Source organism: Zosterops lateralis (genome assembly GCF_965231275.1).
Source record: "Zosterops lateralis genome assembly, chromosome: 3".
NCBI lineage: Eukaryota > Metazoa > Chordata > Aves > Passeriformes > Zosteropidae > Zosterops > Zosterops lateralis.
Window position 1 is genome coordinate 49,986,671 of NC_139764.1, and position 234,847 is coordinate 50,221,517.

A 234,847-nucleotide genomic window follows, 5' to 3' on the forward strand; every position below is an offset into this window, starting at 1 on the left:
CACCTTTTTTACAGCAGTCACTCCTGCTTCTGTATGCAGCCAAAATTTAGGTACTGAAGGAGAAAGGTTTTGCCAATGTCCCTGTCAAGAGAATTGCCATGGGCTTCCTGAAAGCAGGAGTGTTTCAGTGACAAGATATAGCATCATGGCATCAAACAGTAAACCTTAGGATGCAACCTCTCTGTGGTCAAGGATTCTACCCACAGCCCAAAAGCAGGTTTTCCACATAATCTCAAGAGGAAAAATGCAGCCAGCTTTCTACCTGGCCTCTCTGGGGTCTCTGGGCATGGGCTCCCATATACTGAAGCAACATAAGGTCTGGCCCTCGCTGGTTGTTACATAACAGCTTCATCAGCATGAAGGTTAAGAACAGATTACAAAGCGACCAAATGAGGTTGTGATGCTTTAATAATCTTACACACTTCTGGCAAAAGAGAGTGTGTTAAATCCCAACCATCAGATCCAATTTCATTCCAGGGAACTACCTTCTGCTGCTCCACACATCTCATTTAGATCCCATTAGAAAGATTTTCATTTCCTCCTAAACACCATTCTGTAAAGTGAAACAGCAACAGAGTAAATACAGAAAGTAATGCTAATGCTCCACTATTCCACTCACTCTTTACATGTACAAATTCCAAGTTACCTTCCCACTAATGCTGGGGTCAGGCTACCATGGCTTTTGCTGTCGCTAGATTTATCTAGAAGACACTTGGTCTTGTCCTTCTGTTGAGGAGCAGAGTGTTAAGAACACCTGCCAAGGAAAATAGCTGTCAACAAATACTTTAAAAAACAATAAAGAAAATTTTTAAAGGGACAAAACAGACACACTATTGAATCTCAGACATCGTCTTCATTTCAGTGGATTCACTAAACTCATTCATTTTTTCACAATGTAGGTTTATCACTGGCTACACTGTATTAATCTATGTTAAACGAAATGTTAAAAGCTCCCCTGATACCAAGCCAGACTAATTGTTCCTGGATTGTTATTTTTTGACAGGGTGCGTAAGGAGTGCCCAGTGTCAGTGTCACTTCTACCATTTTACAGGTGGGATGAACAACTAAGCAAGTAAAAAATTTGTCCTTGACCTCAAAATGGCCCAAAGTATCTAAACACATGCCTCTTGCTTATCCCAGAGTTGTAGATCTGTGAGATAATCTGGCAAGAGAGGGGGAAAACAACCAAACAAAAAAAACAACGGCAAAGACAATTTATAGAAGAAATGCAGAAAGGCAAACTAGAGATACCAGTGGGTACTTCAAGCACAAGAGAAAAGGGAAATACATTTGGATGTAACAGTTAATGCACAGTAGGGTTGCATAGGAGACCACTGTCACATCCATACTCCCGAGCACTGAGGTAAAAACAGGACAATATTTTCAGTAAGCATGCTCTCTCCAGGACAGATACTTCCTGATCATCTTTTCCAGAGGAAGAAACCTTTTGGTTCTCTGAGCAAACCTGTGGCAGAAGTTGAAAGAAGTAGAATGAGGCTGTGATTCTGTCCATAGAGCTATGTGAAATGCAGGGTGATTTCTGATTTTGGAGCTTTTGGCAAAGAAGCTAGGATCAGGATAAACCTCTTAACATCTAATATCACTGTAAACAAACACAAATTGAAGTCTTTATCCAAATGCGTGACCGTGTCCTAGAAGTGCAGTCAGTATCCAGATTTCAAAACTCAACAGAATTCAAAATAAATCAGAACAATCTAGATGTAGGCACAGGTCAGCTAGGTCCTACTCTAATACTGAAAGAAAAAAAAAGAGAAAAAAAAAAAAAGGGAGGAGGGGGGAAGAAAAACCAAAACCCAACATATTAGCCAGGCTGCATATGCAATTTTCTGAATCCTGGTAGAAATCCATAATAATTAAATCTGGGGTTTTTTGTTGTTGTTGTTTTTACAAGAGATTTATACTTTTATCTACACTGTAATTGCTGGGAAATCTGTATCCATAAAGGAGAGACAACACTTTTGGCTTGCCAGCTCTGAGAAAATATGGCCAACCTGAAGTATTTTTGTTCACTGTGGTTAGTGTGACCACTTCTGATCTCTTATGTTCATTCCCTACTCAGTCAAACAAAGTTACTTAAAATAATGTGGAATACTTTTCTGCATAGAATCTATAAATTATTTACTATGTTTTTTAATGTTACATTATATTCCCAGCAGACCGCTTTGTACTTCAATTCAGGTTCTTTGTGCCAAAGATTACAAGGAGACAAAGAGATCAAAATAAAACTGGATAAGATGCTATACTGAAATCTATCTCTATAAGTAATTTTGTCTATGAGGTCAAAAAAGACAAATCTTCAAGCTTGGGAAACAATAATGTCAAACATAATGAGAAAGTGAAAAATGGTTTTGAAAAGGTATTGCAGTAACTCATGCGAGGAGAGGAAGGTGACAAGGCTCTTGGTTGGTGTGTTTATTTGCAAAAAGAATTCATTGTTCCTTGAGAAAACAGAGGAATCAGTTTCTGGGTAGAATTGCATTGGTGGCACCACAAGCACAAGGGCCCTGACAAAAATGTTCTTTTAAAATCCCAGCTGTGGGGATGGTCACCAGAGCAGATCTTACATCTCCCTTGCATACATTATCTTTTCTTTTAAAAGGACACTAAATAATTGAATATCTCAATGCAGGCTCTTGTGACCAGCCCCAAACCCAAGAGAATAAAGACTTAAGTTTGCAAAGCCGGTCATGAAGGTTAAAAAAAAAAACAAAAGGGGGAAATATTAATCTAGTTTGCTAATTTTTTCTCACACATTTTCAATTTTTTAGATAGAGCTGTGCTGAGAGTAGGGCAAGGATGACCACTACTGAGGGTCTGTTGGGACTGTGGGATATATAGGGTATGCTGTGTTGTTCAAGACAACATCACAGACCTGCAGTGACTGCGGAAGAAAAACAGGATGAGGAAGAAGAGCCTGGAGCAGGGCACAAGTGTCACACTACATCACTTTGAGTGTCTCTTTTAGAGCCTGAGCCATCAAACCAAGCCAGTCTGGCTGGATGAACATCCCTCTCAAGAAGGCTACACCCTGCACATACCAAAAAGTAATGGTTGGAGTCAAATAAAGTTTTAAAAAAACCCTAAACCCTGAAGAGAAACATCAGAATGTAAATGTCTCTAACCAGTCAGGTCCAGAGCTGCCCTTACAACCTGGGCACATTGTAAATGCTCATCCCTCCACGCCCCATTGTCCCCCAGCAGCCACCTGGTTCCTCCTGCTGTTAACACACCAAGCCACTTGACACCGAGAGTGTGAGGAAGATATGCCTGGAAAAGGGGTGAGAGAATCTCCCGTCTTGTAGCAGAATGAAATAACTGCCTCAGATGTTTTTTTCACAACTGATTCCCTTTGTCCAAGGGAATCTGCCCCAAGCAAAGTCTACTTTTCTCTCTGTACAACTCTGAGTGACCCTGAAGCTTCAAACAGGAACATCATTTTGCACAGCAGCATCAATGCAGCCCATGCAGGCTGAACTGGAAAGCACCATAGGACAGACACCATCTTCCCATTCCCTATTCAGAAGTGGGTCACCGCAGTGGATATTTTCTCAATACTCTCTCAAATGATAATATAGTCTCTGGAATTAAGAACTGCACATATGGAAGAACTGTTCAGATCATTCATTCAACCACACCAAGTCCCAGAGCAGAATCTTCTTTACATTTTGCTGCTGTTTTGACCCTTCTCATACAATCCCTCACCTCAACATCAGCTTACTGCAGAAGGCACTATTACATACCTCTATACACCTCAACATCATTCTTGGGCTGCAGTTTGCATTTCCTAACTGAAAACCTGGCCTGTTAGTTATAAAGCTGCTTATGCTGAGTAGTGGTTCTCAGCAGCTCAACTGTTCAGGTATTTCTAATGTGCAATTATTCCCCTTTAAACATTCACACATCCCTCAGACAACACATTTCTTTCATGATGGGTTTGCCACGCCACTCCCTGCTGCCAGGCTAAGCCTCTTGTTTTAAGAAACCACACTTGAAGCCTTTGCCTTTGTAGCCATGGTTTTCTATAAGAGGGTATTGCATGGTGCCTTGCTTTTCTAATACCAAGACCCTTTAATTTCCAATCCCACTTGCATCTGTGTAAGTTCTCATGTCCCCAGCCTGAGGAAACTGTGGCAGTTCCTTTACCCCACTGTCCCAATTGTCCTTATCCTTATGGCCTTGCACTGGTCAATTCTGAAATGTTTTTACATTGGAAACTTCCGCCAGTTTTGTTTAACTCATCCCTTTCACTCTCTGCCTCCTGATGTTTGATGTTGTATTTTCCAGACTATAGCTCCATTGTAGGAGGTCTTCAGCCTTCCTCTCACAGTTTTTAGCAGGTAACTTCAGCACTTACAAGGGTAGTGGCTTTTTTACTTATCCAGCAGACACTGCCTGCTAACACACAAGCACAAGGCACGGCAGCAAGCCACAAGCACGAGCAGCACAGGTGCCGCACCCAGAGTGACACAATTGACACAAACGGTGCCATAAACCAAAAACAGCCAATGTGGAGTTTGAGCAGCTCCCGCAGAGCCACACAGCACCTGCCACACCAACGGGATACCCCAAGGAGGAGAGTGCCTGCCTGGGAATCCCTCACTTCCCACCTGACTGGTGTAGAGAAGTTTTCCCTTTTTTTCTGCCCCCGCAGGTACGATTTATTAACATTTATTATCATGCATTTCAGGCTAACTGACTTGTCTTTGCTCATACCTGAACATCTACTCTAATTTTGCTGGCCAGTTGAACCACTAACAAGTGCACTTGAGAAAATAAAGTTGTCACATCTGCAGATTTGGGGCCTTTTTTTGTACAAGGTATTTTTAATACATTTCTTTTCTATAGTAAACTTTGTTCTAAAGGTTGGAGGAGACTGTGCATCTTCTCCATAAGTTTGAAGCAGAAATCTTTAGATTCAAATCAGGAGAATAAACTTCAGGATGTGAGGTCTGAATTAGAACTGTACACAAAATGTGTTTTATTTCAAGCAAAACAGTACAAAATTACTCATAGCCTCTCCATTGATGTTCTGTTAAATAATACAGTTCATATGGATTCAGAAGTCCACAGACAGTTTCCCTCCTGCCCAGAAGGCCAAAGGTCAAGGCTGGCCTTTCCTTGGCAACTGAGAACAACACTGAACAAGTATATCCTGATTTTTCAAATGTTCCAAGCATTTTAATAATGGCAAATGAAGAGTTACAGATTCATTGTTAATGATGGACAATATAAAGGCCTCTCTAAGTCTGTAATCAGAGACAATACCCTGTAAGAGGGTATGTTAATAACTACAGTTGTGCTGTGGAGCCACACCTGGCTTTAAAGGGATGATAAAGGACTTAGAAGTTAATTTGCATTTTTTCCACTCTGATGAAGAACTGAGCATATTTTAGTAGCTAGAAGAGCTATTGCTTTTCTAACAGTGCTCTCCTGACACTGGTTCTAAGCAACAATATCAGAAAGAATAATTCCTATGGAATCTAAAGATAATAGATTTTTGGCAGCAGATGATGCCAATTTAATCAGGCTATATAAATATATGATCATTCTTTTGTATAAAATCTACTGTGTTAGAAACAAGTAGTGACATAGACTGCTGTACTTGGATACAGTCTCAAGAGATTTCATTCAGGGATTCACAATATTCTTGAAGAAAATTGCTTCAGTTTGAACAAAAAATTGAACACAAAACTGCAGATACGTTGAGTTTCATATATAAGGCCTGCCCAGCACTACTTGGGTCAACCACCAGGGTAAGCATCAAATGCAATGAGTAATAAGGTAAATCTTAAAAGATTACTTTTAAAAGCTCACCTGAAGGTTAACCACACATTCACATTTCTCCTTAGAAGTTTATTTCCCTGTATTGGTGTCACGGTTTAGGAACGGTACTCCCCAATTTATTGTTGCCCACTGAAACTCCAAACTACCCACCACTTGCTCACTCACCCCCATTTCTCCTCTCAGAGGATTTGAGAAGAGAATTGGAGCCACAAAAGGCAAAGACCATGGGTTGAGATAAGAACTATTTACTAGAAATAGCAGTGAGATAAGAAAATGAACAATATTAATAATGAAAGTGTACAAAAGAGAGAGTGTTGAGCCAGACACGACTGCAGCCAGGCCACCCAAAATTGTTTCTTTTTAGAATATCATCCTTATAAAGTAGAAAAATGCTTAATTTCTCACTAAGCTTATGGCAACACTTCTAAAAGCAAATGCAACCCAAAGCATAATGTGGTCAGCTGGCCCTTCAAAAATGCTGAAAAAACCCAAATTACCAAAAACCCAACCAGAACACCAACCCCCCACACACTCTCCCTCCACTAAACAGTTTCTCTAGTTTGGCTAAATAGGCATGAAATGCCCTACAGTGTGTGCTTGCGGATATGCGCTCTTAAATAGAGCAGCAGATTTTTCTCTTAAATAGGAGAAAACAAGAATTCATGGTAAGGATGACCAAATGTAAATGAAGGGGATCAAACCTAGATTGACAGAAATTACAAAAAAAGTACATAATAAATCCCCTAGTTCTAGACAGTATCATCAGATGGATACTGCTCAGCCACCAGCACTCTGCCATGACCACAGAGCTTTCCAGGTATTGTCACACTCACAGAATTTCAAGGGACATTCTGTTGGAGGCAGCAGCCTGAGGTCTCTCCCAGTGCTCTCTCTAATGACTTTGTTTTCAGCTGCCCATCTGCATCACAGGGATCTGGGATCAATAACTCAGCAATACCTCCTGCTGCTCCCTACTCGGAGGGACAGCGACAGTGTGCACACATTTTGTAGCAGGATCTCCCTGCCTCTGTTTCTACAGTCTGTGAGTACATCCACCCTGTCCTCAAACACTGCTCTCCAGAACTATGGCAGAGCTGTGCCAGCTTGTGTCTATCCTTTGAAGTAACAGTGGGTTTAGTTTGGTGGGGATAGGAGAATGCTCTTCAGAAGGTGTTTTGTTTTAGAAAAAGAAGAGTATTGATAATTTAAAAAGCAGAAAAACTAAAGCTAAAATCTCAATATAATGAAAATTTATATATATTTAAAAAGTACAAAACAGAATTTCCTAATTACCCAAGTGAGAGCAAATGGATAGAAGCCAACACCACCCCCACCTGAAGGACTCCTGATGAATCTACACCTGTCAACAAAGGACTGCTAACAGTGGAACACCTTACCCACTAAAATTCTAGTTTTGCATTACTCAGATTAACCCTCATACCATCCCTCACAGCATCACAGTCGTTCAATCAGGGAAGTTTCACCACCACCTGTGGGCAGCAGCAAAAGAAGCTGGGGGAAGAAAGCATCAAGAAACTTGAAAGGTTGTCTAAGGCACTGTGGATATTGTGTTCCCTACCAATATTAGTGGCAATATAGCCCAGAATTACACTGCAAGCCTCAAACATCTCAGCAAATCAGAAAGATGAATAATTTATGACAGTTTGAGCTTCGAACTGAGGACAGTGGAAGCACCTATTTTCTGCAGTGGCTTCCTCAGGAAGTCTCTCCCTGCTTCTTTGCTATGACATTGGAAGTGATAATACCAATACTACCTCAGTTAAAAATAGCATGTTGACATTGTTTCACAAACCTTTACCAAACTTTAATCAGAGTCAGTGGTACCATTCCATGTCAGCTATTTTTTCCAGATTGTTTGACCAGGCAACTTCTAGATCAAACTATTTCAAAGAACAAAGCCAGTGGAGGAGGAGGAGGGTAGGACATTTTGTCCATGTCAAGATCTGATGATCCCTTAACCAAACCCACACTTCAAAGTGGCAAGCCTGACATCTGGCCAAGGGCTTGGAATTAAGGATGAACCTCTTTGCCCCAGCTTTCACATTACAGCATGCCCCATGCTATGACGGTATTTATGTACTCTGTGTGAAAAGGAAAAATAAGTGTCTGTGAGCCCCACAGGGCTGGCAGAAATCTGCAACAGATTTGCCATCACAAACCCAGTCTTGAATGGCTCTCTTTCAGTTCTGCACAAGAGCAGATCTGCTCTACAAAGGCAGTGCAGCAAATGGGCACCTGACCCCTGGCAGCAGAAAGAGGGTATCCCAGTCACGCTCACTAATCGTGCTGCTGGGTCCACTGATGATATAAAAAGCCAGAGGGACAGTCATTACTCTATATTCTAATTACCTCCCTGACAAATGGCACTGCATTTCCCCAGATTCCCATTTGGCCTCAGCTCTACAAAGTTAAATCATTCTTATACATTTTCCAGAGGTCAAGTATTCAAAGCAGCACTTGACAAATCAGGTCAGTGAGTCTTAAAAGTGCACAACTTATTTTTCTTGGCTAAAATTCATCAACTAGAATCTAAGGATGCCAAACAGGTGTTTATACTGTAAGGAGACATATTTTTTTACTTCTCATCATTATTCATGCACAGTCCCAAGGCAAATTTATAGCAAGCTTTTAAAAATAGAATTAATAATCTTAGGGGCAGCACTAAGACCCTAATTAAGATGGTATATGAATGTTTCCTGCTTGCATGTGAGATTATAGATTTAAGCTACACAGTCTCAAGGCTCCTTAAGGAATTTATTTTCTTAACACAGTTTGAGAAAGATGGCGTTATTCTTGCTTTTGTACAAGGCCTTGAGACATCAAGAGAAATATTTTAGTATTTTGATCTGTGACTTGTTAATCCATGTTGAGGACCTCGCTTCTCAGTGGACATTATAAATCACAGTGTAACTGCCCTAGGCCTGGTGGTTGAACACACTCACCACCTCTGAAAGTGCTTTCCAACAGCTGAGGCATTGAGGAAAGGAGCCTTCTCACAAGAATGCAAAGGCTTTGCTGAGGTGAGATTTCCAGCTTCACACAGGACCACCTCAGCAGAAGCAAGAGCTCAGTCTCCAACCAATGATGCAGCTGCTTCAGCAGCAAGACCAGCCCTTCACGCAGTATTGTTGTTCCCTGTTCACTGCTCACCTGGCAAATTCAGTAGCAAAATGGGAAAGATTTATCAAACTACCACCTCTCTTTCCCAAAGCCATGGTTCACCAGCAGGATGAATCCTCCCTGCAAGCTGCAGACACAGGGAGCACAGCCAGTTTTGGAACAGGTTCTTCCAGGGTCCGCTCGTTAGAAACAGCTGGCACTACTGGCTGACACTGCTGGAGCTGCAGCCAACCAGACCTGCAGTTTTCTGGGAGCCATGAACTAAAAGAAGAGTTGATGAAAAAAAAAGCCCAAGCAAGAAATAAGAGGTTAAGGTTCTAACCCCAAGTTTCTATCATCAGTCCTAAACACAACTTTTTCTTGGACAGATAAGAAATCATAAAAAGTTGAACAGGTGCACAGTTGAAAGGGATATTTAGCAACAGCCTTTCCCTCTGCTCACAGCAAGGCAGCAAAAGACACCTCCGGCTCTACAGCACAAATTGCAAGTTGAATCAAGGCTTAACCAGGTTAAAGAAGCCTCCCTTAAGAATTTACTACACTTCAGTGAAATAAGTTTGTGTTGTCTTTTGTGGATAAACAGTCTTCTCACTGGAAACAATTGCCATTTAACAATTATCCTAGAAAGTTGTTAACCTGATTTAACTGAACTGGCAACTCACTCTTACCAGAAGCAATCATACACTCCCACAGTGACCAAAGCCTTCCTGGCAGAGCTCTCTCTCTCTGGATTTATCATTAACATCTACATCCTAACACTGCTAAATAATTCAGTACAGCATTTAGCCTTGTGTCCTTGCCTCTCTACTCAGAAACCACTCTCTTTTCTGTATGTTTCAGCAACAGGGAACAAAAACCTGCCTGGACTGTGGTTCCACCTTGTGCTGTGTAACTGAGGGGGGAACCTCACTCACCCTTCCACTCTCAGCATAGAAGCATGGGTTTTATTTCTTTTATTTTGTTGGAAATAGTGTTTATTAAATAACTAAATATAGAGCGTTATTTATCCACACAGAGTCATGACCATGTGGGCTCAGATTCACATGCAAATTCCCCTTTTAATAATCCTAATGCAGGGAGTGCTCCAATCAGAGCGCTATCAGCCCCAGCTCCCAGATACCTGATGCCAGCTTTGCTGGTAATGTAGGCCACTGAAGCAAATCCAGAGAGATTGAGTTGGAAGTGGAGAGAGGCTCTGAGATCTATTTGCTTGGCTTCCTGACGACGAGGGGGTGTCTAACTTCTTTTTTTTTTTTTTTTTCTTTTCCGCTGTAAAGGGGATATCATTTAAGAGGGATCATTAGCTGCCAGCAGCCCGGCTGGGTCAAGGCTGGGAGGCGGAGACACAAGCAGCGAAGCAAAGTGGAGGCATGAAGGCAGAAGACCAGGTTAATGAAAGCATGAGGTGGCTCTTGGGCAGCAACTTGAAAAATTTTGGACATGCCGACAGGGGAAACTATGACTGGCTAAACAGTGAACCAGGTGGGCCACTTCTGGAAACAGAGCTTCAGGTCTGTACCCCCCTGCTCATCTCTGTGGCATGTCCTTTGACTTTGCATGTGTGTGTGTGTATGTCTGTGTAGTGCCTCAGTGTACAGTGCAGAGTAAAGTCCTGGGTATTGGGATGTTTCAAAGCAATAGTGCTCAATTACATAGAGTCGGAGCATTTCTTTATTGCTGTTAAGTCTTTTTAAACACATTTGTGGAAGAAAAAAAAAATTAGATGGAAAAATTCTGCTGGGGTGGCAGGTAAGGAAGGTTAATTACATCTTTTAAGCATAACACATCCTTGATTTCCTCTTTGTTGAACGCATGTTTACGCTTTGGATCTGGTCCCGTGGAGCCTTCCCGCAGATGTTGCGAGTCTGTAGCAGGCAGCGATGAACTCTTGTTCCCTAAGCTGAGTGCTGATTACTTCTGCCAGAGAGGATCACATGCAGCCCAGTGGGGGGAGGGAAGGAGCCCCCAGAGATGAAAACACAGCCTGCTCTCTGGCTTTGTCTGGGATGCAGCAAAAGGGCTTCTCTGATCAAAAATAACACGAGGTGCTCATACATCCTTGGTAAATGTCCGGAGCATGTTGCACTAACAAATGAGCTGGCCACACTACTCAGCTGATATATAAAAATATATATAAAGTGTACTGTTGCAAAACAAGTAGGGATAGGACTGTGTGGGTGTCAAAACAGGACAATAAGTAATATTTAAATGTCGCCACAATTTTAACAGAGTCTGCCTCACTGGTGGCATTGCCAGAGTTAGAATAGCAATGGCAATGTCTTCACACCTCGAGACTGCTTTTGTCTGACAGTGAGAAACAAACACCATCACTAGAATCACATTCCAGCAAGTATTTGAAAATTCTGTGTAAATCCAGGCTCACTCCTAAATTATATGTCATTACTAATGGATACCAAACCACATAAAAATGTTTTTCTGTTTGCCAGAGTTGCATGTTTTTGCTTTTTACAATTAATAATGAATCAGCTTCAAGAAGCAGGATAGAGCTTGGAAAAGAACCTATGGGGGGACCGCACCCTAATGACTTCAAAGCAGACTTTGTTCCAAATCCACTTAAAACATTTCAGAAGTATTGGTTTCCTGATTCAACTTCAAAAGATATTTGCATAAATATGGGCTATATTAACAAAAATAATTTTAAAGGGGTTCTAACTATGCTAGCAAATCATTAACAACATAATAAATCACTTCAATGGGGATTTCAGTAAGCAAAATAAACTTTCATTTTTCTATCAAAAGCTTTCCTTAACCTCATGTTTTGCCTTATGAGGTCATTCCCTCCCAAGGCAGGTACTACCCCTCCTTTGTCCAGACACATAGTTCAGCTCCAAGCCCATTCCTTTACTCATCATGGCTATACCACACAACTCAGGCACACTCTGCATTTCATTCCTTTAGCAACAGGCATGAGTAAAAGCTCATCTTAACTAATATGGGTCACATAATCTGTAAGCTGGCAACTGTACATGCTCAGCACGTTAAAAAAACATAGGCAGACAGATTACTAATGAAAGGCTTTTCCTACTTCCAGTATGTGCTCAGTGGTTGGGGGAAACTGACCCTCTATTCAGTCCCTATAAATATATAAACCAAAGGAGGAGAATAAACAATGCCCAAACTATCCTATTAAGATTCAGTTCTGGGAAAACGGGACATTTTAGAAATACAGTTCCTTTTACTTCCATGCTTTTTTCTGCCTTTCTCTATTTTAAAAATGATATTTTCCCATATTTCTGTGTCTGTAACTTATTTCATGCTGGAAGTCAGATCCTTTTTTTTTTTTTTTTTTTTTTTTTTTTTTTTTTTTTTTTTTTTTTGTCGCTTATAAACCTGACAATAGATGCTTGTGATGAGACAGGCAGAGCACACTGATACCCAGTGAAGCAGCATCAAAGAAAACCAGTCAATAATTCCATCAGTCACTTCATATGCCTGGTGTGGAAACTTCAAAACAGTAAAGGATGTAAAACAGTAAAGGATTTTACCTTAAATATGTTTTGCAGTCGTATTAGTTTCAATTAATGAAGATTCAGTTTGGTTTCTAGAAAATTTTGCTTTCCAGTTCTGGCAGCTATTCCTGATACCTATACACAGTGCTTACTTATCTAGTTTTAGAGCTTCAGCTGCAGAAGTTAGTTTTAGGTCAGTTTAGAACTAGTTTTAGTTAGAATTTCAGAATTTTTTAAAGCAACCTTAGATTTATTGTATTAAAATTATTCCTATTTTTAGTGTCATTTTTAAAATGCCTATTAGATTTTCCACATCTTCTTTATGTCAAGATCTTTCCAACAGTGTTCAGTAGCCCTTTAGGCAGTCATTGCAAAAATGGGCACAAAACCACAATAGAAAAAGAGGGACTAATATTGATTAATTGTCTCCTAATACATTTGATCTATTTATATGGATACACATACAAAAAGTCCATCAGCTTTTGGAACTACATCTCAAAGTAAAATCAGCCCATGTAATGTTTGGCAGGAGGCAGCATTGAAATGGATATAACTCCCTGTTCAGGTTCAGGGCATCTGTGGGGCAGTATTAACTTATGAAAAACTATTTCAACTCAAGTATAGACTAAGTAGCCTAGAAATTACTTCACCCAGATAGGAAAGTCTTAACATTAGCTGTATTTAAACAGCTATGAGCACTCTGAAACAAAGACTGAGGAAAACCAGTCTTTATTGTCACCTGTTAGCATACAGAAAAAGCATGAAGCTGAGTCAGGGGAGCTTTAGGTTAGATATGAGGAAAAAATTTTCACTCAGAGGGTGGTTGGGTACTGGAACAGGCTCCCCAGAGTAGCGGTCACAGCACCAGGCTGGCATAGTTCAAAAATCATTTGGACAATGCTCAAAGGCACATGGTGTGACTCTTGGGGTGTCCTTCACAGGGCCAGGAGCTGGGCCCAATGATTTTGATGAGTGCCCTCTAACTCACCATATTTTATAAGTCTATAATATTGCCTAATTTTTAATCCTATCTGCTTCACATGCCACTAATTTGCATATCATAGTAAAACACACTTACTGTTCTTTCACAACTATACAGTAGTTGTGAAACAAGAGAACAAATGAAACAAATTTATTGTGTCTTCTTTTGCACACATTACTGAATAGATAGCCACCAGGCACTGGTTATTGTGGTTATTTTGAAATAGAATAGGATAAAACAGGAGTAATTCAGTTGGAAAGGGCCTGCAAGAAAATCTAGTCCAGCCACCTGACCACTTTAGGGAGTACACGAGAATATGGGCAGTTTTGTAATAACCTATGCAATTTTTGTCCAGATCCCACAGTGCAATAAAGTACTTGCAGGTTCAGGGCACTGTCTTTTCACCTTCAGAGGCAGCAATATGGATGCAGAATTTCTGCAGACCATATCCAAGGATCTCAACCCAGGCACTCAAAATGAGGCATAACCAATGAGTAACCCAAAAGAAACACCTCCACTGATCTGTCTTGCCCCTTCCCTAGAGCATTTGGTGGCAGAGACAAGAGTACAGCTCCCCAGGAGAGCATGTGCTTTACCACACAAGCAAGCAGTCCTCTCTCTTCCCACAGTCTTCTGACTCAGTCACTGCATACTCTACACACCCTGCAATACAGTGCCCTGTGGTACTGTGGAGTTCATCTCCTTCCCTAAGCAATCCATCACAATGCTGAGGAGGCACTTTGTGCAGAGTACTGTAATTAAAAATTACATGTGTTGCAGAGCAAATTAGGGATTTCACAGATTTCAAAAATGCTGGTATTTATTCAGGCTTGAGAGCTTGATTTTGCAACTTTAGAAGCAGTGCTGTGGGTTACTCTTGGAGGCTCTTTAAACAAGAAGAGTTTTCAGGCCAGTAACCCACTGATACCCTATGGTGTCCTTTTGTAGCTACTTCACAGACTGTGGCCATCTGAGCTAGCTCATAATCCAAATAGTTGCACTCCTATTTTTTTTACCATTAGATGCAAACTGTCCCCTCCAGCAATAATATATTTTGCACATTTCTCTTAATGGGTACTTCATTGCAAGGCCCAAGACCTCTGGGTTCCAATCAAGGCTTTGGAGAAAAGTATATTTCCCTGAGACCCAAGACCATTTGTTAATTCCTTCCATCAGGCTCAATCTTTCCTTCCCTTCTGAAGTCCAGTATTTGTACAAGGCCACGTTTCACAGCCCTAACTCTCGTCTGTGCTTCCAGCAGCACATGAAGACTCACTGTCCTTGGCCATTATTTAGCACATGAGTATAGTTTCAGTGAAATTTATGGGGAAGCTGCACTGAGTCTGTATCATAATTGGGGCTTTATATACCTTTTACTAACCTCATGTAGGAAACACTGGCAATCTCACTCTCTGCCCTCACAAACCACCAGAATACTGTACAACCTACAGATCCTAAGACCAACACCTAACCTGGATGAAAGCCTGCTCCCTACAAATTAAACCCAAAACTTAGACTTGGATTCTAAAAACAAGCTCTTCACTGATCATGAATAATCCTGTCCATTATTAACTCTGGTCTTCTCAATATTTACTGTAAGAGTATCGGTGAGTCTTCACATATATAGTACACTAACATAATACTGAATGCTTTCTTCTCATTTTCTCTTGAAATGTCTTATGCACCTCATACGACACACTAAAAAAGTATTAACAAACTTTAAAAGAAAAATCCCCTCGTTTTTAAGAAATTATTTAACGTCTGCATTGTATGAGCAGCTGGAACAATTTCTTCCAATTCAGCTCTTTCTTGTCACTCACCAAATGGTGAGGTAATACAATAGCTTGTACAGCCAGAAATTCTTTAATAAAAATTATCAATAAATATAAAATAATTCTTTAATATGCTTCTTTTCTTTTTTGGGGGGGGGGGGTGTGGCTTAAAGACCATTGGGGAAAAATTATTTAATACCTAATCTGCAAAGGTTTCAGTATATTTTTAAGTTACTTTAATGCATTTAACTTCAGACCCACAATACCTTAGAGGAAAAAGTAGAAAAACAGTAATCTCCCCTACATTGTTTCTTAGGAGTCAATGCCCATTTACTTTATTTTTCTTAGGCATGACCACATAATAATAATTTCATAATATGACAACAAAGTGAAAAGGTTACAAATGCCTGGTAGATAATCAGTTGAATGTAGATTACAATGTGATTTTGTAGCTAGAAGAATGACTGTGATTCCTGGAAGAATAAGAACAGGAAGATTTTGTAGACTAAGAAAGGTGACACTGGAGTTACTGTCCTTTTCACAAACTCGTTGCAGCAAACAGCCAGTTTGCATCTCAGCTTCCAAACCCTTTGATGAAAGAATCATTCAAGTTCTCCTAGCCTGGACAGTCATCTTCAAAATAAAGGAAAATAAAGGAAGTCTGATCCATTGGCCTGTTTAGCCTCACCATGCCAATGTGAAAAAGCCATCTCAAGAGCTTACAAAGGGAATGACTTGATAAACAGCATTAGAGAGTTTTGATTTTTCTTCTGCCCTAGACTAGACTCTGAATGAGACACAATTATTAGGAGATGGAGTCAAACTGGAAACAAGATACACTAAATTTGAAAACTAAAGCTAATGCAACACAAGAGCACAAATGGCTTTGTTGGTTTCTCTCATAGCTTATGACTCCAGTTAACATTACATCACAATTCAAAAGCCGTGGGACAGAGATCTTTTGTGCTACATTTTGCAGAGAACAAAGCTGACACAGCAGTCAGAACTGATATTTTTCTTACACCAGAAGTTCTTTTTCCATAGTTGTAAACAGGGGAAAATGATTCCTGGATCACTGGTAGAACAAGCTCAAGAGGTCCAGTCCAGGCTGTCCTGTCCAATAAAAACTCCATGTTTTATTTGGAACTGGCCTGTGAGGTTGGAACAACCCAAAAAGCAGGTAGTGTAGGTAAATAGTCTCTGTTTGGAAGAGCTAGTTGTCTTAATATTTGTTCTTTAAACAGTTTTCCAAACACAAAGAAACAGCACCAGATGGTGGATCATCAGCCTCATTCATCTCCAATTCAATTTTCTCCCAAATTTTAAAAGCTTGACCAATCTCCTGCAAAGTTGACTAGTCCCACTATAATCCAAGGTAATAAAATGTCATACAAAATTGGATATCCTTCCAGGCTATTGGGGCCTTTTCCCCACTGGAGACAGGGTTTTCTAAAAACCCAATACTCTTTGCAGCTTTTCTAGGGTTTTTTGTCTCTGGTTGTGATTTGCTTTAATTAGTCAGTAAATAGAATTTATGAGTCTGCAAAACAAACTACTTGAATGATACTAGTGCAAAGGGAAAGAAATTTGGAAAAGCAACTGCTATGTCATAAGGCAGAGATGGGGAATGTGGCTTTGCCTTCTGATTAAGAGACCTCCTGGAATCCAACACCCTTCCTGTTTGCTTTGGTTACAGAGCAGACAACAGACAAGCTCAACCAAAGACGACATAGAACCATTTCTGTGTATCATATTGCCTGCCACCATGATGCTCTTCCTGGCATTCCTGCTGCTCTTCCTCTACCGCCGTTGCCAGCGCCCCACTCAGCAGGGGCAGATCTTCAGCATCGACCTTCCTGAGGCCCTGCCTGAGCATGATGTGTCCAATTTCCTTTCTGCACTGCCCTGGAGCAGTGAGCAGAGCTTCCACTACTCAACACTGCTCCCTGATGCCACGTTCCTCTCTGTGTGTTTGCCTCCGTCATACGAGGAGGCCACCATGAAGACTTCCATGGAGGAGGCTCACATTGAGCTCTCTCCAGACCCAGTGCCTCCTTATGAAGAGAGCACGCTGCAGACCAGCAGCACCAAATAAACTTCCTACGGAAGCACCTTAGCCGAAGCACACAGCACAAAGGTAGAACTATGCTATGGCCTTTAACATTTGTGAAAAGATTCCAAATGAGGCACAAAACCAATGAATTTATGAAGGAAGAAACTTGAAGTAACAGGCAGTGCATCTCTTCACCTCATCCTAGGATTGTCTACCTTCCATTTGTGGCAAGCATACACAGCATCAAATCCAATCCAGACTGGTAATGTGGGGATTCTAGTTAACAAACATGTCATGCAAGGATTAAACTTAAGGAAAGCTGGGAAGCTCTTCCTCTGTAATCCCTCAGCTACAATGAAATGTCAATAAGGCTATAGATTCAGCAATCACAAAAAGGGCTTTTAGCACGTACATATTCCAGTTTATGGGGTTTTTTTTCTATTGTATGCATTTATATTTAAATGAGTTTTTGACAAGCTGAGTCAGTCTGTGTGTGTTTACATCACATCATTCTGCAGTGCTCTGGAATGATCACAACAGCTCTCAGGAAAGCAAATAAATATATAACCTCTACAAAATTTCTAGTAACTGTCCCCAAAGGTTCAAATGTGCACTGTGAATAAAGTCTGGCCTTTCTCACAGTTGAACAATGAGGACAACCAGAGAAGACCTGATTGTTCTGGGTGAGGAAGACTCCGTGCAAGAGCACATTCACTCTGTTGCTGTAAGCTTCTTGCCAAGGTCTGCAAGGTCCCAACATTCCAGACTACTAGAGTGATTTATTTTCCAAGTCTAAAATAATAAACCATGTGACTTACTTGGTGCAGTGTGTAAAGGATTTAGGGAAAAATTAATAAAATCAAGTGCACAAAAAAAAAATCCCTGGTCTGTATTTCAAAACAGCATTATAATCCCTTCCCCTTCATCACCAGGGCAGGGTGAGGCTAATTCAACTAATTCAGCAATTCAACTGTGTTGGTGGCAATGGTTCAGAGGGTTTCCATAGGCAAATGCTTTCAAAAAAATACGTATATTATCTTTAATTCTTCCTTACAGGACAGTATTTTCACTAAGTTGATAGATGCTCTTGTTACAAAAGGTGGTTACTACAGATCCTGACAGCCTCAAAAGTTATGTTGGCAAGCCACAGACAAATGCAGTGTTGTGGAACAGCTGACACCTGCAAGGAAGAAACTGTTGTAGCAGCTTGTGCAGTCTTGGTGTAGCTAAAAAACCCAAAGGCTTGCACCTGGTGATTTCAGCAACTGTCAGGAGGTGTCAATAACAGCCAGTCCTGCTTTACAAATGTAGCACATTCTTTTAAAAAACCCAATAAAAACAATAACAGTAATGGGAAAAAAAAAAATCCTCACTGTATAGCAGAAGAAAGGCCACTTTAGAGCTGCAAAGTGGTTGAATTCTGTGTTAACAGCGACACAATCACAGTAACCAAATAGTCCATATCAAAACTGATGTTCCCACTCATACATTTCTCTTGCAACAAGGAAAAAAGATGCCTTTTTATTTAGAAAAAAAGGGTTATTTTCTTGAACTACAAATTTGAGATCATTATTTTTCTAATGTTGCATTTGGGTCATCAAACTGAAGCAGCAGATGTTTTGGAAAACACCAGATTCAATCAGCCATTTTTCTTTTCAGGCCATATCTGGGAACAGCTCCCAGTATTTGCTGACATATTTGAAAGGTAATATTCTACTGCCTCCTTGCATTTTCTTTACTTCCTTAATATTTGGAACAACATGCAGTTGTTTCTAAGGAAAACCGGAAAAATACAAGAGCCTCAAGCAATATATCTAGTTGGAAAGGTGCAAAAGTTTGAGGTTCAAAGATAAACCACTTCTGCCTCTGGTGTTTGCATAGTCCAGTAACTTCAGTGGAATTGTACTGATATGCTTGAAAACTGAGACATTGTTATATCAAGTTGAGTATACTTTGCCTTAAGAGATCTTGAGAGATCTGCTGTGTTCTGAAATGAGCATAACAGAGTTATGCTGTTCTTCAGCACAAACTCTTGTTTACCCTTAACTTGGGTAGAGGCTGATACTCAGCCTCTGGGCTCCTCATTCTAAACTGCTCTCCAGTCACCTTAGTTACAGTTGAGAAAAGCATTGACTAGTATTTCTTTTGACCAAGACTGATATACTTCTATAACTAGCTGAGAATTGCTATTGTCTGCAAGAATATAGAGTATGATTGTGTTTCACGCAGTATTTATTGGACAACTGTCATATCCTGCTTTAGACATACAGCTTCTGATTGTTAGCATTGCTAAAGATAATTAAAACACACACACTTGCTCAAATATTAACAGAAACACTGCCATAACTTAAATTCTTCTTTCTAGTAAACTGCTTTTTCCATCTGGAATTGGTATCCCTTATCTCATTCCAACCCAGATTTGACTAGTGTTGTATGTTAATTGTCCCTAGTAAGTTTCAACATAACTGGCACTTCTACTCTTAAATCTCCACCCCAAAGAGAAGGCCTACCAAAAAAAGGACAATGTTTCTCATGCAAACATACTGAAATTGAATCTCCATTGCCTAGAAGCTGTCTCTGATCCTGTCAGGCTGTGGTGACACACGTTTCAGCAGCCACAGTGCTGCTTATCTTAGCACTACTTGTTGTGGAGCAGCTATCAGGTCCTGTGGGCAAACACCTCATGCATCAAAGCAGAGAGCTCATGACCTGAAAGGAACTCGTGCCTGCCAATAGGAGCAACCATAAGTGCAATGGGAAGACCTTTCATTGTTTTAGCTGCAGTAATCTGAAGGGTGAAGGTTTAGAGCACCCCATTTAAAATAAAGATGTTGAAATTGGGACCATAAACAAAAAGTCTCAGGAGAGACGTTAAGTTTTCAATTACATAAAAAGTAACTGCAACCAAGTAAAATAGGGACCCCTCATGTCTGCACCAATCTGACCTGGAACTAGTGATTTTAAACTGAAGCAAGATTAAATCAGAAAAGAAATTTTTAAAAGTAAAATGCGGTCTGAAAGTGCAATGAAGCAGTGGCAGCACCATCTCTGGACACATTGCAAAGGTAGACAAAAGTCTGTCCAGAATGATGAAGGCTCCTGGCTGGAGCAGAGAATGGATTAGATGTCTTCTCTGTGTCCTTTCCTGTTCCTGTGCCCTAAAGTTACATCAAAGTTTTGTTCCTTGTTTCCAAATTGTATGAAATCAAATGGCTGTTTCTTTGAAAATTTCATATTACGAGATTTCATGTGCATCCAGAAATCACTGTAACATTGGCACTGTACTTTATAGCCACAAAGTTCTTTTTATTTTGTTTGTTTAAATTTTATATCTGCTAGTACACATAGAAATTGTGAACTCATCTTGATGTGAAGGGTAATTGTAATTAATTTTTCTATTATGAAAATACTAAGGAATCATGATGAGATTGATTATGTATACGCTACCCCTTGTTTATATATACTAGGAAACTATGGAACAATACAGGCCCTTTCATTAAGGAGGTTTCACAAGCTTAGAGGGGAATCAAACTCTGTGCTTGTCTACCCCGTGAGAGCTGCCAGAGTCCCTCACTGAAACTGGTCCATTTTTCTGCAGACCAACACAAATACACTTCTTACACACATGGCAGATTGTTGATCAAAATACTTTTAATGGAAAACCACACAGGTAATTTACACAAAATAGTTCTTCTAGAGATCCACTGAAAGTATTCAGCATACATCTTCAATAATGCCATAGTAGTTTCATATTAATAGAATATCCTGCCTGAATATCCTGATATTTTAGCCAAAGCAAGAAAAGATGACATAGCTCTTTGCAACCACTGTGGGATCTCAGAACCTAATATCTTGGATAAAATTGATGCATGCTTCTGCATAGATTGAGCATCTGGCACCTGATCTTTGCTGAACTTAAAACTCATGACTCATTAGTTTGTACTTGCCAATGATAAAGTGTGCTTTTCAAAACAGAATAGTCATTGCTTGGCCTTATGAAGGAACCCTTGGTCTAGGAAAGACAGAATCATCATTTCAGTGCATAAATTTCACTTCAGAGAGATCCCCATCTTTAACAAGTATCTTGACTAGAAATTTAGAAACCCAACTGAAGTGGAAAACACTTTGGGAAAAAAAAAAAAAAAGGCAACAAACAAACCCTGACATTATATCTTTATGATAGTTCAATAATACCATAGCAGTCAGGAAAGATTCATGCTTTAAAGGATTTTACTTGGGTTCTTATAGCAGCAAAGCCTCCAAATACAGACATGCAACTACTTTTGCTTGTACAAACTCCATTGGCATGAACTATATGCTCCAGTAGTGAAAACTCTGACAAATGTAGGTTTTATCAGTAGGAGAAGGAGAGTGGGCAGTCTTATTCTGGTGAGGAGAGTAATTTTATTTGGGTGTGGGTTTTTTTGTTGTTGCTGTTTTTTGTTGGTTTTTTTACAATTTTCAAGAACAAACATTGCACAAAAACATCAGATAAGGATGAGCTGAATGCTTATGGCAAATAAATTATTCACTGACTTCTCTCTCAAAAACTGTCATAAGTGAAACAGCTATGAATTTTTAATATTTAAATGTCTTAATTTCAGTCTGTTAGTAAATAATCACGTCATGTTATAACTTTCATTACAAAGGAGTTCTATTCATCACTTGGATAATGAGGTCTTCTGCAGAACAGGAAAGGCATGTGAGTGTGGAGCCTAAGGAAGGTGTTCTCTGTAATAAAGACAGCCTGCCATTCTCAGTGGTATGGCTAGCAAGGCTGGGCACAGCTAATAAATCAATGCTGCAGACACATGGGTGTTGATGAAGACAGCAAAACCTCACTGAAGACTCCTGGATACATGACTAGGCTGACAGCAGTGTAAATGTATGTTTGCACTTTCACAAGCTTTTCATTAAAAAGGTAAAAAAATCCCAATGTCTTTCATGTTTGTTGAGGGTATGAAAGAATCAAACTTGTCTGTGAGTTTGGCTCCATCAGTAGTTTTACTTCTGATTATTCACAGGAATATCACATCTATGAGAGCTTACTGTCAGAGATTAAGGAAGAAGCAGCAATCAAAACTGTAGTACTCAGAATTTCATAGAAACAAATCATAGAATCACTGAGGTTGGAAAAGGCCTCTAAGATTATCAAGTCCAACTTTTAGCCCAGCTTTGCCATGTTCACTGCTAAACCATGTAAATGACACATCTATCTATCTTTTGAACCCTTCCAGGGATGATGACACCGCCATTTTCCTGGAAAGCCTGTTTCAATGCTTAATAACTCTTTAGTGAAGAATTTTTTCCTAATATCCAATTTAAACCTTCCCTAGTGCATTTTTTCCTCTCTTCTCCTCATTTTTCACCTGGGAGAAGAGGCCAACCCCTACCCCACTACAAACATCCTTTCAAACAAGTTGTGCCATTAATATGTTATGTTATCTTATCCAGCTCCTTCTACATTCATTTGTCCCTACCATGTCAGCATTATTTTATTCTTGAATGCTTACCTTAGAACTTTTCAGATATTTCCATCTGTGACAAAAATAAATACTTCAAAGCAAGAGATCATGGCCAGGCAATCCTCTCCAGTCATGTCAAGCACCTTCACAGGTCTGTCCTTTATTTTATAGTGTTTTGGCTTCTTGTTTTGTTTTTTCCAGGTTCAAACTCAGAGAACTGAATGCATGGGGTTTTTAGTTCTTTGAATACTCATGAACTGAATTCCTTTAGTGGCCTTCCAAGCACAAAGGACAGGAAGGAAAGCCATACACTTCCTGCCCTACCCCCATCAAGCATCCTAAAGGGAAAGGAATGTGAAAAAGATCACAAATCAGGATGAAAAAAGGTAAAAGAAATGCCCATCCAGAAATAAAACTCTTACAAAATTGCTTTCTCCTTGATGACTTCCTGTTTTCCACTTCTCTCTCCTTTGGTGTAATTTTAATTTTCTGCCAACTATATATGAGACAACAAAGAAAGGAAAACTACCTCCACAGACTGACCCACAGCTGTCATGTGTTATGTTCTACTAGTGATCTGGAATATCTGTTTGTGATTATAAAATGCTTTGCACAGAGTCAGTTTCCACTACAGGTACACCAGACAAATTCAAACACACGTCTCTGCTTGTGTACCAACAACACACCAAATTTACACAGCACCATTAAAAACTCAGTGAGTGTTTCAGTTCTGTGGCACTCTCTCTCTCTCTTTTTCTTCCAGTTTGGAAAACTCAGTTGACAACACTCAGATGTTAGTATGGCCTAAGGTTCTTCAGAAAGACTATAACCTATATTTTAGAAAAAAAAAATAAACTTGATGGGAATTAGCTTGTTTATAAACTCTATCTTCAACTAACACCACTTTTTCACTTCTGTTAATGATGCAGAACCTAAATATTCCTATAAAAGACTGATTTCTACTGATTTCTAGCAGCAAAACATTGTGGTCATCAGGAACTAAAAAACACTGCTCTCATGCAATGAAAGGAAAAAAAAAAAAAAAGCAGATCCATTAGCACAACACTTCAGTTTTTGGCTGCATCAGGAGGATCAAAGCAAACAGAGGACATTAATTTGGAGACATAAGACGCCACGTAAGTACAGTCCTGTCTAGCACAACTCTGAGGCTTTCACAGTGGTTCTTTTCCACAGCATTACCAGCAATCATCACCTGGAGAAAAAGCAGGGTGTCACAGGACAGAGGAGCAGGGTGTCCCTGATGCATGACTGGTGACACCTGAGGTGTTGGCATCACCAACACCTGTGCACCTCTCCAGCAACTCAGTCCTGCCACTCCCACCCATAAGAAGGAAAGGCTGAGTGGTCTCAAGCTGCCCAGTAAGATCTCTACCAGAAACAATCAAGTTTTAGACCCTTAGAGCATATTTTTATTACAAAAGTAGTGAGTTAATACACTGGTAACATCTAGACCTGTGTGCCAGTTATTATGGCAGACTCTATAAAACAGACACAAAGTAAAGTCTACTTTCTTTATCTAAAAACATGGCCTAACATTAAAAAGAGCACAAGGAAAAAAACTACTGTTTAATATTGCATTTTATGCTTTGCAGATCATCCTTTAAGTCAGAGGGCTTATTTTCTAATCTATTATTCTTTATCTAGCTTATGCATATCTTATTTTAAATAAGGTAAATAAATATTGTAGGGATAGCAGGCAAGGGAAACTATAAGCATGAAGCATGCCCAGATACCATATCTGAGAGCTCCACATGAACAGCTTTCTCTTTAGCTAACATCACTTCAAAAAATTATTACCTCCTATATATTTTCACAGTTATCTGGACTCCTTTCAAATGCCCACTACACCCATCAACTAACCACACAGTTGTTGAAGGCATTTATGACTTTGGTTTGTCCAGTTTTATTTCATAACATATTTTCTGTTTTAGCTGGGACTGAGTGCCAGGAAATATTTGCACTACATGCATTAACTTCTAATAAATACCATTTTCTACTTTTGTTTCAAGACAAAGAATATTTCCAAAATAGCTTGCATTTAGAGCAATTTTATACTGATTTTTAAAGAGCTGAAAAGAAATTTTCATGATAATGACAACCTGCTTCCCCACCCAAGTTATGCTGGGCACCACTCCCAGCTACCAGAAGAGGGGAGCTTGGCAAGGCCTTCCCTCCATTAGGTAGCTTGCCATCATGTTTTACAGACAACAAGACTAAATTCCCAATTTTTCCAGGACTCAGCTTGTTTAGTGAAACCAGACACCACCACATCCAACAGCTGCTCTGAAGGAGGTTGGATTTCACTGCTGATGGGCCTTAGAGTTTCCAGCGACTCCTGCTCACCTGGTCCCTTGCCCCCAGTGCTGTACCAGCCCTTTTTAAAGTTGTATTCTTTTATTTAGTACTGCTTGTAAATTACCACAATAGTACCCAACAACACAGTCTGCTCCGACTGGTATTTTTCAGCTAACACTATTTTGAACCATAAATTTTGACAAAATGGTATTATTCTTAACCCTAGTCATTAGCTCCCAATAGCCTTGCTCCCGGTTTGTGACAGCTACACAGCAAAGGTCCCTTTCTGCTCATGCCTGCCCAAAGCAGCCAAACAGCTGCCAGTGGCCAAATAATGACTGATCCCTTGGCAGGCACAGGATCAGTGCCCTGAACAGCACCAGGACTTCTGATGGAGGCTGAGGAGATGGTTTTCTGCATCCTCCAAGTTTCTGGAAACGAGAGGGAACAGCCAAAGCTATCCGGGAGGACCAGGGGTACAACACAGTAGTGCTGGACCAAGTGGCAGCTTCATCCCGAGACCCCAGTGACAGTTCAACAGCTCTGTATTGAACCATTAAGTGTCTGGCAAATCAGCACAGGTGTAAATATTTAATACCAGATAGTCTGCTCAGAGTAGATCAGCACTTACTCATTTTTGTCTCAGTTTCCTTCCCTAGGCACTGTGCACAGAAGGGACAAATGGCCTCCAAACCCCATCAGTGTTTACTCCTGTGTGCCCTACCTGCAGACCTTCCTCAAGGGGTGTCTGTGACTGGCAGATACCCTGATGAGGTAACAGCCTGAGCAAGTACAAGGCCTTATAGATGGCAAACAGTGAGTCAAATATACATAGGAGGATCAGGAGTACTTTTTCCAACACCAAGGGAAGAACCTGGACATTCCATCAGTTTCCTAGAAAGGGTCACCCAGCACTGCTGAATTATGAAGGTTGCTGCACAGCCACAAGGATCCAGCAGCACAGATTACCTTAATTCACTAAACACAAACCAGCAAACCAGAGGGAGATTCACAGTTCTGGCTTTAGAGCCTTGCAGAGAGAGGTAATTGGCAAACATAACATCTACTGCTGGCCAGTTTTAACCCACTGCCTCCATAAATCTGCCAGTCAGGGCACCCTTAATCTAGCTGCTGGTTCAATCAAGGGCACAGAAGCTAATGGGTAGTAGCAGTCCTTACAGCAGTCAGCTTAAGGACAAGAATGAAAAGCAAAGGCTTTAAAGTCACACCCTGTTTTGCACAGCTCCTTCTATTTTTCAATTTCTCCCTCTTGAAGAGGCCTGGAAGTTTTGCATCCTCTGGTTCCACTGCTCACACCATTTGGAAAGTTATAATTTCAGACTAAATGCAATTCATATCAAAGAATAAAAAATGGTAAGACACTTTCTATACTGTTTAAGGCAACTTGAACATTTGACCTACATACTTGATTACAATCATCTTGAGAGGATTTAAATAGCTGTTTTCTATTCTGTATACAGGCTTTCTTCAGCTTTGATACAGCTCCCTGAACAACAAATTTTTCCTGATATGGTATTATGAAGGCAAATAATTCCCTCCAACAGAGGGAATTACTTCTGTTCCAGGTCACAGTCAATAAAACATCAACAAATCTTGTAACTTAACAAATTTAAAAGTATTTAAAAGTACCTGTAGCAAACAGTGTTGATAAGCCATGAGAAAACAAGATGCAGCATTACAGATATCTTCAGCTGCAACTGCTGCCTCCACCCCGCTTTTCCAAGCTCACTCCCAAACTAACTTTAATTTGTAATCAGATTTCACCCGTGGCTTGTTTTCTGCAGAGCAGTCAAGGGGTTCTCAGGACTTAAAGGAAACCTAAGCAATCATTATGCAACCAAAATTTAACTTTCTTGGTTAGTCTGGCTGGTTTCAATTAGGTGCTAGTGCTCCTCCAGACTTTGACTTGGCTGCTACTACCTGGCCTAGTCTTCCCAATCCCACAGGGAGCTGTGGTCTTTTCTTGTGCCCATCTGTGAGTAAACTTAATGCTTTCCAGTTCTCAGTGAAGAGAAAACAACTGAGTTGAATAAAGACCACTCGCTTATGGATAGGAACCTGTTTTGTCAGGTCCGCAAAGTGCACGGTCCACAGAGAGCTGCCCCATTTCTAACAGGCTTGCTACAAAACATGTTCAGGATTAGCAGTGATCCTTCAGATGTACTTCCATGGGTCAAAAGGAGCCTACCAGGTAGCTAAGGAAAAAGAATGTGCTGGGTAGCAAGGTTTCCTCAGAACACCAGTCTAATGTAATGTGATTATGCTAGAGACCTGAGTCTGTTCTCCCACTGGCTTTTTCACCTTGTAATGGCCTCTCTGTGAAATCTGTATGAAATCAGGTAATTTCAAAAGCACAAGGTTTCCTTCAGTCTCATAGAAACTCAAATTTCAATGAAGTGACTATAACAGTGACCTCACTAAGGGAAGGACCGCAGTATTCATCTCTTGTAGGAGAAAACCACACAGAAGAAAGGCTCCATAAATATGGTAAAAATGTTATTGTAGTGGGCCCTCTGTGATGCAGTAGAGAATCCAACAAGTCGAAAAGGTACAGAAAAGCTGGTGTTTATATTTTGTTGCCCTCAGAACTACAGAGGAACAATTAAGTTGTATTAGATTTATTTGCAGAATTAAAGGAACAAATGCAAACTTCGAACAAGCCACCAAGACAGATGCATTCTTGAACTTCATGCTCTTTAGCTGATCTGCCTGAGTTTCTATGTGTCATTGAGCTGCTTTTACTCACCTGATCTTCTGAAGGAATGACAATATTGATGGTGCCCCACTGAGCCTGGTGCATATCCAATCTGCATCCACCTTTGCAGTCTTCTCTTAATGCCACTCAAACGCCAGAATAATGGAATTAATCCTTTAGAACTGGATATCTTTGCTGAAGAAAGAGGAGAAACTGTAGGTCTGCCAGGTGTGGATTACTTTGTGTGGTGCTGTCAAATGGTTTGTATCCCTATAATTCAAAGGCAACCTCCAGAATAATAAACTTGGATAAAGTATCTACTTTCCTGCATTAGGGAACTAATTTTTCATTTTCATCCACTAAATCATGTGTTGCCTAGAGACAAAACCTAGTCTGAATTAGCCTGTAGTACAGCAATAGTCATTACCCTCCAACAATAGGCGTTCACCGGGGTAATTATCACAAAAAAACTTCATGTTTCTTTTTAATCCGACCAATGACAATTTATTTAGATTGTGTCTCATCCAATTACGTATTACTCTCTATTATCACATATTTTCACTGCTTGGTTGTGTGAGTCAGCACAGGCAGGACACAGAACAACCAGAAAAATGACATTTATTTCCCTTACCTCACCAACCAGGGGATCCCCAAAGCAGCACCCAGGCAGAGGCACACAAGTGGGACACAGGCACCACATGGCTTGGTCCTCGCTTGAGGGTCACCAAACCTGCTGTCCTTGCCTGTTTATCAGGGATTCACACAGGTATTTTACCACTGTGCTTTGATCTTTCCTGAAGCAGAGCAGGAATCTCAAGCATGTGTGATAGGGTGCCTCTAAGTCTCTCACAGGCTTAGGTTATCTAAACACAGATGTTCCACTTGTCAAACACGCAAGGCTAAACAACAATTAGTATGATGTATGTGCTTTTCTACACCCCAGCTGCAAGTCACTTCAGCATGTTTATAATCCTCCTCACCAGTCTTCTGCTATTATCCCACATTGGTTGTTCATATCGCAATAAAAACATTGTGCCAGCAGGAGCTAGGGAGGGGAGGGAAAAACTTAAGCAGTTTGCAAATGTGAGGGAAACAAACTGAATTCCACATTCCAGTATCCTCTCAGAGTTACAGACTGCTATAAAGCGGAATTGAAGGCTACCAGGTAAAACTTAAGATTAATATCCAGTGTTCCCAATTAGGCCCTATTTGATGGAATTCTACTCCTGAAGTAGTCTCTCAGGACATCAGGTTCTTAAGAAATGCAAATCAAGATGTGCAGTCTGTTATCTTACCAATTTGTCTTGCCAGTCTGTTCATTGAAAAGTTGTTTAACATTCGCTGTCTTCTGTCCTGAGGGGTCACCTCTCTTCACAAGTATTTAAGAAACCCAAACGTTTGCAGGTGAGGAGAGCCCAGTAAAACAGACCCTGGGCCACAGCCTTACACTGTGGGCACAAACCACAGCTCCGTGTTGGGTGCTGAGAGCAGAGTGGAACTCTGCTCACCATGAGTGGACACCACGAGAGCCTGTCTGTGCTGTTACTGCTGAGTGGTGCTGGAGCTGTCTGCAGGCTTTTCACGGCTGCCAGGAGGAGCTGGGGGGGCTGAGGACACAAAGCTGAGCTGCTTGTTTGTGGGAGCTGGGTGTGAAATGGGACACTGAGCAAAAGCTTGGAGGTCAGTGTCAGCCTCTGCAACAGAATGAAGAGGTGATATCTGGGGCTGGGATTAAGGGAAGCAGGCTCGCTTAGAGGGACATCAAAAGTTTGGCAGGTCATGTTAGAAAAGGTGAGAGCAGGAACTCTTCTCTGGATTCAGAGTTTAGCAAAAAGGTTTTGGCTGTCTGTACCAACTGAAGAGCCAACAAGGCTGGTGGCCCCTGTGCTGTCAGGTATGCAGGACTGGCACAGCAGCAGGACTTGCTGCTCCTGATGGCATTTTCCTAGATAGATGAACTTTGGGACGTCCATCGTCTACAGACTAGGGCATAAAGGACAATGAAGCTTAGATTCCCTTCACATTTATTATTACTGGCAGGCCTTCCAAAAGACATACCAGTATGACAAAGAAAGACTCTTGATGCTAGCAAGGTATTTCGAGCAGGATGAGGAAATACCTGTTGAAAGAGTACTGCTAAGGCACTACAGATGACATGAGATCTGGTTTATCCAAAGAAGGAAAAGTCCAACAAACAAGAGTAACAACCAGAGCGACTTTTGAGAAAGGCATTTCAGTTTATTGTCAAGACACTTTCTTCCCTCTTTTTGCAGCAAGTATTTTAGATAATTTCTAACATGGACTTTCAGTTCAAAGAGGTCACAATTTCCCAGATGCTGGTGACTATTTGAGAGAGCAAGTTTGTGGCACAGAAGTAATTTCTTAGATTCTTTGTTCCCAAAATTCAACATGGCTCCACACAAAGTTGTCACATCATGCAAGAAACTCATCCCATGAATTTGGTGACTAATTTGTTGTAGTCAGTCCTGAACTTCAAAGCAGCACTTAAGAAAAAAAAAAAAAAAAAAAAAGCTTTTACATTACACAGCTTGCCTTGGGTTGTGCTTAACACTCTAAAACCAGAGTACTGCTTCTGGTTTTTCAACCTCAGGAAAAACCTCTCAACTACTTTCCATGTTTCCACATGCCACAATCCTAAATTCTGACAAATTTTAAAATGCAGAAAATGCATCAGTAAATGGAGAAGCCAGGCCTAATGTTCTGTATTGGGATAAATAAAGAGCTGTCTCTTGAATATTACATCAAGGTACACTTTCTTCCCCTGGGTATCACATCACAAGAGACCTTTCTGTTTGTTTGATCTTTGCCCTAAAAGATCCAAGTGTGCTGAGTATGGGAATATGCCAACCTCATTCAGGATCACCAGTGGTTTGATACTGTTTATCCATGGCTTGCAAATGGGCTTAAGCCACCTTAGACCTAAACTTGGACTTCTGTGCAACTGCATGACCTCTGCTCACAGCCATTTTCCTTAGGATCTCCTTTCTGAAATGTACTTTTCTTTTGTATCAGGACTCTATAAAAAAGTAAATACACTAAAATCATTATCATTCCTAGTCTATGACTGCTGTACTGACTACACAAACCTGGGCTTTGCTTTTTAAGTCCTCTGAACTACACTGCAGCTCCCAGTTGGCACAGCAATTTGCAAAATCACCATTTCCAGGCAGCACACTGCAACACCCTGATTCAGGCAAAAAGGATGGGACCATCTTCTACTAAGGCAGCTTCTCAACTGGTGATGCTGCACTGGGTACTGACTTCTCGTGTCAGTGCAATGCTCTTTCATCTGTTTTAAACTGACCTAGAAATGAGGGGTTTTTCCCCAAATTTTACTCCCAAAGGCAGGAATTTCTGTGTCAATTTTCTGCAACCCAGTGTGAAAAGACTGTTAAAAACAGCCTGGAAAAAGTAAACTGAACAGATACTTGACTTTTAAAGAAGACATTAATGTACTACCAAGATGCACAGGAACAACATTCATCTACAGATAGCAGATAGTTCATTTAGTCTCTTGTATTTCTTGTTGCAGGATTTAATCCTGCAGTGTTTGGTTGTTTTTTTTTTTTTTTTTTTTTTTTTTTTTTTTTGTTTTTTTTTTTTTTTTTTTGTTTTTGGTTTTTTTTGGGGGGAGGTTGTTTTGTTTTTGGTTTTTTTGGTTTGTTTTTTTTTTACTTCTTCTTGTTGTTGTTGTTGTTGTGGGTTTTTTTTTGTTTGTTGTTGTTGTTTGGAGGTTTTTGTTTTGATGTTTTACCTATTTTTCCCGCACAAATGAGTATTTACCATCTAAACACAGAATTTAAATTTTTACTTTTTTTCCAGAGGTAGTGAAAATGCAGAAATTTCTGCTACCTTATATATCCTGACAGATTTTCATTTTTTTTTTTCTCCCTTCAGTAGCTAACAAATCTGATTTTATACTGAAGGCTGGTGCACAAATACACCAGCGTACTATAGACAGAAGCAACTCAGGTTCATTGGGATTGGACTTTCTTCTCTATATACCACCCCACGTGCTCATACATTTGGATTCACTATTAACAGACAATTTCCAACTAAAAATCAATTACATTTTCCATTAGCATTGTTGGGAGAAGCATTGATTGGCCCTTAAAAGGTTGGCTGCACATTATGTGAAAGAACACAATTGCAAAAAGATAAATTTGCAACACAAAATGTACCCAGCATTCTGCTGGGGAAGCACTATCAAGGCTTTTACCCAGTTTTTCAGGATAATATATGACACTGCACATCTTTATCAAACATTTTTGTATTTTATTCTGTTGAGTGTTTATTAATTCACAGCAGTATAGCCACAGTCACAATCCAGGACTGAGTAGTTGCAAGATTTTAATGCAACTGTGATTTAAGTTGATAACACCCCTTTAGAACCAAGTTAGTTATCAATTTTTCCAGAAGACTTTTCTAGTCTTAACCATGCAAGAAATCACTTCAGAAAGTTATTCAGAAAATTAAGTATAAGGGAGGAACTCAGAAAGCTACCAAGGGCATTATATAGCTATTGTGTTCCCTTTACTGAGTACTGAAGTTATTTTAAATAAAATGCAGATAAAATGATTCCTCATTGCCACTCTAAGTTATGTAACATTTTGTTTTACCTTTGAAGTTCATCCTTTTATAATTCTCTCCTATAAAAGCAAACAATGCATCATTTTGAATCACTCAAATGTACTGTGGCAACTGTTTTGTTTGAACAGTGACTGCTGCTATAAATGACTTTTCCAGAACTTTGTGGTACCCAAGAAATACCTAACAAGATCTATTTGCTTGCAGTAGTATTAACACAGTTATCCCTGTGCTGCATGCATGAGTGGCCTCTCTTTGCTTCAGGAAATGACTGAAGCTTTAGCAAGTTATCCCAATGCAGGTGTCTGGAGACCAGTACCCAGTCCATTGGAATCACTGGATGCAGAGTTGTTGGTAGAAATTAGGCAAGATCAATCTGAGTTTTGATCATCCCAACCCCCTTTATTCTTTCCAGACTTCAGGCATGGTGGTTCTATGGAACCCTCCCAAGAGTTGTGCTCGAGCCAGTGTTGTCTGAGCTCTCTCAGAGCAGTCCTCACTTCAGCCTACTACTGCTTCTCTAAGCTCACCAAATCTTGCTCATTTTCCTCTTCTAAATTGTTGGGGGGTTTGGTTTTTTTCCCCATGTTTGACTGACTTTGGCCTTTTACACCCTTTGAATTAGGATGAAACATAAGGACTAATATTTTTCTTCCTCCTTGCTGTGGCTATTCCATTGTTCCTTTGCCTTCTTCTCTCTTCTGTACGTGCTGAAACTTCTTTATCATCTAGAATCTGCACGAGCCTGCCCACCCCATACCTTAAATCTGTGCATTCACTGTACTTCTCAGTAATCTCCTTGTTTCACTTTTTCTGTCAGTGCCTTCTTTCAGGCCAAGCCTTATACAGGAACCAGCATCCCAGTCGTGCTTTCTCAAAATCCTGTCTTCATCAAATCCACTTCTTTCCCAATTCTTTAAACTTATATCCAGTAGCCTTCCGAACCTCCTCTCACCAAGCTATTGTTCCTTGCATAACCTCCATCATTTCAATTAAGGTAATAAGTTCTCCTTTCCAGTACATAAACACTAGTGAAGGCTTGTAAATGCCCCAGAGCCTTGTGAATGTACTAACAGAGTAACTGGAGGACTCTAATTCACAGGGTTATTGGGGCTGCCTACATCTGCCAGCAGAACTTTGAACATAAAGAAACTAAACACAAAATTAGGCAATATAAGGCAGAATTTAGAAAAAGACTGAAGCTGAAAACCATTCCCAGTAAAATGGAAGCTAGAAATTAATCCCACATCTAGCTTCAGTAAAGATTCTTGTTTTAGAGGCAAACTGTATACCAGCTGTAAACTCCAAACGAGCCTTGTGACAGTATGATGCATTAAGCATCAGAATGACAAGCCTACTTTTTTCCTTGAGCACAGCAAATTTTATGTGTACCCTCCTCTCCTTCTGCTCTGGATATCTTTAGCAGAGGTTTGCTAAATTTAATCTACAGTTATAGACCAATAAAACCTCAACTGTAAACTCTCCCTATGGAGGAACCTCACTGTCTAAGGAAATAACTGACGTTGTAAGTATGACAAAATAATTAACCAGTTCTACCTGTGAGGAGATGACAGGGTGACACCTCTGTAAGAAAGTTATATCAGCTACCTAAGTAAATGGTATAAGCCCCATTAAACATATTTCAGCACATTTAAGGTATTTCACTACACCTTGTACCGTGTAAAATGTAGTCATGAAGCAACATCAGTAGGGCTGCATAATCACTGCCTTCTGGAGGTTAGCCAAAGCCTGAGCTTCAGCACAAGTTCACCAGATGTGAACTTTCAACTTCCAGAGGAGCATTGAGGCTACCTACCTGTGGCCAGAGAGGAAATTCAGCCTGTGCTACATTCAAGTTTAATCTCATCTACCTGCACTGGCAAGATGATGTGCATTTAAGCCAGGCTTTTCCAAAGAGTTCCCCACATAGCCCTTAAAAATAACTGGCACAGCATCAGCTGGCCATCACTAAGGAACAAGCTGTCTCAGCTCCCTGCTACAGGCACTTGATGCAAAAGGCTGTAGAAGTTGCAGACACCAGAGCTACAATTTTGCCCAGTGCATCCATTTTTCGCTTAGATGATTTTCCCATCTGTAAACAATAAAACACAGCCTAGTATTATTTATTACACATTATCCTGTTAGGATGGTGGCATGAGGACTGGCTAGCATTTTAGCATGGCTTTCAAAAGGACAGTACCTGCTGTGAAAGGGACTTGGTCCTTTCATATTTCATGTCGTCAGCTGGGGGGGACAGACCAAAGCAATATTTTCAAGATGTTTAGCATAAAACGTTCTGCCACTGCTATCTCTTCGTAACAGAATGTAGTTCAGATCAGTATTAATAATATCTGAAACAATCTACTTTATCCAATTAGGTTTTATTTTCATTTAAAAAAATCCAATGGTTGTTTCAATATAGTTAGCATATAAAAATGGTAGAAAGTTTGCTGCGCACCAGTTAATCCCACCCTTGGTTCCACTGAGTGCAGCTGGATTCAACTTGTCCATTTCACTTCTCACTCACTCTGCTCATAATCTGGTTTTTCAAGAATTTTAGTCTCCTTGGACAGGTTGCAAGTAGGAGAGAAGTAGTAGAAACACTCACACAACACTGGAAAATCTTAGGATTATTTAATTTTTTTTAGTCTCAGACTTGAGATACCAAAATGGGATGGATGTGTGAGCACACTTTAGTAGTCTCTAAAGTGAATTAGTAGATTTTGCAATGAAAACAGGAGATTAGTAGCTGGATGTGTGGATTATGGCATTCTGTGGGTTGCCATACACTGTGGGACACATCTTTTGAAGGAGATTTTAATCAACTCAAAAGACAATATGGCAACTGGCAGGCTTTTTCTTTATTGAAGTAAAGTCACAGCATTTTCAGCACTATTCCCTTCTTGTGAAGGGAAGAGTTAAATGAAGGCCCCTGAAATTTACATAACTAACAAGTAAAGGATTGAAGAAAGAGATTACAAGCATATTTCTCTAAAATAAATAATCTACAAAGAGTGCTTTTTCTTCTTAAAAGCAATCTAAAAATGTAAAAATTCTACAGTAAGGAGATCAAAAGATATTTTAACAACTTTCAATATTTACAAACAATACAAAAACTGCGCATGCCATCAAATGATGCAAAATTCGTATTAAAAATTAAAAGCTTCATTCCTACCAAGAACCAAAAACTCCAGCCAATATTTCAGTTTCAATTAATGGTCTTCTTTACAATTGGAAAACCATTAAATGTTCTTATTATCTGTAAAATGTACAATAAAAACGAACCTCACTAAATTATTAAGGTTAAAAAAGAAGAGCAATACTGCAGGCAAATCAAAAGGAAAGTAACTGTAACTTATTCTTTGGTAACCAAAAGTTAGCAAGTATCTGTATTTCAAGTGATGAAAATAAGTCTCCCCATCTCAACAAATGAAAAGACAGATTTCTGGCAAAACACAACTCCCAAATTTCAGTTTTGAAAGACGGGCTCCATCTACAGCTTTGTAGTGCAAGTCAAATTTCTCTTTCTAATCCAGAAACACAATTGTCCTGGTTCCGGCCAGGACAGGGTTCATTTTTTGCAGTAGCCAGGAGGGGCTGTGGCCAGGACACAGAGGTTTTCTACACCACCTCATAACACTGCTGGGGACAAGGAAGTGGGGCAGCAGGTCACACGTTACCAGCCTCTGTGTGGTGAGCAGTCACTTGTGAGCCATTCACCTCTTTTGTGCACACTCTATGTACTGTTGCTGTTACAGTCTATTTTCTTACTTCATTGTTGTTTTCAGTAGATTTTTCTTTTATCAGCCCCCAACTTTCACCTTTTGTGCCTCCAATTCTCCTCTTCAGCCACCCGCAGAGATAAGAGGAGAGGGGAGTGAGGAGTACACAGTTTGGAGTGTTTCGGTGGAGCACTACATTGGGGAATACCATTCCTAAACCATGACAGTAACCCTTCCAAATTCTGGCAGTACAGTTTCATTCATCTCCCACTTTCCTGATGCCTGCTTGCACCCTCTGCACACATCCAGCAGTTCTAGTTCTCTAAGGGAATACTCCAGTCAAGGAAGCAATTCACCTGGAAATGTGTGTCTCACCAAGTGAATTTGTGTGTGGCTGCATAGCAGCTAGTAGTGTGTTAAAAAAATCAGCTTCCTTTTCCACCTTAACTACACAGTTCATTTTCCATCAGGAAAAGAATTAAAAGTACAGTACACCCTGGACCAATCCATAACCCAGTGAGCTCACTGCTCGAGCACGACACATTTCATTGAACGCTGGGCCATACCCTACTAAGGAGCCATGGAACCCCAGCACCAACCATGCTGCCTTCTCTCAGACGTGAATGGGCCTCATTGTGCCTCCCTCTGCTTAATGAATGCACTACGCTGCATTCACTACAATGCTTTTGAACCAAATGTCCAGCCTGTACCAGAAGAGCCTTCCCATTTCAGGCCTATTCCTGGATTTTGCTTGCACAATTGCAGTCTCAAGAAAAAGAAAAACTTCACACCCCTACAGACTCTGAGAAAACTTCCCCACCCCACCCCACTAGAGGACTTCTAAGGCTTTACACAAAAAATTCAACTGTTAACTTTCTTCAAGCCACAGACCACTCATTCAAAGCAAGTGCTCCCCACCCCAACCCAACCATGCAGAACCATCGTCACTTTAGCATTTAAACATACACATGCAGTTCATGGAATAAATGCTCAGCAAAGTAACCTTGTCCTGGTCTGGGCTTTCTTCTGGAATCTAGTCCCTCTGATTTTCTAGACTAATATCCAAAGCCTTTTGTCACACCGCCTTTTAACTTTCTTCAGCTGAAGAGTTTAAATACTTCCTTGAAGCATCTGGTTGAGTCATTAAGTCTACATGGGCTGGATCCAAGGTCTCCTTGCCTGCCTCCTCAGCATACGAGAAGTCGTTCATGTCCATTTCATCACTGTTAAACATATCAAGCTGCCCCTCTTGCTGCTGTCCCAAAGTCCTCCGGACCCTGCCCTCGGACTGTTCCACCACTTCCCCATCTCCTTCACTAATGACAGTCATGGGGCTGCTCTGGATGCGGTTGCGGACATTGTACTTGCTGCTGGCAGCAGATGGGGGTGTCCGTGACCGGCCATACCTCGTGCCAGAGAAGGACATGCTCCTTGGCATCAGGCCCTCACTCTTGGCCCACTCTTCCTGGGCCCGTTTGCTCTTGCTGGGTGAGCAGCTGGCAGGACTGTCGGAAAGGTCAGGGGAGGCGTCTGTCTTTGTCCGGTGGAACCGCGGATCCGTGTTCTTCAACATCTCTGCTGCGGACATACGGGAACTGGTGTCACAGCGACTGCCTTTCTTCAGCAGCAGGGCTTTGAAGTTGTCATTGCTGGTGCTGCTCTTGCGAACACTTCTCTGAATAGATCCGGCCTGTTTGAGGGTAGCTAAATTTGGGGAAGCACCAGTGGGAGTTACGGGGGGTGACGGAGAATGGTTGCGGGTACGGTCGTCTTCAGAATCTTTACGGCCAAGGACTTTCCTTTTGGATCTGAGTTTGAAACAAACACAAAAAAAAAAGGAAGATGACACCAAAATGAAAATTTTTATCTCCTCTAATTAAACTCAGTTTAGAGAGATGACAATGAAATAAGCTAAAGCAGAGACAAGGGAAAAGGGAGAATTGATCTAAATCTAAAGCATGAGTAAGAACACCACCAGAACTGTACAGGCACTAATGCAGGTATTGGAGGTATAAAATAAGTTTATTACTCTTTTTTTGCAAATCTGGAACAACGAAACTACTAAAACTGGCAATACTGATGTTCAAAACACTTTAGCAAATTTAGTGAATCGGGTTTTCTGGAGTCAGTATTCAACTGCTCAGACTAATGTGATAGAAAAATTTATACCCCATGCTGTTTCTCTGTTAATTTGGGGATTTGATTCAAAATATGTCATCAAGAGTATATGGGTTGTTTTGTTTCATTTTACTATTTCATTTGACACTCTCTGAAGAGTTAGAGGTGTAGTTCAGTGCACTTTCTTTCAGAAAAAATACACAGCAATGCACTGCTGCTGAAGATGGAGAAAAGGGAACCACATGCAACAGTTCTGGATTAAATGATTTAAAAAAGCCCCTCCCTAATCCAAATACTAAATAAATTGAGAAAAAACTTTTCCAGTTCCTCTCAAGATGCACAGACAAAATTCACAGTTATGCTGGTGCTCTGTCATTGCAACTTTCAACTAAATGAAGGAGAGACCAACTTCCTGACAAGAAAGTTATCTTTCCAAATGAAAGAGCGGAGTATCTGTCTATTTAAATGTGAAGTGCAGGGACAACACATACACAAAAAAAAATCAAGAGATAGCCATGGAACTGGGAGTAAGTGGAAACTGAATTTTTATTGCCTGATTTCACATTACTAGAAATCTTAAAGAAATGTACATGTCTGGTATCTGTAGCACAGCTGCTTTGTTTCTTTGCTGACTGAGCAAGAATTAATCAGAAAAGATTGTATAAAGCCTAATTTTAAATATGGTATTTGGGCAGAAGTTTAAAGCAAGTCAACAGACTTCTCAGAGATACAAAATTATCATGCTATAATTATCATGCTACTCCATATTAATTTTTATCAAGCATGTGTTCAATCCAGACCATTCCCCTTGCAAAACAGATTTCTACTTAATGTGAATCTTTAGCTTTACTTTCTTAGAAGCCTTGAGATTTTGCCAAGGCAAGCTCAAATGTGTTCATGCATCACAGCCTATTAATAATTAAGAAACCCCTGAAAACAAAGAAGCAGGATCCATCAGCTGAGTAGGTGGTAGCAACAGACATTGCTATAAGCTGTGCCAGGACTTTGGAGTGATCCTGTCTCTTCTAAGTGGTGAAGTTTATGCATAGCTCACTTGTGATACCCCCACAGGCAGCTGTACCAGCTGTTACTTTCAGCAGCTGCTGCTGCCTCCACCTGTCTTTCTGGAGTAAGAATGTAATACCAATGTCCATTCAGCCTGAGGATGACTTCAGGAGCAGCCAATGTAGGAACCTCATCTAGATTTAACTGTGTGTTAGTGCTGTAGGCAGCAGATGGTTTTGGTGCCTGGATGCTCTGCGAGTCTGTATGTGAACATGTGTGTGCATTTGTTACAGGGAAAAGATTTTCCTTCATTAGGGTTTTGGCTGCCTGTGGATATCTTTAAACACTGCAATGCTGGGATTGTACTGTTACCAAACCCCAAATTAAACTGGAAAAAATTCATTTGCAAAGATCTGCAGGGAAAGACTGTTAGCCTAGCTTGGAGTGATCTGGTAAGACTGAGAATGCAGTGGAGAGCAGTCAGTTTGCTGTCAGCACCTAGCCAGTTTTTCTCAGTATGTATGAATTATGGAAGAAACTTGAAATTAAGAACCAAATTTGGTTTTGGTGGCTTTCCAGACACGAGATAGGATATATGTTCAAACAAAACTATGACTTATAACTTCGGACTGTTCTTTCTGTCCTTAATACACATACCACTAATTTTTTTTTAAGAATATATTCAAGAGTGCCAATTACTGAAGTAGTATCTCTTGGAAACAGTGGGAGAAAACCAAAATCTTTTTTATTAATTAGCAACCAAGGAATAAAGTGGTTCAAGTCCAAAGCCAGCAAAAGCAAGGTCTTAATAAAAAAAATGTGTCAAGCAGTTCTAAGTATGTCACATCCAGTTCCACTGTCCATTTCCCCACAAACTCATGAATTACAGGTATGTGCATATACGCAGAAATCCACTCTCTGTGTGCATACATAAAGGAGAATGGCTACTGGCCAGAATATCTCATTCTAAAGCCAGATTTGACATAGCTCTAGAGAGTGCCATGCAACACGAATGCAACAGACCATTTTCAGAATGGCTCATACAGGCCAAATCCTAATGGGTAACAGTAAATTATAAAAAGTCAGTATCATATATATGTAATTTTTGTAATGTCTGGAAAGGACTTGTTTCAAAAATGAAAAAAAATATATATCATTTGCATCCAAAATGCTGCAGCCTCTCAGCTTCCAGCCGCTCTCTTCCGGTCCCTCATTCCCGATGCACAGATGTGCAAACTGACTGAACACCTGGATAATCCCGCATTCCCTGGCAGGGAGGCGGCCCCTCTGCGGTTTGCAGTGCGGGGAGCAGCCACACGGTGGCGCTGGCGCCACGCCCGGCCCGGCTCGGGGCGGCTCCGGCCGCGGTCCGGGAGCGCCGCTCCAAAGGAACCCCGCCTTCCCTGCCCTGCCTTTGGGCGCTCCTGTCCCTGGGCCTGCCTTGGCTTTTCTTCTTTTTAACACCTAGCGTGAACAGCACATGTATCTAGCTGCCATTTGGGACGATTTTATTTTCGAGGGAAATGAATAATGTCATTAATAATAGAGCCAGTATCGCACATTTCATTCATGAACCAGTGTGACACAAAACACCCGACCTCAGGCTGGATTATGGCAAACTATAATCCAGCGTTTGCCATATGTTTTGCCATATGACTGACATGTTGTGTTACTTGCCAGTTTCAGCCACGCTTGCCATGAAGCATTAGCGTTGAGCCTCTGTCCCAAACTGCACCATATAAGCAGCGAAGAGAGTAAAAAGAGATGGAGAAGAACGAGAATGAAAACAAAAAGATACACAGAAAAAGCAACAGGAGAGTTAATATGGCAGATTGAGAACAGTACAATAAATACTAGATGTAACTTGACATTTTAAAGGGCAAGGTATTTATAGTATAATCTACATCCATTTAATCTGGCTGGTTTTAGTTCAGAATGGATGAAATACATTTATAAAACAATAAAATGCAAGCTCTTTTCCTCATCTTTTTCACATATAGCTTTAGTAGAAAGTTGATAAATATGTGCTTTCTGTTAAAGCTGTGACCATTGTAATTGGGTGTTTTATAAAGCAATATTAAATTTATTTCTTAGAGATCAGACGTGACAGTACAGGAAGGACAGTTTATGCAGTACCTGTGAATGGCTGCAAAAAGATCCTCAGTAGTCCTTGGTCTTGCTGGTGTTGCCACTCCGTCTGTCTCTTCCCCATAAGTACTGCTTGGCAGGAATGAACTATTGGCTGTGTCTGATTCAAACACCTCCACTATACAAAAAGAACGAACCACACAGTCAGTCTGTTGTGCAAATCCCATGTGCACACAGTCCTGAAACCAGCCCTCGCTGCCTCCAAGGAGGATTACCCGGTGGACTGAGTGCAGCACTGTCATTCTTGTGATTTCAGATCAATGCTTGCTTAGGGAACTGCAGTGCATAAAATAAATGCCTGCGCTCTCTCACACATAACAGGTGGAGAACGGTAACAACAGAAAATTTGTAAGATTTCCACTAAAATGCAAAACCAGCATTAACAAATTAACTGTTTTCATAGCATGCTTTAATACTAGCACAGTTAAATAAAGCATCGTTTTCTTTCTGTGTCTGCCACAATGAGAAGTCAGAAAGGAATTGTACAAAATGTCATAAAGTATTCATCAGATCCTGCAACTTTTTTTGTTTTTGTTGTAACAATCACAAGAGGTTCTGCCCTCTACAGAATGCCACCTCAATGCTAGGATGGCTATTCTCACTCCCCACCTTCTTCAAAATAGCTACTGCTGCATCTGAATTAGTCAGAGAAAAGAGACTCACCACTTTCGTTCTCCTGAGATAGGTGCCCGTCAGTGTTACTGCCACTGTCTTGGCTGCTGCTTGAACTGCTTCCCTCATCAAAAGCAGACTGCTCCTCCTGCCTGGGTTCTTCTTGAACTGGTGATGCAGCAGGCTGTACCACAAAGGCATCCGCTCCCACTGTCTCAGAGAAGGTGAATCCAGCAGCTCCTCCCTCAGGAACCAAGCTGCCAGAGTCCATCTCGCTAGAACTGAGTCCATCTGTAAGACAATTTCTCGCCTCCTCAGAGTGTGCAAGCACAGCGCCTCTCTTAGTCGGGCTTCTGGCAGTATCACTCACTTCAGCTGCTTTCTCCACTGTAAGGTCTAACTGTGGAGGTGGTACCAGAAGGAACAGTTTGGGTTTCTTTGAAATAGGAGGTGGTTTCTTGCTTGGCAATACAACCTGAGTCTTGTCAGGAGATGCTGGTGACCCCTGAAGTGACAAGCCAGAAGGGAGGTCTTCACTCTGCACTGAGGACTCAGGTGTGTCATCAGTGGCTGACCCCAGAGCACTGGCTTCAGAAGATTTCTTTAGACCTACTGCACTCACAGGCTTTTGATCACTGTCAAATACAGGTGTGTTATCAGAGAGAATGAGAGGAGAATCCCGAGACAGTGTTTGAACTGCATTTTTAAATGAAGTGCATTGAGCTTTCATTTCCTCATCACCCAAGCTGGTATTGAGTTTTAGTGAGAGACATGGCTTTAGCAAAGACTGTGACAATGAATTTGCAGCACCCTTTTCCTGAGAGCTGGTTTCTGAAGCAGATTCAGTTGATGGTTCACCTTCTGTTGATTTTTTCACAGATCTCAACTGTACCATTTGGAGTGCTTTGGTGGTTACCAATGGCATCACAGGTCTTGATGAATCTTGCTTGTTGAGTGGCTGTTTCACTGGACTGTAGCAAGAATCCTCCTGATTGCGTTTCTTAAAAGAATACTGTGGGTATATTGTTACACCTTTTGTTATTTTGGGATCAAGCGGTGGTGCTGGTGGTGGGACAGCTAAGGGGCAAGGAGGAGGAACAGGGGAAGAGAATGAACTGATGGAGGCTTCTTGTGGAAACCATGGGACAGTCTGAGAAAGTGTAGAATTTATGTTGGCTTCTGGCGGAGGAGGGGGGAATGTGGGAGAGGCCGACAATGGTGACAGATCCATGACTTCTGCTGGAGGAGGAGGAGGAGGAGGAGAAAGTTCGGAGCAATGTGGAGATGTTGGAAGAGGAGGTGGTGGAGGAGGTGCAGCAGAATCCACAGGAGGGCTCAGGGCAGGGTCCAGTTTCTTCACACTCACACTCCCTTCAGTAGATGTATTTGAAGAAAGAGAAGTGGATGACGAAGACATGGAGACTGAAGACAGAAGAGACGACTTCCTTTCAGGCACTTTAGGCTTCAGCTTGGATTTTCCATTTCCTGATGATGCAGACTTTACAAGTACAGGCACTGGAGTAAGTGCAGTGGGTGTATTGGACTGGCTGGAGTACCCACTCGATGGCGATGTGACTCGGTGGGATTTCTCTGGAGAAGCACTCTTTGGTTTGGCCAGTCCACTGGGCACTTGTGGCACAGAAGCCCTTGAGCCATCACTGAAGTGGCTGATGCTGTAATCACTGAGAGCAGATGATGTACTGGCAGAATGGGTCACTGGAGATTTCACCTGGTCATCTGCCACTGCGGCATAGTCACTATAGTAACCCCACTGGTCAGCATACTCTGACTTTATGCTACTTGTTTCACTCTGGGAGGGAGTGACTGTGCAGATGGAGTACAGGTTTGGAGCAGTGGTGGACATCATGCTGCTGCTCGCACTGACCGAGCTCTGGCTGCGGGAGCGCAACACCCAGGGATCCTCATAATCACTGCAGGGGCTCTGGGAAGGGGAGCTGCCATTTTTGCACTTGAGATTCAGCTGCAGAGAATGCTGGAGGGTGGCAATGAGAGTTTCATCAAGTACCTGTCCATTGGATTGGGCTTTTTTCTTAGGCATTCTTCTGAGTGAGTCTGTTCTGGATGGTGGCAGAGGTGGCTTCTTTGCCTTTTTCAGTGAGATATTTCTTGCAAGGGATTTGTCACCTTGACCTGAGTGGTCATCCTGATGTTTCTTGTCCTTTCCTTCAAAGACATTTACCACACTGTCTCTGGGGTTCTCAAAACCATTAGTACTGTTGCATGGCATGTCTGACTTCAGTCCAGAGTCCATATGCATGGAGCCATAATAGCCATCATGATCCACAGAATACAGGGAAGTAGTATCGTCCCTGACTGACGTCCTCTCCAGGCTGCTGCTGCTCAGGTTGCTACCGGGCGTGGCACAGCCTGGTGTTGTACAAACCACCTTGTGTGAAGGGGTCTCGCTGTTTTCTGAAGACTTGTACAACCAATGGTCCGTGCTGCTCACTGCTGCCTGTGCTCGCTCCCCAGAATAGCTGGATTCACTCCGACCATCACTGTCCTGGGAAGGGCTTGCTAAAGCAGCAGTGTTCCTACAGCCGTAGCTCATGCTCTGAGTCCCAGCCTCTGCATTCCCAGAAGTGCTTAGAGAGACAGCAGAGTCACCAAGAGAAAGCATCATGACAGTGTTAGATGGGATGGTATCTGAAGTCTGTGAGTGACGCGTGGAGCTACTCTCACTCCAGTTACCACTTGAAGAATGGTGATCTTCTTTCCCACTTATTGCACTGCTGGTAGCAGGATTGTCTCTTGGATTTGGAAAGGCAGCAGAGCTGGAAATTTTACTATCCAATGATCCACCACTCTGGGCAGCATGAATAAGGATAACTTCTGAGGAGGATGACAGTGTTGCATTGGGTATGATGCTCGTTGAGTAAGTGGCGTGAGGAGAGACCACACATGCTGGGCTTGAGGACTTCTCGCTATCACAGCTTCTCACCTCTTGGGACTTTGGCCTCAACAGGGTCCCCATCGTGGGATTATTCCTCAGATGCACAACACTATCATCCACCTGCAATTTACTTATCTGGTGGGGTAAAGTGCCAGCAATGTCTTCTGTCTGCCTCGACATCATGCTCTGTGTCTGATCTAGGGACTGCAGAGACACTCTCGCACCAACCCGAGGCAAGCTGTGAAAACCCATGTCGCTATTTTGGCGAGAAGCAAATATAACTGCAGCAGAATCACTCATCACTGACATGTTTCCAGATGAGCTGGAGAACTGAGACATCTGGGCTGCAATGCCTTGTCCTTTCTGTGCTCGTATTCTTCTCATTGAAGGGGGCACAACTTTAACTTCCTCCGTCTGGCAGCTGGTGTCCTTGGTTTCAGAGCGCTGCATGGCAGAGCGGTAGCTGTCTAGTCTCCCTAGTGTGGAACAGTGATCTGGGACATACATCGAATGCCCTCGGAAATCACTTTGGCCAGGACCAACTGCTGGAGTCAAAATAAAATAATTATTTCTTGAAGCGCAAATTCACATTTATCTTCTCACTCATTTAAAAAAACAGCAACCCAGCAAACTGCTCGATCCCCATGCTCCTGAAGGTTATGCCTTCTGAAGAAGAATCTGTAACAATGGATTCTGCAAAGGCATCATCTGTTTTCTGCATTTCTCTTCCCATTTTCCTTATTACCAGGAACCTTCTGCTTACAGAATCGTCTGTGTTCCTGCTGCACATTCGACACATGAAATCCTCTGTTTATGACATGGTAATAATTTCCATAGTAATCAGTTGTGTCAGAAACCAAGTAGTACTGTTTGACTTCCAGTAGGCAACGCAGCAGGAACAGACAAAAGCCTGAGAAACGTGAAGTGTGTTCCCATGCTAATGCCTCATGCAATAAAGAAAAGGGGAAGGAAATCTGGAGACTAATATGAATAAAAGGATCTGCTTTTTGTAAGCGTAACACTTCAGAAAAAAAAACGTTTCAGGAGACACAGATAGCTCTCCAAACCCTGCAGTTTGTCTGAAAGAATGCTAACACATGGAAACATGCATTGTTTTACCACAAATAATACATATGCTATAACAGCATTTATATAAGCATCATCCAACACTGCAAAGAAAACCATTAAATTATGTTTCTCCATACAACTACCTTCTATTTATCATAAAGGAAAAACTCTAAGAATTGAGAAAAAGGAACAGCTGGCATTGATGGTTGTCTCATCCTCAGCACCATTAGGAAATTAAAAAATTACCACTTTTTCTGAAGGAAGGAATAATCAGATATTGGTGTAACTCTCCCCACCCCCAACTCTGAAAACAATGGAATATCAGTTTTAGTTCACAATATAGTTATCGACAGAAAGGATTCTAGAGCTCTTTTAAATTTACCATTTTATTGATAGCCACCTTTCAAAATCACAAACCAGAAGACTGCTTTAAAATTAGTCTATGTAAGGCTGTTGCTTTTGAATTCAGTTGCACTGTTGTATAAATAGCAAGGGAGAGGCAGGCATGCTGCTGGAGATGCTGGTAAGGATGCTACATGTATGTCACTGTGGGGGAAAACTGGTTATTTCAAGTCTTTGCCTTAGCAAGTCTCAGGAGCAACGAAGCAGCATGCCTGAAAGCAATGTTCTCCTTTCATATTTACTATATGAAACTGCAATGGGAGGATAGGTATTCTCCTCATACAGCTTTAAACACCACTTAAACGACATTTAATCATCCTGATTCTTGGCAGGCAGAAGAGGCATTTAGGGTAAGAAAAAGAGGGCTCTGAAAAGGCTACAGTTAAAGCAGCACACACAAAAAACATTGTTTACTTCTTTTCCTCAGGCATGTAAGTAGTCTTTCAGCAGCTTGAAGCCTAGTTAGCTTGCTTTGTGTAAATTCTCTTGCTTTCATAAAAATGCAGCCTCTTTCTGCTTCTGGTAGAGGTTTGCTGCAAAGCTAGATACTCAGATGCTGGCAAATGTCTTGGATAATCTAACACGAGATACTGTCAGAACAGATGGACTGCTGCAGCCAACCAAGAAAGGGATTTGCATATTTCGTATACAGTTATTAAGAACTGTACAGTAAGAAAAATAATCGTCCTTTCCAGGTATATTTTTTCTATGGAATCAGTTCATCCCTTTGGTTAAGACAGAGAAAAATACCAAAGCAGACACTACAAATGTTTCCGGACCCATGACATCACCGATTTTAACTGTTGGTCAATTAAAAATAGCTGGTAACGAAAATCTGCATGCCAAGATATGTAAATAACCAAAGAGATGGTGTATTTTTCTTCTCCTGCCACTATGAAACACACGTGCACACAAACACACATGCAGATGAGACAAAAAGCTGCTGCTGGTGGAGAATGAAGCTGTCAGCACTACAGCAAGTATCTTACACTGTCACATACTGACCTGTGGCTGAGAGCAGTTCATTTCAGAAAGTGGTATGTCTGCACTGTATTCACAGAGGAAGCTAAAGACACCCTCTTTCACAGGTAGTATAATGCAGATGGGTGTTTTACATCTGTTCAAAATGTTACTGCTAGATAAGGTAAATGGTGAAGTGGACCAATGCTGGACTTGCCAACCTCACCTTCTCCTTCCAAAACAACGAGTGTTAGAATACATTTATTGGGATATACTGTTCATGGTATATGCATAGTGATGTCTGAAAAAGAAAATTAATGGCACTGAATAAAAAAGGCCAGTGATGGCTATATCAAAATGCCTGGTGCAGCAGCTCCTGCCCTTTCCCTCAGCACACACACCCTAACAGAGCCAGGGCACTGCTGGCTGCCCCAGCCAGAGCAGTGCCAGAGCAGCACATTAACAAGAGGGCAGCATCAACAACCAGCTGCAGGATGCTGCTGAGAACCAGTGCTAACCGTAGGTTTGTTACCAGAATAAGTGTCATTTACAGTCCAGACTAATACACTCTGCATAAATTGACTGCATAAATTGACTCAACAGCAGTAAACGTTCACAACCTCAATACTGCAAGGCAACTCTTTGCACTGGTGTGAGGCCTCTGGTAGTTAGAATGATTCAGAGCCCTAACAAACACAGGATTATGGAGAGCAAGACAGCCCAGCTTCAGAAATATAAACTACGGGGCTACATCCTTCAATCATTCTATGGGATATGGTCAGGGAAGGAATTTTGCATTGGTCTTACTATTACAGGAACATAACTTTGAGATTTTAAAGAAAATTTTTTTTTTTTAGAAATGCAGCATATTCTGAAACTCTTTCAGCTTTGGTTTTGGCTTTACATGTATGCACAATCTCATGCAAAGCTGTGAGGATTTACTCCTTTTATAATTCTGTTTTCTGAAGAGGGACAACAGAAATCTGCAGGGAAAATGGTTTAAAAATCAACCAGAGGAACATCTAAGACTCAGGTATACTGGTAAAATGCTAACGTATTTATGATTTTGGTGAAATTCAGAGGAGGCTAGTGAGCAGTATTTTATTTGCAATTTACAAATGCACTCTAAAACCCTCATTCGCTTCCTGAGTAATACTGGAAAATAAGGATTTTCAAACTCCCTTAAAATCTTTGCTGGTAGTGCAGCTAGAAGACAATCCCATTCTACGGGACAGCTCAAACCTTTGATTACTACACTGATAATGCTAGGTTTGTCAGAAAACACCTACTTAAATAAATAGCAGTCAGAAGATAGGAGATATCAGCAACACCAAAATCCTTGAACAGAATCAGATCTTTTAAACAATACCATCCGTAAGTCCATCTAGTTGCAGGGACAATGTGTGAGCAGACAGCAGCAAAAAACGTTGCAGAACCAGACATCAGGTTATAGATGCTGAACATTATCAAGTCAGAAGTAGCTGCAAACTGGGTGCATGATAAATGTGGCTGAAAATAACAGTTGTCCTGTCTGTCTTTTGTGTTATCCTGTGTCCAGCAGCACTGTAGTCAGTGCTATGTCCACCACAGGAGACCTGTATCTATGCTCTTCTCTTCTTTATTACCCTACTATGCTGAAAATCTCTCTTAGGGCAAATACTTTTCACTATTGTGCACGTTTAGTGCAGGCTGCAGCAGCAAGTAAAGAACCCTCACTCCGTGGACTCTGTAGTCACTGGTGTTGCTCATTAGAAAGGACAGGGATTGAGAAAGACAATTTTGGGAAATTTGGTGGGGAAGAAAGCATGTCTGTATATAATCCCTGGGGCCAGGGACTAGCTTCTAGCAGCCGTGCTGTGACTCTGGCTGATGTGGTGGCACCAGCAGCAGCTCCCCACAGAGAATCACATGAAAGGTCCTCTGCATTGAAAGGAGCATGGAAAACTGAGGGTTTGAAAAGATAAACAGTGTGTGTGTTGGTGTCACAAAGTACATGCTTGTTTCAATGAGAACAAAGAAGTAGTCTCTCTTACCTTCTGACAAACCATTTCTATTGTAAGCATTTGTCTCATATGCCACAGGCACATTCCTAAGGTATGCTGCTCTCATTGCCTCCTCATGCCCCACCTAGCAATCCTCCTGCAAACCTGGTAAACTGGCTAAGTCACTGTGCAGGCACCACAATTTAGTGTTACAAAAAAACCGCAGAGATTCTTAATCTGTTTTACCCCAGCACTTACAAACTGAGTGATTTTAACGGACCCTCTACAAGAAACAGACAAGTACACTGGGCTTATGGTAATTTTAAAGAATTTTCACTGCTCCATGAAGCATCTGTAATGTCTCAGAGGGGAAAAAAATATTGTAGTGAATATGGTGAAGGTTTTCAGTACTGCCAGCTAAAAAATGTCCTGAATACTTGCACATATCACTCCCACCCTGAGAGGGAGAATTCTGATGTAAATATTGTGAATTCAAGTTTTCTTGTTTCTGTTCATTTCTCTAACCTAACAGTCTCTGGTGACATTTATATTCTTGGCTTCTGTGTTTTTCATCCTCCCAGTACCAAAAAGCAGATTATATCTGCTTCCTAACACCTGATCTATAGATGGATAGTGCTGGAAACATACAATGGTAAAAAAACTACAGGTATAAATCCAGTATTAGTCAAATGGCACAATAACTCTGAAACAGAGATATTCTCTCCAAAGACTGCTAAAGTTGCAAAAAGAAGCAGGTGCAGAATTACTTAGCTGGAACAGCTGGGTATTTGTGTGGTATTTCTGTAAGACCAACGAGTATCTTGGACTCTTCTTACCCACAGGACCTGTAACTTGAGTGATTGCTAGCCCTGGAGGGAGCTAACTGGAGAAGAGTACCAATTAGGAGGCATTTTTAATAGAACAGCTGTGTTTCCAGAGATCAGAAGGACTTATTTGCCCCCATGTTTCTGACATGGAATTGCTTCCTCTCAGGCATGTCAATGGAGAGCTTCAACAGCTCCCAAACGATACCTAAGACACCAACTGGTACCACCAGGGGTCTGAGCTGCACAGCAAGAAAGTAAATGAAGGACTGACAGTTGAGGTGTCAGTCATTCCCATCCCCATGACTGGCATGAGATCCTACAGGTGACAGTGAGCTACTGAAAAAGTGAGGTAGGAAAATAAGCTGAAAAAACTCTGTGAGGTCATTCTAACCCTTTTAACCCTGAGGTCAAGAAGGGGAAAAAAAAGTTCATGGGGCAAAAAAATCACAGAGCCAAAAAGACTATGGATTGCATCTGTAAGATGGAAAAAATGGATTTAAATAATCCAAAGAAAGTACACGCAAAGCATAAAATTAGAAGACATTTTTGGAAACCAAGAGGACAGAAACTTTCTGTTGGAAAAAAAAAAATCAAAATGGCTGTCAGAAGAAGGAGGAATCAAAAGGGGGGAAAGTTGAAGATGTTTTCCTCTCCCCTGTTTCGGTGGGATGTGTTTATTAGGAACTGTGGTGGAACTGACAGGTCTGAGACCTGCTCTTCCTGCAAGACAGGGAGGGAGTCTGGGACACCAGAAGCTGCCCACTGGTGTCTGGGACTGCACTGGTGCAGAGCTCTGGAGAAACACTCACAACCAGGTAACTTGGAACCTCCACAAAAAGCAAGTTAGTCTGAGCCAGACCTTAGAGCACTGACACAAAGAAGGGACCGTGAAAAGGTGGAAAGCATTTTGCTGCCTTTACTTCATCTGGAGACTTGGAACATGTGACAGGAGCTTATGATAACCAAGAGCCAAGAAATGAGCGAAGGCCAGTGACAGGTTCTTCCAGAGAGGTGCTCATCTCTACCAAACTTGTGTTTGGGAATCATCTTCTTGTCTGAGGGGGGAATACAGGTTTGCATATAAGATATAATGTGAAGAAGACATCTAAAGACAATGGCATATGGCAATACAGAGCACTTGAAGTAAAACCTCAAAATTTCTTGCTCTTTCTTCAGTTTTGACCCAACACTGACTCCCATTAAGTAGGCAGGTAATATTTATGCTCTGTAAGACAAGGAAGGTAATTCAGAAGTATGCAGAACTAATTTCTTTTCATTGCTGTGTTTGGCAGAGAGAAGAATGCTTTGCCTTCTCCCGTTACTTTCATATCACTCTGCTAAATAGTACTGCAAAGGTGCTGCAATTAAAAAACAACTTCAAAAAGTAACTGCCATCTCTAAACTGGTAGACACCTCAGATTCTTACTGTGTCTCAGAATCCCATCTATCATGCTGCATTTTATTTATGCAGAATCTTCCAGTCTACACAGAGAGACTGGTTCATTGCTGGAAGACACCTGTGAAAACACAACAGCATTTCAATGCTAAAAAGCAAGACTGTTTAAAGATACTTTGAGCATATGGGTGCAGTTAATGTTTCCTTTAGTATGTCTGGCTAAGTTCTACGAGGGTACCACATCCGCTGAGCTCAGGCCAGCAGCCAGTGCAGGCTTTCTCTTCTGCCTGGTCTCTTCTGTTCCAAAAGACCCAAAGCAGCCAGGGAGAACCCCAGCAGCTTGGCCTGACAAAAGTTCTTCCAGGCTCTCTCACAAGAAATGAAAATAGTCCAAGCCTGGTTGAAGCTTTGAGGTTCTCTCAAGTTTCTGCTTCCTTCTCAAGGATAAACAAGAGGTTATAAGAATCTGCTGTATATGCTGGTTATTCAGCCTGCACGCAGCAACTCAGTTGTACCAAGGGATTTTAATCTCTGTGTAAATATTATAGCCATTCACAGCAATGCTGTAGGGGAGAAACAAAGAGATTTATTCAGCTGAAACCACAGGGAGAATGTCAATAGGCATAATGCAATTGCTTGATTTGGAGTTTAGTCCGGATACTTGTTCTGATCAAATGAACTGTGGAATGTTTTAAAACAACTTGTTGTTTGTTTTGGGACAGTGTAAGAGAAATAGGCAATGGACTGCTACAGAAATATTTGGGGAGTGACAGAGGAGAAAAGGCAGAAAGAGCACTGAACAGGGATGGGGGAGACTTGGCAGTTATTCGTAGCCTTGCCAGCAGCCTGGTGGCTGACTGGCCAAGTCACTCCGCTGCGGCATGTCTGGTTTCCCCAGGTATTACGATGAAGACACTATCACTCTTTTCAAGTGCACCTTTTATCTTGTGATGGAAACCAACCAATACACTAGGAGGATGGATTCTGCCATCACAGAGTTCTGCTGGCATACAATTTGCTCCCTGGAAGAGATACAACCACCACAGAAGCAACATGGAGCTCCTCAGACTTCTGCCGTAGGGCAGATGGCTGAAGCCCTATGTGCCTGCAGGTTGTGGGCCGGGGAACCATCCAGAGAGAGCTCCTACAGTGGTATGCTGCCAATCCACAACTTAAAATAGAAGCCAAGGAAAACCTTCAAGCAGTGCAACACGAAGTGTGCTCAGAGATGAAAGACAAAAATTAAGGTAAAAACTCGTCACCTATAGTGAACAGATTAGCAAAAGTCATAAACTTCTTTTAAGGTATTAATTGAGGAATTCTTTTTAAGATAGATGCCAACTGCATTCTCGCTTTACTCCACCAGATAAAACTACAATTGATGTTTTCAAGTATGAAACATCTTTTTGAAGTGGTCACAAATGTAACCTCTACATTTTGCAAATGCTGTCTTGAGGCAGAGGATTCCCATGGCAGGGCACTGTTTCATTACAGATGCTGAAGGAGCACAATTCTACTCACAAACTTCTCTGCACGTAATTGTCTGTTTCTTGCCTTTCTCTATGCCTGACCCTCCAGCTCATTTCAAACCCACCCAGACAAGCTACAGATTTTTGCTTCTGTTTCTGAAAAATCCAGAAAAACAACCAAGAACTGAAAACGTAACTAAAAAATAAATAGATGCAACAAGCAAGGTAGTAAAATTTACAGGAATCATCAATATTTGAGATGATTTCACATGCAAAGCAACAAAATTAAGTTCTGCCAGACTATTTTAAAACGTATTCTTCCTCTACTGAGAAAAAAAAGTGTGTGGGTGGGGGCATACTTTTATCTGTGAAGTTATAATCTGGGAAAAACTTAAATGATTAAAAAAAAAAAAAAAAACCAAACTAAAATAACACAATTTAAATGAAAGAAAGTATCTGAAAGGACTGCCAAATTTCAGATTTTTTCACCAGCTCTGAATTCACATCTACTACAAAGCATGAAGGAGGACTGCCTGAGACGGTGTAAATGTGACTGAATAGGTCACATTTACACTGCCTCAGGCAGTCCTCTTTCTTAATAACTCAACTTATCTGGGTTTATTAGCTATTCCATATGTTTTAAAGGAAAGGTAACTTTCCTTTAGAATATATGGAATAGCTAATAAACCCAGGTAAGTTACTGCCAATCAAACAGCATTGATACTTAGGGGGTTGCCAAAACTGAACTGGAAAATAGGTTTTTCACTCTTGATGCAATCCTCAGCAGATTCAGGAAGGCATCCATGAACTGTTTTACTCCACAAGTAATTACTCACAAGCCAATACACCTGCCCACTTTGGTTTTGCTTTGGTGAACATCGTGGAGAAGATGACCAAATTCGAAGGAAAGCAATAAAGTCCAGAAACCTTACATCCCTGCAGAGTTTCATTGTACCAGTACACCATTTTCCAAACACCCTGTTCCCTTTAACAGATGGAAGTCAACAGATTAAAGGTCCCAACTTCCCAATGCGAGAGGTGGCAAGGAGGCACACACGTATTTGGAACTGAAATAGGCTATCAGACTGTATTTGGTTTCATGAGCACTGGTAATGTTATTAATAATGATCATCATTAATGTAATGAGTAATGATAAGCAGTGACAATGAACAGTGGATGGAATACAGTTCTGATGAGCCATACCTAGCTCCTTTTGTATGTTGTCAGGGATTCCTGTAATAGTCTTTCTCCTTTTGACTTTCTTCGGCCGTCTTACCACCGTGTCTGTGTAAATTAGAGACCGCCGAATGCTGGCCTGGCGGTCGAAATTCTCCCCTAATACATGGTAGAACAAGCAAAGCAACATTACTTCCAAGCACACTGACATCATGCACTTTCTTCCACTAGTTTTGTTGTAGAAATGGAGAAAAAGGCATTAATAAATGGTGTTAAGCTTGGTCCTACAATGAAGGTTTACACTGAAGGAAGATACAGCACACTGTCACAGTAAGGCTTTAAACACAAATATCCATTACACAGTACTGCATGTTTTAAAAGGAATTTTGACTTCCTGAGCCTAGTTCATATTTGGTGAGAGCAGCTCTAATTCCACAAGTAAGGAGAATCCTTGTTTTAATTTGGCCCTTCATAGGTTTTCTGTGGTTTTGTTAATTTAAGTAATGAGCTGCAGAAAAAGCAAATCTGCTCATGAAAATGAAAGATCACAATGGTTTATGCAGGAACAGACATTGCTATTGGCAACAGCTATTACGATGCCTTTGCACAGCTCCATCATTAACTCGCATAAGGCTCTTCTATTTCATTCCAAGTTGCTCTGAACCTGTCAAGTGTACCACATTTCTGGCATTGATCTTTTAACACGAATACAAATAAGAACTAGGGAGCATGCAGAGATCAAACTGATCTTGTGGACTCATAAATATTTCAGAGTGAAAGCTGCTTAAAATTGAAACTTTAGAGATGATTATAAAAATATACAATGGCAAGAGCTAAAAAGAAAAGTGTAAGTGCACTTTGCCAGACAAAGCCTTATGATGACCATGTGCTGTATCATAATGGGACCCAGAAGAACCACTATCATAAAGCAGCTTTTCTTTAGGAATTCACTTTTGTTTAGAGGTTTATAATTTGGCCATTTCACTAGTAGTAAGATAAAGATTGCTCTATAGATCATGAGCTAATTCCCTGTCACTTCTAAACATTTAACAGCTATCCCTCATAGCTCATATATAAGTTCCTTTCTTAGAAGTTTAAGCATTTTAAAGCACTGCTCAATGTCCTTTAGATGACCCATTTAGAACTTAAAGGGAGAAAACCCTTGATATTTATTGTACATGTTTTTTTCATTGCACACTTTTTTTGAAAATTGATGACCAAATTATTTACCTCTAAAAAGTGATTAATGCACAGTAACTAATACATCATAAAAATTACCCCTGGCTGACTGCACATCAGTACGATGTGTGTCGTGCAAGCAACACAGAAAACTTCATTACCTCTATAACAGTTAAAAGATACAGTCATATATTAAAGTATAGCATGTGGACTTGTGAAAATGCAAGGAAAAAATGTAGCATTTTCATTCACCACGTTGTAAATATAAAGACTCTGACTCTGTTTGACCGGAGCCTTGACCACGGGCTGCACTTCTGCTGAGTGTAATCCTTGCAGTTACAAAATGCCAGTCTCATCCAACTTTTGGATTGACTGAAGTCAAATTAAGAGAGCAGGGGAAGCCCATGGTAATTTTAAAATTGAGAGCTATGGATCCCACTGGCTTAGTAGAAGTCCTGAAATATTGAGACACATTATCTACTGTCTCAGGAAGCACTACTTTTAGGATGTTAGGACCCATATGGGGCAAAAGTCAGGACATCAGGTTATCCCGTCCTGCAGGATGATAAAAATAATTCTAGCCACATTATACAAATCCGATGGATTTGAAGGAGAAAGTTTTGCATCTCTGAACATATCTTTATGCACTCAATGGCCAACACCCATGCCTGAGATGGTGAGTTGCAAGAAAATTGTCATGTAGCTTTGAATAAAGCCCTGGAATAAAACATAAGTGGTAAGGAGAGGGTACAAACAAGGAGAGAGTCTTTTACATGAAGCCTCAGACAGCACAAACAGGATGGTCATGGGGATATATTACTGTGTCAACTCAACCACAGTAACTTGTTCCAAATAAGCTACCTAAAGCCAACTCAACCAATCCATCTTGAATGGCTTTTGATACAAAGGCCACTATGCAAATCTGTAGAATTTCAAAATAGCAGTTTCAGTGAAATCCAACAAGCAAAATCAGATTGTCTCAGTCTTTTTTTCTTTCTTCACTGTCATCTTTTTCATTTAAGAAAGTACTGATGTCAATGGTAAGTGTATTTAAAAGATTTAAGAATACTTTTCTCCTTCTTTTACAGGTTTGTAATAAATCATCTAGATATTCTTTATGTACTTTACTCAGTTTCCTTGGATTCACACAAAATATTTAAGTATGCGCTTAAATCTCACTGAAGTCAGTCAAACCGGACTCAAGGCAATGCCTAAATATTTTGCAGGATCCAGCCTGGCACTCATTGATCACCTCCACCATTACCAGACTCCTCCATCTGCAAAGAAAGTTAGTTCCAGAAAACCCATGAGAACAGACACCATTATATACATCTTTTAACCCATAGGATATGTAAATGCAAAGACTGGCCACCACTGAAAAATTCAGTCCAACCCCTTCCAGAGCAAAGCACAGCCCAGGCACTCTGAGACCGAAACTGCTTCCAAATCCTTATGTCTAGCCAGCAGCTTGTCAGCCTAATGCAATGCCCCTACACCTCAGGCTATCCAACAGATTTTTATGACTACTGTATTAGTTGCAATCTGTTCACCAAAGAGCCCTGAAAGCTGAACTCATGGAGCATTTATTGCACAGCCACGTGAGAGGCCTTTGTAGCAGAATCACCACTAATGCACTGCTGGAAACGTTATCAATTGCCAGCAGCCTCTTCAGAGGTTAACCTTTCATTTCATGCCAGGAGTAATAAAATGGAAGTTTTTTGACCTCTCTTCTGGGAGAGTAAGAAAAGGAGTGTGTGAAGGAAAAAGCCAAACCAAAACAAAAATCTTCAATGGTTTGTTCCGTGTTATGTTGAACAAACGGCACCGGATTTCTTGTCAGTTTTTTCCCTGCCTTGTGCAGTAAAATAAGGAACTTCACAAAATAAAATTACTCAGTGTGTGGGAGAGCAGAGGAGGGGAGCAGATTGTGACTTTTTAGAGAGGAACAAGGACAGCAGCTTTTTCTGTATGTTGTGTGTGGCTCACATGCTTGCCTTGTTTCACAGCAGCAATACAATTATTTCAAGGGAAAAGGAATGCTGGATCCTGGAGACCAGATCACATGGTGCAACAGCAGTCGCCCTTTAATGCCCTTCTACCTCTTCCGATTATCATGTTTACAAGGGAGTAAGTGGTCAACCACACACTCCAGAAAAGTGAGATATAATATGCATGTGCACCATTTCAACCAAAAGTTGAGAATTGCTGAGTTTTCTGAGTCCTGACTAAACAATTCAGGGGACACAAGCTTTGCTACACTGATCAAATTATGCAGGTTGAAGTCACCAGCATAATTTATCCAAACAAGGTAATATTCCACATGATGCTGAATTAATTCTGTGAGTTATTTCATCCCTTTACCTCCTTTTTATTTCTATCTATTTACTCCTCCCATATCTTTTATAGTATGCAGGGTCATTAAATCAAACAACAGATTACTGTTTCTCTAAGTATACAGTGTTCCTGCTGTCACAGTATCTAAGCCCTACTCAAGTTTATTGATTATGTCAGATTATCCACTGTTCTCATAACTTGGCCTTCTGCATCTGTACCCTAAATTCCCTAGATAATGCCAACTGGCCTAGTAACGTTTCCGTGCTGCATGCATTTTCCTTCTATTAGTTTTCCAGAGGTGGGGTGTTCACAATTTCATGTTGTCTTCATCTCTTCAAATATTTTCTGCTATTTCTCGTTGATTTCTCAGAGCTTGCTGATGTTTGTTACAGCTGTCCCACTCCTACACTACTAGAATATTTAAATACTATTAAATAATGCTAATTAAAATACTAGTTTATGAAAATACAGGTCAAAAAAGCATTGCTAGTCATGCAGGGAAAGAAAACCTAATTTACTTTCAAAACAAAACCAAACATTGCAAGCTATTGATTGCCAGAGTAAGCATGGAGTCAAGAACACGCCATATGGCATTTGAAATAAATTGGATATTGAATATCATCTTGGCTTTGGCAGGCAAGCAGTCAGTTATTTGAATTAACTAATGAGAGACAATCTTGATACTGTGCAGAAAAAAAGGGGTTATTAAATTGAAAATTCCACCTTTGACAGAAATTTTATGCACATGAAGTATCTATTCAGCATTAGGTTTAACGTAATTTAACTTCCAAAGAGTGAGAGTTCTGCAACTGTAAAATCAAAGAGCATTTTCAAATTGAAGAGTTAATACACAGTTCATAACAAGATGATGTTGGCTATGTTTATTTAAGTGGAGTGTCTTACCTAGAGTATTGCTCAAAAATGCAGCCTCATTCACTTTTGCTGCTCTAACCCTACTCTCCCTGACACCTAAAGTTTTTGTTGCTGACAAAAATTAAGACCCTTAGAGCTTTTCCCTTTATTTTTGTAACATTTACTCTTTGGAACACAGAAGTTCCTGACAACTTTCCTTAAATAAAGTTCCTAGAAGAAAATCTTGAAGTATCATCAACATTGGATAAAACATGATTTTCAATTACATATCCTCAATGCAGTCCACAGCAAAACACTGCTATTTATCTGCCCTCTTCTTTAACTTTATGAATATCTAATGCTGTTTCAAGCCCACATATTTTAACTATCTCCATTAATGATAATTTAAAGGGATTTTGATATTTTCTAATTAAGTTCAGATTTAGACTATTAAATGCAAAAAGGTTTTCATATAAAGGTGTGGTAAGTAATTTAAAATTCATTGAATATATGAGTGTCCAAATACTAACCAACTGTACAAATCCCCTTTCATCTCTGCCCTCCCTCATCAGTGTAATGCAATTACTGAAATTAAAAGCCTACCAGTCACATTAATAGGAACCACATCTGTTTGGACGGCTTGTGCTTGTTGTCGCATTTTCTCTTCTGGAGTTGGCAGTGGGAGAGACTTAGTCCAGTTGGTTTGGGTGTTGATATCTGATAACTCATTTGTAGCTGGACTTTTAGGCCTTTTGATGGTAATAAGCTTTTCTTCTTCAGGGGGAGAGACAGGACACTACAAACAGAAATACAAACAACAATATGAGTTTACTACTAAAAAAAATAGGTAAGACTATGGTATTACTACTGTGTTGCTGCTGTAGTCAGCATTGATTGCTTGTGGAGCAAAACACCCTCACAAATATCACACTTTGACCTACATAAAGAGCAGTTTTAAAAAGACACAAGAAAATGCTAAACAAAACACTTGGTTCGCATTTTTTCAAGACATTTGATTAGTCTAAGGAATATACACCAAAGAAGGAGAAAAGCTGCGCATAGCAAAGCACAGTAACTAATTACACCTTACACACTGACATAGCTCCTGCAGTGATTAACTCCTCCCTCCCTGCACCAAAGTTTGTCTTCCCTTCTCCTCTCACCTCCCCATGCCCTATTAGAAGATGAGATCTGAGCACAGCTTTGCTCCAGCTGCACTAGGCTGTATGAATGTGAAAGGTCTCAGCAAGAATCCTGTTATCCAAAGACAGATTTTAGCAGAACTCAGTAAAAGAACCAATCGGCACACTCCACAGAGTCATCAGCAATGGGTCAGTGAGGTAAGCGAGCAACTTTGCTTTTGTCTTGGAGAAATTCATGCCACAGTCCAAAGGGTTCTCATTTTTCAGGGGTAAAGCCCTTTAATATTATTAGTAGCCACAGAGTGGTAATCTTAAAAGTCAGTTCTTCTCAAAGTGACACTTCGAGCAGCATTCAATTCCATGCAGTATTTTTCTTAAAAACAAACCAAAACAACAAAACCCAACCAGTAAAACAAAAATCTTTCTGCACTAGAAAAAGAGGTTGCAATAACTTGCGTAAATCCCTGCACCAAAGTTATAAGCCAAAAAACCCATTTCCTTTCAGGGAGCAAACCTTTTTTTTATTACAAGGTCTTTGCTTGCATGCCAGTAAAGACAGAGAAAGCCACAGAGCAGTTTTTTTACTGACAGGACAGTACTTGTCCATTGCTGGGGCTTCTAGCAGGTGGTCACAAAACCAAGTCAACCTGAGAGAAGCAGCCTTCCCTCCTCTCTACTTCTGCCAGCAAGGCACTTCGGGGCATCCCAGAAGAAGGAGAGGAAGGAAGACCTGGAGAAAAACCAACCACAGTCTCCTTCTGCCCACAGACAAAACAAAAAAGAGAAGAGAAGAGAACATGGAAGAGAAGTCACATAGCATTTGCAGCACTAGCAGAGATTTCTCTGCAACCTGCCGAGTCCTTTGTTTCAGAGGAATTTGCTTTGGGACCTTCCTCCCTACCACCAGACCAGAATTACACTCTTCTTTTCTTTATTACTCTCTCCCTTTGGAAAGTCCAATACTACTCAGAACAGGGTTGTCAGTACTGGACCACTGCCTCTTCCACCCTCATTGCTGCACACAGGCATGGAAGGAAACATCACAGCTATTTATAATAGATTGATTTTTTTATTATTGTGAGTGTTCAGGCTAAGTGATCTGTTTTCTCCTGAAGCTGAGTGCTATACAAAAGACATGTTCGAACACTGCTGCAACCGCTGTTTGTAATTTCTGATTTTAATTTTCTTTCTGTTACTATGAGGAGTTGCCACTGTTTATAAATAAATAACTATTTATTTATTCTCTTATGATTTGACTCTACATCCTTTAGGATAGAGTCCAACATTTTATTAAATAGAAAATAAAAATAAAAGCAATTTCCAGGCAAAAAGTAAAAGACAAGTAAAACTGCTTCAAGCATCACTAAAAAAACATTTCAGACAATGAAACTATTACTAATACCATTCTGTGGTTTGGAACCACTCTTCAAAACGCAGGAGCTTTTCTTCAAGGAAATAATCAATTTCTGACAGCCTTGAATTTCTTTCCTAGAAAGGCTGTGGAAGGGATAGATGCTGCTCTGTAGGTAAGGGCTGAGCCCAGTGAAAGCCTCGGCAGTTCTAGCAACACAACCTCCTTGGAGGACACCAGTACTTTTTCAGGCCTCTGCTGTTTCTAAAAGACTCTAAAACCAAGTAATAATGTGATGTGAGTGCTTATCTTTTTTTAGAGTGTGTCCATATACTGTTTATATACATATACAGTATGGACACATACATATGTACTTAGAAACACTGGGACTCTCTCACCTCAAATCACCCAAATTCATAAACACTTTCATTAACTTGAGCAATTTGGGACAGGAATGCCATTGAAGAAGGAAAAGCTGCCTCCAGGCCATACTTCCCCCTATTTAGGTTTAAAAAGGATTGAGAGGGAGAAAGGGTTTGTAAGGAACACGGCAGGGGGGGTGATAGCCTGCCTGTCACAGCAGGCATATGTATATGCACTTTAAGGAGTAAGCAAGGGTTGAGGCAAAGAAATACTGCTTTGCCAGTTCTACAATGAGCTTTTCTCCCCCTCAATCAGGGAGACCAAGGGAGACACCTCAAGCATAGTTTTGCAGTTTGCTTGGGGTGAGGATGAGCATCAGTGATCTTCAAATACATTGCATGCTTGATACTTTTAGGATCAGTATGTGTCACCTTCAGACTGCACTGCAGTGCCAGGTCTCAGCTGTCATACAGCAATCTCTAAGGGCTACTCCAGTACATCAATTGGCAGAGATACTGGTTACAAAGCCATCCTTCCTTTTCAAAGAAATCACCCAAGCCAAGCCAAACAGGTTTTTTGTTATAGTATATGAACGGAAAAACTGAAGAAGTGAAGCATCTGTTACAAGGGAATCCTAATTATTCAAAGAATGTGGAACATCAAGCAGAAATTGTGCAGAATTAGAAGCTGAGAAAATTGGGGACAGATGGAGTAAGACAGACAGAAATGTGTCAGGTTATATGGGCATATAACCAATAAGAAGCAACTGAAAACCCAGTGGCTCAGCTGAGTTCAAAGCAGTCAGTGAGAACGACCTCCTACCACAGGACACACATGCATACTTCTACAAAATAATTCAGTAGAAGAGCTGGAGGTGGTTTTGGGTGTAGGAATAAGTGTTCACATTTCAACTGTAGGTATGTTTTCCATGGATCCTGAAGAAATATGACTGCCTGTACTTACATCCCTTCTTCCAAAGTAGTCTCAGTGATAATGGTATAGGCATGACAAAGATGAGCACAGCTTTATTACACACAGAGCAATGCAGCAACTCATCTTTCAGCCCTCTTCAGACAGAAATTATTCACCTATATAATTAGGATGAAAATGAAATTTACATATTTTTAGCAAACATTCCCAGATTTCCAGCACAAAAGCTCTCTGGAAGACGCAGTGAATTGCTGCTGTGTGACAGGAATGTCTTCTCCAGTCAGGTCTGTTACACCAAAGTAGAATGAGGCACAGCTGATTGCAAACACTATGTTCATAATAGAAGTACTCGTCCCATTTTTAAAGCATCTCTGAGTCATAATAACTTTACTGCTAGTCTTAAATGCCCAAATCTCTGGAATGGGTTGTTACACTCATCTCCACAGGAAATTTTGTTGGAATTTGTTCTTTTTCATAGACATGGTAAAGGTGGGATGTGTGCTGGACCTTGCAGTGTTTCCACAAATATGCACTAGGGGGGACAAGCCATGAACCTTCAAATGGGAGTTAAAGTAAGAATCCAGGAGAAAAATGGCCTATAAATATCCTATAGGCAAGCTATATGGCTTAGTAAGCTGTAGCCTCTCCGATGCCTTGTTGACATATTGTCCCCCAGCCAACTCAGCTGCTGAGATACAACAAAAGAGTTTCACTATCTCAGCATTTTCATGCTATTTGAGAGGTCCCAGATGACAAATGAGTTTATGCTACGTATCTTGTAGCACTCTCTGCCTAAATAATCTGTTTATTCTAAATCCTTTTTTATGTTTATACTACAGTATTCAAAAAAAGATGGAACCTCCAGGAGGAAAACTCAATCCATATAAATTTTACTTTTCAGCAGAAGACTTCAAACTTCTAGTCATGCCATTTATCCTACTGTCCACTAAAATCACTTGTAATCATAATTTATCAGAAAAAAAATAGGAAAAAAAAAAAAAACAAACAGTGTTGCAGACAGCAGCCATACGAGTTCAGCTGTCTATTGTATTTGCCAACATCCTATTTCTGCCCCCAGTGTTTTACTAGGTTTGATGGCTTCAAGAGCCATTTTCCCAACACCAAGAGATCAAGACAAACAATAACAGGGAAAAGAAACCCAAGACCCAAACCTAGCCAACTGAGAATGGCACTTCACATGCCTAATTCAACCCATGGAGTTTCACACTGTCTCATGGAACACTGCCACATTATAAATTTACATGAATTTACACTTTAGATGAATTAGTCATTAGGCTCTATTTGGTGTCCTCTAGACCAAGGTCACCAGTCTAGTTCCCACAGTTTTCACAGAATATTCCATGTTATTACTTCTACACACAGATCTACAGTTGCACTAGCCAGCACTACTATCCTAATAAATTCTTCACTTCATAACCTTCATTGTGTTTCAGTAAGGAAAGAACTTCTTTTAAGTGAAATTACTATCAAGCGAATTATCACCTTAACAAGCACCGCAGAAATGTTCTTTTCTTCTTGCTCTTCTCTGTTGTAATGGGATAAAAAACAGAAGGTCTGTACTGCTTGGAGCTCTAAAAGCCTATCTAGTGTCTGCCTTAAGATAAAGGCTGATGAACTGTATCAAGGTAAAATTTAAATGTGAGGATGCATAGAGCAGATACTTTTTCCTGAATATTCTCTCAGCATTGGATGGAGTCCTCGCTCTTCAAGAATGCACCCAGTTGCTTTCTAAACCTGTGTAAACTTCCAGCATGCACAATTCCCACAGTCTGAGTATGCGATGAGTGAAGAATTACCCTCTTTTCTTTGTTCAAAGGTTTTCTGTACTCACTTCCTTATGCTTTGGCATTTCATGTATTATGAGGTGCTGTTTCAGCTCAGGAAATGGCACAGTATTTATAAAAACCAAACCCCTGAAAATGGTATAAAATACATGCGCTGCTTACAAGGGCAGTGCCATGCAACTGCAGCAGAGGGGCAGGGAGGCCATCTGAGGACACTCAGAGGTATCCTCAGCTCTGCCAGACCTCATGCCTCTGGGCCTTTTAGGCATAACCACCTCCTCCAAAATTGAAGTGGCCAAATTTACCTCCTCCCAACACAAAGTAAAGTTCTGCATTGGACGTCCTTAAATCAGTACAGCTGGTGTACTTCTTTTCACTTAAGATACTAAACCGTTTTGTTTAGTAGATACTGGAGAGACAGCTAACAGTTTAGATAATCATGGTGGCAAAAATATACTCTCTCCCCATCTCACTCCTCCCCAAATAAGGGAAGCAAGTGTTTTTTCACACGTTGCATAATTATCAAAGCAAAGTTCGTAAGCCAAATGACATGACTTAGGGAAAAACACCATGAGTTTTGGGTGCACAAACATTTTCATAAATGGAATAAAGAAGTAATATATGCAATACTGCTTGCTTGGGAGCAGATATTCTCTGCAGTTCACACTTATCATTCAAGAGCAGGTGATCTCTGTAGTTCACACTTATCATTCAAGAAAGACACATTTCTCCAAACTAGTAGAGTTTTTCCTTGACTAATTAAAAACCAACAAAACAGCCAATTACATAAAACACAGTGTCCATTGGGGGAGGAGTTTCAAAGGAGGAAAATGTTATTAGACAAAAAAAGGGGAAAAAAATTCTGTGAACCAAGTAAATACAGGATACTGTACTGCAGTCAAAAAGGAGTACAGAGGAACATAAAAGAAACAAACTTGGCACGAGACTCTTCTTTTTTAAATTGCTTTTTTTTCTAAGCAGAAAAAAGCAGCAGGTAACGACTGAAGGCAAAGAGCAGAATAAGAATGCAAATATGCTAAATGCTACAGGTAACATCAAGCTGCTGATAGGGCAGCTGGATGGTCCCACTTGTGGGCAAAGTACCTTGTTCTTCCAGGGAACCAAGTTACAGCAGGCGCTAATGCAAGACTGAGAGATGCAGTCTAACAGACTAGACTGTTGAGTGAGACAAAAAGAAACAAAGAGAATGAGTGGTAAAAGGGGAAAGAAAAAGGAGTAAGAAAAAAAAAACCACACAGAAGACAAATACAGTTAATATATACATGCATACATTTCAGAGCATAATGAGAACTGGACTTTGAATGTGACATTTCAAAACATCTTTTACACTGGCAAAACAGAGTAATACTGAAGGACAGGAACAGCTCCCAAGTTGTGTCACAAACAGCAGTATGTAAGATACAAGAAAGGAGAAGACTGGTCACAGTACTGAGATGTAAAATCCAGGTAAACCAATCTAATCACCAACAAACTCAATTAGGATCAGTACTACACTGGAACTTAGTCAGTGCTCATCAATCTAACTTGTAAGAATCAACACTAAAAGGGTGGATTTTTACACCTAATTTTATATCAACTTCCACTCTGAGACTCCAGCTTTCTATATTTTCTAATTTTGTTTATTCATTTTTGAATTGGGCCCACTTCTCCTTAGTGGTTTTCTTTGGAACAGCATATGTTCTGCTTATCTTAGACATTTCCTAAGATGCTGAACCAACATGCTTGGTGGTGTGACTATTACCCTGTGCTGATAGACACCAACCCCCACAAAATCTGAAAATGCTTGTGGATCGACACCTAGCCATAGTTTCATATTGTCTCCATTGTAGATAGACAAGCAAAATATCTGACTATGGTTTTTATTTTTAGAAGCAGATTAAAAATAATAGGGAAAGCTAGTTTCCTTTTTGATATCACCTACTCTTTTTTGCTGCAAGTCGGCAATTATATCAACTAAGAAGTTTATGAACGGGAAATAGATATTTATCCACCCATCATTATATTGCTGTTCTCGAATTTCAATTATTAAATAAATACTGCATGCACAGAATTTAAATGCTGGCTTTTTTGCTTTGAATAGACAACAAAGCTATGAGGCTTTCATCTAATGGTAAGGAGTTCACATTTTGAATCACAGGACTTTTGGCGACCCCAGTTCCACACTGTTCCTGAAGAACTCTCCTGACAGATGAAATATGACTCCCTCAAGGCGTAAGACTTATTGGAATTACTTGGCTCTTTACCAGTAGGATAATAATTCAAGTTCAGAAATCTGTTGTGGTAAACATTAATTTAAAGAAAGATTAAACATTTATAGCATAAAAAAAAAAAAAAAGGTGCCAATTAAACAGAGATACTGGTCAAAAAATTCTACAAAATGAAGTTATACAATATGAATGGAGAATCTATGCTACAGTTTACAAGAAATTTATGTCTTTGTGAGCTGGAAATAAGAGTGGCAGGGTTAAGGCTAACGTTCTGAGATAATCAGTAACAGCCAAGACTGTCAGTTTGGCAGCTATTTTTCTCCACAGATCTGAATCATCCTTTCAGCTATAATATTTAAGGGTACCTACTCCAATCTGAAATGGGAGCCCTATCCTGCATTTAAAGCATACTTAGTTGCATTAATTTTCTCCAGAATGCACAGAAATTGTTAGTAACACATTACGTTAACACTCAAAAAACCCTTAACCAAGAAAGGATGACAGCTGTTAGTCTCCACGAATCCTCACCCTTGCTTATATACTTTCATGCAAATTGTTTAAAGTGTATTTATATATTTAAAATGTTATGTTAGTTTTACATGTGCAGATGGTTATATGCTGCACAGCACTGGCCAGGACAAGTCGATGACATATATGTATGCATTTATGTGCTGTACATTAATAGCAACAAACAAGGTGTTAATACTCTCCTTCGTGGAAGTCATAATTCCATTGATTTCAGCAAGGTTTTGCAAATTACTATTATAATGCATTCCACAGTATGAATGTGCTTTACATTCTCGGCTCACTGCCACTACATACCACACACAGCTAAACAAGATGCTCTGACATTCCCTGCCAATGCACAGATAAAATGCAATCACCACCTGGACAAGGGACTCTATATATTCCACAACACCCTGTATTATGTGACTAAAACCCACAGAGGATAAAACTGAAAACACTGTACCCTTTAAAGTGCACTCTCAGGGTCAGCACATTTGCTGATGAGAGTTATTTGGTCTACACTACAGAGGGACATATGGTTTAGGAACAATTCAAAGAAATTAAACTGTGTTACAATTAAGGACATCATCCCACTCTCGAAGCAAGAGCTGGTTTTGGCAAAGTATTCTAGAATATCTATCTTGAAAATGCCAAGAGCTCTGGCATTTCAGCTTTAGATAGGCATGCTTGCCATCCACCCCAGCAGTAACATCCTAGACCACTATGGCAAAGTCAACTTTTTCTTCAGAGCTCACAGGCACAACAGGATAAACACAGGAGAGCAGAATTTTTCTTCTTCCAAAGAGTAATGAAACTTACTAGTTCTGTAATTGAAATCTATATAAATTGATGTATAAAGCAATATGGCTTCATAGCTTTCTTAAAACTTGTGATCAACTGTTCCTTCTCTTTAATTTATTTCTAGATTCTACGCTAAACACACTGGGAGTAGAGATGTGGGGATATAAGCATGAAAATCATGAAGTAAACTGAAAGAAAGGCAATAAACCTAACTGAGTGGACAACCTTCATTATCTGGATGCCTTTACCAAAACAGTTGTGATGCACTAGGACAAAGCTCCTACCTAACTGAATAACCACCTGTATTAGCAATTCAAAGTGTGTACCTATCCAAGTTACAATTCAAATATGCTGATGGCTGCTGAATAGCTCTTTCTGCTACTTGAATGTAAACACTTAGCAGCTACCCTTGCTGGGCTCTTCCCTCCAGAACATTACCAAACCCCTTCCCGCTTTCACATGCTGAACATGCCAGTGGGAACTTAATATCACTGCATGGGTAGAATTGGGAGTTTTAAGAGACCATGAAATTCAGATGAACTACTGTCACTGCAATTCAAAGAAATAAACATCTTTGTGATCCTCTAAAAATCCTGCCTTATTTGAACAGTTATGGCAGGCAATTAAACTGCACCAGGCAAGTATTTTTTCCAGCGCTTTGCCCCCCACCCCCCACCATTACCTTTTGTTCAATTTCTTCATAATCATCCTGGTAACTTCCACAGATTGCACTGGAGGATGAGGAGAAGGTGGGGCCCTGAGAGTAATACTGTGAGCTCCGGTAGCCATCCCGCCGCAGCTTGTCACACTCTGCTCAAAGAGAGAGAAACAGGAGGTTAGACCATGGCAAGAGCCTTGGTGTGCAGTGGCATTTAAGTACTGAATGTTTCTCTGAAGATGTTTACCGTGCATTAACATTGTCTGCCCCAAGTGACAGAACCCGAGGGCGCGTTCCTCGTATTGGTATTGATATTTCCTCCTCCCTCTCATGTGTGACATACAAGCCCACACATGGCGTATTAGCCCAGGCGATGGCAAGTGCACTGGAAAGAAGGGGGAAAGGGATTTCTTTATTTATTTAAGTGAGGCCTGGCTCGGTGTCTTGACAGATGGCAGCATCTTGCAGGATGGGAGACTGATGCATGTGAGGAACTCCAGGGGTCTCATCTGCCAGGCCGGTAGACATCTATTATATGCCTTACACTTGTAATGATGATGATGTTGCTCACTACTCAAGCACCATCTGCTAAATAACTTTGGCACTGACCACTTGTCTTGTCTTCCTGTCCGTGGAAGAGACCACTTACTGTGATTTTGGAGAGAGGAATGCCAATCACGGGGATCTCAAAAACTTGTGTTACTGCACAGCACGTGTAGTTTAATACTACAGAGTTTCTAAAGTTCAGAAAGAACTCGGAGCAGACATGCATCCCCACTCACAACAGCCAAAATTCCAGTCAGCATTGCATCCCCCTCACCAAGTTTTCCACAATCATCTTCCTGCCTCCTAATTGATATTCAGTGTGATTGTGCTAGAGAATAACAGACGCCACAGCATAAGGAAAAATTAAATGTTCAAGATGCGGCAATCAGACTCATCAGACCAGTTAGTTTTATATTTCCAAAGACAGATATCTGAATTTGTTGAAAGATGATGAAAGCAAGAAGAAAATTAAGTATTTGGTGTACTTCCATTTAAGGAACTGAAATTTCTGCACAATTTGCAGGCATTATCACAACATAAAGCACTTTTATAATCATTTGCTGGAGAAGGTCTTTCTGTGATTATATCATCTGTCTGCCTATCTTGATCTTCTGAAACTCCTTAAAACAGAAAAGATGCAATACTTATACCAAGGGCAAGGTTTTAGAGAGGCTTTTGCCTGGCAAATGATTAGGTGGAATTACAATGTGCGACTCCAGCATACATGTCCCTCTGTTATGCTCAGATGCTTCTGAGACCAAGGTCTGGAGGACTCGTGCTGACAGGTTAACTGACCTACAGCAACCACAGATCTGTGAGGATTTAGTCAGTAAGGACTCCCCTGTATCTGCACATGAACACTGAGGAGGCAAGCTGACACTCTGACAACCAGTCATTTCCATCAGTGCCAGACATGTCTTTGCCTACACATCCCTACGGTGTCAAGAAGGGCAGCATGGCAGGAACCCTTCCTTCGCTCTCAATTCAAGGACCAAAAGTGGCAGTGTGGGTTCTGAGATCCAAATCAATGGCTGTATCTCAGAAACAGAGGGCTGGTAACCCTGTTTACCCATTCCACATGTGTGAGCATGCTGACATCATGCACATCTGGGAAACTGTTGCCTTACTTCAGGAGGGGGATGAAAAATGACTGTCAGCAACCACAGCAAAGCAAATTCCTCCATCACCATTCCAAATTCGGTACTGGATCCAGCCAGATCCAGCACATAACATTCACAGATGTGAGCAACCTGATGGGTTGGTTGTTGGTTTGAGCCAGAAATGAACAGGGTAAATGGATCGTGGCAGAACAAGACAGCCCAAAGACCTGCATCAACTTGTAGCATGGGTTAACACGCTAAGTTGTCAACTTAGACACTGCAGCTTTTACCTTCAGAGGGATCATTAATCACTGCAAACAAACATGAATACAGCCTAAGGGGTGCATAAGAATGCAGTTATTTTTCCTCCCATTTTTGGATTAAGGCATAGGGTCTTTGCTGGCCACTCCTGCAACTCTCTGACATGACACATCATTGCATGCCCCCCAAAAAAACCTGCCAAACCTCACAGGTGGTTTGACGTGAGCTAGATGCCAGATGCCCACCAAAGCTGCTCTATCACTCTCTTCCTCTGAAGAGTGCTGGGCAGGAGAGAGAAAATATAACAAAAGGCCCATGAGCTGAGAAAAGGACAGGGAGAGATCACTCACCAGTTAAAACCACAGGCAAAACAACCTTGATTTAGGGACTTAGTTGAATTTACTACCAATCAAAGTAAGAGTATGATAATGAGAAGTAAAGCAAATCCTAAAAAACACACTCCACCCATTCCTCCCCTCCTAGGCTTAACTTTATTCCCAATTCTCTACCTCCTCCCCACTCAGCAGTGCAGGGAGATGGGGAATAGAGGTTATGGTCAGTTCATCATGTTGTTCCTACTGCTACTTCCTCCTCGGGGAGGTCATTCTCCCACTTCAGTGTGGAGCTCCTTCTATGGGAGACAGTACTCTAAAAACTGTCCAGTGTGGGACTTTCCCACGGGCTACAGCTCTTCACAAACTGCTCCAGCAGTGGTTCTCTCATGGGTACAGTCCTTCAGGAACAGTCTGCTTCAGTGTGGGTTCCCCAAAGGGTCAGAAGTCCTGCCAGCAAATCTGCTCTTGCTTGGGCTTCTCTGTCCATGGATTCCCAGGGCCTGCCAGGAGCCTGCTCCAATGTAGACATCCCATGGAGTCACAGTTGTCACAGAACTTCTCTGGAGGTAACAGTCTCCTCTTGAGCAAGATAGATGAATGCTCTGATATTAACTGTTTGACCTTATTCATTTTCCTAACCAAGAAGGTGAAGATGATGAATAGTGCACCTCATGAAGCCCAGAAAAGCTCAAAAAACTTAAGAGAATCAATGCTGAAGGTCTCAAGTCCATCACAAGTTCAAGTGGATTGTCAATAACAACCTGTCAGCTTATTAAGCTCACAACCTCCCACTGTCCACAGCACCAAATCCATGTAACTTCTTAAGTTATTGCAGCAACATTGCTGATGAAGCCAAAATTGCCAAAAACTGCTAGGTGAAACCAAGAAAAAGGTGGTTTGTCCTCAAGAAGAGCTTTTCTATTTATGTACTGTAACTGTACGTATTGCAGCACAGCAGGAAACACACTGTGGATGGCACCCAGGGCCAACAAACCTCACCAGAGGCTTTAGACAGGTATCTTTTACTTCATGCTGCAACAGTCTACAAGCACAACACAGGATCAAACACTGCACCTGACTGAAGGTACTGTCACTGCCAAACCAAGGGTGGCAATTGCTGTTTAAAAACCATCCAAGCTCAAGACTCCTCCCTTCCATCTTCCTACTCTTATTAGAGGTGCACATGTCCTTCTGTAGGCAATCAGGTTCACATTTTTCAGATATAGGGGTTTTATTTTTGTAAAAAAATACCGATAGAGGAGCTAGAGATATTTACTCTAGGAAACACTCCAGATATTACTCTTGGAAAAGACCCTTCTTCCCAGAGGAATGATACATTGCCCTAGTCTGACAACCCCAAACAGAGAAGAGCACTATAAACTAAGTATAGTTTCAACTAAGTGAAAAAGTTCTTATAGTTATGCATATTATTTTACAGATGTCTGTACTGAAGCTTACAAGGTAACTGAAAGATCCATCCATTGCAGTTATTAAAAATATTTGTTTTAAAGAACTACGGTACATTAGGTGAAACCATAGATTAGGTTTTTTTTCCTTCTATACTAGTGACACAATTTCAGAATCTCCTCTGTATTAGAAGCACTGTTTAAAAATGACTGTCATTAGATTATAATTTATTCCCACTTACGTGGTACAAGTGAAACCCTTCCTAAAAAATGAAATTTTTCCTGAAATTTTTCCTTGTGTTTTGCTGTTCACAGGATGGTTTTAGTTAAGCGTGAAGAAAGTGCATGGGAAATGCAGTCAAAGCCCTTTTAAGGGCCCCCTCATCATTTCCACAGTTATTAGAACAGGCTTCGAGAGACACAACCAAAGCAAATGTGTTAAAGCTGTCAGTGCCCAATACAATCATGCCCAAGTCTCTGCTATATACCCAGACACTCATATTTTTGCTCAGGATTGCAGTATCGCAGACTTTGCTAAATCTTGCCATCAGACAGAAGTATGCTGAGGATGTGTCCTGTGCATCACCCATCTCTTATCTCTTCCCTCCTGCTAAATAAGCTGGAGAACAGGCAGGTACCTGCAGCAGTAAACTGAGAGCAAAGGCTCAACCAGCCATGTGCACCAGAGTTTTGAGCCACAGACACTGAATTCAGCACTGCTGTGAGTAACTCAACCTCTCCATACAAAAGCTTACAGCCTTTGTGACAGAATGTCAGGGCAAGTGTATGAAAATACCTCTGAATTTCATACAAGGAACTTGTATGTGCCCCTGAGTCAGTAACACACAGTAGCAAGTCTCAACACAGAGGCAATTTACTGCTTTTCCAGCAACTGAAACAATATTCTCACATGATAATTTGAGCCACAAATCACAGGAGTGAACAGCAGGCATGGCACTGATAACTCAGTAATTCGTCTGACACGGTATTACCATGGTAAAGCAGGATTAATGTTTACCTTGTCAGACCTACACACTGCACTGTGCCACAACAGATGGAAGGCTGGGTTTTCTGGGAGGGGACCGGATGCACTGGCTCTTTTCCTCTCTTTTAACCAACTTTGGAAACATTTTCTACCTGCTGAGGTTCCTACTGAAAACTTGTTGCAGTATCTTGGAAGTTTATAGGAAGGAAAATGCATTACCCTGTCAGAAGCAGAACTGGTCAGAGGGACATGGATTCAGTTATTTTCAGAAGTTGTGCTTTATTTTTTTCTTGTTGTAAATGAACTGTGCAAGAGTAAGTGTTATTTTTAACAAGCTTCTTCATAAAACAATTGTTTTGTCTGTCAGTATTAGTGTGCCCCATACATCTATATACCTGTCTGCAGGGAGAAAGCCTCCAGGTCCTGGTTTCTAGGCTAGAGCCCACCTGAGCCTGACACCTCCCCCTAAGGCAAAGCCCCAGCAAGAGCACAGAGCCACAGCTTTATGCCACCACCCTGGACCAGTCTCAGGTCTGAAAGTGCACCCACCACTCACTAAATTAGCCCTGATGAGATTACTCAGATTACTCCTGTAAGCAAACACCGCTCACATGACTGTTGCAGGATCAGGCCTTAAGCTCTGTAGCTGTCTACATCCACATGTACACACACAGGCATACTCTCACAAGCATATATTGAAGAGTCTAATATTAAAAAATTAAAATCCACTTTTCTAAATATTTATTAGTAACCACCAAAGGAACTGGCTAAAGAATTAAACTACCATGATATTCACTAATATAAATGTAGAAACTTGGCTTTAAAGTTATTCAGACATCTAAATAACTCCAATTAGCTTGGAATAACTACCCATCCCATTGCATGGGTCAAGCAATGAAAAGACAGGAACATCATATCCTGGAAACATCTGAATTTTCCCTATATGCAAGAACAGGACCTGGAACTCAAGACTAATTGCTAAAATCCAAAGAGAAAATGTAAGTTGGACCAGGAGTAGATGCGCTGCCTGCCTGGCACAGCTGCCAGAGCTGCTGAAACAAGAGCTCCCAGGTACAAAGGTAGAAAGGGGAAAGACCAGCACACGCATCAGCCACTTTTATACCACCTCTTGCTGTCTCCTTGTCAGCAAGAAGGGACATGCAATGAGCTGACAGCTTCATCTACATGCTTGAAAAACTATCAGCTGAAGTGACTTCTTGGGGCAGAGCCTTTCATGTTGTAACTTGTATTTTTCTAATTTTTTTTTTTTTTTTTTTTTTTTACTACCGAGAAGCTATTAACTGCTCAAGTCAGCTAAACTGTCAACTACAGAAATAAATCTGCTGAGTAGTATATTAAAACACATTTATCCATTCACCACACATATCACTGGAAAACCATTCTACTCCCCAGGGTCAGAAATCTTTTTTTTTTTTCAGTCTTCAAACATTGTAGTCAGCTTCTTCTGTAAATATCCCCAAACCATGTTCCTCCCCTAAGTCACAACTACAAACACTGTCTTACAAGCAGCTTTTTAGAATTTCACCTAAAACCAGACAGACTGTAGTATAGTATATATTTGTCTTGTAAATGCAAACCGTTTGAAATTATCTCTTACTTTATAGGTGACACTGCACTTTAATAATCAAAGTATCAGAGCTCTTGGTTTTAAAAGAAATTACTTTCACCACTGGTAAATAAGTGCATATAATTTTAATTTACTTGATAGAGACTTTGAATTTGTTTTTCCAGTTGAGTTGAGACAACTAAGATTGTGCGGGCTTGTGACAGACAGGCGTGGGTGTCCAAGACCTGGATTTCTGAGCTGGCATTGCTGCATCCAAGCAAATCACTTTGGGTTAGATCCAGTCAAGGACTTACATACTTAGATCCTGCAAACAGACAGAGCATGATCTAAATTTCACATATGTGCCTCCTAAATTCAGAGTCCAAACAGGTATGTACACACTGCCTGCAGCATGTGAACACACAGAAAGGTGTCTCAGGATAAATCCAACTAAGGAAGAACTTGAGATGCCTTAACTCTCATCATCACCACACCAGTAATGGCTGGCACTGGGTCCAATGCTGCAGGTCCTCATGAGGGGCAAGAGAACCTAACAGGGATATCAACATCGTTACTTCTAAGGATGATGTACTTTTGCAAGTTAAAAGTATTTTTCATTTAGAGGCAAATTTAAGTTCTTTACAGATGAGGTGAATACAGGCTAAAATCTCCAGCTTCCTAATGGTGTACTGGGAACACTGAGCAAAAGGTGTCACCTGTACTGTTGTAGGGTCTGGTGCCAAGTACCAAAACACACTCTGAGCACCGAACCAGGACCTCTTCACAGTGCATGGCTGCCCCTTTGCTTGCTCACAGCACTGTGGTAAGAGGTGGATAAAACCAAGGTAACGCTTGACTATGCAGTTAACTGGGGAATTTCAGGGAGGTAACTTTTCAAGATAAAGAGCTTGTTGAGAATGATTACGCCTGGGACCATAATTAAAACAGACGCCCTAGTTCAAAGGTTTCTTTGGTTAGTAAATCTAACTGGAATTACTACCTTTCACTCTGTGCCCCTTTATGGTTCCCTCATTTGTAAACTGGGGTTAAGAATGCACAGTTCTCTGTGTGTAGATGAGACAGGCTATATAAAAGCTCAGCTGTACAAAGGCAATCTTGTTTCTCACAAATATCTCAAGTTAAATATGACTTCCAAAAAAGCAGCTCAATTTAACTCCCAACACAGTACCTATTTTTGTCCCTGGATCTAAATATGCAGCAGGCAGCTTGCCTCTACCACTTTACATTCCTCCCAAAAATTCACTCAGCCTGGATCATGTCCCAGTTCTTTAAATGTATAAATCCCCATATCATGTGCAGAACTTGACTATCACGGAGACTAGTTCTATATCAAAGCTTTAAAATATGTTGTAAAGCCACAGCAATGATGCACTTGTGTAACAACTGAACTGTAACCAATGCTGACTGCAAAGCAAGTTCATGAACTTCAGCTGTGACATACTCAGTGCACCATTTTGTTCAGATTCCAAGTTAAAGGGGTCAGGGATTTCAACAGATGGAGTACTGTTGCCACCCAGCTGAAAAAACTTCTGCTCAACAGCTCAATTTAGGTGCTTTTGGCTAGTAACAGCCTTTGTCAATCCAGCCAACTTCCTTATTATCCCCACCCCTTGCCCCAAAATGCAGCTTTATATTGATATTTCTGTATGTCTTATCAGTACATACAGAAAAGCCCAAGACAAGCCCAGAGACAGTGGACGGGGGTACCAACATATTTCTTCCACAAGCACCACTTAAAGTGGCAAGAGGCAAAACAAAGAAACCACCAGTAAAAACGTAGTTGTTTGCTTCAAAGCTGTCTTACTTGGTAAGTAAGCACTTGAAAGCTCCATTAGACTTTTTTAAAGATAATTTTGCGTATTCTCTCTCATGAGTAAGTAGCCACGCCCAGCCACACAGGTAGCTTTTAAGGACAGATGCTGTCCAGAATTACCCAGAAACAAAGACGTCTTGGGCTCCAAGGGGATAAAGGTGATCCTAACACAGGGCTGCTGGACTATCACAGAGAAGTATGTTGTATGGGTACTTCAAAGAAGTCTTACTGAAAGTGAAGAAATGTATTTTATATTTGGTCTATTTCCATGCCCTCCCCCATAAAAATGTTGGGAAGCATGTCCTGCCATGGTAACTGGAGGCCACTTGGCCTGGAAGCCTGCCCTTCCAAGCAGCTTCAGGGCTCAGCTGTGCAGACACCTACAGCAGCACAAGGAGAGGGCATGGAAGTGCAACATTAAAGGAAAGCAATTGTACAGATTTATTTTCAAGAGTCTAAATCAGATGCAAGTGTTTAAGAAATCCAAATTAAAAGGAACTCTTAAATGTCAAAATACTGTTAACAGGGTCAAGTAAATGCAAAGACATTGATCATTCCCCTCTTTCCTTGGCGCTTTTAAAAGACAAATACATATAATACCAACCTTTAATTCCCCAGGTGATCTGCATGATTTAGTGATACATAAAACCTTTCTAATGGCACCAAAATGCAACAGCCCTGACAAATTATATTTGTTAACAAGCTGTCACTAGGGAGTGCTCAAAATAATTATCACTGTTTGTCTCATGTTAATTTAAATTTCTGCAAGTGCCTTATACGACTGCATTTAGTGGTGACAAGATGTCTGAAGTATAAGTGTATTTGCTTCCTTTTCTATCTGTGATGCTTGCATTAAAATAACACTCCCTGCTTTTTCTCTAGCGTTTTTTATGGATATTTGTTGTTTCTTAGACAATTGAACACAGCTAATGTAAAAATGTGAAAGGATTTTTCATTGTTTTTTTTCTCCTAGGATATTTTAAATGTAAAGCTATCTCAAATGCTGCCAACAAGAACATAACATCCTAAATCTCAGAGAGTAAGGAGAAAAAAAAGCAAAAATGAAATCAACTGAAAGTTCAATATTCCTTCTGATGGGTAAGTTATTTTTACCTAGCACTTAAATAACAGTGCTACAGACAGTTAACAATTTCAATTTATTTTTTCTGCTAAAGGCATGGATCTGAAATGGGTTCAATAATCCTTCAGGTATAGCTTCCTAAAAAAACCCCACATTTATCTAGTTTAAGAAAAAAAAAACAGTATTATTTTGAAACAAATTTTATCTTCTTTAAACCCTTTCACTGGAATTGCTTTCACTGCTCATGTGTATCATGCAATCAATCTACATATAACCACGCTTTATGTTTTTACACTCAGTACTGCACTATATAAACTAAACCTAAAAATAGGCAACCTAGATGCTTCCAAGCAGCTCAGTTCTGCAGCACAAGACCAGCTTTCAAACACATGCAGTGTAGCCTCTTGGTCAAATTCTGCTTTGTTTCATTTCAGTATTTGCTTTTTGAAATTCCTTATTAGAAAGGGCATTTGGAGTATGGAACTTGGCCAAAACCATCAACAGATGTACAGTGAATTAGTTCAGTAACAGCAAAAAAAGCAGGATACATGAGCAGAAACTCTGATAGTAACTTTACAATTGTAACTAAAATAATGAAAAATAAGTTGATTTCTATTTTTTGATTTTATAGCTCCAAGGCCTTTCAGGAACATATGGTCAACTCATAGCCTTTAATGGCCTTTTACTTCATTAAGGTTTCCAGTTGGTAGGGAGTTCACATCTTGACATCTCTCTGAACCTGAACCAGAGCTATTGTCAATATGATGCGGTTTCCCCCTATTTTGCAGCTCTTTAATGAAACATAAGATTATTTTAAGTCCATAATCTTCTCAGCAGGATTATCAACTAGTAGGTCTGACCCTAATATTGCTCATCTGAACAGTGATCTGGCAGATGCACTGAGAAAACAAAGGCTAAGCACATACCTGTCTGGAGGGTCTTGTAGCAAGACATAATAGAGGCTTTATGACTAACTACTTAAATCCTGTTTTATTTGACAATGCTAACCAGATGTCTTCTGGAAAACAAATCAAGTGTTTCAATCACTGCTGCTTAAATACATTCCTTGAATTTGGCCAACAAAGCTAAACAGAAGCTAGAGTCAGCCAAATTCAGCTCTTCTGAAGATGAGATAATAAATGAATCATCGCAGACATCGGAACAACGAGCCCTATATTATGTACGTAGCTTGAATCAACACAATTATCCTGGGGGGAGGGCACAAAGTACAGGCAGTTGTGCAGAAGTTTCAGCAGTTATAGACTGAAAAGGGATATGAAAGTCAGCAAGTGCACTGTTCCCACTATTTACAGCAACACCTTCCTCAGTACGTATCCAACACCTTGTTATCTGCTGGAAAGGACAACCAGTCTGGGCAGTGACCAGTAGAGTGTGACACGACATTGCCCCTCATCTGCAACTTCAACAGTGCAGCGAGCGTCCACAACACTCCTCAGGAGCTGGATATCTCCTAACAGCCTGATACCATTTCAGTCTGGCTGTGTTTGACCTTTAACATTAATACACTTATTCCATCCCTGCCCTTTATGCCTGTCATCTCCCAACTAATGAAAAAAATGACAAATACAGAACAGTGAAGATTGCGCTCCCCCACTTTTTTTTTTTTAATCAAAAGTGCTCTACATTGCTAACTGCAGGAACCAGAAAACAAGTGCCCCTTGGAAATTCAACTATACATGCCCTGCTCTGGTTTCCATCACTGCAACTGACATGTATCCCCATTTGAGGGAGAATTTAGAATAGCTAAAAAAAAGTAGAAACTAAGAGCACAGGTCCATGGTAAGAATTCTTTTTTCTTTTCCTTCATTTCATCATAGCTTGCAAGATTATCCAAGGGCAATGCATTTCAGATTAAACTTGAGGCTTTCCTTTTAGGACACTGGACCTCCACCTGTAACACACTGTTAATGTTGCAAACCTGCACAGAAGGTAACAGACACACTCACTACACACTCAAACAGTTGAGCAAAGCAACACTTAAAAGAGTGCTGTGTCTCCTCCCCATCTTCATGCTTTGTGCCTTAGTGCTTGTCAATTTCAGAGTATAACACACTTCACAAAATGAGGATTAGTCTCAACTTACTTTTACTGCCAAATATTTGTGTCACTGCTACGTACTACAGCTGTTCTATCTGTGCCCCCAGCTGAAGGGCACTGTACTTCACAGACCTCCTCAGATACTGGTTCTTCAAATAGGGCCATGCAACGAGCCAGATCAGTCAGTGCACTGTGTCAGGGATGGGAGCTGTTCTACACTGCAACCCTCTTGACTCTGGTTGGACACCCCCTGAACCTCTTGGCCTTATGGACCCAGAACCCTGTAGGAAACACTGCAGTATGTGGCACTGGGCCCTTCAGCACAGACAACAAGCCTGCCTTAAGAAACAACGCCACTCTGAACAACATCAAACTCACAGCTCTGCTACTGCCCAGACCAGACTGTCAGCGCTAGCCCAGACACTCAGCAGACATTAACAACATGAGACTAGCCAAGTCCTTCAGCCTTGGAACAGAGCACACAGCAAGGGAACAGGATTGACTTGAGGATCTTGGCCCCATGCTGAGCCTCAGCTCTTCCTTCCCATCTGTTGTCTTCGTCCCCTGTTTTCCTGACTTTCTAGGACACAACAGTGACAAGAAGCACAAGTCATGTTAAGACTCCTCAGTGGCTAATACTGTTTTGTTTTTACCTGAACATCTGTATTTTGGGAAATACCTTTCATGAAGTGGCCATGAAAACACTAGAAAGAGGCCATACAGGACAGGCTTTCAGGAGAGAGCAGCTGGGCCCTGAGGGTTAGAAAACATGCACCTTCCATGTCCATGTCACTCCATCTGCTTCAGCAGGCACTCTGAGGTCCTGGCTCCTTCCCCAAAGAAAATGAGGGTCTGCTTTATTCAGTGCAAACAAAACACTAAGAAGAAATACTGTATCTATCACCACAACCAGAGAACTGCATACTTTTCCAAACATTTAAATCAAACTGCAATGGTATCATGACTGTGAAGTGCAACTGAAGTTATACTCTTCTTTTCTAGACATATTAAGCCACTGAGACCTTTTAATTTAAAATGAAGTAACACAGCCTGGGTTTAATATATCAAGCCACTGGTTTTAGTCAATAACAACTTTAAATTTTAATGCAGGTTATATAAAGCAACTTCAGTTCTCAAGAACAGATAGACTATGCATTACAGCCTTTCCAGGTTCCAGGTGCTTCATTTTCTAATTCAGATTACTGGACAATACTGCTTTTTAAAACTTCAGAGGGCAGCAGAGCACCTGCACGCCTAAAGGATAAATAGCTTTACCTCAGTTATGAACACATCTGAATGCAAGATCTCATCACTTATACCTGAAAGTAGCTTCATAAAAGAAAAGCACAACATTTCTCCTTAATTTCAAAAGGATAAAAGTCTAGTTCATAAGTAAAACTCTAAAATATCTCCCTATGCAACATCTACTATCACATACTTCATCCATTTCCATAGCGCTGATAAGCAAGGGACATACCAACATATAATATACAAAGTAAAATAATCAACTGCACAGAAATTAATGAAGATCTTTTTCTTCTCCAAATACAACACTGCTTCCTGAAAAAGTACAGACCAGCATACAGTGTACTTATTTCTCTCAAGACATACTAGATACAATTTATTTTAATATCTCTTAACTTTTTATTCTTAAACAATTTAAGTAGCAATACTGGCTTCTGCTTCTTAAGCTGTACTTAAAAGTTTCTTCTAAATAGCAGATGGCTTCTTATTTATTTCACTAATTTTTTTTATTAGACCCATACTGTAAAGAATTTGGTTTTAAAAGTTGTACCAGAAAAAACAGTTTGCTCTTGCATTGACTGTCTTAAAAGCTAGCCAGGATTCCATCTGGTTACTATTAGATGGGTGAAAATACCTTGATAGAAATACTTTGCTTGCATTATTGTGAAAGATTTTATACATTTGGTACTGTGACAGGTGGTTTAAATGTGCTCTACATGTGGTACTATTTGTTACCTAAGTTTTATACTTCCTTTTCCATTCACAGAGGAGACAGGTGTGTAGAAACAAATTAACAGTCTTCAATCAAGGTGCTATAGCTGCTATGTACCGACAATATCAGCTCTCATAATATGAATAAGAACAGGACTGGAAATCTTTCAAATATGTCTTTTGATGGCCTGTACAATAGCTACTAACTTAGTCCCCAAGACCTCATTATCAGGTTCAAGGGGACCACCAGAGGTTCTCTCTTCCTTCCCAACCTCATCTAAAGATAGGACTTAATACACACAAATGATTTTTAAGTAGTGCTTGTCTGACCTATTCTTAAAAACTTTAAATTATTTCATAGCCCCAAAATTTATGGGGAGCATTTAAATATCTTTGCCCTCATATTTCTCCACTGCTGTACATGTCTATTGCTACATTTCTGACTTGGCATAAAGCAAAAATTATGTTTGCTTTAGTTCTACTTCCTTCCAGTTTCCCTTTGTTGTCACCATTTTTTGGAGACCCAAGTGATCCATCCCACTTTCTGCACAAAATACAGTGCATTTTGTCATCCAGTGTTACTCTTTCCCCACCACCCATACAGCATGTCAGGTCACATACAGCTGCCCTACTGCTCAATGGTTTACCTTAACCAAGGCATCTGAACCACCAAAAGGATGGCAAACTGCACACTTTATCATGAGGTCAAGACGTGCAGAACTGAAGTCCCCATGCTAGCCCAATGGTGCTTCTCAGAAGCCTGCTTCAAGCTCTTCTGTGTTATGGTCACATAATTCCTTTCTACCTATTAAGAAGCTTTAGAAAACTTTGTCTTTTCTAAAGAAACAGGTGGAAAAGTAGTTCAGCAGTTGTCAAAATTACGTCACAATTCCAACTTCACACTGAATGCAACTCTGCTCTGGATACAGAACTTTTAACTCAGATCTCCAAGTATGATCAGAAGCACCACTGATTTCGCACTGCTGGTTGAAGCAGCAGCACAGTAAAACTGATAAAACTTCAGCCACTGCCTCTCTTACTACTACTCATGCTGTAGCTTCTCAGGACAGTTCCAGGCAACACCAAGGAGTTATTGTAAAACTGCACTCAGGAGAGGGAAGAAAAAAAGCTGGCGCAAGGAAGGAGCTTGAGGTTAAATGAGTAAGTAAATAAATAGATAAAAGAGTTGTGTTCAGCAGTATGAGGTCTGGTGAAGGTACCATTAGTTTCTTCTCTCAGCTTTACTACCCTGAAAGCATGAAACTGGAACTCACTTCATTACCATTCAGTCCTACATCATATACACAAGCCAGTTTATTTAACACAAATGGCTAACTAGCAAATTGCAGTAGCAATTCTTTTCTATTTTTAGCTTCCTTTTTATAATGAGCTGCACCTCCAGAGAAAAATCCCACCAGACCAAAACAACTTCAGGTGTGTAAGATGGGGAAGCAGCATATATTACTTGGTTTCACAAAAATGTATTAAATATAAATTTATTTAAATAGAACATGAAACTGCAATAGATACATTGCATTTCAGCCTGTGCACGTCTTTTTTTTTTTTTTTTCTTTTTTTTTTTTTTTTTTTCTTTTTTAAATAACAGTCCAAAACAGAGAACAGGAAAAAATATTAGAATGAGTGGTTAATGTTCACAAAAAGCTGACAACGATCAGTATTCTTTTTAATCTAAAGCAGGCAAATATTTTTATTTTGTAAAGGACTGGTAAATGTGCCTGCAAGAGAACAATAAATGTTTCAAGGCTAAGGAACTACACTAATGTACTAATCCAGTATTAAATATAGAGGGCACACAGGCTATCTGCTGGGCCATGCAGGAGACAATAACATTGGCTGTCAAGACTTCCCTATTAAATGGTAACAAAAAGCACCTAGTAAGAGACAGTGAAAATCAATTAACTGGGGAAATGGCAAGAGAACTGAAATATTATGGTCAAACACTTCTCTATTCAGACATACAAAATCAAGCTTTCTTCCAGTCTAAAAAGCAGAAATGTCACGTTAATCAAATAAAAGATACAATATTCTTTTCAATCAGGTTAACTTTGCAAGGTATCAAGTACCTGCAGTTCCTGCTGAAACAAAAGGGGACTTGAACAAGTTGGCTCTTTGCAGGGTAACCCCCTTTGTTAAACAGCCAGTGTAAAGAAAAATCTAGGTTAACTGTTTCCAGAACAGGAACATTATACTGTTATTTTAAACTTTATGTCTGGCCCAGGGACAGACATTCTGCAGGCCTCCTTGCTGGCTGCATGTCTTTGTTCTCATGGCTGCACTGACACAACACAATGCCTCCCACAACAGACTGCACAGGTACAACCCCAGTGAAGGTATTATGGGTAAAAACTGGGCCTTAAAAATATGCTGAACGCTTCTGCAATAAAAGCACTTTTATTACTGGAAGAGCTCTTTTGAGTGCCCTGTTCCCCATTTTCCTTTTCTGCCCTCAGCACCTTTTCCAGCTTTTCACAAGCAGCCACAGCCCTGGAAATGACACTGTACAATAACAGAAAAAGTCACCAAATGAAACACCTCTGATGTGTTTTTTACTTTACAAATGGACTAACTCAGGACTTCCTGAAATTGAAGGTACCATTTTGGAAACACTCCAAAGACTAAACGAAATGGCCAAGAGACACTTTTCTATTTCAGAGTCCTCTGTCAGATAACACATTTACTTGTCTCTTCATAGCAAAGTAATTTTCTCCTGTCTCTTTATTTGAGTGGGAAAATCCCATTAATGTTCTACATGTGATACAGAAAAACAAGTAAACTTCTTCCAAAGCCTGCAATTTGGGTATGTTTGCAAAGATTGGCAAAAAGTACTGTAGTTTTAGGACATGTCTGTGTCAGTAGCAGCATCTTACCTCTCAGCACTGACTTGAGGTTCAGCTTGGCTTGTCTGTGCAGGTCCTCCACACAAGGTGGTCTTGAGGAAGGTAGGAAGACATTTTCCTGCTGGTGCCATGGAGCAGTGTAGTGAACAGTCCATCTACTCTCTTCATCTAGGTTGGAAACAGCTGCAGAGAGACACAACAATAAGAAAATTAGATGTCACTGCAGATAGCTCTATCACAAAATCCCATGTGAAAGTTTGCCGCACATAATCTAAAAATGAAAGAAGCATTGTTTGCCACTGTAGACCCATCAAGATATTCCTCAGAACCTCACTTCCATGACAATTAAGAAACTTTTTCCTTCATTTCTACTCTAACATTATGTTCTATAGGAAACACCTCTTGCTCTTCCTGTTTTTATATATGCTGTTTTATTTACTCTAAACTTGAAACTCTGTTCTCCCTGCCCCCACTCTTCCCAAAGGAATCAGTTTTCCACTCCCTTATCAAGGCAGGTGCTGTGCAGTGCAGAATAGCTTGGCTCAAAGGTGCCCCTGGGAATATGACAGCCTTCATGAGATATGACAACAGGTTCATTTGTACTGGGAAACAACCTTGTCTGACCTCCTGCTTCCTCACACCAGAAACAAGATTCCAATGAAGCAAATAAATTAGCTACTTTCCTTTCTCATGAGTGGAAAGAGATAATAGCAAAAGCAATTCCATGAACAAATACTACTCAGAGCACAACAGCACTGAAGAGGGCTATCTCTGCCACTTCTTTGCAGTCCATACAAATGTGAAAATAAAACACAGACCTTGTTCAAGTTCAAAGTTCCCTACAGACAGTCTACCAATGAAACAGCCAAAGCACATATTGCCAAGATTTGTTTATCATTTATGCTTCCCAAGAGACAGCCACTGCCTTTTGTTTCAAGTTTATCATCAATAAAAACTTCTACAGTTGAACAGCCTTATCCCTCCACCCTGCTGTAAACAGAAAAAGGACACTTGGGGGTCATACTTTATGATCCCTCAGGCACCCTTTGGCCTTCAGCCAGCACGCCGCACATCCTTGTTTTTTGTCTCTCCAAAGCATTAAAAGCCACTACAGATGTGCTGCCTCCCAAGTACCTGCCCTGCTGCCACAGCTCCATTGCCCCCAGCCTCGCTGTCAGCTCTGCATCTTCCCTTTGCCACCTTTGCTGGTGCACTGCCTGTGGCATCACTTCGCGGTTTGTCTGATGCCCTTGTGCCAGCAGAGAAGGTATGTAAAACTGAGAAGCAAAAAGGATGCAACAGCCTCCTGTCATCTGAAAAATTACCCTTTCTTTAACACTACTGTGCATCTGCTGGGATCATTTCAGATGGAAACAATTGGTATTCGTAAGGAGAATAAGCTATGCCTCTGGCTTCAAAACACAGCTACAGTCAAATGCTCAATGCCTGTTCTTTCCTAACAGGACTTGAGGTAGAGAGGGAGGTTCTTATCTGCCTCCCCTCAAGTATTTTAGATTAGTTTCAGACCTCGAAAATGGCTTTTAAAGACTTTCAGTGCGTGTTCTCATGTCTGTGTCTTGGTCCTGCATCCACAAGCCCCTCTCCACTGGCTGCAACAAGGCAGACACCCGTTCAGCCTGTGCCCACTCTTCCCGTTCTTGCTAACAGCGGTCACACTTCAATCACAAAAAACAGAGAAGTCATCACCTGTCTGGTTACAGCACCAATCACCCCCCTCTAGCAGAAAACGTGACACCTGAAGTACAATGAAAGGCACCCAGGGGTTCCCCGGCTGAACCGAGGGATGGGGAGTGGGGTAAGGCTGGAGGAAGAGGAGGGGGAGCACCTGCCGCCAAGCCCAGTCACTGTCTGGCTGCAGTCCTGCCACGCCAGAACTAAGGTTTACTGCTCGCCAGAGCACTAATAGTCATCAAAACTAGTCGAGAGAAGTGGTGTGCACATTTGCCAACCACTCTCTCTAGTGTGACTTGTCTGTCCTTGGTGACTCAAAGTAAGATCAAACTTTATGTAAATAGCTCAGCGACACAAGCCCACGGCTGCATGAGCAAAGACAGACATCTGACAAGCCACCAGGACACCACGACACGCCGGCACACCCTGACTCGTCACCGAGCTGCCCATTTCATACCAAGAACTTTGGCTCCTTCAAAATCACCGTGACAAAGCACTTCCAAAGCTAAAGCACAGATCCTAAAGACCCCTCACAAGGCTGCCCCACACACTCCACAATGATAAACGATTAAAAGAGTGAGACAAGGTTAAAAAGAGGCTGCAGGAAGCAGAAGTGAAGCCGAAGGGACCTGCACTTTCCTTCAGAACCGGGCTGTCCCCTGAAAGGACAGGGAGCACACAGAGCTGTACTTACTCTTCCTCTTGAAAAGTTTCATGAGAGATTTAAGCTTTGTGTTGATGAAAACCACCATTTTCACGGTGCTGAACTGCGATGCTGGAGGTGAAATCCCATAGAAAGGAGGAGCTCCAGAAAGGTGCCGGACTGAACCTGTTCAAACTGCACACCAAATCTCTCCACGCTTCTCTCCTCTGAGTTGTTTGTTGTTTTTTTTTTTCCCTGAAATCACTGTAAATACGTCTAGATCTTCTGACAGATGAAATAATTTACAGTTCTTTCGCCTGAATTTTTCCCCCTCGCCTGTGGGTTGAAAACAGCCACTTCCAACAAGCAAAACAGGAGAAGAAAAAGCGCCCCAGCTGTTACTCTCGTTCGCGCAGGACGAAAAAGGCTTTCTTGCTGTCCGCAGCAGTTACTCCGCTCTTGTTCTCCTCCTTTCCTGCGCTCCCCAAGTTTGGCTGCTGCAGCAAGTCCCGAGCTGGCAGGTGCCTGCTGTCCTGCCCATGCCTGCAGCCGGGAATGCCGGCGGATCCGCGGGAGATCCCGGCACCTTCCCTGCCCCTGCCCCCGCCCCTCCCGCCGCACCTCCCGGGGCCGGGCAGCCCCGGCCCCTTCCACTTGCAAATGAGTGTTTCATTTTCGTGCTAATCAGGATGCTCTGCTTTCCCACCGCTCCCATCCTTCCCGCATCTCCCCCCCCCCCACTCCCCTTTATTTATTTATTTATTTATAAAATTTTTTTATTTTATTTTCACCCTCTTGCTCCCACTTCATTAAGGATCCAGAGCTGTGCCTTGGCTGGATGCAACCCGCAGTCCCACTGCTCCCCCCGCAGTCACTGCCACTGCCTGAAACAGCAGCACTCTAATTTTACATATCGAATTTTATCCACTTACACTCCTAATTTATTCGTATTAGCGTCATCTCAGACCAGATCCATGGAAAACAAAATCGAGTTATTTCTGGCTAATAGAGATTCTGTTATACATCAAACGCAACTTGCGCACGGAGATGAAATGGCCCAGCTTTTTCAGATGGGCATTATATCCTCCTGTCTTAAAAAAATGTATCTGTACAGAGGTCCACAGCCATCCTTCCTAGGAACGAACTGCGATTTTGCAGAAGTTAAAGAGAAAATTCTAACACCACATGAATGTGCTCAGCAGGGCATGCCCTTCGCACAATGTTCAGGCTCAAGAAGCAAGCCCTCCCTCACAAAGCGAGCTTAGGAACCCCCTCGGGTTAACAATGAAAAGGATTTTTTTCCTCAGGAAAAAGAAAAATGCCAGCAGCGGGGGGCTCAGGCTGACCCCAAAGCTGCAGCAGGATCCAGCCTCTGGAGCACAGCACGCAAAAAGCAGATGCTCCACAGGAACCTCTAAGTTTCACCAAACAGTTGAGACTCAGCACTGCAAAGAACAGACTGTAAATCTGTTCATCATCATCTGAACACAGTATCATCAAGATTTTATCAGTATTTTCCAAATCCAGAGATTTTGCAATTTTGACATGGGCTTGACACCAGAACTACCATGAGCAGCAGGTCTCTCCAGCAGCTGCTGCTCCAAGAGGATTTCGACTGGCTCAGCTCTGCCAAAGGGACAGGAGACCATGGTGACATGGCAGCAATGGCAAGGAAGGTACCTCTGCTTTTTGCATTGATTTCCATCAAGTATCTTGCACAAAAAAAAAAAAGATTCTGGCATTGAACTCTGATAACAAGGAAACTATTTAGTGCTGGTTTTGAATTAAATACACAGTAATATCCCTGTCAGACATTTGCCATTACCTACACATCCACAAACCATAAAATGTGTGCTTGCTGGACACACACTGGAAATGAGTTTAGACTGACTACATTTCTAACTCCAGCGACATTGCAATCTGAAAGCAAACCAAGGAGATGGCTACTCCTTTTCCACTGTGGATCTTTTTCAGGATGTAGGAAGTGCCTCTTCATTAGCACATAGGAAGGGGAGCACAAGGAAAGGAGGCAGGTTCAAGCTATAAAATGATGGGGTCTGGGCTGCTGGAAGTGAGACAGTCTCTTCCAAATGTCTTTATGGAATCTGAAGAGTCTTGCAAGCTCTGGGAAGCAAGACTGTTACATTTTCATGGTCAAGCCACTGTGAATCAACATTGACCCTGGGTACTTCGGGCGGCTTGGAATCCTTTTCATTTCACTCCGGGCTACAATGTGAGCCAAGTGCAGTGTGCTTTTTGTTACTGGATCCTCAGCCTACCCTGGAGCATTTCTCCTGCCTGAGAACAGGCACTTGACCACTGTCCTCTACCCCTGATCTCAGCACCAGGCAGACGTTCAAACCCAGCACAAACAACACCTAAACTGATGTCTGCCTTTCATCCCCCTCCCCGCCCCGACCTTGCTTCCACCTACCCTCAGGTCATGCTGTTAAAGAGGTCAAACATCAGAAATGGCTATCATGAGGGACTACCTCAAAGGCACCTCTGCACCTCTGAGAGTCTGCACTAGTCCAACAACAAACAAAACCTCTTCTCCACCTGAGACAAACCCACTGACTTCCATAAAATTCATCACCTTGTCTCAACCCAGCTTTTTGTAAACGCTTTTCCTGTCTCAAGAAAGTGTAATCTAACAGCAATTCTCTGAGAACTTAAAGCATTAAATGTCTGCGCTCCTCTGCATTTAGCCTCCCTACACTGAGACAAGAAGGAAAAGATGGGGCAGTTTGAGAAAATTTATATTGTAGCCACTACGCAAACAGATAAAGGACTTCAGCCTCAAACATTGCCAAGCCAGCAAACTCACAAATATCTCCACCAAACAACAAGAACAAAAAACCGTCACCTAAAATTAACTTGATAGAATAAAATTTAAAAGCTTGTTAAAGCTAGATAAATCCAGCATGAGCAGTAGGTGTGCTCACTGTGATATCAGTTCTTCACATGCAAATGACTCAGAGATGAGTAGCAGACTGGGGAGACCTTGCTCTGTGACACACTACTCCACCTTAGACAAGTTAATAATAACCCACCACCTGAGTGAACACATCCTTAGAAGCAGGGATCACAACTCACAGCCACACAAGGATCACACAGAAATAGAAAGGAATCAGGAATATCACAAGGAATACAGAAAACATGGAGAAGACGTTCAGTAAATGCTAATTTCCACTTCATTCTGGATGGAATTGGTCACAAAGTTTGGCTCAGAAGAATCTTCCTAAAAAGTCTGGGGACTGGGGCAAAGAAACTGAGAGGTACAAGCTGCAGTGTCAAACAGCATCCTCAAAATCACAACTGTGTAATGAACTCATTAGCAAAACCCTTTTTTAGTTCAACTATAATAGTTTCTAATCCCTGAGTGGCTAAACTGATTCTAATTTTCTAGTAGAGGCCACATACACACAGGAGAGAAATAAAGGAGAGTGGCTGCTTGCATATGGCATGCCTGAAAGGCTGTAGCCATTCCTTCACTCCCCTCCCTGCTCTATCCCCTCTTTAGAGGGGCTTTCCAGCTGACCTGCTCCACGACAGCCATCTGGGACAGCCACCCCTCCACATTCATAGCAGGATAAAACATCAGCGCCTGTGAAACAATCTGGAAATATTCAGCTTCCACGGAAATATTTCCAGCCAGCCCCTGGGGGAGAGGGGCTCTTGTGTCTAGCCCCCATTCACAACCCAGTGCCCTGAACCTTAGCACCAATGCACAAAATCCACTGAAAAAGCTGAAGCTTTATAAAAAGGCAAATGTTGAAAAGTGTCGTTTTCTTGGGTCGTTCCTAACCAGAGCCAGAGCAGCTGCCCAGCAGCAGCCCCAGGGGCAGCTGTCCACAAGGACACTGGAATCAGTGAGAATCAGCCTTCTCTTCCTGATCACCAGTCCATGCATATATCAAGTACAAAATTTAGGAAATATTTAAGTTAAAAAAACCCTCCAAAACAGAAAAATAGCTAAAGCAATGCTTTCTAGCTCCCTCCCACAAATGAAAACAAATGTTATCACTTTATTTTCATGAAGAAGAGGTAAGCCCAACACACCATATTGAACCATCAAGTTTGTTAAAGGAATGATGCATCAAACTACTAAAATATACCATCATTTTCAAAACCTAAACTTCAAGTTGCATGCCTTAGCAACTTCATCTAGACAATGGAAAAAATCCTCCATTAAACAACTTTGTAGCATTTATGACATTTTAAGAGGAAAGAAAAAGTAAAACCGCCCAATTGAGCCGGGAACTAACTACATTGTGAGAGCTCTTCCAGTGAGTCTCTGTTCAATGCACAAAAGGGAAAGTGGAAATGCTGGCAAGCAGATGTACTCAAAACAATTAAATCGATGCCTTTGCTTTTACAGACACGTCACTTAGTTACTCTCAATAAGTTTCCACTGTGCCATCCTACAGCAGCTCGCAGGGAAGAAGCTGTTGGAAGGGCAGTTGTTTCCAGCACGTCTGCAGGAATGTGTATGTGTAGGACATGCTCGGGATTGCTCCCTGCCACCCCCACCCACCCACTCGGAGCAGCTGTGGTGTCCAGAAGGATGCAGCTATGGAAGTGACCCCCACGCACCCCCTCCCCAGCCTGCACAGAGCACCCAGGCATCCGCAGGGCAAGACTCAAACTGGGGAGGGCTATTAAACCCCTTCCTGCAGGCCACAAGGCTCCTGCCTGCCTCAGACCAAGACCACCCAGCTTCAAAAGTTGCACTTTTACTTCTAGGTGAGACTTACATCATGAAGAAATGTCAGAAAGGCCAAACACCTCAATTATTTTCAAAACTCACGCCCAAGCTTTGTACCTGCTCTGGCCACCTTCACCCATGCTGTCAACCATCTGCTGGTGCCTAAATGGACTCCTTGTAGAGGAGAGGAGCCAATAATTTACGTCAGAACGGGTATCTCCCTCGCTGAGATCCCATCCCGGCTGGCCCTCTCCCGGCATCTCTGAGCAGAACAAAAGTGCTCCCTCCCTCCACAAAGGCCGTCCCGGCGGCACCGCACTCAGCTGCCCTCCCGTCTGCAGCTCCCCTGGCTCACAATGGCCTCTTTCAGGGCAACCCCAGCCCTGGGGAAGTGCGATACTGCCCCGGCTACTGAGAAATGACAATCCATTAAACCTGGGATCAGGAGGAAGAGGAGGAGGAGAATGCACAGGGGAGAGGGAACAAAGAAGAAAATGCATTTTATCCTAAAGACACCATAACAACCCACCAAGAAGGAGCCAAGCCCCAGTGCAGGGCAGGGGAGTCAGGGCTGAGTCAGTGCAGGCTATTACAGGGCAGGTATTGCTTGAAAAGGGGGTACCCGGCTGTGCCCTCCTTTATGCAGGATCATAAAGGATTATGCCTCCAGGCTCTGGGAAAGGGGCTGCCCGGCGGGGGCAGAGGGAAGAGGGAGCAAGATGAGAAGGAGAAGCAACACAACCTAAGCCAGAGAGGACAGAAAAGCAGCAGACTGATTGATCTGATGATCCTATTTAGGTCACAGCACAATAAAGCTAATTCATTCCTTTAACAATGCAAAACATCTTTCCACAGGATCCTCTATCATGCAAACACATCGGCAGAGAGAAAAGGCAGCATTTGGGCAGGGCTGCCAGCAGACAAAGCAGCAGTTTCTTTTGGTTAGAGCATCTCCCCACACAGTAATGGCAGTCAAGAGAACAGAAAACGTTTTGTGAATGTGCAATTTTGTTTTATTTTGAATTGCAGGGCACAATCCTTTTTCCTTTGGCTGTTTCTGAACCCCAGTTAAAGCAACTTCAGCTCCCAGGGGAGAACTTTTCTCATTCCCTAGGGAATAACACTCTCTTAGGATGTCACCAGGAAATATTCTCAATTTAAATTCCAAATCCACCTGAATGCTCCTGTGCTATAGCTTATCCTAAAGAACTGATCAAAACTGGCCGAGGCAAGTAAATTAGTCCACAAAATCTTGACTCTTACTTGCCTTAATAATGCACAACAGAGAAAATCCTTCTCTTCTGAATTAGTGATGGAAAAAATAAGAGGCAAACAAGTTTGCAAGTCTTCTCATTAGAATCATCTTGTAGGAAGAGCAAAACCAACAAAATCAGACTGAAACCATTCCATCTCTGAACTTCTGTCCCAAACAATCTCCCTGTAATTCCATCTTTGGCAGCTGTGCTCCTTGGCATCCACACTAATATGCAACAGACATCTTCAACTAATCTCAGTCTGCATTTTCCTTATGGGTGTCCTGAAGGGGACATGCTCCCTACTCATTTCACTTATTTAAAGGTCATAGAAAGAATTTTTGTAGCCTATCTTGGCCTCCCTGCCCAACGCTACTCTCTGGCATACTGTTATTTATATACGGATTATCCTGGTATAAGGGGTTACAAATTCTTCTTTTTTGTCTTTCTGCTGACTCGCAATAAATTCTGGGTGGGTCTCATTTAAGCTTGGAAGTACACTCTCTTAAAATTAGACAAGTACATTCTCTAGTTTATGAAGAACTTTTACAGCCTATAAATGAAAAAAGATAAGCTCCTTGGAAAATACCAACCTGCATAGAATCATACAACTGCTCATGCCAAAATCAAGCATCCATTTACTGCCTTCCACAGCAACTTGAAAAAAAGTTTTGTTCATTAGAAACTTTCAAAAAGTTTACCTGAAAAATGTTATCTGCACAACACAATACTAAAATGATGAGTAAAAGCAAAGGCTCACAAATAATAAATGGACATTTGCTATTGCTCCTAAAGCCCTAAGATTTCTGACAAAATCTAAAAACCTGGATATGTTCCAATTAAAGACACAATCTGCCCTGAAATAAGTCTCCAAACTAAATTAAGGTGTTGAATTCCTGTAACAGTGACATAACAATCATATTACTGCAGGATTCAGCAACCTCTAGGGAAACAACTGCACCAACATCTGTACCACACAATCTCCAGAGAATGTCTCTGGCTGGCCATGGGCATATGGATCTCAGACATGATCAAATACCAACAGATTTTGAAAACTATTTTAAAGATTATATTTGTGCGGTCAGCATCTTCATATCAGAAGTCCTCAATAAAACCAAATGAAAGGACTGATACTGTTAATTGTTTGAACTTTCCACATTTATAATGTGAATACCAACCTATAATTTTATTAGCACTAGTTTGACTAAAAGTTTCAGAGATCTGTTATTACTCATACACAATCTAGAGGCCCAAACCTCACAACATGCCATGGTGGATCAGCTGAATAACAGTTGTGCTTCTTTGGGTAGCTAGCAAAATGCATCTAACAGTCTAAGTGATGCTAAAGTGATAAAGGTGCCTTGCCACCAAGCATCTCCAGAGAGCTCTACTGAGCACATTGTCTATTGTGCATTTTAGTGCTGTGGCAATGGTTTCTATAAATAAGTACGTGTGGGCAATAGGCAAACAACAGGAATCACAATCTTCTTAATCAAAATGCAGATTTAAATATAAAATATTAAAAAATACAGATTCTCTCCCCTCCCACTTTCAGTCTTCAGTTTCTGCCTCCATTTCCTGCCAGACAGAAAAGGAGTAGATCCCTTGTATTTCCTTCAGGATCCCCACTGCAGATACCTACATTTTTTCTTGTTTTAGAAAAACTAGTTATTCCTTGCTGTGTTAATCCTCGTGTGCTTCATAAAACCAACGGAACAGAAAAGCTGTAACACAGCGAGGGGTTTAACATACACTATTTAAAATGAAAGATACCATTCTTAATTGCGAAAATATCTCTTTTAGGATTTTTGGTTTCCCCACTAAGCACAAAACATCAACCGCAGAAAAATTTGCATTTTGTTGGAAGAGCTGAAGTAGAAGTTGAAGAAAAGTAAATATAAAACTTGAGACAGCTGAGGCTAGTTTTTAAATTATTTCTCTGAGTACTTTCACTATTGTATGTGAAAACCTTCAAAAGCGGGCAGCTATAGAACCATCACTACCACTCCAGCTCTGAACAGACCACAGGCAGTGTAACCTGACATCATGTCTTCAGAGTAACTTGCTCCCAGTGGTGAACTATCACTTGAAGACAACTGAAATGCAAGCATGCATCCACAATTCAGAGCAGCACTTAAACTAAAACTGCCAATTCATTTTTGGAAGAGCTTCTGAATATATCATCCCACTAACAGAAGGTGCGCTACGAATCAGATTTCCAACACTTAACTGGAGAAAATACACAAATAAATACAGAGACAACTATGCAGACCCTAAAAATAATTTTCTGTGTAGAAATACCAAGTGTTTTCCCCCACAGAAAATAAGCTGAGTAAGTTTCATTTCTGAAACCTTTCAGTAGCTGTTAAGACAACAGTTAAGAACAAGGCAAAGAAATATCAGTAGTTAACTACTACTAAGCAAACAACCCTGCCACCTCAAGATAATTGATAAAACTACTGTGTATCCCAGCAGCTGCATTTTGACACTGCACAACATTCCAAATTCAACCTTGGCATACAGATAGGTTCAGAAGACTCTTAATTACTGACATATGTGCTATTACATAATTGAAACAGGAGAGCATTTCTCATTATTAGTCAGAAAAGAGAAGAAGCATGGTATTAGAAGTCTGGAAGAATCAGGTGTGAAATTTTACACCAGCTCCACGGCAGGGCTGACCCCTGGGGCAGAAGATTCCATTTAAACATACAGGAGGTAGGAGATGATGGCCAATGTGAATAAACCTTCAGGAAAACCAGTTAATAAAATTAGAGCAGTATTTTCTCAAAATTGGTATGCAATGTGCATGAAAAGGCTCTTCCTTTTTCCCATCCTGATGGATAATGACACAAGTAGTCTTGCCTTTGGAGATGTCAAAGCATCCATTTAGGATGCTTTGATGCAGCATTAAAAAACTTCTATCCCAATTCTCCTCAGTTAGACCAAAGCACCACACCTAACATGCTTGGCCATCACGCAAGGAATTGTCTAAGCTGATGCACACAAAAACTCAATTTATATCTTTTTCAACCATAGCTGGCTTGAAGAACATACTTGAAACTGCAGCCATTAGAAGTACCTGACACATCCACAATGTCTAATATTCTGTACAGAGCATACACCTGGCTCCAGGAACAAATACATTAAAACACTGCATTCTTATAAGGCTTTGAAAATACTCCTTTTTAAATCAGGGCAATTAGCATCTTTCTTCTCTTTGGATTAATTAAACCTATCCAGAACAGGTTAGCATCACACCCAGGAAAAAAACTGCTCACCTCCAGCTACTGGACATAAAGGAGTGTCTTTTCCTTTGATGTTATTAATTATTTACCCTAACATTGCCACCAGCATCTGCTTGGGGACCTGCTTGCTCCCCCCAGACAGCAGCCCACTGTTCCCAGTCTAGCCATAGCACTGTGTTTGTGGCAAATGTCTGACAAGCAGAAGGAAGGCCAGGTTGGTTAAAAGACACTGAGAACAACTATGAGGGATCATTCAGTTAGGAGGTGTGCCATACCTGCTCTGGAGATGCTACCCAGCTCCAAGTTTAATTAGCCCTTCCAGGAACACATCACAAAAAACCACAGAAATGATTTTATAAACTCTGGTTGATGCCTTGGGGCAATGACAAATGTGCTCTGCAACCCTTGTGTGGGAAACGTCACTCTTCTTAAATTCCTCGTCAAAACACATGAAAGACAATGAACAAATAACCAGTACTAAACCAGAGGAGGAAAAGTTACCCCACAGTCATTGTGGCTCAAATCCAGTCAGATGGGATGAGACCTTTGGGATGAGCAGCACATGCCCACTGACCCTGCACAGAGCAGCCAGCTGAGCATTGCCATGGAAAAGCCATCACAGACAGGTAACTTGTCTTTCAACCACAGCATTCACAAGTTTTTTGTATCTTCTCCAGCTACACCAGTTCATGCTCAGCTGGGCAGTTCAGGCTTCACTGGTGATCCAGTCAGTCCTCAGTACACCGAGATAAGTTTCCAAGCAAATGCCAGCAGCTGCAGCCTAACAGCCACAAGCAGTGCATTGGGGAATTCTGCCTTTAAATTAGTAATTGTCAGGCCCCAACCTGCCTGCCCGAGTAGAGAAGACATGGGGAGGCTGATTAAGTACCCTTATGCTGGGACTGGAGAGGTGGCATCGTGGGGTTTCACATTTTTTCTCTTCCAATGACTCCAAGTCAAAACTGGTCAGCTCACACGTCAGGCACTGTTTCTGTAACTGCTGTCAGGGCAGGCACTGCTTGCAATCCAAATTTCAAGCTGTGCCTTTCCAATCATGCTTTATCTCTATAATCCAGACTCCACATTGTCCTGTATTACAGCACCAATTGAGACATAATTGCAATGAGCCACCTAAAGCTTTCTTCTTATTAAAAAAAAAAAAAAAACCAAAAAAAAAAAACCAACAAAACACAACAACCCCTCTGCCCCAATTTCTGCTTAGGCGTAAGAAGGTCACCATTTATTGTTTGGTTTGCATTGCATGTTCTAGAATAGATCAGATCCAATCTACTTCTCAACTGCTTATTAGCAATTTCCTAACTGCATGACTCTTTGTGTCTCCTTTTGTGCCTTCCAATACAGTTTGAAAAATGTTTCTGAGGGAGGTTTTTTGGAACAATACGTTAATTAAAACAAAGGCTCTGACCCTCTCTCTTTCTTTTTAACTAGCCACTTTCTCTCAATCCTAGCTCTTCTGAGAGATATAAGAAATGCAAGCAAAATGCCATCTGTTGGCAATGAGGTGGGATTAAGCTTTTAACATTGAAATATTCATTTTAGAAAAAACAAGCAAAAATATTTAATTGACTGACAAGACTGAGTTCTCTACATCACAGTAGATTCCAGGTGCAGTCCTGCACTTCCTTTCACAGTAGACATATTTCTATTTGATATGCCCTTAACTCATTACTTCTTTTCTAAGAAAGCAAAGAGCTGCCCTTGGGCCTTCCTCCTACCAAACCTGCTGCCCTTTGGGCTTACAAATTGTAACATGTATCTTTGCTCTCCTTTCTATAGAGAAATGAAGGGGAAGGCAGAGAAAATAAACTCAAGGTAGACCCTGAGGTCTTTTTTAGGTCTCAGCCTGGTAAGCTTTCTTTGCATGTATCATGTAATTTGTCCCTACTGCTCATACCCTCCTGCGGGAGGCAGGAGACAGCCACCCCACAGCCCTGCTGAAGGAGATGCTCTGCAGACCGTGATAATGTCAGTCTGGGGGGTGACAGGACAGAAATCACTCCATGTCTACTGCAGCCTGCACCTGCTGCACAACAGAACTGCTGCACATCTGCTGAGAGTGACTGCTGCCTCCACACAGCAAAAAGAGAAAATAAAAGAAGTTGAAGGTATTTTTCTCAAATCTCACTTTCAAGAAGATAAATTAAATATCATTAAATATCCTAGTAGGTAATCTGATGCCAGATACATGCAGTGGGCCAGGCCACTACTGTTTGCTTTTTGCTGCAGGTTATTTTACACCAGTTAATCCACCTATGTCAGGGTTTTTATTTTTCACTCTAAGAAATCCAGTTCTATCCAAGACTTTACTACCATTATCTAAAAAGACTACATAGTTGGAGCAAAAATTGCATAAAATATAAAACCCAGCAAGTTTTGTACTCCTCTTGGATCTTCCAGCCTTGCTCCTATAAGAAGTGATTCCGAGCAGCGCAGGTGCATCCATCGGCACAGCAGGCAGACAAAGGCAGATGGCCACATGCCAGCAGGGCTGCCTTCTGCAAATTACCAAACAAATTCAATACCAACTTGCACAGTAGTATTTTATCAAATATGCAGTCACCATGGAAGATGTAATCCTTTCCACTCAAATCCCTCTCACTTTTAAATACAGTAATTTAGATGGGTGAAGAAAACCCCAGATTTATTGTAAAAATCATATCGCATCAATGAGCTCCAGGCACCCCATCATTCTAAAATTCGTCCTCTGCAGACACCACACTGCCAGTTCATTTTCTCTTTTCCATCACTAAGTAGCCTTCACTCTACTCCACTGTCTCCCATATGGTTAACATGAATGTGGCAATTAATATGCAATTAATAAAATGGTGTGATCAACTGCTTTTGTTCACAGCAGCAGCTGGCCTGCATGTTAGAGCGTAATTAGACAAATTAAGACGTAGCGCTTTTGTTTGCGGATGGACTGACAGCATCACTCATGCCTAAATGTCACTAAGCCTATTGGCATTTGGGATTATTTTAAATGTGTCTTTTTTTATTAACACTACAAGGTATGAATAAACCAGATTTATATGCTACCAGCTCCAATGCCAGCAAAGTGCAAGTTTACCTCCGAGATGTCTGCACAAGCAACTGGGAGTGGAGGACAAAAGTGATGCTTTTAGAGAATGAGCACTTTTTAAGTATCACAGCCCATAGGATGGAGAATGTGGCTCTGGATGAGCAAAAAAAGCAGAGCTTATCTACAACTGTGTCCAAGCAGAGATCTGAAAATCTTGAAAATCAAGCACAGGCATTTGTGATGGATCACTGGATTAGGGCAGGGAACCAACAGAGGGCTAAAAATCTGTTGTAATCTATCACAGTTTTAATAACCATTTCCTTTAAAGGGTGCCCTTTCTGTGGAGTTTCACATTCTCCTTACCATGTTTCCACTATAATCTGATCTGATTTTCTGACAGCACTCAAAACCATTTTTTGACTTCACACTGTACACAGCATCCATAAGCCTCAGAAGCTTTCATCAAATTAAACACTGAAGAACCTACCCAGTGTACCATTAATCACTATCCTCAGCCACAGGGTTTCCAATCTTGTTTCACATGTGGATTTGCACTTATACTGCTCTACCTCCTTAACTACAGCAGATGCTCCCTTGCCCCAATCGCAAAAAACACTACACAAAAGATGTCTCTGAACTCTGTTTTTTCACACTCCTCCAGATGCACTTGAGTGGTGTTCATGAGCTCCATACCAAAACCTCACCACCTCTTCCTTGTGCTCCTGAGACAAACACATGGCTTCTTGTCTGCTCACAGGCAGGGAGGAATGAAATGTCCACCACCTGCACCTCCTCGTGACAGCAAGCTCAGGTTCACACCTAACACAGAGCAGTCGGGCTAGCCAAGTGTTTTCTTTCAGCAAGGAAACTCAGGAAGACCTTCATATTCATGTTAGTGATTCACTTAAGTGTTTCACAAGAACCCAACATTAACATCTTTTGACCCATCATATTCCAAGTTCTTCTTCATCCCATCCATCCATATCACTCTTGCATTTAATGCATGAAAAGGCATAGGAGACCAAGTGCTGGACCTCCATGGCCCATCCATGGGGAGGAGAAAAGGACAGGCAGGGAGGCTTGTTTGCTATGGAACATGCAGAGAATGCGCAGCAAAGTGAGTAGGAAATGCACGTACAGAAACACACACCAGAAAAGCTGTTATTTATTCCAAGACCTGAAGTAATTTTGTCCAAATGTAGAAGTTCCCCTGCTTTGCAACATTACCATGGCTTGTTTTATCCAAATTAACAAAACCGTCAAAAATCTCAGCCATAAGACAAGACATTAAAAACACATAGAGAAAAGGGGGAAGGGAGAAGGGAACTCTGCCCTTTTTTAGACATGCAATAGAAATTATATCCAATTTAGTTTTCCTTTTCAAAACAAATCAGTTCCCAGTTTTATCTGGTGCAATCCAATCTGTCAGCTGTTATGGTATGAGCTGAACACAGCAGATAAAAGTGGCAATGAGGGTGGCCAGTCCCTTGCACCAGGCTCTGTAAGTAGCTGTCCCAGCCATTCACCACATAGACTGAGTCCTTGTGTCACTTAGGGCACGAAAGGCCACAAAGGCTTGCTCAGTGCTCTGCACAGCCCACAATTTGCAGAGATGGAAAGCAATTCAGCTTTTGTTTCACACTGCTAAATGAGAAAGCAAATAATGAATCCTCCCAGTTTGCAAGGATTCTGGCATCTTTGTTTTTTAGCATAACATCCTTATATTGGGAAACTTAAATCTCATAGCTATTGGAAAAGAAACCTGGAAAAAAGCCATAGCAGACAGTGCTATAATATAGCAATAAAATACCCAAGTTGGTTCACAACACCCTATTAATTTATAAATAGATTTAGTTACTATTTCAAATTTTATGTTTTTCACAAAATACAGATCACACAGACAGGTCTCAGCTTTACACATATGAATAAAGAAGAAGAAAGCATTCCTTCATAAGACAGCAGGCAACAAAACATTGAGAAAAAAAATCTTAATAACTGAAGCTACTGTTTAACAAACGTTGTAGGTAATCTGATATTGCCACTGGCTTGCTCCTGCATCTATAAAAGAAAGAAGAAACTCGCAAAATCCTTATCAAAACTTTATCATCACAAAAGCTGGCAAGAGCATACCACACCTTTAAAGTTTGCAAGTTTGATAAAATATCAAGTGGCAATGGAAATTACAAGAGGCAGGTGATGCTCTAACCAGGAGGAGGTGACAGCCTCCCCCAGCAGCAGTCCCTGCCAGCAGTGTCTCATGTTTCAATTCAGCAGGCATTTAAACCGAAGTAAACCAAGCCCCTGACATTTCTGCCAAAGCTGGTCAGTGGAGTATCTCAGTTTAACTTTGCTGCAGGAAAACCAATTACCAAACACTCAGCTCCACTGGAGTTTGTCTATAATTGTGAATGAACATGTGATGGTGACAGCCCTGACACCACTGTAATACTGCTTTTCTGGCAGGCAGAGAGGCTGCTAAAGGATGTACTGCTGCACCCCAGCCCATTTTAATCCTACGTTGTCTATTTGCATTCAATCTGGCAGCAAAGAACAGCAGAAGAACAGCATCACAGATGCTGGAGCAAGGCTGAGCTGGTAATGCAGAACTTTCACTTCACAATATGACTAATTTACCAGTTTTATCAGAATAATTGCTACAGCTTAAAAAAATCCTCAAACCCTAAAATGGTAACCTGATTATTATGGCTCCTACATCACACCACAGGTATTTTGATTATTGATTATCTGGTAGCAGGAGTCCCAGGACTACTGCTGCAAACTACTGAGATCCCCTCAATGAGTATGTCTCTCTAGCCCATGAGGAAGTTCAAATAATTTGACTGTATTATGTTTTCAAGCAACCCTAACACCATTGGGAGCATTTCTGTGGAGTGTATCAGCACTGTGAAACCTCTCCAAGTGCAGTTCTCATGATGCTGGAAAAGGACCCCAAAGGGAGGCCTTTATCAACAGAGATAAAGCCCAGCCAATAATCCCCTGCTGTGCTCTGCAGTTATCACTTGACCTGGTCCCAGAAAGCACTTCCACTCTTAAACACTTTTGTTCCTTAAAATAAACATTAACAGAGTTTAAAGTGACAGAGTCTCCCGCTGTGTCAAAGAGAAATAGTACCTTTTCCACTCACAACACTTCTAACTGATGGCTTAATTACTCTGCTATTCTTTTGTTTCTATGGACCGGGAATGAGCAAAAAAGGAGCCAGTGAGGCAGAGCTGGTGTCCCACATGTACACACTTGTACTGTGGTGACACACCACCACTGAAGCACTAGAGTTTCTCCTGGGAAAAGTCAGGCCAGAAAGCAGGGTGACTGATTCTTGTCATTCACTGTTTCAATTAAAAAAATCATTGGAACTCCGATGATTTGGAATTCAGAAAGAACAAATAAAATGTCTGGGGTCATACCAGATATTAGTGAAACTCAATTCAAAAACAAACTTGGTCTGAAATATGTGAAAGTTCTTTGCTAAGGACCCAAAACTGCATTAAATAACTCTGTTAGACCACAAGTCAAATAATTCAATTGCTTATATTAATATTGCTTATTGTTGCACTGTAAATCAATGAAAATACACACATGCACACAATTTTCAATTATCTTCTGGAAAGTTTTACGACTTCAATTCAGGTGTGTTTTAGAGAGAAGGGAGGGCTTTCCCTGTGGACAGCACAAAGAGAAAAAGGAGGCAGGCTGCAGAGATGGAGCAGGGATTTCTGAGTACCTTACTCCTCAATCCCATTTCCACACTCAGGAGAAGCAGATTCAAACAGAGCAGTTGCTCACAATGCTCTGACAAACACCTCCGAGGGCACCACGAGAACCAGCTCTGAAAGTAAGGGTCACAACTTTGCAGGAAAGAACTAACCTGTCATCCAGCAACAGTGACAAATCCACATACACACACCCCAAGCTGTCTGGAGCGAGAAGGGTCATATCCTCCTCCCTAGGAGCATCCCTGGAAGCTGCTTCCTAGTCCCTAACCTCTTCAGGGCTTCCCTAGGTCTGACAGTGACAATGAAGTTTTACATAAAGGAAGAATTTTCATTCTGCCTCTGAATGAACCAGAATTGATCCTGTGATCAAAAATACAGAAATTCAGCAGAAGATGTGGATTTTTTTTTCTATGCAGTATAAAAAAATTACTTCCTCTTGAAAAAGGCCTGAATTAACCATGTAGTAAATCACACTCCTCCTACAGGAGGGGACATCAAATGAAGCTTGCTTAGTAATGAATGGAGAATATGGTAATTCAGAATACAAAATACAGGTGGTTTTGCTAATCAGTGTTAGCATCATGTGGCAAGATGGGGATTTTTCAATTCCTGGTAATAACGAGCCATTGTCAGCTAGTCAGTGTGAGACTAATGAGGAAAAGAAAAATCAATACAGTTGTAAATATGTACCTTTTTTTCCCTTTTTTTAAATTTTTTCCCCCAAAAGACCTGGTACAAGATAGCCAGCCAGCTGGCTTTTGCAGGAAAAGCTTTCTTTGTCTTCTGAAATTTCTCTCCCACCACCCTTAAATAGACTTTTCTGAGCAACCATTCCACAAACAGCTGGGTGCCTTTGCTTAGGTGGCCGGAAAAGAAGGGAAGGCAAGCATTAAGGCTAAAAACAAAACAGCTGAACATTACCATTGTCTGTCCTCTTCTCTCCTTATTTCCCATCTGTATTTGCCAGTGAAACTTGAAACTATTCAGATTAAAAAAGGGGAGTCATCACAATTCAGGAATTCTTTCTTCTCACGTTCAGGGGGAAAATAACCTTAGATCAAAGGTTATTCAAAAGCAGACTGTCTTTTTAAATAAGTACTCATCAAATGCATTAAGCACCTTTTGAGTCTGTTAGACCTTTTTCTTATTTTTCCTGGCCTTTTCATCCACTGATTGTTCCTATGGCTTTCAATTAGAGCGCTACGTCAACAGCTCCACTCATCTAAAACAATCATTTTGCTGAAAAGGAGCATTATTGGACTGAAAGCGAGTGCTCAAGACGTCTCAAACACAGACATATCACATGCACAAACAGTACCATCCTGTATCAACTCAGCAGCCCCATCAGATACGATATTTATATACACTGTCCTGATGGAGAAATGCATCATTTCTCTAAGAAAATTGTTCCCAACGCCTTCATCCTCTAAAAGAGAAATAAGAGTACTTTCCTTGTTTATGTTTGTTTTATTTGTTTATTTATTTCCTCAGTAATGACAACACAATACTAAATTACCAAAATAGCTAAGGAACAGGAACCGATCTTACTTGGCCAAAGGGAGTTGTCGTCTTTGCTCAGAAACTTTTTCTTGAGGCGCCCAGGCAGCTTGGTGTGAGCGTTGCCCATTTTGCTGGAATACGGCGGGATGAGTTCCTCCTCCTCCTCCTCCTCCTCATGGCTGCAGCTGGGCTGCCACTTGCTCCTGCCGAGGCACCCGACCATGGGCTCGGCGGGCAGGCAGTGCACATAGGCGATCATTGTGAGATGCTGCTCTCAAGGATGGCCCTGCTGTCCCCAATGGCCAGCTCCGGGCAGAAGGGAGTGGCCTCCTTATAACCCTTGAGCCGATGCATTCAAAAGGCTGCGGAGAAAAAGATTTTTCTCCCCCTTCGCACTTAGGCAAGCTAAGCTGTTCAGGATATGCCCAAAACTGTTTGGAATAGGATTCTGTAAGTCCTTGAAAAAGAAGGAAAACAACAACAACAACAGAAAAATCAGGCACCTGTTTAAGCAGCCCACTGTAGCTGCTGGCTGCCCTGTTCCCACCCCAGCTCACAGACACAGGCAGGAAAATAGAAACTCGGGGAGCTGGGAAACCCAGTCACCTGCTACAGACCTCGGCCTGCTCCCTTTCTGCTTCCTCTCCAGCCTGTGGCTTCTCTTAAGCCTTATCCCTGATTATTCACCACTCTCTGGACAACAGGTAATACAGCCACACACAGATGGCCATATGCAAGAAGCTTATTTAAAGCTAAGTTACTATAATTGCCACTGTGACATTGGCAGCTACAGAACCGTAACTGGGCAGGCACCTGCCAACAACAAGAGCATATAACTTCTAGAATGCAAAAGCAGGAAAAAACATACAGACTAAAGAAAAAAGAGCAAAGTGTCATGATTTCAGTATTTGGATTTTATTAAAGAAGCTGGCTTTCAAAGTTACAACCATAATGATTGATACCAAAAGAAGACGGTATCTCTCAGGTTAGACTACAACTGGATTGATGCTGAATGCAAAGCATAAGCAGTTATCAGCTTACCTGCAGTGCTGCATAAATACATACATCCTCACAATGCCGCCAGAGGGTAGCTATTATTCCTATTTAAAGATGAAGACATAGTCTCAAAAGGATTTAGTAACCTGCCCACACAGTGGAAAAGCTAGGATTAAAGTCGAGGTATTCTCAGTTCTTTAGCCTCATCCACAAGTCACTAGTCCATGGCACCTCTCCCAAATACTGCACTACTAAACAAGTCTCCACACGATAAGAGTGTCAACCCTAATCTCCCATACTGTTCTTCTTTGGGTTTCAGGAAGACTGCCTTTCCTAGGCTTTTGAATTGGCTGTAACAGCACAGTCAGATTCGGACACCAAGGAAAATGTCACATGAAGGGAGCACTCTGCATGAACTGCTGTCTTCAGCAGTTTTTTAAGTTTTATGTTGCTTGAAAGACTACATAGGAAAGTATCAAAACCCTGAGTAAAGTACAACAAAGACCAATTCTTAGTCTGCTTTCTTAACTGCTCTTCATAAATGCTTTGGTTGCAGCCCATAGCATTCACGTAAGTGGCTGCTCTCTATATAGGAGCACAACAGCAAAATGTAAGTATTTATACATATTAAAAAAGGCTTTGTGTGCTGTTTGGTTGAGAGCTACAATAAACTTTTGGTCAGGAAGAAAAAACAAACGAAGCCCACTGTTTAACAGCAACACAGATGCACATCTCCTCTCTCCCCTGACACACACACGCCTTTCCTGCTGCCTGCACTGGCAGCCGCAGCCTGGGAGCAGGGGGAACACACAGCTGCCCACAGGCACTGGACCAGCCTGGTGGCATCAGCCTCCAGACACACAGAACACACAGCACCATCCAGCATCAACTGCCTGCAACGCTGACTCAACAGTGCTGGCAAAGTGTAGAAAGTTTACGAAAAACTGGCTGGTTTGGTGGGAGGAGGTTGTTTGTTTGGGTTTTGACGTTTAACATCCTGTTACTTTGCACAGCAGTCTGAGCAAATGATTTTCACTATAAAGCCTTTCACACACATCTCATATGACTGAAGCTCAGCAAACCTACAAATAGATTAAAACAGGTCTTATAACAAACTGGGCCAGATACCTTTAATAAAGAGGGGTGAAACAAGCCCTGCCTGCAATTTTAATTTTTTTGACAACAATTTCAAGTATTTGCAAAAATATGGATGAAAAGGGGAAAATGTGCCAACAGCAAGGGCAATAGCTGTTGGTACCACTGGCCTGTCTATACAGATAGCAGAAACTCACTGGCAAAAGCTGAACGCTGGCAAACAGGCCTTTGAGGCAAATACAAATTTACAAAGCCAAGTACATTTACTCATCAGTCTATGAGAAAGACAAACTGTGATTAACATTAGCAGAGCTCAATTCACTCATCAACCATGCTGATACTCTTGTGTCTGCCAGAATAAATGAATGTCTAGACAGTCCTCCTGGGTGGAATGAAACCCCAAGAGGGCTGTCAGTGAACCGGTTCATAAGGAGGCCCTGTTACTGCCTCCCTAATGGGACAGAACTTGTCTAGCCACCATGCCTGCTGGCTCACCCTTTCAATTCCCTGTGATTATCAGGGTCCTGGGAAGAGTCACTACTATAGATGTGATGCACAAAACTTCAGAGCCCTACCAGGTTACTGATAAAAGCATATACTGGAACTTGTGTTTATTTTTCCTGCAGACAGGAACAGTGTCTTTTACTACATAAGAATACAGGTGGATTTCAGGTGTGGGTGTTGTTTTTTTTGGTGGGTTTGTTTGGGAGTTTTGTTGTTGTTTTGTTTTGCGCTTTTTTTTTCTTTTAACAACTCAAAATTACACTATCAAATTACATTTTCTAAAGGATACTGGCTGACGTTTGCATGCAGTCTTTCCACCTCTACACAATCATGTCATCTGACATAAAAGTTCACTGTTGATCTACACACCAAGCCAGTATTACTAGACAACATGCAATACAAACACAGGAGCAAGAAGACAGGGGACACCAACAATTCAGTGTTCAGCAGACTCCCATGCTCCCAAACACTTATCAAGGTGACACAGGATAACATATTGCCCTGGAGTCCCCATGAGATTTACCATGCACTTCTCTAGAGTACAGACATACTCAATTATCCATGTTTCCAATGCATGTTCACGAAGTAAGGCTGATGCACAATAATGGGATCATGGCTGAAATCCAGTTTAACAAGTATGTTTACCATATGGTAGGCATTAATGCTCCCACAAGTTTTTTACTTGAAGAATAAATCTGTTCTTCCCTGAAGCCTGGAAGGCCTTGGTAACATAAATGATAAATGATTTGGTGATGGTTATGGTCTCAGCTATTAGCAAATGTAAAACCTTAAAGAGCTGCCAAGATGTATGATTATCATGTGAGAAAGACACTGTGTACACTGCCTCTTCATCTCCCCCCAAAAATCCTGTAAAAAACGCCAACTCCTTTATGCTATATCTATATGGAGCAAGAACCCAAGTTTGATAAAGTCAAAATTTTATCACAAAACTTTTGATTATTCTTCACTTATTCTACTGTAGCTGTAGCACAGCTTTATTTTTTCAAATACACAAAAGTGAAGCTGCTAATTTTTCTCAGCCTTGAACTATCATTTATATAAAGATTTCCCATTAGTAACATTTTATTTCCTTTTTTACTCTTTTTCATGCCTTTTAAAAACTGTACTACTAGTAATGCTAGTATGAATGCTCTGAGCAGGCTGTTACACATGCATATTAATCTTTATCAGCATATTTAATTTTTGCTAAACCAACTCCTCACATTCAGGCTCTGTTAGAGAGAGCTTGAATAATTAGGAATAATTACAGAAAATGCAATCAATATTACATTATACTGGAAATGTTTGGTTAAACAAAAAAGATCATTAAGAGTTTGACAGACTCACAAAACACTGACTAACTCAGGGATTACAAGAAACAAAATTATAAAGAAAAAACAATGAAAGAAAACATTACCCCTTTTATTAGACAAGCATATATGGTCCTGAGCTCTGAGAACCGCAATTATATGGATGAGTATTACACACAGGAGTTTTAAAAATATATAGGATACATCTATTGGGAACTCAGAAGATATGGAATTACAAAGGATTGTCATGTCAGCCCAACTCTGGCATTAAGATAATCTTTATAAATACACTACATAAGGAATTGTATCATCAGTCTTTATGTAGGATTTGTAGATCCTCTGGATAGAAAGTAATGTGCACTGTGTCATGAAGTAACAGCACTTTATGGACGCCTTGCACAACAAAACCATCAAATAAAGTAATTCCCAGCAGCCAAACGGGAAATTAAAGACAGCTCATGAAAATCCACAGGGATAAACTCTGCCCTAATTAGACATTGATTCTATTTTTAGCAGTGATGAATTGACGCGTTCTGGGCTTTTTTGTACTTAAATAGTAACTTCTAAAACAAACAGGGAAAAAATATATTAAACATATTACATTGGACCATATAGCATTAATTAAGCCTTAAAATAACACTCTCAAAGAGAAGAATCCTCCTTTTACAGAGGGACAGCTCAAGACACAGCAAGAATCAGGACATGTCCTTCATGGTGGAGCACCTCAGCATCCTTTGGAACTGGAAATGGCCAGACTGGACAAGGGATGTCCTGCTCTCCTGGCATGTGGTTTCCCTTTTCCTGACACATAGTATGTGTGGAGTCCTAACTCATGTTCCTTAAACACAAATACATTAGACAAAAGCTAAAGAATTTCAAAATGAAGAGGAAAAAAAACCCACCTTGAGGTATTGTAAATCTGCTTTTTAACTGAATATGAATCTCTCAAACAGGAAGCAAGCAGGAGGCATCAGTTTTACAGTGTTTAAAGCAAGCCCAGCATTTGAGGAGCTTGTACAATACCGACAGACATCGGGGTGCAAGGGAGATGAAAGGGACCCAGGGTGGCAGAGATGCACACAAAGCTTTGTGATGTTCCAAAAAGCTCTCTCCATCTGGCCATATTCACATTCTCCAGCATTAGCTCTGTCCCCTACTACTTTCATGGATGTATTTTTATCATATGCTTGTGATCACGGAGCATCTACGAGCTTTTAGCTCTTTTTTTTTCCTAAAGGATGTAAGTAGTAAGTGATGTGCAGCTTAAAGAGCTTGACTGGCATGGCAGCTAAAAGCAGTCCTAATAAGCAAATATGCTTTTTAAAAAGCTACAGCTAGTACCACTGTCAACTGTGTACCCAACAAACTGGAGGCAAATCCCTGAACGATGGAGCATTTGGCTAGCTTAATTCCTGGCACCCACATAACCAGATTCAAGGTGTCATCCCTCTGCAAGGACACCAAATATGCAAACAGTTGTATAGCAGGCACCCGTAAAACACAACAAAACCCAACAACAATAAAACCAAACATAATGTACAAGGATCATTAGGAATCTGCATTTCCTCTGCTCCACCAACTCTGAACATACCCATTACCCTCTCTTTCATATCTTAATTTAATTTTTCCTTTGTTGTTATGTAATAACCCTCTACAATTATTTTTAATTCAATCAGAATTTTGATATACAGCACAGAGGACACTAGACAAGAAAAACATATTTTGTACTGCATTACTGGTAGTCCTAAATTATTTTAAAATACATTTCTGTGTTCTAATTATTCATCTCTACTTTCAATTAGAAAGCCTTCTTAAGAGCAAAAGGCAACATTCTATGTTTGATATTAGCTCTTGATCACTGCTTTGCAATATTTAAATGAGAAAGCAATTAAGGCCAGCCATAGAAGCAGCAGGTAACTCAGAAAAGCCTTCCTATGCCTTTCTAGTTTAGTTCTGCTGCCATACTAAAAGAAAGATAAAGTACTTTGGTTGGTGCATTCTGTGAACTGGACCACCTTTGGGAAGAGGGTGACACACGTTTGGGGCAGAAGATAGGGCTGCTAGTGGAACAGAAGCCATTAGATACTACTGTTGATAGCTGAAACAAGCTATTCTTGCTGCCTTACTTTAGCAGTTGAATCCCACACATCTCTGATCCTTCTGAAAACACAGAGCAAAAGATGATGCTGCCAGAAGCTGGGGGGAGAAGGGAGTTTCCAGTCTGGGGCCACAATGGATGTAAGTGTCTGCCACGCTGGTACACCCACACACTCTGTGAGCAAAGGAGTCACATTCTACCAGCTTATTTTACAGTTCATATTAAATGGCAATGCAGACAGGGTTGGGTAGGCTTACCCGGTTCAGGTCTGCTCATTAAACTTATTACCATGGTAACAGGAAGAGAAAGAAGTCATCTCCCCACTCCTATTATCTTGCACAATTCTTTTAAATGGATTTAAAAGAAGGAAGCACCTTCCTGATACAAAGCACCCGTGACCTCTCTGCCACCCGCACAGCTCACTGGAGGAGTTCACATGCAGTGGGGTTCTCAGATCAAAAACCAAAGCCACCTACACTACTTGATAAAAGCCACTGTTAGAAAGCAGCCTTCAGTCGGAAGGCTGCAGCCTCCTCGCCCTCCTCCTTCTGGAGGAAATGGTCTGATGAGCTGCCTTCTGTTCATGTACACCACCACTGCTGTCAAAAATGCAGTGCCACCTCCTGGACATGCATGTTCCCAGGAAGGTCTGCTTTGGCCACGTGCGCCATGGAGAGTCCAGGAAGGCTTTCAAGATTAAAATCTGTATTGAGATTAGTTATTATTTTTAGTGAGTACCTCTAAAACATTTTGGTTTTACATGGTCAGTGTTTCAGTAAGCATCCCATAAAGAACTCCTTTTAAGCTCAGTGTAAGATGAGGGAAAGGCTGTAGAAGTTGTCTACCTGGACTTTAGTGGAGACTTTGAGAATTTCCCACAGCATTCTATTGGAGTAATGGGCAGCAGCCCAAAAACTGGCTGGGTAGAAACCTGGCTGTATGGCTGGGCCCAGAGACTGGTGGTGAATGAAGTTACACCCAACCAGCAACTGGCTGCTAGTGGTGCCCCCCCAGGGATCAGTGCTGAGGCCAGTCCTGTTTAACATCTTTAGCAACGATCCAGGGGATCAAGAGAACCCAAACCTGCAGAGACCAAGCCAGGTGGGACTGTTGATCTGGACAGGCTGGATCAGTGGATCAAGGACAACTGTGAGGTTCAACAATGCCAAATGCCAGGTCTTGTCATTGGGTCACAAGAGCCCCAGGCAGCAGGGGAAAGACCAGCTAGAAAGCTACCTGGAAAAGAAAGACCTGGAAGTGTTGGTCAACAGTGCCTGAACATGATCCAGCGTGTGCCCGGGTGGCCAAGGCAGCCAGTGGCATCCTGGTCTGTATCAGAATACAACAGGGATATGATTATGGATACAACAAGGCCCATATCAAAGCCACAAACTAAGAAAAAAAAATTACATAATTCTTCAAGTTTATGCTTCAGTTAATTTCAGAATTATGTATTCTGAAAATTCAATTTTTGACAGACTATAGGCCAAGATAAATTTGAACAGATTATAAAACTTTTTGTTCTTAAGAACAGTCACTCAGCCTTTATATATATTATGCATTAGACTTAAAAAAAAAATAAATCAGAGGAAAATCACACAACTTAGCACGATAATTCAAGAACAGGTTTAAGAATTTTAGCAGAAAAGTAAAATTATTTTTAACTGACTGGAAAATGATCCTTTAAGACAAGAAGCAATAAGATGAAAGCAACCTCTGCACAGGAGAATGTGAGAAATCTTCCAAGATCTTCAGAGTGGAGCTACAAGCTGTGTGACCTGACAGAGAGGGACATCTCTCACCCCAGCAATCTCCTGGACCACTTCCCTAACCAGCAGAGTGCTCCAGAGCATGAACTGACTCATGACAATACACATGGACGCACTGAAGATTGAGGAAAAAAAGGCTTTGAAAAGAATCAAAAACTGTCTTCCAAATATCCATTAGACAGGAAACAGCTATGCATTTTCTTCTGCTCTCCTAATCTGTCAACCACATTTACTCCAGCACTATGCCTGTAAGCAGAGAAGGTGACACCAACCCTTATTCTCATCTTCTGTTTTCCAGCATGGTCTGCATGAGGAAGGGCACCTCTCCAGAAGGTGCTGCACAAATGATGGCTCCTGGTTGCTCACAACCACAAAAACCTCCTTGTGATCTCAGATTCATCTCAGGTATGAAACTAGGACAACAAAACCTGAATGACTGAAGAAGCATCCACTTGTGCATTCAGATGGTGGAAAGATTTTCTTCTATTATAACACAAGCTTCCCTGCAAATTGAACCTTCAGGCAAGAGCTGGCAACTTGTTGGACTTAATAATGAATAGAGGAAAAAGCTAGGTTTTCCTCATTACTGAAGCATTATGCTTCTTTATCTCACATAAGCACGTTAAAGATGCAGCAATTCTCTTAAGGCTAAAAGTCATAGAAAATAATCCAAGACTTTGTGAATGAGATGCAGACAGAAAGCACATTATTCTCCTAAAAAGCAGGATCTGCTGATGCTGGAAATGCCTCTGCTTGAGCACCACACATATTAGTCCTAAACTATGGGACGCGGCTAAAATTCCTGGCTTGTATTTCAGTTTCAGCACTATTTAAGGGTTTCAATTAAAGTGAAGATGGATTAAAAGTCAGAAGGAGAACGGGGCCAGGATGCTGTGCTGTAAATAGCAGATTTTCAACACGTCTCTGGATTTAAAAGTTTCACAGGCCAAGAAAGACCTTAAAACAAGCAGCCTGAAATGAGATACAGCAGTATCTCACTACATACATAAAAACAGTGTGTCACAGGAAAAGAGCAAGAGAAAACTGTAAGGTTTCAGCAAACTCTGGACATTTTGAAAGTAGGAGATCTGTAAGATAAAACTTCTAAGGAGAGTGCAGCACACCTGACACTAGAAAAGGAACAGGAAAAGCCCACCAATCCCACTAGGCCGAGCTTTTGGGGAAATTTCCACCTCAGCAGTACCTGTTGCTGAGTCTAAAGGAAAGAACAGGGTGAGCAGGGCGCATCTATGAGATGGTTTGATGCCATGAGAACCTGCAGCACACCCTGCTCCTCATCCAGCCTTTTCCTGTAGCCAGCCTTTAGTGAAGCAGAACAAAGAGAAACTTCAGAAGATGCAATTACAACATATCTAAAGGGATAATTCTTCCTGGTCTCACAGGACAACCAACAGAAGCACTTAAACATGGGACAACTACAACATATGCAAAGAGCAAATGCAATCCCAAGTTTCCATGTAGCCCTCTGCCACAAACTTCCCTTACCAGCTCCAGAAACTCTGACTTAAAACTCTCCACAACATTATCAAGAACCATCTTAAAAACATTCTTTGTCTACATTATCCTGTTTGGATGTCTGTTTCACAACTTCCCTCCTCAGATGGTTTGGAGCCTTTTAATGTCTGACTTCAATTAATTCAGAACACAGTCATAACCATTTATCTTGTGCCAATACTCTCCTTGGACTTCAACAGGTTTCCTCCCTCCTTGTGGTATTTACCTCCCAAGCTACCAGCTAGACTAAATAAGCTATGCTTTTATAATCCCTCCACATATGACCAGCAATTAGGTTTAAAATATTTTAAAGTCTAAAAGTCCAAATAAGTTATACAAGAATTTCAAATGCCAGAAACATTTTCTGAATTTTTTTTTTTAATATAGCTAGAAAAAAAGTGGGATGCTCTGGATGACTGGGATAGTATCAGAAAGAGATGCCTGAGGTAATTATAGACTGTTTTGCCAGCCATTAACCACAGGCAAGATCTCAGCTGTGATAGGACTCTGAATAAAAGAATTAACCAAATTTCCATTTCTTAATACCAGGCAAAGTGCTTTCACAGGGAACAGGTCTCCAATTTGACAAAGGTTTTTGGCATTTCCCTGGAAGTAACAGCAGCCTTCTGCAAAAATGCTGCTGGGGGGGGATGGGGCATGGGGAGAAAGCCAATGTAGAAGAATGACAAGCATAGGGAATACAAATCTGGTAATACAATACTTACACAACGTGCAATTGTTACTACGCTTAAAGCACTGAAAAATTCATGAAGATATTAATAGATTTCAAGTATGTGTATGCTGTCTCAAAGACCACTTCAACATGGAATTTTTTCAGTGCTTATGAATCCAATCAGCTGTGCATGCTACCTTTACATCTACTTTAATGTTCTCTAGCCTGCACGCATTTTACTGCTTAATTTTAAGTGCTGGCTTCTTGCTGCAATTTGACAGAAATTCACTGCCCTCTACTATTGCTTTGCACAGCGATGGCCAACTTCATTGTACTGCAGCCCTCCAGACAATGCTTAACAGCCTCCAGGGCTGCTTAACAGATATTGCCTGAAAGCAGGTCAAGGAAAACAGCTGATAATCTTTCTGCTTATGATTCAATTACCAACAGGCCCTCCTCAGGACTACAGCGCTGTGTCAATTGTGCAAATGGCTCCTGTTGCAGCCTGCAATAAAGACACAGATGTGGAGCAGAAAGGCAGTGTGTGTATTAAATGCACACGTGAAGGAAAAGCTGTGTCTTAATTCTACAGTTGTGACAGTAGAGGAGTCACTTTTCATAGTCTTAAAGAATACCACCTGAGTCAACAAATGGAATACAAGCATCAAGTATTTTTGTCTGTGTGTGTTTATACTGCGCAGTGTTTGAAAAGCACAAGCTGAATTCAAGTACTGAGGGCTAGGCACATACAGCAATTTGCCCTGACCTCCACATTTCCAATCATCACCTAAAGATTTACTGATGGAGAGCTTTAATACTGATTTCACAGCTGAAATCCATCTGGCTTTTGTTGTCACCACAGCACTTCAGGGTGAGAGCCCATGTGCCCTGGCTGATGTACCTGCTGGAAAACATTTTTATGTAATGCCTGAACACATTCACCCTGCTTCACCCACTACCACTGACCTTCTTAAATATTAAACGGAAAAAATAGGCACCCACACCCTGTTCTATGACCAAAAAAAGCAGAGCAAAACCACAGCAAACAATAGGCATTCATTCCACAGGTTCTGTACCCGTGCCATTTGGTGGTCTCCTCAGAGACAGTCAAATGAAACAGCTCCAAGGAGTGGAACAACAAGCTTCCACAATGTGGTGATTAAATGTATTTACAGGTAACCTCTGAATTGCAGAAGCACGATTTGGGGTACTCCACTCTCCCCCAGCGGGTGAGCATGGCACAAATACTCCCTGGCGTTTCCGTCTCTGCTGCAAACAGAGCCAAGAAACAAGCAGGGTAGACGCCACAGGCAGCACTGCAGCTCTGCCTCCCAGGCATTCCACTACCTCTGAAAATTCACTTTGTTTTTATATACACTGCCCTCTTCCAGTGCATTTAGATCGTAAATGATTCCAGACAGAAACAAGTGTTTTGGTGGTGTTCAACTATATTAGACAATAGGACTGCAGCCATAGGTGAAGGACTTGAATGATACTTAAACGCAGAAGTATATATTCACTATTTCTGAGCATGGATTAACTTCAGCAAGAATGTTATTATCCAGACCTATAATCTTCCTTTTGTTATGTTCAATTTCATTCCATGCTTCCAGGCACAGTTGTAAGTCATTCCCGTTCACTGACACCTCACAGAAAAAAGCTGCTCCTGTACCAGATGCTGTTATCCACACTCAGCCATGGACATATCCTTCCCCACCTCCATTCCTCTCCTTCCTGAATTATATCCTCCTGATATAATTCACATATCCTTCCAGTGTGAATTAATAAAGCTGTCATTTAATGAACAAAATCTTCAATCTTTATGCAGCCTTAAAACAGTAAAATCTTGCTAGCAGCTAAGTACAAACTGATTTTTTTTTTCCCCACAGCATGAGAACACAACGTGTGTGACAGAACTCTTGGTGGTGGTGCTGACAGAGCCATCCTGGCATGTCCAAGGTTCACACAGGTGCAACTAAGAATTGAGAAGTAGGGTTGCTTTTTTTTAACTTATAGTCATATGCTTGATACTTAAATGTCAGTCTGTACTTATTTCGTGTTTGTTCAAACTGCTTTTATTCAAAGAACTGGAGATAGTAAGTGTCCTCAAAGTTAATCACCCTAATAAAATAATGCATATAATATAAAAACTAGAAAAAGAATGGATCCCATTGTGATTATGCATAACTGAAACAGAAATAAAAAACCTGAAATAAATACAGAGGAAGAAACGCCACAAGATCAATCTAGGCTTAAGCTAAACTCATTCAATTCTGTTTAGATTTAGATTATTTTAAGTCCCTTTCCTCTTTTTGTCCTGGTGTTATACACACAAAAAAGTAAAACTTTAAACAGAAAGAAAAAAGAAAGCAACTACTACAGATTTTTTCTTGTCTAGGTCAACTTGGAAAATGCATTTATTTAAAGACAGAGAAAAGCTGTTTCTGATTTCAAACATTGGATATTTCACGAGAAAATTGCCAAGAAAGGAATCCAAGGAATGTCCTTACATACACACAACACATGAGACAACTGGTGAGCAGCCCTGTGATCTTTCACAAAAAGAAAAAAAAAGTTAAAAAAAAAAATCTGCATTTCTAGCATGGAACTCTCTAGCAGAGAGCAAGCGGCACATGCCTGGGATTTTTCATGGATAGCTTCTATCATAACTTCTTGCTATAATTAGTATAAAAGACTTCCCTCTCAAATGCACAGCTGTAAGACAAGCAAGGATGGAAAATACTGCCCAAGTGCAGACAAAGCAGTAAGCACACATGCCTACTTTACAGCATTTCTTGGCACTATTCTTTCTCCCTTTAAAAAAGCTATGAAGGAAAGAGAAACTCCAGGCAAGTATCACAGAAACTTTGTGAGCTCATTTTTCATCACATGCCAATGAACAGCTCATGACATTTCTAGGAAAAATTCTTTACCGGGGAAATTTATTTAAATATTCCATCTGTACTCTTTCAGTCACAGAGATCAATAACTAGCACCCAGATTGCCTCTGCTGCAGGTGCCCAACTTAGCTCAAACTCCAATGTATGTTTCAGGAGATGGGGGCACCTGAAGGAGCTGCCCACAGGTGGGTGCCGTGTCAGGCCAGCCTGTGAGCAGGGGACCCTGGCTCACCTGCCATGCAGGGGCAGAGACACCCAGCTCTGAGCACTTATTTCCCCCTGCAAAAAGGAAAGAATTAGAGTCAGTAGACCATCAGAGCTCATGGAGGCCAAGTTTTAAAGCAAGGGGCATTTCATCACCCATGCCACGCATACCCACAGATGACACTGAATCAGACTTGGGATTTACTGATCAGATGGAGTGTGCTTGACAAATCGGACTGAGTGAACACTGGAAGCTGGCAGCCAGGGCCTGAACAACCACACTGCTTCCCCCTGAGCCCTCAGAGCCCAAACAAGCCAGCAGCACCCGAAAGGCAGATGTGCCCTGCTGTTTCAGTGACAACCCTACACAGGCTGCCATCGAGCCAGTAAAAAGGATGGGGGTGTCACAACATCTCTCCTTTCCATGTTGAGGCCATCAGTAGCAACACTCCAGCTGATTATTTCAGGATCACAATTTTCAGTGCCTAATAACGTAATACACAGTAGCTGCTGCTCCTGAAGGTTAAGGAGAAGTCTACTCCGAGCTATGGGAACAGTGCAAAGCACAATGACAGAGTGCAATGACAGACTGCTGTGCAGCACAACTATCCAGTACCTTCACTGCTTTTAAGACCTTAGATGGGCTTTTGTATCTTGGAACTAGCAACTTAGTCACAAATAAAACCTGAAAATGTTGAAAAGTCTTTTTCTATGCATTCAACTTAGGATTTAAAAGGAAAAAAAAAAAGCTAGCACAATTAAATTTAATTATGCAAGGCAAAAATATTTTGCTTCTGTACAAGCCCATTTGTTGCAGATAGGACAATCTCTGAAAACTTCACTCCTTGGTTCATTTTCACCCAGAAGATCAAGATAACAGTCTTTCTAGCTGCCTCAAGAGGGCTGAAAACCTCTTACCTATTATACTCCTCATTTAAACAATTTCTGTCCTGTAACTACTGCTGCAGCAAAAGTTTCATCTTTTATTGCTTTGTAATTGAAGTGATCTGCTGAATTGTGAATTGAAAACCTCTTGTTGGGGAGTTAAAAACGTTAAACTGTGCACATCTTTTGTACAAAAAACCGATTTCATTTCAGATAAAACACTGCACAGCAAATTGTGTTGTGCAATTCGTTCAGGTTTTCTCTAGGATCATCATCACTCTGAAATTCGCAGGAAAATAACTATTTTTATTGTCTTTTTAAACTTATGGTTGTACCAAGATCCTTTAGTGGGAACTTTGTATAAATAAAAGCTATTAGTAGAATAAAAGCAGTCAATGGCTTGTGGAATCATTTAGCTGGAAAAGAGCTCTCAGATCATGGAATCCAACTATTAACTCAGCACTGCCAAGTCCACCACTAACCATGTCCTTAACTAGCTTAGAAAAACACTCTGAGCAAGCACTGATAAGCACTTAAGTAATTAACGTAGTTGTTATGGTTTCCCAGGGAAATTGTTTTTCTATAAAAACTCCTGAGCCCTTCCTTACAGCGGCTCTCGGGGTCAGCTTCCACCTTGCTCCAGTGAGAAAAGTAGCAGTAATACCAGCTTTTGATAAAAACAGAAATATGGGGCGTGAAACAAAATCAGCAAGCTTTTCCTAGTCTTTTCGTTTCAGAACTTAAGAAGTTCAATTAAAAAGACAAAATAAGACAATCTCACTGGACGCAAAACCTCCTCCTGTTCGGACGGTGAGCGAGGGGAAGCATCACCCGGCAGAGTTTCCACCAGGCACCTGCAGTAGCACAGCACCACCAACTACAACCACCCCTCTGCCCTTCTCCGGGAGCTCCAGGACACCTCACCCGCACGGGGGGAAACCAAAGGACGGCAAACCCGCCCCTGGTGCTGTCACCGGGAGGGACCCTCCACAGACAGAGCCTTGCGGCGGCCCCCGCACCGCGCCGGCCTTTTGTCTGCCGGGCTGTCCGCACCTTCCCGCGGGACCGCCACGGGAATGGCTGCAACAAAAGGAGCCACAGACCCACGCTGTGCCCCGGGCCCCGCTCCCCTTCCGCGCAGCACCCTCACCTCTCAGGCAGAACATCCTGCGGGCAGCGGCGAGGCGGGGCCCGGCCTCCCTCCCTCCTTCCCTCCCTCCTCCCGCCGGCCCGGCCCGGCCCGCGGGGAAAGGCGGGAGAAGGAGCGCGGCCACTGACGGGGAGGGTCAGGCCGGATCCTCTGTCAGCACTTGGCACTGCCCTCCCGGCAGCTCCCGGCACCCAGCAGTCAGTTCAGGGAAGGAAGTCTCTACCATCCATCGCCTGCTCCTTACAAATTACTGACTCTGCTCTTTGTCATCCTCCCCCCGCCTCTGGTCTCTGTCCAGAAAGAGCTTTGAGCAGTTTTCTACTTCTATAATTATAGGGTTTGTTCATAACTCAGAATCTTTTAAGTGTATCTCAATAGTCAAGCTAGAGAAAATGTTTATTTCTGTAATACCGTCTATGCCTGTGTGCTTTATGACTGCAGATGGATGGATGGATGGATGGATGGATGGATGGATGGATGGATGGATGGATGGATGGATGCCCCATCTCTGGAAGCGTTCAGAGGCAAGGCTGGATGGGGTTTTGAGCAACCTGCTCTACTGAAGATATTCCTGGCTAGAGCAGGGGGTTGGATCTACACGGTTTCTAAGGTCTCTTCCAGCCCAAGCCCTTCTATGATTCATCTGCTCAGCACCAGAGATGTTGTGGCTAAAAAGGTTTCCTACATTATCTCCTGTTTCTGCAGAGTAGACCTCCAGTAACAGAGGGACACAACATTGTAAGCGTTTTATTTTATAAGGGTCACAAAGAGCTGCCCACCAGCGCTGAGCTTAGCCATGGTATTTGGGTCTAAATAAAGCTGTGTTGTGTTTACTGACTTTTATAGGACTTGGCCTTGTGCAGCAAAGAAATGCAAGAACCAGGGAACAAGGGTCAGGGTAGCCTGTCTTACTGAACAAACAAGAATTGCAACTGTCTCCAAAAGCACAAGTCCTAAAATCCTCCATGTAAAGCTAAGTGAAAATAAAGAACGCATGCAAACACGTTATCTTTAGGTGGAGCTCCAGAAAAAACCCTGGCCCAAACACCTTGAAAAGAGCAATTCAGACCCCAGACGAAGTAGTGTTAATGAGATATTAAATACCTTTAGCTGGGCTTCGATATTAAAGAATAACATTTCAAGTATCTGTCCTCATGTAAGAAAAATTACTTTGCTTTAGAATGGGCTATGAGCAGGCTGTGGTGGCAGAAAAATGGAGACATTACGTTGGAATAACTCAAAATCAAAAAAGAACATTTATGTAGCTTAGCCTTCCTTTTCTCTTTCAAATCTTGCTAGAAAGGGTGCAGACTAATGTCAAGATTTCCTTATGCTCTGAGTTCTCTGGTGCTCCAGGCATGCATGTGTTCTTTCCTACCATAACTTTTCAGAGAGCTCTGGGAATAAACGGTTTATGGAGGCAAAATAAACAAAAACATATTGTAGCTGGAGGAAGGTTACTCGGATACCAGAGGGATTTTAAGGTCCAATCTTGTTAAACCCACTCATTAATTACCTGGAAGGGGAAGTAAGAAGCGCATAAGTGATAATCACCGGGGACTGAGAGCAGCTGCCAGCACTCCACTGAGGACTAAGAAATGACACAGAATGATCTAGGGGAATCACAAACACAAGTAGAAATAACAAAAAAAAAAAAAAAAAAAAAAAAAAAAAAAAAAAAAAAAAAAATCCCACAACCAAGCAGCAGTTTATTCTGCACATGAGCAAACTGTGTCAATAAAACAAGGAAGAGGAAGCCAACTATGGAACAATAATAGTGTCTGAAAAATTAGATACAGCTTAGAGACAATTGCCGAAAAGTCTGATTTGCTCTGGGCCCTAACACCAGTGGCACATACTCCTCTAGGAAGGTTTGGGGCCTTGAGGAAGTGCATCTTCTGTAACTCTGTCCTGTTCACCAGCTTCCCCTCCCACCCTCACCAAAAGCAGAGCAAAGAAGTGTGAAAGAGATCCCCACTTTCCTCGTGTCCATTGGGAAAAAGGGAATGCTTAAAATAAGAAATAAGGTGAAATAAAAATTCACATATTTTGGAAGAGGGCAGAATTATCAACCCCCAGACAGGCCTAAAGCAGTTCATCATCTGTTTTATTTTTTTTAGTGTGTCAAGACTCTGTGAGTGATCCAAGAAGAGGTGTAATTTAATAGCAGCAAAACTAAGGAGGCTGTTATCCCCCTGACTGCCTCAAAGGTAGTGGACCTTGCCATCTAGGAAGCTGGCAGCTCCTTGCCCCAGCTCTTCTCTTGTCTGGCCTTTTGCAGCATGAAATCAAATTCCCAACAGGAAACCAGTTCTCCTACACCCTGCATCTTATTTTGCAGTCTGTGGCTCTAGGGAACCAAATTTCTCCATCACACCTGGGTGAACTCTATGGAAATAACATGGAAATACCTTCCAACAGCCATATTACAAAGTATGCTGACTGCAAAGCATTACATGTTGTGCTGGATACCAAGAGACAGCTACAAATGTGAAAGAACATATCCCACCACATCCATCCTATGACAGAAGAAGCACCTCTCCCAGCTGCCATAATGCCATCTGCCATTGCCACCTCTGAGGGGGACACTGCTCCCACCAAATGGATAGACTGGCTCTATAGATGAGTCCATAACCTACACGGAGAACTATGCATATATATCCATGTTTAATAGGGAATGGTCGTGATCTTTTAAATAGAAATGTTTTAACCACATGAAGTCAGGAATTTTGAAAGACTAAACCACATCTTTCATCTTCTCCCTTACCTTCAACTCACTGAAATGTCTATCAGCTCTCAGAGCACAACTAGAAGAAATGCTGCAGTGTCATTTTTTCCTTGTTGAAACATAACATTGCAACTGCCATTTATCTTTGCTGCCTTAATCTGAAAATGCAACTGGATAGGAGGGAAAGAAATTAAAGAAAAATATGTACATGCTTGCACCACTTTTTGGATACTAAAGATTGTATCATTAAAATGAACATGAAAGAAAATCCAGCTCAGATCTTCACAACTCACAGAAAAAAAATGATGAGGGTTTAGGCTCTTTCCCACTTCAAGGTACATCCCAATTTGCCTGCCAGCTAGGAGAGCTGTTGGGACATCTAATTAAGCCCTCTTTCCTTTCAGAACCAAAGCAATCCTTGGAGATGTCAATTTCTGATACCCTGGATGGGTGCCAGCTATCATTTTTCTAAAGCCTGAATTCTTCTTACATGCTTGCCTTTCAAGCTGTGCATAACAGAAAACCAAAAGGAATAGAACAAAACAAAAACCCCCAAACAAACAAAACCACCCTGAAAAGCTATCCAAAGAAAACAGCTGGAGTAAAAATAAAATTTTCAATTTGAGGGTAGACACAAGCCACACTATCTAGTCTGCAGGCAGCTCAAGCACTAAGGAAAGCCAGACCCAGAATCCACCAGGCCCTGTGCTCCCACTGGTGATAAGAGACAGGAGATAAAGAGAGGTTAGGTCAGCCCCAGCGTATCTTTAAAGAGTCAGCACTAACTCGGAAACCAAGCACTGGGAAAAAAGATATTAACCATTATTTTGATAAGTAAAACCAAATATTCTTACAACTCCAAAGCAAGAGGAAAAAAAATATTTTGCCATTATCTCTCGCAGTTGATAGCAAGTATTTTATTACCTATTCTACTTGAGGACTGAGGGTGGAGTTTCCTCATACAGTGAGGAAGGAAAGAAATATTTCAAAAATTATTTAAGATTAAGAAAACCTTTTGGGGAAAGTCACAGCAAACATAATGAAACAAGTAACTTACTCAAATGATCAGGCAGAAAGTATGTCCTTTAAAGGAGTATCTCAAAGTAACTCAAATTGCTAAGTATTGCACCACAGCAGGAGCTAAAATGATGTATCCTGTCCTGCAAGAAGTCATGCAGGCAGGTGACTTGTGATGATAAATGGATCTTTCTAAAATTATCAGTGAAACAATTAGTATAGAGCTACTCTCACACTTCAGATTTGCAGCTACAGGGCCTTGTCCCATCCTTCAAGACAGGCATGAGAAACCATTTTCCAAAGTGTCAAACGTAGAGGAAAAAATGGAGTTTTTCATACCTTTAAGGAGCAGGAATGAACAGAGCCAATATAAACATTTGGGGGGGAAAAGAAGTATGCCCATAATTAGAACAACTTTATTCTAATAAAACCTCTGACACTATTTGAAATTGTTTTCCTAGAGAATTAAATCTAAAACAATGACCTTTTACTTGAAGAAGGGACACAGTTACACTTTGATCCTATGTAAACTCATGAGCCAAAGTAAAATCCTTTATCTGTCTTTTTTTTTTCACCAAAATATGATTTTCAATGAAAAACCTTTATTTTTATTCCTACTCTGACTACTACTGCTATAGTTTTCAGTTAGATACTGCAGACAGCATTTGTGAAATCCTGTTGTGGTTTCTGATTATTGCAAACAAAAAGTTCTTCTGTAATAAACCCAACAGTGTTTGCAGGTGCAGACACAAAGTGCTTGGCCTTAAAATTAATAAAATAAATGGTTTTAGGAATGGGCTGCCTTCTGCCTTAAGTGAGGAAGAAAATAAACACAATGAAGTCATGAATTAGTTTGCCTTATCTTTTGTTTGCCTTACTCTTCAGACAAAGGCCACAGAAAGGGCAAAATCTTTTCAAGAGCTGCTGTAGGTCAAGAAAGGAATCTGTAACCAACTTCTCCAAATTCATTCAGGAATTTCTTTGCCACAGAATTTGAACAAAGAAGGCATTCCTGGTTGTTCGGGTAGGACCAGAGTGTACAGAGCCTTAACACATGACCAGAAGAACACTAATTATATGGAAACAGTGGCTGCTGCTCCTAAATTTAAAGAGAGGCTAGAGCAGAAATTCTGAGGAAAAAAAAAAAAAAAAAAAAAAAAAAAAAAAAAAAACCTGGGAAAACAACAGGCAATCCAGTAATTTCAATCTGCTGCTAAAAGATCTGCTTCTCAATTTAAAAAAAAAAAAAAAAAAAAAAGAAAAAAAAAAAAGAAAAAAAAAAAAAGATTGATTGCTTTGCAAGGGTTGTGTGCCAAATTAGCTTTGATTAATGGATGCAACAGGGCTTTATTGATAATGTTTACTATTAAAACAAAACAAAAATGCCCCTTGTGGGCACTTTCATTTACTCAGTCGTCTGTGCATTGCTCCAGAAAATTGCCATAGGTTGGCAAGGGCTTTTTCCCTCAGATTGACGTCGTCAGTGTTTCACTAACCCTAGTAACAACAAGCCACTGGGGAATGCTCTGCAGCCACTTTTGGGTAATCAGGAATACCAATACCACAGGCAGCATGAAGTAAATTCCCCTGCTATCATCCTGGCATCAAAGACAGCTGCACCATCCTACAAAGATGAGGAGAAAAGAACAGGTTGTTTCCTGAAATATGGACAATTACAGCACGCTGTAACCAAACAGAGCAATGGTGTTTTATCAAAAAAACACCCTTCAAGCCTGAAACAAATGCCAGACCAACACAAAGCAGCAAAGAGAAAAATCAGTTTTTCTCCTGCCCTAAGGTGTAGGAGTGTGCAGACACAGCATCCCTGCTACCTGGGGAGCTGACTTCATTCACACTATCCCAATGCTTCCCTAACAAGAAACAGTTCACTGAAAAATCGGGGGAAAACCAGCAGCACTTTAAGTCGTTCTCTTGTGATTTAAAGCTATGGGCCAAAATACACTCAAGTCCTTGACAAAGAATTACAAAATCGGCAGTTTAGCATGAGCTGTCCTTGGGCAGCAAATTGAGCCACCACTCTTATCAGTACCCGTGCTAGGGCAGGGTGACAGAGCCATTTGTAGGTTGTTACAGCTTCACATGGGTAGTGCAATGGGAACTATTGCTGCATTCTCACCTGTCCTGATTCCCTCCTTGCTACAAACATGAGACAGCCTCGAGGTGTTTTCTGCCATTGTCCCTGGGGCAGAAACACAGCTGCTTCTTCACTGAGATTCCTGAGTGAGAAGTGTCAGCACAGAGCAGCCAGAACAAAATGGGTTATTCCGTATTTAACCTGATTAATTTAATAGATTTGCTGCCTTCCTTAACGTCCCAGCTGAATGACAATCTGACAGAAACCATGGAAGAGCTGCAGCCCCCTTGCTGTTGACAGCTCCACTGACAGAGCCAGCCAGCACCCCCCCAGTGGGAAAGGGGCTGTGGTGCTGAGCTCAGGGCATCTTCTCCCTGTGCAAAACCAGGTCACGCTGGTTACAAGTCAAACAGACACTTTAATACCTGATTCTGGCACTGCATGTCACAATACCTCATTTCATTCTGAAATGAAAATGCCATATTTACCATATATGGCATTCCATGCATTACTCAAGGTTAATAAAATTGAGTTAGTAACTCTGGGATGAGAGTTTCCGTGTAAGTGTACAGTAGGCTGTAATCAGTCATCCTTACTCATCACCTCTTTGGCAGTCTGGATTACAAGGCAGAAAAAGATACAAAAGACTCCATGGAAATTACAAGCAAGTACAAACAAATTTCAGTTTCTAAAAGGCAACAGCCTCCCCTATTCATTAGTTTCTGTCCCTATTTCAGACATTAAAATTAGACATGAATGACAGAATCAAAATTAAGAGCCTGTTTCTTCCAGAAGTCCCTCTTTAATTAATGTAGTCATTAGCAAGGTGTCTGCAAGAGTGTGATTCAGAGTATTAAGTCTAATACATAAACTGTGAGCATCCCCACTACATTAGCGAGCAAACACCTGCATATGCAAAACAAAGCCATGCGGAAGAAAAAAATAAAATTGAGACATGCAAACAAGCAAAAGGAAAGAGAGGCAGCAGGTGACAGGAGCAGGTGTGAAGGGACGTGACTGATGGGACATGCTGCACAAAGCCAGGCACAGTGCATGGAGGGCAAGAGCCCCTGCAAAGCAGTCAGGAGGGGAAGCTGTGCCTCGCCCCAAGAACTACTGCTATCAAACCTGACCTGCAAACTGGCAAGCACAGCTTCTTGTACCATGATTCATGGACATGACCCCCAGTTCAAGCAAGAAGTGGGAAGAGGTGTGGGCAGAAACCTCCCCCGTCCCCCCCCAATATCCACAATGGTGCACTGTTACTATGGACCTGTGTTACCTGGGAGAAAGTGTGACCAGGGATAACTTCTATTTAACATCCCCACGTGCAACTCTCAAGCAAAACGCAGCCCTGTCACTCCCTCTGCTTAGGTGTTTGATCTGACAGCTTCTGAGCTTTACATAAAAACCTTCTATGGTGCTTCTCAGGTCTCTTATTTGGCAGTGAATAGGTAAGTGAGTGATGGGCCAGTTGCAAAGCACCTAATTCACAGCCCCTAATTGCCTCCCAAACACTACAAGTTCATCACGACTCAATGACCAGGGAACATATCTGCTTCAGGGAAATAAAGTACGAGGCAGAAGCTGCCATGCCATATGTAAGGGAAGCTCTAGAAGGAGTAGAGGGTGTACATATTAATTACCTTTCCTTGGGGTGAAAAATGTGCCATCCTCTTAAGTGCCCAACATATATGCTCACATGCTGAAAATACAACTTGCTTAGGTATCAAAAGCACCTAGGACTTATATTTTACCCACTTCAGCTCAGGCTTTGGAACGAGCTACAGATTCAAGATGTAAAAGCATCTACACTTCCATTCTCCAGAAAAAAAAAGAAGAAACAACACAGAAGTTTCCACTTACAAATGGGAAAGTCTGGTAGTTAAATTACATTAATAGACAAATACAAGCAAAAACAAACAAAAACCCAAACCAACCCCCAACAAACGAGGTGGATGGCAAACCTAGAGTTTAATTATTTTTATGGAAGTTCTGCAGCTAAAAGACAAGAAGAAAATTTATTTCACAGTTTAAATCACAAACTGTCAAATCGATCCTATTTAATTGTTCCAAATATTGTAATAAAAGCTAAATACTCTCTTTCATAATTCATCAACTTCAGTTATTTAGCCACATTCTTAACCTTCAGCTTCATTTTCTTTTCATTTGTAACAGATTGGAGGGAATACAAGAAGTTGCTATATTTGCAATCTTCTGCCAGAATGGTGAGCTATGACCATGCTGGAGACAAAGGTCCCCTCAGTTTTAGAGGACAATTCATGAAACATTTGGCTAACAACTGCATAGAAATAGGATTTTTCATGTACTCTATTACTCAATGAGCAGTGCATGGGAAAGCACATACAGCACGCTATTTCAGCTCAAACAGTGCATCCAATCACTGGAAAGCATCCAGTCTGCTTTATAAAATATAGCTACTTGAGAGTAAAATATGAGGGTCAGGAGGCATCAGTTTTAACCCCTAGTGAGGGGAAAACATTTGCCCCAAGTTTTCAGCCTAAAGATAGGCTGGACATTAGAGGGTACTCTGGGAACAAGAAAAAGTGTATGAAGGTATAGAAAAGTTTATGTATCATGAAGTAAAACTGGAAACCTTTCCAAGCAACACACTCTCAGACAGAAAACCACAGCACTTTGTGTGTTGCTTCACGGCTGCAAAGCAACAAGCAGAGGAGCACTGCACCAGTGACCAACCCTGCTAATCCAAACAGCACAGAAACTGCAAGACAAACTGGGCTGCAGTGTCCCTGAAACACAGGGTTAAGTCAGGTGCTACTCAATTTGGTTTTGTTTCCCACCACTGGTCTTCCCCAGTGCAACCAGCCACGAGAACTCCTCCGGCTGGAGCTACTCTGCACCTGAAATTCAAGGTGTCCTACTGAAGGTAAAGACAGTCAGGGTCTCACCTGACAGCAGCACAGAGCTGCCCAGAAGGAGCTGAGATCTGCCCCAGGAGTTCTCAAACACCAGGGGTTAACTTCCCCTCTGCCCAAGAAAAGCACACTTCTGAGACAGCAGCTCCACCACACAAGCCTGTTCTTTCCTTCAGCTCCTCCATCCTAACAAAAAACATTCCACAATCCCCTGAGAGATTAAGACTCTTCAACACAGTTAACTTACATTAGTTATGGCTCTTGGAATAGGCAGTGAAACCAGCTACAACTCTTCATTTAAAAAAAATCTACTGGGAAATGTCCTTTAGCACAGACTGCTGTTCTTCAGTCACTGCTTCCTGCTGGGATAGCAGCTGGGAAAAAAGGAAGGACTGCAGCAAGTTTATAAGATTATAGAGGTGTGGTGTTTTTTTTGTTTTTTGGGTTTGTTTTTTTTTTTTTTTTTTTTTTTTTTTACCTGAAAAACTTTTGATCAGAAAAACAAATTCTTGTTTTTAAAATTAAAGGTATTTTGCACTATCAAAATAGCAAAGAACTGGAATTTGGCAAGGTTTTTATAGAATAAATAACCATGATGTCTGGATCCATGTTTTTTTGATAAAGCAGAAGTAGAGGTGTGGGTTTAAACAAGTGGTTCTGTGATATCAACATTTCTTACTTAAACTTGTTTCTGTAGGTTACAAATTTTTGCTTAGCAAACCCATTTTCAGATTCCCATCTGTGGCAATATTTGCCAGAAGACATAGGGAAGACAGCCAAGTTTTTATTAAATATTTCTTTATGTACAAGCACACAAAAGTTGGTACTTCAAGTTATAGTTAAATGCTAGACTACTGACTGCCCCCAGCTGTTTTACCAGCCTGAAAACTTTTGCCATTATATATCATGAAAGTTTTACAGAATCCTCTGCTGTGCCATGATAAAAATACGCTAAGACAAATAGTACATACATTACATACATCAGTAATTGAAGTAGTACCTCTGCTCCCAGCTGCGTTTCCATAAAAGCACAACATCCAACAGTCCAACCACAAAAATTTAATATAAACTTGACCAATTGTTACAAATGCATAGAACTAAATCCAATTTTATATTTGCACACAGAACCTACAACATGTAAAAAGTAGAAGACAGAAAATTTGCTTTTGTATCAAATATCTCATTATTTTTTCCTTTTAAAATTGAGATTTGCATATGTATGCTTATACTTACTAAATAAACATTAATTTCTTTTTTAAAATACCAAAAAAAAAAAAATTCCCCCGAAAACTTACAAAACAAAATCAAACAAAAACCACATACCAAACAAACAAACAAACAAACAAACAAAAAAAAAAAAGCCTTTCACAAAAAGGTATATAAAGCATGTAATATTTGTTTTGGACTTATTCCAGTCTCTTACACAAATGCTTTTTGAGGTTTCCATAAATGATTATTTATGGACTTGCCCAAAGCTTCAAGAATCCTTTTCACAGACACACACACCCCAACACTACAATTCATCCCATGTTATGGCTTCTACAAATGCTAACAGCTCTCTTTGGGTTTATGGGCCTTTATCCATGTAGTAACTGACATGACTTTTCCCCCCTTTGACCACAAGATCTTGTCCAAAAACATACAGGAATAAAAGCCAAATAAAATGATTTTATATTGGAATAGCAACAAGAAGTCTGGATTTGGTAATCTTGCTTATGGAAACTTAACAGCTACTGGTACTCTTACACCTCATTACTAAAAAAGCGTGATTACTTGTCTGTTCCTGAAACCCCCTTGTAAACTATATTCATTACTTTAAAACCTAGAATTTAAAAATTATTTGGACCAAAGACTGGGGTGATGCTCTGGTGCTGCAGTTAGGTGAGATCAGAGTTGCCTATCTCTACCCTGAGTTTCTACAGGAAACACTGAAAATACAAGCTCTAAAACCCAAAGTCTTGAGTCTCAAGTGTGCCTCTGGAACGTGAAGAAAAATGCACATGATAGTATTAAACTTACCTGATGCACATTTAACCAACCACAGGTAGTACAGGCATAACTAAAGGGCATCATTTTTACCAACATAATAAGGCAGCACCAGTGCTACTACTGTGACAAGTCAGTAATTGTTCAGTTTATGGAAATCTGACCCCTTGGTAAGTGCAATGTTCTCAGACCAGGATAAGTCATTAGGAAGTGAACTGACAGCTTTGGTCAGAGTTGTCATCAGGATGTTAGTAATGCTTCCATCAGACACACTGCAAGGACACAAAAGGCTCAGCCCACAAGGAGTTATTTATGAATTTAAATTACTTTTAGCATTAAAACAAATTTTCACATTTAGATTGGTTTTGCAAGGGAAAAAATGGGCATTTCACACGCTTTGTTATTAAAGACTGAGACTTGGCCAGCTAACAGCAGAAAGCCAGTGGCTGCCACCTTCTGAGCTAGGTTTAATCAGTCATTAAAACGTAGCAGTTACCTGAGAAACAAGGCTTCTCTAATGACTCTAAATAAGCTTTCCAGGTAATATAACCTGCAGTAAAAAGCAGCCAAGACTTTTAACTTTCGTGATGCAGAAAGACTGGAAAGCAACCAAGTGAAAGGGAGGGAGTGGGTAAATTATCAGAGCCATAAACAGGGGAGAGCTTGGAAAATGTCATTGTGTAAGAGCTCCTTCTGTGCATTGTCACCTGTGGTCAGACCTGACTGCTAGTTGTGCTTCTGCAGCACCTGGCCAGAAAAGCTCAGTTAAGATATTCTAATGCTGCCGTGTGACTCATTTCCTTTTTAAAAAAATTAAAGTAAATATGGTGAAACCTGTGCCATGAACTAACTCATGTGTTATCTCTATTCAAAGTTACTTGCCATGTCGTACTTGTGATAAACAGCACAGGCACACACGAACCACTGTCCCATTCTTCCACCCATCAGAAACCCTTTGCAATACACCCAAGCACTTTCATTTCATAAAATACTCCTCTCAGTCTTTTTCCAATAAAGTGGTTTCTAAATGAAAAAAAAAAAAAAATGCTCCAAGCTTCAGTCTGAAAATATGGGCTACCCCAGAAAGTAAAATGTCTAAACTAAAAAATCTGATTAAAGAAGAAGAAATATGTGTTACAGTGTGCCCTCATTTCAAAGGGCCTCCAACTGACTGAGGAGGAAGAGGCCTGAGCAAGAAATGCTTCAAAAAACAAACCTTTATTTTACTGTCAATTTTTACCATCTCTTCTTCTAAGAGCTCTATTAAATGTGAAGTCTGATTGGTGCTACCAGCTCCAAAACAATCTGCATTACTGTGTACACTTTAAAAAGAAGGAAGAAGCAGCAGCCCTTGACTTTCACATACACAGGGATCAGCCACACAGGACATCAGGGTGTGCCCCAGGTTTGCAGTTACCATTTACTTTTGTTCCTCTGCTCATTTCAAACTGACAAATCCAACCAATCTCTGTGCTCGCTACTGTGTGCAGGCTCCTGTTTGCAGCCAAGGCAGATTAGCCACTTTGCTGGTGAAATACCACGCAACACATGCTGCCTTGTGCCTGTCACCCAGCAGCCTCGTGGGAATGCAATCTGAGCCTGGAGGAGCAACGGAGCGGCAAAAGAAGAGGTTTAAAAAGACAGGAAGAAAAACAGCTCAGAAAGAAAAACAATTCCTTCATTTCCAGCTTCTGTTATTAACACTCCTGCCTTTACATGTACAGTTAGGAGAAGGAGAGCCTATGATTTGTCAGACTTAGTTTTTTTCACCAATTTACCTGAACAAGAACTGGAAGGAAAACTATTCTGATAGCTGAAAAACTATTAAAATTTTGTGTAGCTTAAAATAGCCTGGTTTTCTATATAACACTTACTAAGTCTGCTGTGCAGTCCATTTCTTTCTAGTTTGTGTTAATTTAGTGATATGGTTAATTTGAGCACCAAAGACAATACTGTCCTGAGCCCTGAGCTTTACAAAGGCTGGCAAGCAGTAATTCAACAGAGCAATGGAGCAAATTAATTTGAGAACACAAGTGGCCATTTATCACACACGTTTTGCCTTTGAGCACAAACCTAAGGTGATCACTCTGCCAGGTATGGATTCTCAAACTCTTCCAACACCCTGCAAGCCTGACTCGCAGCCCAGGGTAAAAGACTTGCAGCTGTGACAAGTTTCTCCTGTCCAAATATATAACCCCACACTCCCTTCAGCCCTGGCAATCCCTGTCAGTCTGGCAGAGGATCCTGGTCAGACAGAAATGCACAGTTAGATTTATGACCCAGGCAGATTTTACAAGTTGAGTCAAATTGTTCCCGGCAAAGAGGAAATAAACCCTGCATAATCTACACCTCCCTACACCTTCCCTTCAGAAATAACATATTGTCATCTCCTCAATAGGCAGGCAGGGAGGCTTTCATAGCTTGCTGCCCAATTACAGGAGGAATTCTGCCCTCCCCCTCCAGCCTGTACAATGGGTTCTTTATGTAAATCACTCAGAAAAAATTAATACACCATTAATCCATAAGTAAAGCTTCCTTTCCCATCTCTGCCCTGTGGTGTGAGCACAGGCTAAGGAAGGCAGCATGAGAAGCTTAATGGAAGTCACATAGAATCCAGCAGAAGAACCCGATGGTTCTTCTGATCCCTGCAAGATCCCGTCCCGTAGGCATTAGAAGGTGATCTGGCATTACTGTACAGTATCAATATACCAACAGTCAAAAGTAAAAATTACTGGTTGTAAATACAAACTCCCTTTTTTAAAGTTTTTCAGCAGCGAAGTAGGTTAATAAACAATCTTCAAAGCACAGATTAAAGTTGTGTCCTAGCGTGCAAGGAGCAAAAGCACAAGCATATACATCCTGTGTTAGTGTTCCTGCATACAAAGCATTTACTAAAGCCACAACCTGTTTTGACACGGAAGTGAAATTCTGGTCCAATAGCTATTAACTGCTCCCAAAAAATGCAAAGAAATAAAAGGCCCTTTGAAGATCAAATGCCCTTGGAGAGCCTGCCTGCTCTTACAAAAGTGACCTTACAGCAAAACTGAGTCAACCTTACACTTTCTATTAATAAACTACTGCTCTGGCAGCACTAGAGAAGTTACAACTAAATCACTCACTTTACTGAGTATTTTCAACCTTGCGTGCACACACAGTGCACTGCCTGCCAGCCAGCTACTGGCAACTGCAGCTCACCAACTCACAGCAGCAATCCTCTGAAATTTGTTTTGATTTATGACAAATGAGAGGTAATTGGTTATTCAGTGACCTGACAAACTTCATTCAAAAACAGACCACAAAAAAATAAAAGTACTTTTCAGGAGTCTCATATAAAATATACCCCAGGTCCAAACATTTCAAGGGTTCAGTCAGAGCTGCTTCTCTCATATCCCAGATGTCCTTTCTCTCTGTGGAGCAATTCCCATCACTTCACTTTCTCATCATCTCTTTTATTTTGCATCTGGGACCTCTTCTCAGTCTGCCCTCATAAAACAAAATACACTTAAAATTTTTCCCAGCAGGACCATGAGGCAGTCATCCAAGAAAAGCCACCCAGTCATTTAGAAGTGGAGTCTTACACGGCTTTTTGGTTCCACATTTTGAAGAGAGATTCTTGCAGCACCTGCCCAAACACTCTGGCACCAATGACTACCGGCTACAAGAATCATAAACAAAACTTACCTATATCCCACACAATCCGTACCTAGATTAGGAAATTAAAGGGTTTTCCTATTAATCACTATAAGCTTTCACAGTTTTACCCCCCCAAAAAAGCTTGGCAAGGCAATGCTGCACCTCGGCTTTTGTGCTGCCTTCCTCCTCCTCCTCCTCCTCCATCCCCAGCTGCGGCTCCTGGCCCCAGTGGGACCCGAGCAGCAGGACAGAGCAGCAGGGAGCAGGGCTGGCACTCCAGCAGCAATCGCAAGGGTTAAAGAGAAAGCGAGTCACCTTTTCTCTGCGGGCTCCGGTAGGTCCAGTTCTCGTCATCCTGGTCCACCTGCTGCACGCACATGGAGGAGAGCTCCCCATCGCTGCGGAACAGCCTCTTTGTCTGCCTTGACAGGGACGAGAAATTTATCCAGCTGACAGCACGCGAGAGGGAGCCTGGGTTTTGTTTGAGTTTGAAAGATCTGGAAACACACTCCTTTTTCATCTTCTTTCGAGCCAGCCGCTGGCGTCGGGTTCCAAAGAGACCTCTCTGAAATCGCCCCTGTCCCCTTTCCCAGCGGCTTTCCTGGGAGGCTGAACAAACTCAACCCGACTTCAGTCCAGGTTTCTCCTGGCTGCCTTTAAGCCAGTGTGGAGGCAGGTGGCTGTGCCAGCGTAGCTCCCCTGAAGCCGCTTTGGTACAGCACTTAGGGAGCTGCCAAAGAAAACAAAGGGGAGAAAAGCAGCAGAAAGTGGCACCTTGCAGCAGCTCAGCGGAGCATGGAAGGGCTGAGCAGGGGACAGCACTGAGGAAAGTGTTTTCCCCATTCTCCACTCAACAGCAGGAACTGTGGCTCCGCTCTTCTCCCTGGCATCGCTGCCCAGGAGCGCTCAGGCAATTCAGTCCTCTCTTCTGGCTCATCAAAAGCACCCCCGAGGAGGGAAGAGCAGGCGGAGATCACGCCCTGGCATGGCACAGCTCAGGAGGGACAATAAAGCCACCACACTTCTGCCACCTCATTCCGGCTTCCCTGCTCTGCCTTAGAGAAAAGCCTGGGGAAGGAGCTCCAGGAAGGCTCTTCTAACAATAAAACCGACTGCGTGGCTATCGCTTAGGATTAGAGTGAAATATGATAGGCTCGCTCTCCTAAAAGCAAAACTCCTCCTTTCCTCAGCCAGCTCAGTGGCAGCACAAACTTCTGAACTCTGCCTGCAGAAATAGGAAAGCACTTGTGCACCTCTGCGGACTTGGAAAGGGGGAAAATAAAATCCTGGAGCTTTTCCACACCAAAAGCATCCCGAAGAGTGTGGTGAAAACATTAGTGCCCCCCTAACTGGTGGTACATTTGAAGAGAAACTAAGCAAAAGTGCACAGACATAAACAAATTCTGAGCAGATATTTAGTGATCCTGCTCTCACTGGGGTCACTGCAGCTCATAAAACAGGTTTCACTCCCAGCTGTTACATTCTGCTGCCTTCTCTTTAAGCTAGCAGCTAGGAAACGCACTCCACAGTGTGGAAGTTTTAAAAAGCCAGGCACTACTGAAAGCTGCAGTGCTCGCCCTGCATGCCAACACCAACGCTGCTCCCAGGAGGGAATAAGCCTGCAAAGATGGAGAGGCAAAGGGAGCATTTTAAAGCAGTCAGGAGCTGGTTAGACCTAGGCACCCCAATAGTCATGGGGTTTGCTGGAATTGGTCACCAAGATAAAAGTTGACCAAAAAAAAAAAAAAAAAAAAAAAACCCTCTCACAAGTTTCTATCTTGCAGGAAGAAAAAAAAAAATTAAAAAAAAAAAAAAAAAATACCCAACAACTTGAATGTGTGAGATAGCCAGTAAGATCAGCTCAGGGAATCCTCAAGGAGATGGTGGTAGCGAGGAATCCGGGGTGGTGGGGGGGAGAGAAAAATAACACAAAAACATACCCTTTATCTGAAGAACAAACATTAATCTCTTAACAGCCTAACGGCTGCAGATGATGTTATCAAAAGGACAAGGATCTAAGAAAACAAGGGCTCAGTGTTCGGCTCCCAAGCTGCCGGTCAGATCTACACTATTGCAGAACACGCCCCAACCCCTTGGCAGATGCTACCGCAGCCCTCTGGATTCTGTTGCACACCCTCTTCAAAACCATTAAAAACAAAGGCTCTGGCTTTTTCTGAAACTTATGGCTCTCTGACTCATAATAAGAGGATAAGGTTTAACCCACTGACTGGGAGGCAAAAAGCTAAGTACTGTATCAGATTACCCTATGAATCAACCAGGCACACCAAAGTGACCTTTGGCTCCCTCTAACACAGCACAATGGGTTGGCCAACTGTCTTCTGTAAATAATTTAATAGGCTGCATTTAAACTGACCTCACTCCAACGAGGTAATGCATATGTACACACACAGGTCTCCCACCACTTCCCAAAGTCAGTGGTGCTGTAGTGGGAGGGGGCTGCAAAGGGTGCACACTTGAGGGTGTGCTGAGTGAGGGGGAGTGGGAGCTAATCACTGCTAACACTCGCTTTTCTCACTGTGTCATCAAGTCCTTCTAGTTTGGAGGTTTTTGTCTTTGTTAACAGACACCACTCCCCATCCTTGATGAGACAAGAGACCTGTGTAGGGTTGGGAGGTTTCCTTTGTTTTGCTTCCTTTTGCTTACAAGAAGACTTGAGAATGTGGAGTGAGATACCCCTAGAGACCCAAGCACTGAAATATCCATTTTGGAGCAGCTCATGTACAAATAGGCAGGATTTAATATAAAAATAAAAGACCACGCTTAAAGTCAACTTAGTTCTTTTGACAAAGAGCAAACATTTGGAATTGGCAGTACTGAAAAGTACAGAGAAAGAGAACTGTAAACTACCACAGCTATTACTGGCTAAATTATACAGAGCCAGATGTATAAAAACCCTGGTAGGAACCGCAGAATCAGAGTCATCTCCTCTCCACTGTACTAGTTAGAAACGGAAGATCAGAGGAACCAACAGGAAGGAAACCCTTTCAGGTTAACCCAAAGTGCCAGGGTAAATCCCAGAGGCCTGCCCGGAGACTAGGCAGCAATTTAATTTCAGGAATTTTCCCGACCTGTGTGTACCTCTGCCTTTTTTCACAGTGTGCTGAGTCACAGCTTAGTGATGCAAGGGCAAAAACGCCGTGACTGACCATAACATTTGCATTGTTACTGTAAACAGAGTCGTGCAATGCTTTGCTCAGAGTTTGGTACCATTCGATTTCATTGCAGGGAAAGATCCATTGCTATATACACTTCAACACTGTCACTACCACAGAATGCTTCTTACTTCTAGGTGACAAGCTTAATATCAGCATACATTGTTATACATGTGGATCAAAAATAAATCTCCCAAGATCAAGAGAAAACAGCAATTACCATTTGAAAAACAATACACGTTGAGTAACTGTTACATTAAGTTAAGGCATTCTTTAATCACTAGCCGAATACAAGGCCACGGAGTTAGAAATTTTAGCACCTGAAACACTGTAGAGGCTTAAATTTAATTATGTAAAACACTCTACAAAGCCATATAGAATAAACAGGGTACACTTCTAATAAGCTAAGCTGATTTTCCAACATGACTATTTTCTCCCTTATGAAGACATCATACAAGTATATAGGCACATATACTATAAATAATATTTTCCAGGTTATGTATGTAAAGATTAAGGCATTATTTTTGCTACATTTTTAATACAAATCCATCTCAGTAAAAAACATGAAGGAATCACAGAAGTAGAAAGCTAAACTGGTTCCTTCCCCTTTATTTATTTATTTAAGAGGCGAACAAGACCAAGTAAGCATAGTCTCACATACCATCAGGATTTTTACCATGTATCACAACCTGATTGTCTAAGAATTCCCTAAAAGTTGTTAAGCAAACACACATACATGGTTACAGCCACTGTGTTCTCCTAAGGCCAGAAAAAAAAACAAAGGGGGAAAAAAAAGTTTCACAGAGAAGGTTTTGGGTCAATGAAAAAAAAAAAAATCAAAAAAGCAGAAAGACAAAAATCCCAAAACGTTGCAGACATGCTCCATTTTTGGCTTTTGGCACAATCCACGTGTGAATTTAATTCCTGCATTTCCTAGTCTATCATTTCTCATGACTCAACGAGACAAAGAACATGGATGATTGGCAATTACAGCTTGCTGGGATAGCTCATGCTCCATCAGCTGAGAAGACACCTCTCTCAGACTTCCTGGGTGTTTTCCTCCAGGTGGTAACAACTCATCATCAGCCAGTCATAAAGCCATTTGGATTAAGCGCCGGCGAAAGCCCATTGAAAACACCTTCCCTGCAGTCTCATCCCTCCTTACAAAGCTCTGGCTGCAGCCAGCGAGAGGAGAGGGGTGTTCCAGCAGCCCTGAGAACTCCTCCATCCCAGGAACTGCCCCATCACCTGATCTGCTACATATGGTTACTTCCCCGGTGCACTCATCCTCTCCAGGCAGATGTGTAGGAATTTCAGTCAGTTTTGAAACCTCGTCAACCTGACCCCCTCAGATGTCTTTATCTACACCGTGCCTGTTCTTTTACAGGGACCCTACAAAATGCTCACATAGCAAACCCACAAGGTAATCCATATTCCTGAGGGATTATTTACAGCAAAGCAGCCACAGAGAACATTTTGGTGGTATAAGTGAACCTCAAACTTCCAGTTAAGGTTGTGTCCCTTTTTATGTGCAGGGCACATAAGTGAGAAACTCTTTCCCTCCCAGTGTGAATGGACTTGCGAGGAGAAAAAAAAATAGTAAAGAAATAAAGGAACAAAAATGAAGTTACTTGCCCAAGATCACAGAAAGGATAAACAGCAAAGCTAAGAAAAGAAAATAGGTCTCCTGGCTCCCAGCCTTGCGACCTACTTAAGTAGGCCCTGTCTTACACAAAAGCAATGCCCATTAATTGTTCCTATCACAACCCTTACAGAGCCTTTGAGTGCCCTAATTACAAAGAAAAACTTCCTTTCTGTTTTCACCCTTTTGGTTTGGATTTTTTTTTTCCAATTTAAAAACACACCATACCAAAACTAAAGGTGGAGGGAATTTTATACTGTAGGACTGCTTCCAAGCAGCCCATCTGCATTTCCAACTTTATTAGGTCCACGAGGAAAAAAAAAAAAAAAAATCAGACTGCAGACAACTATTTTATCCTACAAAGGAAAAAACAGCTTTTGGACAGGTCTGTACGATGCACTTGCCACCAGCCTCTCTTCCTCCTTTCAGCTTTTGTGTCCCAGAAGGATTCACTGCATCAGGGCAGTATTTTCTCTGATTCAACAGCTGCACTTGCTTTGATAGGGAAATTCTGTAAAAACAGGGGTACAGTTTCTATAAAATGCTGGGCTAACCTGGATCTGATTCTCCCCTCAAGAGCAGCTGTATGTAGGGATAATGATGGCTCTTACTGAGAGAGAAATGGTGCAAGGAACACAAAGAGTACAAGCTGGTTGTTAGCCAAAAAGATATTTGTAAGAGGGGCAGAACCAATGCCAGAATTGCCCAGAAAAAAAAAAAAAGTTTTTCTCTAAAATACTTTGATGCCAAAAGAGCAGGCAAGTTAACTGCACACAGACACCCACTGGCCTCAGAGGTATACAAATGTATTCACAAGCTCTTGGCTTTCTTCATCAGCGTAATTCCAGAACTGATGCAAACCTCAAATTTCATAGAAAACTGATGGCAGGAGCACTTTCAAGTACTGAGCTTTGCTAAGTAAGAGTATGATGGATAGCCCTAAGGCATTTAAACGACCTGCAGGTGTGACACCTGGGGACATGGTTCAGTGGTGGATGTGGCAGTGCTGGGTAACAGCTGAACTCGATGATCTTAGAGCTCCTCTCTAATTAAATGATTCTATGATACTCTGAGGGATACAGGAGGAAAGGGCTTGAGCCGCATTAAGTTTCAGCTTTGCCTACACAGGGACGAGCTTTTCCTCGGTGAGGTCTGATGCTGTCGTGCCAGGTAAAGGGACGAGTATCAGCGCTTTGGTGACTCCGGGCAGTGTGCAGATATTGGGGCACTGCACGGGCAGCCCCTCCAGGCCAGCAGCGCAGCCCGGGACAGGGACAGGGACAGGGAGCCCGGGCGGGAGGAGGGCAGCACTGCCGGCAGGGGGCAGCCGGGATCCAGCCGGGATCCAGCCGGGATGCAGGATCCGCGCTCCCGCCTCCCCAGGGACCGCAGCAGCGACAGGTTACGGTGACACACGGTAGCGACTTGTCTTCCAGCAGTTTGCCTGTATAAGCTGTTACTATCTCTGCTTGAAACGTAATTAACAACTTTAGTGGTTTTTCATTCGGGCATGACAACTCACTAATTAAGACAGCTCTGCTAAAAGCTCCCTCCTAACTGGAGTCACCGCCTCGGTTCCTGCACACCTTCTCTCTCCCAGGCTGTGAGGCTCTCGCTTTCGTAACACAAAATGTTTTTTAAAATCCCCTAACCATAGGGTCACCTCCTTTCCAAAGCTGAGCTTGGCCAGGGCACTGCTCTGCTCACAACTGTTGGCCAACACTTCCCAAGTGCCGACAGGCTGGGAAGATTAACTATCTAAGTATGGAATTCTTGCGGACAGACTAAGTTTTCTGTCCGAAGAGAAGATTGCAGCTTTTTTTCCCCCCAGGCATTCATCTGTTGGCTGAATCACCATAAGTCATCAGCAGCAGCTCTGATCAACGTGGGGAGTCACGTACAGAGCCTGGGAGAGAAGCTGGAGAGGTGCCCCAGCAGCATCCAGTGATAAAAATAAAAACATTCCAAATTTCATTTTTATCATCCAGCACCTCGGCCTCCTCTGCCACACTGCCCTGAGCCTCACTCCAGCCCGCTGGCACAGCCCGCACCAAGGATGCTCTCAATGGAACCAGCCCGTGTCTCAGGGGCAACCCCAACCTCCCAGAAAAGCTGTGTGCTTCTCTAGTATCCACAGGTGCTCATCTTTTCTCTGGAACACTGCAATGAACACGAGTCTATAAACTCAACTTGCACTGCTTTAATCTAAACTGTAAGATCAGTTTAGTCTCTCCTACTGCTCTACTCAGCATATGCTGTGTTCATACTAAGAAGAGGCTTAAAACACTTTTAATACCTGGCTGCACAGAAACTTTGCAACACGCCAGTTACATTAGAAATTTAGAAATGGGAGACTTTGGTGAAGCACAAGAAACTTCTACTGAATCATCCAAGTTTTCTGTGGAAATGCTGACGGCTGTATTGAAAGTAACTGGAGGCTAGTTAAAAACAAACTGTATTAAAAAATTCGTTAACATGTAATTGAAGATCGTTCTGCCAGCAGGGAAGTACCCTAAGACAACTAAATAATTGTGTGTTTCCCACTTCTCTGATTAAGAGGATACCAGGGAAACTGCAGAAGGGATAAGGCTGTTTGCTTTGAGGTGGAAGCCCTCTGCTGGTTAACATAAACTAATTAGCGTACTAATCTAAATGTTTTTGTAGATAAGAGAACCACAAAGAACAAGAAAGGAGACAGTAGTAGCTAAAGAAAAAGCAAAGAACCATCAGCATCTCAGAAATTCTTATTCTTCATCTTCTTTACTTTTTCCTGTTTGCATTTATATACCCTTTGAATGACAAAATATTCATTTTGATAAACCTTATGAGGTATTTGCAATGAGAAAATGCTAAAAATGAACTCTGTGAGACACTTGGGCAAGACCTGACCATTCAAACACTGAAAACACAGTTCATATGACTTATAAACAGGTCACACTGTTTAACACATAAACCACAGGAAACTAGTTCTTCCTATAGATATAAATGCTGTTTGTGCACATCTTTTTAAAATCTCAAGTGTGTCTTAAGTATTTTTAGAACACATTTCAAAATTATTTCACAGCCAAACCAGCAAAATTATTTACCTTACTGAAACTGTATGTAAGTCTCTTCTAGGAACCAATCTAAGCAAGTGCTGTTTTTGTCAACCATTCATAAATACAGAACTTCAGAGGACAGACACAGGGCTCACATTTGCATGCATGTGCACAGGTATAGGACTGCAGCAGTTTTTCTCCAGTTTATTGCTATGTTTATATGCCAGCTAAGCCTGGCACATGGTAAGTACAGAGGAGTGTGTTGCAACTCTGGACAAAATTTGTAAATGAAACTCAGCCCCACCACGCCTGGAAGAATGCTGTAATCTCCTCTCTTCTTAACAACAGCCCCTAGGTTAAAAGAAACTAATTTCTAGGTGGAGGATGAGCACAAGGAATGTTGCTGACACATAGAGGGTGAGGAGGAAAACACTGAATTTGTGTCTTAGTTACTGTCCTACATAGTTATATTTAATCCCAATTAAAATAGCTCTGTTAAAAGCTTGATGAAAATATAAGACAAAAAGAAACTTCTAAAATAATGAACATATGGCCTATGTATGTGCTCTCTCTGCATGGAGTGCCTGTGCATGTGCTCACTCCATATGTACACATCCACATATTCAGCAGGAGCACCGTGACCAACAAGCAAAATTTTCTCCCTCCCTGCAATTTTTCCTTCTGCTATATACCGGTCTGAAATGAACCTTCATTTTAATTTTTTTTTCAGTCTGAAACGCTTTAGTACTGTTCCCTACCCACGAAAGTTTATAGGCGGGAAAAAACTTGAGAATACAAATAAATAATATGCAGGGTCAATCCTGCAGAGCCTGTGGTCCCTCCCTAAATAAAACATTTGAGACACAGGAAGTGTTCACATTCATCAGCTGTGAAAATAAGGTGAGAACAGGAGGTAAAATTAAAGTCCAAGTCATCCTCAGCAGAAGAGAAGACAGGATAAATAAGGACATTCATGCTAGCAGCAGGAATAATCTGATGCTACCTCTCAACCACTGGCATGTGAAATAATCAGCCTCAACAAAACAGTTGCTTAGTCACAGTTAAAAACCCAAGAGTATCAATTCTTAAATCACAGCACAGAGAAACGAAATCAAGGCTTTTCAATCTTCTGTAATTTGCACCACATCATCTTGTTTGTGTATCTAAAGAAAGCTCATCTTCTGGCACTCACTGAAATACAGAGTGGGAGGGGTAGAAAGTGAAATAGAAATCACATACTATTGAAATTACAGGTGTAAAAAACGTTTGTTCATCAGATACTAATCTGTTGAGAGCCCAGTGGATGTCTCCCACAATAGTAACACCCCAAACCCACTTCTCCCAAGCAGGAGAGTTTAGAAAGCAGACTCACTGCCTCCTCACAGCCAATGCAAACCACTACTTCAGGTGGTTTCATCAGGGCAAAAAAGATTCACACCTTGATAAGTCATTGTTAAATGAAGTCATCCAGACATTTCACTATTAACCACTGGACTAAATTACAGGCTTAGTTTTCACCTAGTGCTTTTGCCTGCCCACAACACAATCTGCTTGGATTGCCTTGCCAGCCGGAAAGCAACTCTAAAGTACTCATCACCCAGGTTCTTCACGGCCTTCCTTTTCAGATGCTTGGAAACCAAGTAAGTATCAATCCTTCAGCCTGACTCCTATGGCCAATGCCAAAATATTGCTCCAATCTACACCATTGTTTTTCTTCTTATTTTGGCACAACTGGAAGCCCACATGCTAAATCCAGTATTTCATGAAGTCTTTTACCCTCCTCCTTGGCAGAAACAATGAACATGGCTAGAGCTGGATACCCAAGCTTCCATACTTACACAGAAAGAAGTAGAGCATTAGGAGAACATGCCCAAGTCCCAGGGCAGCACAGTACCACAGCAATAATATGTCTTTACATCTTTCAGAAGATGATTGGTGAGAAAAAGAAGGACTTCAAATGGAAGCAAATCGCTTTCTTACTATATTTTCTGTGTAAGTGAAGGCCACTAGACATATCAGGATATGTCAAATTAATTTAAATTAAACACCTTCCCCAAAAGAAAATATTCAACTCTTTATTGTAAAAGATAGATTTTTATTGTCATGAAATCAAAATGAAGATTTAACTACTGTGTTTTTCATGTAATTCTGCCTGTAAAGTCAAGCCACCTTCCCCAAGAAGAACACTACATCACTAAATGCAAATGGCAAACAAATTACATTGAGAAGTATGAGATACTTATTATTTCCCTTGCAGCTGACATTCCTTAAATAAAGAACATTACAGACATCTGGCAAATTGCCTGCAGTAGAAAGAGATGCCATTTAGATATTCCTAAAGAAATAAGAATACAGACACATAGGATTAGATACAAAATTAATTTATGCAGAAATACTTACTATCTGATCATGCACTCTATCCATCACATACCACATTCTTGTTGTGCAACCAAGTTTATTCACCATGGGGAATCCACAAAAAATGAGAATGCTTCATATATATTTATTCATCAAATAAAAATAACAGTGGTTTCTGGATGGGAACTACCACCTTCTTTTGATTCACATGCCTCCCATGTTACACCTGTTCTAAACTCATCAAGTTGATGAGATTATCAAGATTGCTTAGAGAGCCAATATTTCTCCGGAGTACTTTTTTTCCCCTGACATAGTGAAGTGGAAAATATGCTGGCTCTCTCAGCCAGTTTTGGCATAGAGATAATGCCATGCTCTGTGGTTAACTGCTAGCTCTTCTTCCTCCAAGGCACTGTGAATCATCTCTGCTTTCCACACTGGTATCTTCCAAACAATTCTGGGTAAAACTCTGCTAGTTCATTCTCACCAAAGACATTGTATGAGAGCACAATTACACAGAAAGAATCACATATTAAACAAGGGGTTTTTTTAAGCATTCCATTAAAAAATGTGCAAGGCAAATATTGCAGTAACTATTAATCAAGCCTAAAAATAATTTAAAACTAGCTTCATGAAAGATGCCTGGCCATTTCCTGGCATTTAAGGCTTTCCCCTTCAAGCACAAGCACAGTCACAACAGGATTTGCTACTCTCATCCAATGGCACCTTCTCCCAAGCTTAGACAAACAGATGTGAGGAGACGCTTTCAATCCCTACTTGCAGACAGTATTGTTTTTTCATTATGACAAAGCGTTGCTGAGCTTGGCAGTAGAAACCACCCACTTTCAGGAACTCCCAGTGTAGTTAATATTCCTCTGGTTAACAAAAGATGCTTTGGTCTGAGGCTGTTTCTACAGGCTGTTGCTACAGCACTGCACCCAACTGACCTTAATTTATGAAGGGCTCCTCTGGTTAGAGGATCCTGTTGCAAAATGCAACAGATTGACAGCTCTAAACATAACTCAGGAGGGAAATGAATAAATAAATAATATCACATACTGGCTAAAATACTTGGTACCTAACAGCAATGCTTAAAAGACATCTTAAAATCCAATTTGAATGCCAACTTAGTATCCTATGTGGTTTGCCTTAGAAGAAAAAAGTAGACACTTTTTAGACACTTAATAAAGAAGTTAAATCACTATGCAATTCCTTTATGACTCCAAAATTCTGGGTGCTCTAGGGGTCACTATGAACATCTGAAAGAAAAAAAACTCTTACAACATTCACCAGGAGAGTGCTTGCAGCCCACCCTCCTGGGTAGTCAAATGGTATATGCCCTGAGGTGAGGCCATGAGGAAGCACCTTTTCTCTTGCTCTCCAGTAAAACCAGGAAAGCCAGCTCCCATCCTTCCCAGCCCTCTGGGTGCACCTTAGCTGGGTTCATCCTGTGCATGCAATGCTGCTTCAGGCACTGCCCCGCTCACTGTGACATTGTAACCCTGGCCTCCCAGAAATGCTGGGATTTCATCTAAATCCCTGCAGCAAGCCAACTCACGGCCCCCAACCAGCTGTGTCAGCACAGGAGAGGACACTGGAACCTGAAGGAGAAGGGTGGACACGAGCACTGAAAGAACAGGAACTTCTTCTAGAGGAGGGTGCGGCAGGTTAAGCTGCTGTACTCCCAAGGCTACAACTGTCCAAGAGTTCTGCAAACTCTCCAGTTCTCTGGTGAACAAATTCAGGGTACTGGTAAGGAAAAAAAGGTGTGAGCATAGTATTTCCCTGGATGTCTATTCTAAGTTAAAAAAAAACCAAACCAAACAACCACATTGATTTTCAAACAGAACTCTTCTTTTGGGGAAAATCTGCTTGGAGTAGCATTTCTTGGGTGTGGGTTTTGTGTTTTGTTTGTTTGTTGTTTTTTTTTAAAGTGCTTTGTTTCCACTGTGTGTGGGAAAATGATGCCTGAAGTCTTTGGCAGTTTTCTACACAGGAAAAAAAAAAAACCTCCATAGGGGTGAGGTCAGGGTTGAGCAAAGAGAGCACTCAAAACATTCATGTGAACTACATCACCAAAACAGACTCAAAACACTTTATAAAAATGTGTGAAAAGTTCATTGAGATGGCAGAAAAGGAATATGGCATCCAGGATCTCCAGAATGTCATTACTGGATGCAGAATTTCTTTTTTTTAGGTTTGGCAATCAGTTTTGCTATGTTGGAAGTTCCTTCCTATGCTAAGAATTATATCCAAAAGCATCCCAGCAACCAGCCAAGACAGAGAGCAAAAGAGGGAAACATTATTTTGCTCTCCCTAGTTCAGGGAAGGATGAAGCCAAGGTAAATAACTTGAGAGCTGTCTTCCGAAGTAAACTATGCTTTTGGTTCATGAGTTATTTCTACATTGTCAGCCAACTATAAACATTACAATTTGTTAGCCTGTTGAAATTAAGTGGAAGTGTATTTCCACCTTAATTCAAGAGAAACTCGTTTCCCTTACAATTTTTTTTACTCCAGGCCTCCTTGACAATGCTGTTGCCTGCTACTTGGCTTTCAACACTTCTTTTGATTTTTCATGGAAACCCTTCAGCTTCAGACCATACTGTAGAAAGCCAGTACAAGACAGGGCAGAAATAGATTTGTGTGCTAGACTGGTAAGTCCAAAGAGAAAAAAACCAAGAAAACAGGTCAGTCATGTCAGTAAGGGCAGGACAGGCATCCCTGGCATTCCAGCCCTGATGGAAAAGAGATGTCACTGCCTTGCAGCTGAGGTGTGTGCACACAAGCTTACTCCTCAACCGAAGCACAGAACATGCACACGCCCCTTCTCGGAAAAACAGCTCAAGATGCATCCTAAAATACCCTCCCTGCCTCCAGCAGCAGGTCCACTGGGCAGACACTCATCCTTTAGGCACTACAAGCTAGTTTTAAGCTCAGAGAGGGCTGTTGCTTTGGCATGTCTTCACTAGAGGTTCATCTGCAGTTGTCCTACAGGTTCTGCCTGTAAAACTGGGTCTGCCATCTCCTTGCAGGGAGGCTGCCCCCCTCCTACCTTCCCTTCTCATCCCACAGCTTCTCATAATGACTGCTTTCTTCTCCAGTCACGGACACTCTTAGTCAGAGCCACAAACTGACACATGAGAAAATATCTTTAACTTCATCAAACATTCCCTCCAATATCACTCCCTCTCCTTACACAGCTTCCCAGGATAGCTCAAGTGGGAAACTACGCCAAGGAAGGCAAGATAGCACAGAGCAACCACAGAGCAGGCTCTGCATGCAGGGTGTGGGGGGAGGCAGCATCCATGTGAAACATTCCCTCAACGCCTTTCACAGCGCTGCCAATTTCTGCAAAATTCAGGGTGAATCATATTTGTGCTGCTTCTTCCCACATCCCAGTTCTTGGGAGTCACGTATCTGGGCAAGAGTCATGTCTTTTCTCTTCAAAGGAAAGTGAAAATTTCTAAATTTAATTTGAGGGCTGCAGAAATTCACACAACCTAAACATCATAAAAGTTCAAATCCCAAGAGGTATTTAAAACACTTTTTGTTTCCATATTTCACGATTTTTTGGGGGGTAAGCTTGAGATCGTAAGTGCTTTGCTTAAATCCATTTCTACAGGTGGGAAAATCTTAACCAGATGCAATGGAAGGAGTTAAGACTGCAGGAATGCAGCTAGAGCAGGATAAGGGACGCTTTTCTGGGGAGGGTGCTGAATGCTTGCATACAATAATTTTAACTCCTGTTGAGGTAATGACCCATCAGGGTGGAAGAAAGAAAAAATACAGGCTTTTCATTATTGGATAATTGGATGCACACCTTTAGTAGTGAAAGTAGTTTGTTAAGTAGTTAATTCATCTCCAAGTGGCGAGAACAAGCATACTAACAAAAATACTGCAAGATCCCAAGAGCTGAAAGAGAAGCAAAAACTGAAGCAGCAGCTGTATGAAAGTAACAAATCTTTCCATATGGCTGTAAAGGCTTTAGCCAGTACAAACCAGTAACATACACTTTTCCCAAAAAAAAAAAACATAGTCAAATCTTAGCACAAGTGGTTAAAATTATTTTGCTCAATAATTAAAGAAACTTAAAATCTTATCCTGCAATGCTTATTTTACTCAGAGTTTACTGAAAATCTGATCTCAGTTTTTAAAAAGTTTAATCATTGAGTACACTCAGATTTCATTCAGACTTAAAAAAAACCCTCAAAATTTAAAACACTCTCATTCTGTAAGAACAATTACATAGTTGGTTTTTTTTTTAAGCACAAAGTAAACAACATCTGAGATGACCAGAGTGGGACTGTCACTCTTGTGGGAGCAACTCCACCTCCCTCCCCTTCTTTACCAGCTCTGTAAATTCGCTTTCTCAATCACACTAAACTGGGTGTGTATAAAGACAAGCAGGCAGCTCTGGATGGATGCCTCCACCTAGCTATCAATTACTGTCACAAGATCTGTACTTCATCCATTTTTCTGCCTCTCCCATTTCATTTTTCCTGCCTCAGCAATGAATTTAGGAGAAAAACACAAGACTAAAAATTCAATCGCTGACACCTACTCAAGCCAATTAACCAATAAATGAGCTTGCCAGTTTTTATATTGCATGATGTGAAAGATTAAACTGTAAGGTTCTATTGAAAATTTTCCTATTCATATTTCCTTATTTTCTTCTAAGAGACAGGTTATTACTGAGTTCATAGATCAGCTTCCATAAAAAGCTACTTTGTTCTCAGAAAAAGCAAGAAGGGACTAAATTCAACATTTAACACTTTGCATCTAAAGATGACACATGGCTACAAATTTTGTCAAGTAACCTTTATTTACTATGCACTGACATTTTCTTTTGTCCTTTCTTAGAGGAAATTAAGCCGATATATTGAGGGGTGAGAAAGAGGCAGCATTAATGACAGACTATATTAATCAGGGTACACTGAAAAAAATTAATTGACATTTAATAAACTAAGCCATTAATTGATAGGTTTGCCTTGAAAACAAGAGGTATAGCCCAGGTAACTTTTCTCTTGTGATCCAATGAACAGACAGCTGGCAAGAGAGGAGTAGTGCAGAAGAGTCAGTTACTCAAAACAAACCATAATTCCTTTAAACCAAAATTATGCCTTGGAACTAGAACTCAAACATTTTTTGTTTAAAATTTTTTTTTTTTTTAAGTCACATTCTTACACCATGCAAAGGAGGATGGTGGTGAGAGTGCTGGACAACACAGGAGTCTGCTAACAAAGATTTGAGAAAAAGATAATCAGCAGAACAAGGGCTGGTGTTTCCATCAGAAGGATGAAGGTGATCCTCTGCCCACAGGAAAGATTATACTATTTGGGGACAGAAGAGTGAAGTACTTCCCTCACCCATGTGAGACATCTGATCTAAAGCTTCATTGCCTTCAAAGATTTTACAAGTGTGAGGCATTTGAACATGGGTTGGTTTTGTTTTGTAGGGTTTTTTTTGTGTTTTGGGTTTTTTGTTTTGGATTTCTTTTTTTTTTTTTTTTCCTGTTTTGGGTAGGGTTTTTGTTTGTTTTATTGTTGGTGAGGTGTTTTTGGGAACTCAGCATAGCCTTTATATGACATAAAATGAAAAACAACTTCTTCCATTTTATTGATCCCTTTCAGTGCTCTGAAAACCAAATCATGGCTAAAGAAGCACCAGCTATGCTCTACTGTCAGTATCTGATGGTCCACAGCTGAAGCAGTCTGCTACCATCTCCACTGTATCTATATTAGTGCTTAATTTCCTCTTTTCAATTTATAGCATTTCTGAATCATCAACACAAAAGACTAAAATAGGGTCTTAGTCTTGGGAATTGAGAAGTTCTCAGGAAACCTGGAGGCAATATTAGGGAACAGGAACTTTGGCAAACAAGAGAAAAGACATACAAGGAAAAATAAACTCCATTTAGTAGGATTATATAGTCAAACTGAAAAATGATTTTTTGATCTGATGTATAGCTTGCCGGCCCTTTGTTAAAGCAGACACACATATGTTGAATGTCTATTTAAAAGCAGAATACTTCACTAAAATATACTGAAGCCAAAAAAAAAAAATATTTGTAACTGAGACCATAAAAGGGAGAAACCTATGGAATGTGTTATGTTCATCTAGCAAAGCTGTTCCCTAGCAATCAGCAGTTTCAGGCAGCCTATATCAATCCTGCTCTTAGACACAATAGAGTCTAGTCTGAAATACATGTGTAAACTACGACAAACCATTAGAAAAATCTCCAGAGGTTTCTTTTTTTTTTTTTTTTTTTTTCAGATACCAGTGGCAGGAAATCCTGATGGCAAGAAACATCATGAGTTTAAAGGTGTGACTTTTTAGCAAGAGGATGGAATCAAAACACCTTCCTACACACTGCACTTTAAAAAAAGGAAGAAATTAAATAAAAGGAAAACATCGACAGAGGTCTTCATCATAGTGAAAAAATGTCTGGAAACAATTAGCAACTGAAAAATGGAAAAGGAAGAGTAATAAAAATTTAAAAAAACTAAAAACATTAAGTAGTAAAGTATTCAATTTTTATGACTAAAACATCCTAAAAATTACAGGCATGTAACTTAAAGTTCAATACATGCTTCCACAGAATTTAATGCAGTTCAAAATAAAACCAACCTCTTTAGCTATTGACATTCCGAGGCCATAAACCTACACAGCAAGTCATCAAAGCAAAACATCTGTGCACTGTCCACACATGCAGCGCGTGCTTATGAAACAGAAAAGAATGATGTCATTTCAGCCTGGTTTTTATTATATTCCATTTGCTAAATTCACAGCATTTTGGCCTCTCAGAAACAGCCCAATGTTGCTTTGCCAGCATTCGGGGCACATTTACAGTGAAAGACACTTGCAGTGCCCCGTGGTCCAAGGGGCTCCCTGTCACGAGCTAAGGAAGATGCTGCACAGTTTAATTTACCTGCCACAGCTGCCAACAAGCCCTTGACTATAAATGAACTTGAAGTGATACAGATTTTGTCAGCATTCCCCTTGTGCCACCAGTGCAGCCAGCAGCCTGCTCCCTGAGCACAGCTGGCCTCCAGAAAAAGTGCTCAAGTCCATGCAATGCAACACAAACACAATGCTAAAATCAAGTTTCTGGTGGAGATAAAATCTGCTCTCCAGCAGAGAGCCATTACAACCAAAGCTGAAATTCTCAGACATCTACTGTCCCCAAGGCTCACGTCTTGAACCAACTTGATGCAGCAAGGAGAGAAAAACATAACCAGGAGAAAATATCAGAGGCCAAACACATCATCGCTTTTCCAAGCCAAGTGCACTCTGTCCATCAGCCTTTGTCCTTCAACTTGTCCCCCTCAGAAACTTCACTTGCACCAGCCTCCTCACCACTGGTTCAAAAAGTCTCCCAAATGTGTTCATTTTACCACCTGCCAGTTGTTTCTTGAGATGAGCCATTCCCTCCATTCTCCCACCACTGTTCCCTGTCACCTGTTTCTCCTCCTGAAGATAATCACTCATGTTATCAACACATTTTCTACAGAGACCATAAGCAGGAAAATTACTGCAACCTGCAGAAGCACTAGAAAGCATGGCTAGGCTAACACAGCCCTGTGCTGCATGTTTCTTCCCCTTTGGGGGAAGCTAATGTAAATAAAATGAACAGATTTCTGGTACTAGGGCCTGGAATATGCCTAGAAAATGTCAACCAGACTGGCTGCTTTTCTTTAAATATACCATGCTAAAGAGAAAGACAGTGTTGTTGAGCAGAGCATATAGTTTTATAAACTTGGCAATTCATTTCTTGTTCTTACTGATTTGAGAAGGACTAGCACATTTTAATGAGGGCTTTGTAAATGTGGACCCTTGGTAGTTCTGTGGAAGGATACAGAGTACATGTGTTTCTCTCAGACCAGTTCCAGGAGATGGTGGAAAAGAGCCATACCCCTTGATTCAAATGAAGTCACTCCTGTGTCTCTTCCAAAAATTACAATAGCACCATGTACAAAACTCATCAGTAACTGGAGAATCTTGGACTTCATTATTTAAACTTGGATTTGATGCAATATAAGCGGTTTTTCAAAAACAACTTTTCACATAACGGCATTAATATAAACTCAATCATATGTTTTGGGTTTTTTTTTTTTACACATACCAACACTTTCTTGTAATACATTTGGACTGTGTAATATTGGCCTTACACACTGCATGTAAAAATAGTCTGTCCTCTTACCAAATAATGTGCTTGAGGAACTCCAGGGATTTTAAATCTGGACAGACTGTAATAGAAACACAGGATCTACTTGTGGACTCTGAATGGGAAGCAAGTACCTCTCTAAAGGGCTGTGGAGGCCAGCCTCCCCACAGGATGGTCCACTTGGCTGCCTCTCCAGCCAGAGTCACTGCAGGCAAACTGCCTTCTTTCCATCCCTGTCATCTCTTCTGGCCCTTACCTGGTCTGATATCAGTGTTACCAAGGCAGCAAATGCATACAGTACCTGGACAAACTGCACAAGAATCCTCTCAATCCACACATTCATCCAAACTTTCATGAGTGTTGTACTAGTCCTGAAAGGAACACAAATTTTTAAAATTCCCAAATGTATCAATTTCCTGCTTTAAAATAGTCTTTGCATATAAGGTGACCTAAGCCAGTAAAATCCACAGTCTAGTGCCTGAAAACATCCTGGCTGGAGAACTGAAAGAAGTATTTCATTTTGAGACCCTGAAGTAAACCCAGGTTTACTCCAAACAAAAACATCAAGTGAAACAGTGACTAGCAACAGATAAGGAACTTAAAATCGAACAATTTTACTAATATAAATTAAACTGCTTTAACTACCACTGAGAAAGAAAATACTATGGATGCCTTACCATTCCTATAATTGATGGTAAGTTTTTTTAACATTCTAAATTTATATGAAAGCTATCAATATACAAATGTCTTCATTAAAGGCTTCTGATGTTCTATGAAACACATATAAGCACACACACACACAAAAATCCAGGTGCAAGAATGGAGTATATTCAGTCAGCATCTTCCCTCTGCAGGAAATTACTCCCATCAGATATCTGCTTATATCTATTTATACATATACACAGATAGGGACATTTCCCATTCCTTTTAAATAGTGCAGACTATTTAAATATACCCAACAGTTGAAGTCCCAAATACAAAGCAGCTAACAAAAAGGTCATCCAAAAAGAGATGCTGCTCCTGGAACATGTGAAATATTAAATCCCATTTTAAAAGGCATTCATAGTTACACTTCAATTTATAAATCTCCCCCATCTGGAGTGAGGCAGTATGAGAACACTGACACTCATTTGATAGTACTGTAAATCTGAATTATGACATCTTCCAAGTAAAGGTTCAACGTTCACTAGTATTGCTTAAAAAGTGAGGAGTTGAGAGTCTTTGCCTTTTTTTATTATTTACTTTGTTAAAGCGGTTCAGTGATTTAGATTTACTCAGCAGCATTCTCTGTTGTTATTTTCGCTCGGTTTAAAATGTATTGTGCACTCAAAATGATAAATACTTAGGTTAGAATCCGGGCACTTGGACTCTGACCTTTTATATACACAAAAAAAAAAAAAATTCTGAAGTTTTAATCCATAAACCAAAATTTGGCCTTTAGCTGCATAATTATAAATGCTAAACAGTTCTAATAAAAACCTTCAGTTCCTCCCGCTGTAGTCAATCGTCCCCTTCTAAATATAGAATAATGCCAGGCCTAGACACTCAGGTCACCAGGTAAAGCTTTGCACAGCATAAATCTGTCACCACCTTTGCTGAAAGCATCTCTTTAATCAAAATTCATTTACTGTGACAGTGAAAAGTGGCCAATTTAGACAGCACAGCCAGATAAATTTGAACCCGTTTGTCCTGTTTTCAAAGGAAGGCGATCACAGTGGAAATTCAGAGGAGTCAGCAGAAACTCTAGCAAGCTGTCAGCCTGCCAACTGACCTTTTTTTGTTTGTTTGTTTACTTAATCTTCTTCAAAAATGCATGTTCATTGCAATTGTTACCAAGCTCCAAAGAAATTTATGTAGCATCAGAAAACCCCATGTTTCTGTTTTATTTCTATGTAACAATTACAGTTATTAGATATATGGGTAGCCAACCAGTACCACAAATAAGATCATGTATTTCCCATAATTATAAGGGGAAACATTAAGACTAATATTGTTCAATTTTTCCAATGAATATAAGTTACCGCTGAACTCTAATTTGACTCATCTATGTCAACATGAAGAGATAATAACAAGTGCACTAGTAAAAGCAGGGCATTTCACTTAATGATGTCTAAGGCATAAATGCATTTGTAGTAAGCAACTACAGAGCAACTCCATGTATTTATGTACTTCTTCCCTCTTTTTTTGCTTCATACATCTATTTTAAAAATTAACAAATCTACCATTTATCTACAACTAAATGAAGACATTTGCTTTAAAAATAACAGGAGATGCTCACTTTTCTAAAGCAACTTACATTTTATGAGTGACACTGAGCTTTAACAAAATAATAAAGCTGTGTTCCATCAAGATCAGTTCAAAGTACCTTAAAATAAGCATTCTTATTAAAGTGCAAAGCTGAAGAATTTTACTGGAAATGAACGTATCTTTACAACATCAATAAATGCTTTAGTCCAGGCTACTAGAACAGAGATGTAGCGTTAGCACGGGTTACTGAAATTGCATTCTCGGGGGAAAATGGAATCGCACAGCTCCCTGTGGCACATCACATGGGTGATGAGGGAGGAATTAGTCGAGCAACGTTATTACATTTAAGTTTTCATAACAAATGGCTTTCTCTAGGGAAGCCCAAACAAATTACACCGACTGTCAGGGCAGTGCAGGACAGACCGAAGCCGTGGTCTGACGTCTGCCCACCCGCAGCTCTCCCTGTGCTGGCCACAGGACACGGCTGCCCCCGCACACACGCGGCCCCGGGAGCTGATCCGGCTGAAAAATAACCTGGCAAAGTCAAGCAAACAAATCAAACCTTCTGTGGGCAAGTTTCCATCCTCTCCACCGCCGTCTGATTCTCCGTACGATCACAAACACGCGTGCACCTGCGCAAGGAGGGTACAGCAGGCACGGGGGACAAGGTTTTGCTCAAAACAGACCCCAAATTTCCTTCATTTCCCAATTAAGCCCATCAAGAGAAGAACAGGAGTGACCAGCTGCAGAGATGTAGCTGCAGCACTCCGGGAGCTGTGCTGGCACTGAGGCCCTCCTGGCCTCAGCTCAGGCTGCTCCTGCTGCACACCTCGCTGCGGTCGGAGCGGAGAGCAGCCAGCCACAGCTGAGAGATGGAGCAGAAGGAAGCCCCGAGGCCCCAATTTCGTGCAGCTTAAGCCGATCTAATTACTGTCTGCCGGCATCCCAGCCCTCCACTCCTGAGCCCATTACCCAACAGAAATAATCTTTTTTTTTTTCTGTTGTGTCATCCCATGGGTTTTGTTTCTGTCTGCCTACTGAAATGGCTCAGCAAAGAATGGAGAGTGGGACCACAGTATGGAGGAGACACCGTTCAGTTCACAGATAGGCTTTCTCAGGCTGCTGCTGACATTAATTCATTTTGCAGCAAATCCTACTGTCTTCTTTTAGATATAACTCAGCATTGCCACAAAGCTTTGCATCACCCATACTTCTAATTTAACTTTGCCTTTACTCACAGGCTGCACATTAAAGAGCTGTTGCAAATACTTCCCATGTCTTTCAGGACTGTAGAGTATACAGGTCTCACCGCAACACTGCTCCACAATGCTGCCACAGCAAGTCATCAAAGAGATGCAAGGGCTGGCTGATGATTCCTATGGGTCTCATAACTTGCATACTAAATCCCAGCTCTGTAAAGCAAGAATCAATCAGGACTTCCTCCAAACTGCCCTCTTCAAAGCCACAGAGAAAGGCTGTGGTGAGACACGGGGTGGAGTGGCGTCTCACCACAGGTTGAGGGAAGTCCTGACTGAAGCCCAACATTTGCAGGCTCACTCAAACTCCCACGACTGGCACTGAAGCATAAGTGGAGCTTATGGAGTGGAGCTCCCAGGCCGGGCGCTGAGCAAGGGGCAGGTTACACATCCACTTCTGAGCCTCAGGTTCCCAACAGTGCCCCCCTGGTGGGATAACCACGGCTATGCCTCAGCATCTTTGTTGATCTTCACCAGGAGAGATCTGATGGAGCACAGCCGGCACAACCTGTCATTGTTTGCGTGTGACAGCATGGCATTTTCCACAAAGAAACACAGCATGCACTACTACGTGAACATGCTATGAAGGCAGGGCCATGATTCTTTAATTTCCTGCAGTAGGTGGAAAATACACAAAAGAAAAACACCATTAAGATCATCAAGGAGGAGACGCCCCTGTCTGAAATCACCATCCAGCTACAGATACCTTAAAAGAATTAATGGGTACCTGCATAAAGATGCTTTTGTTTAATAAATGATATTTCTTTCTGCTGTGTTTCCAATTGTGAATTAGTATACAGGGAGGAGACAACTTTATTATTTACAAGGGACTCAATAATCTCTCATACACCCACATCATGCTTCAACCAAGACAACTGACAGTCCATTAGAGATTATTAATACATGAAGCCCCACCACCACCTTATGATTTGTGATATTATTTCCTCCACCTTACAAACAGAGAAAATTACACAACAGCAGTTATCTCAGATGAATAGGTTATTAAAAAGTTCTGTGGGGAAACCCACAATGGAAGACAGCACATTTCCATGGGGTCAGGATTTTTCCCTGGTCTCCGACTCCATGCCTGTACTTTAACTTCACAATTGCAACCAAACTTCAGTGAAGCAAAGCTCAAATAATTAAAAAGACATAGCCTGCTTCCACTGAAGCCTGTGGCAAAACTCTCATTATTTTTAACAGAAGAAAGACTAGACAAAGCATTTATAAAGCAGTTGTGATCACTGGAAGGCACCACTGAGTTCTCAATATTATTAGCTACAAGACTACATCTATCTAAGAGCAGTATTTCTTTTAAAATCTTCAAAACCTGGATCTCAAAACCTACCAGGTTTTTAAAAGCTCTTGTTCTTCAGAAGAACATTATTGAAAAAGCACTGAATGGTTATTACTTAAATTGAATTTTTTGTATGAATAATTTAAATGTGTTGCTAAAGCACATACCAAAGGCCACTCCAGCAAGGGATGGAGTCCCTCTGAGGATTCTCACTTCTTTCATATTTGCTTTTGCCCCTGGTTATAATAGCTTTTCCTCCATTTTCCAATTAAAATGGTATTGTAATGAGATTTGCAAGATTCATCCAGTCAACAAGCTTATTGCTGTATTCACTGAAAAAAATCATTAAATACTTCAAAATGTAGGAAGGAAAGCTTTTCAAAGTCTTTTAGATCAAGTTCTTAATATGATATTGCTTGGATTATAAACCGTGGCTTATAATTCATACAGATATACAGAGATTTTTGCACTTGGCTGACCAGGGGGTTTTTTGGATAATGAATTTTTTTCTACATAGATAGTGTCCCACTGAAACAAACACATCCTAAAGATCATGAAAGGTGGGTTCCATGACACTTCCTTGTTCAATTTTACAACAAAAGTTATATCCTGGGTATGACATATGCCTAACACAAAGGCATATACAAGATCTCACCAAGCCTTTTGGACAGAAAATGAGCAAACATGCATGACTTCATTATGCTTTAACTGTGACCAAACCACTGCAGCCTTCCCACACAGAATGTGCCAACAGCATCTTGCCTTTATTAAGTGTGAGCAAGAACTACACTGACCAACGTGAGTACAACAGCTCTCACAGGAAAGGTCACAGGCAAATGAACGGCTGTGAACCACACCAGGCAGCAGGGAAGGATTCAGCACAGCAGCAGCTGAATGACTCTCCCTTCAAGGAAAGTGATAAACAGGAGGGTCTGCTCCACTCTGATCTGGCTATACCTCTCACAGAATTTCAAAGAGAAGGATTCATTAAACATCTCTAGAAGCCAGAAAAGCATAGCTAACAGCAGCAAGTTTCACATGGGAGAAAGATGCCATGATTATTATATCAGAGGGTTCTCCAGGAAACAAGGGATGCAACAGTATCCTGAAACCATACATACATACACCTGTATGTCAAATAAATCTCAAACAATGAATTTTTTGCATGAGCTTTCCTTGATTTTGCAGCACAATGTAAACATCTGTCATGTGGACAATAACTGCCATGTCAGTATAGTTTTTCAGACATATGCACCCTGATAAAGAAAATGGAAGCAAAGCCTAGAGTGCTGATGCTTGAAGGAAATACCAACATTTCAAGTGTTCATACTTTTCACTAAAAACATGTAAGGCCAGGGGAAGGCAAAGTATGTAACTTCAACAAACGCTGCTTCTGACCTACCCACAATCACAGAACAGAATTACGAAGACTTCAAGAACAAAAGCATCTTAGATTGGTCTCAAACAATGATATCTGTGAATAGTCAGAGCTCTTACTTATTATTTTAAAAGGCATGAAAATATTTTTGCAAATCAGCTTTAAAGAAAAAAAGCATCTTCGTTCTTTGCTAGTCTTAGTCTGCACCTCCTGTGAGCTCATCAGTATAAGGAATTTTAAGTTTTCCAAAGTTCTACCTGACTGCTTTAAGTAGGGCAATGAATCCTGTCATTCTAGGATCCATTACAACAAAGTCTCTCACAACTTCACCACATTACAGTCCTGTGCATGGTTAGACATTTTTTTAAACTAGCTTCATTTTCAGATGAAGAGCACTGGCATTCTCAACAGCAAGGACAACTTGTTCTTTTACCATCATGAAAGCAAGTCCTTTCTTCTCTTTGGTCATCTAAATGCAAAAAAACTATAATCCCCTATTTAAATTTACTTGCAGTAAAGAGGGACTAGAAATCTGTTTTACATAGAAATAAAATTATTTCCCCAACTAGTGCCTGCATCCAGAAATGGCCTTACTTGCATCCCTTTGACTAGCCATTCACTCTCCAGATTAACTCGCAAGAGATTTGCAAACTCAAACCAAATTTACAAAAAGCACTACCTGCTGTCTCCTTGGAGGAATATCTCCTAAGTAGCTCAGTTTTCCATAAAGGAATCTGAACTTTCTCCATTCTTCACAACACAGGGGTTTCCCATATCTCAAGAAAGGATTTCATCATGCTGGTGAACACAGCGCAGTTTCAGCTGTTTAAGCCATCTGTACCACTGGATTTCTTTGTTCAAACTAATCCAATTCAATCTCATTCGTGTCTTTTCAGTCGTCTACATATTTTCATCCTTGCAGATAACTGTACATCCGTGCCAGCTACTAAACAGCCGTCACTCACACACTTTCCCTGCTCCCCTGGCCCCTCTCTAAATTTTAGACACCAGCTAGTTTCACATTACTCCACGATGTGCCAGGTAAGCATTGGTCTCATTTCACAGCTGAAGACACAGATATAAAAAAATGTACTCACTTGATCAAACTGAGAAAAAAAAAAAAAAAAAAAAAAAAAAAAGACTTGTGAGTTAACACTTGTGATCAACAGAAATAGAGTAAAAGATAAGAACTATTTAAGACACTGTTAGTACTGGACTACTGAAACTTAAAATGAATACAATACTATCATTATGTTTAGCAAAGTAATGTTTTGAAAGCACTCATTAAGCCTAAACTTTGGTCACAAAAAGGCCACATATTACTAAAGCAGATTCTTAAACTATAAAAGTGGATGCATAGGACTTACATTAATAAACATTCAAAAGAAGCCCACACGTAAAAATAAAGGTGGGGGGAGGAGCCTATAATTCTTCACACAATTTTTTATTCCATTTAAATTGTACTATTAATCTGTGCTACCAAAATAAAAAAAAAAAAGTTGGAAACCTACTTACCAAAAGGGTAATCCTTTGCTTTATATACCCAGAAACAGATAGGGTTATTAAAGTACATTTAATATTTGATATGAAAAAGAATTAAAGAAGAGAAAAATAAACTGGCACCAGATCTAATTTCACACTCAAGGGATTACAATGTAGAGAATACACACAAGCATTCTTCACTGACAACAGCACTGTGAAATGCTCAGTAGATTGCTGGCACTCTTAGGATTTAAAAGATTTAATGTTCTGCTTCGTTACTTCACAGCATGCAAAAGTTTGGAGGCCACTGGAAGACCAAGCAGCTTAGCAAGGAAAAATAAGAAAAGAAAAGGGCCTCATCAAACTTACAAGATCTTGATGGACCTTTTTGGACAGCATTTTACTGTGCTTAAATTGTGAAAATTAAAACCCAGAGTCCTTCTGTTCCCTTAGGATAATCAAGGCCATGTAGTGGGTGCCATTCTGACTGTCTCAAAAGTAGCCTGGGCATGTACTGACATCCTATTTTTACTTAACCAAATAAAGAGAAACTTAAGTCCTTTTCTGCTGTAAGAAATAACACCTGCCTCCCTTAAAAAAAAATAAAAATATATATTTGCATGAGGGAAAAAAAAAAAAAAAATTCATCATACTCATACCTGGAGTAGCTGAATTAGATTGCTTGTCCTGGATCTCCAGGAGTGCACACTTGACAAATGCATGCTTTCCCATGGTCAGCACTGAGGTGGACCATTGCTCCTCAATGTAAGAATCATAATTAGGGCAAACCATCTTTGTGAGCTGCAGTAATTTCCCCCTTTTCTCCCCCGTGCAGCCAAGCAGGAGCAACCCTGCAGGGTAGGTGACAGCGCTACAATAGCTAATCCCAACAAGAGAAACTCTGAGCAAAGAAATGTGCTCTGGAAATGCAATATGTATTCTAAGAGGATGAGAGTCCTGAGAAAACAGAAGGCTTCAGTAATTAGGCCTTGGTAGCTCTCTTGCCTAAGAAATCCTTTCAAATCTTGGGTATTTAGTTTACCTCAAAGAAAACGAGCTCTTTTGTTAAACAAACATCTAATCACGTAGAAATTTTAGAGGCACACATACGACTTCAACAAAAAATAACTTCAAACAGCTGAATTTGGTGTTTAAGGTGCCCCCTGAATTATCTGCATAACACAAAGCATTTTGTGGTTGTTTTTACACCTTTTATGAAGAAACATTTGGGGGAAAGGTTTTGTTCCTCTTGTTCTGTTTAGAAAGAGCTTGTGGGGAAAGTTAAAATCCACACAAAATACACCTCCCCTGCCCATCCCTTCTTGTGGTGCCTCCTGGGGGCCTGCCAAAAGCTTCCCCAATGCTGAAGAGCACCGATGGGTCTGATAGACCACAACAAGCACAGCCTGAATGCCTCAGGGGGAGCCCCTACCCTCCTTATGCTTTATTTCCCCTTCTTGGTAGCCATTTCACCAAGACCTGCCCCCACATACTTCCTATTTTCATCCCTAAAGAAACCCACCAGGGCCAGGAAGAGCCCATCCCAGGAGGAGGTGGCATGGCAGCTCCTCAGGACAGCACATGGGAAGTGTTTTCTGTCTCCTGCCTCTTCACAAGTTGAAACGTGTTAGCAGAGAGCTGGTCACCGACCTCCCAGGGTCCTGAGCAGTCCCAACTACATGATGAATGGACATTAAATCAACCACATTCACTTTGTTGGAAGCATACACAAGCAGCAAAAGCATCTGAGGCTCTGCCCAGGAACACCTGAACCGGCAGTGAGCTGGCTGTGTGATGAGCTCTGACACCACAGCCTCCCCACTCAGTGAGAGCAGTGCTCAGCCTGAACAATTGACATTCCTCACCACTTCAGCCCTCCCCTCCCTTTCCCCACTAGCTGTGCCCAGCAAGGATGTGACACTGATGACACTGTGATCTTTTTTCTTTTTCCATGCCAGCTCCCAGGAGAGCTGCACAGCTTTACAGAGCTGCAATGGCACAGCCAACCCAGTGTGAGGCCACATGGCCATGAAAGAAAAGGATGTCCCAGATGAAGGGACAGCAGGTGGCAAGGGAAGAACAGCCAACATATTTGAAACCACCACAGTTACATGATTTTTTGGCAGCTTCACATGTGCTCTCCCCATCATGCCTCTCCCATGGTCCTACATAGCACAGGGAGTTCAATGCACAGAGAGTGCGTTGACAACTGGAATTTCTGTAGGTGACTTACCAATTTAAAATAATGCAGGTTGCATTTTTACCAACAAGATCATGTTCTCCGTGAGTTCATCCATTCCCAAGTCTCACTGACCACCATCACCCACCTCCTAACCCTGTCATATTATTCCAAAAGTATTCAGACTCTGTAGCTTTCATAGGTAGGGAAGCAAAAGGGAGACAGAACTGAAGAAGAAACAAACCAGGATTCCCTAAGCAGTTCTAGCTAATGCAAAGTTTGAAATATCTAGCTCTATTTTATTTTATATCCCATATGAAAATGTTTGTTACAGCAAGTACCACACAACATGTAAGCAATAGTTGTTTTAGAAGGAACAGTAGTATGCAAGATGAATATTGGTGCTGAGGCCAAGAGAGTCCAGGAAGAGCTCATTTGCAAAAGAAAGCTATTTGAATTAGAAAGTGTATATTAGTAAGTAAGGGTCACATTAGCATATGCATTTTCATCAAATATAAGGCAGCTCTAAATGCAGTATGAAATAGCTACTATTTATGGGACATTATTAGAGCCATACAATATAGTGTTTCATTTTGAAAGCTTACTGGACTTACTTAAACTAGACTGCATAGACAAAACAGAAGGCTAGTTATTATTTAAGCAGCACTCACCTCAGAAGGATATTAAGTTTAGAGCCTGGTGCTGCTTACTCATAACAAAGTCTAATTATGGCCTAAACAAGCACACCCACTGACTTCAGCGAGACTCGGCAAAGAATAAGACAGGATCCCGTGTATGTCAGGTTTGGCAGCTCCCTGATGAAGTGCTCTAGAGGAAACAAACCATTTGGCCAGTTAATAGAGGAAACTATTTAACACGGAAGCCGGGGAGAAGTGAAGCAACGCGCTCACCACCAGAGCAGTCGCTGCCAGGGCCAGAAGCAGCGCCCGGGAGCTCCACAGCTTCCGCCTGCGTGCACAAGAGCATCAAATCTCCTCATGGAAAATGATCTCCTCCAGCAGATCCTTCACTTCATAGTTTGTTTGCAGCTTTGAAAGAAAGTTACTGAATCACTTGTTTTTATTACACTGGTAATCACATAGGGACTTCAGTTATATATATGTGTCACCATCTGTTCTATTAGAGGAACGTACTCTTCTGCAGCTATAATAAAATGCAGAAAGACAATAAAGGAAAATAAGTGGGGAAGAAACTGAGGACTAAATGACTGTTGGTTTTGAGCTCCACCTCCCATCATGAGACAAACATCAAGTAGTAAATCAGTTCTGCATATCAGCCTGGCATACCACAACACACAAAATACACACCCATCCAACTGGTATCTCTCCTTCAAAACACTGAATATTCAATGCCAGCAGTATCAACCTAGACAGCAATTTCACTCCAACTCTGCGTTTTGAGTTGGGCTCTCTGCTTTGCTCCTGATCATAGTCTCTGCTCAAAGAATCTTAATTCAATCAGACCAGACAAAGTGTCCTCCAATGAAGTGACTGTGAAGTGCCTCTGTTACACGGTGTCACAGCTGAGACCACTTATCAATGCAGAACTGTCCTATGGAGAGCATCCTGAAAAGCAATGCTACTGGTAATGCAGGGACTGCAAGACAGTGACACATTGTGGGGAAACTGCATCAAACTGACTAAGTATATGGATTCTTTTCTGCATCACTTTAATGTTCTCTATTTAGATGTATAAAAACCAGACTTTCTTAAGCTGTGCAGACTCAGGTGTGGAGATGAACCTGACTGTACTTAAGGGCTGGCAATGTATAAGGAAAAGTCTTTGTTCTGTTCACAATGAGCTATGTATAATTTGTTGCAACTGTAGAAGAATGGCCTAGATAAAGTGAATATCCACAGCAGTTGTGCTCCTGACATATCACAGCGCTAGCAGTCTCAAAACACCTAGGGAGCCAACTACCTGTGTTTCTGAAAAATAACAAAAAGAAATTGTGGAAGGAGGAAGGGATGGAGGTGAAAGTAGAGCATGGCACATTGCTCCACTGAAGAAATTACAGCTTACGTCTCTCCATTAAAACATTCAAACCAGCTACATCAACAACACCCACTTTATCTATCACAAACACACACGTACTTTTGAAATGCCTTGAAAGGCAATTCATCAAAGCAGAGCAGCCCAGCAGGCCATGCCCACACGTGGTCCTGCCATGCTGAAGCTTGTCCCAGAGCCCATCACCCAGCTGCAGTGGCTGAAGGACAAGGATGAACCAGTGCAAGCACCAGCCACAGCGCAGGCAAGGGCTGGCAGCAGCACCCCATACACAGCACACTTCCCATCCTTTCTGCCAGGTCTCCTAAATGCTTGATCTCCGTGCATTAAGCACAGGGGAAATTGCAATCATGCATATACAAAATAAGCCAAAGCCTAACATGACAATCTTGGATGTGTACTAACTGGTGAATCAGAGTTTTCCAGCTCTCATCTCTTCCCTCTGTTAACTGAGGAGTCAAACTAATCCCTCCCTTTTGAAACTGTAATATTCAGGTGAGAAGTGTAAAAGCAGACTTGGTCTTTAATTCTAAATTCTACATGTATTTTGGTTACAGTCTTAATAAGGGCATGCTAGAGGCCCTTCAGTCGTTTCCTTTCCTCTTGATTTTATCTTGTTTCATTCAAATTACTAAGTAAGACTTCATACAGCTTTGCTGTTTCAAGCAATGAAACCTGAATGCAGTAACAATCAGACTGCCATTAAAATTTAAGGCCTCCCCAGCAAACACAACCTGCAATTTCTTTTGCATGCCAATCTTAGTAATGCTGCCAATAGCTCTACATGGTTTCAAGCATGCATTTATGTGCCTCTTGTCAGTGAGCTGGGAGGAGGAGAAGGAGTGATGGAAAAGGGTAAAAAACCAGAGAGGCCATTATGTCACCACATCCATTTTTCAGGATGTAGTCCTAAGGAAAAGCTCTTGGGTTCATGTATCAGCAGGAACAGCCAGTTGGGATTCCTGCCTCACTCAAGAGGAAGAACTTCAAAAAGCACACATAACTGGTTCTCAGGCTCTTCAAAGAGCTCTAGAAGCAGGAAAATACCAGACTAAAACATATTCAAAACCCAATAATAACAGTGGCAGCTTCTGCCATCTTCTCACATTAGAGATGTATCTGCAACCAACCCCAGGGAGTGAACACAGATAAGAAGCCAGTATAATCAGCCCACAGGAGAAAATGGAAGTCAAGAAGAGGAAAGATGGAGGCGTCTCCCAAAAATATTTAAATTTAACTATTTTGGTAAACTACTGCACTGTAAGTTTTAAAGATTAACTTGAGGGGAGGTAGAGGTTAGGGTAGAAGTAGAAAAGGGAAGAAGTAGAAAAATGCTTATTTTTGATCAGTGTTGTCAGATGTGCTCTTCAACTTTTAACTCTGCTTCCTTGAAGAAGAAAGTGAGCTATAAAGGGGTTGCCAAGCTCCGAAGCAGGAAAAAAAAAAAAAAAAAAAAAAAAAAAAAAAAAAAAAAAAAAAGGAAAATAAGCAAGCAGGTAAATGTCTCAAAGACACAGCTTCAAAAGGAACTGACAGTGCCAACACCATTAACTGGGGAGACTGCCTGCATAAATCCATCCATATTTGAATGTGTTAATTTTCCCAAAGCTTACAACTGAATCAAAGGCTATTTCATACTCCAAGAAAAGAGAAAGGGTCTCAATAAAGCAGGGAAAGAAAATCAAAAATCAGCACGGCTGTGCCAGTGAGAAGAGCACAGGCTGACCCCCACACAGACATGCTGTAACCTCATGATATGATTTTATCCACAAGAGCCTCCCATGGTAGTGTCTGACTGAAATGCTGCTGCCTGCACCCTACAGCAATGCCAGCGCACCTGTTTACACAGCCACGCTGAGAATCAGACCTGGCTTTGCCACGGAAAACAAAAGCCACAAAACACGTCGGGTTTTTTGCATTTTTAAGCCATATCCAGTCCCTGTTCTGGGTCACATAAGAGCTGGCTGCACCAGAACAACCAGTGTGCATGTGTGCACGGGGCTGAAACAGGGGATGTGGATTCATTTTGTAAAAACACAGTTAAAGCCAGCTCTCCCTGCCAGGGACAGACTTATCTAGGTTAAGAGGAATTTATAAATGAGCAAGTAAAACCTATCCACATAATTCTTTCTGGAGACAAAGCTACATCTCGTGCACGACTGTATTGTGTATCCAACAGACATTTTGAGGGGATGAGTAAGTAACACCATGTTCCAAAGATGCTGGCTCCCTGTCACTGTCAATGTCGGCTGTCACTAGGAAGTCCCCTACAGAGTGTAAGACATAAACCACCTGCTGAAGGGATTGCCTGTGGCTGGCAGGCCCAGGCAGCCCTGATTTTAGGTTACAAAAGGACAAACTGTGATTTGGCATCCCAAGAGGGGCAACTGTCCAAGGCTTGTGCTCTTGCACAGGCTTGTGCAAGAAAATGCACATGGAAAAGCTTTACTTGCAAACCCCAGCGCTCCTGTGTTCTAGTACATGTAAACGCTGACATTGAAACAGAGCTCTGAATCCAAGGGGGAAATGAAGTTGCTTAAACATTTGTATTACAAGCAGAGTTCTGAGTGCACTTAAATGCCTGGTTCTTTTATTACATATCATTTCAAATCCCCTGAACTCGATTTACTTCAACTTTTAAAAAGATAAAATTCCTCATTCATTTGCATTACTTTCACAATCTCTACATTTTGTTTCATTCTTACATTCACAACTGCTTAAATGATCTTTGATTTGAGAAGTTGAATTCTCATTTGCAAGGCAAACAGCATTTATACCCAAGAAAAATAAAATGCTCATCACTTTTATTAAAATAAAAATACCTTTCTACCTTTTCAAATGCTTGATTCCTGTTCCCCTGAGTTTTAACTCTCTGCAGTTATCACAGCACACTTCAACAGACCTTTTCCACCACTAGAGTGAGAAAACACTTAGATGTGAACTCTTGCTTTGAAACAGAACAGAAAACCCTGGCAGGCTTCTGCAGAATGTAAAAGAAGTCCTATGTGCAGTCAAAATCACACATGCAACAATGCAGAGGAGAAGAGCAGCAAGAGTCATTGGTTTGACTAATTCTTGCACAGATAAATTTTGGAGAATAAAATAACCATGTAGAAAACTTATATACACTGGAAAAAAAACAAATTTGAAAAAGGTAACAGAGCTCATTTTTTGCCCCCACTCCATCCCAGCAAGCCTCACAATTACTTAGACAAGAAAAGGCATTTTATGCCTTTTATTAACAGAGATTTCCAGATCCATGTAATCCATATAATCCATATTCCATGCATAATTCCAGCATTCATGTAATCCATATTCCACTTACTTTTATCAATTACTAATTTGGAAAAATAATATATACAGACCTGAAAGTATAACCAAAGAGCAACTCCAAGAAGTGTCTTAACCAAAGCTAGTACTAACAAACAGAAGCTTTCAGCTCACTGAGAAAATTAAGTTGCAAAGCTCCAATTTGTAGCTCTTTAGCTCTCTGCCACTGTACTGTGGTACACAGCTGAAAAAAGTTAATCAAGATTTGGAAGTACATACTAATGATGTTTATTTATGTGAAAACGGGGGCAAGTAGTCAAACTTACACAAAATATATTTTATCAATTCCCTCCAGCTATCTCCCCCAGGTTTACATTTATTTCTGTTTAACAGCTGTTTTCTTGTTATTTGAATATTTCATTAAAATCCCCCAAAAGAAGATTGTAAGTTTCTAATATTGCATTTATTTCACCTCTGACAACAGTGAGAGAACCTTTGGCTCCCTGGAATCACACCAGCACAAAAATACATCGCGGGTGCTGCAAGAAATTTCTGCTGCTCATGAAATGTTCTCAGAGTGTACGGCACATACTGTGTTCAGAGCAGTTACTGTGCTTTCCTAGAAAGAAGCATTTGATGCACATCTAACAAAACTAACTAACTGTAGCAGTTGGAAAATAAAAGGAATATAACAACAAGGTTATTTTTCTCCTGCTTCTTAGACACCATGGGCTGACAAAGTGCCACCTCTAAGGAAATCCTACCTATTTGGTAAAAAGGGTTAGCACTAGAAAATTCCCTATTGTGAGGATGCAAACTCCAAAAGTTTGGTCAAGAGTTGTATGACAGATACACATTGATAAAGCCATTATTTCCAGCTTTAGAACTAAAACACTCAGTTTTCTTTCTGCTTTCTCTCTGCTGAGTATGCAGCCTCTGTAAGTCCTTCTGGTGCTGTCTCTTGACATGATGCAAATAAATTGCAAATTCAACATTTCCATACACATGGGATTATATAAGGAATGCCAGGGCAACCTAGACTTACTAAAAAATATTACTCATGTTCAAATATTTTGTAGTTATTTTTTCTCTACTGAAAAGAACTTAAACTTGTGTTTCTCATAAATGTCACAAAGCACAAAGTCTTAGGGAAGAGGAACAGACTTCAAAGTGTACCTAAAGAATATTTCTCTTTTAGGATGAAAAAACCCTTTTTAATATAATTTTTAGTTGTCAAACATCTTTCAAAGAGAGATGATCAGCTCCGATCTCATGCATTACTGAGCCTGGTAGAGAGATTAATGGATAAAATTCCTTGAGCTGTGCAAGTCTGACTAAGCATTGCTCTGTAAAAGCTTGATGTGAAGCTACAGACTTGAGCAGAACAGAGAAACAGGCTACTCCAATTTTGCACCCAGTTCATAATCTGGAGCTCATGCTCATCCTAAAACTGGCCCTACCTTTTTACCTTGATGTTGGTGCCACAACTGCTGTCACTCCCACAGAAACCTGTGTCACTCCCATGGAAAACTCCCACTGCCTACACTAGGAGGCTCCAACCTGAGCTGTACACCCAATAAAAAGCCTTTTCTCAAAGTCATTTAAAGCCTTGAGAGAAAGTAAAACAAATGGGGATAAATGAATGGTGAGGTTGATGGACAGAAGGAATACAAATAGAGAAAAGAAGACACACAGCTTCACATTAGTATTATAAGCATGATTAATTGGAAAGAAGCGTATGGATTTATACTGTTTATTTTGAGCTACAAAATATAAATTAAGTACAACAACTTAAACAACTGTTTCCTTATTCATTAGACTCAGGTATACATCAAGTCTTATATATTAAAATGATGAATAATTCTGCATATATCATTCAGCAAAAGCTCATGCATGTTATATGACATAAAAGAAAAATGAATCAACAAGCAAGTCAGGGAAAGACATTCAATGACTAAGCATCAGACCTGGCAAGGACAACAGTGAAGCAATCCCTGCACTGACAAGTAGAGTTAATACGCAATACTGACAAGGTGGGCCAAACTTCTTATGCCTCAGAAAGCAGCAAAACCTGGAAGAACAAGATAATAGCTAATAATTGTAAAGACTGACATGCCTACTGCTTCCTGCTGCAGAGCAGTGGTGGCAAGAGCACTGCTGTGCAAAGAGCTATGGTTGGCTGCTTCCCTCTCCCCTGGCCTGCCAGCTCCACAGCAGGGGCTGCAAGGAAACAGCACAGACAAAAGGGAATATAAGGCAAAAGCACAGCAGACAGTGAACCAGAAAACATGGTTGTCTAGCCAAAGCTCACTCTTTTTAAAATACTTGCATCTCTAATATTACCAAAAACTTTCTGGATATTCATCCTGATGGAAGTGGTGCAGGATGTTTTTACAAGAGTGTTAAGTGATAGGACAAGGGGAAATTTGCTTTAAACTGAAAGGGGGCAGGTTTAGATTCCAGGCATTAGGAAGAAATTCTTTACTGTGAGGGTGGTGAGGCACTGGAACATGTTGTCCAGTGAAGTTGTGGATGCCCCATCCCTGGAGGTATTCAAGGCCAGGCTGGATGGGGCTCTGAGCAACCTGGTCTAGTACAAAGTGTCCCTGCCCATGGCAGGGACAGGGCCTTAAGGTCACTCCCAGCCCAGCCCATTCTATGACATCCAAGGGTGCAAGAATATTAAGTACCTGCACAGTGTAGTAAAGCAGTCAAAACTGCAAAAGTTTAGGCACATGCTAATTATGAAATAGAAATACAGCAATATGGACAGTTTTGATGCTTTTAAGGAAATCAGACACCTGTGGAGAAGGCAAATTTCCAGGAGTCACATGATATCTGGTTTGAATTTTTATTCTCTTGCTATTTAGGATAATAAATTGTGGCTAAGAATTTGCGTAAAAATTGGAGCAGGTTACAGAGAAGTAAACTATTTCTTAATTTATAAAATGAGCACGAAAATGTTCTGCCTTATTTACATCTCTATCATAGTGAAACCTTAAAGTAGACTGAGGGTACTTTTAAACAAGTTTCATGATAAAGCAGCACTTAATAGATAAGCTTTGGAAAAATCTTGCTGTTGGGGCACTAACCTGCAGCTGAGAGCTCAAGGCAGGCGCTCTCTAAACTCTGTGGTAGTTCCTCCCTCAAACACCAAAACTTACATCAGGGCACTGACAGATTTGTAGCAGTTGGTAAAAGTCAGACAAGTAAAGTAGCTACTATCTGCACTCACACACCCTCTCCCAAGGCAAAGGTTCCCAGTTTATACATGGAGCAGCTTGGGAACAAATGTAGTTTTCCTCCCAGGAACCAGAGTCTGTTTACCTTGGTATATGCCCAGGTAAAATGTGTAGATTTCTACATAGGAGCAACATGGAATTGCTTGCCAGTTGTAGCCTCTCCCTGAAACACTGTTATCAGCTTCCTTATCGTTTCCCATCACAAGAGCCAGACAACTCCACTGGGAAATGGCTCCAACAGGCCCAAGAACAGGATATGAACATACTCATCAAAGCAGCTTCTGGCTGCACACGCTATGGCCAAGTGCTCCTTGCTGCTGTATCCCGAAATTCAGCATAAGGAAGTGTCCAACCAAAGCACCATCTTTAGACTTGAAGAATAACCTGCTAAAATTATAACATCAACTTCTAAAGGATATTCTACTATAGCTCCAATGTCACATTGCTCTGCTTTCAACATGACATCTCCTACTAAAATTGCCTTTATTCCAGTTAATTTGCACTTTGAATCTGCTCCTATAATATCACTTTGTGTAACATTCAAATGATGTTATGGATTAACATTAATCTCTAAAGACACACAGTGAAAATTACCCTAGTTGGAAAAATGTGAAGGAAACATCTAACTGGGCAAGAACTGTGAACACCACAATTATACCCAGCAACCAGTTATAAATAAAATTCTATAGCCAAAACCAACGTCTAAATTATTTGTTACCATGAAAACAACTTTCATTGTTTTGCCCAAGCCAACCTGTATGGACTATGAGCACCAAAGGATGTCCATCTCAGTGATGGTCTTCTAGAACTCTTACCACAAATTAGACATCACACCAAAATTTAGCATTTACCAAAAACATCACCACAATCTTCCTATGTTCATTGCTACTTATATTCAAGATTTACACCAAACTGGCATTTGCTCCAATGGCATTCATTTTGATGAATGATGGCAAGACACATGATGACACACCTGAAAAATAGTAAGTTTGGTATGGGGAAACGTGGATATCGGCAAGCTCTCAATCTTCAATTTATTGTTTTCATCAACCCAACCTCAGCTCTAATTTGGGAACATTTTATTTTGGTCAAAGAACTCATCTAGTAGAACAAGTCATACTTTGTTAGTTCTTGCCCAGGGAATAGGTGTGTTACTCAAATTATACTCTCATAGACTAGGAATAAAGAGGATAGGTTGGAAAAGAGAATCATTATTGGAGCTAGGCTTCAATTTAGTTGGAGACAGTGGAAAATAAAATACTGACACGGTATTAGCACACTTGGATTTTTTTTTTTTCATACAGTGAAATACTAAAAAAAAACCAAAAAAAAAACAAACAAAAAAAAACCTCCAGCAAATGTAACTCTTAAAATATTTTTAATGCACCCTATTGTAACAAAATACCCTATTTCACTTCAAGTTTTACCTGCTAACATTATGACCCTGTGTCCTGAACAGTCTTTGTATTTTGAACATGTATTTTCTATTTGGCAAACAACTACTCTTCAAAGGCAAATTTTATATTAAAGCTACCAGAATTTAATTCTCGAGTGTTACTGGAGATGCATTTTTTAATAACTCTTAAAATTTGTGGATATTACAGAGTTTCACATTTTAAGGAAAATTGCTGCAATTGACGTGTCAGTTTTGAGTAAAATTAGTGCTCGTGAGAAGGCGCCAGGTTAATAACTGTGGAGAAGCTTGTCTATTTTTGTTCCATTTAGATCTGTCAAAAGCCTGAATTTTTGTATTAGAAATGCAGATCCTGTCTAGCCTAGAAGATCAAGAGTTTGCAGAACAGTGACACTGTAAAATTAACAAAATCAAGTTCAGACAACAAAAAAAACCAATTTCATTTGGGCCTCCCACAAGTTTTTTAACCCTTGTGAAGAGATAAAACCACAACAGTAATTTACCAGTTAACAGAAAGCAGAAGCTCATTAATTTTGGCCAACAGGTCAACATGGTTGTTTCACCTAAATCACAGAGAGGGTCAGGAGTATCTCTGCATGGCACACAGAAGCCATGAGGCCCTCAAGGGATGCTGCTTCTGAATTACAGACAGTCAAATTAGGTGGATCTGAAATAGAGAAGTCTAAGTTTCAGCTCTGGCCTGTCCTATCCCAAACACAAACAGATGGAAAGAACACAATTGATAAAAACTCTAAATACAACTTTGTAGTTGAGTTTAACCTTGCAATATTTTTAGTTTACAGTGCTTTCCCTTCCCCTACACATTTTTGGAGGAAAGAGACAAAGACACATAAAAATGATTTAACTATTGAATTAAAATTACATAAACAATTACATAAACAACTTGACTACCGTTTACTTTTGAGCTCTACAATCACATGAGCAGCATCTTTAAATGTAATTTCTCAGTGACTTCAGTTCCTCTATCATCTATTGCCTGGGAATTCAGCATCTCCAGGCAGTATACAAATTTATGGTCTTCGGTTCAAAAAAGATAATAAAATAGAAAAAAAGCACCTCTTACTATCAAATCTACTAACATCAAGTAATGGTGTTCTTTTCCTCAAAAATTTTCAGACTTTAGCTGACACACAGTAAGTAGAGGCACATTTGAGCATTTCATCCTTTTCCAACAAAAATAACCACCTATAACTTCTCCCAGTGGGTAGCATCAATTTAAAAACAATCAGGAAAAGCTTTATAAACTAGCAGTGAACAAAAGATGTTTCTGGTGTCATGACGAAGCCAAAACTGACACAGCGGAGTTAGCAGGGCATTGTATTCCTCCTGAGCAGCTACTGCAAGCTTCAGCAAATGGAAAGACCAGCATCATGATCCAATCACAATGTATTTCTGAGTTCAGGATCAAAGTGCCAGGCTGACAGATTTCTGCCAGCTAAAAAACAGGTACAGTCACTGTCAGGAAAAAATAATTAGGTGGAGGACTAATGTGAAAATGGAGAAGAGTTTTAATTTCTGCCCTGGTTGCCTCCACAGTGCTAAGGCTGCAATCCTGCTCTTCACACCATTAACATTAGAGACAAGGATGCAACCAGTACCTATGATGTGGCAGACAAAACCAAAGGGGATTTACATGTCCCAGGACATAAATGAAAGCAAGTTAACATTGAAGCCTTCCTTTATATGAAACTCTTCACTGTGGTTTTCTAAAGCCTCATTTATCCTGGCAAGATTAAAAAACTGACACAAAGAAGCAAACATACAGGATGGAACACAGCACGCACAATTCTTTACCAGATAATAACAAAATAGCACTTTTTATAAAACCTAAGAGGAGGAGAGACATCAACATGGGATGATGGACTTAATCAGTGTGCTGCTGTGGTGGACACGTGCCACAGCACAAGGCTGCTCATCATCCAGTGGTGCCAAGGGAAAAGGAGAAAAAAATGGAAGACAGTATCTGTAAACTATGAGCCTCCAGTTTACAGTTTCCTAGGAGGATTAAGGAAATGCTTTTTTCATTGTGACAAAGCAGCAGCCCAATTTCATCAGCTTAAACATGTATTAAATTCACCTGACCAGCAGTAAGAGAGTATATTTAGAGCTACTGACTGTGTAGCCATGAAGAAACTCTTAGTAATTCTTTAGCAACTGAAGTTCTATTAATTAAACTACATCTTCCACATGTAAACAAACAAAAAATTAAATGCGCTGTGGAAATTACTTTATATGTGCTTTTCCCTCCAATCCTTTACACATCTCCAGCTATTTACAGAGCACTTCTACATACTGGGCATTCATGTATTTCAAGTTGACAAATGAAAGCAATGAATGCTGGAACCGCAGCAATAACACATCTCAGAGATGTGGACATTCCAACACCAGCAGGGAATAATGTGGATTGGTGACATTCTGCAGGGAAACCAGGCACCTCCCAGTACCACAGGCAATGATTTAAAGGTCAGGTCCCAGTGCTGACAGTCCCACCTCGATCACCAGCGATTTGGCCAGCACAGATCATCTCAGCTGGGTACCAGGGCACCCCTCCAATTCTCTGTTTATTGCAGTACAGGAGTGCTGAGGTGGCAGAGGCATCACCCTCACTTCACTCATCAGGGAGCTGCAACCCTGCAGCCAGCAGCAGCACTGCTGGCTGCATCCAGAGCCACAACACAGCATTTTCCCCTCAGCATCTCACTTTTCTGACATTTTGCATCTCTGTTCCCAGTTACACTCCCTTTGTTCTAGCCCACTATATGAAGCCGTAAGTCACACGTCAAATTTCCCTGATTTGGGAGAAAAGACACTGCATTCTTACTGTGCCCTCTCTGGCTGTCCCTATCTGTGCTGCCCTACCTGCTGCACCTGTCCTCACCTCACATTCCCTCACTCTCTGCCTGGGACACTCAGCTCAGGATCTGGCTGCCCAGTTCCACCTCTTCCCTCACAGGCTTTTCCCACATTAAGGTGTCCAGGAATACCCAGGACTGCTGATTCTCCCTTGCTACCATGTCTGCCTTGCTGATATTTTTAAGAGAACCATATGAAAATCAGCATGACAATGAAGCAGGGCCAAGCCACTAATCAGAAACCATTTGAAATTAATTTCCTTAAAAACATAAAATATAAACACTTGCACAGTAGGACAAGGAACAAAAGTTCTCCAACATCAAAACGAAAACTTTTTTTCTTTTCTTAAAGTATGATATCATTGTAGCACCTCTATATTTTTAGAAGCAAGTAATTTTTATAAGTATTCTTTGGCTTTTTGAGTTAAAAAATAAAAAGAGAGAACAAGTATATAAAATACAGAAAAAAAGAAATGTTGGGATTAGAAAATATGTATGCAGACACATACCTGAGATAAAACATAAAAACATCTGCTATCTATATATCTTTAAAAAATTTAAATGCATAGAAATATTTTGGAAAACTTTTTTTTTTAAATATCTAATTTTGCCAAGGCTTATGCATTTGATTGACCATATGAATAGTTTCCTTTAGGTGGTGCAAGAAAACAAAATGTACCTATCTTTGGAATTGTTCCTTAAGAACTGCATTAATTCTTAAAATACAGGCAAGGATTCTAGAAACAAGTCAGGAAAGTTCCTTTAGAGCACTCTTATCCATTTTCAGTATTTGATACGGCACTTATTGAGCAGAAAAGCCTTTAATAAATTAGAATGCAAGGAAAAGAATGTGAGATACGGTGCACAGACTTTTATACATCTTTCTCATCCATATCTGCAGATTTTTGTGCAATCTTCTCCCAAAATTCAGCACTCAGTTTGTGCCCATCATTTCAGGCTTTACTACATTTTTTTTCCTGTTTCACCAAGGCAGGCATTCCAAATGCCTGGTTTTTTTTGGTAGCTCCTCCTTAGTTTATGCTATTTAGCTTTGTGGTGTCTATAAAGTCAGATTTCACAGAAGACCCTTTTACACTATCAGGTGTTGTTATTATCCTACACAGTTACGTAACATTTCTATGTTTTCGGAAATAACAGAAACCAAAAGTCTTCCTTTGTTACCACAGCACTATCCTGCAAACAAGATTTTTTTTTTTCCCCCTTTGAACAGATTTTTTTTTTCCCCCATGCAATTTGCCTCTTTTCTATATATTTACATCCACGGGATTTTGCTGGCATCCAGAGCTCTGGACAGAACTGTGACCTCATCTATGTACAATCAGAGTCATAAAACATGTCCTGGACCTGAAAAAAAAAAAAAAAAATCAATATCTCTAAAAACAGTGACATAAATAGAAGAGTCATATTTACCATTCGGCTCAGAATATTCTGCATCCATCATCAGGTGTCAGCAGGGACAAAGCGAAGCGTCTCGGAGCACCAGCAAATGGGCTGCTTCCACTGAATAGTTTGGGTGCAGTTTGACAATGAAAACACTTTTTAAAACAGAAAACAAGCAGGCAACAGCAAGCTGAATAGCGGGTGGAAAGCTCTAGTAAGCGCATTCTGTGGCACAGGCAGCTGCAAATCACAACAGGCCGTTCCCTCTGGTTTGTCAAGGGATTGCTACGAGTTAACACAACTTGCAAACAATAAATATCATTCTGGCCACTCATAAAAGCCCATTAATTTTGTCCACGTTTATCAGAGATTGTATCTGGATTCATACAACTCTGTGTATAAAAGAGCCTGTCCTCCAAAACAAATTACATCAGCTCCTCATTAGTAAGTATCTTTAGAAACAAAACAGAAGTCAAAGTTTTCACAGTTTGAAAGGCACAAATAAAAACAGTAGTTTTAAATCGACTCTAAATGAAAGCATGGTAGAGTGAAACAGCTATATTCCCAGCAATTCTACCAGGCAAAACACCCATGCAGATGGTTTGCTCAATATCACTTTTTTTGTGACAGAAGACTCAATGTTGCCCATTTGCATTAGAACAGCCAGACAAAATCGCTGTGTGTGATAATTTGCTGTAGCTAGAGAGAATTTGCAATGAGAGCTTGAAAGTTTTCATAGCAACCCCCAGTGTCCCCGTGTGCATGAGGGATTAGAAAGGAGAAGGACGCTTCTTTGCTGCCTGCTCAAAACCAGTGACACAGGGCACAATCCCAATGCCACACACCTTGAGCTCTGTCTAGGCTGAGCTCCAAACTTCCTGACCTTTCCTTCAGTGTTTTTAGTCATTCATCATCTTTCTGTTGCCTAAACACTCTGCCTTCTCTTCCCCCTCTCGTCCATCTCTCCATTTGAAGCCACTAATGTGGATCATTCCATTTCTGGCAATCGATAGGGTTTTTTGGGGGTTGAGCTGTAACAGTTTGGCTCTAATTTCTCTCTCTCTCTATTTTTTTATAACTCATCTGAATGAAGGGCAGTTCTTACACACTAAAAATTTATCCAGATCAGTGACACCGTACACATATAACTGATTGACAAATAACTATTTTATACCTTGATGCTTTTATGCAATAAAACTGAAGAAGCAGCTAAATAGAAAACCCCCAATGTAAGAAATTGTTTCTGATATGCATCAGGAACTGGAAGCGTATGACTTGATATATTTTACAAAGACAAATGCCTGCCCAGCAAAATCAATAGACTGCAAGCCCAGTAGATAGGTCCTGTCTAGGACTGGAGTTTTCATTAGTACCTGAAATTCTTGAAAGGCTATAAAATGAAAAACGTAAACATCAAAGACAGTACAGATATTTTCTAGAACTCTTCTGGCTGCTTTCTGCAAGGGTATATGATAATGCACAAGTCGATACAAACCACAGCTACCACAGTGCTCTCACTCAATTCCTCGAGAGTCTAAAGAAAGCAGATTCCATTAGGAAACAAGAGTACTTCAGCTAACTGCAAGGCTTATTACCATGCAAAGCTTTTCCAGAATAGATGGAAAAATTCCATTGTGTGCCAAACTCTCATTCAAACTAGCTTAACTCACAATCTATAAATGTGTAGTAATAATATACACAGTGAATATTTAAATGTCAGGTATGCTTAGCTAAGAAGGAAGTCCTTTAACAGTTGCATAAAAAAGGCAAAATGAAAGGAAAACTTTTGAGAATTACCTATAAAGAGAATAAATTATGCAAGTCTGTGCTGGAGATCAGGAATCTTACTCTACAATATGCAATGAGAGGGAAATAATTAAACATCAGATAACATGATATCCCTGGAAAAACACTGGGGAAAAACCACCTTGCCTAACTTCAGAAACACAGAAACAGAAAGTAGCAAAAAACCCGAAGCTCTGCATTTCAGATAGTTCATTTCAACAATTAAATTTTATCCTTTAATACACTAAAGATGGCAACTGTTATTTAAAGAGCAGAAAAATATAGCACAAAGTGAGGCCTTTTCAGGTTCAATAAAGGTACAAATTGAATGAATTATTATTGTTAAATGTCACTAGTATCTTCCACACACAGAGTAGATTTTGTAGGATACACAGTTACAGCAAAAAGCTCTTCATCAGTCTTTCATGACAATCAAAGTTAGCACTATCATCTTTATTGTCTCAAAACAACCCAAGCTGGAGGAAAACCTTGCTACTGTAGTCTCAGAGAGCCCTTCATCATATTATCAGCTACACAAATGCAGTGTGGTGGCTTTGAATTCCCTTATGACTAAGAATAGGACATGAATCAATTGCTCACCCTCTACCTTGTCCCAAGCAGTAGGAAAAGGTGATCCAAATGTCACGTTTATTGTATTTGATAAAATACACAATGTACCCAAGATCATGGTGGTACCTGACCTGGGATGCCCGCAGGTACACTGACAGGGACACTGGGTTTTCCTGCTGCAGAGTGAGATCTTCCCAACAAGTAGGAGCATTTCCAGAAGCCCCTGAAAGGAATAGCATCTTAAAACACCTTTTCTGTATTTCCATGGCCTCTGAGGTTTTGCAGTCTCTCTTGACAGGATTGGTTTCTCTTTCCTCTTGCTCCAGGTAACCGCCTGGCACAGAGGGAGTGGTACAGGACAGAAAACGCAGCCACTTGCTGCCAACCACGGCTGCCCCTCTCTCTTCAGGGACCAAAGGGAAGATCTTCATCTTAAGTTGGAGTTACCATAAGAGCATGAAACACAAAAGGCTGAGAAGCAATGGCAAGAGCCTGAACTTGCTGGTGGCTGAGCTCATTTAAAGTAAAGAAAAATTAAGGGAAAAATAGAGGGAAATGTGGTTATTCCTATTAACAGCATTTGGAATTGTTTAACTAAACCTGACTCTATTATATGTGTTTGTCAGGAGACTTGAAGCAAGTAAGTACAATGTCCAGCCTAGAAGTACTCCCAAAAATTAGGTGACCATCCAGATGTCAGCCAGAATAAAAATTGTTTTATCTTGTTGATAAATCATGTAACATGTAAGCATCTTTCCTTTTTTGAATAACAGGCATCACATACAAACCTTAATGCATTTCATCTGTAACATTGCTTCCTGTTCCTGATAGGGAAAGGAAAATTCATGAGGCAAATATTTAGCTCCAGGCAACAGGCCAGTATAGCAACAGAAAGTTTTACACTTGTGCCAAGATTTCTTGGTTTCCTTTTAAAATGAAAATCGTGACAATTATCTTGATGCTCTCTGATGAATCAGATCTGTCTATATGAAAAAAAGACTTTTTTTGTTTCCAACACACTATTTTACAAGCTTATTCACTTTCTTTTAAAAAAAGCAGCTTATGTACCAACTTAAAAGCTAATGTGCTTGCATGAAAACATTCGTAACCAGTCAAGCCACAGAGATTTTCAGTCAGTAAACCTGAAATGTGAATTGAAAGAGATACAGAATTTCTCCGAGGGGAGGAATTTAGAGACACTTTTCAAAAAAAAACAGTTTCTGTCTGCTGTGTTCAACTTTTTCAGTCCACACTATAAATCTGACTGACTTGTACTGTCAATCCTTGGTAAAGTCAGCATTTCAAAAACTGCTGTGCCACAAGTTAAAGCTTCAATTAAACTTGAAAAAACTCAAGCATTCTCATGCCATACCCATGCTGCTTACCACCACAATTCTAAATTTAAGATTACAGTTCTGATTCTTTGTCTCATACATGCTGGATTTGTTCTGAGGTCCTCTCAACACTACTCTTGGGTTGTTTTCCCAGCAAGCATCGAAAGTGTCCACTGTTCTGCAGGTAGGAGTATGAACTCTGCTCATTTTTAATCCCTGTTTTAACTGTGGTCTCACACTGAGCAGCAATTTAAGAAAGGCTAAGGTTATTCCAGTTTGCAAAAAGTTCTGGCTCAGTTCCAGTAGGTTTTCTAAAGCCCAAGTTATCCTGTTATTTTTCAATTTGCTAAGATTCAGGAATCTAATCTGTTCCTAATGTGTATTCGTTTCCATTGCCTTTACAGCTCTTCCCCCAGAAATCTCCTCCTGGCTCTCATGAACATGCTTCTTGACTTGCAGCTAATTGCTCCCACTGGTAAAGCTGAATCCAAGAGTACTACAGGTACAAAAGTTCACAGCAGAGAACAGCATCTACATTTGGGCAAGAACTTACCATTTCCTGGAGTTCTGCCTCTCCCTCCTTCTCCCCTGCCTGGCAGAGCTGCAATTCCACTTTGCGCTCCCAGCAGAAGGAGCACACAAGCATATTTACAATGAGCAAACTCTTGTTAAACACAATCTCCTATGCAGGGTTCAAACCTCATCATGCACAGAACCCAATTCTTTGGCCAGTCAATTTTCCCCACTGTGAATTACCAAAATTCATTACTGTCAAAAAATAAGGTAAATAAATGAACAGAGACAACAATAAGTAGGGAAGCCCTTGTTGTCAACCCAGCAGCTTCTCAGCAGCCAACCTCCCCCACTGCTGAAGGCACAACAGATCTCCAACACTCCCTGCTTACACTGTTACTGTACAGAATCCTTTTCTGTACAGGCAGAAAGACCCTGAAACCAGATACTTTGCAGCTCTTCAGCTAGTGCTTGTAATTCTTTACAGTCCTTCCCCAAAGAGAGAGAACAGCACCCCAAAGAAGTATTTCAAGCCCATTTCAAAAGGAATCATACATTATGCAAAATTCCTTTCACAACAGACACCAGGGCTAGAGATCCAAGGTAGAAAGCCAGTAGATCTATTAATAAAATACAAAACCAGGACTCATTGCATCACATTCTGTGTTTCCCTCAGCCATTCACTTTCTGTATTATCCAAACCCTAATCTCCTGCCCTTAATAACCCAGTGGTCAGACACACCCCTCTGTGCCATACCGTATTCACATGATTGCATACCCGAGATACCTGCAGACATGATGACAATACCTAATTTTAATTGTTAGATCTTTATCCGTGAGTTTGCTTTATTTTCTTAATACATCTGGTATTACTCCAATGATTGCAAAACTACCCAGTCCAGAGCTTCCTTTTTATTGGAAAAGTTTCCATTGACTGTAGTTAATGAAACTGAATTCTAGAAACTGAAACTGACTTTTTTTTGGATTTCCTTGGTAAGAATTACCTCAAATCAGTTTTGCCCAACCAGAGCTTTAGACCTGTGAGAGGAGGAATCCTTGTGTTCTCTTAAGCTTGTCTCATCAAAATCTCATGGTAAAAACCACTGTTCTTCTGAACATGCTCCATCTGGAGCAATACAGGATCAATGCCCAAAACCAAACTACCAGGGACGATACACAGGGAAGAATATTAAAAAAAAAAAGAAATTATAACCAGAACATAGTGTATTATTACTCCTGCAGCATTATATTATTTGTGGCTGAGTTCTATTTCTGTTAGCTTTTAAGTGGACTCAGTTAAGTATAATTTCTATATTTGACCTCCCCTGAGATGGCCTATTATGATTTTATGAAGTTAGTATACATTTCACATAGCAGCTAAAAGAGGAGAAAGTGGAGAAAGTGGAGAAGAGCAAACCCTTGAACAAAACCAAGCCAGAGGATACTTCCACAGACACTGCACTGGAGAATGCAGGGATTGCCTTTTCTTTTTATTTCTTTTTTCCCTAATCCCATTCATTATTTCATGGAAAAGATGGAACCTATATTTCAGTATGAATATGCAAATCTTAAAAATAAAAATGCATGGCTGTTCCTCTCAAAGGAATGGTTGGAAGCAGCCATTATTGCAAAAGGGCAATGAGCAAGGTTGGGCATGCTAAAATAAACATAATTATATTTCAATCTTTGGAAGTTAAACAGTCCTTCAGAAGGGTCAGGAATCAAACATTTCATCACAAATGAATTATACATTGGCTTTACTTTCTTCTGCAAGATCTTAACCAACCTCAGGCATGACAGGGAACAAGAAGGGCAGCAGAGAAACGCTTTGGTAGCAGGAGAGACATACTCATGCACAGCAGGACATCTGCTTTTTCTAAAATGCCTCATTCCAAGCCTAAACCAGGAATCTCTGCAGCATTTGCTGTATCAGGTTTTGTACAGAGGAATACAGGCACTAGTTCCCATGCACAGTAGCTGCTGCACTCACATAGTCTTAACCAGGCTCCAAGGTTCTGTTTCTGTCTCTCACAAAGGCCATCTCATGATAGGCGTTCCAGTCAGCTGTTAAAAAATAAACAAACAACAATACTTCTCCTTTTCCTTCTCTTACTCTTGCTACTTAAATCAGATCTTTTCTTTTATCATTTCTCCTGGTATACCCTTCCTGCATCCCCACTGCTGGCCTACCCTCTTGTATCTCTTTGTGTCACTTGAGGCCTCCTTCCCTTCAAACTTCCCTCTGCTCCATCACACCCTCCTGCCAAGCCTCCCTGCCTGCATGGTGTAAGATCACAGCAGAGTGCTGCCTAAAGGTGTTTATGTAAGACATGGGCTTTTGCCTTACTATTTCTTCTGCAGTACCACACTTAAAACTCCAACTCCAAGGGCACGATGAAACAGGTAACAGCAAGAGAAGAAGCTGATGCCCCAAGTTCAGCTGAATACAGCACTCCTGAATAAAAATGTGACCCCCATCCTTCCCCACTACCCTGCTTGCCATGATTTAACTCTTGCTCTTGGACAGGGAAAGGGAAGTGCTGGGCAGGAAACTGCCCCAGGGGAGGACGCACCAACCTCCTCCTCATCCCAGCTTTGCCTTCAGCCACAGCAAAGGAATGCGAGTTGCAGCACCAGCTTAGGAGGGGTTATTAATGGTAACAGGACTAAAACAGGAACTGGAGAGAGGCCTTGATTTCAACAGGAAGAACTGAAGAAATGCACCCTTCACTGGATTGTTCAGTGCTTCCTATTAGCTCACTTGAATTAGACTTCCTAGTAAATATAAGGGCATGAAAAGAGTTTATCCCTGTTTATGTTAGCGATTAATGACAGAGCAGGAATTAGGAGATTTGTGAGTCTACTCCAGTGCTCAACCAACTGGACAATCTTATATATGCAAACGTAACATAGCTTTCAATGGTGTGCTGCTCTGCTGCTTACAAAATGTCCAACTCTTTTACTTTGTTGTATTCAGAAAAAGCCACGGAGAGGGATAAAAACCACAGCAACAAAAGGCAAGGTTAAAAGAAAAATCTGAATCTCAAAACCAGAGCTCTCTGCATTTTTTGTTTCTGCACTCACATAGGTACAACTCTACTTACAGAGCAGAGACTAAATACTACCACCACTGTGAAACCCCTAACTGCCCTCCTTTCACACAGTACTCACACGTAACCAACAAATGCATTTCTCAGAAGCCAAGGGGCACAAGAAATCTGACCCTCATGCTGGTCAGTACTGGAGCACTGGTTCACAGCCAATACAGATCACTAGTGGTCAAACCACACACAGCCAGCCCGTTTTGTGGGGGCAGTATTTGATCAACTCATTCCCTGGTATTGGGACTGCAATGACAGACTGGACAAGCGCAGTAAATCCACACTTGCTCAATAGATGCAAAAAGATCTTCCGTCCTTTGACAACACTGGTATCCAAAGCAGAAGTCCACACCATGCTAAACTCTAAGAAATCAAACAACATTGCTGAGAAACCTACAATCTGAGTACTCAGGATAAATGTTAGGAATGACAAGGCATTAGGGATAGGGAAAAGAATCACCATTAATTTTAAACATTTCCTTTGAAGAAAAAATTTTGTTAGTGACACTAAAAATGAAATAAAAATTTCAGTGTTTTGATTGTGGTTTGGGGATGACTGAACAGGTGGTCTTCCTCTGAGGAGGCAAAGTCCCAAAAAGTGACCACAACCCAAAACATCCCAGACATACAGCCTGTGGAGTGTCACCAGTTTCCCAATTGTCAGACAGTTTCCCAAGCTGTTTAAGACTAGTCTAAGGAATGAACATATGCATAGAGGTGGAACCAGTTTTAAAAAACTCCAGTGAAAAGCAGCTAAGCAGTAATTTACACAGGGCAGTAAAAACAGCTACCCACCAATATGCCTACTCCTATCAGCAGGTCTACTAGTTATCCTATAGTGTCTTCCCAGCTAAATTTGCTATATAGCCATGCCTCCAAACACAGTCAGGGGAAAGTGCGCTGAATAATAATCTCCTCATCCCAAGGGCAATTTCAAAATCAGGCCCCATGTGCACCCTACATAGAAGAAAGATAATCTTAAAGGGCACGCTTGTTATAACACTGATTTGCCCCAACAGGACAGGTTTTTGGGAAGCATCAACACCAAAGGAAAATGTACAGAACAAATGAAAACAGGATAGAGATGTGCAAGGGAGGGGTGGGGAAAACAAGCAGGAAGAGGAAACTTGATTTTAATGCCGAAGGAGATGAGACACCGAATGAGGCAGACAGGGTTGAACTCAGAGAAGGAGCACTCCTCCCACCCTGGCTGCCAGAAAGGCAGGATTATGGGGGCAAACTAAAAGCCCTGAATTTCCAGCAAAACAGAACAAATAAAAAACATGACAAGCACAGACTTGCCTGTTTGGTCACTAGTACTAGCTTCTGGTTGAATTAAACTCACCAATTGTGAACAACTGTATTAAAAAAAAAAAAAAAAAAAAAACAAAAACACCTTTTTTCAATTCCTATTAAAGCAGCTGCAAAATGGAAGGAGTAATACCCTGTCTTCTATTTATTTAATATCTGAGAAGCATCTACTGTGCCCTGAACTCCAAACCAATTAACTTGTGCCACTGCAACACAAGTCACAGACAGTTGTACCAGGCTGGGAAGTTAAGTGACTCAGATTTTTCAAGTCTTAAGCATTTTTAATTAGTGAGTTGTAATGCAGACTAACATTGAGCAAAACTGGTTTAATTTGCATTTAATTGCAGCAGTAGATCAAGCAACACTGGTCTGGCATCAATTTCAGTAGAGGAAACTCATGAATACTCAAGGTGTGCAAGAGAAACAGGAATTTCAGCTAAGTGAAAATTCCAGTCCCTACAGACAAAGACAAGAGATGGCGAGAGAGCAAGGAAGAATGCAAGAGAAATACAGGAAGCAAAGTTTTTGATTTTGACATGCCAAAAATACTTGGTCATCTAGGTAAAGCAATTAAATTATTAAATTACATGGAATCAAAAACACAGATCTGGGTACACAGAACTTTCAATTACTAATAGTTGCCTTATTATTAATCACAGACATGAATAAGGAAAAAAACCTAACAAAAAAAAACCTGGACTAAAGCAGAAAAAAACTCCCAGAGTGCAGACCAAAACCCACATCAATCCAAACCAGCCAACAGCCCTAACTCCCAGACTATAAAGCCTTGGAGGCTTCTTTTCCATTTTTTTCCTTTCTGGTCCCATGACCTTCACTTCAGCAGTAGGTATAGAAAGGGCTCCTATTTCATACCTGCCCAGGAACTGAAGCTTGCGCATTTTGACTGCCTTCAATCTGAAGAAATCACCTAATGAAAAGTACCCATCATTGTCCTTAAAGAAGTAAAAAAAAAGGAATCCCATGCTAACAAACCAAGGAGAGGGATACCAACTGAGTTTAGGCATTCAGGGTTACCTTGCAAAATAAGTTATTGGACAGCAAGTCCAGGCTCCCGGGCCCCGCAACCTCCCAAGAAAACGCTTACTCATGTATGGTTGTATAGTAAGAAAACACCAATTTAAGGGCACCTACCAGGTTATTTCATGTATTCACAGTTATCTCAGCCTGGCATTTTTTTGTGATCACTTTGGTGCTGATCTATCACACTGGGGAGAGGACAGAGCTGTTAAGGTGGGTGCTGCTGAAGTGAATGAACAGTGACACCTCCAGCATGGACACTGCTCCTAATACAGTAAAACTGTTGCCCCTTCTGCCAGAAAGCTTGCCCTTGGGTAGCAGGCTGAATTAGCACTGTGCCTTCACTGGATCTGGCCCAAGGAGCCTGCAGCAAGGGCAGGAGGAGAGGACTAAGGGTGGCAACAACCTGCAGCTAACAAAGACCAGGTGTGGTGGGCTAAGCCCTGCCAACAACTTGCTACCACCATCAAAGAGGGCATTACAATTCTTCTACATATTCTTGGGGTCATAATGCATCTGAAAAAGGCCTGAAACATTTCACTGGTGCTTTATTACCACTGCCTCACATAAATGCCCCACACCAAGTTCTTCTGGTCTATTAGGTATGACTGGGCAGGTTTTGCCAGTGTAGATGTTCCAACAGATAAAACTTACAGAAAGGACACAGAAGCCAGTCTGAAGCAAAAATCAGCACAGACTCAAGTGCACTGTAGCTTTATGCAGAGAATCATTCCATCAGCTAAGCACTGCACCTGCCAGGGAAGATATGTTCATGAATTACAGTGTGAAATAAGCACTCTGTACAGGAACAGGGAGCAACCATACCCTTCACACTTTAGGCCAAACCAGTAAGAACTAGAATATAAATCCCTCTCCCAGTAACTATACAAATCCTTGTAACAAATTTTCTCCCAAATTTGCCCTAAACCAGGACACTGTTCTAAAAATCCCAACTCAATCTTATGAACTTATTAGAACCTTGCAGGCAGCACAGGAACCACTGCTGACACTGGTGTAGTGACAACTCCCAGCCTGGAGTCTGAGAGCAGCTGGTGCTACCTCCCCCAGCCTTGCAATGCTGCTGCCACAGTGCTGGAGCCTCCGTGATAAGGTAGGTAACAACCATGGCTGTAAACAAAAATAACAACAAAAATAAGACATCACAGGCAGAGGAGAGAAAAAGCAAACCCAAGAACTTTCAAAGCTTTCTACTGATACATGCATAAACTAAAAATAATCAAAGCACCTGCAAGCAGCAGGCACAGACTTCATTTAACAGGCGATGAAAGATACTTATATTATTTGTATGAAGGTACAAGGCTTCTATGGCAGCAAAGAAACCAGAAATAGAACATTTGTTATCAATTCTGTGCTCTTAACTGATACCTCATTGTTTTTATCCCTCCTATATTTTTTTCCTTACTGGCTTCTTTTTAAACAAGATATAATGACTAACAGATGCTACAGCAGTGCAGTCCTCAATGAAAGGGTAATTAGCAGATGAAAGTTCAGCAGTTGTTTCTAGTTACAATCAGATGAGCTGTACAGGTAACAGCAAGAGAAGCAGCTGATGCCCCAAGTTCAGCTGAATCCAGCACTCCTGAATAAAAATGTGACCCCCATCCTTCCCCACTACCCTGCTTGCCATGATTTAACTCTTGCTCTTGGACAGGGAAAGGGAAGTGCTGGGCAGGAAACTGCCCCAGGGGAGGATGCACCAACCTCCTCCTCATCCCAGCTTTGCCTTCAGCCACAGCAGAGGAATGCTCCCCATCCCTGAAGTGAAGGACAGAGATGAGCAATCCAACCTCCACCTCCATTCCCCACTGTAACATGGTACAAAACAGTACATATTGAGTGGGACCTGGAGGTACAGAGATAATGAACCTGAATGGTCTGGGTTTGTTTCAAGTTTTGCGTCCAGAATTTAGAAATTTTAAATACTTACATTACCAGCTCTGCCAAAATTTTAAGAATATTCACCGCATATAGTAAAGCTGATGAAAAAAAATCAGTGCTAGACATCTATGTTGACCAGTGAGAAATGTGCATTGCACAGATTCATCACTATTTATTCATAAAAACCTCTGCTTTTTCTGTTGTAAATAAAGCTTATAAGGAAATAACTCCTGGAGCTCTGCTGATCTTCAAAATGTAAACAAACGAACAGAACTACCTGACGAATATGGAGGAACTGCAACATATGAATGAATGAATGCAATGTATGGCTTCAAATAACTCTAACCCAGTGCAGTTGCTACTTGATTAACTCAGTTGGTCAGAGCATGGTGCTGGTAACACCAAGACTGTGGGTTCAATCCCCACTTAAGAGCTGGACTTGATGACCCGTGGGGGTCCCCTCCAACTCAATGCTCTGTGATCTGACTGACTAGATAGCTGTCACAGTTTTCATTGCTGCTTAGCTAACCTCAGAAATATGTAAATTTGGGCTTGTTTGCCATTTCTCCTTCAGGGTTTGGTTGCCAAATACTTAAACTGCAACCATAAAAACAAGCAAACAAGACATAAAATAAGGACAGCTTTGTTAGTCCTCATCATTATTCAGCTGAACTTTAATTCCTACAAGAGTAAACCAAAGTGCATCAAAAGATTACAAATGAAGAGTCATTTCAGAAGTGTAAACTAGAGTAACACCAATACAGTTGAAAATACCACTGTTGTAAAACCCCTGGTGATGAGACATTCAGTGTTTCAGAAATTAAAAAAGCATTACTTTGGGGAACTGTATTACCCAGAACAAATTTCACCTGGCAGTAACATTAATAACTCCATATAGGCAATCAGGCCACACATGCTTACAGACAGTGTGAAAAATGAGGTTCACTTTTTTGTAAATTTTAAGAAATATGTTTAATAAAATAATTAAGACAGGAGATAAAAAAAGCCAAGTACGGCCGGCCGGGTGACTTGGCATTCAGCCAAGTCCACCCTTTGCTATCTCAGAGACACTCAAATACCCTTCTCGTTATATCAATATATGAATATTCATAAAATTCCATAAACTAGTTTCCATATTCTAGGAACTGTTTTGCATGGCTCCGCCTTTTTAGAGCATGCCTGTTTCGTGGCTGTGTCTTTTTTATCGCTTCCAGCTTGGGCCTTGGTCTATGCTTTCTTCAGGTGGTAGATGCTGACAGTTTGGGTATCAATAGCAGGGTCTTCTTTACATGTTCACTGGATGTTATCCCAACCAAACAGACAGTTTAAGCATATTACATCAGTTATTACCACTATATCTAATTTTCTAAAAGCAGAAATAAAAACTTATATTCTATATCCTTACCACAACATTATTAACCATATAGCACACATCTTGCGAAAAGCCAACTTTATATAAAATATATATAACTTTATATAATAATATATATAACAGCATGGGAAGGAGGTTAATAAAACTCAACCTGCAATTTCTGAATTACTGTTGAGAGAAAAATAACGGTTTACAATGTTTTCTCTTGGGGAAGGCAGGGCTTAGGAGAGAATGCAGCATGTTTTGTTTTAAGGAGTGTGAAGAAAGATTTAAAAAAAAAAACAGAAAAACAACACTCTAAAAAGAAACCCAAAAACTATCACCAGTATACCTCTGATACCAAAGACAATAATTTACTACTTAATGGTATTTAACTCAAAAAACTCTATTTTAGATTAATACATATATAAACAGATAGCAATTTTTTTTCCTCTAAACAACAAAATACCAACCCACAAGCTAACCAAAAATCCTGAAAAAACATACCATTAACTGCTCTACATAGTTAAAAATAGTTCAGGACAATTTACTCAAAACCATTTACTAAAGAAAATATGCAGCCTTATACTTAAACACTTCAATATTTATTATATCCTCTGGGAGTGGTTATAGAGAGCTGAACTACATACCAGCTTACAGCAAAATAACTAAATCTGTTTTCATTTCACACTTTGTGCTAATTTTCAGGAAATCTGCATGTGCACATTTATTTTGGAATCAGATACTTTTTCAAAATGTTGCCACTGGCATTGAAGAGGTGGAAAGAGGCACTGCCAACACCAAGTGGTTATAAAGTAATGGAGGGCTAGCCAGCAAAGTACCACAGCAGACTCCTGTTGGATGTCACTGTCTTGCATACCACCAAAACCAAGGGCTGCTCCAGCTCTTAATTACGGGCAGTATTTGACCATGCTTGGTCAAATCACTCCCCCCATTTGCTCATCACAAGTTGCAAGATGCTCCATGCATGTCCCATCCTGCCTCCGTGCCAGCCAGTGATTTTGTCCATCTTTCTGTGGAGTTATGGGAGCACCTACTTGGGATCATTGCTGCTTTTATTTCTCATTGTTGTTATATGCATACCAATACGGAAGAATGCAAAGCCGATGACTTTTTAAATGAATGCACGTGTGGACTAACATCTCTTTCCTCAACATTAAAAAAACCCCATGTGTGATTTTCAGAGTTTCATAAACTCTGGCTCCATATAGCATTTGCTTTCTTGAAATCCAAAACCGTTTTAATGTCCTGACTTACAGCTGGAGGCTGGTGGAACTACTGCTGCTTCATCTCTTCAAGGATGGTGTTTTCCCCTTGCTTCTCAGTACTCCCCTGCATATCTGATCATCCGGTTTGGATATGGACCAGCTGTGGACCAAGCAAAATACTAGAGCAGGAATCTACTGGTCACCAGCTGAACCATTTGAAAAGATCAGTCTCCTCCTACAACAGAAAAGCAGTGCTGCCCTGCATGGTGGACCACAGATGTGGGCATCCCTACAGAAACTGCACCAAACACACAAATGCTGCATTACATTCTTACATTAGCAAAACTTCTCTTCATTTTTAATAATTATTAAAGTCCCATTGCTACATCACCGTAGTAATCTCAAGGTCTGTGCTACAGCCCTCTAAGGAAAACCAAACACCAGGAAATCAATCAGCTATGCTTAACACTGGTCACATTAGTCAGCTCAACACAAACAGATTAGGGCTGATTTTATTTATGTTTGCTCCAACACCAAAATCCTCCCAAAGCAGCCAAGAAGAAACCAATCTGTAACCAAAGTGAGAGTGGTCACACCAGTAGCCTGCTGGATAAACCTGGACTGCCACCTCTTGAGGGGGCTGCTGTAAGCTGTCATCACAGAGCTGCCACTGACACAGCATGGATGGGTTCAAATATCTCATGCCACAGACGGGCACAGGAAAGTCAGACCTGAAAGCCACTGCTGCCATGTTCACAGGTCCAAAAACACAGTTGGCATGATGCCACCCAAAAAGTTCACTGAGAAGTGCTAGACAAAGCCCAGCATCATGAAACACGACTGTGGTGGTGCGCATCATAGGGGAAAAGGAGAGCACGTCAGCAGCCTCCTCGCTGAAGCCTCGTTCTGAGGCAGCAGTGAGTTTGAGCTACACATGCAAGATAAGCACAGGCTGTCTGCCTATCTGGATTGGAGATCTCACACTTTCATGTGTTCAAGTATGCTTTACTTTACCACAATAAATATTTCATGATATTTCCTTTACACCTAAGGAGAGAAACTGTTTCCCCCGTCTCCTGCATGCCCGGGACTCCCATGACAACACTGATCTCAGCACCCCAGCATAAGAGGTGTCCCTGTCCTGCCTCCAATCTCCTCAAAAAGGCTATGCCCTGGCAAAGAAAACTCATGATCTTCAAGTATTAGTACAGGTATTGTGAACCCTGAAATTCAATTTTATATATATATATATATATATATATATATATATATACACACATACACAGAAAACTTCTACGTGTTCAGCTCAGTGTTTGTCCATTTCCCATTTTTGAGTTGCCAGTAAAAACCACTCTGAGAAATTTAGGACTTCATGTAAAGAAAAAAGAAATTGTTAATAACTTTGCTGCCAAAAGAAACATCTTTATTGAGGTACTCAGAAATAGAACCCTATCATACCATCTGAAGTGTATTATAGCAGATTTTCACAGGCAGCAGTTGGAATTAAGTACATACCTTTCCATTTGGTATTTTTCACTTTGCAGCCTTAATCTAATTTCTTTGAAGACACTCAACTATTGTTCTGGCAGAAGCATAAGGAATAATTTATAGCAAAGCCTCAAAATTATAAGGCAGCAGGAGTTAAACACAAGGCCTTAAAAATTCTAGAACCTATCTCAGAAGCTATGTAAAATATTTTTCCCATTAGCACTTTTCACATCTAAAATTTCAAAAGCCACTGCAGGCATTTACATCTACCATTCACAGACTTTTTATTGGGAATCCTTCTGAGATTCATATTACATAACTCAGCTGGGATAAATATTTGAGAGCAATTAATCACTAGGGATTTCACATACACATCTTCAGTGAAATTTACTTAACTGAAGTAAAAAAAAAAAAAACATTTGAGCCTTTCCACAGAGTTCCTCAGATGTACCTCAAAGTAATTTTTGTATGTACGTCACCATCCTTTACCAATTTATGTGGTCAATCTATTCTTTGACTTGTTTGCAAGAGCAGGGATTTTTGAGGAAGGCTTTTCAGGAGTGTTAAAGCCAAACAAAAGATTCCAGCCCAGGCATTCACCAGCAGAGTAACAAGAAGGCAAGCTGGATTTGAGGGAGTAAACATGTCTGTGGGCACACACACAGCCATGGAGATAATCAGGAAATCCAAGACATCTTTGGGCCGCTGAATTACTGATCATTAGAGAAGGGACTTTTTTGGTGATTTCCTACAGCACCAAAATAATAGAAACGCTAATTTCATACAATGCTGGAGTAAAAATCAATGCCTTGTATTTAATGTAATTATTTTCCTTTATCCACTAAAGTCATCTTAATCATCACAATCATCCCATGTCTGCAAAATACCAGGCACTCCTACTCCCTTCCTCCTCAGATCTGGTGGATAGATTTGGCCACCAGTGCCCTATGCATCAAAGCCAAACAGATCAAAGTACAGTTCAACAGAAAGCAAGCCAATTCCAGCCAGATCTTGTGCAACCTATGAACAGGAAGGCAGCTTAATCCTTTGGGATCTCCTATTTCACCAGCATTGAAATGCAGGCTCTGATATTAGTTTGTATGGACGTGGCAGTAGACTTTGGAGGTTTCTTTGTTAAACTGTAAAATGGGAATTCTGCCATCCTCAAAGCCGTTTTGAAAATTATGAGTAAGAACATCTTCATCTATAGCTATGGCCACATCACAACAGCCCCATCTATGCTGTGGCTCACTTTGAAGCATCAGCCATCAGGAAGGGATGTTGCTTTTCCATTTGAGGAAGGTGGTGGTATCTTCATACAGAGGTTTCTCATTTCTTTGTGCATCAGCTCCTTATTCTGCACCCACAAATTCAGTACTTCCAGTTTCCAAAATCAAGATCTGTCTCTACAAGACTTGCAGAGGAAGATGTCTCATCTTCAAGCAAGCCTCAATCATCCTAAAGGAGATCTTGCAAGGTTACAGTACAAGACTGCTGTAATTATTAGAAGTCTCATAGGGATGCTGGCAACCATGAGCACTCTCAGCATCTGTAGTGCCCATAGGATTTAATCCACAGCATTTTAACATCTGTTGATTTTTCACATTCATTCTGGTTTTTCCCTAACATCCCCTCTAGCAAAATAAGTGACACACCCCTCCTTTTCTATGTTTATTTTTCTTTCAGAAACAAACCAACCCCCCCACTGGCAACACTAGGACAACACACATGAGAGTCTAACTTGATTTCAAGATGACTGCAGAAGACAGAACTTCATTAGTTCAATGGGACTGATGCCTGCCTCATGCTAATTTTGTTTTGTTTCAGTCCGTCCCTTTCCATTTGTGCCATCTGTTCTTGTAACCAATTTACCTTTTCCATCCACAGCAAAACAGATTAATTAATTAAACACAAAGAAGGCAGCCAGATGAGCTTTAAAGGTCCCTTCCAACAGAGACAAGTTTGTGATATGACAGCACAGGTAGCCACGTTGCCCCATGTTCTGATCTCGGGGCCCCCCAGGCCGCTGGCTGGGAGCCACTGTGCCAGCCCAACACGGCTACAGCTCCACAGGAGTCCTGCTCTTACACCACACTCAGTGCTGAATATTAATGGAGCTTGATTAAAAACACAAGGGCAATCCCTACTTAGGGGGAACTCTGTTTTCACATTTCAGGATTGCAAAATATGGTCTCCAGAATGTGGTTGCTACCTCCACTGCTGCTAATTCCCTCTCCTCCCAAAACAGCCTCTCCCTGTTTTTATAGCATTTCAGTGAAGAAGAAGAAGCTCTGCAAATTTGACAAAAACAAACCTGTGATAGCTAGAGGTACTGAAATAAATGGAAAGCTGGAGGGGGATAGGACTCAAAAAGGGGTTTTTTAATTTAAAAAGTAATTTTTAAAAAATGTACCACAATGCACACAAAGCAAGCATTTTGCAGAGAGAAGACAAAGGCATACAAGAGCATTTCCTCTACAATAGATAGGCAAGATGTTTATCTAAAAAATTACTTCATTAGGAGACACTGGGGGACATCCTCCCACTGAAACGAAAAAATAGAAAAAAACCCCAAAACTTACCTATAGACTTTTGACTTCTCTCTCTCTCCTACATTTTCACTATTATAAACAGACTCCCAAAGTGCCAGCCTCAGCATTTTTATCTCTTGAAGCAGCAGACTCTTGCCTATGAAGGCAGAGCTTCGGTGTAAGGATGGACTGAGCTCTGAGGATGTGAGCATGGGGGAGGGAAGCTTCAATATTACAACCCATCCATCAACCACTTCTATAAAGCTCTTTTGTTCCAAGTTCATACTTAGCAACTCAAGGTCAAAACTGATGTTGGAAAATGCAAATTGTAAGTCAATCCAGACTTTCACCCCATGTGTCTTCTTGACCTTAAATGCAAACAAGAAACAGGCAAAAAGAAGTTTCAGCTACACGATCTATTTATACAAAAATGCGTATTGAGGAATACTAACAAATTAAAATTTACTGGGGGTTAATCTACATTACTACTGGTACAGATTAGAAAAATAAAACCAGAATATATGCATTTAAGACAAAAGGCCCTTACTTTTTTGTCTTTCTTATACTTTGGGCAAAGTCAATTTCACCTGGTAGGGGCTTTTCTGTTTATTTTTCATTATTGTTTGTTGGGATTTGATTTTTAGTTTTGAGTTGCCCTTTTTTTTTTTTTTTTTTTTTGAGAGAGAGACACACACAAGGTTTGATTGAAAGCACCACAGGGAAAACCAACTGGAAACCCCCAACCTTTTCCTCTCTGGTACAAAACAAAGGAACACATCTCTATTAGCCTTTGTCTTTAAGAAGTCCTGGGTCAGATGTTGGCAGCCTTCACAAAGAAGAAAAATAGTAGGTATTACCAATAAAAAGCAAGGATTTCATTGCAGCCAAGAAAACAGGATGTATTCCACAGGCTATAACTATTCTCCTTAGAAACACAATACAGAGAGAAAAAAATAATCATTCATTACACTCAAATACTTAAGAGCAAACTTTTCAGTGAACCCCGTTTTTGCAGGATTCCATGGCAGAAAGCAACAGAGGTGCCAAATACCTGAGATTACAAGCTTATCCAGTGGATATTTCCCAGAGGTGCTGTAACAAAAATCAGTTTACATGGACGACAGAAAGACAGTGTAAGACAAGAGAACTCTGACACAGAACTCTGATCTAGTATTTAAAATCTCTTAATTTTAGATGATCTGGCAGTCTTTAGAATTGTCATCACAAAACTTCTTGGAGTTTTATTTTAAGAGCTTACATATAACATCTTTCATATGGGAAAAGTCCTGCCAAGAGCTTTAAATATAGCTGTATTGAATGCCAGTTTGGCTTCCTCCATGTGAATTTGGACAATTTTAACAAGAGTTTATGAACTTGCATTGGGGGAAAAAAAATGTATAATGATAGTTTTCCATCCATGCATCTAAGTTATAACTTATGTAAAATACTAGATAATTCTGCAGTCTAGCAAAAACATTTTAAAACAAAACTATTTCTCTCCAATTGCTTTGATTTGGCCCTTAAATCACAACTTTCTTCTAAAGCACCATCACACTTACACAGTCCTGGCAATTAAGTCAGCCTAGAGGGTTGCTTACTTCGGAGAAGGATAGGAAAATCTGTTTAATTAGCAGCAACTCAGGCTACTGAGGAACTGCTTTATTTGATCAACTGCTGCTGTGGATGATCAAAAAGGTGTTTCCTGTAATTCTCATTGGAGTTCGCTTACTTGCCCTAAGCAAGATGAAGAACAGAACTATATGGTATGTTTTCCATCCTCCTTAATAAAGCTCCCATCAACAAGCAAAAAATAGGGTACTGTAGTAATGTAACCTAGATCCTAGACAGTTTCCAAAAACCCAGCCAAGGATCTTTGTCAGAATTTCAAAGACAAGCCGCTGCTGAAATTCTTAAGCATGCGGAAGGGTTGTTCAGGACTCCTCCTGCAAACAGTGAATGCTTTTCACTCCTTAAGAAATTATTGCCAACAGGATCTGTAAGGTGGGACACTGAAAATGGTTTCTCTTTTCTCTACAGGAGAGAGTTTCCATCTTTCTGAGATCAAGTTTATTACCTTGCCTTTCAACAGAAACAACAGGTATTTTTATGGAGAGTATTAAATTGCTTCCCAAGAAGCACTGCAAGGTTGGAAGTCCTCAAGTAAATAATTATAAGTAAAAATAAAAAATATTATTTTTAATTTTTAGAATGCGATTTTTGGCTCCCAGCTCTATAACTTGATTAACTAACACCTTCCCTTGCCCATCCTTTTTCAAATAAATGTGCTAAGACAAAGTCACAGTTTAGGAATGGTATTTTTCAGTTTAGCAGTCCTGCTAAAACCATACCACTACTTTTTCCCTCCTCACTCCAACTGGAGGCACAGGTAGAGATAAGAACAATTTACTGGAAACAGCAATGAGATAAGAAAACTAACAGCAGCAATATTAATAGCAAAAGGTATAAGACAAAGAACTATTTACACAGAAAGCCCATGGCAATAAGCAAACACCAGACAGCTTCCCTTGCCACCTTTTCTTAACTGGGGGAACCCCTTCTCCCCAGGAGAAAGAGAGTAAGAGCGAGTTCCTTTCCCCCCATCTGCAGCAATGCCCGAGGTGGTACAGAACAAATCTGGGTCCTGGCCACATACCCTCCCATCTAAAAATTGCCCTGTCCTGGCCAAAACCAGGACAGACATTCACCAAGGGCCAGAGTACCCCAGCTCTCTCGATGATCAAGTTGTTCATCTTGGGTCCCACTAGTACCTCTCCTGGACAGCCTTCCAGTAGAGAGAGTATATTTGTGTTCATGGTTACAACACTTTGACAAGAGGGAAAGAGAACAAACTGTAATGCATGAAACTCCATTTAAGCATATGGAAAAAGTTTTACTATGAGGGTTGTGATTGCTCCATCCTTGGAGATATTCAAAACCCAAATGCACACAGCCCTCAATACCTGGCTCCCACTCAGCCTGTCCTGAGTAGGGGGTTGAAATAGGTGGCCACAGCCAGAAGGGACCAATAATTCAATGTCCAGAGGGAGAGCAGTGACAAGAAGAGCTCCTCAGGAGTCCATACTGGGACCAGTTCTGTTTAATGCCATCAGTGACATAGATGAAGGGATCAAGGGCAACCCTCAGCAACTTTGCAGACGACATCAAGCAGAGTGGTGTGGTTGACATGCCTTAGGGGCGGGATGCCATCCAGAGGGATCTGGATAAGATCAGTACTTGGGCCCATGGGAACACTATAGGTTTACCCATTTGTTGCAACACTTTCCAGACAGGAACTTTGGGGACTACTCAAGCAGCCTCAAGAACTTTTCCTTGAGAAGTTTCATTCTATTCAAACTCACTGTCTCAGCTTCAACAACAGCCACCAAGGTAGGGGGAGAAAGGTAATGCAGCATGTGGCACACAGTTAAAGTATCTCAACACCCTGTAAGTGGAGGCTGTGCTCTTGTGCTAAGCATGACCATGCAGAACTTTCAGGCTGACAATGAGAAAGACTCTGCTCACTTCAGTGTTCACATACAGAGTTCACACCCACTTGCTGTTTGGTGCTATCTGCCTTTTGTCAGTCACTCATTTTTCCAATTGGGTGTTTCTGTTAAAAGCTGAGATATTCTGGGGTTCTCTCTAATAAATTCAAAGTTCCACTAGAGATATACTCCTGCTTTCATTTGTCTTTGGGATTAACTTATTCATATTTTCATAAGCCTCTAATAATAATCTAAATTAGAAATACCATATGTGCACAGACATAACTAGTGATAAAACCAGTGGAGCACAAACATGCCAAGCTGACAGGAGCTCAAATGAAGACAAGCTTTTGTCTATCATGACCTAATTCATTTTTCTACCAGTTGCACTACACAATGCATTTAAATCATTTAAATATTTGATGCGTTAACCTGCAGCACATTATCTCCATGTACAATGCTAAATTGCCCACTCTTCATCCTACCTTTTACAAGCTGCAGCTATTGCCAGACTGCAGCAAGTTTCACAAATTGTCAGCAAGGTTACTAACAGTAAAAAAATGTTTTGTAAAGAAAAAGCTACTGTATTTCATGTGTTGGGAAAAGGGGTGGGAGAGGAAAGCATGCTCAGTTAGAGCAACAGGGTCAAAACAACACGTCTTGAAGAGCACTCCCCTCCCATGTTACATACCACACTCTTCAGAGGGGACATCACCAACTACAGAATTCAAGCCAAACTCAGCAATGAGTGGGAGCAGGCAAGATAATAAGCACTGCAGATGGTTTTAGTCTTCATTACCATTCAGTAGACACAATGTCTCTGTAACAGATATGGACAAACAGAGGCTTTTGTAACACGACAAACTAAAAAGCACCAAAAGCTCAGTGTTTTTGTGGTATTCTTCACCTCAGGCAAATACTCTGTGGATTTCTAATTACCTGCTCTTCCTTTAGACCTCAAAAAAGCCCATAACTGTTGTGAAACTTTGGGTTCTTCAAAACAGACCTTTTTAAGCCACACTTAACTAAATTACCATCTTCTGGATTCATTCCTATGTGTTATGACTAGACTCTCAGGGCAAAAAGCCTTCTAACTCTCACTTAAATCTGCATTGTGGCTGTGCTGTGTAAGTGCTTCCTAATGTTTTAAGGAAATTTGTTATCGCAAACAGGCCCACACTGCAGTTTAACCTTCCTTCAGGATAAGCAAGCACAGCCTCCCTCCTCTCCACCCAGATCTGGAGAAGGGCAGCCTTGTCCTACCACTGACCATCAAGACAAGGCAGGGCAAGAGAACTGACTCACACTCGCCTCGTTTTCTCCAGCTTTCCTCTCTTTCCTGAAGGTAAAGATCATGATTATAGATTACAATTCTATGTATTTAGTAATTATTATATAATTATAACTGCAACGGTAATTTCAAAATCAACTGCAATAATGTATTTACATTGAAACCACCCTTGTTATGATCATGCTTGCCTCCCCAGGAGGAGGCAAACCCCTTGTGATGCCACTTGGGATATTTCAGAGGCACAGAGACAGCCACTTGGGCTCATGTTGCACAACCAGGGCTGAGCCCAACTGCAGCACCGCAGGGTCAGGCCTCCCCCTCCATGGGACTGCTCCCTGCAGGGCTCTGGCTGCCCCAGCCTGCCCAACAGGACTGCACACGCTCCCCACTGCCAGGGTGGCAGCCAGAGATAGCAGGAAGGGTGTTGGCCCACGGAGATCAGTTGCCATACCAGTTTCCCATATCTGGGCTTCCAACAAGGTCGCAAATGCAACTGGTACAAAACCTTTCAGTTCTAACCCCATCATCACCCTTCTGTTTCCTACCATAGCCATTCCCTGTGGCACGCATTCAGCCATGCAGAATGAGTTTATGGTAAGTATATTTATACCTCAAAATACTTGCTCTTCTATCACATATACATTATTAAAATAAGGTTATCAGGAAGAACCACACAGTGACTACCTACCTTTATTTTAATAGAATAAGGAAATAGCTCAATGAGCAACTTTTAGAAAACTGCATCTAAACTAACACACTAAGATATACTTATGACTACTACTGTATTTTCATTCTTTCTTCCTCATAACAAATCTAGAACAAACTTATTTCTCATATTTAAAAATCCTAAAGTTCACATAAGAACTTTCCCTGTTTCCAACACTACAAATCAAATTAGTATAAAGGAGGCTATAACCATGTACACAATTGTACATGTACACATGAACATATATCTTCAATCTTTCAGGGTGGTCATTTTCAGAAATTCTTGGGTTCTTGGATTTCTGCAAAGAAATATTTTTCACTGTCTAGGACATATCTTAGAGGAAGGAAAAATAATTCAGAATTTGAGCAGAAAGGATTTTATTTGCATCATGTCCAGAATAATGGGTGATGGATTTTGCTGTGTTATCAATCAAGCTTTGCTTGTGCTGTCTATTTTTCTTCTAAATTGAAGATCAAATACCATAGCTAATGAAAACTTTTCTTCCCATTTCCTGGTAGTAGTTTTTCTCCTTCACAATGCTTTAAGCATCTCTAAGGACAATGTGGCTAACAACATTTTCATATTTTCTTTTTAACTTTTAATGATACTGCATTAGCCAAGCATCACTTGGTTTCTCAGTCGTTCCAAGCAGATTCAGTTACTCACCACGAACTAGATACTGAACAGGAAGGGAAAGCCAACACCACTTGCTTGGGAGCTCTTCCCTTCCATACAGCAGGAACAAAAGGTGCCACTAGAGATAACCCACAAATCACTCATCTTGGGTCCTGCTGAGCTTCCTGTAAGCAAAGTCCATCAGCTGCCAAAAGCTAAAACTTGCTAAAGTAGAAAACAAAAGACAGATACTCATTTGCAAGGAGAAAGACTGGGCTTGCTTTCTTACTCAAACCCAAGATTTTAAGAAACTACGAATGTAACAGCCAGACACAAAAAATATATATAAGACAGTGAGTGGCAATATTTATCCCACCACTTAAAAGCTGATGAGAGCTCTTCTGTAGCCAGCATTCTGACACTAAAAAAAAAAAAATAAAATTGGGAGGACCAAGAAGATAGAAGAGCATTCAAGTACAACACATTACCATTTAAAACATTCTGTAGAAGTGTCTTGTTTTCATTTTCCAATTGGTTGCTCAACCACAAAAAAAAAGAAAAATCCCACCATTGTCACTATTACTCAATATGCTTGAAATCGCTATCATTTTTTCATTATAATTAACATTTGGATTTAGTGCTAGTAGAAAAAACTCAGTGGCTCAGTTCTTCAGATAGCATCCGTAGTTCCAATGTACTTCAGGAGGCAGCTGTTCTAATCCTAATCTCTGTAAAGTAGGAGCTAAGTTAATTAAAAATCATAATCTTAGATTAATCAAAATTTGGTTAGCTAGGCTACCGCCTGATTACAGTAAAAGGGATGTCCAATCAACTAACTTAACAGATCTACTTGTTATCAGGATGTCAAATTTCAAATTAAGAACTGCTACTCACATTAGGGAAATTAAACTTACTGAAACATTAAAACGTCCTCCAAGTTTGAAAGTTACAAAAACTCAGCCACAGACACACATTAAAGTCAGTTCCTTTGAAGGTTTTTTAATGTCAAGTAATCCCCTGACAGTCTCACTTCAATCACTGTAATGGTGTAAATGGTTTTTTGCTTGCTTTATACTCCTATAGCAGAGCAATGGTCATGTTTGGAAGTGAAGCAATAAAAATGAAGAAAGGAGCATATTCAGTTATTATGGTGCTGTCCACTGTGCCACAACCCCAGGCAGGAAGGCCTTACACTGGGGCTATGAAATAGGGGGGTGAGAGGGGCTGTCAGGAGAAAGCCAGAAGCTCCATCAAATTCCACCCTTTCCCGTCTCTGCCTCCCATCTCCTCACCTCCTTCCACACTAACCCAACCGACTATCAGGCCTGCAGAGGGTGTTGAATTTGTGGAAGGCAAAATGCTGAGTTTTAACAAGTGAAACGGGTGGTGAGGTGCAGAGCACACACTGAAACTCTCACACCTCAGAACAGGGAGAGGCAGCTCAGAGCACACCTGGGGTGAGTGAGGAGTCTAAACTACTAAAGAAAATGAGGAGGAGAAAATAAGAGCAAGGAAATAAAAAAATTAATCAGGTCTTAACCTAAAAACTGTGTAGTCCAGTGGCTCCAACAGGGTAACTACCCAGAAGAGTGACAGCAAAGTAATTACTTGGTTCTGTCACTCTCTGCAGGAGTTAACTACCCTGCCTCCAGATTGCATAGTGCCCTAAGCTCAATCACATTCATTGGATCTTAAACATTTATATTCTAACTACTCCTAGTTCTTAAAGGGCAATGAAATCTCATATGCACAAAGCTGATTAAAGGACAAGAGGCCAATAAATAAATAAATAAAAACAACCTAACTTAAACCACTATAATTTACAAATGACAAAGAGAAAAAACCCATGACAGCCTGAAGCCAGAAGCAGCCCTGCCCAACTAAAATATGGTAGGATATAAGTACAAACAACTTGCAAAGTCCACCCACATTAATCTGTGCTAAACCCACAGGTAGCAAAATATTTTCTTCTAGTCTCTTAAGTGGCATGACATCCAGGCTTTCTGGAGACTGCCATCCAACCAGCAGGTTTCCTATCCAACCTACAGCCAAGAACAACATTTAATTAGCATGTTTAATTGATCTTGTTAACTGTTAGGGTGGACAGCTTTGATCTCGCCTGCTGATAGCTAGTTTAGGACTACAAAAGAAACTGGGGCTTTGCATAATTGCCAAGCTTTCAATGTGTGTCTTTTAATTCCTCCTATTTCCCAATCCCCCTTTCTGTTTCTGCTGCACTAGTGCTCTGGATATCCTGTTATCACAGGAAGCAAAGAATATGCCATCATTTATTTTATCCTTTATTTGAGCATGCAGGGGAAAAAAAAGGAAGATGAGGAAGGGGAAATTGCTGCTCCTTCACCCAGAAACACAGGAAAAGGCCAGGAATTACCACAGTGAATCTGGCCTGGGGAACGTTAAATGAAGTACTTCATGGCTGAGGGCAGCCAGCACCAAACACTTCAGTGGAAGATGCAGGAAACACTAAGCATGTGTGGGATAAGCTGCTCCCAAGCCCCCTTGAAAGCCCGATCCCACTTTCTGTTGTTTAGAGGCTGGTTTAAATTCCAGGACAGAGGGTTTAAGGAATTTCAGTGGCTTTCCACTGTGATGTTTTACGTTTGTTAATAGGCTCATCCAAAAAATTATTCTTCTGCAGGAGATTCATATTAGCCTAGAGAGAAGCCCACAAGACCAAGATTACTAGCTTGCACTCAACCAATATGCGACTGTGCCAATATTAACAGGAAGAGAAACTTCTAAGGGCATTTTAGTGCATCCTAAAATATCTAGCAACCTTCAAAATAGATCCTAATTGAAAACAACTAAATACAAGTATGTTTAATTCATTAACTACCTCTCCTAAACACTGTTTTCCTGAATGATCAAGCCAATCATAAGTTCTACGGAAATAAACGTTCATAGGTGGTGTATAATAGGTTCCGAGCACTGTACAAAGCAGCTCTACATTTCAGCCAAAGAGTGTCAACTGTTTTCAGAACAGCAAGCCAAGCCCTCATCAAACTGAATTCAGCTGGAGCTTTGCCACTCAGCAGGACAACTACTTGGCCCACCATCCCCATGGGAAATCTTTTTCCAACTCAGACTTTCTTCCTGCTTATTTCAAATGAAATCTCCTTTGGATCAGGTTGAATTTCCACAGATAATTAGTCTTGCACTAGCTAAATAAAACAAGAGTTATATTGCTTCTGAGCAGCAAACTGAATAATTACAACGGGGTTAAAGAGAAAATTTCTTTTTTTCTTTCCCAAGGGGAACTTAGGAATTAACTGTTTAACATGGTTGAACATTGCTGTTGAATCTTCATATTGCACAGCAACAGAGAGAAGTACCACAGTGCAGTCACCTCAAGCATCTGTAATCATGGATGAACTACAGCTCCCAAAGAGTGCTAGAACAGAGTTCTTCACCTAAAAACCTCTTTTCTCACCAAAGCTTTCTCATGAGTACACTGTGGTTTTGGTGGTTAGTTTGGGGATTTTGGTTGTGGTGTGTTTTGTTTTCTTTTGTGGGGGTGTGTGTTGACTTTTTTTTTTATCATCCCTAAACATTTTGCTAAAGAAGGTTTCTTCTTGTTGCTGCAAGATGATGAATATCTTGTATTCTCTGTCCTTACACCAGAAACTATAGAAAGCCAGCCAGCCCCTTCATCTCCTGCCTACTGCTGATACTGTCTCAAATAAAGCTCACTTTTGGTGGCTTGGGATGGAGGAGGGGTTTCCCTAGGAATAAGCTGAATAAAGCTTCCTGTTCAGCTAAAGCAGGAAATGTGCTCCAGTACTGCCTTGCACACAAAGAGTGGAAAATACTTACTAAACAAAATAGCAGGAGATGAAGTGTAAACTGGATTGTCCTTCCATCATTCAGACAAATGGAAAGCCATACTCCCCACACCCCCAGCTCTCTTGCATTAATGTGCTTAAACTTGGGGAGGGGTGGGGGGAAGGAAAAACATACATATGTATAGACATTGTGCATCAAAATCCAATTATTATGCTGTGCCTTTAAAATCAAACACTGAAGGATTTTAAGCAACACTAATTAGGAGGTAGCATTTCCTCCCTCCCACAGAATCAGTTTCTTCTTGTTAAAATAGGAGGTGCAACTGGCCAAACCCCATCCTGCTAGTGGAAACACTGAACCAGAAGTTGTCATTAGGTTAACCTCCCAGCATCACTCACAAATCATCTCTTCAGAAAGACTTTAAAATAAATAGCAGAGAAGAGGGAAGAGACAGCCTTCCAGTCTGTCAAATCACTGGGATTTACAGAAAAGAACAGCCATAACAGTTTTTGCATAAATAACAGCAGATGGCAGAAGACAAATATTAATGGAAAAAACATCCTTCTTCATGCCCTACAAAAACAATGACTGTTTAAGGCCCCACAGCGTTTCCCAAGAGCTGGCCTTGTAATCCATGCAAGATTTCTCTACAGCCATCATACGCCTTTTGACAAGCTCTGATCAATTCAAAGAGCCACTTGTCCTCACTCACTCTGACGTTTAAGAAGCAAAAGTGATAAAAAACTACATCACCTGATGGTAGGTCACAGCTACAGATGCACACTGCTAGAAAACAAAAAGCTGTTAGGCAAGTCCTGTGGTGTAAAACACATTATGGCAGCTGGATGCTGGAAACATATGACAAAACATCATGCAAAACAGCAACACACATAAGCTTAATGAAAACCTGATGAAAGACTGTTAAGAAAAGTACTGAAACTAATTAATTCTCTAGACGTGGCTATGCAGCTGAACTAAGGTCACAAGTACTACATATTACACTTGAATTTTATAAACCACCTTGAGCCATTTGTGCCTCCCATCACCATGAGTTATAAACCAGTCATCAGCCCATAAGGCCGTGTCTCATCATATTTTGATGTCCCTTCTTGTGGCACAACATCCTGCTCATTATGCAAAGCTCAAATACATGTCAGGAAAGTCTTTTAATAACTGGTCTTAAAAATAGCCTTGTATTGAAATCGAGTCAAGCACAAGTTTCTCAGCTGGGGGGATATAACAAGAAACTTCTCTACCACTCTAAACAAAAAGTTAAAGACAGCTAAACCAAACCAGACAACACAGAGTCATTCTAGTGAGCCCCTGAAAACTCAACCATCACCAAGACTGCATACATCTGAAAGCTACCTTCCGAGTCCTTAAGGAGACATGAAATCAAACTCTCCAAGTATGTGTGGCACACCAGTACAAAACCCTCAGAAAGGAGGCCTCCCTGCTGAAGGGCATGGCAGAATTCCAGAGATGGGGAAGTTTACCCCTAGTAAGGGTTGCAAAGACAGCATCTAATGCACCACAGCACATCCTTAACCAGTTTGCCACATCAGAAAGTTCTCTCAATGTAGAGCAGCAAATGGATGTCCTTGAATTAACAGATCCACTACAGATACTGGGGAGCATGTAACAGAAGAGAAACATCAGAGATCATCTGAGACACATTTACCTATTCATCCTCTAATATGTACATCTAGGAGCATATGGATCCTGCATACACACAAGGACACACTGTACAGACAGAGCAGCAGGCACAGTCAATGACTGCACAGTGACTAACTGAAGACGAAGAGCTTTGTTCTGCCTGCTTTCCCTCCCTCACACCCCTGCCCATGCTCAGTGAGGAGCAAACACTGATGGACCCCTGTTATCAGAAGGTTACTGCATGCAAACTTTACTTTGAAACAAAAGTATGATAGTACAGAAATAAATTAAAAAAAAAAACCACACCAAAATTTCAAAGTGTGTACTTTCCCAAGCACCACGGACACACATAGCATATCTTCTGCCAGCTGCCAGTCTGCAGCTACTTCCCAAAAAGTGGTTGTAACCCAGATTCGAAGTTTTCTAGTCCTCTTCTGGTTCTTTCCATACAACATCATGCTGGGATCTCCAAAGTTTTTCTGGGACCTTCAGCTGCATGAGGAAATTACTGTCTGGACCCCAAAAGAGAACAAAAGCCATTTATTCAAGTAGAAATTACCCGTGATTTTAAAAGCAGGTGTACAATGTCCTATTCCCTCATCCTGAATGCAAGAGCAAATTACTTAAGTCATCTGACACAATGTCATGCTGCACCTGTGTCTGTACTTGTGCTCCACAAAAGGTGCAGTAGTTTACAATATCTGCCTCATAAGAAAAGGTTTATGATTAGTAAAAACCCAGTAAATGGGAAAGCAATTATACAATCCTTGTTGTTCTTACAGTCCTGCACCAGCAAACAGCCTTCTCCGTCAGGCTTCAAAACTGGAAGGAAAAATGCCCTTGCTGTTGTTCCCAAATAAAGACAGCATTATTAAACCATTCTCTCCATCTTCCATATACTTCCTTTCAATGTCAGGAACAGGGTTAAATTTGCAGACAAGCCTGGATGGCTTGTATTACAGAGATGTTCATTACTCTAACTGCATCTGAGCATCCTACCTGATCTCCTTGACCAGACTGCAGTACTCTAGAAAGCCTATGAAGAACTGTCATGGCTTTATGCAAAACCTCATGTCAATACGCTCAGCCTACGCATCAATTCCTAGGGACTGAATAGGTAAATAAAATAACCTTCTTTTACAAACAAAACAAAAACAATACCCCCAAACCTACAAACAAACAATCAAAGAAAATATAGAACTAAATAATCCTTAATTCTCTTAGACTTATATGAATGAGATCTTTGAAAAGTGAATATAGCAGCAGCAGCAATGAGATTTCAAGTAGCAAAACTGAATGAACAGCAGAGATGCCACTTAGCAAAGAATTTAAAACCAAACAGAGAAAGCCAAACATAAGAACTGCATCCAGTTTTGGGCATAACAATGACAACAGCAAAGACCATCACATAACAGGCTTAGCCCAAAGAACCAAGTTATAACAACAACAACAACTTATTAATATATAATTTGTACAAAAGGATGACTAAGGAAGAATACAATCACTAAGAGTCTGACACATAGAATTTCAGAGTTTGCACAGTGCAGCAGTAGCCTTATTTCAGCCTTGCCTATATACATTGCATCAGTGTATGGCAATCGTTAGCGTCCTAGTTAAACTGAGATAAATAAATACTGCTTCCTATCAGGCAATCAATTTAATACACCACTATGCTGCAGGTATCCCCAGTAATAACACACTTGCATTTCAAGTGTGACAGCATCATACCACGCCAAATTAACATAACCATATTGGCAGAAAAGGTTAGACTCGTCTTGGTGAGGAAGAAATGGTCCTTCAGTTTATCATTCAGTTATAAAGCCCCTAAAAAAGTAAAACTTGTTAGCAGAAACTTTAGCCTCATACTTAAAACCCACAAGGTTTGGTATGGATGACTAAGGTGTTCTCCTTCAGAGAAATCACATACTCAAGTATACCATAAGGAATAATTCTGCAATGAAACAGGTAAGTTATCCATACGGGGTTCATACCCTTTAAATCTTATTTCTGAAAAGGCCTTCCTTATCAATTTTGCTCGTAAGCGTGCCACATGGAAAGTGAGTTTTCTACTTCCATTCAAAAGAAAACTGTCTGTGGTCTCTGAGCAACAACCCTACTTAGGCTGGGCTTACACCTTATCCAGCTGCCACAAAAGTTGCAACACTATTCTCTGGGTTCCTGAATGTTTCCAGCACATTGAGAAAGCCGAGCTGATGTTGCAAGCCATCTTCCACATTGTCTGTGGGGAGCTTGGTCACGCATAAACAAAACTTCACGTACCAGATGCAATTATCACTGGATCCTTTCTCCAAAGTCGGACCAAGCCCAGGAGAAAAAAAACAACCACCTTTTCCTATAGCTCTGTGTAAGTGTACAATTAGTCACTTCTAAGGCCAACTTTACAGGCTCTGAAAGAAACCTAAGAACAGCCTCCCCATGCTGCCACTACTTAGGAATCCGAGGCCGGATCTGCATCTTGCTGCCTGGGCTCGCATGAAGTTGAAATCTCAAGTTTGAGATCAGCTCCGTACAAAGAACAGCAGCTCGAGAGAGCCGAGAGACACAAAACCAGCTGCGAAACACATCCAGCTTTCTATTCACTGGGTCTTCCCATGCACATACAAAAGAATTAATCAGGCATGGGGGCTGAACTGTCAGAAGCTCGGCCGATCCCAAGCCGAGCGCAAACCCGGCATAAACACATAAACACATAAACAAACTCCTCCGGGATCACAGCGCTCTCGGCCCACGGTGGTCCCGCTGCCCGCCCTGCGGACACGTTCTCTCCGCTGAGCGCTGGGGAAACACCCGCAGGGGCCAGTCCCGCACGGGCCGGGACATCCAGGGCCGGGGTGTCCCAGGGGGGATGAGCCACAGCCCGCGGGCACCGGCGGGACCGGGGGCGGCCGCCGCCCCAGAGCACGGGACAAGTGAAACGGGGATGCTTAAGTTTCCCTCTTCTCTTTCTGTTTTTAAATAAGTCACAAAGCAGAGTCCAGCCCCAGCACCGTCCCGGAGGAGCCCCCAGCGCCGGGGAAGGGCGGTACTCACGGATTTTGACTTTGCGGTGGTCCAGGCGGGCGAGCAGCTCCTCCAGGGCGCCCAGGCGGCGCTGGAGCCGGGCGTTGCGGTGGCACAGCGAGTCCGCCTCGCTGAGGATCCCGCCGAAGATGTCGCCGGCGCAGCGGGAGAGGTCGGAGAGCTGCATCAGCAGCGACACCAGCGCGTAGGAGCTGACCTGCTCCAGCGTCCCGAAGAGCGGCACCGCGCCGCGCCGGCGCCCGCCGCCCCCCTCGGCCGCCCCGGCGTGCTCCCCCGGCGCCGGGCCATCCCCGCCGGCCTCCTCCAACCTGCACAGCTTCAGCGGCTCCAGGGTCCGCAGGGGGAACGGCATCGCGGCCGGGGACGGGGCGCGGCGGCGGCAGGGCTGGCGGGGAGAGCTAGGCGGCCCCGGCGCCAAAAGTCTTCATCCGCGCAGCGCCGCGGTGACAAAAGTTGAGAGCGGGGAGAGGGAAGCAGAGAGAGAGAACAGCACAACAACAAATGAATCGGGCGGGAGGGAAGGAGGGAGGACGGCCGGGCTAAGCGCTGCGGGGCCGGGGGGGAGCCGCCGCCTGGGCGCAGGGGGAGCCCCGCACGGAGCCCATGTGCGGGAGTGGCCCCCGGAGGCGGGAGCGGCCCGGGAGGAGGGAGGGAATGGGATGGGAGGGGAGGGGAGAGCAGGGGGAGCAGCACCGCCGCACGGCGGGCGCGGTGAGAGCTCGGGCCGGCCGGGAGACAGGAAAGAGCCCGGCTTTCTCTCCCCGAAGTGAGGATGAGGCGGGGAGGGAGGGAAAGAGGAAGCGTGGGAGGGGGACTGGAGCGCCCTGGATGCGGCCACAAAGGAGGAAAGGCAGCCAGAGGAGGAGGGGAGAGAGAGCCCGGAGCAGCTCCACCTGGGGAACCCCGCGCGTTGCAGGCACTTTTCTGAACGCACCGAACTCCCAACCCGGAAAGCGAGAGCTGGAAAAAGAGGAGGAGGGAAGGCGGGGGAATAATCAACCTCCACGAACCTGGGAAAAGTAGGAGGCCGCCGCCTACCTGTGGCTGCCCGAACTGGAGCCTCACCCTTCCCGGGCAGCCAGGGGAGCTGCTCCCGGTCCAGCGGGATTCCCCAGGGAGCAGCCGGCCAGTCCAGCCGCCTCTGCTCGGCCAGAGGGGCCAGGCAGGAGAGGGAGCAGGTCTCGCCTCAGCCCCTTCCCCTGCCCTGCTGCGGCCACGCCAGAGGGGCTGCTCCAAGGCGGGGAAGAAGAGCAGCCTGTCTGGGAACGGCGCGTTCTCCGGGGTTAATTTTTAGTAAGATTGACACTAAGGTAGGAGAAGAAAGTCTGGGCCACGACATGGAGTGTGTGGCAGCACCAAACGTGGCACACAATGCTGGCGTGGACCGAGGCAGGTTCCAGCCTTAGAAGCCCCCGCACTTTTCCCGCGCAGGACACAATCAGCTCTTGATGGAGATGACGGCTCTAATGAGCTATTCCCCACAGAACCAATTTAGCCCACAAGCAACTGTCAACAGCTGCTATTTAATTTTAATTGGACAATGCCCTACTGGCTCTGGCTCCTGCTATATGATAAAGAGAGGAACCCAATCCCTCACTTCTTGTGGGAAAGGCCCCTGGGGAAAAGTGGTTGTATAGTTCCTTCCTGCCTCATAGCTTGTTCTGGCTCCTGCTGCAGCTGAATGTGTGTGATGAAAGAAAGGGAATCAGCTGGAGAGGGAAAGGTCCAGGGACGTATCCAGGTTGATTAGCATCTTGAGGTCACACAGTTTATGTAACAAAATATTCTGCACCACAGTATGCATCATCCGTAGCTTTAGCGCTTGTTACTTAAAGGTTACCTGAAGAAAACCATCCCACCAGTAGTATTTCAGAAATTCCTTGGTGCATGCAGAAGTACGGGGGCTGCAGACAGAGGAATACAAACCAAAGGCTTGGTGCCACACTCGAGAGTTAAGATTTACAGGAAATGCTTGTAAGGATGATAGTTACAGCAAAACTTGCAAGTCACTAATTCTTCTCTTACATTAATCAAGGCAAGTTTCATCTTCAAGTTTTCCCTGGGGGCGGGGGGAGGAAGCAATGCCATCTAGTGTTAAAAAAAATAAAGAACAAAGCCTCCTTTCTTAACACCTCTGTCCAAACAGGTTATCAATGGATAACTGCAACTTGGAATGCTCCCACTGGTTTCGTGTTACAGACAGTACCACTGAGTGCACATGTGCAATATTTATAGAAACTGATGAGAAGAACATGGTGCAAACAGGCAAAATGGTGTTTAATCAGGGGTTTAAGCACATAAAGAATCCAAAGAAATAGTTTTGCAATGGGGAAGCTGTCAGGATTGATTATCAGAGGATAGGAAGCAGTCATTTTGTCATCTTGAACACTCCTGGTTTTATTTTAGGTCATAATGTCTTCATTAATTCTTAGACGTGTTTGTTTGGGGTAGTTGTTTGATAAAAAATGCATCCTGTTCTCTGGCAGGGAGAGGAGTGATTCTTTGTATGTTTTGTTTAAACTACAGGAGTACCATGAATGAGGTGGACTTCAATATAAAACACAGTAGGAAGAAAGAGAGCAAAGAGGTCAGTTCAGGTGTCAGCTGAAAAGAACCCACAGCAACACATGCGCCAGGGTAGATATTATAAGGCTGTGTGTGTTTGATTGGAAGTTACTAATTTCTAAGTTTAGTAATAGGTACTCTCAAAAAGGCACATTTACCAGTCTAATTTTTTTTTTTTTCTGAAAATGCTGATCGCATCCTGATATTGCAAATAGTTTTGCATGTTCTTATCTGTAGGCAGGAAAAGGTACTTAGAACAGATCTGAGCACAGGGAGAATAATAGCCAGAAATCAAAGCTTTAGACAACACATAAATGCAGTAAAGAGCCTTAGTTACTGTGTGAGTGAATGGGATTTCACTGCTAGTGAAGTCTACCTATTTCACTGGTTCGTATGTTTGCAAGCTGTAAAATAAACTACCATGACAGCTTGAATATTTCTGGCAGGAATAATGTATCATAAAAAATAAGGTGTTTTTAGGACTGCCAGTTAAACCAAGTTAAGGAATCTGAATTTTAAATGCAGTGATGCTCTTGAAATATTCAGAGTCTCTGTGTTTATTTCAGAACAATACTTTTTTTCTCATTAATTTATATGGTTGGTTTTTCTGGGATGGGTTGTTACATGGAATACTCAGAAAAGAAAACAAGTATAAAAAATGTAAATATTGAATGACTGCAATGTGAAGATTGGTTAACTGAAACCAGTAAAGGTTGGTCTCAAAGCTTGTTTCTTTCTGTGCTAAAGGAAAGGACATAGGAAAGAAAACGAAGCCTAAATACTTACAGAGTTGGAGGTCTCAAGTATTCATCATGCTGAAAAGGAGGTATTTAAAATTTCTACATTCAGCAGAAGTACAGACTTTCTTAGGGACACCCCATCTCCCTCAGGTAGCCATGCACATCGCCTGTTTCCAGAGATTATAACTGGAAAATGCTTCCTTTTCTGGCAGAGCTGCAAGGATGCTCCTGACCCTTTTAAATACTCCTGCAGGCCCAGGGGGACACTGAGTCAAGGCAGGCCCCACTGGCTGGCAGATGACTGACCCAGTGCTGTCCCTGCTGTCTGGCAGGACACTGCCCTTGGGTGAGCCATCCCTGCCCTTGGGTGAGCTCATCATGACCCTGTGTACTCACACAGTGCAGTTCTTTGGCAACTGTGATGAGTAACTGGTGGGAGCAAGAGGCTGCTTTCCATGTAGCTGCATCCACTGGAGAAGGAGGACTGTGAGCTCAGCGGGCAGCAGTCACTTCCCCTTGCACAGCTAGGTCTGGCAGAGCTGTGACCTGGTGTTCTGTGTCTCACACCTCCAAATACCCTCAGTCAGGAGTGGGAAATCCTCTCAGAAGAGGAATAGAGCATAGAGAAATGAGAGACAAAGGAGAAAGATAGACAAAAGGACAGCAGAGACTCCACTAAATATTTCAAGCCAATATTTATTGCATTTTTAATCAAAGTTCGACTTGGCTGGAAAGTTCATTATGTCTGAATTGTAGCTTTCATCCTTTGGCATTTTAAGCCTCAAATTACCAAATTAAAGACCTAATAACTTTCATGTTCTGCTTCAAAAAACAGAAGAAAAGTCTTGTGGGGCTTACTCATCACCCCCTGCAGAATGAACACTGCTCTTCCTTCAGCTTGCTTCTGCAATCCTTTTGGGCTCTCAGAGGCAAGTGGTGAGCAGTAGTATAAAAACCACATGGCAACCATGAAACATCAGGCAGCTCTTCCTGAAATAGTACTTTCATGCCAAGAAGGTAGTTTAGATGCAGTCAGCTGGGATCACCAAGCTCATCCATTGTATTTTAGCCCACAAATTGAAGCTATTTGCCTGCGTAGGCTAGGAAAACCCAACCAAACTGGATAGGCAGAAATAACAACAGTGTAACTTGTAGGGATGGAAGAGGACATTTCTTGGTCACTCTTAGAGCAGCTCTAATGAGCTCTTGTTTGTAGTGGAGAAAACAACCTCAGTGTCCTGGACATATAGCCAGTTTATGCATTTTTTTACTTACTTTAGCTGTTGAGCTGTAGAAGTTTGGTGTAAGCTTAAAACAGTGACAATTCTGCAGGAAAAGTTCTGACATTTTGTTCTTTCTTGGTTAACCAAAAGTATGTGGATGCTTTCAGTCTTACTGGGTCACTGGGCTCTTTTAATCATCATGTAGTTAATTTGTCATAGTAGAAAACATTTTTCAAGAAAACCTGCATAAGATAGGCAACAAATGGGAATAGATATGACTCCCAAGAAAGTCAAATGACACCAAAATTTTTTTCTGTCCCTCATGACTACATAGTTTTTGTGCATTATATAAATCTCAAATTATAAAATTAATCACTGAAAATTACTAAAATTACTTAAAAAATTATAGCTGCTTTGCTGGGTTTCTCTAAACTTCTACATTAGGCCACAGATTACCTTTGCCTGTTCAATCCTTACTTTTCTTCCAGTTTACCAGTATCAGGAACTGGTATTTTTGTGTGCTTGGGTTCATACCCAGCATGGCCCAAAAGATCTTTGTCCAGGAAATGAATCTTGTGGGTATTCTTTTAAAACTAATAGCAGAATTTCTCTGATGATGACAGGTTTCTCTCTGACACAGGTTACTTACAAGGTCCTGTTTCCCTGAACAATAATAATTTTCAGCTTTTGTGAACCCCAAGCTCTCCTTTGCTGGCATATCCCTGGATCACATACCTACATGAGGCTTGGAAGTGAGCCACATTTTCTGTTTCATTCTGCAGTACTTCTTTCTGATTTTCTTCACCATGTTATTGTCAACATTAAACAAAGGCAGTAAAGTAATTCCAACACCTTCATTCCTGTTATTCAAAGAACTGAATAGATGCATTCACACTTTCAAGGTAGATGAGTTCAGTATTTTCTTGAGCACTCTCTTACAGGTTAGTGGTTTGTTGCACCAGTCCCAGTGATCTTTTCTCTTTTCTCAGTCCTAACATTAAGCTGGAACTTCAAGTCTGCCCAGCTTGTGGTTTAGACCTCGGGTTGTTCTGCTTAGCTGGCCCAAGGTTTTCTGAGCTACAGCTCTCTGCCTATCTACACAAGTTTGAGAGTCAGCATGCTGTGTTCAGCCAGCCTATAACCTCTCAAACCATTTCTCATTTTTCTATCCATACAGAGTTGTCTTTGGAAAAAAGCCATGCTACTAGTGGTGCAATGGAACAATCAAAGCTAACTGCAGTGGGAATGACACCATGGAGGAAGTGGTAGTTGTGATGGCCTGAGGATATGATTCAACTGCACACCACGATGTGTAACAGCTCTTCACCTCTAAAAGAGGAGCTCTCCCACCTCTGCTTCCTTCCTTCCATTCCTGCTCACAGATGCATGATCTGAAGCTTGCTCTGCAAGCATCTGAAGTCATCAAAGCTTCAGTAGAACAGCTTCAGTTCTGCTGCATAAAAAGAGGCAGCTAACATACTGTGAAAAAATTGCAGGAAAATGTACCCTTTGCACTTTGAGACACAACAGTTTGTTGGATCATTCTCAGGGAAGCTGAACAGTGGAGCCAATCGAGACTGTGAATAGAAACATGCAAGAGATCATAGAGACTAGGAAAATACAACTATAGCATAACAGCCCCTTCAGAACTCAAGTGATAATCAGAGGGGTTTGGTCCTGGTGTTCAACTGAGTAGAATGCAAAAAAAAAAAAAAAAAACAAAAGACTGCCAGAAACCATGGTTGTGTGGAATTCAGAGACAATCTGCCTTTAAGACTCCAATTCTTGGAAAATGGAAACCATGCTAACCTGTATCTCCCCAAAGAGAAACCAGGTTGCTGAGAAAATATCTTAATGGGTCAAATAACAGTACTCCCGGAGTTGCCATACTAATTTTCTTCATTTGGTTGAGGCATTTCTGTGTCTCCTACCAAAGTGCATTCTGTGCTTCCACTTCTTCCATAGCAGAAAAGCTTCTGATATATTATTTTCATTGATAAAGTTGAAACACGTCTCACTAGACCAAGTTTCTCCCATCCACCCTGACCTTTACCACTTCAAGGGATGGGGTGTTCACAGCTTCTCTGGGCTCCCTGTTCCAGTGCCCCAGCACCCTCACCATGAAAGAATTCTTCCTTATATCTAATCTAAGTCATGTATAATTATTCATTATTTCTGAGTTACACAGCTACAGGTATGCAAACAGCAAGTGACTGTACAACAGGAATACGGATGTCATTACTTGTGCAAGAAAAACCTTCATCTGGAAAAACAAAGGCTAGAGGAATTATCAGCTGAAAATCAGAATAAACATATGGAGATTTTATAAATGCTGACCAAAGTCTTTTGCTGCTGTACTTAGTTTTAATGAAAACAGATCATGTCAAAAGCTTGTGTAAGTTCTGTATATAATTTTTATTTATCTAGGAGACTGACCACATTTATGTCTTCTCTAATTGCATTATATTTGGTCTCCTTTGAAGCAATTACACAGTTTACATTTTGATTCACTAACTAAATATTGTAACAAAAAAATGCAAAACAATTTGAAAAAAGTTCCATCAAACAAGACAAAATTGTATTCTTTTAACAAAGCTGATTATCTTTTCAAATGAATGCCTCAGGACTCAGGGTAAACAATACATCCAATGGACAAAAGCCTCTTAATTGCATCCCAGACATGCAGACTGTGCTGGTCACCAAAGCAGAACTGAATTTCTCCTTAGGTATTAGCCTCCCACCAACAGGGAATGCAGCTACAGCAAAGTACTTCCTTAAACTATACATATAACATTTCTTTTTTAAATATGCCACCCTATTTCGTTTCAGTTATGAACACAAATGGATGATATGCCAGTCAGTCATGAATGAGTTTTGATAGTTGCAGCAGTTTCTGCCTCATAATAAAATGCAGAGTTTGGTCACTGAAAAAACACAGGGCATGAGAAACCCTCTATAAACCAGCACAGATTTCCCTGTTCTCTTCCTTGTGAGTGAGCATGGCTTGTCCCTGGGACCTCCACCATGGATGAAACAGTCACTGGTAAAATTACAGTGGCTGTGTGTTCAGAAATCTGTGACTTCACCACTGTCTTAACTCCCCTCTCCATTTTCAAATTTTAAAAAAAGACAAAATATTTCCTAAATATATTTCACATATTACCCATGTACTGGATATTTACAGGATGCCAGAAAAAAATATTTTTGTTTTTCATCCTAAATGTTAATTTGGGAAGACTTTGTCCCTGTGGTAGATCATTAAAGGTCTCTGGCTGTCTTGTTTATTTTCCTTTGCATAATTTAATCTACTTCATGACTGCTTGTAATGAGATATAATGGGTTTGTGCTGAAAAGTTTGGTGTTCTTGTTTATATAAAAAGTCAGTCTCAAAGACTGGCATATTGCTGATAAAGTAGATTAAAATATATTCATATTCCATCATTTGAAAGACGGATGGTACTATGGCTATCTAGAAATTACACTGAGTAGTAAAGTCTGTGCTACATGGAGTAGCTGAGCTGAGGATCACTCAAAGCAATACCTGTGCCAAGTGGCACCTTTGTATTTTCTATGCACTGTGCAATGGCAGTACCACTCTACAACTGGTGCAAATGATCTAAATTTCTATTGTTGCACAGTCATTACTATTGTACATTTCTACTGTTGGAGAATCATTACTATTAAAGTATCTAACTTACACAAACAAAAGCTTTACATTAAATATAAAATAAATTGAGGGTAACAGAGAGGGTAAAGGAAATTAGGATTTTAACACATACTGCTCTTTGAATATTCCCGGAAATCTGGGAGTACCAAATATGTGATTATGCAATCACTATAATAAATGCAGCTGTGTTTATTTCACTGCATGGACCCAACAAAAACTGTACAAGCTAAGTATCAGTGTCTTGTTCATAAATCAGCAAAAAAAAAATGTAGCACAGTATGCAAGATAAACCTTCTTTCTCTTCCAAGTGTTTTTAGATTTGGTAGAGTACACATTCTTTAGAGGTCTATGAACATGCCTAGTTTTAATAATTTCTAGCAAAATAAATTTTTAGTTCAAGAAAAAAAATATTAATGCTTTGCTTAATAACATAGGAATCAACTTTTAAATACAGTGAAATCAGCTAAAAAAGTTCTGTTTAGTTTTTCTTAGAAATGAGGTGAAAGAAAGTGTAAAGAATTTCAGTGTATTTCAGGAATAGTTTCTTTAGAAGGAAGAAAAAAGTTGATTGTATTTAGCTTCCTTCCAGGATTCACCCTTGTGGTCTCTTTCCAGAAGTTTGAATATTTAATCCGTGGCTGTACATACACAGAAAAAAAATAATAAAACCCAAACAAAACCAAAGAAACAGTGTTACAATGATTCCAGTTTGTCTCTATGGTGTGTCAGTTTTTCTGTGCTTTGCATTTAATGACAGCTGCAACTGCAGTTTTGAATACAATAAGACAATCATTGTGATCCACAACCAAAACACTGAAGTCATATAGTCAGTCATTTTCCACTGACATCTATAATGCTCTACCATGCTTTCCAAATATTTGGGGGGCTTATACCTTAAAAGGAGGTATCATTTAAACCCACAATTCTATTACTATTAAGGAAACCTTAAAATAGAATTCTTCTGACAAATATCTATTGTACCATACTATAATTAACTATTAGTCTATATACAATTGCCTTCAGTGAAAGAAACAGTGCTGCTCACATGCCCACTGTATTCCATCATTGATTTATTTTAAAAGCTCATATTTAAGCCTCAAACAATATTCTCCAAAGGCCCTCTTTATTCTACATCAGTATGGTGCCCACTGTGACAGTTGTCCTGTTTGGAGCTGAGAACTCTTAGCTGCTACTCCTCTTCAGTATTTCGAATGCAAAGGAAAATGCTTCAGATGCTTCATTTTTCCTTTGCTAATTAGAGTTACTGGAGTAAAATCATATTAAAAAGAAAACTTTAGAATACTGCTTAGTGTCTGCATTGCTTGGAAACAGTTTTCTGTGAAGATATTTCTGTGTACACTTACTCTCTTTAGGGAATGGATTTGTGTTTGTTTTTAGTTCTGCATTTGTATATGTCTAACAAAATGGAGTCTGAAATTACAAACATGCTTTCCAATGTCTGCTTTCAGAGAACAGACATTTAGTCAGTGGAACTTCTCAGCAATATATCTTCTGGCCTGGAAAAAAATAGTCACTCGATGCTCTTAAAACATGGAAGCAGTTGTATTTGTACTAAGCCACCAAGCTGCTATAGAGGGGGAAGGGAATTCAATTTTCCAAACAACACAGAGAAATGACTCGAGGCCAACTACAAATCTGACCAGGAAAAATTGCAGACTGCAAATAACTCACAGGTCTCCTTTGATATTAAGATAATAATCTGAGTTATATTTCTAGAATGTAAGTTTATTTCTGTAACTGTAACTACGAGAGCTGTATTTCATACTCCTAGCACATTCAATAAAGGAAACCTAGCTGCTTGTCTTCACAATTCTTCACAGATTTCACTTGGAAATAGTACTGGATTTTCCTGAGCTGAAGTTTCCAAATGAGGCTTATCATTTTGGATATGGAGTTTACCATTAGGAAAACAAACAAACAAAATAAAAACCAACCAACCAACCAAACAAACAAACCCCCAAAACCCCAACCTCCTCATATTTGAGATAGTTTTGTATTGTGTGGCTTAAAAATAAAATCGTAAGTTTGATCAGTTTTCTTTTAAGCCAAATGATCCATCAAAAAATCACCTACAAATTCTTTCCTGTAAGCTATAAATTCATCATTGCCCTTGATGCCAGCAGAACCTTTGACACAATGGATCATGTACATACAGGTTATCTAATTGTTTCCTTTTTTCCTCTTTTGTGTTGTATCCATCTAGTTTGTGGTTTATGTGATAGGAATTGTATTTATTTGCTCCCTGAGTTTGTACAGAGTCTCACACCATTTGGATTCTTGCCCATGACATTCAGAGGTGTGTACATGTGATTGTCCTCAAGCCTGTTTGTCCACAGAGGAGGTGAGGTTGAAATTGCTTTGAAAAGTTAAACTTTATTTACTCAACCTTCCCTGGCATGCCTGGGTTACTCTGTAGTATTAATACTGTTCAGTGGCATCTCATAGAGACAATACGAATAGTAGTTTCTCGTTACTGACATGAAGTATAAACACCGGCAAAGAAAATAAACCCATTTTTGTAGGCACTTGGCCAAACTATTAAAACAACTAAGCAAGTATTTTATTTCAGTTGTGACCTTAAGACTACTGGGTTTTTTTTTTTTCCTACAAGGCCTTACTCCATTATGATCCTCTTGTGATAAATTACTGAACAGCTTAAAAAACAGGCTACAGAAAACAAAGGATGTGCATTGGTTCTTTGTGATATGAGCTGCATGTTCTATCTTGTTGTACTAAATTAATCATAAACATTATTCAATATTTAAAAGGGGGAAAGAGCAGGTGCCAGCTGAGAACAGGTGTTACCAATTTTAGCTTAAATAAAATCCAACAATCCTTTACACATATTACTTGTATAATATACATCAGAAATTATCTTCTGCATGAATACATCCCCAGCTGTAGAGAAGAAGAACCTTTTGTCACATGTTTTCTGATCTGGTCTCATTTCTAGAATTTACTCCCTATTTTATTTTACAGGGGTTTAGTTTTGCTGATTTTCATAGAATTCTGTAAACACCATGATGCTAATCTTAGAGTGATTGTAAACATTGTTACATTTACAGTGAGTACCTGCAAAAATAATTCAGCAGGCTGCCCAAGGGGGAACAATTTGCTGAAGGTTTATTTTAATTTCTTTTAAAAGCTCATATGAAGTTCATCATTGTTAACTACTGAATGTGCATGCAGGAGTGGTGCCATATTATCCCATCTTTTTCTCTTGTCTATCAATGGGTTGAGTCCTGTGAAAAGGTTTTTTTATTATAAAATTAGTGAAATGGAATTATTTGATTATAATGTAGATGGAATTATTTTATTATAATGTATTTTAACATCTAAAAAGGCATTGTCCAAGCAAGACAGTGGTATGAGATGGAAATCAGCTATCATCCTTCAGAAAACCCTACTCTTTTTACAACATACCAGCACCTAAAACCATGGAAACAATTTTGAAATAATTCTACAGGTGAACACATTATGCACTAGGGAACCATCGTTGCATTTATGGATAATCTTAGTTTTACATCCCTGACAGAGTCTGAAAAATCATATTAGGTTTGGGACTGTACCTGAAATACTGGTTGTGCTGGCAGAGCCAATGACAGACTTCTTCCTTTTCCAGCTGGAGTATTGGGATCCCTAAAACAACTGAAGTACAGTTCTAAAGTGCTTTTTCATTGGGGATCTTAATGCATATTACAAATACTTAAATATTTAGAGAAAGGTAAATGTAACAGTACAATAGCTTCTATATCTACTGAACACATATAAGATATTAGCATGATTTTAAACAACTAAAAATTGTATAAGGAAAAACTTCACTAGGATAGTAGTGCACTACTGGAACAAATTGTCTGCAGGGGTTGTAGAGTCTCCATTCTTGAAGGTTTCAAGGCCTGGCCGGACAAAGACACAGCTGACCTGAAGAGGCAGTAGCCCTGCTCTGAGGAGGAGACTGTGCTAGAGAACATTGGTGTAAATTTCATCCTGGAAGTTTTTCAAGAGAGGCTGATAAAGCCCAGGAACCTGGTCTATGCACACAGTTGACCTACTTTGACTTGGGCCTCGTGATGTCTCCTACAAACTGAGTTAGCCCATGATGCTATGACCTCAAGAAGTGCTTTCCAACCACTATTACTTCCATGCTACTGTGAATGTGAAATCCAGACTACCTATAGTATAGATAGTGTATATATATAGGATATATCAATAACATTCTTTAAAAATAATTTTCCAGGTGTTCATCCAGGAGCTGAAGAGAGAGTTGGAGATGCTTAGGTTAGGCAGGAATTGAAGGCTCTGAGCTGAGCTGAAGTTGGACTCCTGGGCAGCAGAGTGGGGGACAGGTGGGGCTGTCCAGGCACATTTGGGCCCTAGAGGCCTAGATCTTGGGGTGACTGCTGCTTTCCAAAGGATTCAGCAAGTCTCTTCTGTTCTCCCTCCTTCCCCCCTCGTCACTATGTCCCAGGTGCCTGAGTCACCATACTGCTGGCCCAAGGAAGTGGTTTATTCTTCATTCACATTCAGGTAAAAGATTTGTTCAGTTCTTAAGCAAGTCATGTATTTAAAGTCTTGGTTGCTAATCAAGTACCGATTTTTTGAAATCAGAACATTTTATAAGCACACAATACTGGTGGAGGTTTTAAACTTCTTGTTCTTGTGTAACAACACGGACTTCAATGAACTATTCATGCTAGAGATGTGGAAACTGATCAGTAATAATACATAAGTCTAAATACTTATATATGATCTTATTCCTTCACTTAGCATAATGATAGTGTGGGGAGAGAGAGATCTAATGTAAGTATACATGTTGACACATTTTCAGTCACATTTCTTGAGGACATATCCATCACCAATCTGTAAAGAATACACGTCTAACCCACGCAATTCTACATCCGTATTAATCTAGAGGCAATTAGTTATATATATAATTTCAACTTTGCTGCTTTGTTCTGCATGTTTATCTGGCTGATAGGTACACACACACCTTGTTATGCTGCTTCTCACAAACCAGCAATAAGTACCTTCCTTCCTATGAACAGATATGTCCCAGACCATGCTCTTTTTCGGAAGGTGATGCTACAGCAATGTCAGGATTCCATGAGTACAAGGTGCCAACCTGTGAAATACATCTGAAATTAATTATAGAAGCTAAAGAACCCAGTGCTTTCATCACTGTCTTGGAAGCCTTTAGAACCGACTTGCCATCTCATGTTAACTGAATAGGGTTTTCAGAAAGAAGAATCTGATTTTATTTGCATGCATATCTCAATACAAAGTACAGACTTAACTTCTTTGAAGTTCTTCTTCAAAGCATCTTCAAAGGTGGGCCTCCAGTTTGTAAGGAGATATATATGTAAATAAAATCAGATTCAATTAACTTTTTAATTTGCTGCTTAAACAATAACATTGTTGCCATTAAAACACTGTTATCCTTGGAGCATTTCAGTGAACAAGTATATACAAACGCTACCACAGTAATGCATGGTGGAGTTGTCAGAAAAAAAAAGCCTTTTAAAGGAAGAAAAAAGCCTTTTCTGGACCATGAATCATTATCACAATACAAAATTATGCAAAAGCTCAGATAGAGATAGTCCAAAACATGCTTTTTTTCTCCCTCAAACTTTATTTGATTCTAGGCAACGGTGTTATCTGCAATAGGATTTCTAATATCAAATCAAGACCATACTACCTTTGATTCTTTTCTCTTACCATTATCTTTTAAAAGAAATTAATTATTCACTCTAAAATTACTTTCTCTATGAAAACATGGAGTCTGATGCTTTCCAATTATCTGTCCTTGTAGGCTCTGCTAAATCAGATATAAAAATTGCAGAGGCACCTTAATAATAATTCTAATGTGATGTAGTGTGCAGGGATAAGAAATGCACTTGGAGCAAAATATTACCTGCATGCTAAAACTGATTGTCTTTTTCTGTAGGGTTTGATCCCTCCTACTGAGACACTAAAGTGAAGCAAGGTTAACTGTGGAATCCAACTGCTTCCTGAATATGAAAGTAATTTTATTTTAAAATTGCTTAGTGATGGAAGCATTTCCCCTTTATTTAAAAACAGACCATCAGTCATTCTATTTCAACTGCTTTGATAGAAACAAAGGACCCAGTCACCTTCCACCCAAACTGTCAAACAGAACACCTTTAATCACAGAGGGAAAAACAAACCACACCTCTATATACCAACTGCAAGGCGGGTACATTTACTTGCTCATATAGCATGTGAGCAATGAGCTGAATGAACACAAACATTTCCAAAGTTAACATGGAGAAGCAGTATTTATCTCATACAAATTTCCCAAATGGCTGCAGAAATCTGCCTGTAAGTCTCAATTTGTCCACTTCTTATAGACCCCTATATATTTATACATACACATATATGTATGTGTGCAAATGAGGATTCTACTTGGGCAGCCCTGTGACTGAGAATTTGTGTCTGGCTTGCAGCCTGTGTGACTTTTGCTCGCTCTTGTTTCCCTGTAATGCATGCCAAACCAGGTATCAGAAGCCTTTTGTGTTACAGAATAAACTGTTTCAGCTTCCCTACCTGTCTCTTAAGTCTTGTACAACTTTTTGTGTAATGCATCTCCAGCACTATAGAGATAAATTTCTTTCTTCTCAGTTGCTTACATGCAAACACTCTTAGTTGTTTATTCCCACAAGTGAGCGGTCAGTGTATCACTGGTCTATCACACACCTCTTCCAACAACACTGGCCATAATGAATCAGAACTGACCCCGCTCCTCAGACCCAAACTGTGCCCTGCAGCAAGGAATAACTTTGATTACAGGACTACCTTCAGTGGACATTTGGTCCCTGTCATTCACCTGAGAATCACTTCAAATGCAATCTCCCTTTGACAGACAATCTCTTCTTTTGGGTCTCAAAGTGGCCGCTGAGTCTCACAGCTGTAACAGCCCATCCAAGTCTCAATGAGACACTGCTATTTAACAGCCCCTCAGGTCTAATTCAAGGTCCATAGGAAGGTTCAGTCTCAGGGACAGTTTAGAGTAGGGATGCACTCCAGGTGCTGCACATCTGTTAAGCCATGAGGTAGCTTCATATTGAGAGACATAGTTACAAACACCAGTAAAGCTTCTGGTCAATGTTTTCACTGTGGGTGATGTGCATTATACAACCCCTCACAGCTGGTGTGTGAATAATGTCTGAGAGTCTTCATCACAAAACATACTGTAATGAACAACACGCTTCTCAAGTAAAAAATCTCATTGTAGGTTTAAGAAATTCAAGCTGACAAGTCATAGAGATAGATAGTTGGTAAGTTCATTTCTCTAGGCCACAAACTACTGTCACATGGGGGGAAAACAACTCAGGCAACCAGCCACAGGTAGGAAAGTCCATTCAAGTCCACGAAGCCATGACTGGCAGCGAGCACTGAGTGAGGTGAGATGACCAGAAACGCAATAGCGACAGCGCCAGGAAATAGACTTGGTGGGGCTGAACTCCTTAATTACTCAGGCTTGGTAGGCACACCCTGCTAATTAAACTGCCTGCTTTGAAAATTAAGTTTCTGCAAGCCAAGGGCTCAGGACTGAAATCCAGGTCGGAAATGACACTGAGAGCTACATCCAACTCAGCGCGGCAGCAGGGTTCCTCATTCATCTGGGACGACTGCTTTTCCGGGCACATCCGTACCAGGGATGGGGATGAGCTCTCCTTGTCCATGAGACCCATATCCCGCCCCGCGGTCTCTCGGCAGGGGGCGCTGCGGGGCCGGGAAGGAGCCCCGGGGCGTGGGGAGGTGCTGCCCCCTGCGGGCCGGGAGCGGCGCTGCCCCCTGCGGGCGGGGAGCGGCGCTGCCCCCTGCGGGCCGGGAGTGGCGCTGCCCCCAGGGCTACGGGATCACAGAAACAGTGAGGTTGGGAAACACCTCTGGGATCAGAGCTCAGCCTGTGACCGAACACTGCCTCGACAACCAGACTATCCCAGTGCCCCCTGTCCAGTCTCGCCTTAACAACCTCCAGGGACAGGGACTCCACCGCCTTCCCGGGCAGCCCATTCCAATCTCTAGTTACCCTTTCTGTGAATAAATACCTCCTAATGTCTAATCCAAACTTGCCCTGGCTCATCTTAACACTGTCCTCTTGTCGTCTGGAACTTGCTGTTCCACCGGCAGCATTCTTAGCCCATATAGCTCCTGTGAATACATGTCCCCTTGGGGAGAATTCCTGTTGCTGAGCTGTCTGGAGATACCGATGCCTTGCAATATCTGAGGATCATTTCCCGGCGGGCTCAGCTGCCGTCTGTATAAGCGCAGTTCAACTGGCTGTGAACTTTTGCTAATAAACACAGGTAACAAAGGCTACGAATGAGTCAGGTCCCTGATTAGGACTCCACAAAGTCAACCAAGATGTTTCACGGCCTCCTTACACTGAGGACAGCAGAGCACTGGGAGAGGCTGCACAGGGAGGTGGTGGAGTTTTCCCTCTCTAGAGAGGCTCAAACCCCCCTGGACACGTTCCTGTGTCACCTGCTCTGGGTGACCCTGTCTGGGCACGGGGGTGGGACTGGATCATCTCCAGAAATCCTCTCCAACCCTAATGACTCTGTGGTTCTCCACACAGTGTAAAACATTAATTTGAGGTGCCCGGTGCTCAGTGGAGTCCTAGAAAGCAACAGCAGCTGAGGCCTGTTCGGTATCGAGTGGGTTGTGGCTGGAGTGTAGTTACAGGCAGGAGATGGAGTGAGCAGCGGAGAAGGCAGAGCGCTACCGCACGGCCTCAGCTGGGAAAAGGACCAGGTCAGCAGTACGGTGTTTTTCCCCGTGTTTTCACAGGCGTGGAGTTGGATCGGGTATTTCTGGAGCCCTCGGCCGTGACGGCCACGGAACCCCAGCAGACGGTTCCCCCCCGCCCCGTGCCGCGAGGGACTCTGGGAGCTGTAGTCCGCCCGCCGGGGAGGCGGTGGCTTGGGGCGGGACTCCCACAATGCACCTCGCGGCGCGGCCGGGCCGCCCCTCGTCACGTGACCCCGCGCGCCGGGACGAGCCGGCCGCTTCCGCGGGGGTCCGCGCGCGCCCCGGGGGCGGGGCCTCCCTCAGGTAGGGGCGGGGCCTGCGGGGGGTGCGGGGGGCGCGGGGTCGGCGTCGGGGCAGGGCAGGGCAGGGCCGGGCAGGGGTGCTACATTGTTTTTCTGCCGCTCCCGCCACTGACCGTGTCCTGACCCTACGCGGTAACAACGCCGCGGCGGAACACGGCTGGGGCTGCCCAAGGTCTCCTCATCCCGGGAGGCGGCGCGTCCGCGCTGGGGCCGTGACGGGTGTCAGGAGGGAGGCCCGGTAAGCGCGCCCAGCGTGGGCTGTGCCTGCAGAGCCGGGCAGGCCCCTCGGTACCTGCCATAAGGAGTCGTAACAAGCGTGTCACGGCAGTAACAAGTGTGTGACACCAACAGCTGTAACAGCAATAATAAGTGTGGAACAGCGGTAACAACAACAGCTGTGTCACAGCAACAGCAGCTCGGCCCCGGCCGGTTTTCCCAAGCAGAGGAGGCGGTTCTCTGGCACGGATGGGTCGCAGCATCCCTGGGCCACAGCACTTGGCACTGCTTTGCCTGCCCTGGGCCCGTGGTGTTCCCTAGCCGTAATCCACAATGCTTGAGATCATTTTGAGGTACCCGATGGCTGATGAAGGTTTTAATTCCTGCCCTTTCTGCTGATCAAGCAGGCCAGGCAGTTTCTCCTAAAAACTGGATTCACTTGTTCTCAGAAATGAGTGACTGCTCATCTCTGAAGGAACTACAAGTTTCATTTCCACGAGCTGTCTTTCCACTTGCTTTTATTGTGACCGCCAGTTTTAATGGATGTTTCTCGTTTTCTTTTCTTCCCTATGAAGGACAAGACATTAGTCTGGATGCAGTAAATTGGAAGAAATGGAAGAAAGGAAGATCAAGAGGAGGAGCCCCAAATCATCTTCCAGTCACTCTGCTCAGGTTTCTAACTCCAAAAAAAGCTCAGTGCCAGTCAGTAAAAGTACAGCCTTTTCCAACCCCGCCCCACAGCCTGCCGTACAAAAACCAAAGTTAAAACGGTAAGCTCGGGGCATTTGCAGACTTAGAGGGAGTCTAAGAACCCAGAAACTTGGCAATGCAATGATAGTCTAAAGGTTTTTTTAGATTGGCTGTGACAGAAGAGTTTCAGACTTGTAAAGTTTTGATGATGTCTCTTTTTTAGCAATATGATTTGCGTTTAATGCAATTAATGGTTATTTTACAGCAAAGGAAGGTGTTTTACACTCTTCTTGTAAGCTTAAAGAAATGTTACACAATGCTGTGGACTCATACTGACAATAAATTAGCTGAAGCAGGGTACACTGATGTGACAGGGTGACTCGTGAAAGACACAAATTGTGTGATCAGATTTGGGCATCTGGGAGATGGTAGAGCCCCAGATGTACAGCTGTGAGCAACAAATAAAATACTACATGACTGCAAGTTTGGAACTGATAAGTATGGCCATAAATGAAGGATGTAAATTGAACAGGATGAGCTAGAACTGGAATTTCCAGGTGTTTTATGATTGGGAGCCTCTCAGCTGGGGCAGTGTCTTGTATAAAGAGAGACATTCAGCTCTTCAGAAAGTACCAGGTCAGAATAGTTTGTGTTTTGTTGATGATATGTCTGTTTCAGTCTGAGAACATTAATTTACCTGCATGTTAGAAAATGTGTTTCTTGGCTGTGGCAGGCATGGTAGACAAATAAATGAAGAGGATTTTTAAAGTGAAATGTTAGCTGGAGAGAGGCAGCAGAATTTACTGACCTCTTGAGTTTTAGCTGAAGATTAAGTACAGAACTGTCAGCATCAGCACAGAGAGTCTGTTTGAAGGAGGTAGTATTGGCCTGATTAACAATGGATTTCTGCAATGTAAAGTCTCTACATTATTTTTCAGGAAAACTCTGTTAGTACTTAGAGAGAAATATTAGTAAATACTAATGTGCTATAAATTGATGGTTTCTGCAGTTGAATGAAGTTAATTTATTGCAGTCCAAAGATTGTCTAGAGAAGAAAGTGTCCTTTTTGCTGTAAGTTCTGGCCATTCTTTCACAATTGTTAAACTTACCAAGCAGTGCTAATACAGTTGTATTCCAGAGATGGAATATGCTGCTTCTTCCTGGTAGCTATGTGTTTAGTTTCCATATTGTTGTGTGTTCATGGGTATTTATAATGGTTATTAATTTTCATCCATGTAATTCTATGGACATGTGGTGCTCTGAATAAATGCAGTGTATAGAGAGAAGTGTATGGGATCCAGGAATTTTGATGGTTTACTTGCAGGAAGGGCTGTAGAGAATTTTTAGCAATTTGATGTTTGGGCATGGACTAGTGTCATTTGGTACATTAGAGTAGTGGGAGAGTGGCTTTGATAGTGGGATTTACAAGATTGGGAAATTATTTGTGGTGTGAAAGAGCTCTAGGAAAATTTATTTGGAGGCAAGGTCACCTTCCATAGCTTATAACCAGCTGTTTTCCACATGGGTTGCCATCTATATATGTTTGTGACAAGAGTATGATTTTTGAGGGGGTTTCTCTCTGGCTTGCAGATGCTTTTTGCATGATTTTCTGTAGATAATGTCTGCCTGGGGAAGTGGTGGAATCACCATCCCTGGAAATGTTAAAAAAACGTGAGTGTGGCACTTGGGGACATGGGTTAGTGGTGAACATGGCTGTGCTGGGTTAATGGTTGGACTTGATGATCTTAGAGGTCTTTTCTATGCTAATGCCCTGCGTGTCACTGCTGGGTAATGTTGGCCCACTTTAGGTTACTAAGATGGTCATCACAGATGTGTGGTCCATTGATGGTTCCTACTATTAGCAGGAAAGCAGGTTGTTGGAACCCTTCATTTTGCAGTATCAAAATACTGAGCTAAAGATGTTCTTTATTTTTAAGATAAGCTGCTGGTCCAGTGTGTATCTTCAAAGCAGTGACTGAAATATGCACTATGTATTTCCCATTTAATTTTCACAGCTCATATGTACACTTCCTTACATTTCAAATTTACAGTGCAATTGAAAGCAGAAAGTAATATTTGTTTTGTTAATTTTTTTTTTTTAGCATAATCAAAGAGAAAGCCAAACCTCCAGGAGGTGAAGCAAAAGGGGCACAGGCAGCACCAATCCAGCATTCTTTTCTCACAGATGTTTCAGATGTCCAGGAAATGGAAAGGGGACTTCTGAGTCTCTTGAATGACTTCCACTCTGGCAAACTTCAAGCGTTTGGTAAGTGCATGAACTGTGTGTGTACAATAGTTGTTTTTTATAGCTGTACAGTGGTAATGTTTGCAAACAAGTGTGCTGCATGGACAGACTGCCAGTTCTCAGTTGGACTCTGCCACATGAACTCAATATAATTAATACATATTACTGCATTTTTAAATTACAGTCCCATTGTAAGGTTGTCTGTGTTGTGAGATTATTCATAAAAGCCATTATTCCTTCCAGCACAGAAGAACCTTCCCTTAAGATGCCAAGTTTAAAGCCATTTATTTAGGAAGAAGTAACTGTATGTAACACCCAGTTTTGTTGCATATGAACATTTAAGACTATTGGTAACAACTTTTATGGAATTCAATGCAAGCTGCATTTTACCCAGGTTACTCTTCTGTCTTAGCTTCTTAGTATTTTTACAGCCTCAGAGTTGATGGAGGTTTTAGAAGAAACTTTACACATTTTTGCTTTATTTTCTCCCCTGTACTAAGTAGAAAAATGCATGTGTACTTTTGCAAGTTTAGTGTTAGGTCAGCGTGTTAATTCCACACTGATTTTACTAAAGAACCCGAGAAGTTTATGTTATATAAACCATCTGTTCCAAGAAAGCAACCCTCAGATAAATCAGAATTGGAAAGAAAGTCTAAGTTAAAAACCAGGGCCTTTCTGAATCAGAGAAAAATTCTAGAGTATAGAAAAACCACATGCATTCTAAAAAGCTCTTAGGACATGGGCTAGCCATTGTAAATTCAGCACAACACAACATCAAATGGGATGACAGAAATTTCAGTAGTGAGACAGTGAGAAATCATTGAGAAAACAAATTTCCTTGTAAATTTGATGTTTAAATTCTCTGATGTAAAAAGCTGAATCTTCACACCTTCATTTTTTCTCTTGGGTTTCTTTATATAAAGTTTTTGCTTGTCCTTTTAGGAAATGAATGTTCCATAGAGCAGATGGAGCATGTGCGGAGTATGCAGGAGAAACTTGCTCGCCTCAATCTGGAGCTCTATGGGGAGATGGAAGAACTCCCTGAAGATAAAAGAAAAATAGCCAGTGATTCCAACCTGGATAGACTGCTGTCAGATGTAAGTACTGGGAAGGCAGAAATCATGGAACTTGGCCCACAGCACAGCTTGGTTCAGGAAAACACCGCTCCTGTGTGTGCAGTGATTTACAGCTGGGGAGAACATAGCTCTTCAGTGAATAAAGATGTGCCCTGCCCTCTTGGTTTTGAGAAACCACCAGAGTTGTTTTCATTTGTTGCAGCTGCTGGTTGCTTTGGGGAGGGGAGCAGGCTGGCTGCAAGCTGCCTGAGCATGTCAGCCTGCTTAGGGACAGCCCAGGTACCAGGGAACTATGACCATATTCCCTGCAGTCCATTCTCCTACATCTGGGGAAGATGACACATAACAAGGCATATAGATCTGTATACTCTACACTTTGTCTAGTGTATTTCCATAAAACCCAGAACTGTTAAAATTTATTTAAATTTCTTGAGATCAGCAGATATAAATTTAATTTGGAATTTAACTCATTGTATGGAATTCAGTGTAGGTTTGATGTATTACAGAAATCAAATCATACATTTCAGCCCAAACTATTAGTTATTTCCTTCACTGTTTTAATGTATTTATTTCAGCATACCAGCATAATTGTTGCATTTCTTTGACTAACAGAAGTGCTCTTTCTCATAATTTCTACATTTATATTGCAGCTAGAAGAACTAAATTCATCTATGTATCCTTTTCCTAAAATGTTTATTTTGCGTTATAATTACTAGCTGTAGTCCATTACAGTGTGTTTCCCTAGTAACTGATGTTTTTACAAGAGTGAAATGACTTCAATAATGCCTTTCTGTTGTTTGTTTTTTAATTTTACACAATAACAAATCAAAGTGCAAATGCAGGTGAGTATTTTGCAAGTTCCTCTGAGCACTGCATTATGTCAGGGCTCAGTACCTAGAGTTGTAGTTAATTGTGATGCTGTGCTTTTAAATTAGTGCTATAATACAGCATCGATTTTTAGGTTCTTCCAATACATAAGTGACTGTATCTTAACACATCTAATTACAGGTTGTTTTTTTCAGCTGGTGATTTATTTAGCTTCCTTGTACCACAGTGTGTGTTGTCAGTGGCAAAGCCCATCAGCAGCAAGGTCTTTCTACATGCACATTATTGAGACATTCTGGAACAAACATCCATAGTAATATTTCTTCAACAATATTCAGGGGCATCTGTCCCACTGATAAGTGAATTCTATTACCTTCTAGTTTTTCTCTAGAAACGTGTGGTTCTTTATCACTGATTGACTGTGGAGAGTGAACCGACCTAATTTTTTATTACTAGGGTCAGATACTTCAGCAGAGCTTAGGTAACTGAACAAATGTGTGTTCTTAGCCCACAGAGAAAATAAAGCTGAATGTCTCACCTTGTCTTTTACACTGTGCTTTTGATACAGCCAGGATGACAGTGGAGGAGCGTAGCACTCAGTTTACTCTGCAATCTGGTTATTTCTGTTCTTACACACTTTGTATGCATTGAGGAGGTGAGGCTGTAGTTTCTGGGGCTTAAGATCCTGCACTGGTATCTACATTCCCTGCATATCCGTGGAAAGCTGTTTAAGGCAGACTTCATAAAGAGGACAGGTGGAATGTGATAATGATATGTAATAGTGATAAAAATAATCTGCCATCACCCTTGATCCTCAGGCTAATGGCGGAGGTATGCAATGCTCAAGTCTCACTGAGAAATGTTAATCTACTGGTGAGGACCTACTATAGGACTCACCAGAACAGAATTTGTCTGGACTGTGCATACCCCAGAGTAAGCAGCGTTTCATGTAGCACTCCTGTCTTATTTGTGCCTTGTCTGTATGTGAAAGTGTTACTCCTTAATGATTTGCTTCAGCCAAAAACTGCATTTAGCAGATGCTCAAGATATTCCAAATGGTACTACAGGCTGAGAGAGAACATCTTTGTCAACCTGGATTCTCCCAGCTTCACTTTTGTTTTTCTGGACAATGGAATCAAGAAGAATTGTGACTTTGTGTTGTTTGTTTTTTAATTTTACACAACAAAGAATCAAAATGCAAATCCAGGTGTTTATTTTGCACATTCCTCTAAGCACTGCATTATGTCAGGGCTCAGTACCTAGTTGTAGTTAATTGTGATGCTGTGCTATTTATTATTGCCTTACTTAACAAAAAAACTGGAGAAACTTGGAAATATATTTCTTTTGCTTAGTGTTCATATGGTTACAAATGGTACATGTATATAAGTTCATTGGCATTTCTCCAGTTTTTATGAAGGTAGTGATAATGTTGCCTTTCAGATTATTACACAGACAATCTACTCACTGTATCTTTAAGTGTTTTGTTGATTGGTAATACCACAGATTAATTTATTGTTAATAAAGTGAAAAGTTTTAAATATATGATGTTTCACTTGCAGAAGCTGCTATTGGTTTGGGTGTGTTAGCATTGTCTGAATGTTTGCAGAGTTTACGTTTTTCCATCACTATGAATAATTATAAAATGTCCCCAAATTAAAACTAGCATGCATGCTAGCAGTCTACATAAATGAAGTATTGTGAAATTCCAAAATGGGGTAAGTAGTTACTGTTCAATAAATCCAAGATACTCAATTTTGTAGTTACTCTGATGTTGTAAATAGGCTGCTATTAATTGGTATCATCTTTCTGTGCACAGCCAGAGGGGAAAAAAAATCTGAATTAGTGCAAAATTAGGCTGGTTTTAGATCCAAAATTTCTATCTTGGCCCATCAAACCATACCTTTGGTTCTAGATTTATTTTATATTCAGTTTTTAGGTAATACTTTCAGATTCCACACTGATTCTACACTTTCTGAACAAGGAATGGAATTTTTATCCTTCTACCTGAGCACAAAGCTTTCATCAGCCCAAGTGAGCTTTTGGCTAGGGAATAGAAGGTTTCTTTTGTTCGGCACCTTTAGCCACAAGATGTAGTTTTGAATTGTGCAGCAGTAAACCTGCAGCACACTGGGGACAGAAGGATCATTTAACCTCCACTGAGTGCTCTGGCTACAGATTCAGCCTCCCATTCCCTGCCTCAGCCGTGATTTACAAACCAGCAGGGATCCCAGTGGTTGTCCTTGCTCTTTATGCAATTTATCTCCTTCATTGCAAAGGTTCTCTAGGAGTTTGCATGCTGGTAAATGTACCTAGGAGTCCTGCCTGCAGCTGGGTATGTATCTGTGAAATCCAAAGTCAGCTTAAGAGAACTAGAATGCAACAAGCTTCTCACAAAGTGAAGCCGAGGTTGATGTTTGTTCTCCACGCACACACCTCTGACCAGTAATTGGGCAATTCCCATTTCTGCACAGCACCTTCTCACATCAGCACTTACACTCTTGTTTCTGGGCAGGTTTCTGAACAACAAGCAAAAAAGTAGCGTCTTTTAGCCTGGTACCTCATACCACATGTGGCAAAAGTCATTGGTAAAGCTGCAGTTATACAAACAAAAATGTATTTTTGCAGCTCACTTGGGTGCAGGAGCAGAGAGAGCTCTGTGCTCACTAGCAGCTTATTGCCAGCAAGTGCAGTTTATTGCAGCATTGTAATGCACATTCATCCCAATCCACACTTTTATTCTCAGAGTTTATATATTCTATATTAGAGGCAGCTCTTTTCCATTTCTGGGCTCTGACATGACATTCCTTAGGCTTACTACATCAAACACATTTCAAATCACAAATGTGTTGGATGCCTTGAACTTGTTTCTGTAGCAATTTATGCAAGGACAGAGTGTATAATTTGAGATACAGACATAAACAAATACCTTTCTGAAGCAAGCTATAGAATTATACAAGAATTAGCCCCTTTTTCTTCAATTGCTTTAAGCCCATGGGCAATTACAAGTCCCAAAGGATGCATTAACTGCAAATAATTGAGAAATTAAGAAATTCTCTTTTCCCTTACCTCCTCCTGGATATAAATTTGTGTCTTTGACACAGTCCATTAATGGTGGGTGCTTATTAACTTCTGGATTCATACAAGAAAAAATTGTAGCAAGACTTTTGAGATACTGAACTCTTTTATGTGGTAATGAATTAATCACATTTCTGGGCTCCTGCAGGAAAAGGAAAAAATCTACTGTAACATATTTGTGGAAAGTCTTTTGTAATTAGAAAAGTATGTAAGTGGCTGCAGAAAATGAGCTCCTTTTCTGTTTTGCTGTTTCATGAAGAGTTGTTTATGGAGATTAAAGTGTATTAACATTGTGTTTAATATATTTGCCAGTGTGAGTTTAGGCCAGTGCTGTGGTTTAAAAACTCACACTGATAAATGGGTTTGGTGTTTGGAAGGTGCTCTTTGCTGCATCACTGTGGGAAGTCTGGGGCACAAATTACATTCTCCTCTATACTTCCAGTTGAAGGCAACAACACTGGAAGAAACAGATGGGCTGAATCTATTAATACATGGCTTCATGGCTAGTGTCACTGCCAGAATTTTGGGGGTTTTGACAATGCAATGGCCTATGCAGCATCAGGCCGGCTGGCCTCAGATGGGATTCATCCTTCTCAGTGAGGGAGGAGAGTCAGCTCAGGAAGTAGCAAGGCTCACTGGCAAAGCTTTCCAATAGATGTGATGGGGAGTGGGACAGTACTAGGCTTGTCCCTGGCAA

The 234,847-nt window shown here is 41.1% G+C and overlaps 3 protein-coding genes across 12 annotated transcripts; 2 read left to right on the forward strand and 1 right to left on the reverse strand.

Moving 5' to 3' along the window:
- Window positions 1-10,128: 10,128 nt before the first annotated feature.
- On the forward strand, window positions 10,129-17,972 carry SMIM28 (small integral membrane protein 28). The gene is made up of 2 exons (XM_083856109.1): window positions 10,129-10,457; window positions 16,867-17,972. Exons 1-2 carry the CDS (start codon window positions 10,317-10,319, stop codon window positions 17,263-17,265), a joined length of 540 nt encoding a protein of 179 aa, XP_083712235.1. The 5' UTR covers window positions 10,129-10,316; the 3' UTR covers window positions 17,266-17,972.
- A 13,197-nt stretch (window positions 17,973-31,169) lies between these two features.
- Window positions 31,170-209,096, reverse strand: NHSL1 (NHS like 1; the record flags this gene model as incomplete). 7 transcript variants are annotated; one of them, XM_083856993.1, is made up of 8 exons in its annotated part: window positions 31,170-37,858; window positions 41,310-41,439; window positions 41,985-45,392; window positions 54,155-54,286; window positions 59,096-59,288; window positions 68,302-68,429; window positions 84,295-84,447; window positions 208,740-209,096. In XM_083856993.1, the coding sequence occupies 8 exons, from the start codon at window positions 209,080-209,082 to the stop codon at window positions 37,138-37,140; spliced, it is 5,208 nt and encodes a 1,735-aa protein (XP_083713119.1). In that variant the 3' UTR covers window positions 31,170-37,137. The 7 variants fall into 7 exon arrangements, with proteins under 7 accessions (XP_083713119.1, XP_083713113.1, XP_083713116.1 ...); XM_083856987.1 differs by having other exon boundaries at window positions 41,985-45,389; window positions 208,740-209,082; XM_083856990.1 differs by lacking the exon at window positions 208,740-209,096 and adding an exon at window positions 133,853-134,200.
- Window positions 209,097-225,573: 16,477 nt separating this feature from the next.
- CCDC28A (coiled-coil domain containing 28A) lies at window positions 225,574-232,617 on the forward strand. Of its 4 annotated transcripts, none has more exons than XM_083856730.1 (6): window positions 225,574-225,777; window positions 226,815-227,009; window positions 229,032-229,195; window positions 230,117-230,271; window positions 230,901-230,923; window positions 232,093-232,617. In XM_083856730.1, the coding sequence occupies exons 2-6, from the start codon at window positions 226,852-226,854 to the stop codon at window positions 232,145-232,147; spliced, it is 555 nt and encodes a 184-aa protein (XP_083712856.1). In that variant the 5' UTR covers window positions 225,574-225,777; window positions 226,815-226,851; the 3' UTR covers window positions 232,148-232,617. The 4 variants fall into 4 exon arrangements, with proteins under 4 accessions (XP_083712856.1, XP_083712857.1, XP_083712858.1 ...); XM_083856731.1 differs by lacking the exon at window positions 225,574-225,777 and adding an exon at window positions 225,954-226,024; XM_083856732.1 differs by lacking the exon at window positions 225,574-225,777 and adding an exon at window positions 226,077-226,261.
- The last annotated feature ends 2,230 nt before the right edge of the window (window positions 232,618-234,847 follow it).

Bases quoted from the DNA above. Each gene is read 5' to 3' on its own strand.
- SMIM28 (XM_083856109.1), top strand. From the start codon at position 10,317: ATGAAGGCAGAAGACCAGGTTAATGAAAGCATGAGGTGGCTCTTGGGC. The intron at 10,458-16,866 runs GTCTGTACCCCC...CTTTGGTTACAG, and splicing joins TTCTGGAAACAGAGCTTCAG to AGCAGACAACAGACAAGCTC.
- CCDC28A (XM_083856730.1), top strand. From the start codon at position 226,852: ATGGAAGAAAGGAAGATCAAGAGGAGGAGCCCCAAATCATCTTCCAGT. The intron at 227,010-229,031 runs GTAAGCTCGGGG...TTTTTTTTTTAG, and splicing joins CAAAAACCAAAGTTAAAACG to CATAATCAAAGAGAAAGCCA. The intron at 230,924-232,092 runs GTATCCTTTTCC...GATTTGCTTCAG, and splicing joins GAAGAACTAAATTCATCTAT to CCAAAAACTGCATTTAGCAG.